At 49.3% G+C, this 280,032-nt stretch overlaps 8 protein-coding genes, 5 long non-coding RNA genes and 1 pseudogene across 82 annotated transcripts in view; 9 read left to right on the top strand and 5 right to left on the bottom strand.

The window, feature by feature from the left end:
* Positions 1-103,857, top strand: part of LOC105494891 (ST3 beta-galactoside alpha-2,3-sialyltransferase 3) — a 232,030-nt gene extending 128,173 nt beyond the window's left edge. For 4 of the 30 annotated variants that reach the window (XM_011763861.3, XM_011763860.3, XM_071094382.1 and 1 more), the window contains 8 exons: positions 7,325-7,417; positions 67,863-67,957; positions 72,393-72,456; positions 73,646-73,741; positions 74,017-74,203; positions 93,071-93,217; positions 93,449-93,595; positions 102,834-103,857. In XM_011763861.3, the coding sequence (XP_011762163.1) occupies positions 7,325-7,417; positions 67,863-67,957; positions 72,393-72,456; positions 73,646-73,741; positions 74,017-74,203; positions 93,071-93,217; positions 93,449-93,595; positions 102,834-102,923 (919 nt within the window). In that variant the 3' untranslated portion in view covers positions 102,924-103,857. Of the gene's footprint in view, positions 1-7,324; positions 7,418-26,047; positions 26,168-30,365; positions 30,466-49,420; positions 49,603-50,089; positions 50,551-67,531; positions 67,743-67,862; positions 67,958-72,392; positions 72,457-73,645; positions 73,742-74,016; positions 74,204-75,215; positions 75,301-75,978; positions 76,236-92,597; positions 93,218-93,448; positions 93,596-102,833 lie in introns of those variants that run through there. The other 26 variants (XR_011621903.1, XR_011621901.1, XR_011621902.1 and 23 more) reach the window with 18 other exon arrangements.
* Positions 21,587-23,008, bottom strand: LOC139362726 (serine hydroxymethyltransferase, cytosolic pseudogene; annotated as a pseudogene).
* Positions 103,858-103,988: 131 nt separating the features above from the next.
* LOC105494888 (artemin) lies at positions 103,989-109,916 on the top strand. Its single transcript, XM_071094479.1, is given in 5 exon segments — positions 103,989-106,573; positions 106,800-108,394; positions 108,747-108,759; positions 108,762-108,908; positions 108,979-109,916. Coding segments are annotated over 4 exon segments (684 nt in total). The 5' UTR covers positions 103,989-106,573; positions 106,800-108,334; the 3' UTR covers positions 109,443-109,916.
* A 7,983-nt stretch (positions 109,917-117,899) lies between these two features.
* Positions 117,900-120,162, bottom strand: LOC105494894 (uncharacterized). Its single transcript, XR_011621962.1, has 2 exons — positions 119,748-120,162; positions 117,900-118,322 (listed from the first exon to the last, which is right to left on the bottom strand). It is a non-coding gene; the product is annotated as an uncharacterized lncRNA (long non-coding RNA).
* Positions 120,163-120,331: 169 nt separating this feature from the next.
* Positions 120,332-141,273, top strand: LOC105494895 (importin 13). Of its 3 annotated transcripts, none has more exons than XM_071094355.1 (20): positions 120,334-121,183; positions 122,880-123,661; positions 129,864-130,004; positions 130,112-130,253; positions 130,362-130,528; positions 130,749-130,869; positions 130,956-131,103; positions 131,534-131,715; positions 131,800-131,826; positions 132,021-132,155; positions 132,305-132,448; positions 133,785-133,865; positions 134,407-134,544; positions 134,697-134,793; positions 137,799-137,851; positions 140,099-140,165; positions 140,248-140,306; positions 140,454-140,543; positions 140,835-141,016; positions 141,106-141,273. In XM_071094355.1, the coding sequence occupies exons 1-20, from the start codon at positions 121,100-121,102 to the stop codon at positions 141,200-141,202; spliced, it is 2,937 nt and encodes a 978-aa protein (XP_070950456.1). In that variant the 5' UTR covers positions 120,334-121,099; the 3' UTR covers positions 141,203-141,273. The 3 variants fall into 3 exon arrangements, 2 of the variants coding, with proteins under 2 accessions (XP_070950456.1, XP_011762177.1); XM_011763875.3 differs by having other exon boundaries at positions 120,335-121,183; positions 122,925-123,661; XR_011621900.1 differs by lacking the exons at positions 137,799-137,851; positions 140,835-141,016; positions 141,106-141,273 and having other exon boundaries at positions 120,332-121,183; positions 140,454-140,533.
* Positions 141,274-141,931: 658 nt separating this feature from the next.
* Positions 141,932-146,889, top strand: LOC105494896 (diphthamide biosynthesis 2). Of its 3 annotated transcripts, XM_011763877.3 has the most exons (6): positions 141,932-143,839; positions 144,113-144,225; positions 144,483-144,706; positions 144,903-145,586; positions 145,673-145,849; positions 145,930-146,889. In XM_011763877.3, exons 1-6 carry the CDS (start codon positions 143,693-143,695, stop codon positions 146,052-146,054), a joined length of 1,470 nt encoding a protein of 489 aa, XP_011762179.2. In that variant the 5' UTR covers positions 141,932-143,692; the 3' UTR covers positions 146,055-146,889. The 3 variants fall into 3 exon arrangements, with proteins under 3 accessions (XP_011762179.2, XP_024652741.2, XP_011762180.2); XM_024796973.2 differs by lacking the exon at positions 144,483-144,706; XM_011763878.3 differs by lacking the exon at positions 144,903-145,586.
* Positions 146,890-148,457: 1,568 nt separating this feature from the next.
* On the top strand, positions 148,458-151,861 carry LOC105494897 (ATPase H+ transporting V0 subunit b). Of its 3 annotated transcripts, none has more exons than XM_011763880.3 (8): positions 148,464-148,629; positions 149,378-149,426; positions 149,655-149,738; positions 149,867-149,944; positions 150,154-150,223; positions 150,337-150,388; positions 150,590-150,780; positions 151,550-151,861. In XM_011763880.3, the coding sequence occupies exons 1-8, from the start codon at positions 148,563-148,565 to the stop codon at positions 151,574-151,576; spliced, it is 618 nt and encodes a 205-aa protein (XP_011762182.1). In that variant the 5' UTR covers positions 148,464-148,562; the 3' UTR covers positions 151,577-151,861. The 3 variants fall into 3 exon arrangements, with proteins under 3 accessions (XP_011762181.1, XP_011762182.1, XP_011762183.1); XM_011763881.3 differs by lacking the exon at positions 148,464-148,629 and adding an exon at positions 148,837-149,124; XM_011763879.3 differs by lacking the exon at positions 151,550-151,861 and having other exon boundaries at positions 148,458-148,629; positions 150,590-151,543.
* A 903-nt stretch (positions 151,862-152,764) lies between these two features.
* On the top strand, positions 152,765-165,120 carry LOC105494898 (beta-1,4-galactosyltransferase 2). Of its 2 annotated transcripts, none has more exons than XM_011763883.3 (7): positions 152,765-153,067; positions 154,646-155,007; positions 155,216-155,451; positions 158,734-158,924; positions 159,147-159,269; positions 159,384-159,488; positions 164,247-165,120. In XM_011763883.3, the coding sequence occupies exons 2-7, from the start codon at positions 154,698-154,700 to the stop codon at positions 164,395-164,397; spliced, it is 1,116 nt and encodes a 371-aa protein (XP_011762185.1). In that variant the 5' UTR covers positions 152,765-153,067; positions 154,646-154,697; the 3' UTR covers positions 164,398-165,120. The 2 variants fall into 2 exon arrangements, with proteins under 2 accessions (XP_011762185.1, XP_011762184.1); XM_011763882.3 differs by lacking the exon at positions 152,765-153,067 and adding an exon at positions 153,492-153,602.
* A 105-nt stretch (positions 165,121-165,225) lies between these two features.
* LOC105494901 (coiled-coil domain containing 24) lies at positions 165,226-170,139 on the top strand. Of its 16 annotated transcripts, none has more exons than XM_071094278.1 (8): positions 165,226-165,351; positions 166,147-166,361; positions 166,458-166,574; positions 167,814-167,891; positions 168,702-168,756; positions 169,212-169,281; positions 169,389-169,467; positions 169,553-170,139. In XM_071094278.1, exons 1-8 carry the CDS (start codon positions 165,226-165,228, stop codon positions 169,788-169,790), a joined length of 978 nt encoding a protein of 325 aa, XP_070950379.1. In that variant the 3' UTR covers positions 169,791-170,139. The 16 variants fall into 16 exon arrangements, with proteins under 16 accessions (XP_070950379.1, XP_070950412.1, XP_070950404.1 ...); XM_071094311.1 differs by lacking the exon at positions 165,226-165,351 and adding an exon at positions 165,424-165,679 and having other exon boundaries at positions 166,255-166,361; XM_071094303.1 differs by lacking the exon at positions 165,226-165,351 and adding an exon at positions 165,424-165,679 and having other exon boundaries at positions 166,088-166,361.
* On the bottom strand, positions 170,094-205,861 carry LOC105494899 (solute carrier family 6 member 9). Of its 15 annotated transcripts, none has more exons than XM_011763885.3 (15): positions 205,648-205,861; positions 198,546-198,660; positions 185,661-185,822; positions 184,827-184,983; positions 184,079-184,210; positions 182,092-182,362; positions 176,454-176,586; positions 176,113-176,247; positions 175,907-176,010; positions 174,987-175,224; positions 174,761-174,895; positions 174,553-174,652; positions 174,364-174,464; positions 171,460-171,630; positions 170,094-171,344 (listed from the first exon to the last, which is right to left on the bottom strand). In XM_011763885.3, exons 2-15 carry the CDS (start codon positions 198,573-198,575, stop codon positions 171,150-171,152), a joined length of 2,064 nt encoding a protein of 687 aa, XP_011762187.1. In that variant the 5' UTR covers positions 198,576-198,660; positions 205,648-205,861; the 3' UTR covers positions 170,094-171,149. The 15 variants fall into 15 exon arrangements, with proteins under 15 accessions (XP_011762187.1, XP_011762189.1, XP_011762188.1 ...); XM_011763887.3 differs by lacking the exon at positions 205,648-205,861 and adding an exon at positions 205,430-205,514; XM_011763886.3 differs by lacking the exon at positions 205,648-205,861 and adding an exon at positions 204,312-204,615.
* A 2,334-nt stretch (positions 205,862-208,195) lies between these two features.
* On the bottom strand, positions 208,196-210,589 carry LOC139362699 (uncharacterized). The gene is made up of 3 exons (XR_011621884.1): positions 210,504-210,589; positions 209,682-209,844; positions 208,196-208,820 (listed from the first exon to the last, which is right to left on the bottom strand). It is a non-coding gene; the product is annotated as an uncharacterized lncRNA (long non-coding RNA).
* Positions 210,590-210,659: 70 nt separating this feature from the next.
* On the top strand, positions 210,660-212,367 carry LOC139362702 (uncharacterized). Its single transcript, XR_011621885.1, has 3 exons — positions 210,660-210,789; positions 210,977-211,068; positions 212,046-212,367. It is a non-coding gene; the product is annotated as an uncharacterized lncRNA (long non-coding RNA).
* A 275-nt stretch (positions 212,368-212,642) lies between these two features.
* LOC105494903 (uncharacterized) lies at positions 212,643-219,039 on the bottom strand. 2 transcript variants are annotated; one of them, XR_011621846.1, is made up of 3 exons: positions 218,573-219,039; positions 215,389-215,458; positions 212,643-215,289 (listed from the first exon to the last, which is right to left on the bottom strand). It is a non-coding gene; the product is annotated as an uncharacterized lncRNA (long non-coding RNA). The 2 variants fall into 2 exon arrangements; XR_011621843.1 differs by having other exon boundaries at positions 215,389-215,444.
* A 137-nt stretch (positions 219,040-219,176) lies between these two features.
* On the top strand, positions 219,177-246,318 carry LOC105494904 (uncharacterized). 4 transcript variants are annotated; one of them, XR_011621839.1, is made up of 9 exons: positions 219,182-219,251; positions 220,161-220,505; positions 223,581-223,728; positions 226,863-227,063; positions 227,574-227,754; positions 229,687-229,745; positions 236,668-236,763; positions 242,991-245,020; positions 246,190-246,311. It is a non-coding gene; the product is annotated as an uncharacterized lncRNA (long non-coding RNA). The 4 variants fall into 4 exon arrangements; XR_011621842.1 differs by having other exon boundaries at positions 223,600-223,728; positions 242,991-246,318; XR_003021111.2 differs by having other exon boundaries at positions 242,991-246,318.
* The last annotated feature ends 33,714 nt before the right edge of the window (positions 246,319-280,032 follow it).

Raw genomic sequence — 280,032 nt, 5'->3', positions numbered from 1 at the left:
TTTTCTTGACAGTACCTCCTCAAGATACCCGCCCTAATTCCCAAGACCACTTTAATTGTCTGTCTCCTCCATATGTTTTATATAACAGTGGTTGTACTTATACCCAAAGGTAATTTTTTTTTTTTTTGAGATGGAGTCTCGCTCTGTCACCCAGGCTGGAGTGCAGTGGCGCGACCTCAGCTCACTGCAAGCTCTGCCTCCCAGGTTCACATCATTCTCCTGCCTCAGCCTCCCAAGTAGCTAGGACTACGGGTGCCTACCACCACGCCCAGCTAATTTTTTTTTCCATCAGCCCTATAAAATGTACATTACTATAGCTATTTTAAGAGTTAGGGAAACCAGTTGTGTCTTACCTGAGGTTGCATACCTAGTAAGTGACTTAAACTCCAATTTTCTTACCTTAAACTGATTATGCTTTACATCAAAGAAAGTTGGGGCTTTGGTAAGAACAGGATAGAATTTTGGAGTCAGTTTTCTCTTGTCAAAAATGAAAATAATACTTACCTTAGAGTAGGACTGCTCCAAAGGTGGACAGGGCCCTGGCCAAATATGTTTTGCAAGGCCTCTGCCTGCATGAACCAGTTGATAGGTCCATGTATGGTATAATGACTTACTAAGGATTTAGAACAATGGGTAGAGAAGAGATGCTTATGTATTTGTTTGTTATCCAACCAGTGCATATGAAAATTCTTTTGGGTACCCAGACACCACCACCTTTTTCTACTCAGGTTCAGGAACCATCTCTTTGTGTTTTCTATCGTCAAATATATCATTGCTGGAAAGTTTCATATCTCCTGCCACAAAAAACAAGTATCTGTATTATTAGTACTCAATGCCATGGCTTTTTGGAAACTGTTTTGTGGAAACGGTGATCTTCTCCCTTCAGTTCTCCAGTATAGTTCAGCTCATGCTGGATACATCATTTCATGAGGCTGCACTATCCTTCCTGAGACCCGGGAGTACTGTCTTCCAGTGACTCTCTCAAAGATGGGACTGCTTTGTTGGTGATGACCACACATACCAGTGCAGGGAAAATGTGAATGGTAATGTTTTCTGGTCATGTTAAATGTATCGTTTGACATTTTATAGTGTAAACAGAACAGTGCATCTTCCAACCATGGCTTCTCCTGGACTCCTTCAGCCCCACATGCCTGGGTCTATGGGAGGTACTACTTTTTAGAGGATTATTGTAAAGCTAAATTAGATCATTAGATCCCCTGTCTGGTACCTGGTTTGTGCTCAGTGAATGTTACTTCCCTTGTGTTTTTCACTACCACCCAGAAAGAGGATGTGTTTTTATTTTTAAGGAAATGAAGTGTGGAAGCAAAATTGAATTGGAGAGTCACGGCAGATCTCTGGTGGAGTGCTTCCGTGAGAATTGTCTGTTGAAGCACTTGGAGAACTTAGTGGGGAGCATCCCTCCAGCTAAGATGAAGTAAATTACAAGGCCCTGAAGACAAATGTAACCTGGAGTAATGTCAGCTTGAGAATCACTGATCAAATAGAAATGTGGCCTGGTTTGATGAAAAGGTATTGCAGTGCCTAGCAGCAAGAGCAGAAAGGCAGGGCCTCCGGAGCTGAGAAATACCACAAGTTTCAGATGACTCAGATCAAGCAGTCCCTTTTTTCTTAAAGTGATAGAAGACATTTGACAGTGCTTCAGCATTTATCATAGATGGCTGTACATGGGGCAAAAGCTGTAGAGAAACCCGAGTCTACATTGGAGGTCACAAAGAGCAAAGAGTCAGTGATGTCTAGGGTAGAATGGATTGGCACAGCCCATATGTGGGTAGATGAAGGAAACTGGTGACAATGCAAGAAGACCCAGCAGACCTGGAGTAACGGGTCAGACAGGCAGCAATCAGAGGAGATAGAAGTTGTCCTTAAGGAGAAGCATTTCCATTTTGGGGCTTGAGAGGATCTATGGCAGTAAAGGCTATTTCAAAAAAAAAAAAAAATTAAAGTGAAAATATTTAATGACAGAATAGGATTACTCAAGCTAGGCACAGCTGCTTCTGCCATTTCCCTCATCATATCATTATCCCAGAAACAACTCTCAAGTACTTGGAGAAAGGCATCCTCATGAGGAAGGTAGAAGATGGAATTGAAGAATTCCCTCCTCTGTGGATGGAGCGAGCTCTGTGCGGAGAGGCTCATCTGCACACTCATGCATGTCCCCCTAGCATGGTCACACTGGCTTTGATTAAGCTGCTGGGTTGTTAGGCAGTGTGCTAAGTACTGCATACATGGTCTTCTTTTCTCATAACAAGTGCTTTAAACTAAATTAGCACATGAATTGAGGGAGCGGGCATGGTAGGGGCTGATCTGAGTCCAGTCCTCTCTGCAGTGATTCTAGAAACTAGACTGTTGGTTACATGATGTCCATCACTGATCTGTAGAGTCCTCAGGAATAACCATCAATGACCCTTTCCCAGTTTCTCTGGCCATCACCCTACTTCCCCCTTACACTTCCTGTTGATTAACCTTCCAAGGCAAGGTAACCAACTGATTTCAATCCAGCATTTTATTGGGTACTTGTATACTCTGTGCCATACATGCTATGCTAAATGATCATATTCTATGAAAGATATTTAAATAGACAATTACTCTTCAGTGTAATGAAGTGTAATGCTAGGCCTTAACTATGTCCTAGTTATCATTGTATCCTTAATCCCAGGCCAGTTAGTTAGCATGTACTGAACACCAACAAGGGGCCAGGCACCATACTCAGTGCCAGCCCTTCTTTCTCAGCGTAACTGTTACAAAAAATTTTATAAAATAAGTACTAGTGTAATCCCAGTTTTAAAGTTGTGGAAATTAAGGGCACAAAACAATTTAAAAGACATGCCCCAAATCACACAGCTATTAAGAGAGCCAGGATAAAAATCCAAGCAGAGTGTCTTCATTGTCTCTAAATATTTGTTGCAGGAGAAATGAGAGGCAGAAAGGGGAAGGCAGTAGGAGAGTAGGGGAATAAGTGAGCAAGCGAAGATGAAGGTCTGCCCCAGGTAGCTCAGGTCCACAGGGGGATGAGTTTATTCTACCTGGGAAGGGAAGCATCATGGAAAGTTCGCAAGGGAAGTGGTGCTTAGAGAATAGGCGTCTCTGGCCAAGGCAGGCTAAGGGAGTAGAGCTAAGGCCAGCCCTTCCATTTTTGTGCTAGATCCTTTCCCCCTCTGCCTTCTCAAAGACATTCTCCCCCAACCTGGCCAACATGGTGAAACCTTGTCTACAAAAAATACAAAAATTAGCCGGGCATGGTGGCGGGCGCCTGTAACCCCAGCTACTCAGGAGGCTGAGCCAGGAGAATCCCTTGAACCTGGGAGGTGGAGGTTGCAGTGAGCCGAGATTGCGCCACCGCACTCCAGCCTGGGCGACAGAGTGAGACTCCATCTCAGAAAACAAACAGACAACAAAAAGAAACATTCTCCCTACAACTGTCCTATCTCTACTGCATCGTGAGTTTTTCTTTTATTCTAACCAGCTTCTAAACTTAGGAAAATATTTCCTAACCTCAAAAAACAATTTACCCTGCTTCCCCGCTCCAGCTATTGCCCCATTTCTTTGTTGCTTTGTAACAGAACTCCTAAAAATAGTCTGTGTTTCATGACTTCAGTTTCTCTCCTCCTGTTTTTTCTTAAACCCAGTGAAACGAGTTTCACCTCCACATTCCAGTGGAATGGCTATTGTTGAGGTCGGTGGTGACCTCCCTGTTGCCAAATCCAGCAGTTAGTCCTGTGGCCACACCTTACTGGACCTGCACAGTGTGTGATGCAGTTGGTCTCTGCGTCCTTCCTGTGATACTTCGTTCACTGCAGCATCACACTCTCCTGCTCTTTCAGCCTCCTGCAGTGCTACTCCTCGCCTCCCAAATGCTGATCCTTCAGACACACATCAGCCAGGGCACCCTCCCACTGGATATCATGTGGTGACTCTCCCTGTGATTGGATCTGAACCCAAGCCAGGCGCTCATGGCAGCCACGCGTCTCACACAGCGTGTGTGTGGCACCCCAGAGGATAGGCATCCTCTCCAAATGTGCTCCCTCACCACATCCTCATGCGATTGTTGGAATTACGTGGTTTCCACTGCACATGGGGAAGCTGAAAATCAGATTTTCCATCACTTGCTTGTCAGTGTCCTCTGTGAAAGTTTCTGATTCCAGATCTGATGCTTTTCCCATTTATGACCCATTGCTTGGCCTGATTCCTTAAACTCGCTCCTCCTGAGTGAAGCAGGAGAGTGGAAGCGTCTGGTTCCTTCTTTGGGACTCCAGCCTGTCCATCTGGATTTCCTCTTGTGAGTGCAGTGGTGACACTCTTCACCCCAGGGGCTTGGTAGTCACATTTGCAGGACAATGGGTGCTCTTACTGGGTTTAATGCTAAATCTCCCAAAATGAAAGGCCAGCTGCAGAGTAGGAGAAGAACAAGGGCTGAGTGATTTGATCAGACATCTGTGGGGGCCTGCTGGCATTTGGAGTGTGAGTGCCTTAGAGAGACTAACTATTCTGGCCCCAGGGAGTTGGCGACAGTTAATCTTGGTGGTTTTGACCGCTAACTGCCCTAGAGGTCCCAGCCTGCTGGATGACTCAGAATCCCCAACACTCCCCCTATTCTTCTCTCACTGGGATAGTCAGGAGGCCATTTCTAAGGCATTTTAATTTGGTAATAACTTGACATGACCCACTGTACCCAGAGTTGTATGTTTCAGGAGTTACTGTCACTTTCTAAATGAGGGGTTCATTTGGAGCCCATCATCCTTGATGTTGAACTGCCTTGCACTGCTGTGGAGGCAGCAGTATCTCCTGCCTTGCCTGCTGGGCTCCAGCTCCCTCTCCATTGTAGATGACGTGATCCTGTGCCCCCTGGACTGTCCCACAGCCCTTCTTCTTTAAGCACCTTGTCAAAAGTTGAGGGGGTAAACTAGAGAGAAAAAAGGTGGCCAAAGGTTTGTCCATTGTGCGTTTATTTCTGCACTGCACTGTGTTAAGAAGGGCACCTGCTGTCCATCTTTCTGCTGTTTATGAAACCTTCTAGAATTCAGAAAGACCACAGGAACTCACAGCACGAGGCAGGCAAGCAGATGGTGGGAGATTGGGAGACAGGACATGAAGAGACTCAAAATGCCTTACTGCCGCGGACCAGAGCTCTGTGAGACCTTCTGGACTGTCTTCTCCACCCTGTCTCCAACTGTGTTGACCACTCCTGTGCTGTCCTGTGCCTTCCTCTGTGACCGTGTTGGTGGCAGTGCCCTGTTAAGAGTTCCTGCACTGGTGTTAGAGACCTTGGGTTCTAATCCAGTGTCTACCACTTGTATGATCTTGGATTAGTCTCTTCATCTTTCTAGGCCTTGTGTGCAAATTAATTCATAGTACAAACTCACAGAGTTGTTGAGAGAGCTAATTGAAAACATCTAGAACGTTTTCGTCACTGTGCCTAGTCAAAAAGCTTGTAATCAGTTCTGTAATTGCACCGAGGTTTATATTTCATTTCAAAAATACAGTTGTTTATGTAAGAAAAGATTGTTTTGCTCTTGTTAAAATTCTGGCTTTCTTTTGCCTACCAAATAAAGTCCCAGCTCCTTGGCTTGTCACTCAGCCTTCAGGTTGCATTTCAGGCTTTGAATTTCCTTGGTGGGGGATGCTTGAAAATGTAGATTTCTAAAAGAAATTGTGCATTGATCAGATGAGTTTGTCTATGTTCAATGAGCAGTTACTCTGTGTAAGGCTCTGGGCTAGGCCCGAGGGGTCTATGGTGAATCAGACATGACAGTAGGCAGTGGCATCATCATTTCTTGTACCACCACTCCACACCCACCCGCCCAGACCCTGAAGAAGGAGGGTAGGCTGGAGGGTAGGCTTCCCACAGGGCCCCATCACAGTAGAGCAGCTGGGCACCAGAGTGTTGGCAGCAGGCCCAAGGGTGGGGGTGGAGGAGGTGGGGACTCAGAACTGGCAGTCAGCCAGGGCTCACTCAGGTGCCCCAGCATGCAGGGCCTCCAGCCCACAGAACCCATTCACTGACTATATCCTGTTCTTTGGTTGTGATCTTCTCTAGACTGAATGGTGCAGAGATTTTGGTGGCAGGACAGTGACTCCAGACCCAAATTGAATGCATAAGGACATTGAAACCCAAAGATGTGAGGTGGCATGATTGTGGTCACACAGCAACAAGCCAGGATTAGAACACAAGTCCTGTGAAAAATATGCAGCAGTCTCAGCCTTGCGGGTTCCTGAGATTGCGTTGTCTGCAGTGAGACTTTCAGGGTCATTTTGTTCCTTAACAAAGTTATAGGGGTCTTCTCTGTGCCCATTTATGCAAGGCACTGGAGAGGGTAGGCAGGGTTAAATCAGACTCTGACCTTAGGATTTTACAGTGTGTCAAGGGAGACATACTACCAAAAATTACAATACAGAATAGCAAGTGCTGGGGGTAAGTATATGATGTGAGGGGCAGGGGGAGTGACTGTACAAGCACAGAGGAGGCACTTAGCCCAATCCGAGGGTCAGAGAATCACTCCCAGTGAAGCTGATATTTAAGCTTAATCATGAAGGACCAGTAGTTATTAGCCAGATGAAGAAGGACAAGGAATAACATTCCAGGCAGAGAGACCAGGAAAGCATCCTCAACTAAAAGTCTAATGGTTACATCAATAACCCCAATTACATACATTTATCATGTCTGTATTCGGCCACTGTTCGGGACAGTTCCCACTATTGGGGAATGGTTCCTACTGGGTGGATCATAGCATGAATGGAGAGAATAAAAGCAGATGAGGCTGGCCATGTAGGAACATACAAGGAAGGTGGAAAGGCCAGGGGCTCTGACCATCAAAGCCTGAGTATCTCTATCCTGTGAACTCCAAGCACCACTCCCCCGGGTATTGGAGCCTTGATAGAGCTCCTCATTTCCTTGGTATCAGGCTTCCTGCAAAGAATCTGTGAGTATGAGCTGGGCATGGTGGCTCCATGCCTGTAATCCCAACACTTTGGGAGGCCGAGGCGAGAGGATCGCTTGAACTCAGGAGTTCAAGACCTGCCTGGGCAACACAATGAAACCCTGTCTCTTAAAAAGAAATCTGTGAGAATCCAGGTAAGTTCCTTTTACAGATACTATCCAGGGGCCTGACTTATTTATCTATTCCTTTAGGGTTTGGGGATTTATTTTGTTTTTACCCTTAAAGCCTTAATGTGGAAAAATGCCTGAAGTGCTGATTGTAGGAATGAAGCTTCACTCAAGAGTCAAACACCTATAGCTCCTTACGAATTAATAACCCACTCAGTGCTCAGTACCTGGCAAGCTGTAACTTTCCTTCTCTTCCCATAGGCCTGCTGAATTAGCCACCAAGTACGCAAACTTTTCAGAGGGAGCTTGCAAGCCTGGCTATGCCTCAGCCTTGATGACGGCCATCTTCCCCCGGTAAGTGCTTCTGTTTCCTCCACTGCCTAGACAGCCTGGTCTGGGGTCCAAGAGCCAGAAACTCTGCCTCTCACAGCCAGTCATGTTCTCCTATGCTCTGGAAACCATGGGTTCCTGGAAAGGACTCTGCCTTTAAGTTGGTTCCTACTCCAGTCCTACTCCATGCCCTTGCTTTGCCTTACTCCCATCCTGTCTCTGGAGCTTGCACCTTGTGGCACAGCCTGTTTCTGCAGAAGGATAACCTACATGGTTGCCCCATGCAAGCCAGGTATCCAGAGGCAGCCAGAGAAGGCTGCCAAGCACAGAAGCTCCTAGACCTAGTATCAGTGGCCAAACGAACTTTTTTGGAAGCTGGGACCAACTAGCTGGCTTCAGGGAGGCATATCCAAATAAAGCAGGGAACAAAGAGAAATTTCTGAGGCTGTCTTGAGTTTTAGCACTTTCCTTCTCTGTCCATTTTGCATTCTGGAGCTGCTGGCTTCTTTGGCACCTGACAGAATCTGTGCATAACCTAGGGAGTTCCTTTTACCAAATGCTGCTAAGGAATCTTGCTTACCGATCCATCCTCCTTTTTGGTTTTCTTTTCTGAAGGCTTGATGTGGAAAAGGAGCTGAAGTGCTGAGATTGTCTTTGGAGTGCAGTGAAACTGTCAGAGTCGTTTTGTTCCTTCTGATTTGGAGGGGCTGGAGGAAAGGCTGCCTAGGATTGTCTGGGCACTTGGACCACCAGAGGAGTGCTAGGGGTGGGCTCTGCTCACTAGGGGAAGGACTTGCCTCCCATCCCTTAGAAGGCTGAGGTTAAGACACACAATGTGCTTGCAAAGGAATGCTGAGAAACAGCTGGCCCCAAAGTAACTCCAGGATATTTGGTTTTTATGCTCCCTTTCTTTTCTAACGTGAGCAGTCTCAGCTTAGCTCCTTGTGTAAAGCAAGGGCTATGCTGACTGAGTATCCGGTGCTCAGATAGAGATCTCTTTGTCCAGGGTCTGCCTTCTGAATTGATTCCAAATATTTTGCTTCCTCCAGCTATTTATTGAGTGCCCCTGTGTCTGGCTTTGTGTTCTGTATTCTTAACACAGGTTTTTGCAAGCCTATATGACTCAGTCCCTTGGCCCAGACACCTGTGAGTTTTCCTTGACCAGTATATAGGTTTCTTTTACTTTTTCTAATTGAAAGTAATACAGGCATGTGGAAAACAAAATAAAACAAAAAAAAAAAAACCTCAAACAGTACAAAAGGGTGTATACTGCCACTCCAGGCCCCTTCCAGAGACAGCCAATATTACCATAAATGGGAACATACTGTATTTGTGCTGTGTATTAGGCCATTCTTGCATGTCTATGAAAAAATATCTGAGACTGGGTAAATTGTAAAGAAAAGAGGTTTAATTGGCTTATGGTTCATTAGGCTTTACAGGAAGTATGGTGCTGGCATCTGCTTCACTTCTAGGAGGGCCCCAGGAAACTTAAAATCATGCCAGAAAGCAAAGGGGGAGCAGGCACGTCATATGGCAAAAGCAGGAGCAAGTGAGTGAAAGAGAAGAAGTGCTACACACTTTTAAACAACCATATCTCACAAGAATTCACTCACTATCACAAGAACAGAACCAGGAGGATGGTTCTAAGTCATTAAGGAGAAACCACCCCCATGATCCAGTCACCTACCACCAGGTCCCATTGGAGATTACATTTTTTTCCCTTCCTTTTTTTTTTTTTTTTTTTTTGAGACAGGGTCTTGCTCTGTTGCCCAGGCTGGAGTGCACTGGTGCAATCTTAGCTCGCTGCAGCCTTGACCTCCGGGCTCAAGCAATTAGCCCACCTCAGCCTCCCGAGTAGTTGGGACTCCAGGCACATGCAACCACACCTAGCTAATTTTTATATTTCTGGTAGAGGTGGGGTTTTGCCCTGTTGCCCAGGCTGGTCTCAAACTCCTGGACTCAAGCGATCCACCCACTTTGGCCTCCCAAAGTGCTGGGATTACAGGTTTGGGCCACTGAGCCTGGCTGGGGATTACCTTGCAACGTAAGATTTGGGCAGGGACAAATATTCAGACTGTATCATTCTGTCCCTGGCCCCCACAAATCTTCTGTCCTTCTCACATGTTAACATACAGTCATCCCTTCTCAATAGTCCCTGCAAAATCTTAACTCATTCTAGCATTAACTCTTAAAGTCCTGAGTCCCATATCTAAATTCTTATCTGGAAATGAGTTCCTTTCACCTATGAGACTGTAAAATCAAAACAAGTTGCTTACTTCTGAGATACAATGGGGGTATAGGCATTGGGTAAACATTCCCATTCCAAAAGGGTAATCAGCCATAAGAAAGGGGCTATACACCCCATGCAAGTTGGAAACCCATCAAGGTAGTCATTAACTCTTAAAGCTCCAAAATAATCTCCTTTGACTCCATGTCCCACATTCAGGGCACACTGGTGCAAGAAGTGGGCTCCCAAGATCTTGGGCAGCTCTGCCCCTGTGGCTTTGCAGAGTGCAGTCCCTGCGGCTGCTCTCATGGGCTGGCATTGAGTGCCTGAGGCTTTTTCAGGTGCAGGGTGTAAACTGCTGGTGGATTTACCATTCTGGGGACTAGAGGATGTGGCCCCCTTCTCACAGCTCCACAAGGCAGTTTCCCAGTGGGGACCCTGTGTGAGGGCTCCAATCTCACATTTCCCCTCCACACTGCCCTAGTAGAGGTTCTCTGTGAGGGCTGTACTCCTGCAGCAGGCTTTTGCTTGGGCAGCCAGGCTTTTCCATACATCCTCTGAAATCTAGGTGGAAGCATCCAAGAATCCTCCATTCTTGCAGTCTGTGCACTCTTAACACCACATGGAAGCTGTCAAAGCTTGCAGCTTGCATTCTCCAAAGTGGCAGCCTGAGCTGTACCTTGCCCTTTTTGAGACATGGCTAGAGCTGGAGCAGCCAGGATGTGGGGAGCAGTGTCCTGAGGTTGCATAGGGGCCAGGCCCTGGGCCCGACCCATGAAACCATTTTTGTCTCCTGGGCCTCAGGAACTATGATGGAAGGGGCTACCTCAAAAATCTCTAAAATGCCTTTGAGGCTTTTTCCCTGTTGTCTTAGATATTAGCACTTGGTTATTTTTTAGTTATGCAAATGTCTCTAGCAAGTGGTTACTCCACAGCCTGCTTGAATTCCTCTTCTGAAAAAGCTTTTTCTTTCTTTGCTATGTGACTTGGCTGCAAATTTCCCCATTTTTATGTTCTGCTTCGCTTTTCAATATAAATTCCAACTTTAAGTCATTTACTTGCACCCGTATCTGAGTGTAAGCTCTTAGGAGCAGCCAGTCATATCTTGAATGCTTTGCGGCTTAGAAATTTCTTCTGCCAGATACGCAATCATCACTCTCAAGTTCAAACTTCCACAGATCCCTTGGAAAAGGGCACAGTGCAACCAAGCTCTTTGCTAAGGCATAACATGTTATGACCTTTGCCTCATTTCCCAGTGAGTTCCTCATTTCAATCTGAGACCTTGTTGGCCTAGATTTCATTGTCCATATCCCTATCAATATTTTGGTTACAACCATTTAACCAGTCTCTAAGAAGTTCCAAACTTGCCCTCATCTTCCTGTCTTCTTGTGAGCCCTCCAAACTCTTCCAACCTCTATCCATTACCCAGTTCCGAAGTCATTTCCACATTTTCAGGTATCTTTCTAACAATACCTTACTCCTGGTACCAATTTTATGTATTAGGCCATTCTTGCATTGCTACAACGAAATATCTGAGATTGGCTAAATTATAAAGAAAGAGGTTTCATTGGCTCACAGTTCTGCAGGCTTTACAGGAAGTGTGGTGCTGGCATCTGCTTACCTTCTAGGGAGGCATCAGAAAGCTTACAATCATGGCAGAAGGCAAATGGAGAGCAGGCATGTCATGTGGCAAAAGTAAGAGCAAGTGAGAGAGGGGAGGTGCCACACACTTTTAAACAACTAGATATTGTGAGAATTCACTCACTATCACACGGGAACGGTGCTAAACCATTCTTGAGAAATCAACCTCCGTGATCCAATCCCACCAGGCCCCACCTCCAACATTGGGGATTACATTTCTACATGAGATTTGAGTGAGAACAATTATCCAAACTATATCATGTACCTTCCTTTTTACTCCTAAGAATATAGGTTAGAGATTATTATATTACCCACATATATGGATCCACTTCATTTTTTAAATGAATGCATAATATACAATTGTATGACTGTATCATAATTTTATTCAAATTAAGGTTAAATTAAAATTGTTGGTTAATTAAAGGTTAAAATTGTTGGTTAATTGAAGGTTAATTAAAATTATTGGCCTGGTGCAGTGGCTCACGCCTGTAATCCCAGCATTTTGGGAGGCCGAAATAGGCGGGTCACTTGAGGTCAGGAGTTTGAGACCAGCCTGGTCAACATGGCAAAACCCTGTCTCTACTAAAAATGCAAAAATTAGCTGGGTATGGTGACACACACCTGTAATCACAGTTACTCGGGAGTCTGAGGCAGGAGAATCGCTTGAACCAGGAGGCAGAGGTTGCAGTGAGCTGAGATCGCATCACTGCACTCTGGGCTGGGCAACAGAGTAAGACTCCGTCTAAAAAATAAATAAATTAAATAAAATAAATTTTGTTTCAAATTAAAGTTTATTGAAGTTTAATTTACAAACAAAATTTCCCTTTTAGTGTAGTTCTGTAAATTTTTATGAATACATACTTTGTGTAGCCACCATTACAATCAATAGTACATTTCCAGCAATCTTAAAATATTCCTTTTTGCTCCTTTGTAGTTAACCTTTCCCCTTACCCCCAGCCCCTGGCAACTACTGTAGTGTTTCCAGAATGTCGTATCAACGGAATCGATTATATAGCATGAAGCCTTTTGAGTTTGCATCTTTAACTCAGTGTAACACATTTGTGATTCATACATGTGCTATGTGCATCAGTTGTTTGTTCTTTTTATGCTGATTAGTATTCCATCAAATGGATATAACACAGTCTGATTACCTACTCAGAGGTCAGAAGACATATATGGGTTAATTCCAGCTCTTGGTAACTGGAAATAAAGCTACTATAAACATTAGTACAGGTTTTTGTGTAAATGTATGTATTCATTTTTCTTGAGTAAATACCTAGGAATGGAATGGCTAGGTCCCATGGTAACTGTTTTCCAATGTGATTGTACTGTTTGCTTTCCCACCAGCAGTGAATGACAGTTCCAGTTGCTCTACATCCTTGCCATCAGTCTTTTTGATTTTAGCCATTCTAGTAGGTCTGTAGTGATATCTCAATATCTAAAATTATGGTTTTAATTTGCAGTTTACTAATGACTGACAATGATAAATATCTTTTCATGTGTTTATTTTCCATTCTTTTATCTTTAGAGAACTGTCCCAGTCTGTTGCCTTTTTTTTTTTTTTGAGATGAAGTCTCACTCTGTCGCCCAGACCGGAGTGCAGTGGCATGATTGCAGTTCACTGCAAGCTCCACCTCCCGGGTTCACACCATTCTCTTGCCTCAGCCTCCCAAGTAGCTGGGACTACAGGCACCCGCCACCACACCCGGCCGATTTTTTGTATTTTTAGTAGAGACGGAGTTTCACCGTGTTATCCAGGATGGTCTCCTTTCTCCTGACCTCGTGATCCGCCTGCCTCAGCCTCCCAAGGTGCTGGGATTACAGGCATGAGCCGCTGCGCCCGGCTTGTTGCCATTTTTTAATTGGTTGTTTACCTTATTGAACTATAAGAGTTTTTTAAACTTCTGGACAGAAGCCCTTTGTCAGATATGTGATTTGCAGATACCTTACTGTCTCTTACCATTCTCTTTACAATGTCTTTCACAGAGCAGAAATTTCTAATCTTGGTAAAGTCTAATTTTCTACATTTTCTTTTATGGATTGTGCTTTCAGTATTGCATCTGAGATATCTTTCTCCAGTCTAAGGTCAAGAAGCTTTCTCTTGTTTTATTTCAGAATTTTGAGTTAATTTTTGTGTATATAAAAGATTAGAGTTGCCGGGCACGGTGGCTCACGCCTGTAATCCCAGCACTTTGGCAGGCCGAGGCAGGCAGATCACGAGGTCAGGAGATCAAGACCATCCTGGCTAACACGGTGAAAACCCGTCTCTACTAAAAATACAAAAAATTAGCTGGGCGTGGTGGCGGGCGCCTGTAGTCCCAGCTACTCAGGAGGCTGAGGCAGGAAAATGGCGTGAACCCGGGAGGTGGAGCTTGCAGTGAGCTGAGATTGCGTCACTGCACTCCAGCCTGGGCGACAGAGCGAGACTCCGTCTCCAAAAATAAAAAAGATAAGAGTTGAGGTTCACTGGCCGGGCGCAGTGGCTCACACCTGTAATCCCAGCACTTTGGGAGGCTGAGGCGGGCAGATCATGAAGTCAAGAGATCAAGACCATCTGGGCTGACACAGTGAAACCCCATCTCTACTAAAAATACAAAAAATTAGCTGGGTGTGGTGATGTTGGCCTGTAGTCCCATCTACTCGGGAGGCTGAGGCAGAAGATTCGCATTAACCCGGAGGTTTAATGAGCTGGAGGTTGCAATGAGCTGAGATTGCGCCACTGCACTCCAGACAAAGCAAGACTCCCTCTCAAAAAGAAAAAAAGAGTTTATGTTCACTTTTTGCACATGGATGTTCAGTTGTTCCAGAACCATTTGTTAAAGACTCTGCTTTCTCCTTTGAATTACCTTGGCATGTTTGTCGAAAATCAGTTGAACGTATATGTGTAGGTCTCTTTCTGGACTCCCTAGTCTATTCTGTTGATTTATGACTTTGTGCCAGTATCACTCATACATGGACAGTCTTGTCGTCTGTTACTAAAGACAGTTTTATTTCTTCCTTTTAAATCTGTATGTCTCATTTCCTTTTTCCTGCTTTATTGCGCTGGCTAGATTCTTCAGTACAGTATTAAATAGGTGAGGTGAGAGTGAACAGCCTTGCCTGTTCCCGGTCTTAGGAGGAAAACATCTAGTCTTTTACCATTATGGTGTTAGCTGTAGGTTTTTCATAGATACCCTTTTTTAGGTAGAGGAAGTTCTCTTCTGTTCCTAGTTTCCTGAGAGTGTTTATCATGAATAGATGTTGAATTTTGTCAAATGCTTTTTCTGCATATTTTGGGAAGATCATATGGCTTTTCTTTTTTAGTCTATTAATATGATGAATTACATTGATTTCTTTCTCATTAATTGACTTTGAATGTTGAACCAATCTTTCATTTGTAGGATAAACTTCATTTGGTCTTGGTATATTGTCCTTTTTACACATTGCTGTATTCAATTTGCTAAAATTTTTCAAGGATTTTTGTGTCTGGTTATGAAAGATACTGGTCTGTAGTTTTCTTGTGATGTCTTTAGTTTTGGTAATATAGTAATGCTGGCTTCAGAATAAGCGGGAAAATATTTCTTCATCTTCCTACAAATTTTGTGTGCAATTGGTAATATTTTTCATGAAATGTTTGGTAGAATTCACCAGCAAAATCTAGGCCTGTCTGAAGAAAAAACAGTTTTTTATCTCTATTCTCATGCACCACTGAACACACTTCTGACACCAGATGTGTCACAGTTTTTCTCACACATGAAGCAGTTCTTCAGCAGACCCTACTGTGTGTCCTATAATTCAATTCAGTTCTGACATTATCCACCTGGAGATGGCGTCAGATCCCACAGGTTGACGGCTCAACAGGACCATACCTCACTTCAGATGCTAATCACAAGTAGTAGGTTGTTACCTATACATCTCACCAACCAGCTATAAATTGTGAATTCCAAGACCACCCCCTCTTGGGTTTGATCTGTTTGCTAGAGCAGCTCACAGAATTCGGGGAAACTTGTGTTTATCCATTTGTTATAAATGATATCACAAAGGATACAGATGAACAGCCAGATGGAAGAGATGCATAGGGCATGGCATGTGGTAAGGGGTTCACCACCCTCAGGGGACCTCCATGTGTTCAGCAGTCTGAAAGCTCTCTGAACCTTGTCCTTTTGGGTTTTTATGGAGGTTTCTATAAACCCTGTGGAGGATTACATAGGCATGATTCATTGCATCATTGACCACTGGTGATCACATCAACCTTCAGCCCTTTCCCATCCCCAGAGGTCAGAGGGTGAGACTGAAAGTTCCAGCCCTCTAATTGCGTGGTTGGTTCCCCTGCCAACCAGCACCCAACATAAGGCTATCCAGAAGTCACCTCATGAGAACAAAAGATGTTCCCATCACCCAGGAAATTTGAAGGAATTTAGCAGCTCTCTGTCAGATGTGCTCTTATCAGTCAGGAAATTACAAAGGTCTTAAGAGCTCTGAGTCAGAAACTAGGGTCAAAGACTAGATATTAGAACAAAAGATTCTCTTAGTGCCCCTATCTGTAAGGATTTTAGGAGCTTTATGTAGGGACCAGGGGCAGAGACCAATATTTATATTTTTTATTATTTCATAGCCTGCACAGTCTTTGTAGGAAGGCTTTTGTTGTTTTTGGTTTCTTTTCGAGACAGAGTTTCTGTTGCTCAGGCTGGAGTACAGTGGCGCGATCTCTGCTTACTGCAACCTTCGCCTCCTGGGTTCAAGCAATTCTTGTGCCTCAGCCTCCCGAGTAGTTGGGATTACAGGTGTGCACCATCACGCCCAGCAAATTTTTGTATTTTTAGTAGAGACGGAGTTTTGCCATGTTTGCTGGGCTGGTCTTGAACTCTTGGCCTCCAGTGATCCACTGGCCTCAGCTTCCCAAAGTGCTGGAATTACAGGCGTGAGCCACCACGCCTAGCCAGGGAAGGTTTTTATTATCATTATTATTACGAATTAAATTTCTTTAATTCTAGAGTTATTCAGGTTTTTCTGTTTCTTCTTTGGTAGCATGTCTTTCAAGGAAGTTTTGCCTTTTTTCTAAGTTGTTGAATTTATTAGCATAAAATTGTGTATAATATTCCCTTATTATTATTTTAATGTCTAGGATAGAGACAGAGTCCTCTCTTTCATGCCTGATATTGATAATTTGCATTTTTTCTCTCTTTTTCTTAATTCATCTGGTTTGAGGTCTATCATTTTTGATTGGTCCTCTCAAATAACTAGCTTTTAGTTCCATTGGTTCTTGTCTGTTGATATTTTTTCCACTATATCATTGATTTCTGTGCCTATCTTCATTTTTTTATTTTTTCACTTTTCTCTTTGTTGGACTTTAATTTATTGTTTGTTTTTTTTCTTAGGCTAGAAGTTAGATCATTGATTTTATTTATTTCTAATATAAACATTGTAATGCTATAAATTTCACTCTATATATTGCATTGACTGCATCTTACAAATTTTGATATGTTGTATTTTTATCTTTGTTGAGTTAAAAATATTATCTAACTTTACTTGTGATTTCTACTTCGGCCCATTAGTTCTTTTGAAGTATTTTTGCTTAATTTCCTAATATTTGTGGGTATTCCAGATATCTTTGTGTTATAGATTTCTGATTTATCTTTGCTGTGATCCAAATATATATTATATGATTTTAATACTTTTAAATTGATTAAAATCTGAGTTATGGGACAAAATATGGTTGATTTTGTTGAATATTCTTTGTGTGCTTGAAAAGAAAATACTTCTGTTTTTGGGTATTCTATAAATGGCAATTAGCTTAGGTTGTTTTATGGTATGTGTCTAGTTTCTTATATCCTTACTGATTTTCTATACACTTTTTCTAACAATTACTGACAGAGGGGTAATGAAGTCTTCATTTATCAGTTTTTATTTAATTTGTTTTGAAGCTCTGTCATTTGGTGTGTATACACTTAGGATTGTTGTATCCCATTTCTAATAGATTCCTTCATTATTTTGAAATGTCCCTTTTTCTTATTGATAGTCAAATAATTATTGTTGCAAAATCTTCCTTGTTTGATATTAATATAACCACTCTGGCCTCTATAAAATAAGCTGTATTGCGGTGTATGTTTTCCATCCTTTTATTCGGTTGGTGCAAAAGTAATTGTGGTTTTTGCAATTACTTTTGTTTGTGGGAAGGAGCATGTTTGTATTTGCCCTTGAGCTGTCCCAGGGGTGGTTGGGGAGCAGCCTATCTTTTTAACCTATTTGTGTCAGGCAGTCCTCCCACCTCAGCTTCTCAAGTAGCTGGGACCACAAACACATGTCACCATACCCAGGTAATTTTTGTATTTTTTGTAGAGACAAGGCTTTGCCATGTTGTCTAGGCTGGTTTCAAATTCCCATTCTCAAGCAATCTGCCTGCCTCAGCCTCCCAAAGTGCTGGGATTACAGCCATGAGCCACCATGCCCAGCTTATTTATTCTTGTTTGAAATAATCAATTATTTAAAATAATTTAAAAATGAGAGTGGAAGGCAACCTACAGAATGGGAGAAAATATTTGCAAATCATATATCTGATAAGAGGTCAGTGTCCAGAAAATATAGAGAACTTATAATACTCAACAACAACAACAAACTGATTTAAAAATGGGTAGAGAACTTGAATAGACACTTCTCTAAAGAAGATATACAAATGGCCAAAAAGCACATAAAAATGTGCTCAATGTTACTAATCACTAGGGAAAGCCCATGGAGAGTAAAACGCTAGAATCTTTCTAATAACTTTGCCCTACACCATGGTCTAAATGATTATGGCTAAGTGGCTACACAGTATTTTCTTTTTCTAGAATGATTTTCTAGAGATACCACCTCACATCCATTAGGATACTATGGCTGTTATCCCAAAACCAGAACATAGCAAGTGTTGACAAGCATGTAGAGAAATTAGAATCCTTGTGCACTCCTTGTGGGAATGTAAAATGTACAACAACTGTGGAAAACAGGATGCAGTTCCTAAAAACACTGAAAATAGGATTACCGTATGATCCAGCAATTCCCCTTCTGGGTATATACCAAAAATAATTGAAAACAGGGCTCCAAAGGGTGTTTGTAGCAGGATCATTCATCATTGCCAAAAAGTAGAAGCAACTCAAGTGTTTATTGACAGATGAAAGGGTAAACAAAATGGTATGCATAAGCAGTGGAATGTTATTCAGCCTGAAAAAGGAAGGAAATTCTGACACATATTACAACATGAACGAACCTCGAGGACATTATGCTAAATGAAATGAGCCAGTTAAACAAAAACAAATATCTTGTGATTCCATTCATATGAGGTGCCTAGAGAAATCAAATTCATAGAGACAGAAAGTAGAATGTGGTTTCCATGTGCTGGGAGGAGGCAGGAATAGAGAGTTACTGTATAATAGATATAGAGTTTCTGTTTTGCAAGATGAAAAACCGCTCTGGATATTGGCTACACAGCAGTGTGAAAACAACTAATACTACTGAATTGTACACTTAAAAATGGTTAGGATGGTACATTTTATGTTAGTGCATTTTACTATGGTTCAAACATTTTAAAAGTTTTTTTAATGAGAGGGAAAATTCTTTTATATTTACTCACAAAGTTTTCTTTACTGTTGGTCTTTCTTCCTTTGTGTAAATACATATTTCCATATGGTATCCCTTTTCTTCTGCCTGAAGAACTTCATTTAACATTTCTTGTGGGCAGGTCCGATGACTGTGAAGTCTTTCAGCATTGGTTTGTCTGAACAAGTCTTTATTTTACCTTCAATTTTGAAAGACTTTAAAAAATTTTTTGGCTAAGTATATGCTTCTAGGTTGACAGTCCCCCGTTCTCACTTCTACCACCCCTCCCCCACTACTTTAAATATGTAACTCTATTTACTTGCTTCATTCCTGACAAAACATCTTCTGTCATTCTTACCTATATTCCTTTGTATGTAGTATTTCCATTTTCTTCTGGCTGCCTGTTGAGATTATTCTCTTTACCACTGGTTTCCAGCAATTTTATTATGATGTACTTTGTTGTGGTTTTCTTTTTTTTTTTTTTTTTTTGACATAGGGATGGAGTTTCGCTCTTGTTGCCCAGGTTGGAGTGCAGTGGCACAGTCCTGGCTCAGTGCAACTTCCGCCTCTCGGGTTCAAGCAATTCTCCTACCTCAGCCTCCGAGTAGCTGGGATTACAGGCATGCACCACCACACCTGGCTAATTTTGTATTTTTAGTAGAGATGGGGTTTCACTATGTTGGCCAGGCTGGTCTTAAACTCCTGACCTCAGGTGATGTACCCGCCTCGGCCTCCCAAAGTGCTGGGGTGTGAGCCACCGTGCCCAGCTGTGGTTTTCTTTATATTTACTTGGCTTGGAGTTTATTTAACTCCTCAGATCTATAGGTTCATAGTTTTCTTGTTTGTTTTGTTTTCTTCTTTGTAATCACATTTGGACCTTGTTTACATATTTTCTCAAATATTTTTTCTGCCTCATCTCCTTTCCCAGGATTCAAATTACATGGATGCCATTTTATTTGTCCCACAGGTCACTGATGCTCTGGATTTTTGTTTTTCAATCTTTTTTCTCTCTCTACTTCATTTTGAATAGTTTATATTGGTATGTCTTCACATTTATAGCTTTTTCTTTTATAGCATTTAATCATTTGTTAATTCTACCTGGTATATTATTATGTCAAATACTGTGTTTTTAATCTCTGTAGGTTCCATTTAGGTCTTTCTATATCTTCTGTTTCATTTCTTACTATGTTTGTGTTTTCTTCTGCCTTCTTGAACATTTTGAGAGTTATTGGCAAATTGCCCTTCATAGCAATTTTGGGATTTACATACACGCATAGTAGATTATGATGGTGCCATCCTTTGTTTTTTTCTGTTTTACAGTTTTGTTATTTATATTTAAATTATTAGGCCAGGCGCGGTGGCTCAAGCCTGTAATCCCAGCACTTTGGGAGGCCGAGACAGGCGGATCACGAGGTCAGGAGATCGAGACCATCCTGGCTAACACGGTGAAACCCCATCTCTACTAAAAAATACAAAAACCTAGCCGGGCGAGGTGGCGGGCGCCTGTAGTCCCAGCTACTCGGGAGGCTGAGGCAGGAGAATCGCATGAACCCAGGAGGCGGAGCTTGCAGTGAGCTGAGATCTGGCCACTGCACTCTAGTCTGGGCGACAAAGCGAGACTCTGTCTCAACAACAACAACAACAACAACAACAACAAAATTATTAATGCATCTATTTTTGGTTTTGTGTGTTAGGAATGAGATTGAGTTCTAGGTTTTTTTTTTTTTTTTCATATGGGTAGCTAGTATTTCTTGGTATTTTGATCACAAAATAAGTAAATTCAAGGTTTTGATTTCTGTAGCATCAATATTTTGACAGAAAAGAACTTGATAAAACTCTTTTTGATGTGTTAATTTTGACATCTACAAAAACAAGCCATTAAATATTACCTTTTTTAACTTTTTAAGAAATTAATTTGAGTTCAAATATTTTTGAAATATAAAAATTATGTTTTTAAAGCTATAATTCTTATAGACATTCTGTGGTTAAAAATTTGATTGTGCTTATTAAAAATGGTCACATATGTTTTGCACTCCAGCGATGTGAAAATAAAGTTTCTTTGGGAAGGTGACATTTGGTTTCCTGATTATGGGAGGGAGTTGGTTATCTCAGATGGAGCAGGAATGGTTGATTCTCACACCAGGATGGGACTGGGATTCCCCAGGATGGAGGGAGGAGACCCTTTCTACACCATAGTTTGAGCTACTGACAGCAAAACCCTCCCACCATACTGGGTGCACCTTGTGTACACTTGACTAATGTACACTTCTGATTTACGGCACATAGCAGAGGCTTCGAGGCGAATTCCGTTCTCGTTTGGCATGCTGCTGGGTAACAAGATAGTAAGAGTGGCAGTTTGCACAAGCTGTGGACAGGGACATTTCCTCTCTGCTGCAGCAAGGCAAAGGAAAGCCCAGGGAGAGTAAAACGCTAGAATCTTTCTAATAGCTTTCTAATAGCTTTGCCCTACACCATGGTCTAAATGGTCTAAATGGCTACACAGTATTTTATTTTTCTAGAATAATTTTATCCAGCTGTGAGAAAGCCAGGTTCAAATTAAAAACTTTTAATAACCTGTCCCAGAATTACTAACAATGAGACTTAAACAAATTTTGATTTGTGAAGAAAACATGAAAAAAGTCCAAAAGAAGCCCCCTCAAAGGACAGAAGTGCCAGTAGGTCCCTTGTGGGGCAGTTTGTACATCTCTCAAGGGGGTCCTTCAGCAGGCAGCTTCCTCTGTGGCGCCAGGTGCGTCCAGGGTGGGCCGGCTCCTTTAGAAGTTAGGCAGGCCAGGCAGAGGGAAGAGAGAGTGAAGCTCTCGACCTCCTCCCAGAGAGCCTGCACGCCCCCCCGGTATTTATCCCCTGCCAGTCTCTCCTTGAACTCTTTCAGGGTGGCTCCACTGCCAACGTTGCTGCAGATCTGCAGGGGTTAGCTTTAACCCTGTGTGGATAAAGTGGGCTACTTTTTGGAAGTCTTTTTCCAAAAGTCCGAGGGATGTCAGTGCTGGCGTCCCCAGCCGCAGTCCACTGGGCCGTGGAGCGCTTCTGTCACCTGGGCAGGTGTTCTTGTTGCAGGCAATAGAACAGGCTTCTAGGACCTTCTCAGCCCTTCTGCCATCTGTGCCTTTGATTGAATGGAGATCCACGAGGATCAAATGGTTGTCAGAACCACCTGTGACTGTTTTGCAGCCCAGCTCTGTCAGTGCCTCAGACAGAGCCCTGCAGTTGGCCACCACCTGGTGCTGATAAACTTCAAATTCCAGAGTCACAGCTTGCTTCAGGGTCACAGCAACCCCAGCAATGGCATGGTTGTGGGGACCTCCCTGAAGGCCAGGGAACACAGCAGAGTTGATGAGAGACTCCAGGTAGTACAGAATCTCTTTGCCAGTCTTGGGATCCATACGTTGCACTCCTTTCCCGTAGATCATGCCGGCTCAGCAGCCTCTCAGGTTCTTGTGAGTGGTGGTGGTCAGCACGTGGCAGTGTTTAAATGGGGAGGGCACCACACCAGCTGCCACCAGCCTGCTGATATGTGCCATGTCCACCATGAGATACACTCCATTCTCATCTACAGTCTTTCCGCAGGCGGGCATAGTCCAGGTTTTAGGAGCAGCAGCTGGTTCCTGCAGTGATCAGCTTCAGGTGGAAAAGGCGGGCATTCTCCTCCAGCTGGCCATAGTTGATGTAGCCAGTGTCTGGGTTCACCTTATAGGGCATAGATTCAAAGAAGATGGATGTGGCAGAGATTTTCTTCTTGTCTGTCATGAACCTGTGGGTCAGGTGGCCCCCATCTGGCAGGTCCAGGCCCAGTGTACACTCGAAGTTTGCAGGGGAGCCTGAGCAAGGCTGGACGTTGACCCCCCAGCACTGTGGGTCCAGCTTATAGGCCTGCAGGGCTCGCTTCTGACAGAGGGTTTCCAGCTCATCAGTAAACTCAGTCCTGCCTTAGTATCTCTGGCCCGGGTACCCCTCAGAGTATTTGTTATTTAAGCAAGAGCCTAGGGCCTCCAAAACTGCTCGGCTGGCAAAATTCTCTGAGGTAATCAGCTGCAATCCAACCCTCTGCCAGTACTCTCCTTCTTAATGATGTTGTAAACCTCAACATCGCTGTCTTTGAGGGGCTGCACCAGCATCTTGTCATGTGAGGACCACAGGTCAGCATCCTTGTGGGCCCCATTGACTGGCATCGCCATTGCATGGGTTCGAAGCTGCCAGAACATGACCCTGCACACGTGCCTAGCCTCAGTCCCACGCCACCGCCAGTGCCACCAGAGTCCCAGACCCGCAGACCCAATGCCCCGCACACTGCCACGCGCCAACCATGTGACTTGTCGCACCAACCCCAAATCCCAAACTTGGTGCAGGACTGCTAGTGCTCTGCTAGGTGCACCCCTCGCACCAGGCTTAGGCTTGACCTAAATCTTACCTTTTAAAAAAAATTCCCAAATGCTGTGTGAAGCATACATTCTCTTTTCCTATGGTTCACTCTTCCCTGAATAACCCACCTAGTCATTGACTCCCATCCCTAGGTGCAGACTAGGGAGCAGGCAGTGTAAAGGAAGGGGTGCCGATGTGCCCGCCCATCCAGACCAAAGTCCTGCTTCTCTGGGAAGCTAGCCTGTTTGCTGTCACACTTTTGTACTCTCTGCTGAAAAGGCCTCCTTTTCTCCCTCGAATATTGCTCACTTGGATACATCTTCCTCTAATTAGAGAGATGGGGAGGGGATGGCAGTAGGTCCAAAGGAACTCAGATTTATTGAGCACTTGTTTTACTCCAAATTTTGAGTTAGGGCTTTTCGATCTGTTTGGTCTCATGGATTGCAAAATCTTCCCTTACCTAGAAATACACTCCATTACTCTTTCCCCTACCCTGTGCACCACCGCAGTGCCTCACACATAGCTTTGTTATTATGTACATAACTATTGGCTGGTATTTATTCTCCCATAGAGACTGTGAACTTCTCGCACAGAGGCATGGTCTATTCATGGCCGCCAACACCTAGCAGAGCCTTTAGCACACAGTAGACACTTGGCATTTGTATTGCGAATGGAAATTAATTCTGCCCTCCAGAGGTTGAGAATGTAAGGATGTGGGAAATGTTGATAAGACACTCTTTTAGTGGAGAGAGTTACTGAAGAAAACTATTGTGACATATTCCAATATATGATAGATTGAAAGGAGATGAAGATTTGGAGACTGAAAATTCTCACAGCTTTCTCACTTCACAGGCTGCGTGATCTTGGAAAAGTCTGAGCCTTACTTCACTCATTAGTCAAGAGAATGAAATGAGAGGATGTGTCTTGGGGCCATAAATGTTAGATCATTTCAACAACATTTAATGTTAGACACTTAATTGAGTGAATTATGTTTTCTCAGTAGCTTTCTTTATAATTAGATAAGTTATTTTTCAGGAAGAAAAATAAAGATCCTAGAGTAGGTCACAGTAAACATTTTGAATGTTTTCTTTAAAAAGAAAAAATATAACTCGTAAAACCTAAATTGACACATAATTGGCATACCCCATTTTCCTGCGAATATTTTGCCTCATACATTTGAGTGGCTGTTTGTGCTTTGGTGAAAGACATGATTGAGTGTCATATCTTTTAGTTGGTGGTCAGTGGGGCCACTCAGTATTGGGAGAAAGTGAGGTGCCTACAGGCTAAGCCTGTGGCCAACAGTTTCAGCAGAAAGCAGAGCCCTAATCCATGCCACGTCCGTGCTGCAGAGTGATACTAGCAGCAGTGACAATGATAGCTCACACCTACTGATGTTTACTTTGGATCAGGTCCCGTGCTGAAACTTTTTCCTATTTCTTCTGTTTTAATTCTCCCAACAATTGTATAATGAGACTAACCCTTGTTAGTCAAGTTTTAAATACGAGGAACTAGAGGCATAGAGAAGTCAAGCAGTTTGCCCGAGGTCACACAGATAGGAAGTGATAAAACTAGGTTTTGAACCCAAGCCCACATATTTAACAACCGCTCTCTACTTCCTCTCACAGCTGCTGTTTCATGGGCAGGCTGGCTAGTGGCCAAAGTACCGAGGCCTACCAGATGCCTGGTAGTAGCTAATGAGGTGCTGATGTGGAAATGGTTCCCTTACCCAGCTCTACAGAGGAAAACCACACTTCTCTTGAGATGCATTTTGTTTTAGGAAGGCTGGAGTGTGTGGTGTGTATCTGTGACTGTGCGTCTGTGATTCACATACTGCTAAGGAATCATTGCTGTGGTCCAAGCTGGCTGAGTTTCCACAGTGCAAAGATGGCCCTTGAAACTTTGCAGAGCTCTGAAGCAGGAAGTCTAGAGAGTTGACACACAGTCCCAGCTGCCTGATTTGGGACCCTTGCATGAGAAGGTACAGGAGACCTATTGCACTGCCCTGGGGACTTTGAAAGCTTGTGGGCTCCTGGCCAGTGTAGCTGAGTATCTGGTATCCCCACATTACAAAGCCCCTCCGTCTCTGCCCTTCCAGAAAAAGATTCTGGGATTTTTATCACTACAACACCAGGGAGGAGTGGTAAGATTGAGAGGCATCCTTGACAAATTTTGTCCCATACCATAAATTACGGAGGAGAATAGAATACCATCTACTTCTCTACTTCTGCAGAATCGTTGTCCTTCTAGGCTGAGAGCACACTGGGCACTCCCATACCCCCACCAGGAATGTGCAAGACTTGCTACAGTTACTTTCTCCGCTCCCTCATGTCCCTCTAACTCTTAATCCATGTAGTCTGGCCTCCACTCTCGCTTCTCTCCTCCTCAGAATGCTCTAATCCAGACCACCAAAAAGCACTGACAAATCCGACAGATAGATAGTCCTTCTCTTTTTATGATGTCTCTGAAGCATTTGGCAGTATTGATCTCTTCCTCCATTTTGAAACTCTCTCTTCTCCTTAATTCTTTGTTCAAACTCCCTCCCAGTTCTCCTACCTCTCTGTTCCTTCTCAGTCTCTATTGCAGGAGATCTTCTTTTCCTGTACTCGTCCTTACATGTTGGTGTTTGCCGGGTTTCAGTTATAGCTCTCCTCTCTTCTCACTCCACTGCTTTAGCTAACATCGTATGTGCTGATGACTCTCAATCTCTCTAGCCTACATCTCTACTGATCTTTAGACCCAAATACCAAACTTCCTGCTGGACAGCTCCACTTGGATGACTCAAAAGCATCTCAAGTTCAGTGTATCCAACTCACCAAATTTCCAACAAATCTAATCAGCCTATGTTCTTATTTCAGGAAATGGCACCACTATCCATTCTCACCCAAGCAAGAAATCTGGGAGTTATTCTTTCTCCTTCCCCTCTCAACCAGATATCTAATGAGTCATCAAGTCCTGGCACTTGTCTTCTTTCTGAGGTCAGTTCCTTCCCCTGAGCCCTGATTCTCCAACCTCTGTCACCTCTGCAGGAACCCGGATCTTCATTCTCTTCACTGTTTCCTTCTTATCACTATTTAATCATATTCAGGTCTCTCTCATCGCTTAAAAACTTGCCACATTGATCCTATTATTCTGTAAACTCATTCAACAAAGTGTCAGATATTTTTCTAGGTGCTATAGCTTCAGCACTGCATAAGTTACATAAAACCTCTCCCTTCAGAGATCTTACATTCCACTGGCAGACACAGATAACCTGTGCACATAAAGTGTCACGCCATTTTTAGAGCACCTACTGTGTGCCAGCCACTGTGCCACCGTATTTCATTATTTCATTTAGCCTTTACAATGGGAGCCAATCATAATTCCAAAAGACACAATCACGAATGCCGTAGTCCCAAATGCTGAAATCCTAAAAGATCAGTCGGGCGTGATGGCTCACGCCTCTGATCCCATCATTTTGGCTGGCCAGGGCGGGTGGATCACCTGAGGTCAAGAGTTTGAGACCAGCCTGACCAACATGGCGAAACCCTGTTTCTAATAAAAATACAAAAATTAGCCATTCATGGTGGTGGGCGCCTGTAATCCCAACTACTCGGAAGGCTGAGGCAGGAGAATCACTTGAACCCGGGAGGCGTAGGTGGTAGTGAGCCAAGATCACACCATTGCATTCCAGCCTGAGCGACAGTGCGAGACTCTGTTTCAAAAAAAATATTAAATTAAATTTTAAAAAAAAGGAAATCCTAAAAGATGAGAATCCCAAAAAGTCTAAAACCCTGAAAATCGCAATTCTGAAAGATTAAAATCTTGAAAACATCATTCTGGAAAAAATAATTTTTAAAATTATTTAAAATATATTTATTTACATTCTTAAAAGGGGATTTATTTGATAAACGTAAAAACATTACAGAACACTTCATAGGCCACTTTACACAATGAAATGGGCAATAATAACATACATATTTTATTGCCTAGCATAAACAGGTATACTAATGAGAGGCATGAACAGGTTACTAATGACAGTCACATGGATATCACAGGAACAGGCAGACTGTTCATAAAGAAATAGGTACAAAGGGACATGTATGAACACATTTCACTATAGTTGGTAATTGTGTACACCCAGGTTGACAACTGCGGTCATCTGAAATACTGTGACAGACATCTGAAATACCGTGACTGATCTCATCACAGTCTTTTGTCGAGATCAGTCAAAAGTCACAGTGGGTCACTACTGCATATACAGTTGTTCAAAGAGCCAAGATCTTGAGAAATTTTATCTTTCACAAATGCATGTATCCAAAAAGGACATCTCTTTTTGAGGAAGTTTCAGTGTTTTTACATACACGCACAGTCGTTACACACAAAGTCAATGTGATAATGCACTTTTATGGAATCAAATTTGCAAAATCCCTTTATAACAACCCCACGAAGTAAGTATTGTTATACCCATTTTGTAGATGGGAAAGCTAACGACTTGCTCAAGGTCATGGTAGCACAGAGCCAGGAATCAAACCCACCAACCCCACCCTATGTCCTGAATCGAGGCTCTGAACCATGGACCTGGAAGGGAATACAGATTCCTTTTGTTTGGAGAGTGTTTTAAATATTTTCAGTAGGTACCCACTGCGGTGAAATCCTTGGGTACAGGCCTTTCCGGGAAGAGCAGAGTGCTCTATAACTAAAGCTTCTCTGCAGAGTGTCTTAAGAGTAGCCTGCATAGGCTAGACAACCTCAGTGCCTGTCCATGACCTGGACTCCAGCTTACAGCTGGAGGAATTGCCGTTTATGTCCTGTCCTTTTCCCTGCCCACCATTTTTTTTTTTTTTCATATATTCCTTAGCGTCAGGTGTTGGAACCACCTCTGGGAACTCATCCATGTTCTGCTTTTAAATTAATTCCACATCTTGCCTGAGCTTACTGCCTCCTCCATTATTTAAGGAATTTAGCCTGCCAGTTCCCTATAATGGTACACCCCATCTCTTTCCTCTTTGCTCTATCTTCCAGTTCTCATAGGTGGAGCTGCAGTAGACATCCAGAAGTTGCGGGATTTTTTTTTTAGATCTCCTTCCCAGATGACTAGGGACCCACACTTGTTTGCAAAGGTGAATCCTGCAGACCTAGCTGGTTATAAATCCATCTGCTCTAGAAATTCTAGGCCTCAACCTGCTCTTTCTGATGGTATCAGAGTACATTGTTTCTCCTACCCCAGGACAGGACCTGAGGAGCTACATCTTACCCCTTTCTTATCCCTTTCTAACTTATCCCTTTCTAACTTGCCAGGTGAATGACAGGCAAAGCCTTGGTAGAATGTCCCAGACAGGCAAAAGGCAGTTTGGAACCTGTTGTGTGCTGTAGAATCAAAGGTGATTTGAACTGGTCTGCCACAATATTTTTGAGATACTGGAAATAAGGTTTTTGAAAACATTTATGACAATTAGAGTCAGTTTATGTTCCTTAATCTAATAAATAAAAGAATAGGCCTGGCACAGTGGCATGCACCTATGGTCTCAGCTATTTGTTACCAAAAAAAAAAAAAAAGAAAAAAAAACTTTTAAAAATGGAGCATATATTTTATATGTTTCCTTCCTTCCTTCCTTCCTTCCTTCCTTCCTTCCTTCCTTCCTTCCTTCCTTCCTTCCTTCCTTCCTTCCTTCCTTCTTTCCCTCCTTCCCTCTCTCCCTCCCTCCCTCCCAGCCTGCCTGCCCGCCCGCCCGCCTTCCTTCCTTCCTTCCTTCCTTCCTTCCTTCCTTCCTTCCTTCCTTCCTTCCTTCCTTCCTTCCTTCCTTCCTTCCTTCCTTCCTTCCTTCCTTCCTTCCTTCCTTCCTTCCTTCCTTCCTTCCCTCCCTCCCTCCTTCCTTCCTTTGAGTCTTGCTCTGTTGCCCAGGCTGGAATGCAATGGTGTGATCTCGGCTCACTGCAACCTCCACCTCCCAGGTTTAAGCGATTCTCCCACCTCAGCCTCCCAAGTAGCTAGGATTACAGGTGCCCGCCACCATGCCCAGCTAATTTTTGTATCTTTAGTAGAAACAGGGCTTCACCATGATGGCCAGGTTGGTCTCGAACTCCTGACCTCAGGTGATCCACCTGCCTCAGCTTCCCAAAGTGCTGGGATTACAGGCATGAGCCACCACACCTGGCCTTATTTAATTTTTCTAGTAATTCATTTTTATTCTGTTTTATAAAATTATCATTCTGTGACAAAATAGAAATTTAAAAAGCAAAACCAACGGATCCTTCTTCACAGATGGTTTGAGAAGTTTTGGACTGTAGTGGAAAGAGAACAGGTTTTGGAAGTGAATAGGGCTGGGTTGCTCAACCTCTCTGAGCCTCACCTTCCTCATCTGTACCTACCTTCCCCAGAGCTAAGAGAAATGGTGCATGGAGACAAACACATATCCAGGCATATGTGCTCTGCCAGAGGTGAGGACAGAGGGTTGTGGGGGCACAGAGAAGGTCCTTCAGCTGGAGGAGTGATGAGAGATTGACTGGGGAGACGTCCTGGTGAAGGCGATGCCTGAGCTATGCTGGGAAGGGTGGGGCTTCGGCAGCAAGACCAGACACACTGGTGGGGGCAGCTTCCTCCTTTGCAGACCAGTTCCAGCCTAAGAGCAGAAGCTGTAGGGGTGCTTAGAAGCGCAGTCCCTGGTGAGAGCATGCAGGCTGGCTGCATTCCTGTGGTATTTGAGGATTGATCTTGTCAGATTAGCAGCTTTGCTTTTTTTGGTTCAGGTACAAGATCCCCACGTGGGGAGTTCTTGCTGCTTGTGAGGAGCAGAAGCTGGTGAAAGCACAGAACGTGATCCTGGCCCTCCTCCCGAGCTGTGTGAGGCTCCCAGCCAGGAGCAAGCAGCTCTGCGAGTTCCTCAGTGAGAGGGAAGGCCCAGGTCTGAGCTCCACCCACACAAGTCCCAGCGGTGAGGCAGCAGCTCAGCAGAGAGCAAGATGCTGGCACCTTCAGGACTGTGTCTTGCTTTCCCTACTCTGTCTGCACCTGGGGACACAGGTCACTCTCTAACTGGTTTCCCCAAATAAACAGCCAGAGCTAGAAGGGAGAAGGAGGGCTGAAGCCTCGCCTCCCCACTGTGGAGGCAGGACAGCAGTCTATGCCTGCCTCCCATGATGAGGGCCCTTGGCTCTGCCTTCTGCCCTGACACAGGCAAAGAGTCCAGATCCAGGCAAATGAAGTGTCAGAGGGAAGCCACGGCCCTACGCAGGGATCCTGAGTTCAGTGAATCTCTCAGGAGAGAGGTCTGGGCTAGAAGAAAACAAATTGCAGGTAGGTCCATATACAACCCCCAGAGCGTGGACGAGATTGTCCAGGGATGATGTGGCGAGTATTGGGCCACATGGCCTCTGTTCACAGGAGTTCCTGGTCAGGGAAACACACACCTGATAGGTGGCAGCAGCACGAAAGCAGGCCTGTCGGCAGCTGGCCCTGTGACATCTTTGTGGCCCTTGTGTTGGGATAGACCCATCCTCTCTCCCTGGGTTCCAAGGGCTTAGTGTGGGGAAGTTTCCCGCAGCGGACAACTTCCGAACATAGTTTGAAAACAGAAGATTGGGGCTGGTCATGGTGGCGACCAGCCTGACCGACATGGAGAAACCCCATCTCTAGTAAAAATACAAAATTAGCCAGGTGTGGTGGCACATGCCTGTAATCCCAGCTACTCAGGAGGCTGAGGCAGGAGAATCGCTTGAACCCGGAAGGTGAAGGTTGCAGTGAGCCGAGATCACGCCATTGCACTCCAGCCTGGGAGACAGAGCGAGACTCCATCTCAAAAAAAAAGAAAAAGAAAACAGATGATTGGAAAAACAAAGTGACACCTTTTGGTTTGCTGCTCAGCCCCTTCAGATAGTGTGTCTGGGCCAGAGGCCAATTGCCGTTTGCAGAACTTGCTCTAAGCAGCAAATGCCCAAATGGAGCAAGTCCTCCAAATGGAGCAAGGCATGTGCTTGAGGCCTGAGCTCGGAGACCAGCTCTGATGAGGGGTGGCTCTGCCTGCTGTCTCCACTGGCCTTGCTCCCATGTGTCCAGGGTGACTGTGATCAGTGAGGGTCCGGCCAGGTTAAGGGCTGTTGCCACCACATTCCCCGTCTCCATCACCCATCCTCATTCGTACCTTGAGACCAGCAAGAGGGATTAAGGGCAGGACTCTGCCAGCTATATGTTCACCCTTAGGCCACTTCTGACCATCCCAAACCCCCTGCCTCTGTCCCTGTGCTCTTCTCTTTCTGCCCTGTGGCTGTTGCACACACAGGGGCCCCTGATACCCAAGTCCCTTCCTCCGAAGGGCTTCTCTCTGCCCCTCCCTACCCCTGAGGGAGTATGCAAGGAGAACTGGTTGGATCAGGCCCCATGAGCTCATATGGGCCTCCTGATGGAAAGAATCCTTCCTCCTGACCTTTTTTAACATGGTCAGCAGCTGCCTCTGATTTAACCAGTTCTGCCTGTAGCCTAGTCATTTTGGGGGCAAAATGAAGAAAAGTGCAAGAGGCAGTAGGGCAGAGCACAGCACACCGTGACCCACACTCAAGGCTGTGGGGAAAGCCAGCTCATCCAGGAGGCCTGGGCTCCTGACACAGTCCTGTCTCCAGTGGGCCCGCTCCGGGAAAGTTGCCGACTCTCATAGAGATGCATTTCTTTGCTACCACTCAGATTATTGGGAGGAAACACAGGGTTCAGAGACCCCCATGTGGCCAAGGAAAGCTGTCGGCAAAGGCACAGCTGCATGTAGAGTGCAGGTTCAGGAGCAAAGGGTGAGCCTGGTTCTATCCATCTCTGATCCAGTCCTCGTCAGGTACTCCACAGAGGAGCATTTGCTAAAGGAAGAAAGGTAGGACCGGCCATTTCTGCCATTCATCTGGATCCCAAGGGCCATCCTTCATGAGCAGCAGGTCTCTTCCTGTCTAGCCATGAGCCCCTTTCCCTAACCCCTGGAGTGCTAGATGCAGAAAGGGAGGGCAGTGGAGGGATGTGGGCTATGTGGGTTACAGCCACCATGTTCTCCCTAGCCAGAGGTTGATCATTTTTTCCAGCCTGTGACTGGGCCTAATTTCAGACCTTTTCTGAGTGTAGGCCTAGATTTCAGGAAATAGAGAGCTTTTGAGCTGAGGCAAAAGTGGTCTTACTGTGCTTAAACTGTCATCTGTTGGCACTGCAGTGAGGCTGGTCAGAGGAAGAGGGGTACATCTTTACCACCTGGCCTCACCGCTGTTTCACCGATCCCTGTGGCTGGACCTTGTGTGCCTGTGCCAGGTTCACAGCATCTCCTTCCTGCTTTCTCAGCAAAGATGGAATACAGCTGGGAGCTCCTCTGCCTCAGTCTGGGGAGGTGAAAAGAACTTAGGTTTTGAAATCAGGCAAGCCTGGGTTAGAATCCCAACTTTGCCACTTTGCTAGCTGTATAACCTTGGACAAGCCCTTAGTCATGTTAAACATCAGCCTCCTTATCTGCAAAATGCGAATAACAGCCCCCATCTCATGGGCATTTATGGGGATTACACAAGGTAATGTCCATGATATGTGTGGCCTAGTGCCTGGCATGCAGCGAGTGCTTCGTCTGGGTTGGTAAGTGTGGTTCTGTCTTTATGCCCTGACTGCCTCAACTCTCATGGAGACCTTCCAGTAATATGTCTTGGTGTGGAGCTGTCAGGACTTGTATAGACTGCATACAAACCCAGGTGATTGGCATTTGTTGATACAGAAATACTTCCACATATCGGGAAATGTGGCTTTTGGCAACTCCAGCTACACAGGATGCAACCGATGACTTGTAATTTATGCTGATGCATAAATTTAATTTAAGCTGATGCTTAAATTAATAAATTAAATTAATAATTTAAGCTGATGCTTCCTGGTGCCCTAACCCCTAGATGCCAATGCCCTGCTAACCCATAGTCTTTTATGGCTTCCTGCTGTGCCTGCTAGTCCCCCAGCCTGGAGTGCTTCTCCATATTCTTTGCCTTAAGAACTACTGCTTTGGCTGGGCGCAGTAGCTCACACCTGTAATCCCAGCACTTTGGGAGGCCAAGGCAGGCGGATCACCTAAGGTCAGGAGTTCGAGACCAGCCTGATCAACATGGAGAAACCCCATCTCTACTAAAGACACAAAATTAGCCGGGCATGTTGGTACATGCCTGTAATCCCAGCTACTCAGCAGGCTGAGGCAGGAGAATCGCTTGAACTCGGGAGGCAGAGGTTGTGGTGAGCCAAGATCACGCCATTGCACTCCAGCCTGGGCAACAAGAGCGAAACTCCGTATCAAAAAAAAAAAAAAAAGAAAAGAAAACTACTGCTTTTACTTCAATGAGTAATTTGAATGTTGCCTGGCATCAAGCACAGCAGTCTCTGCTCAGAGAACTGCTTGTGGCAGGCCTCTCCCCTCCAAAGGGGCCTGGACAAGGCAGGTGCTCAGCTTGGCCAGCTTCCCACATGCATGTGCTGTCTGGAGTGTCCGTCCTCACATTCTCAACCTTTAAAACTCCAGCTCAGATGTCACCTTCCCTGTGAAGCTTTTCCTGCCCTGGAGCTCCCCCAGCTCTGTGTGCACCTCTCTCTGTAACAGTTCTGTGTATATTGCATTGTAGTTCCATCCTGAGACCTATACTGATCCTTGTCTAATTTTTACCTCTATCTTACCCTCCATCACCACTTGGTGACTGACTAAATTGGGGACAGCTCCCATTTCCCTTTATCTATCCTATCACCACATTCCTTGCAGCTGGCTTGGGCTTGGGGAGGGAAATGGAAGCGGCAGGTCCTGCTGACCTAGTTGTGCATTCTGCCATATCCAGGCCCACTGTGCAGCTGGGCCCAGCACTCTGGGCTTCCTTCCCAGGACAAACACCAGCAGCATCAACAGTGGACAGAGCCAGGTGCAGTGGCTCACGCTTGTAATCCCAACACTTTGGGAGGATCACTTGAGCCCAGGAGTTTGAGACCAGCCTGGGAAACATAGCAAGACTCTGTCTCTACCAAAAAAATAAATAAATAAATTAGCATAATAGTGTGCACTTATAGCCCTAGCTACTACTCAGGAGGCTGAGGCAGGAGGATTGCTTGAGCCAGGGAGGTTGAGGCTACAATGAGCTGTGATCATGCTACTACACTCCAGCCTGGGTGACAGTGTGAGACCCAGTTTTTTTTTGTTTTTTTTTTTTTTTTTTGAGACGGAGTCTCGCTCTGCCGCCCAAGCTGTAGGCTGTAGTGCAGTGGCGCGATCTCGGCTCACTGCAAGCTCCGCCTCCCGGGTTCACACCATTCTCCTGTCTCAGTCTCCCTAGTAGCTGGGACTACAGGCGCCCGCCACCACGCCCAGCTAATTTTTTGTATTTTTAGTAGAGACAGGGTTTCACCGAGTTAGCCAGGATGGTCTTGATCTCCTGACCTTGTGATCTGCCCACCTCGGCCTCCCAAAGTGCTGGGATTACAGGCGTGAGCCACTGTGCCCGGCCGAGACCCAGTTTCAAAAAAACAGTGGACAGAGTCTAAAGTGGCTTTAAGGACATATTAAATTCTGGATTATTCTTCCTTCAAAACATTGAGTTTGATGGTCTCCCTCCGTTGACTCAAATAACTGGATATTGCATGTCTGTCTGTTCACTCATGTAATACATTTTTATCGAGTGCCGGGCACTGTGTGGGCACTGGGGAAATGCTTTTTAAAAATGCAGGCATAGTCCTAGCTCACTGTCTGGGGGAAGTAAATTGAAGTTATAGCTCAGGGTTTCGGAGACATTCAAGTCAAGTTGAAGAGTGAGAGACTTGGTTGAGTGCTGCCTCACAGCTGCATTTCAGTGCCTGGCTCTGACCAGGCCACAGCACACACCACTGCTAAGTGTGGGGCTGTGGGGAGGCCGCCCTGCACCCACTCCAGGCTGGAGGCAGTCACACAGTAGCTCTGCGGGCTGTGGCAAGAATGAGACTATGACAGCCCTGGAGCCTCAGAAAAACTGGCTTGTGAATGACTTTGCACGGACCAGGGTTGTAGACAAACAGAAATGACATCTGAAAAGACTCCTCTGAGCAAGTCCCCTGGCACATTCACACAAGTCAAGTTCAAACAAAAGGCTGTTGATGACATTTCTTCGCACAAGTCACGAAAAGCTTCAGACCAAGGGTGAGCAGTTTCTGCTTCTGCAATTCGGAGATCATAAAGAATAAAGAATGGATTGGGGAAAGCATAGCTCCATCACTAAGCCAGCCTCCGCCCCCTAGAATGGGGCCTGTCTGGTCAGTATGATGTTCTTAATCCTGGGAGACCCCACAGAGGCCCCAGTCTGGCAGAGAGTGTCCTCAGGGTGTGGGAGAAGCCTCCTCCTCCTCTTCCACCTCTGTGGAGCAGCGACCAGGCCTCCAGATAAAAGCATGCTTGCGTCAGCACCTCATAGATCTCGATCCGGACCTGCCCATGGTGACTGCTGCCCCACTTCTAAGCCCCAGAGACCCTAAGTATTCTGCCCCTCCCTGAACCCCTAAGCACTCACTGTCTACCAAGCCTAGTGCAGAGGTCTAGGGGAGAGTGACAGATAAGAAACTGAGTGGGGGCTGGACGCGGTGGCTCATACCTGTAATCCCAGCACTTTGGGAGGTCAAGGCAGGCGGATCACCTGAGGTCAGGAGTTTGAGAACAGCCTGGCCAACATGGCAAAACCCCGTCTCTACTAAAAATACAAAAATTAGTTGGGCGTGGTGACTCACGCCTGTAATCCCAGCTACTTGGGAGGCTGAGGCAGGAGAATCATGTTAACCTGGGAGATGGAGGTTGCAGTGAGCTGAGATGGCACGATTGCACTCCAGCCTGGGCAACAAGAGCAAAACTCTGTCTCGGGAAAAAAAAGAAAGAAAGAAACTGAGTGGGCATTGTGGTTACTGTAGCAACAGAGCAAGCACAAGGAGCTGTGTGTGCTCTGATAAGAGCGCCTGGCCAAACTGCAGGCAGGAGAGGCTTCCCAGAGGTGGTGACACCTGTGCTGCCTATTGGAGGACAGTTAGAAACTGGCCAGGTAGAGAATCTAGGGAAGGGCAGGAATCACGTGGAGGGAAGGAGACACACTTGGAAGTAATTTGGCCTATTGGAGTACAAGTCCTTGGCAAGAGGCCTTGAATGTCATGCTGAGAAGTTTGAACTTTATTATGAGGTCAACCAAGGTTTCAAAGCAGGGAGGGAAGGACAGCATCAGATTTGTGCTTTAGAAAGGTCATTGCCTGAAATGGGGAGAAAGGGTTACAGGAAGTGGGACTGAGAAAGGTAATGCTTGGGAAGAGGTGATAAGGACAAGTTCATGCGATATTAGGGGAGGAGAAATGACAACATTAGGTGGCTGGTGGAGGGATGAGTAAAAATGGATTCCTAGTTTCTGTTTCAGGCAGCTGGCAAGATAGCGGCGCCATTTCCTAACATAGGGAACACAGGGAGAAGAGCATGCTTACGGGGCAGCTGTTGAGTTCATTTGGGGAGAATGCTCAGCTTGAAGTTCCTGCGGGACATCCCTGTGAAGCACCCAGGTCCTTTAAGGGATTTTTTTTTCCAGCTTCTTCCTATTGTAAACAGAGTATCTACATACAACATTCGTATAAATAAGTCTTTTTGCAGCTTCCTCACTATCTCTGACATAGTGAAATAAATTTTTTCATTACATCACATGAATTTGTAGTATCTCTGCCTTTGAGTCACCAAACTTCTCAACGTGAAACCTGTTCACTTAAACTTCCTTCCCTCCCCTTTCACCATCACTTATTTTATAAGCATTTCCATATACTGGGCACCATGCTGGGTATTAAGGATGAAAAGTAATACATAATCCTTACCCCAGAACTTCAGTCTAGAGTGAGTCAGACATGAAAACAAAATTATATTGTGCTGACATGATGGTAAATGGAAGTCTAGGGTGCCACGAATACACAGAAAGGAGACACCTAATCAAAGTGAGGTGTCAGAAGGGGCTTTTCTCCTAAGGTAGATCACTGGGCTCACTCCTCTTCTGCTGTTATTGTTTACAGGACCTCTTGACCTTCATTCTGATCATCTGCTAGCATTAAAGGGCCAAAGAAGACCTTTTCATTGGTTCGCTGGTGATTGCTGACTCACCATCATGAAGTTGAAAAGTTGTCTTTCTTTTTTGTTTTAGTTTTGTTTTTGGCAGGGGTCAGTGCCATAAGTGTTAGTGGGTGGGATACATTATGTCAGTAGCTCCTTAAGATACATGGTCTGTGGACCTGAAGTATTCATGGCCCCTCAAGGCCACATGCAACCAGAGCCAAGCAGCTGGGCCTTTCCCAGGGCTCCCGACCTCCTCTGGAGTCATCACTGTCTGCCTCACACTCCCATATATTTTCAACACTGCCGGTTCTCAAAAACACCCAGGTAAGGACATATCATGGCCCCTTTCAGCAGCCTGGGAAAATGCCTTGGAAGTTTCTTTTTCTCCCCTACTGTAAGCCTGCAGGACAGGGAGGATCTGTGACAGAGAATACCTGGGAGAAGCCATCTTTTGGGGGAAAGTGGTCAGAGAAAGATTTTTGAAGGAGGCGATTTTTTTTTCAAGGCGCGGTAACTCACACCTGTAATCCTTGCACTATGAAGCTCAGGCAGGCCGATCACTTGAGCCCAGTAGTTTGAGGCCAGCCTGGGCAACATGGCGAAACCCCATCTCTACTAAAAAAAAAAAAAAAAAAAAAAAAAAAAATTAGCCACGTATGATGGTGGTGTGCACCTATAGTCCCAGCTACTCAAGAGGTTGAGGTGGGAGGATCCCCTAAGCCCAAGAAGTTGAGGCTGCAGTGAGCCATGATTGTGCCACTGCATTCCAGCCTGGGTGACAGACTGAGACCCTATCTCAAGAGAAAAAAAAAAGATTAAGGAATTAGGCAGTTGAAAAATGACAGGGTAGGTATTCTAGACAGAGGGAATGCATAAACTGAGAACGTGATGCACGTAAGGACACTCAGATAACTGCACATGGTTTGGTACATTTGGCACATAGTGTTACATCCTAGATGCTGGAAGACAGGCTAGAGAAGTAATCTAGAGCAAGATCATGGAAGACCTCACAAGTCACTCCAAAAGGACTCTAGATTACATCCTTAAAGATGTGGGAAATTAGGCCAGGCGCGGTGGCTCATGCTTGTAATCCCAGCACTTTGGGAGGCCGAGGTGGGTGGATCACGAGGCCGGCAGTTCAAGACCAGCTTGGCCAAGATGGTGAAACGCTGTCTCTACTAAAAATACAAAAATTAGCCAGGTATGGTGGCGGGCACCTGTAATCCCAGCTACTTGGGAGGCTGAGGCAGAGAATTGCTTGAACCCGGGAGGCGGAGGTTGCAGTGACCTGACATCACACCACTGCACTCCAGCCTGGGCAACAGAGCAGACTCTGTCTCAAAAAAAAAAAAAAAAAAAAAAAAAAAAGATATGGGAAATAATTGACATGTTTTAGGCAAGAGACAAGATTGACCTAATGAGATTGGCTATTCCAAAAGATTGCCCTCACCCAATGTGGAAGATAAATTGGAGGAGGGAACTTGGAAGCATGAAGCCCAGTTAGGAGGCTGTTGTGGTGACTGGTGAAGTCAGTCCCATGGGGATGGAGAATAAAGACTGTTTGAAGAACACTGAGGAAATAGAATCAAAGTGTCCCTTCTCTCCTCCCAGAACATCTTATAAGGTACTTTTCCATCGCCAGCACATGTCCTGATGACATTGTTGTCTGTCTGCCCCTCCAGAGCACAAACTGCATATTATTTCTCTTTGTGGCCAGCCCTAGCCCCTGACAGTACCTGGCACTGACTAGGTGCTCAGCAAGTGCTCATTCTGAGTATGGAAGGCTAGGGAAAGGGAAGAATCTGGAATGACTCCCAGGTTTTTGTCTTCAAAGGTAGGTGTATTGGTCTGTTTTTATGCTGCTCATAAAGACATACCCAGAACTGGGCAATTTACAAAAGAAAGGAGTTTAATGGACTTGCGGTTCCACGTGGCTGGAAAGGCCTCACAATTGTGGCAGAAAGTGAGAGGCATGTCTCACAAGGCAGCATTCCCTCACATGGCAGGGAAACTCCCATTTTTAAAACCATCAGGCTGGGTGCAGTGGCTTATGCCTGTAATCCCAGCACTTTGAGAGGCCGAAGTGGGCGAATCACCTGAGGTCAGGAGTTCGAGACCAGCCTGGCCAACATGGTGAAACCCTGTCTCTACTAAAAATACAAAAATTAGCTGGGCGTAGTGGCTCACACCTGTAATCCCAGCTACTCAGGAGGCTGACGCAGGAGAATCGCTTGAACCCGGGAGGTGGAGGTTGCAATGAGCCAAGATCACGCCACTGTACTCCAGCCTGGGTGGCAGAGCGAGACTCTGTCTCAAAATAAAAAAAGCCATCAGATCTCGTGAGACTCATTCACTATGACGTGAATAGTGCAGGAAAGACCCGCCCCCATAATCAATCACCTCCCATCAGGTTCCTCCCACAACACATAGGAATTGTGGGAGTTACAATTCAAGATGAGATTTGGGTGGGGACACAGCCGAACCATATCAGTAGGAAAATTGGAGGTGCCATTGATTGAGGTAGAGAACCTAAGAAGAAGATCATTTGTTTCTTTTATTTGATTTCTGACTTTTGGGAGGAGGAAAGGGCAGAGATCATGAATTTGGTTGTGGGCATAGTGAGTTTGAGATGCCTCTGGGACACTTAAGGAAAGATGTAGATAGTCATTTGTATATGTGGGTCTGGGGTTCCCAGGGAGAGGTCAGAGTTAAAGATGATGCAGTGGGAGTTATCAGCAAGCACACAGATGAAGTTTTGGCAGCAGCGAAGTTGTATGGGGAAGGTGTGTTAACTGGGTCCCAAATTGGCAGCTTATGAGCTAAATCTACCTGTAGACATGCCTTATGGCACAGTGTTTTAAAATAATGTGAATATTTTTAGACAGTATGTAATTCTAGCTTGCTGTAACCCTGCCCCTTCTTGTTTTCTTGTATCTGGCCCATTACACATATTTACCATACCTTCTTGGCTCTTTTAGGCATTCGAGTTGGTAATTTTTTAAGGAAGAAGAAAATGGAATGACCTAACTCTGGGGAATACTAATATATAAGGGTTGAATAGGATGAAGGAGAATAGGGAAAAAATGGCTGGAAAGATTAGAGGAAATCAGAAGAGAATAGAATTTCTCTCCAAAATTGTGGGAGGCTATATAGACAACGTACTTGTATAATAAAGTATAAAATGTAGATTCCTCTTCATCCAGCAGTTCCACTTCTAAATATTGTACATACAAAAGTAATCATATGTATGTATGCATTACTATAATATGCTGTTGCAGCATGTTTATGATAATAGCAAAAAACTGGAAACAGCCTAAGTGCCTCTGAGCCAAGCATGGTTCATGTAGTATGTCCCTGTGATGAAATAGTATGTAGCCATGAAAAATGATGTCAGACTGTATTTAATGGCATGCTCCCACAGTTTATTGTTAAATTTGTTAAAAAGCAAGTTATGGGACACTATATATAAGATAATTCCATTTATGTTAAATGTCTGTTTATGGAAGGAAAAGTCTGGAAGCTTTCACACACAAATCACAAGAACTTCCCAATAGCTAAATCTAGTAGACCTTTCTCTGGCCTCTGTGCCATTGACCTGTCTGTGGCTTTTGACACTGTTTAACCTTTCTTGGCTTTCTGCTTCTTGTCTTTTTTCCCTAACTTTAGTCCCATAGGCTGGCACTCAGGACTGAAAAATGGCAGAGTCATTCCTGGGAGAGCCCTTCAAAACTAGCAGTTTGTTTAAACCCTGGGCATACCCAAAGCAGGGCACTTACTGGGCAGTTCTTCCTGGAAAGGAGCAGTTAGGGACAGTATCTTCCTGACTCTCACCCCCTTGAGTCTACATATCTCTTCTGGGATAAAACCCTTCCCAGGGCTCTGGGTACAAGTTTCCTCTCCTTGCCCACGTCCCCCACCCTCTAGCAAAGTTGCCTGGCTAGCCCCTCTCTCCCACGCCTTCTGTTCAATCAAGGGGTTATTTTTAACTGTGTTGTGTATACCATGCTTAAATCCTGGCAAAACACCAGAGCTTTGGAAGAGACACCCGAGATGGAAATAGTCTCCCACAACCTCTGGCCCCTTTCCAGCGCTTTTCCTTTTAAAGAGAGTAAACAACTAATCCAAACTGTAGACAGCCCAACGAAGAAAGTCCCTAGATGCTAGCACTGAGCAGCTGAACCCACAGCCTTGGCCATGACGTTAGACTGGGGCCTATCTTCAGCCCAGGGTGAGTCCAGGGAGAAGATGGTTCTTGCCACTTTCCTGGGCTTGGTGGTTCTAGAACCCTGTATCTTGGAATCATGGAGATTACTTAGTCCATTCCCCATTTCCAATAGCTAGAAGTCCTTGACCTGCAGAAACAGCCCGTTCATTTCAAGATACTCATCAGTAATTGGAGAGGCTTAACTATGAAAAGCCAGAATCTGCCTTTCTACAACTTCCCCCTGTGGTCTTAGTTCTGCCTGCCAGAGGACATAGGACAAGACTAATCCCTTTTCTCCATCAGTTGTTCAGAGATTTGAAGCTGGTGATGTCTCCTGCCAGACATCTCTGCCCTTATAGGGTATCATAAAGGGCCCCTCACTATCAGAAAACCAGAGAAGAAGTGGTTTTCTTCTCAGGGAGCATAGCAGGAGAAGCATCTCCCCATTTTTGATGCTCCTCATAATGCCTCACACCCAAAAGATGCTATTTTCTTCAGTGGTCATGTCCCACTGACCATAAGCCTATTCTTGACATGCTCTTGCCAAGCCCCCTCCCTTCCTTCTCAGCACGTATGATGGAACGTGTGGGTCCAAACCAAGCTTGGCAAGGTAGCTGTCATTCTGGAGTATTTTGGATCCTCTTTGGTCTCCAATATAAACTGTTCCTTTCCTTTCTCTATGTCTTCCATAGATTTGAGGATTAAGCCGTTCTGTTCTTGTCTAAACAGTGCACATAAAAAGAGCGATTGAGATAAGCCTAACGCAGAAACTTGCCCCCTACACTGCAGGCAGTTAGCGGGGCTTCTGTCCTCTGAAGTTCACCAGCTTCTATCTCTCAGACCACCCTCCCTGTAGCCTACATTGGTATCCATCTCACACCTGGCCAAATCCACCTGGAAGGGCAGTTGCCTCATGCTTTCCTAGACCTTGTCATGGTCCACATGTGATATCTGAGAGCTACAGGCAAGGACTCATGCCCTAAAGAAGAGCCACAAAGTTCTAGAAGGAGCATTTACCCCAGAGTCAGACATCAGAGGCTCAAACCTGGTTCAGCACCTTCTCTCTTTGGACAAGTCACTCAAACTCTAAACCTCAGTGTCTTCATCTGTAAATTAGGGGGAATGCCTATCTACTTACTTCAAATGAATTTTGTGAGGCTAAAATGATATTGTATAATGAAAAACAGTAAGAGCAAGGTGTTGATAATTATTTCGTAAACATTTATTGAAACCCTGCCAGTATGTAAGCCCTGTAAGTGACATAAGTAGGAATCCCATGAGCCCTGTTGAATTTTGATCCAGCAGGAGGTCTGCTTAGGCCTCCAGGCCATCGAAATCACAGGCCATGCTGGGAGGAGGGGAGCCCCAAGTATGGGGAAGGGAACCTGGGACAGGGCAGAGCAAAGGCTTCCCAGAAGGGGCTGGAGTCAGGCTGAGAACAGGCCACCTTCACTGGTCTGGTCTGGTGTCAGGACACATGTTGTGCATAAAAGGCCTGAAACCCAAGAGAGGCAAGGCAGGAGCGAGACCTCAGGGGTTGGAACTGGAGATGGAGAAGCTCTCAGAGAGCTGTGTCTCTGGAGGGTGGGGGTGGGAGCTGGTTGACATGAGGCTGAATCCCAGGCCAGGACCTATGGTTCGTGCATGTGAACTGTTCTTGGGAGAGCTGTGATGGGAAGAGGACAGGCTTGAAGCTAGTGGGGACGTGGCCATGGGGTGAAGTGGGTGTCTGCAGAGAGGAAAAGTAGAATGTTTACAAGGGCCACTGTGGAAAGGAGAAGAGGCTGGTACTAGGGAACCCCAAAACTATTGAGCACGGAGCAGGCCAAGTGGGCCAGGAGTCTGTGGCAGCCACCTGTCTGCTTGTGTAGGTTTTCTCCAGCAGGTTTCGTCCTCCCAGTACTGAGGTAAGGATTCTGAGAAGTAACCCCCATGCCAGAAAGCTTGGCCCAGATTGATTCTGCCTCCCAGGATTCATGTGTAGGAAACAGCCTCTGTTCCTGAAGTGAGGAGAAAGATGCTGGGGCTTGGGGCAGTGACAGGACTCAGGCCATTCCAGAAGGGAGCAGCCATGGCCCAAATGAGCAGCTGGCCACAGATAATAGTTCCCGGGACTGTCCTACATGTGGGACAACAGCAGGCTCCAGTGGATGGAGCACTCCAGCCTCTTTGGAATGAGGTGGCCGAAGTACTTGGCAAGGCTGTGCACTGTAACAACGAGGGGACCAGAAGAACCCTGGTAGAGAACTCAGAAGGAGGCTAGGGATACAGCCAGGCAATGTGCTACATGAACCTTTGAGACTGAGATATGAGCCCATGGGTGACGGCTTTTGGACCTGTGTTAATGGAGTGTGAGGGAGAGGCTGGGGTGTGAGGGAGAGGCTGGGGTGTGAGGGAGGGACTGGGGTGTGAGGGAGGGACTGGGGTGTGTGGGAGAGGCTGGGGTGTGTGGGAGAGGCTGGGGTGTGGGAGAGGCTGGGGTGTGAGGGAGAGGCTGGGGTGTGAGGGAGAGGCTGGGGTGTGAGGGAGGGACTGGGGTGTGTGGGAGAGGCTGGGGTATGGGAGAGGATGAGGTGTGAGGGAGAGGCCGGGGTGTGAGGGAGAGGCTGGGGTGTGAGGAAGAGGATGGGGTGTGAGGGAGAGGCTGGGGTGTGAGGGAGAGGATGGGGTGTGAGGAAGAAGCTGGGGTGTGAGGGAGGGACTGGGGTGTGAGGGAGGGACTGGCGTGTGTGGGAGAGGATGGGGTGTGGGAGAGGATGGGGTGTGAGGGAGAGGCTGGGGTGTGGGAGAGGCTGGGATGTGGGAGAGGATGGGTGTGAGGTGGAGGATGGGGTGTGGGAGAGGATGGGATGTGAAGGAGAGGCTGGGATGTGAGGGAGAGGCTGGGTTGTGTGGGAGGGACTGAGGTATGAGGGAGAGGATGGGGTGTAAGGGAGAGGATGGCGTGTGAGGGAGAGGATGGGGTGTGAGGGAAAGGATGGGGTGTAAGGGAGAGGATGAGGTGTGAGGGAGAAGCTGGGGTGTGGGAGAAGATGGAGTGGGAGGGAAAGGCTGGGATGTGAAGGAGAGGAGGGTGTGTGTGAGGGTAGGAAGGGGTGCGTGGGAGGGAGGAGAGGGTATGTGGGGGAGGGGGAGCGGTATGTCAGAGAGGGGTGTGTGTGGGAGATGATTGGGATGTGAGAAAGAGGATGGGTTCTGAGGGAAAGGCTGGGGGTGAGGGAGAGGAGGGGGTGAGGAGAGGAGGGGACATGGGGGAAGGAGGAGGTATGTAGGGGAAGGGGAAGGGGTGTGGGGGGAGGAAGGTGTGTATGGGGGAGATGATTGGGGTGTGAGAGAGGATGGGGACTAGAAGAGGATGGTATATGAGGGAGAGACTGGGGTATGAGGGAGAGGAGGGGGTAGAGGGAGAGGGATGTGGGGGACCGGGAATAGGAGGAGAGGGAAGAGGGGTGTAGGGGGGAAGGGGTGTGGGGGGAAGGAGGAAAGGATGTGTTGGGGAGAGGTGTGAGGGGGTGTGTTGGGGAGGGGTGTGAGCGAGAGGGGGTGTGAGTGGGGAGGACTGTCTCGGGGTAGAGAGAGTCCTGCCAGGGCTGCTGGTAAGGCACCTGCTGCTCTTCACCCTGCCTCTGACCGGACACTCCCTGAGGGAGAGGGAGGGCATGGCTGATACCAAAACTGGGAGGGGAGAGAAGGAGGTAAAGGAAACTGACAGTCATTGAGCAACATGGTGTGCCAAGAACTTCGCATGCCTTATCTCACTTCATCTTCACAATAATCCATGAGGTGGTAGGTGTTATTAGCCCCTTTTTACAGCCATTCATTTGACAAAATATTTAGTGAGTGCACTGCTCTAGTACTGGAGGTAAAGCAGTGAGCAAAAGTGACCAACACTCCAGCCTTCGTGGGGCTCATATTCTAGTGGGAAGCAGGCAAAGAAATGATATAGAAATAGGCATACGGTATATTCGATGGTGGGAAATACTAGAGAAAAATAAAACAGGAATGGAAGTTCGAGAGGGGCTGCCATTTGAGACTGGGAAAGATCTTCATGGGAAGGTGACATTTAAGTAAAAACCTAAAGGAAATCAGGGAAGGCCATGCTGATATCTTGGGGAAGAGCCTTCCAGGCAGAGGAAACAGCCAATGCAAAAGCTCTGAGGTGGGATCCAAATGCAGGAAAGAGGCCTGGGTTAAAGAAGTGGGAAATATGAGAGATGAAGTAAGAAAGAGAAGTCTGAATCATGGGGGTGTTGGAGGTCACTCTAGGAATGGAGGATTTCGAGCAGAGGAGTAACTTCAGTTTTAAAGGATCATACTAGCTGCCTTGATGAGAATAGACTGTTGCAAGGCAGTCCAACTGGGAGGCTGTTGTGAAATACGGGAGAGATGATGGCAACCTGGACCATGGTGGAAGCAATGGAGGTAGTAAGAAAGCATCAAGGTCAGGGTATATTCTGAAGGGAGAGCTGACAGGTTTGCTGCCAGCACAGGTGTGAGTATGAGAGAAAGAGAGTAATTTAGGCCAACTAAAAGTGTGTAGCCTGAGAAATTGGAAGAATGAAGATGCCGTTTACCAAGATGGAGAAATGACTGCAAGAAGAGCAGGTTTTAGGAGCATTATGAACTCAAGTTTAAACATGCAGAGTTTGAGATACCTCTTAGACGTCCAAGTGTAGCTATCAAGAAGGCAGGGGAAGGACCGGGTATGGTGGTTCACGCCTGTAATCCCAGCACTTTGGGAGGCTAAGGCAGACGGATCACCTGAGGTCAGGAGTTTGAGACTATCCTGGCCAACATGGTGGATGAGATCACCAAATAAGTGAACATGGATGGAGGAGAGAAGCCAGGACTGAGCCCGGAGAATGCTGTGGGACATTGAGGGAGCAACTGCAGAAGGGAATGAGAAAGAGGAGCACCCAGTGCAACATTAGGAAACCCAGGAAAATGTGATATTCTGGGAACCAAAGAAAGTATTACAAAAGGAGTAATTAACTGTGTAATACGTTGCTGGTAGGCAGGATGATTGTATAAGTTACTATACAAACTAGGACACTTTTGAGAGTGAAAATGGACAATATTAATTACTCCAGGATAAGACACATAAACGAACATTGTTCCAGGCAAATCACAATGTATGGTCACTCTGTTGATAGGTTAAGTAAAGAATTGACCATTGGATTTAGCAGCATGAAAGTAATATGTGACCTTAAAGGATCATTGATATAAATGGGAGGAGAGAGATTGGAGATGGCAAGTGTAGATAACCCTTTGAAGGAGTGTTTCTGTAAAGAGATGGAGATAAACTAATAGGTGGTCACTATATGGGTGATAGTTGTACTGTTCTTTTAACTTTTCTGTATGAATGCTTTTCATAATGTAAAGTTAGAAGAGTGCAAATTTTAAAACCTTAAAAAAGAAGAGAGAAGGAGTTTAATATGGATAAACAACATATTTGTATGTCTCTGGGGATAATCCAGAAACGAGATGATGTAAGAGTGAAGACTTCCTGGAGCAGTGTCCTTTAGTAAATGAAAAAGATAAGATCTAGGGCACAAAAGTTGGCCTTAGTTACAACTATGGGCAGTTCAAATATAAAGTAGAGAATATAGGCACAAATGCAGGCAAGTGGTGATATGCAGCTTGTAAACATTCTATTCTGATTGTTTCACATATTTCAGTACCATGGTAAACAAGGTTATCTATAGGAGCAAGAATGAGGAAGGTGTTGGAAGTGTAGAGAGAAAAGAGAAAGTATGAGTAGTCATCCAAGAGAATGGAAGAATGACTGAGCTGATAACATGTGTGATTGCCAGGAAGTGTAAGGGCCTCACTGGAATTTTGAGTGAGACCAACCAGCAGCCAGCATGGTTTTTCTCCAGCCAGCCATATTCAGCTGTGCAGGTACATCCCCAGAGTAGGTAAGAATTTCAATTTAATCAAAGCTGTGTTTCCCCCAAATGAGAGAGGAAGAAGGAAGCTGAGGGTGAATGCAAAGAAGTGATTATAATGATTGATTTGGAATTCAAGCTGGATGAGAATTGCAGTAAGAATATAAGGAAGTAAAGGACAATGAAAAGATGGCCAAGCCAATGGCTTGATGATTTCAGTGTGTTGAGGATTGTTGGAGTTTAGCTACAAGAGCAGGTAAGCTATAGATACATAGATTCATGGAGGCAGTCAGGGAGTGAGAGCTTGAGACTGATATTAGAGAGGGCTTTAGTTATTATTAGCGACCCAGTTTAACATATAATTTAGGAGTAAATAGCTGAGATAGGAAAGAGATTAAAATCACTGGAGGAGGGGAGGCCAAGGCAGGCCTTGGAGTTTACCAGTTTCTGTGTTTGGAATTGATATGGTTTGGCAGTGTCCCCACCCAAATCTCATCTTGAATTGTAATTTCAATTGGGGTTTCCCCCATTATGTTCTCGTGATAATGAATGAGTTCCCACGAGATCTGATGGTTTTATAAGCATCTGGCATTTCCCCTGCTTGTACTCACTCTCTCTCCTGCCACCTCGTGAAGAAGGTGCCTGCTCCTGTTTCACCTTCCGCCATGGTTGTGTTTCCTGAGGCCTCCCCAGCCATGTGAACTGTGAGTCAATTAAACCTCTTTCCTTTAGAAGAGAACTCATCTCTCCTGTTTCCTGCTGTTTGAGAAAAGAATACACAAAAATACTGCAACTGATAACTGCTTTAGAATTTCCCTTCTTCTTCTTCTTCTTCTTCTTCTTCTTCTTCTTCTTCTTCTTCTTCTTCTTCTTCTTCTTCTTCTTCTTCTTCTTCTTCTTCTTCTTCTTCTTCCTTCTTCTTCCTTCTTCTTCCTTCTTCTTCCTTCTTCTTCTTCTTCTTCTTCTTCTTCTTCTTCTTCTTCTTCTTCTTCTTCTTCTTCTTCTTCTTCTTCTCCTCCTCCTCCTCCTCCTCCTCCTCCTCCTCCTCCTCCTCCTTCTCCTCCTCCTCCTCCTTCTTCTTCTTCTTCTTCTTTCTTCTTCTTCTTCTTCTTCCTGAGACAGGGTCTCACTCTGTTATCTAGGCTGGAGTGCAGTAGCGTGATCTCAGCTTACTGCAGCCTCGACATTCCGGGCTCAAGTGATCCTCCCCCATCAGCTTCCCAAGTAGTTGGGATTACCTTGCCACCATGGCAGGGTAATTTTTAAAATTTTTTGTAGAGACAGGGTTTCACCATGTTGCTCAGGCTGGTCTCAAACTCCTGGGCTCGAGCAATTCACCTGCTTCGGCCTCCCAAATTGCCGGGATTACAGGCATGAGCCACTGCGCCCGGCTTAGAATTTCTCTTCACTTTATTTTTTATTTTTTATTTTTTTTGAGACGGAGTCTCGCTTTGTCACCCAGGCTAGAGTGCAGTGGCCGGATCTCAGCTCACTGCAAGCTCCGCCTCCCAGGTTCACGCCATTCTCCTGCCTCAGCTTCCCACGTAGCTGGGACTACAGGCGCCCGCCACCTCGCCCGGCTAGTTTTTTTTTTTTGTATGTTTTAGTAGAGACGGCGTTTCACCGTGTTAGCCAGGATGGTCTCGATCTCCTGACCTCATGATCCGCCCGTCTCGGCCTCCCAAAGTGCTGGGATTACAGGCTTGAGCCACCGCGCCCGGCCTCTTCACTTTATTTTATTTATTTATTTATTTATTTATTTTTTTGAGAGGGAGTCTCGCGCTGTCGCCCAGGCTGGAGTGCAGTGGCCGGATCTCAGCTCACTGCAAGCTCCGCCTCCCGGGTTTACGCCATTCTCCTGCCTCAGCCTCCTGAGTAGCTGGGACTACAGGCGCCCGCCACCTCGCCCGGCTATTTTTTTGTATTTTTTAGTAGAGACGGGGTTTCACTGCGTTAGCCAGGATGGTCTCGATCTCCTGACCTCGTGATCCGCCCGACTCAGCCTCCCAAAGTGCTGGGATTACAGGCTTGAGCCACCGCGCCCGGCCTGTTTTTAACTGAGCCTATAGTTGAGCAGGGAGAGATCTGTCAAGGAAGAGGGTGCTAGACTTGCCAAGCATAGGGATCATAATTGATTTGTGACCCTAAAACATCAAGACTGGAAGAAAAGCAGCTCAAGTCATAGAGCAGACCATGAGGGGAGAGAGCCAGTCAAGCATCGGGATTGAGGCTCTTAGCTGTCAAGTATAAAAGATTCAGTCCATAGAGGCCATCATAAGGTACAGTGGCGGGAAAGGCTAGAGATTTGGGCCTGAGTCAATAATGTGGAACTGCTGAAGATCTTCCAGTGGAGGGACAAGATAGGCTGGGACTTGCTTATCTCCATAACTTTACCAGGTATTGGCAGTACCATAGCCTGGAAAGGTGTCATGTGTCTAGAATGACCTACAGCAAGTCTCTGGTCCTCCTTCCTGGTGGTTGGCTGGATGGCCATGGGGTGTGCTCGTTGCATGTGGATGGACGAATGTGAAAGAGGGATGCTGCAGCCCAGTAATTTATGGTTGTGACAGGCCCCTATCCAGTGGGCAGGGCCCATTGTAGTTATTCACTCATTCATTGATTACCTACAATGTGCTAGGTACTGTTCTAGGTACTATGCATGTGATGAAAAGACAAGGCATGGTGACAAAACTGTCACCTCTCAGCTCACCCAGGAGGTGTGCAGAGGTGAAAAATGGCAGAAATAGGAATATCAGCCTCTGCGTTTGTATGGGGGCTGAAATTCTTATTGTGGGACAGTTCTCCCTATGCATCTTGACAATAGTCTGTGACAGGTTTCTGTCTATCACTAGCTTGACCCATCCCATTTGGTAATTGATCAGGTGTTAGGAGAGAGAGAGAATTCTGCCCCTACAGCCTTACCCAAGGTCTCCAAAGTCGAGAACAATGTTTGAGCCCCTGGACTGAAGAAAGCAGCTATAGTATTTTCCTGTAGGAACGCAGTCCCCAGCTAGGACTAAAGGGGACCTGCATGGGAAATTCCGGGAGCAGTGTGCATTCATGCTTTGCCCAGTCTGGGGAGGTGATAATGATTGTGATGTCATCTAGCCACATGGGTGCAGGGTCTTCAGACTTCCCTAGTCAGCAGAGTTGGCTCACCCTTCTCACTTCCCGGCAGAGAAACACACAGAGGCCAAATTCAAGACCCCAGAGATAGCAACAGGCAGGTAGGTTTCTTCTTAATCTGTGATTTGGACGCTCTTCACTGAAGAAAAGAGAGAAGGAATAGATTTAGGGAAAGATAATGGGCTCCTTTTTTGATATGTTGAGCCTAGGTGCCAGTAGGTTATCTTGGGCAAGATACTCCAGGTGCAGTTGGATATATAAGTCTTGAGCTCAGGACACAAGTCTAAGTTTGAGACGGAGGTTCAGCAGCCCCCAGTTAGAGATATGTGTCTGGATGTCTGGAACTGGAACCCACCTGTAAACAGTCACATTTTCCAGCCTTTTCTTTTTAAAATCTACCTGGGACTGTAAGCAATGATGGGATGCAGAGCAGATAGTGGTCAGCAGTGACTGCCCTCGTGCCCCTCCCCTGAAGGTATAGGGTCTCATCTCACAGGACAGCATCTGCTCATTCTCTGTCATGTTGTCTCCCTCCTTAGCAGAGGAAAGAAGATGGCTGAAACCTTCCCTTCCAGGAATCTCATTTCTCGGGGTTCAGAAAGTAACATATCTGTATTAATTTCCTGTGGCTGCCCTAACAGGTGATTCCTTCACAGTTCTGGTGGACAGAAGTTCCAAGTCAGTATTCCTGGACTGAAGTCAAGGTGTCAGCAGGGCTGGGCTCCCTCCAGATGCTCTAGGGCACATCCATCTCTTGCCTCTTCTGCCTCTGGTGACTGCTAGCATCTCTTGTCTCGTGGCCGCATCTCTCCAGTCTTGACCTGTGGTCACATTGCATTTTCAAAGTCTGTGTGTGGTCAAATCTCAATCCACCTCTCTCCTCTAAGGATTCAAAATGCTGTTAGGGCTCACCTAGATAATCCAGGATTATATCCTCATCTCAAAATCCTGCTTTAGGAAGTGTACATCCTACCAGAAAAACACAAGCAATAAACAACTAAGAATTAAAATAGTAAATTACCACAAGATAAATGCCATGGGAAGAAAGAAAGTATGGCAAGGTGACAAGGAGCAAGTTGCATTATTAAATAGGATGGTGAAGGTTGGCCTCACGGGAAATGAGAGATTGAATAAAGACTGGAAAGAGGTGAGGAATGAGCCAAATGTGTGTCTGAGGAAGAACATTCCAGGCAGAGGAAAGAGCTCTAGTCAAGACCCTAAGGAAGCAAGGAATGTGGCTGAGGGACTATGAACAGAGGGAGAGTAGTAGGAGATGAGACCAGAGAGGAAGTTGGGGTGAGGGAGATCATAGATGGCCTTGTAGGCTGTTGTAAGGATGTCAGCCTTTACTCTGAGATAGAAAGACGTTGCCCATGCGGAAATATTGATCTTTGATAGAAGAATGGAATTTTGCTCAGTTTTATCAAGAGAGAAGAGCAGACATGGTAATTTTGTAGATTTGGTGGGAGGCAGATCTCTGATCTCACTTAACAAATATTTATTCAGCACCTTTTATGCTAGGCACAATTCTGAGTACTGGGGGGCATGACAGTGAACAGAATGGGCAGCTCCTGTTCACATGGAGCTTACACTCTCCTGATAATAACAAGTGCACATGGGAGAGAGGAAGCAATGCACAAAGAGTGATACATGCTTACAGAGAAAACAAGAGAAGATGACATGAGAGGATGACTGCGGCAGGAAACCCACTTTAGACAGAAGAGTCAGAGAAGACGTCCCTCAGGAGGTGACATTTGAACAGAAATCTGATTGAAAACGTAGGACCAGCCTTGGGAAGATCCAGAGCTGTTCTGGAAAGTTGCAGACTCAGAAAAAGGCTTGTATTTAAGGACTGGACAGAAAGCCAGTATGCTGTAACAGGGTGAGGACGGAGTAGGATCTGGGGTGTGGTGAGACACTGGTGAGCATTAGGCCCTTTAACCTATGGTTTGGCTTTATTTGGAGACAATGGGAAGGTTCAAACCTTCATGGCATGGTTGGCATGGTATGGTTGATGATTTATCATGCTGGCCTCCTTGAGAGAATGGACTCTGAAAGAAAGACAAGAGCAGAAGCTGCTCATTGACCATCATAGTGGTCCAGAAATGATTATTTCGACTGGGGTCATAGCAGCGGAGAGAGGTAAGTGGGTGAATTTAGAATATGTTTAGTGATTGTATTAATAGGACTTGCTGATGAGTTGGATGAGAGGCAGCCAAGAAAAAGAGATGAGTCAAGAATGACTCCAAGGGATGCCATCCAGTTGGCAAGAGGGAGATTTGTTTGTAAAATAGGCGTTGCTCTTTGTGAGGATCTGGGAATATGGGACTGAAAGAGAAAAAAGAATGACTCCTAGGTTTTGGCTTGATCAACTACATTAGCTTGGCCCCTGCCTTCCTCACCATCAAAGCCAGAGCCGCTGCTCCTGCACTGTGACCTGGCATATCACTGGTATTTTCACCACTGCTTTGAATCCCATCATACTCCTGTCCTTCCATCAAACCTGCTACAGCAGGGCCCAAACATGGTTGGATCCATCCGACTTTTCCTGCTTCTACTTCTGGGCTGCTTAGCACCACTGCCTTGGCAACACACAAACACAGCCTTGGCACTACTGTGGCTTCATGCTCTCCGGCCTCTGTACACAGCTTAGCAATCCTTGTCCCTGTCCCAGGGGAGCACGAATTGGTCTGGTTGGCCCTGGAAAATCCACATGGTGGAGGCTGTCACCCCAAACGGCTCCTGTCTCTTGCAGCCCACAGGCATTTACTGAGCACCTGGTGTGTATTTGGCTGAGAGCTACGGGTGCCACAAAGTCTGCTGGGGAACTGGGCAATAACACTAGCATGTGCTAAGTGCTAAGAGGTCAGTGTGACTTACCATGGTGACTGTCCCAAATCTTCCTATTCATAAGTCCCTACAGTCTACACCCTCACACCACAACCCCAAATATTCCCAGGGAAAAGCGTCGATCTGGTGAGCATTCTCTCAGGTTCTCCATACTTCTAACCTCACCTATTGGAGTAGCCATCTTCACATCCTCCTACCTTTCCAGGGAAAAGATATCCTGTTTTCTGTGTTCCTCCCCTTATACTCTGGATCTATTCCCTTCCTCTCCTCCAGGGCTTCATTCCACTGTTACCCCTGCTGTCACCTACCTGCTCCCTCTCTCTGCTTGACTCCTTTCCATCTGAATACAAACATCTCAGTTCTTCCCCATCCCACTTCATCTCCAGCCTCCATTCCATTTCTGTCCTCTCCTTCACTACCAAGTCTCTTTAGAAATTGTCTGATCTCTGTCTTGAACACTTTCTCACTTCTTTCTCTCCTCAACCCCTGCAGTTGGTTCTGTCCTCTCCATTCCCCAATAGTGTGTTCCCTAAGGGGCCAGTGACTTTCATGTATTACCAGAAGTAGTACGGTTAATACGAACATGGATATAAATAGTGCCCATCCTGAGGTCATTGCGAGATTAAATACGAAAATGGAGAGAGCGCTTAGAACAGTGCCAGGAACGCAGTAAGAGCTCAGTTGTTCATTGCTGTTATTACTGTTATTATTGTGACGTTGATCATATATTTCATAACTGCCTCTCTGACTGCCTTACCCATTATCCACCAAGGCAGGGACTCTGAGTTATTTTATTTTATTTTATTTTATTTTATTTTATTTTATTTTATTTTGGGACAGAGTCTCACTCTGTCACCCAGACTGGAGTGCAATGGCGCCATCTCAGCTCACTGTAACTTCCTCCTGCTGGGTTCAAGTGATTCTCCTGCCTCAGCCTCCCAAGTAGCTGGGATTACAAACGCCCACCACCACTCCCAGCTAATTTTTGTATTTTCAGTAGATACAGGGTTTCACCATGTTGGCCAGACTGGTCTTGAACTCCTGACCTCAGGTGATCCACCCGCCTCAGCCTCCCAAAGTGTTGGGATTTACAGGCGTGAGCCACCACGTCCAGCCTCTTGAGTTTTTTATATTCGCAGTGACTAGCACAGAGCCTGAGATAAGCTGGGGCTTAGCACATATTGGAGACATGGATGGTAGATGTTGGTCACCAACAGGACCGTGCCTTTGGGCTTTGGGCTATGTGGCCTCTGCAGACCATCTGGCCATCAACCAGGCTCTTCCTGGGGGAGGGGCGCCTGCCTGTCATGGCAGCTTCTCAGCTCACAGTTTCCTCCCCAGTATTCCCCACTTCCCTCCCTCCTTCTTCTACACAAGGCACAGGCTGTCAGCAGAGTCAGTGGGAGCCTGTCAGCAGGAGCCCAGGCACTGCCCCTTGAGGGCCTCTGGCTCAGCCTCTCCTCTCCTCCTTCAGCACAGGCCTCCCTGCCTGTCACACATGTCATGCATGTGGCTCCAGCCTGTCTGGACACAGATGTGGCCACAGTTCCTAGGCAGGCGGGGTGGGGGCAGTAGCTGGCAGTATTTCAGACCGGGGGTGGGGGTATCTGTGAACGTTGGAAATATCACTGGAAGCCTGGTGCTTTGGAACAGGGATATCAAAGTGTCCATGAGGATCCACACAGAGGTGGTCCCCAGACCTCCAAAGGTGAGCAGGAATTGGCCTGGATTGGCCCTGGAAGATCCACATGGTGGAGGCTGTCACCCCAAGCTGCTCCTGTCTCTTACAGCTCACAGGCATTTGCTGAGCACCTGCTGTGTGCTTGGCTGCAAGCCAGGGGTGCCGTACAGCCTGCTGGGGAACTGGGCCATAACATTAGCATGTGCTAAGAGCTCACTGTGCACAAAGAACACTGATGACCCAGAGGAGTGCTTGGTCAGTCCTGTGTGGCTCCGGGAAGACCTCAGTGAGGTAGAGATGCCGCAGTCCAGTCTTGAGGAATGAGCAGAAGTTCAGCATGTGAATGATAAGGAGATGAGAACCCCAGGCAGTGGGAACAGTGGTATAGAGGCATGGAGGCGTTAAAAGAGCCTGGCCAACTCTGGAAATTATACGTGGTTGTACGGGGCTAAAGCGTAGGGAAAGGGAGGAGAAAAGGGGGTATCTGAGGCTGGAGAGGTAGACAGGAGCCTTGTAAATCAGACTGAAGAGCTTAACCTTTACCTTCTAGGTAGCAGTTGCAGTTGGTAATATCTCGTATCAAACTAATTCAAGCAAAAAGGAAATTGTATTAGTTTACGTAACTGTGAAGTTCAGGACCTGAACTATCTTTAGGCCCACCTCAATCTAGGACTCAAACAGTGTCTTTCTCCCTGCAGCCATAGAAGGTGGCTCCAGCAGTTCTAAGCTCGAAGTTGGCACATTTTTTTTCTTAAAGGGCCAGATAGTAGATGTTTTCGGCTTTGTGGGCCATATAGTCTCTGTCACAAGTTTCTGCTGTTGTAGGACAAAAGCAGCCATACATTGTTTAAATGAATAGGTGTGGCTGTATTCCAATAAAATAAAACTTTTTTATAGAAACAGGCAGCTGGCCTATAGGCTGTAGTTTGCCTGACCCTGTTCTAGGCTTGCATGGTTTGTATAGCTCACTATCTTAGAGAAAAAAAGAGACTCCCACAGCCCCCAGCGTCCAAATACGAAATCTCAGAGAAGACCATGGTGTGTAGCACTTAGGTCAACTGCCCATTCTTTTATTTATTTATTTATTTATTTATTTATTCATTTTTGAGACAGGCTCTCACTCTGTTGTCCAAGCTGGAGTACAGTGGCAAGATCATAGCTCACTGCAGCCTTGACCCTTCCAGGCTCAAGCGGTCCTCCTGCCTCAGCCTCCTAAGTAACTGGGACTACAGGCGTGCACTACCATGCCTGGCTAAATTTTTCAATTTTTTTTTTTCATAGTGACAGAGTCTCACTGTGTTGCCTAGGCTGGTCTCAAACTCCTAGGCTCAAACAGTCCTCCCACCTCAGCCTTCTAAAGTGCTGGGATTATAGGCATGAGCCACCATGCCTGGCCAGGTGCCCATTCTTGAGCCACTTAGGAAGGGGTCTCCTGGTTGGTCAGCCCGGACATGTGCCCATCCCAGTAGCAGTGGTGGGGATCAGCCAAACCAGGAGCATAGGGAATGAAAAGTGGGATGCTATTGTAGAAGACGGGAAGAGATGTGGATATCCACTGCAACATGCCAACAAGAAGGAGCATGAACTGAGTGCCTGAAAATACCAGTGATGATCCAGCTTGAAATTGGTCCTGACACAGCCTCAGGCACCAGGCCGGCCCTGCAGTGCTGATGCACGCCCTGCCTGGCCTTTTCCTTCTGTGCAGTATTTGCATTTCAGCTGCTTTGTTTATACCTAGTCAGAATGCACTTGCCCACTCATTCTTCCTCACACGTTGCTCCACCTGCCTGGGTGGAACTAGAGGGCAGAGTCACAAGGGTGCAGGCTGGGGAGGGTGCCAGGCTGAAGCCTTTGCCTCTGCCCTTGGTGGGGGCTGCTTCCCTCCTCCAGCCTCTGCATTCTCTCTTCTTATCTTGAAGGGACAGTTACTTATGGTTCTCTTCTCTTCTGTGCTTTTGTCTTACAACTACCCTTCTCAACATTCTCCACCAGGCTTACATTTATTTATTTGTCTTTCGAGGTTTAGCTCAGCGTTGCCATTATCTCCTTTGAGAAGTCTTTCCTATACCCTCAAGTTGGTCAGTGACCTTTGTACCAAAATGTAGGATGCTATTCCAGAATATAGAATGTGGACATATATTATGATTATTTATCTACCTGTCTCTACCACTAGCTTCTTGAGGAAAGGACCAACGCTAATTTACCTTTAGGTTCCGAGCTCGTACTCAGCACAGGACCTAGCACTGAGTAGGCAAGCAGTTGTTGGTTAGGGCTATGTTTTCCAGCTCCATCTAGTCCCGCGTAAGATGTGGAAGCAAGAGCTTCCTGAACAGGCTTGGAATAGTACTTGTTGGTTGGCACCTGGTGTTTGTCTCTTTACCTCTGAGCTGCCTCTCTAAGGACATATGATGCCCACCTGCTCTTAAATGTACCATCCTTTCTCCTTCGACCCCTGCTTTCCCATAGGACCCATCTCCCATGGGATTCATTCAAGTGGTCAGCAAGGGGAACTCAGCAAGATATATATTTGACAGGGCATTTAGAAAGTGTTTGCGTTGCTTGCTTAGACATACACCAGGCTCTTCCTGTGCATGGCCCTTTATGGTGGGGCTACAGCAGCTAGATCCCAAGCAAGACCATGTAGACTCTAGAACACCTATCTCCCTACATTATGTCTATCCCACCACTACTCAGAGAAGGTTCTAGGAAGGTGCATCTGTGGGATTTCGCTTCATCCTGTTGGATGACAGTCTCACCTTGTGGGAGCCAAGGCCTGTGGTTGAATCTAATGGACTGATGTGCTGTGGTCCCTGGTCTAAGAACTCATTGCTGGGCTCTGCCTTCCCTTTGTCTCATGGGCTGCTTGCACTCATCAAACTCATTGGGAGAAGTGGCTAAAAGGCTGGCCACCTAACCAACCAGGCACAGATGACAAGCTGAAGCCATCTGTTACCCTAATCCAGCAAACCCATATCTGGAAGCACTTCTTTCAGTTGGGTTGGTAGGAACTAGGGGGAAGACCCTACCCTGGATCTGCTCGTGCCCACACATAACTACTTCCTCACCTCCCTCCTTAATAAGACCAGTCAGCTTCCATGCCAATCTGTGGATACAGGCTTAATATTCCGAGCCTTAGAACATGGTTTAGGTTGATGAACCAGAGTTGAGGACATTCACTTTCTACGCTGCACCTAAGCCACATTTTTGAGCATTAAATGAGCTGGAAGATCTCTTAGGAGGGCCCCAGGTTGCCCTTCCTGGCTGGTTAGCCTGACCCTTATGCCTAATCATAGTCCTCTTTCAGTCTACAGGTCTGTGAGCAGGGCAGCCTCTTGGCTCCTGAGGTTCCACCTATGCTGTGAGAGACACAGGGGTCAGATCCACACTCAGCATGTACTCTCCTAGGGCCCGAAACCCCCAAACTACTAGGCTGTGGAATCTAAGGAGAAACGATAGGCAAGTTCCAGTGCAACTTCCGTCTCCTCCTTCCCCTGGTCCTTCTCACGCACTCACACACACCCTGCTGAAACTTGATCCTGAGGCCGCCTCGCGTGCCGGGTTGCTGGCAGGGCTGGCGGGCTGGGGCCTGTCTTTTGGATCCTGCTCCACCCTGCCCTGCTACCCCCTAGGCCAGGGCAAGCAGGTCAGGCGTCCCATACCCCCGCTAGTCTGACCAGTCATTCTACACCTTAAGGGCCACCTCCACCCTGGCCAGGCCCCCAAACTGGCACACTGGTCTGGACGGAAGCCCCTGGATTCTGTTACAGGCATATAGCATGAGGCTAAGCCACCTGCGTAATTAACACACACACACACACACCGTCTACCATCACCCTACCCCCACATTTCCTGTTGTTTATGGGCCCCAGCCCAGTTTTCAAGGCCTCTGCAGGCGCCTAGCCACCTCACAGGGGATGAACAAAGTGCGCAGGAGGAGTGCAAGCCTCCCTGGCGGAGTCAGGGGAGACTGTCCAGAGAAGTAGTCTTTCAACTTAATAAGAATGAAACAGAACAGAGGATGCCAGAGGCTGGGAAGGGAGAAATAGGGAGAGACTTGTTAAATTATACAAAATCACAGCTAGATAGGAGGAATAAATTCTAGCATTCCATGGCACTCTAGGATGATTGTAGTTAGCAATAATATATAGTTTCAAATAGCTAGAAAGAAGATATTGAATGTTCTCCACACAAAGCAATGATAAATGTTGGCCGGGCACAGTGGCTCATGCCTGTCATCCCAACACTTTGGGAGGCTGAAGCAGGCAGATCACCTGAGGGTCAGGAGTTCAAAACCAGCCTGGCCAACATGGCGAAACCCCATCTCTACTGAAAATACAAAAATTAGCTGGGCATGGTGGTGCACACCTGTAGTTCCAGCTACTCGGAAGGCTGAGGCAGGAGAATTGCTTGAACCTGGGAGGCGTAGGTTGCAGTGAGCCAAGATCACGCCACTGCACTCCAGCCTGGGCAACAGAGCAAGACTCTTGTCTAAAAATAAATAAATAAGAAATGATAAATGAGATGATGAATATGCTAATTACCCTGACTGGATCACAATACATTATATGTATCACAGCATCACTTTGTACTCCATAAATATGTACAATTATTATGTGCCTATTAAAAAAATTTTTTAAGAATAAGTATGCATTTTTTCCAGACAGAGAAGGAAAGTGGTTGGGAAATAGAGCAGAGGTGTACATTTCAGGCAGAGATAATGCATGTGTAAATGCATGAAGACGGACATGTCTACAAATAGTGCTGGGCTGGGAGTATATAACAGTAGTCCCAGGGGAGTAAAATCTAGATTGCATTAGATAGGAGGGTGACTAGGAGATGAAGAAGTGGAGACAGAATATCCACTGCCCTTCCTAGCTTTTGCCATGAAGGGATGAAAGAAAAGCTGGTAGCTAAAGCGGGTATATGGCCAGGAAGCTTTGTTGAATTTGTTTGTTCGTTTGTTTGTTTTTACAGGGGAGAGACCTGAGCCTTATTGTGTGCATAAAGAGAAACAAACAGAGATGGAACCCATAGCATGATAGAAAGATCTGCTTTGGTGTCATGGGGATGGGGTAAGGAGGCCAAATTTAAGAATAGGTAAAGGGGCTGATAGATTTGTGGGTAAGGAAGCCAGAAACTGAGGGAGTTCCTAGCTGATGGCCTTGGTTTTTCTGTGAAGTGAGAGGAAAGATACCTGCTTAAAGAGAGTTGGAAAAGGATAGAGTTTATGGAGAGTGGAGAATGTTTGGAATAACTGCTGAGCAAAGTCGAGGACCTAGCGCCTCATAAATTTGTGGTGGCATCAGTGCACTTTAGTGTATATGTGTGTGTGTTCTCGCAGCCCCTCGAATATAAAAGGTACAACAGTGTAAGATTAGATCAATCTCTGATTGGATTTTGCCTAATGTGTGGGACAAAAGGACAGTGGAACCAAGGGGTATAGGCCCCTGGCAAGAGTGAGATTGAGGAGATGGATGGGATCTAGCCAAGAGAGATAGTAGACCAGAAGTATGTATAGAAATCAAGTGGGTTTGGAGTGAAGAAAACAAAGGAGAGAAAGAGAAAATAGAACATGAAGAAATTGTATTCAGAGAGTATCGGAGATTAATATTTTAAAAGTGATGAAGAGTTTCAGAATGTGGCTGTGGAACTGAGTGGCTGACGTGGAGTGAAGATGAGGAGGTCACTGGAGTCAAGTAAGTCATCTTCGAGGCCAGAGTTGTAGGCATTGAAGTTTCTGAAAATAATTGAGCAAGAATTGGGTTTGCATAGAATATGAGACAGATGCTGAAACCTTGAGTGAATATGGCAGAGTTGGTAGATGATCGGTTGAAACTTGGTAATAAAAGTGATGGTGATGCAGTGATGAAGGTGAGGATGATGTTAGGGAAAGTTATGGCACTGGCTGTGATTGTTAGAAATTCCACATCCACCACTGTCCTTTCTAGGAGTTCTAGGGTAACAAGAACGTAGCGTTTCAAGTCCTTGTTCCCAACTTGAAACCTGATCTCCCCATCACCATGAAAGCATGCCTGTGGCCAAGAGAAGGAGGAGGAGGAGGAGGAGGAGGAGGAAGAGGCTAGAGCATAGCACAGGACATGTTGAGGGAACAGTCCTTGAATCCATGCGGCTGCAATCAATGATACAAGGAGGGAAAACCAGGAATTAAAACAAGCAGCAAATCTCCTAAGAAAAGGTGAAGAAAAACCACAGGATAGTCTTAGAACACGTAAAGAGAGGCCTTTGTTAGTCCTATGGAACTAGATAAAATTGGATCTGGTCTTTACACCAACCAAAATAGACCAGAGATTTAAATGTAAAACATGAAAACACACAAGCACTAAAAAAGTATGGATGAATTTCTCTATAACCTGGGGATGAGGAAAACTTTCCTATGACTCAAACTCCAGAAGCAATAGGGGAACGACTGATAAATTTGACTTAAAACAACAACAACAACAACAAAACCTATTGTGTGGGAGGCCAAGAATGACCATAGCAGCAGCTTTCTGCCTCCTGCTTTGAGAAAAAATAAAAATCTTTTGTAAAAATGAGCGGGGGAGGGAGAAAACACCAAAACCCAAGTAAATAAATAAACAAACAAGGGGAAATATTTGTAACTGTATCTCAGAGAGTTTATATATTAAATATATAAAGAACTTTTTAAAAAAAGAAGGAAAAAATAGAAAAAGAACTGCAAATGGCCCTTCCATGTATGAAATAATGCTAAATTCCACTCAGAACAAAAGAAATGCAAATTTAGATGACAGCGAAATGCTGGGTTTTTTTCTATCAGACTAACAAAATCAAAACGTTTGACAGTGTACTCTTGGTGAGGTTGCAGGGGTTGTGGGGGAGTGGCACTTTCATACATCACTGGTGGGTATTTCAAAATGGCACAATCCCTGTGGAGGGGAATTTAGCAGTACGGAGCAAAATTAAAGATACACACTTTCCCTTTGATCCGGCAAACCCACTTGTAGGAATCTATTTCAAAGATACATTGGCAAGTAGAAAAGATATATGCATTAAGTTATTCGTTGTAACCACTACTAGTAGAACCTACTTTACAAAAGACTGGAAATAACCCAGGAGATTGATTGAATAAAATAAGGTACATAATCAATCATGAAGTATTATCCAGCATGTAATTGTAATGGAGTGCTCACCAGGATATATTGTTTAGTAAAAAAAGAAAAATAGACAAAACTGTATGTATACTGTGTTACCTTTTTAGTGAATAAAGAAGGGAACAGGAATACACACACACACACGTATCATTTATTTACTTATATCAAAAAAACAAAAGGGATACAATAAAACTAATAAAAATGAATACTGTGTGGGACTAGATGTAACAGGCGGACAGAGATGAAAGCTAGACTTCTTTGAATATATTTTGTTTGTAGATTTAATTGTGTAACTATGCAAAACTCTATATCATCATTAAACAAAATCAATTAAAATGAGGGAAAAGCTCTCCCTTGAAAGCAAAAGCGGAATGAAACAAATGAACCTAACTATGTATCATGTCATTGATGAATTAAACTCAGCAGAATTATTTCAACTGGCAAATGCAAAGTAATTTGTCTGTTCTGCTAGTGGGGTATAGCCTAAGGCAAAAAGAACTGCAAAGAAACCTTAAATTGTTTTTAGTAATGATAGTGTTAGTAGTATACTGGTATTGTTTTTCTGAAACCATTATATACATTTTCTCTATGTATATGTTAGGATCAAGCAAAAAAAGTAATTGTGTTAATGTCACTGGAAACAAGGATGTCAGCTTAAAAGAGATACAAATATAAAGTCAAATACAGTAGGTAAACAATTGTTTGCTATGTGAATTATATATCAATAAAGCTGTTTTTAAAAAGAAAAAGAAGATAAATACAAATCTTATAATCCTAATTTTGTATTGGAAATACTAGTTGCAAATGAATGATGTATTCTTTTCCTCAAAAAATTAATTCCTACCCTGAGCAATATAGTGAGACTCCATCTCTACAAAAAATAAAAAATAAGTCAGGTGTGGTGGCTCATGCCTGTAGTCCTAGCTACGCAGGAGGCTGAGGTGGAAGGAATGCTTGAGCCCAAGAGTTTGAGGTTGTAGTAAACACAGATCACACCACTGTACTCTAGCCCGGGCAATGGAACAAGAGCCTGTCTCAAAAAAAAATTATAGTCAAAATTTTAGGTGTGATAATGCTTTAAGAAAGGTTGTTTAGGTATGTTTTACATTTTAAGGTGTCCTTATCTTTTAGAAAATAATGCTGAAATATTCTATGGATGAAATGGCATAATTTCTGGGAATTTTCAAAATAGTATAGAAAGAAAGTGGATGGGGTATTAAAGAAACAAAATTGACCATGATTGAAAATTCCTGAATCTGGGTGATGGGGGTGCAGTGTTGACTGTACTATTTTTTCTGCTTTTTTATATGTGAAATTTTCCGTAATGAAAAGTTTAAAAATATATACACCGGAGGAAAAAATGAGTTCCCTTTGCAAAGAGATGCACCCAACTAGCAGAAGTGTTAGAGGAGAGCTGGTTGAATCATTCAAGGAATAGAAAGAGCAGCTACAGAAAGAAAATCCAAAGCCAAAGGCCTGATGAAAGAGAGAGACAAAGATAATTAACCTTATGGTATACATCTAAACTGATTTTCCTTTTCCCATATTACTTTGTAGACTGCTTTGTAGACTTTCTCCTACTAGACAGAGACTGTAGTCCCAGCTATCTGGGAGGCTGAGGTGGGAGGATCGCTTGAGCTCAGGAGGTTGAGGCTGCAGTGACGTGAGATCACACCACTGCACTCCAGCCTGGGTGACAGTGTGAGACCTTGCCTCACAAAAAAAAAAAAAAAATTATTGATCAAGATTGGGTTCAGGCTGGGTGCAGTGGCTCGTGCCTCCAATCCCAGCACTTTGGGAGGCCAAGGCAGGCAGATCACCTGAGGTCAGGAGTTTGAGACCAGCCTGGCTAACATGGCGAAACCCTGTCCCTACTAAAAATACAAAAATTAGCCAGGCGTGGTGGGCACGCCGGTAGTCCCAGAGACTCGGGAGGTTGAGGCTGAGCATGGTGTTTGAGGCTGAGCATGGTGGCTCACGCCTATAATCCCAGCACTTTGGGAGCCTGAGGCAGGAGGATCACTTAAGCCCAGGAGTTCAAGACCACCCTGGGCAACATAGCAAGACCTCATCTCTACCAAAATTAAAAATAAAATGAGAACTTAGCTGGGTATGGGGGTGGATGTCTGTAGTCCTAGCTACTCAGGAGGCTGAGGTGGGAGGATCATTTGAGCCCAGGAGTTTGAGGTTACAGTGAGCTGTGTTCACACCACTGCACTCCAGCCTGGGTAACAGATATATATGGGACAAGTGAACATGCTCAACAATATCTGAATGTAACTGGGAAAATATGGAATATGGGTCACTCTACAGGGCAAATAACCTACATACATAGAACTAGGAAATATGCGTATGTCCTAGTTTTGACCGGCCTGGAAATAATGACTAACCCATAACAACATGAGCTTCCCTAGCTACTCTGATGGTGATCTGTAAATACCATTACCAGTTGAAAGGAACCAGGGTTCCTTGGGAAAATAAATGACTGATTCCAGGTCAGGGCAAGAAATGTACAAGATCAGCCGCAAACATCTTTTCATACCATAAAGCCAGGACATTATCAAAGATTACTGGAATATGTCCAGAAGATTCAGGAGCCAAATTGAAAAGACTCCACTGGCCAAAGAAGGGATAATCTGAGCATCAAAAAATAATGATTGGCTGGGCCCAGTGGCTCACGCCTTCGGAGGTCAAGGTGGGCGGATCACCTGAGGTCAGGAGTTCAAGATCAGCCTGACCAACATGGTGAAACCCCATCTCCACTTAAAATACAGAATTAGCCGGGCATGATGACGGGTACCTGTAATCCCAGCTACTCAGGAGGCTGAGACAGGACAATCACTTGAACCCAGGAGGCAGAGGCTGCAGTGAGCCGAGATCACACCATTGCACTCCAGCGTGGGCAACAAGAGTGAAACTCCATCTCAAAAAATAATAATAATAATTAATAAATACATAATAATGGTTACAGAAATTACAGTAGATTGACATATATCAAATACATGAAAATGTCTGAATTCCTAATGATTAAAATGTAAAAAAGCCTCATTAATCATCTTTGGAGGGTGCTAAGGAATCAGCTCATTATTATGCAAATGGGTAAATAAGGGGAAAAATTAAGCATTTTATCTCATCTTTTCTGTAGGACTGCAACCAAAGAGTTATGAGAGAAAGTTTATAGAAGTATCGTAGCATCTCCTAAAGAAAGGATGGATCTAGGCGGTGATCCTCAGTGGCTACTACAAGCATTCTGTGCAGAGCCACTGAGAACTTGATCAGTTCTAGCCAAGAACACTTGAACCTAGTCTTTTTTTAAAATTTGAGATGGAGTCTCGCTGTATCACCCAGGCTGGAGAACAGTTGGCGTGATCTTGGCTCACTGCAACCTCTACCTCCCGGGTTCAAGCGACTCTCCTGCCTCAACCTCCCGAGTCGCTGGGACTACCGGCGTGCCCACCACGCCTGGCTAATTTTTGTATTTTTAGTAGGGACAGGGTTTCGCCATGTTAGCCAGGCTGGTCTCAAACTCCTGACCTCAGGTGATCTGCCTGCCTTGGCCTCCCAAAGTGCTGGGATTGGAGGCACGAGCCACTGCACCCAGCCTGAACCCAATCTTGATCAATAATTTTTTTTTTTTTTTTGTGAGGCAAGGTCTCACACTGTCACCCAGGCTGGAGTGCAGTGGTGTGATCTCACGTCACTGCAGCCTCAACCTCCTGAGCTCAAGCGATCCTCCCACCTCAGCCTCCCAGATAGCTGGGACTACAGTCTCTGTCTAGTAGGAGAAAGTCTACAAAGCAGTCTACAAAGTAATATGGGAAAAGGAAAATCAGTTTAGATGTATACCATAAGGTTAATTATCTGTGTTGTACAATTATGGGTATTTTTATTTTGCATGTGTGCTTGTCTGTATTTTTTTCCAAAATTAACATGTTACAGGTTGCACAAAAAATGAGGTGTTTCTAAAAGTAAAACTTACGGAACTTTCCAGTCATCTGAATAAAAAGAAAGGAGAGAGAGGAAAAGGAAAAAAAAAAAAGTCAAGATCATTTGGCTAGATCTTAGGCATATTTTATTAGCATATGACATCTAGTACATATTGGAAAGCAGATAAAATCCTGTCCAAGCTTGACTCCGAGAGAAACTTTCCAGAAATTTTATAAGCTCAGTCCTGACACAGAAGAAGAGGTTCTTGGTTCAGGCTTATCCAGGGACCATGTTCGCTTTGATATTACACATAGACCATGACCAGGATCCTCGGAGCCTCTGGCAAAACATCAAATATATTAATTTACTTAGATTTTATATACTTGGCACAAGAAATATGCATTACCCTTTTACATGGGATGCTGGGGGAGTGCACTGACTTAGTTGCTGGGACCTGGCTCCGAGCTCCCAAGTGTTGACATCTTCCTAGCAAGAGTGATGGGGGAGGGAGCAGGATTCAGAGTTTTCTGCCTCTTTCAAGTTCATGTCAAAATCTCTAATAATACCAGACCTCTGAGTGATAACTGATACTGTTGCTCCTGGGACTGCCGGTTATAATGGTGTTAGTGATGATAGGGATGAGAAATCCGTGCTGTGGTTGCTTCTGGGCTTGGAGGGCCACCCCTGCAGTCTGCAGTTATTCAGTGGCTGATTCAGGGTGAGTTAGAAATAACGAGACAGAGCCACGGAGGCCCAGGCCTCCCGACATTCATTTATGGCCAGGAAGGTCCTGAGCAGGCCACATGGCAGAGTTCTCAGCACACAGTGGGTGATCAGGGACTGGCCATCTTTGGGGCTGCCAGGTCCCCTGAAAATGGCCTCAAAGCAGGGTGCTAGCGCCCATGTGAAGTTGTGCTCTCCAGTCATCTCTGAAGAGCTCAATTCCTGCTGCATCCTCTCCCTCTTCCTCACTTCCCTTTGCCTCTCTTCAGACTTCGTCTCCTCCTCCCCAAGCCTGTCCCCTCCCTGCCCATTCCAAGAAGAGTAAGACTTGCCTGTTCTTTCCCCCCGAGCTCAGCATCACTTCACCCTCCTTCTCTCGCCTTTCCCCCCATCTCCCCTCAGGCCCAGATCAACCCTCCCCCTGAAGCTCTGGATCCTTCCTCACTTCCACAGGAACTTAGCCTCCTCTCTTTCTTTCTCTCCACCAGCAAATGCACTCAAATTCCTACTGGTCTGAAACCTCTCCCCTCGGCCCTGCCTCCTAGGACTCTGCTTTTTCTTTCTCGTCCCTACCAAACTTCTGTCTCCTATAGCTTTTAACCTGCTTGGCCCTCTCACCATGAATTCTCCTTCTTCCTCACTGTGGGTGGTCCACTTCCCAGAATTCTCTCCAAAATCTGTCTCCATGTACTGGTTGTATTTTTGGATGTATTTCTGCTCAACTGGACAGTGTCTCATCTCTGTGTTCCCAGATTACAGGAACAATGTGGGCAGCAGTGACTATTCGATGGATGCCTGCACAACCCTCCAGAGAGCTTCTAGCTCTGAGAAATTGATCTTTGCTGAGCAAATCTTGTCTCTCCACTCCTACAGCTGGCCAAATAAAGACTGACCAGGCCTACTCCCTCAGACTCAGGCTCCACTGAACAAGATCTGTCAAACCCCTCAACAGAAACCCAGTGAACAGGCTGGGCGGAGAGGGGTATGCTGGAATCAGAGGGGGCTTCCAGCCGATCCTTAGCCAAGATGGATGCACAGAAGTGCCACCAGGACTCCACCCTGTTGTGTTTTTGTGATCCTCAACAGTCCTGTTATATTCCAGGTTCTCCAAGCCAGCACCCATGTTCCTGGATGACTCCTTTCGCAAGTGGGCTAGAATCCGGGAGTTTGTGCCGCCTTTTGGGATCAAAGGTCAAGGTATGTTGGGAACCCTGCCCTACATTAACATCTCACCCCCCCGACTGTCTCCCTATCCTTCAGGATAAGGCTACATCCTCGAAGTCCCCATGGTAAGAATCCACCCTTCCTCTACTCTCAACAAATCTCTACCTTTTTCCCTTCCTTTTTTCACTTTTTTTTTTTTTTTTTTTTTAGATAGAGCCTTGCTCTGTCTCCCAGGCTAAAGTGCAGTGGCATGATCTTGGCTCATGCAATCTCCACCACCTTTAAGATCCTCCTACCTCAGCCTCCTGAGTAGCTGGGACCATAGGCACGCACCACCATGCCTAGCTAATTTTTTCTTTGTATTTTTAGTAGAGACAGGGTTCTATCATGTTGCCCAGGTTGATCTCAGACTCCTGGACTCAAATGATCTGCCCAAAGTGCTGGGGTTATAGGCATGAACCACCGTGCCCAGCTTCTTCTTTAATGGAATATGTACACAGAGCCCACCACTTTGCCAGGGGCTAAGTATACAACAGTGAAGTGGACAGATTTGGTTCCTCTCCTCAAAAAGCTCCAGTATAGCCGAGATACAGATACTCAGAGTGCAGGGTTCTGGTGAGGGAAGTACAAGGAGCTTTGAGAGCACAGGAAAGGCGTGCCATAGACAGGAACACTAGAGTACTAGGTATAGTAGGGACATTCCCAGAGAGGTAACAGACTGTCCCCCAGGAGTGCCCCACACCCCTCTATCAGCCCATCCTGATGTTTTTCACCTCAACCTCGTCTCCCTTCCAGCCCTTCCTTATCCTGTCCAAGGCTAACCTGTCCCCTGCCCTCTTAGAAACTCCCCTTCTATTGCCTTGGGGACCTCACCCACACAGCTCCCTCCTAACTTAAGACTTTCCCATCCTGAGTAGTTGAACAATTCTGCTTCTTTGTCAAGTTCCGTGCTGTTTCATGGCATGGTGGAAAATAATCTGGACTTATGGGTCAGGCAGAGAGGGATCAGATCCCCATACTTCCTTTTTACTAGCTGTGACCCTGGACAAGTTACCTGTCTGTGCTTTAGTTCCTTCAGCAGTTAAATGGAGAGAATTATACTACTGTGTAAAGTCTTGGTCAGAATTACATAAAATAACAGCTAAAGGGATGATATCATTTGGCCAGGAGACTCAAGAATACCTGAACCCTCTACTCAGCCAGCCTACCTCTCCCTGAAAAGAAGAAAGTGGCCAGGAAAAGCACTTGAACTGGAGCTTTGACCTCAGACCTCCAAGGACAAATCTAATGGGTCAGGTTAAACCATATGAAGAACACCTTTTCCCTGGGTGCAGGCAGCAAAGAAGGCCACTCTTCTCTCTCAAATCTGCACTCGAGACTCAGATGGGATAGCTACAAAGGCCAGGGAAGTTTGCTGTGGAGCCCATCAGCCAGCAAGCAGAGAGCACCTGCTAATGTGTACTCTTTCTGCTGAGGTTCTCCTCCTAGAAAACAAAGCCCAATCCATATCCTTGGCCTTGGCTAATTTTAGTAGCAATACGCTCTTCCTTAAAGGTGAAATTGGAAGTGGGAAAAGGAGGGAATCTGTGGCCTTTCTTAAAGCCCACCATAAGGTATATCTGAAGGCACTTAGTGTAGAACATTGCTTAAAGGTTTGTTTCCCGACCTCATTCTCACTCAACTGGAAAGATTCTCTACCTCATTCTGGAAGGATTAACTGCACCTACTGCCTCCTCTTTCTCACCATTTACTCCTGAAGAACATCTGCATCCCTGCCCATCCCACCCCACCATTCCAGTGAAACTGCTCAGTGTCCTGGAGAAATCCAAGGGATACTTCTCAGTCCTTAACATGACCTCTCGGCTACCTCTACCAGCGTCTCCACCCCTCTCCTTTAAAAAAGTATAAGTTTGTTATTTTTAATTTTGGAGCCATCTTTTCTTTACAAGAAATATTTCAAGCATATAAAAAATACTAGGAATAATGAGCATTGATATACCTTCTACTCAGCTTAAGAAATAAAACATGAGAGGCCGGGCGCGGTGGCTCAAGCCTGTAATCCCAGCACTTTGGGAGGCCGAGGCGGGCGGATCACAAGGTCAGGAGATCGAGACCACAGTGAAACCCCGTCTCTACTAAAAATACAAAAAATTAGCCGGGCGCGGTGGCGGGCGCCTGTAGTCCCAGCTACTCAGGAGGCTGAGGCAGGAGAATGGCGGGAACCCGGGAGGCGGAGCTTGCAGTGAGCCGAGATCGCGCCACTGCACTCCAGCCTGGGCAACAGCGTGAGACTCCGTCTCAAAAAAAAAAAAAAAAAAAAAAAAAAAAAAAAAAAAAAAAAAAAGAAATAAAACATGAGATACAATTAAAGCTTCTGTGGAGCCCTTCCCACTCCATTCTCTTCCTTCCCCAGGAAGCCATTATTCTTCATTATCCTGGCTTCAGTGTTGGCATTCTTATGCCTTGTTTATGTATATTTGGGACAGGGTCTTGCTTTGTCACCCAGGCTGGAGTGCACTGGCACACACACGACTCACTGCAGCCTCAACTCCCGTGCTCAAGCAATCCTCTCACCTCAGCTCCCCAGGTAGCTGGGACTAAAGCACACACTAGCACTCCTGATTAATTTTTGTATTTTTTTGTAGAAACAGGGTTTAACCATGTTGCCCAAGCTGGTCTCAAACTCCTGAGCTCAAGCAATCCTCCCTCCTTGGCCTCCCAAAGTGCTGGGATTACAGGTGTGAGCCACCACACCCAGCCTTATGTATTTTCACTACATATTTATATATTCATTAAAAATATAGTACCGCTTTTACGTGTCTTTAGACTTTACAAATGGTGTCATTATATGTACATATATTTGTGTATATGTGTATGTATATTCTTCATTTTTTTTTAATATGTTTTTGAGATTTATCTGTATTGATGCATATAGCTCTAGGTCATTGATTTTTTTTTAATGGCTGTATAGGATTTCATATACCACATTTAATCTGTTTTTTGTTTTGTTTTTTTTTTTTTTTGGTGGACATTCAGCTTGCCTCCAACATTTTGCTGTAACAAACAGCTCATCAGCGGACACTCTTGCATGTCTCCTGGAGCAAGCGTGTGACTTTATCAGTGCTCCGCGCCTAGGAGCATAGTTGTAGGATCTTAGTGTATGCACATCTTTGTGGTTATTTGATGTTATTAAGATGCTCTCCATTGTGGTGATACCAGTTTACTTTATTTTTAGGTCTTTATGTACATTATTTTATATCTTCCTAACAACTCCACAAAATAGGAATTACTTTCATTTTAGAGATGAGGAAACTAAAGCTCAAAGAAAGGAAATGATTTATGTAAGGTCACAGAGTACAGCCAGTATTTGACTCCAAAGCCAATACCCTTGCTATTCACTATACATTATATTGTAGTGCTCTCCTGATACCAGTTTGGAAGAGCAGTCCTCATTGCCAAAGCCAGAGAGAGGCTGAGGAGATGAGGTCTAAATAGTGGGCACAGGTCTGAGAGCACAGAAGTCACAGGGGTCCTTGCTGAGTGGAGTGCAGGTGGGCAGAGCCAGGCTCAGGGAGTAAAGAAGTGAGGAGGTAAAGTCAGCCTGGCAAAGAGCAGGATTCAGGACTGGCAATGTGAGAGGGAGAAAGTGAGGGAAAGGTGATGTCAGATAATGAGGCACGTGGTGAGCTCTTCAGCTGTTGGGTGTCTCCTTGTTCGTTTCCTGGTATCTGCTGAGTGGGAACACAGAGATAAGCACAAGGTGGTCTCTAGCTCTGAGCAGGTACTCCCATTCCAGGGGAGACCGCATGCTCCAGCTTCCAGGGAAGGCCCTGGCCTAGGAATGCATGCTCTGGGGCCTGACTACAGAGCCTCAGAAAACCAGTTGAGCCTCCCAGAAGCCTGGGAGAGAAGCTGCGTGCCAGTGTTAGGGACGGGCTCCTGGCAGTGATATGCCTGTCTGTTTCCTGCCTTCACTTCCTTTGTCAGGAATAAAGTCAGGGCAGTGGCCCAACGCATTCTCGTGTCCAGAGGTCTCTCTGCTCCCACTTTCACTCTAGCCCCCAGGAACTTGTGCCTTCCAGTAGGATTATCTGTAAACATTTTTTTTTTTTTTTTTTTTTGAGACGGAGTTTCACTCAGTCGCCCAGGCTGGAGTGCAGTGGTGCGATCTTGGCTCACTGCAAGCTCCGCCTCCCAGGTTCACACCATTCTCCTGCCTCAGCCTCCCAGGTAGCTGGGACTACAGGTGCCCACCGCCACGCCCAGCTAATTTTTTGCAATTTTAGTAGAGACGGGGTTTCACCATGTTAGCCAGGATGGTCTCAATCTCCTGACCTCGTGATCTGCCCGCCTTGGCCTCCCAAAGTGCTGGGATTACAGGCATGAGCCACCGCACCTGGCCTATCTGTAAACATTTTATAGAAACGTAAGTGACCCTGTAACAGAAACCTCTCTCCTCTGTCTGCAGACAATCTGATCAAAGCCATCTTGTCAGTCACCAAAGAGTACCGCCTGACCCCTGCCTTGGACAGGTGAGCCACACACTGCGCAGCCTCCTACCCACCGCTGCCTGGTGGTGTGCAGAGGTGTTGAGGTCCAGCTGGCCTTCCCTGGACATGAGCAGTTTCTCCAGCACATCCACACATGCACATACAGTACACACACAGGGTGGGTGGAGCAGGTAAGTGGAACCACTGCACCTAACTTGCACCCCCATGGGTTGTAAGCACTTGGCAGACATCCCAGTCCTCAGATACCAGAGGTTTGAGGGTAAGAACTGAAGACACTGGGGCTGGGACTAGCCCAGCAATGGGACTGAGGGCCTGGGTGGCAGGGGCAGGTGAAGGGGGCAAAGCTTAAGTCCAGAAGGCAGTGACAGCTCCCAAACCAACAGACCCTAGAGTGGGAAGTGCCAGGGTCAGGGATGGGAGAAGCACTATGAGTAAGCTCCCTAGTGACTGCTGGGAGCCTTGAGTCCTAGAGCCTCCTGTCCTGTTCCCCTTTTCTTCTTTTTCTTTTTCTTTTTTTTTTCTTTTTTGAGACAGAGTCTTGCTCTGTCACCGAGGCTGGAGTGCAGTGGTGCGATCTTGGCTCACTACGAGCTCTGCCTCCCAGTTCACGCCATTCTCCTGCCTCAGCCTCCTGAGTAGCTGGGACTACAGGCGCCCGCCACCATGCCCGGTTAATTTTTTGTATTTTTAGTAGAGACAGGGTTTCACCGTTTTAACCAGAATGGTCTCGATCTCCTGACCTTGTGATCTGCCCACCTCGGCCTCCCAAAGTGCTGGGATTACAGGCATGAGCCACCACACCTGGCCTGTTCCCCTTTTCCTGCTTTCCTGGTATAGCCCCAAGCTTGGCCCACTTTTCCCTCTCCCTTGAAGCCTGCCTAAACACCACTACCCCTTGGGGAACCTTTACCCTGGAATGCCATCTTACTAGAGCTCCCTCCTCACTACCCAGGCTTGGCACCCAAGCCTTTCTATGGCCCTGTTTTCCTGGGGAAGTGTCAGGGCCTAGAGATGCTGGAGAGTCTCAGGGCCCAGCTACCCATTGTATGCTTCAAGCCTTCTCTCAGAAATGCTGCCAGAAACCCACTGGTCTTCTTCCTCTATCCCAGCCTGGTCCTGGACAAGGGCATGGGGTCAAGGGCCAAAGGAGCAGGGGAAGAGACCTGGTGGGCAGTTCTCTGTACAGAGGTCTCCGCCTCTCTCCCCTCAGCCTCCGCTGCCGCCGCTGCATCATCGTGGGCAATGGAGGCGTTCTTGCCAACAAGTCTCTGGGGTCACGAATTGACGACTATGACATTGTGGTGAGGTGAGCTCCCCAAAATGGCACCTTGGGTGAGTGTCCTGGTCCAAACCCTTAGCCCTGAGCCCATTGAGAACTGTCTATCTAGCTAGTTGGGCTGGAGATCAACAGAAGCCTCAAGAACCTGGGTTGGAGGGCTTTGGAACAGACAACTAGGGGTAGCACCTGGGGAGAATAGGTCCAGGTGACCTGGACTCCTATTCTCCGTGTCTGGGGTATTCTGGGGTCATGGTGCCTTCCCAAACACAGGCCCAGGCTCTGACTGGGCCTGCTCTCTGTAGACTGAACTCAGCACCAGTGAAAGGCTTTGAGAAGGATGTGGGCAGCAAAACGACACTGCGCATCACCTACCCCGAGGGCGCCATGCAGCGGCCTGAGCAGTACGAGCGTGATTCTCTCTTTGTCCTCGCCGGCTTCAAGTGGCAGGACTTTAAGTGGTTGAAATATATCGTCTACAAGGAGAGAGTGGTAAGCTCTCCTGGCACCACCTCTTGCCCTGGCCTTCCCCAACTCCTAAGCAGTCCCACCCCTTGAATGCAGCAAAGAATGAGTAAGAACCTTCAAAAGAAGCATTAATGACCCAAAGCTGCAAGTCACCCAATGGCAGCCAAGGGGCAGAAAGGTCAGGAGATTGCCAGGGTTGCTGGCCAAACTCTGGGGGCTGATATGCCTGACACCTGCTACTTGCTTCTAGGTGCCCAGGTGCAGATCTTTCCTTAGCCTTCTGTAGTCAGACCCCAGCAGCCCCAGGGACCCTTCCCTGGCCTTAGATCTCCTGGCTGAGGAAAGCTCTGTCTCTCAGGCCAGCCTTCGTATCACTCCCAATCTTCCCACTCTGCTGCCCTGACATTGTAGCTGCCTCCCTTGCCCCCTCTTCTCCTCTGTAAGTTCTCTCTGACTCTGGTCTTAGGGGTCCCTGCCTTCTTTCTCAGCCTGGGTTCTGCAGGGACAGCAGACCCCTTAACTTGAGAGTGCCAGCTTCCAAGCTTGTAAGTCCTGGCCTCTTTCCACTTTGTACTTTTACCACTGACCATAGCTGAATCCCCAACCTGCCACTGAGTCTGATCATTGGGAATGATCAGGTTCCACTGACTGTTCAAAGCAGGTAAGGGTCTGGGCCCATTTCTTTAGGGACCTTATGTGGCAGAGTAAGGTCAACTGCTCTTTAGGAGACCACCACTGAGTTCCCTCCCAAGACCTCTGCTTCCCAGCTCTGGGCCTACAGGGACATCCGTGAACTTGTCCAGGTCCACTCCCCCACAACCAGCTGTCACCAGAAGCCCCAGGGCTGGGGTACTACAGAGCTCAGGCCATTCATCTTCTAATACCCAAGCCTCTTACTAGAGGAGGATGATGACAGACGGCCCTCTGCCTACAGTGAGAAGCTAGTTGTTCTTTCTGAAGGTTTAGAGAAGAGTTGGGAGTGGGAACAGCTTCTCTTGCCTGTAGGGTCTCAGTGCAATTTGGTTTAACTCCACAGCTCTTTCCCAAGCAAGGCCAAGTACAGGCAGTGTCAAGTAGGTAGCAAGCAAGAGAGAAGACAGAAGTCAGGTCCAGAAATTCAGGTAGGTGGGACAGTGGGGAAGGGGAATCCATATCAGAACCAGACTGGATGAGGCACCTGGGCTCCACGGTGTCCAGTCCACCTCCCCAAAGGGGAGGAAAGGGCCAGGCAGCAGAGTGACCGCTTGGCCTTAGCCAGACCCAGCTTCAAGTAGGCCCACTGCCCACACAGACCAGGTAAATAACAGTGGCTCCAGGAGTACCCTACTGTTTTCAGAACCCTGGGAACTGAGACACTAGTGTTTTCAGAGACCCTCTCTTTGCCTTGAGGGCAGTAGAATTAGGATCACAGATAGGCACTTTTAAGGGAGAATGGTAGGAAATAGGGTCTGTCCTGGTGAACCCCAGTGAGCCTAAGGGCTGCTGTCTCACTCACCTTGGCCTTCTGCCATCCTCCTTTCACATCATTTCCTCTGTCACAGCCTCCCTCAGGGCAAGAGCTCCTAAGGGACAGGGCTTGATCCCATTGGTTTTTACCCTTCACTGCCCAATCACCATAAATGATCTGCAATTGGCTCGAACACCAGTTCCTACTTCCTACTGGGCAGACTGGGAGAAGCCAGGCAGTTCAAATAAGGCTGGGCCAAAGGGGTGGGTCAGAGCCTGTCGTGGGTGTTATCACATGTTCCTTCCAGGAACACCAAGGTCAGTTAATTCAAGGTTCTTAAAATTCATCCAAGGGAGTAAGGAAAGAAAGAAGAAAAGGAAGGAAGCCAGCTAGAGTCGGAGAACTCACTATACTCAGGCTACTCAGGAAGCAGACAGCAGAGCCTTGCTTTTCCCAGGAAGACTGAGGAGCTCTCCGCCCGGCCTGGCCTTGGCAGCAGGCAGATTCAAGGTACCAGCATTGCAGGATGAGGCACAGGCACAGGCTCACTCTTGCTGACATCTGTGTTGTCCTGGCCACACCCGGGGCTCTAGGACCAGCCTTGCATTGGTGAGAACTGCTACCCAGGATGGGTGGGGGTGAGTGGGAAGGAGAGAGAGGAGACAGGGAGGAGTCCTCTGAATTACCGTGGGCCTTCCTTGGCTCCAAAGTGAAAGATAATTTGGACCTTTAAAGTGAGCTGCCAGAGGAATGCCGGGGTTGCCCGTGGCCTCACCTCCCCCATCTCTCAGAGTGGACCTGCCCAGGCCCTTTGGCCGCCCCAGGGACCTTTTCTTTAGTGTCCTTCTCCACCCCAAGCCCAAGGCTAATGCCTTCCCAGGACCTCACCCATGCTTTGCCGCACTTCCCTGGCATCTGAGACCCAGGAAAATGTGAGCGAGGCTGCTTCTCCAGGTCCCCTCCTGTCTGGTGTCCTAGTCACCAGCTTGTCCTGCTCCTGTAGGGATGTTTCCAGTCATGCCGCCTCTGGGCTGCTGGAGAGCTCTCTGCACCTGTCTGGAGCCTCACCTGCAGAATTCTGGCAGGAGGCAGCTCTGGGTTCTGGAGCCAAGGCCTGGCAGGGCAGGGCTGGAACAGGAATTAGGCCTTAGAGACAGCTGCTTCCTGCCACTTACTACATGAGGAATATGTAGTAAGCCTATAACTTTCTAGTACCCAGGAGTCCTCATAGGATATGGGAAGGGGCAGGGCAAGGGGGAAGATGTAGGAAAGGACGGCCAAACAACCCAGAGCTAACAGCCTGTGCCAGAGCTGGCCTTACTTTCTTGCATCTGAGAACTCTCCTCTTCATTTGTGGCCATTTGGGTCCCTGACTCACTGGACAGTGGCACTGATAACTCCAAACAGGTTACACAAAGGCCTTTTGTCTCCCAGATCCCAGGAGCTGTGGCCAAGCCAGCAAGCAGGTGTAGGAGTTCCCAGCAGGCTGTGTGCTCAGGGCAACTCAGAAGAGCACCAGTGGATGGGCAAGCACAACACAGAAGCTGAGGCTTGGAGAGAGGGTGGAGCCAGGGACATGGGGGTGCAGCCTCCAGCTCTGCTGCAGGCCTTCTCAGAGGTGCCTCTGCAGTCTTCCCAACACACTCACTCACTTACCAGATGTTCATGAGGTATTCTCTTTGCAGGCTCTACACTGGCCCCTGGGAATACAAAGAGGAATTAAGCACTGTTCCCAACCAAAGTAGCTCACAGTCTAGTGGGAGAGATAGTCCCAGAGCTAGAGTTAACAGTACAGTGTGGAGGCTGCCATGATGAGGAAGGCCTAATGCAGCTCTGGGGCAGGTGGGGGACAAAAGAAGGCCTCCTGGAGGAGTCACTCCTGAGCTGGACCCTGAAGGAAGAGTTAGGAGTGAGTGGGCAAAAGGAATTAGAAGCAAAGGGAACAGCATGTGTAGACCCAAGAGACCATGCTCCCTTCAGGAAACTGGAGGTGTGTTGTGTGGATCAAGCATGGCACAATGAGGGTGGTGTGGCAGAGTGTGCTGCCTAGTACCCCCAATGCTGTGGCCTGTGCATCCTCTTCCTGGTGTTGGATGAAGGCTGGAGACACCCCATCCACTGTCCAGAGGGCAGAGGCCTGGGGTCTGGAGAGGACAGGATAGGTGAGACGCAGAGCCTCCCATCCCCATCCCTCAGGCCCTGCCCTCCTGCCTTGGCCAGTCTCACCCACTGCGCCTCAGCAGGCCACAGAAGCCCCTGGGAACTGCCTCCCGACCCGATTTGCTGCCTCCTCTTCCTCCTCCCCACTCAAAACTGGAAAGCCAGCCTCACTGCTGAGCATCTCTGACTGGTCATCAATTCATTGAGGCCCTGGGGCCTAGGCTGGGTGGGTGTGGGGTGGTCCCAGCCTAGCAGTGGGGAGAGGATAGGGCTGGGAGTGGGTCCCTGGACAGCCTTGACACAGCACTTACCCTCCAGCTGTACTTCAGTCCCTGGGAAGAGAGGGAGGAGGGCAGGATGTAAGAGACCAGCCAGGGCCCCACATTCAAGCACAGGGAGACTGAGTCCCTGATTTTAGAAAGACAACATGACTTAAGAGGGGAAAGTGGCTTAGGCCTTGGAGTTACACAGATGTGGGTTTAAGTTTAGACTCTTATTTACTAGTGGGCTACCTCTTAGGCACTAAATCTAACCTTAGATTTAGTGTCATTGATACAGTAGATGAGGAGTGCTGTGTATCTTTCAGGGTTATTTTTAAAATTAGATAAGATGAAATCTAGCCAGGCGCGGTGGCTCAAGCCTGTAATCCCAGCACTTTGGGAGGCCGAGATGGGCGGATGACAAGGTCAGGAGATTGAGACCATCCTGGCTAACACAGTGAAACCCCATCTCTACTAAAAATACGAAAAATTAGCCGGGCGTGATGGCGGGCACCTGTAGTCCCAGCTACTCGGGAGGCTGAGGCAGGAGAATGGCATGAACCCAGGAGGTGGAGCTTCCAGTAAGCTGAGATCCAGCCACTGCACTCCAGCCTGGGCAACAGAGCGACACTCCGTCTCAAAAAAAAGAAAAGAAAAGATGAAATCTAGAAGCATCTAGCATAGAGAACTTAGTTCTCAGTCTATAGCAAATAGTAATGTTATTTATTTATTTATTTTTTATCGCTGGTGGTGATTTTGCTGTTAGAAAAGCCCAATTATCCCAGGGAGCGAAGCACTTTTCTGTCAGGCTGTAGGGCTTGACCTAGGAGGTGACCCAGAAGCAGGGGTCAGAGGCCAGGCCTAGAGGAGGGAGAGACAAGGAGCCTCCTAGTGAAAGGCAGCAGGGCTGGACTAATCCATAGGGCAGAAGGGGCCACCACATCCCCAAATGTAAGGCTTCTTATTGGACCAGGCCCGAATGGGGATTGGATGATGTCCACCTGCACCTTCACCTGTTCCCTGCACTTTCACCAGCCTGAGAGGGATGCAGAGCCTTAGTGTGGACTCTGTCCTGGGAGACTCAGTGCAGGCCTCCTGCTGCCTAGCCAGCATTCACCACCCAGCCCAGGCTTCTCACCAAGCCTCTGAGACCAGCTCTTCGAGGATTCTCCACCATTGCTCTTCTGCCTTCAGATAAAAATGCTCAAGAATGGGGACTCCCTCAGCTCCTCTTCCTCACTGTCTTCTGTAAGCTCTTGGTCACTGCCTCATAATTATTACCATTGTCATTCTCCTCCTCCTGCTCCCCTTCCCACCACTCTTCCTCCCCACCCCCCGCTCCTCTTCCCACCACTCTCCCTCCCCCTCCTCCTGCTCCTCTTCCCACCACTCTCCCTCCCCCTCCTCCTGCTCCTCTTCCCACCACTCTCCCTCCCCCTCGTCCTGCTCCTCTTCCTGCCACTCTTCCTCCCCCTCCTCCTGTTCCTCTTCCTGCCACTTTCCCCTCCTTCTGCTCCTATTCCTGCCACTCTCCCTCTCCCTCCTGCTCTTCTTTCCACCACTCTTCCTCCCCTTCCTGCCCCTCTTCCCACCACTCTTCCTCCTCTTTCTGCCACTCTTCTCCCCCTCCTCCTGCTCCTCTTCCTGCTACTTTTCCTCCCCCTCCTCCTGCTCCCCTTCCCACCACTCTTCCTCCTCCTCCTCCTGCTCCTCTTCCCACCACTCTTCCTCCCCCTCTTCCTGTTCCCCTCCCTGCCACTCTTCCTCCCCCTCCTCCTCCTGCTCCTCTTCCCACCACTTTTCCTCCCCCTCCTCCTCTTCCTCTTCCCGCCACTCCTCCCCCACCTCCTCCTGCTCCTATTCCTGCCACTCTTCCTCCCCCTCCTCCTGCTCCTCTTCCCACCATTCTTCCTCCTCCTCCTGCTCCTCTTCCTGCCACTTTTCCTCCCCCTCCTCCTACTCCTCTTCCCACCACTCTTCCTCCTTCTCCTGTTCCTCTTCCTGCCACTCTTCCTCCCCCTCCTCCTGCTCCTCTTCCCACCATTCTTCCTCCTCCTCCTGCTCTTCCTGCCACTCTTCCTCCCCCTCCTCCTGCTCCTCTTCCCACCACTCTTCCTCCCCCTCCTCCTGCTCCTCTTCCCACCACTCTTCCTCCTCCTCCTGTTCCTCTTCCCACCACTCTTCCTCCTCCTCCTGTTCCTGTTCCAGCCACTCTTCTCCTCCTTGTGTTCCTCTTCCTGCCACTCTTCCCCCTCCTCCTCCTGTTCCTCTTCCTGCCACTCTTCCCCCTCCTCCTCCTGCTCCTCTTCCCACCACTCTTGCTCCTCTTCCTGTTCCTCTCCTTGCTTCTTTTCCTTCCCTTTGCTCTCCTCTTCCTTCTGTCATCACTATCATTATCATCATAGCTGTCACTTATTAAGCTCTTCAGTTTATCAGCTTTCCTTGAATTCATTCAGTTCTCATAATGACCCTATGGCTAGGTACTGTTATTATCCCCATGCTAGAGATTAAGAAACTAGGGCACAGAGAGGATGTGTTACTTGTGTAAGGTCACACAACTAGTTAAGTGGTAGAGCCTAATTCAAACTCAGATCTCACTGCCTCAGGGATCTTCCTAAGAAATAAATCTGACCACATAGTTCCTGGTTAGAATCCTCCATCAGTCAGCTCCTATCTGCCGTGGTCTGTGAGGATGGTAAGAACTACCATTTACTGAACTCTTCTCTATGCCAGGCCCTGGACGATGTGGTTTATATGCATCATCTCAGCCGGCCATCTCCACAACCCTACAAGGCAGGTACTGTGAGTAGTAGTAAGCGGTAGGGCCGCATTTTGGACCGAAGGTGTCTCACTTTAACCATTGCACTATAACACCTCCCATTTATTCATTGATTCAGCAAATCCAAAGCAATCACCAACATCACATGGAGTCCCGTTCTTCAAGCACAGTCTCACTCACTCAACAGCTCCCTTTCCCAGTGCTTTCCTTCACATCCAGCCAGTCCAGTACCAGGGACTGAATGTCACCCAAGGGAGAGAAGCTACAGCCGAGGTAGTAACACATGGTGTTACCTTAGTAGCATCTCAGTGCTGCTTCCCATTCCTGTGTCCTGTCCCTGGTCCTTGATCATCTCAGATCTTTACCCTCATCATCTTCAATTCCGCTGTACCTCCATCCTATTCCAAAGAAACTGCATGTCCAGCTGCACAGGGAAAATAAAGGTTGTCACCAGCCAGAAACTCTGAGCTTCCTGCTTCCCATCTACAAACATACCTGCATCCCCATTCATCCCTGCTTCCTCCTCTGCCATCCCTCCTGTGCCTCTGCCTTTCATGGTCAGTTCTCTCCTGTCCTGGATGCCATCTCCTTTCACCTTCTCAGGACCGTCTTCTTTCCTTTGTCTCCTTTCTCACCTCTTTGCCGGGTCCTCCTCTCACATCTACGAATGTATTTGGGTCTCTTTCACCTTAAAAATAAAAGCCCTCTCTTTAGCTTATGTTCACCTCTCTTCTCTTCTCTTTCAAGTTTCTGGGAAAAGTCATCGCCTGTCCCAGTGTCTGCCTGTTTGCTGTCTGTTTCTCCGCCTCCATCCTGCCTTCCAAAACCACTCTCACCTGGCAGTGACCTTCTGATTCTAAATCCAGCAGACTCAGCTTCAACTCAGTTTCAGCTCCACAGCACAGAACTCCGTGATCTGGCCCCTTCCAAGCCTTCCCTTCTCCTTGCCACTCTTTTTTTTTTTTTTCTTTTTTTTTTTTAAATGGAGTCTCGCTCTGTCACCCAGGCAGGAATGCAGTGGCATGATCTCGGCTCGCTGAAACCTCTGCCACCCCCTCCAGGTTCAAGCCATTCTCCTGCCTCTGCCTCCCAAGTAGCTGAGATTACAGGTGCCCACCACCACACCTGGCTAATTTTTGTATTTTTAGTAGAGATGGGGTTTCGTCATGTTGGCCAGGTTGCTCACAAACTCCTGACCTCAGGTGATCTGCCTGCCTTGGCGTCCCAAAGTGCTGGGATTACAGGTGTGAACCACTGCACCCGACCCTTGCCACTCTTTATCACCCAGCATGTCCTCTCCACTCTGGCCTATTTTGTGCCTCCATGTTCTACCCGTTCACCTGCCCATGGATGTATGAGATGCCCCTCTTCCTGTCCTGTTGATCTCTGTAAGGCCATCACCTCCAGCAGTGTTTGAGGCATAGTTGGTATACATAAGAGAATAAGCACATGTGGAAACTGAGGCCCAGAGTGCAGCAGTACCTTCGAGGAGAGTCGGGATTCTAACTCCAAACTCTGCCTCTCAGTCAGGCTCTTTCCTCTCAGCGAGGCTGCCTCCTTTCATTGCCCTGGAAGGTCTTTCTTTTAGGTTCAGACCCTCGCATCCTTTTGCTCTCTTCTTGCCTCTCCAGGGCATTTCTTTCCTCTTAGCCATATTTGATCTTCTTTATGCAGTTCCAAGATCATTCTCCTTGATAAAGAAATAAGAACTGAACAGTCCCTGGCACTCTGCCTTTCAGTTGCCTGTTGGCATCACACGGACCGCCCCAAGCCGGCTCTTCTTTTTGTTCATCGCTTTTTTTCCAAATATAGCTTTCAAAAAGTTTTCTGACTCTCTCCTCGTAGCATACATCAAAATTCCAAATGGACTAAAAAGTGAAATATAAAAATATAACCAAAGGGAAGTTTAAAGTAAGGATAGAAATCAAATTCCTGGAGGGAAAGAACTTTTAAGACACAGAAGTGCTAGAAGAAATCAAATTTGATAACATATTAGAATTTCAAGTTAACACAAAAAGACTGCCGCACAACTTTGAAAAAACATATTTAGAACATATGGCAGGCAAAGGGTTATTATGAGAGTTAACAAGAAAACCATTAGAATCCCAGCAGATAATGGACAGGAAACTGAACAGATCACACAGAAAGAAAGATAACTAGTGAACAACAGAAATATGTTTAACCTTCCTAGCAGTCAGAGAAATTCATGTAAAGGAAACAGGCTGCCATTTATCACCTACCATGTTTTCAAATAACGTGTTAAATTATCCTACATGATGCTGCATGAGTGCAATGACAGGTGTATCAAAGGCTACTGGTCGGAGTACAAATAGGGACCAGCTTTTTGGAAAGGAAATGGAACTTGGTACCGGGAGCGATCACCCAGAGGAAAGAAAAGTCAGTGCACAAAGATTTTTATTGTAGTGTTACTTTATATTTTGTAGTGTTATTTATAATAGCCAAACCCAAATATTACCTAAGGGGTTTTTTTTTTTATGTGAGTTATGGTCTCACTACGTGATGGAGTATAAAGCAGTAGCACGGCGGTCCTGCCGAGGGTGTGGGCACCTGGACCAGCCAGCGCAGCTGCTATCCCCAAACCTTCAGTGCAGGTAGGATCAGCAGCTAGAGCACTGGCCTCAGTGTAAGGAACTGAAAACAAACCTCTTCTTCTGCCACATCTTTGAGTTTCATTTTCTTCTTCTATAAAATGGAAATCACGAAAGCTTCCCTGCATAGCTACCTGTTATTCTGCTGTAAGAACTAGTAGGACGATGCACAGGACACCAGTGACACACTGTGCTCATCTGCAATGACATTCGCCTTCTGAGAAGTGAGAATGAGCACAAAAAATATTGCCTGCCCACTGGGCAGAATCCCAAACCACAGGACGAGGAGTGAGCGTGTCGGCGAGAGCAACAGGGCCTGGGCCCAAGGGTACAGATGCCACCTGATCAGGAGGGTCCTGCCGCCTTGTTTCTTGGCCTTCAGGATACCGATGAACATGCATGTTTTGGGCATAGAGAATAACGTTGGCAAAGAGCATGGTGTATTTAGTGAATTAAAAATAATTCAGTATAACGAGTGGGGCATGGGCATGGTACTGCCCTTGACCTGAGAGAGGCATCTGCCCTAGGCCCCACTGTGGCCCTCCTCTGACTACAGCCTTTGCCATGGAGTAAAGAGGAATATGCAGGGCCAAGAGGGATGTGCCCATCCCAGGCCCATCTGCCTTGAGAGACCACTATCAGGTAATGGAGACCTCAGAATTTCTTGCCCTAACAGTGCCAAGTCCAAGTCCACTTCCATCTACTTGAGGGCAGAATATAACTCTCTGTGCATACCCTAAGCCCAAGGAGGGTATCTGCAGAGGCTGTGAGCAGAGCTTGGATGTGTGGAGTGAGGAGGAGTCTACACACATGCACAGATTTCTTTTTTTTTTTTTTTTTTTTGAGACAGGGTCTTACTCCGTTGCCCAGGCTGGAGTCACACGATCTCGGCTCACTGCAGCCTTGACTTCCCTGGGCTCTGGTAATCCTCCCACCTCAGTCTTCCTAGTAGCTGGGGCTATAGGTCCTCACCACTACACCTGACTAAAATTTTTTTTTTTTTTTTAAGAGAGGGGTTTTGCACAAGACTTCTTATGGTATGGGATGGGACCAGGGGTGGGAATTGGGCTGGACCACCATGGTCCAGCACAACAGATCCCCAGGGTCAGGATTCCAAACTCAAACCTGTCCTTCTAGCACATTTTTCAAGGAAGGAGATATATATATATATATATATTTTTTTTTTTTTTTTTTTTTAAACAAGGTCTGGCTATATCACCCAGGCTGGAGTGCAGTGGTGCGATCTTGGCTTACTGCAGCCTCCGCCTTCTGGGCCCCTGCCATCCTCCCACCTCAACCTCCCAAGTAGCTGGGGACTACAGGTGTGTGCCACCGTGACTGGCTAATTTTTGTATTTTTTTGCGGAGACGGAGTTTCACCATGTTGCCCAGGCTGGTCTCCAACTCCTCAGTTCAAGTGATCTGCCCACCTCAGCCTTTCAGGGTGCTAGAATATATTTAACAGCTTGATAACTTGCCTCATAACTTTGAGGTATTTAAAATTAAATTTTAGACATGTGATATGTGTATAATACACCCATTTGTAGTTTTGTCCTTGGCCCAACAATGTTAGGGGTGGACCTACATGGATATGGTGGCAGTGGCTGGAGATGAAGCTAGCTGAGCAGGGGACAGATGGTGAAGGGTCTTAAAAGCCAAAGTCTCATCAAGGAACCTGGACCTTATCCTGACGACCAATAATAGCAGAAGCTAACAAGAGCTGACTTTGTGCCAGACATATTATATGCATGACTTTAAACTGTCATAACACAAAAACACTATAAAGGAGAGCTAGTATTACTGCATAGGAGAGGGTAATGAGACTTTGAATGGTAAAGGATGTGCTTCGGGACACAGAGTTAGAGCAGTTGGGGGTGTGAGGGTTCACAGTCAGACCTGCACTCTTGAATTGTCAACGCAAGCTGTTGCAGTGAGCAGTGGAAAGCCACGGAAGATTTTAAGCCCAAGAGTGTCAAGATCAGATTTGTGCAGGGATGTGAATGAACTGAAGGGAAAGCAAGAGGGAGTCAGAGAGAGGTGATGGCTGTTAGAGTGACCCCAGGAGAGTTGGTGGCCCACCCTAAGGCAGTAGCAGCAGGGAGCATAGGCGTGGACATATCTGCCTACTCTTGCTGTGAAAGCCTACCACGGTTAATGTCTACTCCCAGACCTATGAGCACACCAGGAAACATTCTCTCAGGAGCCTGGTGGGGAAAGTGCTTCCTTCCCAGATGTTTTCCCCATTGCTCCTGGATGTTCTGACAAGAGTGGAACAGGTTGCATCAGCAGGAGTCTGGCAGCCCCACACAGAGGAGCTGGGTCCAGACTTGACTGAGGCAGGGGCATTCCTGAAGGAGGAGGGATTCAACAAGGAATGCAGCCCACAGCTGGCCTTGAGGAGAAGCCAGACCATGCCAGGCCAGCAGCACTGGCAGGCCTTATAGGCCTCTGTTGTGTCCTGTGGATTGGGGAAATGAGATGTGAGAGGCCTTGGGCCAGATGTGGACACTTGCAGGCACAGGCCTTGTGGAATAGGACTGTGTGCTGGCAGCAGGCCTGGCAGTGTCTCCAGCAGAAGGCAGACCTCCCTGCGGGGAGCCAGGGGGAAGGCTGGCTCTCCCATTCAAATGCATGCACGCGTGCAGGTGTGGATGTGTCCTGGCCTCTCCGGTGGCTGACGCTGCTGACCACACCCTCCGCTTCACTCTCCTGGTCTCTGTGACACTCACTATAATCATAATAAGTAAGATTTATTGAGCTTGCTATATACCAGACCCCGTGCCAGATGCTGTAAAATGCACAGCATCTCTAATCCTTACAGCTATCTGGGAAGTAGGTCTTATCAGCCCTGTTGTATGCACAAGGAACTTGAGGTGTAAAGAGAGGACACAATGTGCCCCGGGTCACAGAGATGTGGAGCTGGAATTGAGCCTCTGTTTTTCACACTCCAAAGCCTCTGCAGTGGTACACAGATGTTCTGTGTATGTGCCTGTGTACGTGTTTCTGAGAAGAGGAGTTACAGCTTTTTTTTTAGGAAACAGGCTGAGGTTTTGTTGGTACTTGATGTTTTTGTGGCTGGGGAAACACGAAAATGCCAAAACCATATCTTAGTCTTACTGTTTCTCCTTTCCCTGAAATCTCTGAGGAAACTACACCAGGACAGTGGCAGATGAGAAAGAATAAAAGGAGCGCTGGACTGGTGCTGTGTTGGGCTCCCAGTTCTCCAGTGCAGGGCTTCCTGGGGTTTGTGACCTAAAACAGGGCTCCTTCCCCCAGGGTCCCAATATGACTCTCAGCCGCTGCTGGCGGAGTTAGAACCTAGGGCAGTAAGACCTCAGCGCAGTGAGCCACGAAGGGCAGAGGCAGAGGTGGCCTGCTCCAAGGAGGAGGCCTGCCCAGCTCACTCACTGCCACGCAGAGGCAGCAAGTCAGGAAGGGCTGCCTATGTGGGAGAGAATTTTCATCTCACACCAGTAATCATGACACACTCAGTATCCTCACATCTAAGCAGTCACATCAGGCATTTCTCCTCCCAGGAAAGAGTAAAGATGAGAGGAGAGGTGGCAGCTTTCCCCTCCCCATCAGATCGCCAAGAGGATTGAGTTAATCACTTTTACTACCGTTTGAGATAGTGGTTTAAATCCAGGACTTACAGCATGTGGAACAGACCAAGAGGGATTGTTTCAGAGAGGGCATCTCATGTGCAGAAAACCAGGTTGTGAAGTCAAACGCAGTGCAGATTCTCGCCAGCTGTGCGTGTACCCTAACAAGTCCCCTCACCTCTCTGGGCCTCAGTACCCTCTGAAAAATGGGACTGGGCACCAGAGAGACTCCTGAGAGCTCCCTTAGTGCTCTTAGAGGAGAGAGGGGAGGTCTCCTTTATCTTTGACCCCTAACCCCTCAGACTTCCAGAGGTGGGAACTGCAGCGATGATATAAATGTTGTGGCGGAAAGAATGCCGTTTTGGAGTCAGGACACTCGGGTTTCAATCCACTTGCAGCCACCTGCAGGCTGCTTGACCTTGAACATGTTTCATCTTGGGGCCTGTACCTGTGAATTGGGTGAAAGTTAAAGAGATAATAAAGTAACCCTTGTAAAGCCAGCCTGGAGCCTCCTCACACACGCCCCCAGCTGTGCCCAATCCTGGTTCCCCCTGCTCCTCCCGAGCAGCCCCTGTGCTTTCTCCCTCCTCTTCAGGTGTGTGCGGGGCAGGCACGGGCAGGAACCCCAGGTGGGAAGCTGTTGGGGCCTGCTGGGCCTGGAGAAGGGACAGGGGCTGTGCGGTGCTTGGCACAGGCTGGCATCTGCCGTTCCTGTCGGTCCACATCTGGCCCACCCAAGAGGGGCTTCCCCTCAGCTATGCCTAAGGTCTTGACTATTTCTCCACCCTTCCCTTTCCTACTGTCTCCCACCATCCCTCCTTTTACCTCCCTTACACACACCCCACTTCTGGAGACAGGAACAGGAAAAACTGGGGTCGGCTTGCTCAGCCTGCCGGGCTGAAACCGAAGTTTGCCACCAGGGCCCATCTTTTGAACTGGCCTTTGGAAGACAGTTTGCCAGAGAAAGAGATGTTGCCACAGAGGTGGGAGCCATGAGGAGGGAGTGGCTGGAACAAAGACAGTCCACCAAAGGAGCAGCAGCAGAAGAGGCTGAAGAGCTGCTGGTCACTGGGGGCCCTGGGTGGAGATCAGATCTCCTTTAGTAACCATCACTGATGCCTCTTTGTTGCCTGTGCTGGGCCAGGCCCTGGGCTACAGAGGTGAATCAGATGTGAGCCCCTGCCCTGTGGGGCTAGTGTGCACTCAGCCTGGATTGGCTCATTTAATTCTTGCAATAGTTTGTAAGCTAAATAGTCATGGTGTCCCTCGTTTATCCATAAGGAAATGGTACATTCCTTGCCCAGGATCTGCACATGGTGAGTGAGCAGAGCTGAAGTTAAATCCTAGGACCAAGGATCTGAACTCCATATTTTACCACCTCTTGAAGGTTAGATGTCAGTTCTGCCTTGGGGTGGAGGGGGTCAGGAAAGACATAAAGGAGAAGCAGCTGCTGAGTCTTAGAAAATAGATGGGTCATGTGGATAGAGGTGGGAAGGACATTAGAGACAAGGAGCAGCATCAGCAAAAGTGTAGGGCATGAATTAGCAAGTGGGGACTTCAGATGGACAGAGACTGAAACAAGAGACAGATGGGTTACTGGCTAAAAGGCTCAGCTCTTCTGTAGGCAGTGGTGATGTGATCTGATTTGTACATGGAAAATCATTCTGGCAGAGAGAAAGTGGTTTGAGAGGCCAGGCGCAGTGGCTCACGCCTGTAATCCCAACACTTTGGGAGGCTGAGGTGGGCAGATCACCTAAGGTCAGGAGTTCAAGACCAGCCTGGCCAACATGGTGAAACCCCGTCTCTACTAAAAATACAAAAATTAGCTGGGCATGGTGGCATGCACCTGTAATCCCAGCTACTCAGGAGACTGAGGCAGGAGAATTGCTTGAACCCGGGAGATGGAGGTTGCAGTGAGCCGAGATCATGCCACTGCACTCCAGCCTGGGCAGCAGAGCGAGACTGTCTCAAAAAAAAAAAAAAAAAGAAAAGAAAAGAAAGTGGTTTGGGAGGCAGAGGCAGCCCATCGTAGGCACTCATTAATGCTCATTGAATAAGTGAATAGAATTTTACAATCGTGTTGCATACCATTTATGTTTCAGTTTTGTTTCAGTTGCTCTACTGGGCTTTGGGGTGCTTAGCAGTCAAAAAGACAGACAATGTAAATGGCCAGTCATTAGGATAGTCCAGATGAAAGATGATAAGACCTGTCCTGGAAGTGGTGGCAGTGGGTTTGGGATCAAGGGACAGATATGTAGGGTTCTAAGTAGACAGACTCAAAAGAACTTGATGACCAGCAGCACAAGATAAGATGGACTGGAAAGGTGTAGGAGAATCTCAAGTCAATTCCCAGGTTGCTGGTTTGGAAGACTGGAGGGACAGTAGAGGATAGGGAACAAGGAGAAGGAAGAGGTCTGGGGAAACTAGAAACAATTTAGACATCCAACAACAGTGTTGGTTACATACATTATGGTACATCTATAAGACAAAATTCCTTTTTTTTTTAGACAGGGACTTTCTCTTTCGCCCAGGCTAGAGTACAGTGGCTCAGTCACGGCTCACTGCAGCCTAGAATTCCTGAACTCAAGCGATCCTCCCACCTCAGCCTCCCAGGTGGCTGGGACCACAGCCGCATGCCCAGCTAATTATTCTATTTCTTGTAAAGACACTGTCTCACTACATTGCCCAGGTTGGTATTGAATTCCTGGGCTCAAGTAATCCTCCCACTTCAGCCTGCCAAAGTGCCGGGATTACAGGCATGAGCCAGCCACCTCACCTGGCCCAAAATTCTTAGAAGATACCATTTTGATAACTATGACATTCTTTTACATAAATGTATCATTTAATGAAACCTCTGTTGTAAACTTTTGGATTTTTTTCTGTTTTTTCACTTTTGTAAGTAATACTGTAATAAAGAGCTTTTTACAAAGGTCTTCATTTTGATTATTTTTAGAAGGAAAATTTTGAGGTCATAAGATACAGACAGCTTTGAGGCCTTTGACACACAGATTGTGTTTTAGAAAGGCTGTGCCAGATTTATTCCTGTAACAGTCCAGAATTTTGCCTCAGCAGACTACCACCAGCACCAAGATATAGATACACAAATATACACATACACAGATTTTAGTGGTTAAAAAAAAATTGTTATTTTAATGTGCATTTCTTTGTCATTAGTGAGTTAAAGTTTTCCATGCTTTATTAACCTTTTGTTTGTGTGCTTTACCCATTTTTATGGGGCCTCATTGATTCTTCATGAGGTTTTAAAATATGCATTTCTTACTATTTGTGACAAAATTTTTACCACTTTTTTGCTTCCCTCTCTATACTATCTTGCTTTTTTTTTTTTTTTTTTTTTTTTTTTTTGAAACAGAGTCTCACTCTGTCATTCACACTGGAGTACAGTGGTGCCATCTCAGCCCACTGCAACCTCCGTCCCCACGTTCAAGCGATCCTCCCACCTCAGCCTCCCCAAGTAGCTGAGACTACAGGCGCACACCACCACACCTAGCTAATTTTTGTGTTTTTTGGTGGAGACAGGGTTTCATGGTGTTGGCAGGCTGGTCTCGAACGCCTGACCTCAAGTGATCTGCGCCCGGCCTCCCAAAGTGCTAGAATTACAGGCTTGAGCCACCGCACCCAACCTTATTTTGCATATATTTTTGATGTGCCAAAGCACTTAAAAATGTTTTATAAAGTCAAAATATGTCTTTTTCTTTATTTCTTCCATTGCATTAATGTATAGATAATTCAGTGATAAAATATACATCCAAATTTTTTTCTTTCTCTTTTTTTTTTAGACAGGGTCTCACTCTGTCACCCAGGCTGGAGTGTGCAGTGCTGCAATGATGATTCCCTGCCACTGCCGCCTCCAGGGCTCCAGCGTCCTCCCACCTCAGCCTCTGACGGTGTGGGACTACAGGCACACGCCACCATGCTCTGCTCATTTTTGTATTTTCTATAGAGACAGGGTTTCTCCATGTTGCCCAAGCTGTTCTTGAACTCCTGGGCTCAAGCAATCTGCCTGCCTCAGCTTCCCAAAGGGCTAGGATTACAGGCATGAGCCACCACGCCCAGCCGAAATTTCGCTTTTTTTGCTTTTTAAACATTTACTTATTTTGTATATGGTGTGAGGAGAGAAAGTAAATGGATCTTCTTCCCAAATGGGAAATTTTCCAATCTCATTTGTTTCCGTAACCTATACCTGTGTTGACCTGCCTCTAGGCGATCCTGTTTCACTGTTCCTGGTTTTGAATCACATATATCTATTGTTGTAATAAGTGCAAACCCATAATATACTGTAATACCTAATTTTTAATTTGAGGGTGTTATGTTTACCTGATAAATCTTTTGGATGGGTTTTTAGAATCCATTTGATAGATCTCAAAACGTCCTACTGAGATTTTTTTTCTTAGAATTATGTTAAACCTGTACATTAATCTGGGAGGAGCTGCCACTGGAGCCTTCCTATCCAGGAATATGATTTTGTCTTTCCCATTTTTTAAGTCATCTTTTTATATCAGTAAAGAATTATAGTTTTCCTCCTATAGTTCTCACATCTTATGTTTATTGCTCAATAGTTGACTTTTTTGTTACGATTGCAAATAAGATCTTTTTGTTATATCTGATGACTGTTTCCTATTGCTACAGTAAATTATTTTATCCATTCTAAGTTTAGTTGATTCTTTTAGGCTTTCTTTCTCTCTTTCCTTCTCTTTTTTTTTTTTTTTTTTTTTTGGACAGAATCTCGCTCTGTCGTCCAGGCTAGAGCGCAATGGTACAATGTCGGCTCACTGCAACTTCCGCCTCCTGGGTTCAAGCAATTCTCCTGCCTTAGCCTCCCAAGTAGCTGAGATTACAGGCACCTGACACCGCGCCTGGCTAATTTTTTGTATTTTTAGTAGAGATGGGCTTTTGCCATGTTGGCCAGGCTGATCTTGAACTCCTGACCTTAGGTAATCCACCCGCCTTGGCCTCCCAAAGTGCTGGGATTACACGTGTGAGCCACTGCCCTCGACTGATTCTTCTAGGTTTTCTATGCAAATAACAGTTTGGTTGGAGCCTGTGGTTTGGCAGTGCCTCCAGCCTGCAGGGTTGGTTTGTGACTTCTCCAGTGGTGCTCAGGAGCCCAGTTGTGAAGGGAGAAAAAGAGGATGTATGGGTTGATCCCAAGTTCGGGATTTCCCTAGACTAGGGCAATAGAAGGACAAGGGGCAGAGGACTACAGCAGCTCGCAAGAGTTATACTTCAGGGTCCAGACAAGGAGGGGTGGACGCACTAAACAGTAAGTCAGGGCTGGGGAGCTAAAGGCCTCTGTGTCGTGGAGAGGGAGGAAGAGAGAGACTTGGAAGGAGGGGAAGCTGTGCCCCAGAATGGACACTGGGATGTCGGATTTCAGAGGTGATGCCTTTCTAGTACAGTGCAGAGATCCTCAGGTAAGAATGATCCCATTTTATGGTTAAAGAAACAGGCTTGGAGAGCTTGTTGCCCAGTCACCCGACTCTAGTCAGCAGCAGTGTTGGTCTGCTGTGCTCTGCTTGCTCATGCTCTGTCTCCATTTTTCAGGTCCACTCTAGAACAGTCGATGGAGAGAGCCAGGAGAGACAGCAGCAAGGGAAGTGGGAGCACAGGAGGGCAGACAGGAGAGAGGGCAGGCTCCTCCCAGTCCCTCAGCTGCTGCAGATAGGGAGTCAGGGCAGCTGCGCTGCTGGGTCTTCTCATTGGCCCAGGAGCCCCCTCAGGCCACAGCAGCACACCCACAGCATCCCACGTCCTGTGCCTGCCCCACAAGCCCCTTCGTATCCTCCTGTTACACACTGGAGCACCACCACACACTCTCTTCACCATCATTCCCCTTGTCCCTGTCACACACCCCATTTCCCCCAACACAGATGGGCTCCCTACACCACAGGCCCTGGGTTCCCCGTTAAACGCCTTGTGCTCCCGCCTCACTGTCCCTACTTGGGGGTCCCTGCCACTCCCCTAGGCTCATCCCTAGCTGTGTGCCTCGTTCAGGCCCGCTTTTGCTGTGTCCACAGAGTGCGTCGGATGGCTTCTGGAAATCTGTGGCCACTCGAGTGCCCAAGGAGCCCCCTGAGATTCGAATCCTCAACCCATATTTCATCCAGGAGGCTGCCTTCACCCTCATTGGCCTGCCCTTCAACAATGGCCTCATGGGCCGGGGGGTGAGATATCTGGGCCCCGGGAGAGGGAGGAAGAGAGCTGGGTCAGAAGTGCCTTGGAAGGAAGGGTGGGTGGTGGGTGGGGCAGTGCTTCTGCAAAATAGCTTTCTGGGGAAGAGGGCTCAGTCCTTGGGCGTGGAAGCTAGCTCTAGGGAGCCTGGCTGAAGTCTCAGCTGTCCCAGCCCTCCAGCTGAACTCTGGACGCCTTCTCTCCCCCCTGCCCCCATCTTCCAGAACATCCCTACCCTTGGCAGTGTGGCAGTGACCATGGCACTACACGGCTGTGACGAGGTGGCAGTTGCAGGATTTGGCTATGACATGAGCACACCCAACGCACCCCTGCACTACTATGAGACCGTTCGCATGGCAGCCATCAAAGAGGTTCGGGGCTGGGTGTGGGGGCAATCCCTGGGTGGGGAAGAGGGGGAGGTGCATAAATGAGTAGTAAAGGGAGGAGCCAGTGGCTGGTCTGGCTGCCCAGAACTCCCCAGAAGGTCCTGACACCAAGGATCCTATGTGCCCTTTCCACAGCCTCCCACTGAACCCAGGGCCTTCTCCCTGCACTTTCCTTCCAGGGGACTCTCCCTGCCCTGGTCCTGTACCTCCCTCCCCCTCGCTGCATTCCCCGGCCAGGAACACTAGTCTAGCACCAGCTCAGCCATCCTCTCTACTGCAGTTCCTGCCTTCCCCCAGAGGACGCCATTGCCCTTCAAAAAACCCACAACTAAACACTGCCTCTGGGTCTCAGGACTTCTCCATATCTCTTCCACCCTTCCCCACAGCTAAGCACTAAAGCTCTTCATACCCAGAATTGCTTCCCAAGCATCTGTATATAGGGGACATTACAGGTCTCCAGCCTGTCAGCCAGCCTCTTCTGGCATTTCTCCCTCCCTAGCCAAGACCCCATGTGAAAAATCTGAACTCTCTTGCCACACTTCCACTTTGGCCACCAGCGTTCCACTGATCCCAGCCTGAAACCTGGAAATCTTGGGCCAGCACTTCAACAGCTTCTCTGCTGCTACATCTGGGTGATGGGAGGTTGTTGGAGGGAACCTCCCATCTGTGCAGATTCCTATTTCTGTAAGTCTGGGGGCTCTGGTCTCAGCCCTCATTCCTGCTTATCAGTCTTCTTACCTATCCTTCTCCATCATCCCCCTCCACTATTCCAGAGCCTTCCATGCCCCAAAAGCTCCTCCCTCCTCCAGTGAAGAAACTGAAGCCACAGAGGGGACGCTGCACTGCACTCCCATTTGTCCCTTCAGCCCTCGCAGCCTGGCTGCCCTCACACCTGACCCAGCTCCCACCAAGGTTACCACCTCAAGGTGGGCAATTCCAGTGGACACATCATCATCTTTCCTGATCTCTCAGAAACACTTTTTGTGTCAGCCACTCCTTCCTCTTTGAACTTCTGAGTCAGTAATTTCCAATGTTCCTCTTATTTCACTCACCATTCTCGCACATTCTCTTTCTCAGCATCATCGATTCTGATCTACGCCTTAAAATTCATCATGGCTGGGCACAGTGGCTCATGCCCATAATCCCAGAACTTTGGGAGGCCAAGACAGGGGTATTGCTTGAGCCCAGGAGTTTCAGAGCAGCCTGGGCAACATGGTGAAACCCCACCTCTACTAAAAATAGGAAAAATTGGGTGGGCACGGTGGCACACGCCGGTAATACCAGCACTTTGGGAGGCCAAGGTGGGTGGATCACCCGAGGTCAGGAGTTCAAGACAAGCCTGGCCAATATGGGGAAACCCTGTCTCTACTAAAAATACAAAAATTAGCCGGGCATGGTGGTGGGCGCCTGTAATCCCATCAACTCAGGAGGCTGAGGCAGAAGAATCGCTTGAACCCAGGAGGCCGAGGTTACAGTGAGCTGAGATCACACCACTGCACTCCAGCCTGGGCAACAAAATGAGACTCCGTCTCGAGAAAGAAAAATAGGAGGCAGGGCACGGTGGCTCATGCCTGTAATCCCAGCACTTTGAGAGGCCGAGGCAGGTGGATCACCTAAGGTCAGGAGTTTGAGACCAGCCTGGCCAATATGGTGAAGCTCCATCTGTACTAAAAATACAAAAATTAGCCAGACGTGGTGGCGGACAACTGTATTCCCAGCTACTTGGGAGACTGAGACAGGAGAATTGCTTGAACTTGGGAGGCGGAGGTTGCAGTGAGCCGAGATCGTACCACTGCACTCCAGCCTGGGCGACAGAGCAAGACTGTCTTAAAAAAATAAAAATAAAAAAAGTTCGGGCGCAGTGGCTCACGCCTGTAATCCCAGCACTTTGGGAGGCCGAGGTGGGCAAATCACGAGGTCAAAGGATGGAGACCATCCTGGCTAACGCGGTGAAACTCCATCTCTACTAAAAATACAAAAAGTTAGCCAGGTGTGGTGGTGGGCGCCTGTAATCCCGGCTGAGGCAGGAGAATGGCCTGAACCCAGGAGGCGGAGCTTGCAGTGAGCCGAGATTGCGCCACTGCACTCTAGCCTGGTGACAGAGCGTGACTCTGTCTCAAAAAAAAAAAAAAAAAAAAGAGGCCGGGCGCGGTGGCTCAAGCCTGTAATCCCAGCTCTTTGGGAGGCCGAGACGGGCGGATCACGAGGTCAGGAGATCGAGACCATCCTGGCTAACACGGTGAAACCCCGTCTCTACTAAAAATACAAGAAAATTAGCCGGGCGAGGTGGCGGGCGCCTGTAGTCCCAGCTACTCAGGAGGCTGAGGCAGGAGAATGGCGTGAACCCGGGGGGCGGAGCTTGCAGTGAGCCTAGATCGCGCCACTGCACTCCAGCCTGGGTCACAGAGCAAGACTCCGTCTCAAAAAAAAAAAAAAAGAAAGAAAGGAAAAGTTGTCTGGGAGTGCTGGTGTGCGCATGTAGTCCCTGCTACTTGGGAGACTGAGGTGGGATGATCACTTAAGCCCAGGAAGTCGAAGCTGCAGTGAGCCATGATTGCGCCACTGCACTCCAGTCTGGGTGACAGACCCTGTCTCAAAAAAAAAAAAAAAAAACACTAGCCAAGACTCCATCTCAGACAGCCTTCTCTTCTCACTCTGCACATTCTCTGGGAGATTTACATCCCTGTCCATGTCTTCAGGTACCATCTATATTGTATCAGACTTTTTTGGTTCTTAGCCCCTTCAGACTGCTATAACAGAATACCATAGTCTGGGTGGCTTTTAAACAACAGACATTCATTTCCCACAGTCCTGGAGGCTGGGAAGTGCAAGATGAAGGTGCGGGAAGATTCAGTATCTGGTCAGGACCCACCAGAGAGGTGGTTCATAGACAGCTGTCTTCTCGCTTTCCTTGCATGATGGAAAAGGCAAGGCAGCTCTCCTGAGTCTCTCTCTTTTCTTTTTGAGACAGGGTTTCACTCTGTTGCCCAAGCTGGAGTGCAGTGGTATGATCATAGCTCACTGCAGCCACAAGCCCCTGGGCTCAAGTGATCCTCCCACCTCAGCCCCCTTAGTAGCAGACTGCAGGTGTGTGCCATCACACCTGGCTAATTTTTTTTTTATTTTTTATAGAGATGAGGTCTTGCTATGTTGCCCAAGCTGGTCTTGAACTCCTGGCCTCAAGCAATCCTCCTGCCTTGGCCTCTCAAAGTGCTGGGATTACAGGCATGAGTCACTGCGCCTGGCCCTGAGTCTTATAAGGGCACTAATCCCATTCATGAGAACTCTGCCCTCATGACCTGATCACCTCCCCAAAGTCCCCCACCTCCAAATTCCATTACATTGGGGGTTAGGTTTCAGAATATGAATTCGTGGGGAGGATATAAACATTCACTCTACAGCAGGTTTAGTCCAACTACCTCAAGTGATTGGGAGTTATTTCCAGGATATACAAGGCACTTGGAAATCTCATAGGAAGCTAGAAACAGCCTTCCACCTGGGCCTCCTGCTGTCTGGGATATGGTTCAGGAGCGAGAAGCTCATTCTGGGTCTGGGACGTTCTAGAACTGCCTCACCATCACCATGGCCCCAAAAGTCTTCCATCCCTGCCATGCCTCACGTGCCTTCTTGCTGCTTTGTCCCCACCCACTTCAGATTGCACTCACAGCTTTTATCAGCCTCCTGGCTTCTATGTTTACTTATATCTTTGGTCTTTTACAAATGCCTTTTATGTAAACTTTATGTAAAGTTGTATGCAGAGGGTGAGAGCCATAGACATGGGCAATGGCCAAATCGTAATGGGCTTTCTATGCCATGGAAGGAGTTTGTACTTTTTTTAGAAGGCGGTAGGGAGCCATGGGTGAGTCTGAGGCCTTACATTAGCATGTAGTGGATCACTGTGGCTGCAGAATGACGGAGAGGGGGCAAGGCAGGACAGAACCTAGTTGGGAGTTGCTGCACTTTGGGCAAGAGATGGTGACTCCTGAACCAGATCTTTGGCTGAGACAATAAGGAGAGAGGTGATGAGAGAGGCGATGATCCAGATCTTTGGCTAAGGCGATTAGTCAGAGTCCGGAGGTCCAGGCTGGAAGTATAAGGCGATGAGACAGAGGCAAGAAATAGGATTTTAACTCAGTAGGACCTAGGGATTGCCTTGGTGTAGGAATGAGGTAAGACACTGCCTTCCCTGCAGCCCTCTCTGATGGAATCTTTTCATTTGCTTCCACCTGCCATATCTCTGTTGTCCCTCCATTACATGTAAAACCTCACTGGCTGTGAGGGTCCCAGCATCTGTTGCACCACACTCCATGCAGAGTGCTTAAGAGTGTAGCTTCGGCCAGGCGCGGTGGCTCACGCCTGTAATCCCAGCACTTTGGGAGGCCTAGGCGGGTGGATCATGAGATCAGGAGATTGAGACCATCCTGGCTAATGCGGTGAAACCTTGTCTCTACTAAAAATACAAAAAAGAGTGTAGCTTCTTGGCTGGGTGCAGTAGCTCATGACTGTAATCCCAGCACTTTGGGAAGCTGAGGCGGGTGGATCACCTGAGGTCAGGAGTTCGAGACCAGCCTGGCTAACATGGCGAAACCACGTCTCTGCTAAAAATACACAAATTAGCCAGGCGTGGTGGTGCATGCCTGTAATCCCAGCTACTCCAGAGGCTGAAGCAGGAGAATTGCTTGAGCCCAGGAAGGCTCAAGTGGAGGTTACAGTGAGCCAAGATTGCTCCACTGCAGTCTAGCGTGGGTGACAGAACAAGACTGTGTCTCAAAAAAAAAAAAAAAAAAAAGAAAGAAAGAAAAAGAAAAAGAGTATAGCTTCTCAAATCAAAAAAGATGACTTCAGGACCGTGGTTCAGGTGCTGACGTTAGATCTTCATTTCCTTATCTATCAAAGGGATGATAACAGCACCTACCTCCTAGGGTTTGGAAAGGACCGGATGTGATCATGTGTAAAAAAGACCTGGCACATAGTAAGCACTCAGAAATCTTAGCCATTATGATTACTATTTTACCCCTACTTGCCACTGTTATTTACCAATCCCCGGAAGAGGATTCACTGAGAATGTTGGTGCCTGGGTTTAGAATCCCTCTGTTACCTGGGGTGTCTCCCATGGGCCATTCAACACCTTGGCTTCCCCTCGCTTCACCTGCACTTGCCTTGGTCAGCTCACTCTGCAGGCCCAGCAGGAGTGTGTGGGATGTGGAGACACATGGACCAAGGATTGAATGCCGGGGATATGGAAGGGATGTCAAGGGAATTCATAAAGGAGACAGAGGAAGCGGGAAGGTGCCACATCGTGGAGGCCAAAGGAGCAGTGTTCCAGGAAGAGCATCTACAATGTGGTGCTGGGAAAGCCAGTAAGAGGAGGGCTGAGAGGTGGCCGTCGGATGTAGCTGTTAGGAGTTACTGCTGACTGTGGTGAGAACCATTTCAAAGGAGTACTGGAGTGGAAGCCAGATTGCAGTAGCGAACAGTGAGTAGATGGCACCTACCATCTGTGGTTAGAGACCACAGATGTTGCTCGTGGTAAGGGATCTCTCAGGACACTTGGAAGAGAAGGGAGGAGAGACTGGGCAGTAGCTAGAGGATGACATGGCTTCATACAGGAATCTGTCACACAGCAGAGAAGTCCAGACTGGAAGTATAGATCTATGAGTTGTGAGCACAGCTGCTGCTTCAGATATAAGGATGAGATCTCCCAGAGAGAGAACAGAGAGTGAGAAGCGCAGCTCATCCTAGCAGGACCCTTGAACATGGATACTTAATGGTTGGGTGAGGAGCCAAAGAAAAAGAGGAGCCAAAGAAAAAGAGCTTCTGGCTGGGTGTGGTGGCTCATGCCTGTAATCCCAGCACTTTGGGAGGCCAACACGGGCGGATCACCTGAGGTCGGGAGTTCAAGACCAGCCTGAACAACATGGAGAAACCCTGTCTCTACTAAAAATACAAAAGTAGCCGAGTATGGTGGCGCATGCCTGTAATCCCAGCTACTCGGGAGGCTGGGGCAGGAGAATCACTTGAACTCAGGAGGCAGAGGTTGCAGTGAGCCAAGATCGCACCATTGCACTCCAGCCTGGGCGACGAGTGAAACTCCATCTCAAAAAAAAAAAAAAAAGCTTCTGAGAGTGTGGATTGTGACATGGGATGGGCATCCATACTCAGAATCAAGGGCCCTGGTAAGGCTGGAGACCCCAGGATGACCAGAATCCTCCACCAGCCACGGCCAGTTCAGAGCTCAGGGGAACTCGGAAGTTGTCTGCATAGACAGCAGAATTAGGAAAAGAGCACCAGAGAGGTGGCATTGCCGGATCCGAGAGAGCTACACCCAGGCCTGACTTTCTTGTTTATTTTTTATAATGGAACTTGTCAAGCATATTACAAGTACAGAGGATAATATCATGAATTGCCATGTTCCTGCCCCCCACCTTCCACAGGCATCAACAGGCGGCCAACATTGTTCCATCTCTTCTTTGTCTCATGCTCCTACTCCACCGATTCAAACAAGTCTCAGATACCATGTATCCCTCCAACCATAAATACTTCATTCAGGCTGGGCGCGGTGGCTCAACGCCGGTAATCTCAGCACTTTGGGAGGCTGACGCGGGTGGATCACCTGAGGTCAAGAGTTCGAGACTAGCCTGCCCAACATGGAGAAACCCCGTCTCTACTAAAAATACAAATTAGCCAGTGGTGGCGGGTGCCTGTAATATCGGCTACTTGGGAGGCTGAGGGAAGAGAATTGCTTGAACCTGGGAGGCGGAGGTTTCAGTGAGCCGAGATCACACCACTGCACTCCAGCCTGGGCAACAAGAGTGAAACTCCCATCTCAAAAACAAAAACCAAAACAAAACAAAAAACTTCATTCATTTTCTCTAAAAGATAAGGACTATTTTTTAAATTATTACACCTAAAAACATGAACAGTAATTCCTTAATATCATCAAATATCCAGTCCTCTGCTGACCTTTTAGCCCTCAGTGACTCCTAGTGGGTGCTGTTTACCCTGACCCATCAAATTGGTTACTACTTCTCCAGAGGAGTGATGAGGATGAGGGAGAAGTAAAGAGGCAAACGAGTTTCCACGTCTGCTTGAATCCTGGCCCTGCCATTCCTCCAAGCCTCTGTTTTCCCTGTAAAACCTGATTTCATTCAACAAATATTGAGGCACCTACTCTGTGCCTAACAGTCCCTGCCCTCAAAGAGAGACAGTGAGCCAAATGTTTACATCGTCAAAGAATGGGGATGAGTCACCCAGGGATCCGCAATGAGGAGGGGCAAGTGCAGATGGCAGAGTATGACGACAGGAGCCTTGAAGGGGCTGGAGGGCTTTAGGGAGTCTGGAGGGACAATGGGGTATAAGGAAGACCCTGCCTTTAGAGGCTGTGGACTGTGGAATGTGAGGGAAGAAACAGTCAGCACTGGAGAGGGAGTCTGGGGGCACTGTCGTTCAGGGCAGCTGGGTTTGTGGTTAGCACAAGAGGTTGAAGGGAATGCTGAGAAGAGGAATACTGGGAATTGGGCTGATGACTGCGGGAATTGGGCTGATGACTGCCTGAGTTTCAGGTGTAAAAGATTTGGAAGGTGGAGAGGGTTGACTGGAACAGAATAAGGGCTAGACAGAGCCATAAGTTATTTTTTAAAAATTCATTTATTTATTATTTTTCAAAAGATGGGGTCTGGATATGTTACCCAGGTGGACTAAGCTCAAATGATCCTCCTGTCTCAGCCTCCCAAGTAGTTGGGATACAGGCACAGGGCACTGCATCCAGGTCACTTCTCAGCACCAGTAAATAGTGGCTGACCAACATGGTGAAACCCCCATCTCTACTAAAAATACAAAATTAGCTGGGCGTGGTGGCACACACCTGTAGTCCCAGCTACTTAGGTGGCTGAGGCAGGAGAATCGCTTGAACCTGGGAGGCAGAGGTTGCAGTGAGCTGAGATCACGCTGCTGCACTCCAGCCTGGGCGACAAGAGTGAAACTCTGTCTCAAAAAAAATAAATAAATAAATAAAAAATAAACAGTTATGGTGAAGCTCAGTGCTGACAAATGCAACAGAGAGGTCACTTGGGGACAAACTCTGATAAGGCTATTGTCATTCATCCATTCATTCAATCAAGCCTTTTTCATCAAAGTTTTCTGGTGAGAGTCCTGGGGTTAGGAAAGGACCCTATGCTGGGTACAGTCTTCCCCAGAAGCCTCTTCTAGTAATTTTGAAATATGTGACATTATTATTAACTATAATCAAATGTGCTCACCATAAAAAATTAGTAAGTAGGTGAGGTTGGCTTGATTTAATTATTCCACAATGTATACATCTATCAAAACATCACATTCTTCCCCCAAAATATATACAATTATTCTTTCAATTAAAAATTATTTTTAATTATTATTATTATTATTTATTTTTTTGAGACAGAATCTCTCTCTGTTGCCCAGGCTGGAGTGCAGTGGCACGATCTCAGCTGACTGCAATATCTGCTTCCCGGGTTCAAGTGATTCTCCTGCCTCAGCCTCCTGAGCAGCTGGGATTACAGGCACTACCATCACGCCTGGCTAATTTTTGTATTTTTAGTAGAGACGGGGTTTCACCATGTTGGTCAGGCTGGTTTGAACTCCTGACCTCGTGATCCGCCCATCTCAACCTCCCAAAGTGCTGGGATTACAGGCGTGAGCCACCGCACCCGGCCTATTTTTAATTTTCTAAAAAAGATTCGCCATCTCTCTGCAGGCCCCATGGCTCCTCTGATCTGGGAGGCAGGATTTCATCCGCCACCCCCAGGCCTGGAGAGTAGATTGCATCAGGCCAGCGAATGACTCAGCCACCCCTTGCTATTGGACTTCAGTGACTCACACTGCCTGCCCACAGGGTGTCTATAACCTAGGTGCTTCCTGACAAGAAGTGGCTTGAAGTCTGTGGGAACAAGGTCCTTCCACCAGCACTGAGGAGGGAGGTTGGGAAGCCTAACGGTTTTCCTGGGACAAGGAAAGGGGTATGAAGGTTCTTTTTTCCCTGCCTTGGGAAGGGAGGAGGATGAGCTGTGGCACTCCTAGAGCAGGGCCATCATTACCTTGAAGATACAACTGATTACCAGTATCCGCCTTCAGATTTCCACGGTCACAGAGTATTGGAGAGTGGTGACTGGAAGAGGGCACCGAGCCCCAGAAGGGGCAGTAAAGGTTTGAGCAAAGGCCCAACTGATCACTTCATCTCTCCTTTCAGTCCTGGACGCACAATATTCAGCGAGAGAAAGAGTTTCTGCGGAAGCTGGTGAAAGCTCGCGTCATCACTGATCTAAGCAGTGGCATCTGAGTGGGTCCAGCACACGGCCATAGAGGCCCAGGCACCACCAGGAGCAGCAGCAGCCAGCACCACCTACACAGGGGTCTTCAGACACAGAGAAGGACAGTGCCAAGGGTCCCAGGGGCAGCAAGGCCTTGGAGCAGCCGGAGCTGTGCCTGCTCAGCAGCCAGTCTCAGAGACCAGCACTCAGCCTCATTCAGCATGGGTCCTTGATGCCAGACGGCCAGCAGGCTCCTGGCTGTGCCCAGCAGACCCAGCATGCAGGCAGGGGGACACTGGGCAGCAAGGCTGCTGCCAGAATCACTTCTCCAATCAGTGTTTGGTGTATTATCATTTTGTGAATTTGGGTAGGGGGGAGGGTAGGGATAATTTATTTTTAAATAAGGTTGGAGATCTCAAGTTGGGTCCACTTGCCATGCAGGAAGAGGCCCACTAGAGGGCCCATCAGGCAGTGTTACCAGTTAGCTCCCTGTGGGGCAGGAGTGCCATGACCAGCCTGTACCTTGCTCTGGGGCTACAGGGTGGTGGGCAGGATCTCAAGCCAGCCCCCTCCAGCTCATGACACTGTTTGGCCTTTCTTGGGGAGAAGATGGGGTATTCCCACTCACCAGCCCTAGCTGTCCCATAGGGAAACCCTGGAGCCGTCCCTTTGGAACCAACAAGACCGCCCCAGGGCTACAGCAGAACTTTAAAGCTCAGGAGGGTGACGCCTGGCTCGGCCTGCTGGGAAGAGCTCCCCTCCACAGCCGCGGCTGATCCGCAGGACTACCGCAGGCCTGGACTCACCAACTTGCCACATGGTCTAGGTTTCAGCAACAAGACTGCCAGGTGGTTGGGTTCTGCCTTTAGCCTGGACCAGAGGGAAGTGAGGCCCAAGGACCTTACCTAAGCTGTGGCAGCTGTCCCAGGCCACCCCCGTGGAAGCAATAAAGCTCTTCCCCGAGCCTGGTCTCTTTTTGCCTTCTCTGACTTTCTGGAAGAAACAGGAACCTAAAGCCTCAGCAACTACGCCAAAACCTCGGGCCCTCTTTTCAGTCCACACAGTCCTGGGCCCCTTTCACTTCTTGTGTCAGTGCAGGACCTACGTAGCCATCCAGAGGCCTCTGGGCATCTCCTGTATCCTCTTTGCTTTGAGACCAGAGGTTTCAGGGCACACTCTTAGAGGAGACAGAGGCACAGGACTGGAGTCCTAGGACATTGCCTTGGGGTTGCCACAGCCCCACCTCTGGAAGGGCAGGTATTCCTGCAAGCACAGGAAAGATGTACTGCTGAGCCCCTGCAGGAAGCAGAGGCCCACAGACCTACCCTACTACCGACACCCGCCCTCTGGGAAGGACATGCCCCACCCCCCATCATTAGCACAGAGGCACACCCTCTCCCTTCAGCTCCCCTCTAGGCATCGTCTGTCATACTTTAGAAAAGATGTCACCTCGCCTTCTTAAGAGTCCTAGAGTCTGATCCCTCTCTTCCCCAGCATCCCCAGGCAGGCCTGAGAATGGACAGACCAGACTGTCGCCTGCACTTGAGGTCATGAAGTGAGCTTCCTATCACACTGCCACTGGCAGGCAGTAGGTGGGGTAGCTGGCCCCTGCACCTCTCTCTCACCCACCCCAATCTAAGAGTCCAGGCAGCCCTGGATTGCCCTCCCACTGGTGAGCCCTAAGGCTGCAGTCCTGGCCATCCCAAGGACCAGCAGCCTCCCACATGCTCCTTCCCACTGTGGCTGGCCTTAGGCAGAAGCAGGGGGTAAGGGAGGCCCTGACTGAGGGACAGGTCAACCCAGAAACCTCCTCCATATTCTACTGGAAATAAGGTCACTACCATGCACATGTTCCTGCCTGGATGGTGCCCCATGGAGTTGCACAGGGCATAAGCTGAATGCCCATAAGAGGTATTGCTGGCTGAAAAAGCCCCAAGGCAGGTGCCCCAACTGAGCAGCCGGTTGTGGGAGGTGACAGAGCAGATTTCTCCCTGCTTGGCCTCCTATCCCAGGGGTCTCCTGGCACACCTGCAGCAGCCCCACCACCTCCAGCAGCAGTTCTCTGTGGTCTGACTTCTAGTCCTCACCACTGCAGGAAACTACTTTCAAACAAGCTATGGTTCTGAGCCCTGGCCATGCACCAGAATCACCTGTGCAATCTGAAAATTGCACATGTCCACCCGGAAGGTCTGATTTCAGTCTAGGTTGAGGCCCGGATGTGGGTAGGTTTTAAAGGTCCTCAGTAGTTCTGAAGCATAGCCAGGGTACAGCCGGTCCACACTCATCCCCAGTACTCTCATCCCTGCCCACAGCTTCCAATTGCCAGTTGGTTGGCAATTCCCAAATTATCTTTGACAGCGCAGCTCTCTGTGCTTCCTTCCAGGCTACAGATTCACCTGCTTCCTGAACATTTCCATTTGGATAATCCACAGGCCCTTCCAACTCAACATGTCCAACACTGAACTCATGAGCCCCTGCCTTTCCTCCCAGGAACCGGGATGTACCCCTCCCCCAAGTCACCCCGCCAAAGGCACACTTTTGCAGGGCCTGCCTACCTACCTCCTCACCCTATCCAGTCAGGCACCAACAAATTTTCAAAACTGCGTGTTCCAGATTGGGGCCTGGTAGCCCCACGCTTCCCTCGCGCCCTGCATCAGACCTCATCCTCTTTCTGCAGCAGCCTCCACCTTTCTCTCCAACCCCATCCTCTTTACTACAGCCAGAGTCATCCACAAAAATAATCTGTCTGATCACACCATTCTGCTCAAAACCCTCCCATGGTCCCCAGTGTTAGGATCTTTCCATCCATGTTACTCACCCAGCCCTCACCCCACTTGCCAAATTGCCATAATTAGGCATCTGAAATGCTGTCCTCCAGCTACCTACTTCAAGCCTCAGCTCAGATGTTCCTCCTCTGTGACCCCTGCCTTCAGCCCTCAGTACCCACTTCTGCCAACACTGCCCTTGCTGTGCCCCAGTGACCCCCGTGTTTGCAAGAGTGTCCATACTCCAAGCCCTAAGCAGCACAGGAGGTGAGCTGTGCGGAGACTAGAGCAGAGTCAGACCCTGAAAGCTTCTGCGAAGAGGCTTAGCAACCCAACGAGGCAGGTGAACTGGCCGCTGAGAGAAGAATCGGGTGGAGCAGAGAGCAGTTGCTGCAGGGCAGACAGCCAGGACCCCCAAATCTGCAGGCACCAGCAGTCAGCCGCCCCACGCAGGGACCGGCCTTCCTCTTGCTCCCCGCCCTCACTCACTTTCTCCCGCCCTCGGCCCGGCCTCCCGGCTCTCTACTTCGCGTGTCTACAAACTCAACTCCCAGTTTCCGTGCCTCTCTACCGCTCGAGTTCTCTGCTCTCCATATCCGAGGGGCCCCTCCTAGCATCTACCCCCCTCCCAACCTCGGGGGACCTAGCCAAGCTAGGGGGGACTGGATCCGACGGGTGGAGCAGCCAGGTGAGCCCCGAAAGGTGGGGCGGGGCAGGGGCGCTCCCAGCCCCACCCCAGGATCTGGTGACGCCGGGGCTGGAATTTGACACCGGACGGCTGCGGCGGCGGGCATGAGGCTGCTGAGGGATGGAGTTGGGCCCGGCCTCCAGACAAGGCCCGCGGGCTCCGCCAGCAGCAGGTCCCTTGGGCCCCAGCCCTCGCTACCACCCGGACCTGGAGCCCCACACCCGAGGTAAGCCAGCCCACTTGCCTGTTTCTGGTGCCAGCCCTGGATGGACGCTCCTGGGCTGGGGGAGTGGACAGGACCACCCCCCTGATCTCCTTTCTTGCATCCTCCCTCTCTTGGGCCCTCGGCACAGTTCTCTGCCCCTCCCAGGTCCTCAGTCCCTCTTGTCGCTTGTTGCACTGTGCTGGCCTTGCCGGCCCACGGTAATGTGACGCTCCCGCTGCCGCTACAGGGTGCAGACTGGCTGCCAAGGCCACACTTTTGGCTAAAAGAGGCACTGCGAGGTGCACAGTCCTGGGCATGCGCCGTTTGAGCTTCGGGGGAAAGCCCAGCACTGGTCCCCGGAAAGGTGCCTAGAAGAACACGGTGCAGGACCCCGTGGTGAGTAGCGGGCTGGTGGATGGGGAGGCAAGGGCTAGAAAACCAAATGGCCCTAGACCACAAGGAGGTAGGAGGCAAGGCCTGAGCTGCCCTCAAGAGACCTGCTCCCGGGCTCCCCCTAGCGCAGAGGGCTCCTAAGGCTGCCCTGCCTGCCTTTCTCTCCATCACGGAGAACAGTCACTGGCCTGGCCCGGAGGCCCTGTTTCCACTTAGCCAAGAGTCGCACACCAGGACCTGGAGGACCACCCCAGGAAGGCCTGGGGGTCTGTTCCACAGGTGTGCAGGCATTCTGTGTGCTAGAGGATGGGGATGAGGGTGGCAGCTGGGACCCAAGAGGAGATTGGCTAATGAGGACTTATGAAGGCTCTGGGGCCCCAAAAGGGTGTTTGGGAGTGCCAGAAGTGGGAGCTCAGGAGAGGCTGGCTGGAATCAGGAACGATGGCTCAAGGCGGAAACTTCTAGGAGCATGACTACACTGCCAGATCCATAGAAGGCTGGGAAGGGGACAGCCCTAGACCAGCTCTCAGGGTAGCTCAGCTCTCAGAGACCAGGCTGGTATGGAAGCCTAGCTGGCCCTCCTGGGAGTGGCTCAGGCCTGAGTGTAGCTGAGGGGATGGAAGAGCCCACCCTGCTTGGAATCTGCAGGCTTGGCAGGCTCTGCCCCCTGGTGGCCACAGGAAGCCATGGCCCAGGCCCCATGTTTTCCGAGGGTCCCACCATCCCCCGGCTCTGTGATCACTGGGGGACCCCTATGGTCAGAGGAGAGAACTCAGGTGGCTCTGGGTCCAGAACACAGTTCACAGAGGGGCAAGGTGAAGCAGCTCTTGGTGGGCAGCACAGCTTGAGGCTTGGAGCTCACTATCATTAGATAACTCTTAGAGTGACCAACCAGCACTCTCATTCTTCTCCAGGCCTCAGCTTCCTTTCCCGCAGCCTGGGGTGAAGGCCTTTGCAGGACCAAGTGTGTCCAGCTACAACTCCCTCCAGCCACTTCCAGCATCTCCAGCCCTACAGCACAGAGCAGGAAGGTTCTGGGAAAAGAGGACCCCTCTCTCCCCTCTAGCTGTGTGACCTTGTAACCTTAGACAACCTCTGAGCTTCTCTGAGCCTTGTTTGCTCATCTGGAAAAAGGGGATTAAACCATTTACCTCATGGAGTTGTGAAAGAATAGCTGCAAAGCACCTAACACATAGCAAGGTTCCCAGTGCAGCTACTTCTGCTGAGTTGAGTTCAGCTGTCCAGGCCCCTTGTTCCTCACCTGGAGAAACTGGGGTGGCAGGACGGCCTCCCAAAAGATAACTCATCTCTTAATTTGCAAGCTGCCTCAAGAGGAGGGTGGGGGAACAGCTCAACAAAAGCTGATGGGCGCTCCTGGTGTTGATAGAGATGGAACTTGGACTTGGAGGCCTCTCCGCACTGTCCCACTGCCCCTGGCCTAGGCGGCAGGTGAGTGCTTCTCCCAGTGACTCCTACCTGGAGCTGAGGAAAGGCGGCTTGACCGGCGAGGGATAGCAGGGCTTGGCTTGCGCAGCGGTTAGGTGTGGGATGGGAAATGGTCAGGGAGGGACCAGGTGAATGGGAGGAGGAGCGGGACTTCTCTGAATGGTCGGTGCACGCAGGTGATTCCTCCCCTGGGCTCCCAGAGGCAGCAAACCCATTATACTGGAACCTACGCCCTTCCTGAGCTTCCCCTCCACACAGCTAGGAGCCCATCCCCGGCCTGATCTCAGCCCAAGGACAGCCCCTCCTTGAGGTCCTCCCTCCCCAAGCCCACCTGGGCGCCCTCTTTCTCCCTGAGACTCCACTTGGTCTCCCGCGCAGCCTGCCCTGTGGCCCACCCTGGCCGCTCTGGCTCTGCTGAGCAGCGTCGCAGAGGCCTCCCTGGGACCCGCGCCCCCCAGCCCTGCCCCCCGCGAAGGCCCCGCGCCTGTCTTGGCGCCCCCCGCCGGCCACCTGCCGGGTAGGTGAGAGGGCGAGGGGGCGGGGAGGGGCTCGCCCGGGACACCGCGCGTGACTAGGTCTCATTCCAGGGGGACGCACGGCCCGCTGGTGCAGTGGAAGAGCCCGGCGGCCGCCGTCGCAGCCTTCTCGTCCCGCGCCGCCGCCGCCCGCGCCCCCATCCGCTCCTCCCCGCGGGGGCCGCGCAGCGCGGGCTGGGGGCCCGGGCAGCCGCCCTCGGGCCGCGGGGGCGCGGGGCTGCCGCCTGCGCTCGCAGCTGGTGCCAGTGCGCGCGCTCGGCCTGGGCCACCGTTCCGACGAGCTGGTGCGTTTCCGCTTCTGCAGCGGCTCCTGCCGCCGCGCGCGATCTCCGCACGACCTCAGCCTGGCCAGCCTACTGGGCGCTGGGGCCCTCCGACCGCCCCCGGGCTCCCGGCCCATCAGCCAGCCCTGCTGCCGACCCACGCGCTACGAAGCAGTCTCCTTCATGGACGTCAATAGCACCTGGAGAACCGTGGACCGTCTCTCGGCCACCGCCTGCGGCTGCCTGGGCTGAGGGCTCACTCCAGGGCTTTGCAGACTGGACCCTTGCCGATAGCTCTTCCTGCCTGGGACTCTCCCGCAGAGTCCCACTAGCCAGTGGCCTCAGCCAGGGACGGAGGCCTCAGAGCTGAGAGGCCCCTGCCGGCGAGTGATGAACATCATCCCTGGACAGCTTGAGGGACAACTGACTAGCAGCCCCAGAGCCCTCACCCTGCCATCCCAGCCTAAAAGACACCAGAGACCTCAGTTAGGGAGCCCTTCGGACCCACTTCTCACAGACTCTGGCACTGGCCAGGCCTCGAACCTGGGACTCCTCCTCTGATGAACCCTACAGTGGCTGAGACATCAGCCCCCGCCCAGGCGCTTTGGGGACAGCCTTTGAAGGACACATATTGCAGTTGCTTGGTTGAAAGCGCCTGTGCCGGAACTGGCCTGTACTCACTCATGGGAGCTGGCCCCTATTTATTATTTCTAAGTTATTTATTTACTTCTGTGGCTTGTCAGATCCTTTTCCTGGGCAGTGGGGGGCTGGGGAGAAGAGGCTAGATGGAGATTATGCCTTGCTGATCGCATTCGCACACCTCAGGCTGACTCAGAAATCACAGACCTGACCTGGATCTCCGGCCCCCACCCAGCAGCTCCGGGATGGGAGGAATGGAACACAGGCAGGGGCAGGGCAGGCAGCAAGGGTGCAGTCACTAGTCCTGGCAGGCTGCTCACTTGGGCCTGGACTTACCTCTGGGGAAAGAGATTGCAGAGTCTTCTGTGGAGAAAGCCCTGTCTATGTGACCTGTGGCATCTCTGAGGCCCCCGCTTAGTGTAAAGACACAGAGAAGCACCCATTGTCCCACCCCACAGTCATTGATCAGTGTCTTACCATCCAGGGAATTGTCTTGAAGATACCTTGTCAGATATACACATGCCTCTGCTTGCAGACAGTCCAGCATGGTTAACTCACTATCCACATTCCATGAAATAGCCCAGGGCATGAGGGCATCTGAAAAAAAGCTGAGGGTTGGGAGAGGGTGCGGTGGGGTGCTGGCTCCGGTGAACGAAGCACAGAGCTCCATGGGGATAAGGAGGCAGGAAAGGATAAGGGCCCCAGAAGGATCTGCATCTTGGGTGATGAATAAGAATAATCATTAACTCAAACAAATATTTATTAGGCACCTATTATATGTCAGATACTGATTATATGACAGATGCCAAGGATACAGAAGTGAAAACAGACATGATCCCTGCCCTTGAGAAGCTTCAACCAGGAGAGACAGACAATAAGTAAACAATTACAGTAAAAATTAGTTAAATTCAATTTAGCAAGTGGCATGAAAAGGACAGGAAGCTGCCAGGCGCGGTGGCTCATGTCTGTAATCCCAGCACTTTGGGAGGCCGAGGCAGGCGGATCATGAGGTCAGAAGATCAAGACCATCCTGGCTAACATGGTGAAACCCTGTCTCTACTAAAAATACAAAAAAAAAAAAAAAATGAGCTGGGCATGGAGGTGGGCACCTGTAGTCCCAGCTACTCGGGAGGCTGAGGTAGGAGAATGCCGTGAACCCGGGAGGCGGAGGTTGCAGTGAGCCGAGATAGCACCACTGCACTCCAGCCTGGGAGACAGAGCGAGACTCCATCTCAAAAAGAAAAGAAAAGAAAAGAAACAAAAGAAAAGGACAGGAAGCTAAGAAGTCCACACCTTCGTGGGGAAGAAAGAAGTTAGTGCTGACCCTGGCCTCTCACACCACCCCCAAGTCACCTCCAAAAGGCCAGGGCTGTCCCTGAGCTTTTCTGAATATCCTTTGAAACCTTGTTTCCCACGTCCTATACATTTGTACTGGGGAGGCCTCTGTGATTTTTCTTCTTTGGAAATGAGATGGGGGCATGGATGCGGAAAGGATGCTAAGTCTGAGGAACTGTGGGACATCCAGAGGGGTTGTCAGGAGGGAGTGGGATCTGCTGGTCTGGAGCTGCGGGAGGAGGTCTGGGCCGGACTGGTGTGAGAGCTGTCAGCACAGAGGCAGGAGCTGCAGCCGGGGATGGATGAGAGCACCATGAGACGGACAGGGCATTTAACGCTGCTGACAGAAATTCCTTCCAATCTGCCTGTGTGCCTGCCTGCTTTGGCACAGGTGCCCCCTTCACCCAGGCTACAGTGAGGAGCTGGCAAGAGCTCTCTGAAGGCTGTGCCCATTCTGGGTCAACGAGGAGAGATGTGTGTGTGCTCCCACTCTTCTGCATTCACTGCCCCAGTTCTAGATGCTCCCAAAATGTTGATGCCTTTGTTCCCTTCAAACACCCTGTTGGCCCCTCTCTGCCTCCAAACGGATTCAGGATCCTTAGTTCCACCTTCCCTCCTGCAAAGAAAATGGCCCCAGGGCCATACAGTTTACAGAAGGCTGGCTGCTGGCAGAGAAGGACATTCTGTCAATTCCAGGGTTATTGGGGCCAGGCAGCCCCCTGTTGGCAAGACTTTAAAGCCTAGCCTAGTCCCCAAACCCTGCCACTCAGTAGACATGGCTGCTCCAGAGCCAGTAAAGGAGACTGACTGAAGCCATCTCTGACAATGCTCACAGTGACAGGGCCACAGCCCAAGCCAAAGGTGCTGGCTGTCGACACTCCCCAGGCTGCCAGCTTTTCAGGGAATAGTGCCCACCCCAGCTGGAGGCTGCATTCTGGGCTCCAGATAGCTTGTACTCAACATCTCAGAGTCCGGAACAAGACAGCAACAGCTCCAAAAACACATTCCCACATGAACTAGCCTCAGTATGCAATTCAGGACAACCCAAATCAAACGGAAGAAAGAGAGTGAAGGGAAGGAGGGGAGGGAGGGAGGGAAGAAGGGAAGGAGGGAGGGAAGAAAGAAAGGGGAAAGAGAGAGAAAGCAAGAAGCAAGCAAGAAAGAAAAGGTTGTTTTCCCCAAAGGAAACAGGCTGCAGAGCTGTACCTCTGTTTACCACATAGTAGCTATAACCTGTCACCAGGTGGCACATTGTAGCTCCTGGGGCCACAGGTGACTCTGGTCAATACTAAAGCCAAAGGCCATTTAGTCCTTTGAACTCTCAGAAGCATTCGATAGTATCAGTCCTCCTTGAAAAGCTGTCTTCCTGTGACTGTCTTGGTTCCATACTCTCCGGGTTCTCCTTCCACTCCTCCAGAGGCTTATTCTCAGATGAATTCTGAGTTCCTCTTCCTCTCTCTGCCTCTCATGTTCCTCAGAGCTCTGATACTGACGCTCTCTCCTCTTCCCATTCTACTGTCTCCCTGAGCAGCACTGTCTGCTCCCGTGGTTTCAGTTACCACCTCCACACTGATCATGCTCACATTTTATCTCCAGCCTAGAACGTTCACCTGAGCCCCAAGTCTGTAATTCCAATACCTCTATCTGTATGTCCTGGGAGACCTCAGGCTTAACGTATCTGTACTGGATGTCTTCCATTTGCTCCTTCAGATCTGCTGTCCACCCTTCTCCACCCTGCTGTGCTCCTCAATGAGCTTCCCTGCTGTCCAGCTTCCAGACCCTCCCCAGTGTTCCCTACTCAGTGAGTGCACCAACCTCATCCAGTGACACAGCCAGAAACTTGGGCAATCTCCTAGACTTCTTAAGCTCTGTCATGTCCCTTAAGCACTGGTCACCAAATCCTTAGATCCTGCAGATCCATCCCCTTTCCCTATCCCCAGTGCTGTTCTGCTGAAGTCTTCATAATTTTTTGGATGGTTTATTGCTCATCCTCCTACCTGGTCTCACTGTCTCCAGTCACAACTCCCTCCAATCATTCTCAGCCCTGCAGCCAGATAAGTTACCTTCTCTTCACATTAACCGAGTATGAACTGTCATGCATTGGGCTAGTTTCAGGGATTCAGAGACCAGTGAGAAACATGTTTTGCCATCAAGGAAACTATACTTGGAGATGGAAGTAGGGGTAGGGTAGCAAATAAAAGTAAAAGACATCTGGTTAAATTTGGATTTCAGGCCAGGTGTAGTGACTCACGCCTGTAATCCCAGCACTTTGGGAGGCCGAGGTGGGCGGATCACGAGGTCAAGAGAGCGAGACCCTCCTGGCCAACATGGTGAAACCCTGTCTCTACTAAAAATATAAAAATTGGCTGGGTGTGGTGGGCACCTGTAGTCCCAGCTACTTGGGAGGCTGAGGCAGGACAATCGCTTGAACCCAGGAGGTGGAGGTTGCAGTGAGCCAAGATCATGCCACTGCACTCCAGCCTGGCAACAAAGTGAGATTCTGTCTCCAAAAAAAAAAAAAGGATTTCAGGTAAACAATAAATACACTTTTTTTTTGAGATAGGGTCTTGCTCTGTCCCTTGGGCTGGAGTGCAGTGGTGCGATCTCGGTTCACTGCAACCTCCACCTCCTGGGCTAAAGCAATCCTCCCACCTCAGCCTCCTAACTAGCTAAGGCTACAGGTGCATTCTACCATGACTGGCTAATTTTTTAATTATTATTATTTTTTAGTAGAGACAGGCTCTTACTACGTTACCCACGCTGGTCTTGAACTCCTGAGTTCAAGAGATCCTCCCACCTTGGCCTCCCAAAGCGCTCGGATTACAGGTGCGAGTCACCATGCCTGGCCTAAATACTTGTTTTCAGTATGTCCAATGCAATCATTGGGACATACTTATATAAAAAATTTGGCTGGGTGTGGTGGCTCACACCTATAATCCCAGCACTTTGGGAGGTTGAAACGGGTGGATCACTAGAGCTCAGGAATTGAAGACCAGTCTGGGCAACATAGTGAAACCCTGTCTCTACCAAAAATATAGAAACTTAGCCAGGTGTGGTGACGTGCATCTGTCCAGCTATTTGGAGGCTGAGGTGGGAGGATTGTTCGAGCCCAAGGGGTGGAAGTTGCAGAGCCAAAATCGCACCACTGCCCTCCAACCTGGGTGACAGAGTAAGACTCCATCTCAAAAAAAAAAAAAAAAAAAGGCCAGGATCACGCCTGCAATCCCTGCACTTTGGGAGGCTGAGGCTGGCAGATCACAAGGTCAGAAGATCGAGACCATCCTGGCTAACATGGTGAAACCCTGTCTCTACTAAAAATACAAAAAATTAGCCGGGCATGGTGGTGGGCGCCTGTAGTCCCAGCTACTCAGGAGGCTGAGGCAGGAGAACGGCATGAACCCGGGAGGCGGAGGTTGCAGTGAGCTGAGATAGCACCACTGCGCTCCAGCCTGGGTGACAGCGTGAGACTCCGTCTCGAAAAAAATTGTTGTTGATCTGATATTCAAAATTAAATAGGTGGCCAGGTGCGGTGGCTCACACCTGTAATCCTAGCACTATGGGAGGCCAAGGTGGGCGAATCACAAGGTCAGAAGTTCGAGACCAGCCTAGCCAATATGGTGAAACCCCATCTCTACTAAAAATACAAAATTAGCCGGGGATAGTAGCGTGCATGCCTGTAGTCCCAGTTACTCAGTGAGGCCGAGGCAGAAGAACTGCTTGAACCCAGGAGGCAGAGGTTGCAGTGAGCTGTGCCACTGCACTCCAGCCTGGGTGACAGAGCAAGACTCCATCTCAGAAAAAAAATAACTGTCCTGATTTTTTCTGGCAAGCCTAGGTGGGGGTAAACAAGTACCCCAGTAGAAGTATGACTGAGGTTATAGGTATGTGTGTCAAGGAGGGGGAAGAATCTACAATCACAAAGGAAGAACAATCAGTTTTTTCCTAGATAGATGCAGAAGAGGAAAAGTCTTTGTGGAAAAGGTGATATTTGAACTGAGTCTTGAAAAACGAGTGTGTTTGCACAGGGTGGGTTAGAGGGTGGATGGGACGCATGGGACCCAAACTGGTTACTGCTGATTGCCTTTATTTCCTCTCACTTCTACATTTACACTGTTTGTTGTGGCCATGTCCTGTCCTGCATGTTGTGGTTCTCCTCAGCCCTGGACAGGAATGGAGTAGAGAGGTGAGGGCCTCTTCCTTGGGCTCTCCATCTCAGCCTGAAGACTCTGCTAGTCCTATATTCTTTAGATTTTTTTTTTTTTTTTTTTTTTTTTTACTTTTTACTAGCCAGTTCATCACAGCTTCAATTCCCTGTTACAGTTCAAAATTCTTTTTTTTTTTTTTTTTTTTTTTTTTTTTTTTGAGACGGAGTCTAGCTCTGTCGCCCAGGCTGGAGTGCAGTGGCGCGATCTCGGCTCACTGCAAGCTCCGCCTCCCGGGTTCACGCCATTCTCCTGCCTCAGCCTCCCGAGTAGCTGGGACTACAGGCGCCCACAACCGCGCCCGGCTAATTTTTTGTATTTTTAGTAGAGACGGGGTTTCACCGTGGTCTCGATCTCCTGACCTTGTGATCCACCCGCCTCGGCCTCCCAAAGTGCTGGGATTACAGGTGTGAGCCACCGCGCCCGGCCTACAGTTCAAAATTCTTACATTAAACTTTCCCTGCATGCTGACTGTGTGGTGTCTCTCTCCTGATGGCATCCAGAATGACACAGAGCCTTCTCAGCCGAGGAAGTAGTATGAACAAAGACAGGGAAGTGTGAAACAGCCTGGTGTGCTCCCAGGATTGCCAGCAGCTTCCAGTGGACTTGGGGAGGGTCTCCATCAAGACAAAAGGCTGGAGAGATCACAAAGGGCTTTGAATGTTATACCAAGGAGCTCGGCCTTTGCTCTGAAAGGAGCCACTGAAGGGTTTTAAGTGGGCTTGGTTAGAGATGTGTTTCAGATGGATCACTGGCTTCTGTGTCTAGTATGGATGGAAGAGGCAAGGTGGGAGCCAGCTAGAGCTGCCATAGTTAGAGCTGTTCAGGCAACAAGCACAGGTACCTTGAGTTAGGGCAGAAGCAATGTGCAAGGACAGAAGAGATGTGAGGGGCAATAAGAGAGGTGAGGGCTTGCTAAGAAATGGTTTCCAGGTGTCTACCTTTGGGGACTGGTACGGAACCCAGGGGATGTAGTATTTTAGTATGTGATAGGGTTAAGATGTGGGGAAAATGTGAGTTCAGTTTTGTACATGTTCAACTTCAGGTGCTGTGGCAACTTCAGAGGGCCAGGAGGCAGCTGAATATGCAGGTTTGAAACTCAGGACAGTCTGGGCTGGAGAAATCCAAGGAGTCACAGCTTGAAGCCAGGGGAGTGGTGAGATAATGAGGCCTAAGACAAGAAGCAGAGACTAAGGAGAACCAACATTCAAGGAGCAGGGGGAGGAACAGGGACAGGCCAGTGAAGGAAACCAAACAGGAGTGGTCAGAGTGTCAGGACAAACAAAACCAAACAGAAGAGCTGAGGGAGTGGCCAACAGGGCCAGATGCAGCACACAAATCAAGCTGCAGCAGAGCCGAAAGCTTCCCATTAGGTTTTCTTGCAACATGGTAGCCTAAGGACTTGGGCTAAACTTCCTGCTGAAAACAACTTTAAATATTAGACTATCTGTCTTTAAAATTAAATGCATCCGTAAGCTGGCAAAAACATAAGAAATGCGCTGAGGCCAAAAAAATAAATGAAAGCAAGAAGCTACAAAGGTAAGCAAAGCTCTATCATTGGCTTTCATCTTGAGGGCAGTTGCCGAACCCAGTGAACCTGATCATTGGTTTTCAAGGTGTCCCTGAGCTTATGAGAAAGACAAAGCCCAGGGCCCCCTCACCATGGGGAGTCTGTTTAGAAACTTCTCCATAAGGCCAGGACCTCAAAGGCCAGTGTATGCCCACACTGTGAGGGGGAATTAGAAAGAAACCTGCCCCTGTCTGACTTAACTCTCTCCCTCAAACCAGGGGACTACAAAGAAAACTGCCTGCATCCAACCTTGGTACGGAGAAGGGGGAATAATCTCCCCCTGATAATTCTTTTTTTTTTTTTTTTTTTTGTGAGACAGTCTTGCTCTGTTGCCCAGGCTGCAATGCAATGATGTGATCTCAGCTCACTGCAACCTCCACCTCCCGGGTTCAAGAGATTCTCCTGCCTCAGCCTCCCAAGTAGCTGGGACTACAGGTGTCTGCCACCACACCAGGGTAATTTTTGCATTATTAATAGAGACAGGGTTTCACCATGTTGGCCAGGCTGGTCTCGAACTCCTGACCTCGTGATCCGCTTGCCTCGGCCTCCCAAAGTGCTGGTGGCGTGAGCCACTGCACCCAGCCTCCCCCTGAGAAATCTTTTTTTTTTTTTTTTTTTTGAGACGGAGTCTTGCTCTGCCGCCCAGGCTGGAGTACAGTGGCCGGATCTCAGCTCACTGCAAGCTCCGCCTCCCGGGTTTACGCCATTCTCCTGCCTCAGCCTCCCGAGTAGCTGGGACTACAGGCGCCCGCCAAGTTTTTTAGTATTTTTTAGTAGAGACGGGGTTTCACCGTGTTAGCCAGGATGGTCTCGATCTCCTGACCTCGTGATCCGCGCATCTCGGCCTCCCAAAGTGCTGGGATTACAGGCTTGAGCCACCGCGCCCGGCCTAGAATTCTTAACTACAAGCAGGCAGTCGTCTGGTTTTGCAGACCAAATTCACATGATTTTGGCAGGCTGAAAAACTTCAAAGTCATCATTTAATTTGACATGAACATGGATTGGTAGTGGTTCCAGTTGACCAACAAAAGCTCCCTCTCCCCATCTGCTGAGTTTTGGGATGTTCCCTCCTGAATCTGAAGACCCCTCCCAGGGTTGCCACAGGTTCTTGCCTCTATAGGTCTACAATTCTTCCTTAGAGAAGAGCCCTTCTGGCTCCCAAAGACTTATCCGCCACTTGGCTCTAAGCTGTCCTGCACTAACATCCAAATCTCCTGGAGATCACCTTTGGTCTGGCCTCTGGAAATGCCCCCAACTCTCCCCAGGGCCTACTTCAGTCCATCTGTCCTAAGTAGTGTTTGCAAAGGATGTTCAGGACTCATTGCTGGTGAGACTGGGCTTCTTTCTCTGCCAGATCCCTGGAATCCCCAGGGGTGAGGAGGAGCCCTGGATAGGAAGCAGGAAGAAAACACATACTGACAAAGGTGTGGTCTCTGGGCTGAGCTCCCCACCCCTAAAACCCCCTTAACTAAAATGAGTTTCAGAAGAAGCTAAGGTCTCATTGCTAGAAAGAGGCACAAACAGGTTTTGAACTCAGGACTAAGTCCAGAATGTGTACACTTAAACCCCACTCCCAACACCATCTCCCCTGCCCACCACCACCTCCACCAGTGAAACTGCCAGGAGCACCAGGCCCAAGGTCTTTCCCACCCTAGGCACAGGCCTGGAATCAGTTACTTTATTTTGGCTTTCTATTTCCTCCTTCCAAATTCTCCTTCCTCTTTTTCTTCCTTCAATTTGTCTTTCATATTGCAGACAGATTTTTCTAAATGCAAATGTAATCATCATAGCTCACTTGAAACCCCATCATGGTTTCATATTGCACTTAGGATAATGTCCAAACTCCTATAAGAATCTATTGCTACCAACTTGTCTTTCCAACCTCATCTCTGTTACTCACACCCTTCCCCACCCCACATATATTCCCTTTAAATGAATATAAATTACTTGCTATTCTTTCTTTTTTTTTTTTTTTTTTTTTGAGACAGAGTCTCGCTCTGTCGCCCAGGCTGGAGTGCAGTGGCACGAGCTCAGCTCACTTCAAGCTCCGCCTCCTGGGTTCACACCATTCTCCTGCCTCAGCCTCCCAAGTAGCTGGGACTACAGGTGCCCGCCACCAGGCCAGGCTAATTTTTTGTATTTTTAGTAGAGACGGGGTTTCACTGTGTTAGCCAGGATGGTCTCGATCTCCTGACCTCGTGATCTGCCCGCCTCGGCCTCCTAAAGTGCTGGGATTACAGGCATGAGCCACCGCGCCCGGCCTACTTGCTATTCATTCAGCCTTGCTGAATGACTTAAGAGTCCCACTGGATTTTGCTTACCAGCTAAATGAGCCCCTCTCCTTCCCAGGCTCTCTATTCTTCAAGCTCAGATCAAGTTTCTCTTCTCAGGGAAGCCTTCATGGACCTTCTCAGGCCTCAGCGGCTGCTGTCAATGCCAGCTTCCTCCACTTGAACAAAACTACAGAGCTCTTTGCACTTTTAATTTTTTTCCTCTTCCCTGCTAGGGTAGCTGGCAGGAGTTAATAAACAATAAAATACAACTGGAGGGCTGAGAGGCAGGAACTACCGGGGCCTGTGGCAGACCAGACCTATGGCAGGGTCTGCCACCCTGTCTTTGTGCCAAGGGCAGGATAAGCCTAACTTTCCCCAAGCTCGATTTCCTCATCTCATCTGAAAACGATGAATAAAAATACCCAGCTCAGAGCTACTAAGAAAACTGAACCTAAGGTATGCAAAGTCCTGCTCCTAGCACTTAAATGTAAGCTACTCTTATTCTAGTTACACATAAAGTTACTTCCAAAACCCTTACGAAATTCCCCGAGCACTGTCCATGGTATGTGGTTTCCCGGTTGCTTATTGGGTGGTCCCAAGAGCCTTCCTTTTTTCCTTCCTGAGGCGTGCCAAGTCCCCTCTCCTCTTCTCTGGGTGGTGCTGACGCCTTCTTCCCAGGCTGCACCTTTGCTGGGCCGGAGGATGCCCTCGCAGCGGAGCGCCAGAGTCACCAGGCAACCTCCCCAGCCTCCACCCTCTAGCCCGGGCTCCCACCTCCGTCCTCGGGCCCCTCGAGTCACGTTCTCCTACTAAGCAGTTGGGCCGCAGCGCCCCGCGCCGGTCTGACCCGGAATGCCTGCTGGCCGCGGTAGGCCGAGGACAGGCGGGGCTCTGCAGGTCCCCAACCCACGTGCTCCCGGCCTCCTCCGCAGGGCGCCGCCTTCCGGCTAGGCGCAACATGGACTACATTTCCCAGGGTGAACAGCGGCGGGGCCTAGACTCTGCGGGGGCCTGGGGCGGCGTGCCGCTCCACCGCCTGCTCAGGGGAGCGCGGACTGGCGCGAGGACAGGGCTAAAGACCCGGAATGAGTTTCCGCGCAGTTCCGCTGGGCCGTGCCGGGCGGTGCTGGGCCGTGCCGAGCCAGAACTGGCGAGACTGGGGGCCTGAGTTGCGGTGCCGGGGACAGGCGCTCGGGGCAGCCCGCGCCTTGCCGAGGTCCCTGCCCCGTCCCGGCCGGGCGGGCTTGTCTGTCAGTCACTGGGGCGGAGGCAGCGGCGGTAGCTGGGCTGTAGCGGGGCGGTGAGAACAGCGCGGGCCAGGCCGAACGGAAGGGACCTGCCACAGCCCCTCAACTCCACGGACTCTTCGCCCCAGACTCGCGGAGCTGCATCTCCGCGCTTCGTCGGACGCCTCCGTAACCACGAAGGGCTCTCTCCCCCGTGACCCTCCAGCCCCATGACCTCTTCATAGCACCCGAGAGCTCACCCAGGCGGGGGTGTTGTGGGTACAGGCCATCGACCTTGTGACCCCTCAAGAGCCAGGGACTTGGTTTCCCCCGCAGGCCTGCCTCCCCAGTGACTCCCTCCACACAGATTCTGGGGACAGAGCTGTTACCTACCACTAGGATCCCTGCCTGAGAGCTCCTCATTGACGGCTCCCTCCTCGGAGTCCCTTTCATTGGGTCTCCTAAGAGCACCCCTTTTGGCCTCTGGCAAGCCTCCCACCCCCAAACGAGGTGGGGAGGCCTCGGCAGCCATGCCCGCCCTGGGCTCCCCCTCACCCCACCACTCCCTGGGCACCCAAGCCGGGGTCTAGCAGGGGGCCAGCAGCCAAGGGGCTGGGGCAGGAGACAGATCAGGGCCCACCTCCCTGCCAGGGAGGGAGCAAAGATGGAGCGGCGGGAGGAGCAGCCGGGGGCTGCAGGGGCTGGAGCAGCACCAGCCTTGGACTTCACTGTGGAGAACGTGGAGAAGGTATGAGGGCTCTGGGGTGGGCACTCCAGTGACAGAGCAGAAGTTCTGGGGACTGTCACTAATGGCAGAGCTCAGGCCTGGGCTGGGTGCCCGCTGGTATGGTGCCCCCAGAGCACCTGGCATTTGCTGTCTATCTGGGCAGGCAGTATTGCAGTGCCCTAATGGGCTATTTTTGTCTTTCCTTACAGGCAGGTCCCCTGTGGACAGATACTCTAGGGTCTTGGGATGGTCCCTTCAGGGTGCTGTGACTTAGCCTCCCATCCAGACTGGCTATTTTCCAGCTCCATGGGAACTGCATGAGCAGTGCAGTAGGAAACTGGGAACCCAGGAGACCTGCAGCTCAGTCTCCTGGAATTATCCTGATGCCAAACCATCCTGGACCTGATTTTGTTGAGCCAAGGGCTCAGAAAATGATCTGGAACTAAAACAATCTGGGTTGTTTCGACTCTTTGAAGAAGGGTCCTTCCTTTATTGGATGGAAGCCAGACCAGTCCTGAGCAGGCAGGCCTGGGGCTGTCTCCCTTTGTTTTGTGCTGAGTCCAAGGGTCCTGGCCCAGCTGGGAGCCTTACAGGGCTCCTCCCTACTCACCTGCCCACATAGCTCCCTGCCATGGCCCTCCCAGGCTCCCCCACTGCCCAGCCCATCTTTCTGAACTGCCTCTTTAGTTCTTTTTTGTATCTGCTCCCTACAACCTGAAATGCAGGAATGCATACACCCTGGGATGAATGGGGAGATAGGGCTCCCTTACTTGAAAGCAGGGAATGATTGCAGATGCTCACTTGTTATCCTTAACCCTGTTTGCCATAACAAATAATGAGGATGCATCTCTTCTGTCTGCTTTGGCATCCCTGAGGGGCCAAACAAGGGCCAATGGCCATAACTGGCTGTCAGGGGTACGAATAGAGCTAAGCCTACTTGGATGGAGCCTGATTAAGGGTCAGGGTCCTGGCCACACTCTCCCACCCCTTGGAGCAGGGCAGTGTTGGCATGGTGGCGCACTGTTCCATGTGCTATTGGGAGATAAATCTCACTGTTTTCTTACTTGATAAAGTCCCATTGGAATTGAGACCCTGGGGATTCTGCTAGTGGAGAGCACTAGGCGAGGTGTTTGCCAGGGCTGCAGCTATGGCCAAGGCTTCTCTGGATCAGTTGGTTGGACATGTGCCCTCTGAGGAGTGTTCTCACCCTCCCCTCCAGTATATCTGTGCCCCAGGGCTGCCTGGAAAAAGTCTTAGTCCTGCTCTGATTTCACACTGGCTTTGGTGCCAGCATCTGGAGTGACCTAGGGATGATCCTGGGGGAGCTGAAAGGAGCTGTTGGAGTGGATGGGAGCAGCTGTGCCTGGGAGGGTCAAGTCCCCTCAAGCTGTTCCATGCCCTTCTCAGACTTAGCTTCATCCCTGCGAAGCTGTTCCTTCCACCTGGGCTTTGCCCTCAAGTGCCTCCCCTTTGGGGAGATCAGCTTCCTCTTTTTTCGCTTTCCTGTGGAGATTCCCTCTCTGAACCCATAATGTTTTGCTATAAGGAGAAGAGGATATGGTAGAGCATGAACAAGGTTCAGGCTCTCAAGATATCAGCAGGACCCCAGGCCCAGGAAACACTGCAGAGCCCTGAGCTCTCCCTGCTCAGCCACCCAGTCAGGGAGAGGGAGCACCCTTGCAGGACCAAGTCACACCTCTGTTCTGGGCTCTGGCAGGATCCAGAGTGGCCAGCACCTGTTCAGTCCTGTGCTGTCCTGCAGGCGCTGCACCAGCTCTACTATGACCCCAACATTGAGAACAAGAACCTGGCTCAGAAGTGGCTGATGCAGGCCCAGGTCTCCCCACAGGCCTGGCACTTCAGCTGGCAGCTACTGCAACCTGACAAGGTACCAGAGATCCAGTACTTTGGGGCCAGTGCTCTTCACATCAAGATCTCTCGCTACTGGAGTGACATCCCCACTGACCAGTATGAAAGCCTAAAGGCACAGCTCTTCACCCAGATCACCCGCTTTGCCAGTGGCTCCAAGATTGTACTGACTCGGCTGTGCGTGGCACTGGCCTCACTGGCTCTCAGCATGATGCCTGACGCTTGGCCATGTGCTGTGGCAGATATGGTACGACTCTTCCAGGCTGAGGACTCACCAGTGGATGGCCAGGGTCGCTGCCTAGCCCTGCTAGAGCTACTGACAGTGCTGCCTGAGGAGTTCCAGACCAGCCGCCTACCCCAGTACCGCAAAGGCCTGGTGCGGACCAGCCTGGCGGTGGAATGTGGGGCTGTCTTCCCGCTGCTGGAGCAACTACTACAGCAGCCCAGCTCACCCAGCTGTGTGCGTCAGAAGGTGCTCAAGTGTTTCTCCAGCTGGGTGCAGCTGGAGGTGCCACTGCAGGACTGTGAGGCGCTCATTCAGGCTGCCTTCGCTGCTCTGCAGGACTCGGAGCTCTTCGACAGCAGTGTGGAGGCCATTGTGAATGCCATCTCACAGCCTGATGCCCAGAGGTGAGCTAGTCCCCACCCGCGCAGAAGACAGCCTCTTTGGCCAGCCACACATCCATCCATCCATCTGTTCAATGAACATTAATTGAATGTGTACTGATACCTGGTCCTATGCTGGAGATACAGCAAGGAACCAAAGAAGACATGGTCCCTGTCCTCATGGTTCAGACAGGGAGGCAGACATTAAACAACTAATTATCAGTTATTCAATTAAAATATTTGACTCTCTTTTCCTTCTCTCAACTAGTCACCAAGTCCTGGCTGTTCTCCTCCTGACCACATTGCAAATCTATTTTTTTTTCCATTTCCATTGCTACCACCTTAGTCCAAGCTGTCATCGTCTCTCTCCCCAGATTACTGTAGAGCTTGTCCTCACTCTTATACCCTTCATTGTCCCAGCAGCCAGAGTGATCTTTTGAAAATGGGGATCTAATCTTTCTGATCAGAAGCCTTCAGTGGCGTCTCAGTGCTCTTAGGTTAAAGCTCGGAATCCTTAATGTGACTCATAAAGGTGCTGCACAGTGTGGCATCACCGGCCTCATCTCATGCTACTCTCCTTGCTCTCTACACTCTCACACAGTTTCTTTAATTCCTTGAATGTCCCATGTTCCTTTCAGCCTCTGGCTCATCACATGTACTTGACACCTTGCCTCAGCTTAAGCATAGGGAAGTCCTCAATGGATTCTTAAGGCTAAGTTTGATCTTCTCTCTTATGTTACCTCAGAGCTCCCAGTATTTTTCCTTCTTAGCCCATAACATGATTTCTCTCACCTCTGTGAGGACAGGGACTCTGTCATTTTACTTTGTCACATTGTGCTTGGCACATGGTAGCATCTGATGTTTTTTGAATGGAGGAAAGTAGGAGTTGCCTGAGTTAGGAGGGGTGGGGATGGAAGGGATTGGGGGAGGAGGGTGGAGTGTTCTAGGCTTTAGGAACCACAGCAGCTGCAAAGACTTGTGGGCAGCATCATGATATATTCAAGGGCCCTAAAGAAGTGAGTGTAGTGAAGTGTTTGTTTTGCAAATGTTCATTGAGCATGTCCTGTTTTGGGCCTTGTGCTGAGCTCTGGGAGCACAGAGACAAATCCTTTAGCTTCAGTCTCTCCGGAGCTCACAGTCTAGTGGACACATGAATGGCAAGTACAATCAACATGATGAATCCTCTGATGGAGAATGCAGGGGCCTTCAAGAACCCAGAGGAGGCTTTCACTGAGTCTGAGGGCTATGAAAGGATTCCCAGAGGAAGTGACAACCCAGCTGTGTAAGAGTTAGCCAGATGGAAGTGATGGATAGGGAGGACATTCCAGACAGATGGAAGAGCCCAAGCAAGGGAAGAGTGAAAGCCCAGAGGGCCTGGTGATCTGTAAATCATTAGGTGTGATTAGACAGCAGGATTTAAGGGCCAGAGTTATAGGAGACCTGGGCCCAGATCATGCAGGACCTTGGCCAAGTTTAAGATTTTGATCTTCATCCTGAAGATGATATAAAGATATTGAAGGATTTTAAGCAGAGAAAATGGCCTACTGAGACTTTTGGTATGAGCTGGATTAGAAAAAGTGAGTTTGGAGGCCCTGACACTGACATTTCAGAGATGGGGCTTTGGGACCCTTGGCAGAATTGGAAGGGAAAACCATTGAAAGAGATTTCATGGACAGTGGCTAACGACTCAAGTCTTGGCATTAGTCACATCTAAATTTGAATCCCAGAATGTTCACTTATTAGATCTGAAATCTTGGATAAACCATTCCTAAGCCTCAGTTTCCTCATCAATAAAATGGGGATGATCATATCAACCCCACAGAGTTGTAAAGGTTTAAATAGGATAATGTGCATAAGTCCTGCCCCTGGTGTTCGGTAAAGAGTATTTTGACTCCTTGAGTAATGGGAGTTCTTTTGTGGTCTCTGCTGGGGTTGGGATGGTCAGCAGCATGCATTTGTACGTTTGGGTTATTCATACGTTACATGTTTTAAAATGGGAACTGTGTGTGTATGTTCTTCGTTTATACTTTATGTGATGGTAATGGTAACTGTTAATGGTTAATGGTAACTGTTTATTTATTTATTTATTTTGAGACAGAGTCTCACTATGTTGCCCAGGCTGGTGTGCAGTGGCACAATCTCGGCTCACTGCAGCCTCCGCCTCCCAGGTTCAAGCGATTCTCTTGCCTCAGCCTCCAGAGTAGCTGGGATTACAGGCGTGCATCACCACACCTGGCTAATTTTTGCATTTTTAGTAGAAACGGGTTTTTGCCATGTTGGCCAGGCTGGTCTTGAACTCCTGACCTCAGGTAATACACCTGCCTCGGCCTCTCAAAGTACTGGGATTACAGGCATGAGCCACCATGCCTGGCCAACTGTTTATTTTTTAAAAGAGAAACATAGTTACTATTAAATGGATTAAGGCCGTTTACTTTTAGAATTGGTCATAAGAAGTAGAACCGGAATCATGCGATAGAAAGTGGGCCTAATTGTTCAGTGGCTAAATTTGAAAAGGAGTTGGTTTCTCATATATGTGTGTGTGTGTGTATGTATGTGTATATATATGTATATGCACACACACACGCACACATACACACATAGATAATGTGCTTAACGACTGCCTTTTAAAACTTTTAAACATTGGGGTTGATTTTAAAAAATAAAAGATTGTTTCGGTATGAGGATTAAATAAGAGAACGTGAAGCTTTTAGCATGGTTCCTATGTACTCCGTAAACAGCAGTTGCCAGTATTTGGTTTCATTATTGTGTTGGCAGTTATTATGATACCTATCCCCCGGCTTCCCAGGCTTTCCAGCTTAAGGTGGATACCTAGTCCCAGATCAAGGCCTCTCTTGGCAGCCTGAAGCTCAAGTGCTGGGTGGGCTCCGACAGTTGGTGACTAAGGGAAACAGATCAGGGCAAGTGTGTGGGTGATGTGAGGTGTCCTTGGATACACCCAAGTTTACCCGCCCAGCCAGTCTCAAGGGCTTTGGCAGGTAATTGATGCCCCTTCTCCTCTGAACGAATGAGCGAGCAAGGAGCCAGTGAGGTAACCCACAGCCTCCTTGGCGCCCATTGGCTGCAGCCCCTTGGTTGCTTAGCAACTCTCCCCATTTTCTCAGCTCTGCTCCTGAAGTGAAGCTCTAATTGCAGGTCTGGGCTGAGCTCCGTGTGAGCAGCAGCGGAGGAGTCCCAGCAGCCCTGCCTCAGCTACTTGAACTGACCGATTGGAGCCAGGCCTCTTGAACCCAGCCTCAGCTGTGGTCGTAAAGACATCCTCCCTGTCTCCTTCCCCCAAACCTAGAAACCTCTGGGACCTCAGACTTGTTCTTCTGTCCACTCACAGGTCGCAGACACAGGTGCTCAGGTGGTAGGAAATCTATGCAGGAACTTCTTCCCATGGGTGAGCTGCATCCAACCCAGAATCCGAGCCTGGTCTTTGCTCTACCCAGTCTAGTTTCCCAGCTTTGGCTTGTGAAAGTCACCTTCAGTGGCTTTGACTCCTGGGTCATCCAGGCACGCCTTCCCCAGGTGTCCTGACATTGGCCCTCCCCTTAGCTAAGCTTGCACTCAAGTCACCCTTTTCTTGCTCCTCCACAGCTGCTGCTGCTTCCTGGCTCTCTCCTTTGAAATGTATTTTTTTTCCAGAAATATGTTTTTAATGCTGGAAAAGCTTTTCCTTGGGAGTTAGGGAGGGAGGGAAAGTGAATTAGGCAGGCTGTTGGGGGCTCCCATCAGTTAGCACTGGAGATATGGGCTGAGATGCACATAGATCCTTTGGGGAAATCCTGGTTGGGCCCTGAAAGAAAAGCAGACCTGTAGCAGTTTAAGGGGAAGTTTCAACCTGGATTCTGCTTCTAAGTTGTATGACCTTGAGTGATATGATACTCTGAGCCCTTTGAGGCTGTATTATCCTTGATTTGTTCTATTATGAGGCTCAGATGAGACACATTAAGAACCTTCACTGAGTATCTGCCGTCTGCATAAACTTTGGCAGGTGGAGGAAGGAGCCTTAGAATACAGTGGAGATGCTATGGGGGTAGAGCGCTACCTCCTGCACCCATCTCAGTTGCTGAGGAGCTTGTGGGCCATAGCCTTGGCCCTGCCCCTTGTCTTTGTGCCAGAGTCTGGCCTGAAAATGCCCATTGTCTGGTGGTGCAGCCCGTGTCAGGGTCAGGAGACTGAAGCTATCCCAGCCATCTCCAGGCAGCACCCCCTGGGGCTGTCTCTGGGCTGGGGATATCCTGGCATGGATGACTTTTCCTACCAGAATGGGGATGTGGAGAGGGAGGCCGATGTCCCTGGGCTGGTTGCCTCTTTTTGTCATTCTCATCCTCCCACCAAGGATATGAGGCTACTGCCTAGCAACCTGCTTGGGGCAAGTCCAGATAGAACTCCTTCTGGGATCCTCAGTCCCCCACTCCCTAAAATAGATTGCTATGGTGACATTATGATTGACAACAGAGGGGTCCCAAGCACCTGATCCCTACTGTTAGAGCGTGGCTTCCTCTGCTTAGTCTCATCTCCACAGACCAAGGTGCTGAAGAGGGATCCAGTGGGCTGAGCCAGGCTTCTCTCAGTCCCCTTTGTATACTGGGCTATCTATCCTTCTCCTTTAGAGATCGTTGTGTTTCAGGGCTCTGATCTGGACCCTCTTATTTTTTTTTCTCATTCAACACATTCTCCCTGGGCAATTTTCATCTACTCCCGTAGCTTCAATTACCAGCTGTTAGCTGATGACTCTCAAATCTATGGCTTTTGCTCTAACCTCTATGCTGGGTTCCAGGGTTTTATATCCAACTCTTTCTAGATGCTTCTACCTGCATAACCTATCAGGTGTCTGTGAATCAACTTATCTAAGACTGAGCTTATCACCTTCCACCTCCCATTAAAGGTGTTGCTATTCCCCATTCCTCACCCCACAGGTCTCAGTAAATAGCTCCACCATCTATTTAGTTGTTTAACCAGTGACCTGAGAGTTGCCTTTATTCTTCGCCTTCCTCATATCCAGTCAGTCGTCAAATCCTGTCTGTTTGGCCTCTTAGCTCTGAGTTCATTATCTACTTCTCTCCCTCCGTGCTGCCACCAGACTCCTGAAGAGTTGGGATTTGGTGGTAGAGAGTAGAGTGGATGGCAGGGGTTGATGCTCTCATGAGCTGTTGCTGCCTTCCAAAATCTTTTTTTTTTTTTTTTTTTTTTTAATCAGGGCTTCTGAGCCTGTGTTTACTCTTCTGTCTCCCACTCTTGTTCAATCACCCCTGCCAGACTGTATCAGTTTCCTAGGGCTACCATAACAAAGTACCACAAACTAGGTGGCTTTAAAACCAAACAAATTCATTGTCTCACAATTGTGGAGGCTAGAAGTCTGAAATCAAGGTGTTGGCAAGGCTGAGCTCCTTCTGAAACCTGTAGGAGACTCCGTCCTTGCCTCTTGCTAGCTCTGTGGTTTGCTGGCAGTCTTCAGTGTTCTCTGGCTTCCAGCTGCATCACTCCACTCTCTACTTTAGTCCTCATGTGGCATTCTCCCTGTATGTCTCTGTCTTCACATGGATGTCTTCTTATAAGAACACCAGTCATATTGGAGTTCAGGTCCATCCTACTCCAGTATAACCTCATCTGCAATTATCTTATTTCTAAATAAGGCCACATTTTGAGGTACTGGGGATTAGGATTTATCAAAAAACGTATCTTTTTTGTGGGGACATAATTTGACCCATGCGAGTCTGCCCTCTGGCGCCCCAAACTTCATGTTATCACCACATGCAAAATATATTCACTTCATCTCAACCTCCCCAGAAGTTGTAACCTAGCTGGACGTGGTGGCTCACACCTGTAATCCCAGCTACTCCAGAGGCTGAGCAGGAGACCGAGTCTCTTGAGCTCAGGAGTTCGAGACCAGCCTGGGTAACATAGCAAAACCCCATCTCAAAAAACAAAATCTTCACCCATTCTGGAATCAGCTCGCAGTCCACCTGGAGAACACAATTCAACCCATAATACCAGCCTTCTCATACTTCCCTCTCAGAGTTCTGGGGGCTCTGACCTAAGGTTCTTCCCAACACAGGGAACATCAAATCTGCCATGTAGACCCTGACCCTTGTTTTGCTTAGGATTTAATAAGGGGAGGGGAGCTTTGAAGGAAGACAAGGAGATTATGCCTTTCTCTTAAAGCCAGTGTGGGGGTGAGCAGAGAGCTCTGATGGATTTTCTTACCTCATGCCTCTAGGTACGTGAACACGCTCCTGAAGCTCATCCCGCTGGTGCTGGGTCTGCAGGAACAACTGCGGCAGGCAGTGCAGAACGGGGACATGGAGACCTCCCATGGCATCTGTCGCATCGCTGTGGCCCTGGGCGAGAACCACTCCCGGTAAGGGGTGGAGCAGCTGGGGGTGGGATAGTAGGGCCCTCTAAGAGGTGGGGTTATGGAAGTCCCTGGAGAGGTAGAATGACCTGACTGTGTCTCCTCCTCCCCAGGGCCTTGCTGGACCAAGTAGAGCACTGGCAGAGTTTCCTGGCACTTGTCAACATGATTATGTTCTGCACAGGCATCCCTGGCCACTATCCTGTCAATGAGACCACCAGCTCCCTAACCCTCACCTTCTGGTACACGCTGCAGGTGTGTCTGTGTGACCTCCAGTAGGACTGGGCTGTGGTGGAAGAAGGTGGATCATGGGCTTCTATGGCTGCTGGTGAGGTGGCTAATTGTCTTCCCTGGCTCTCTCAGGATGATATTCTATCCTTTGAGGCAGAGAAGCAGGCTGTATACCAGCAGGTGTACCGGCCAGTCTACTTCCAGCTGGTGGATGTGCTTCTGCACAAGGCCCAGTTCCCTTCTGATGAGGAATATGGATTCTGGTCCTCAGACGAGAAGGAGCAGTTCCGAATTTACAGGTGATGGTAGCAGGCCAGCTCCTCTAAAATGGAGTCCAGAAATAATGAAGGCAATGAGGGAAGGGGCCCAAGGCCAGGCTTTCTGAATTTTGGGGCTCCTTTCTCTGTTTTCTAGGCATTGTTGCAGAGTTGTGGGGGTACTGGGGTAGGCTCCTGGGCTTGGGGGCAGGATCCAGGGTCAGGATCCAGGCAGTATAAAAGGCCTTCATCTGCTTCTCAGGGTGGACATCTCAGACACGCTCATGTATGTCTATGAGATGTTGGGGGCCGAGCTGCTCAGCAACCTCTATGACAAGCTGGGTCGTTTGCTCACCAGCTCAGAGGAGCCCTACTCCTGGCAGGTACCTCCCAAGCCTGATTCCCTCAGCCCTCCCAGACCTGTCACACCCTCCTCCTCATCCAAGCCAGTGGCACCCTCTTTCCCCAGCACACAGAGGCCCTCCTCTACGGCTTCCAATCCATCGCAGAGACCATTGACGTCAACTATTCTGATGTGGTGCCTGGGCTCATTGGCCTCATCCCACGGATCAGCATCAGCAACGTGCAGCTGGCAGACACTGTCATGTTCACCATTGGTGAGACCTGGCACACACCCATGACCATATTCCCAGAGCCACAGCACCCCACCCCGGCCACAGCCAGCATGCTGGATTCTATCCAGAATGGGAGAGCCATGTGCCTACACACAATCAGTGTTGTAACAAACTGACTGTCCTGGCAGGTCTAGGGGGTCCATCTGATGGCACACTGAGCTGAATTCAGTGAGGCTAGTTTACTGTCTCACTGTGAAACAGCAGTACTGGGCTTCTGTTGAGTAACCTCTCCCTGCTTCTCAGCTGTAAGGCTCATGTTTGAGCATGCACATGCATATGTCCTCTGAATGGAGCAGTGCTCTGTGCTAGGGCTGCAACTTGACCCTGCCAGGAACTCTGCTTGCCTCAGAGACATGGTACAAAGCCAGTCTGGCCTGCCTCAAAGATCCTTCTGTCTCCCTCCTTCCTCCAGGAGCTCTGTCTGAATGGCTGGCTGACCACCCCGTCATGATCAACAGTGTTCTGCCCCTGGTACTGCATGCCCTAGGCAATCCTGAGCTCTCTGTCTCTTCTGTGTCTACCCTCAAGAAGATCTGCCGAGAGTGCAAGTATGACCTGCCTCCCTATGCTGCCAACATTGTGGCCGTGTCCCAGGTATGCAGGGGCCCTGGATGGTACTGAGCTTCAGAGCACACTCTGCACTGTGCTGATACTACATTCCTTCTTTCTCCCCCGCAGGATGTGCTGATGAAACAGATCCACAAGGTGCGACTCAGAAGTTTCTAGGGGTCTCCTTGGGGGTCTTGTGGGAATCTCTTATCCCTGAAATCCTGTTTTTTGGCCTTCCCCTTCCTCTTACCCCTTATTCTCTGTGTTTTTCTTCTCCCAAGAGGCCTGTTTTCCTTCTTACCCCACAACTAGATGTGGCCAGGACTGACCATCCATGTTCTGCCCCACAGACAAGCCAGTGCATGTGGCTGATGCAGGCGCTGGGCTTCCTGCTGTCAGCTCTTCAAGTGGAGGAGATTCTTAAGAACCTGCACTCGCTTATCTCACCCTATATCCAGCAACTGGAGAAGCTGGCAGAGGAGATAGTGAGTGAGCTCTGGGGGCCGGGAGCAGTACTGGTACGCTGTGGCTGATGAGGGGTGAAGGTGGAGCTGGCCCTTAGAGCTGGGGCTCAGTGATCTGGGGACCAAACTGGGGCTAGGAGATCTGGAGCTTGGTTTGCTTCTCCCTGCAGCCCAATCCCTCCAACAAGCTGGCCATTGTTCACATCTTGGGGCTTCTCTCCAACCTCTTCACCACATTGGACATCAGTCATCATGAGGATGATCACGAAGGCCCTGAGCTTCGGAAGCTGCCAGTGCCACAGGGACCCAACCCCGTGGGTGACATTGTCTTTGCCATCCCCCCACCCCCACCTGTGGGAATGTCATTGTCACTCTTCAATTCTGTGGGTAATGTTGTCATTGTTCTCCCTGCCCCGTGGGGGTGATATATTTGGTCCTCTGACTCCATGAATGACCTATAATTGCCTCACTCTGTAGGTAGCAATGTCATTATCTCACTCAACTCTGTGTGTGATGTTGTCCTTGTCCCCAGCCCAATTAGGGTGATGTCATTGAGATTCCTCAGCCTCATGAGGGACATTGACGTTATATCCTTCAACCCTTAAGTGATGTTATTATGGGCCCCTGTTCAACCTCCAACTCTGTAGGGCCTTCTACTTCAACATTTACTGTCCCCTGTGAGCACTAAGGATGCTCATTACATCCTCCACATGTAGTAGTTCTGGCCTTCAAGTTGCTCCCAGTGCAGAGGAAATTCAAGTTGCTCAGATTGTCACAAAGCAGTGTGATAAGTCTTGTGATAAGCTTGGGCACAGGTTTTGGGGTGACCACTTAGAAGCTGCTTGATCTGGGGCAAGCCTCAGCTTCCCATTAAAAACTGAGAACATTGAAATGTCTGGCTTACTCAATTCATAGAACTGTGCTGGATAGCAGATGTGGTCTTAAGTGAAGGTAGTTTGCATATTGTAAAGTTCTTTACAAAGACTGCTTTGGTTGCTATTCCCAGAACTCCCTCCAGGATTTCTCCAGGAGAAAAGGAAGCCATGGGCATCGTGGCCTCTTTGCTTAACTCCCCAACCCAGTTTCAGTTAGCCTCTTGGCTTTAGACCACACCTGGGCCACTGTCATCCCACAGAGCTGCTTCTTTACATGGTAGTCATCATCTTGCCTTTCCTCACCTCCCAGGACCTCAGTCTGCTCTCTACTCCTCCGTAAGCTGGCAGAGCAGCTTAAGCCTGCATCTGTGCATTCCTTGGGGCTCCCTACCTCAAGCCTATTTGGAGGAGATAACATCTGCTTTTCTTCAGAGGCTAGTCCATAGCCTTGGTTTTACAGAGCAGAGATAGGGGGTGATTTTTTTTTTTAAGTCTGCAAAGTTTTTGTAACCTTATGAAGCACTTGTGATATCTCTGCTTTGCAGTTTGAGGCTTCCTTTGAGATGATCCCTAGAATTCAGGATATCCTCCTTTTTCATTCATGAGAGAGTTCAGCAAACCACTTCTTCCCCTAGGTGACCCATGCACTGGGTCTTCAGTGTGCATTCTGGGGTAATAGGTTTGAACTGCTCCCCTCCTCCCTGCTACCAAGTCCTTCTCAAGTGGGTCACAGTGATCAATAGCAGAAGCACTTCACTTCTTCCTGTGTCTTCAGGTGGTGGTGGTGCTGCAGCAGGTCTTCCAGCTTATCCAGAAGGTGCTGAGCAAATGGTTGAATGATGCCCAGGTTGTGGAGGTGAGCCCTGACCCTTGTCCTCTGCTCCCACAGTGACTGCTCAGAGGTGTAGCAGGGTAAGATGTTACTGCCACACTTCAGCTTACAATGGTTTGGAGAAACAAGGGAGGTGAATCCTGCCCCATAGAGATAAGGAATTTTTTGGGAAGACATTTAGAACTCCCCAATATGAGAAGTGCTTAACGCAAGAACTGTAATATTAGGGTCGAGTGACACTCAGGCATCTGTTTTAGCACCAGAGACCTGCCTTTGGTCCCTTTTCAATTCAGGTTTTTGTTGCTGTTGCTGCTCCCTGAGAGGAAATGGTAGAGATGTAAGTAGCAGGAGTTAAGTTCTACAGTTACATCCTTTGCCCCTCAGTGAAGGGCCTTTGCCCCTGCCTTTCAGGGTAAGGGTCAGACTTGCTTACGTTCTTTTGTTTGCAGGGCCAGGCAAGGCTTATAGGTAAGGGCCCGATTTTAGGCCCCCTCTGTGCAGGGCTTCAGCGCTGTTCCAGCCAGTCATGACCTGCTGACCAGGGCCCCTTTGTTTTCTTCCCAAGGCGGTGTGCGCTATCTTTGAGAAGTCTGTTAAGACGCTGCTGGATGACTTTGCCCCCATGGTGCCACAGCTGTGTGAGATGCTGGGTCGGATGTACAGCACCATCCCCCAGGCCTCTGCTCTTGACCTCACTCGACAGGTGGGCCTTCTGGTTGGGGCAGAGCTCCTGACCCTGGGTGGGGGTGGGTCAGATGGCTGCTGTGGCCGGGGTCCCCACTTGCATTCCAGGGATATTGCTCTATCCTGGTGAGACTGGGTCTCAGCTGACCAGCATTCCCTGCTTTCTTGTAGCTGGTCCACATCTTTGCTCATGAGCCTGCCCACTTTCCCCCAATTGAGGCCCTCTTCCTGCTCGTCACCTCCGTCACACTCACTCTCTTCCAGCAAGGTAGGTCCTGACCAGGGTCTCTGCTGCTGCTGCCACTGCCACTGCCTCTGCTTCCCCAAATGGGGAGCCAAAGCTGCCCACTCTGTTCTTCTCTGTCCCCTGAGTCACACGTGGGACTTGATGGGAAACCTGTGAGATCAAGCACAGCACCTTACAAATAGTTGAAACCTTAGGTTGAAGTGGATAAGAGGGTGAATGATGTCTTCTGCTGGCCTGCTGGGCTCAGGGCCAGTCTGGATATGGAAGAAGGAGGTGGGGGTGGGAGGTGGGCAGAGGCTCTGAGGGACTTGGGGCACTGGGCTGGCTCCTTTACTTTGGGATATAACGAAAAGTGGAAAGAGCACGGGCTTTTGAAGTCAACTAGACCTAGATTCTAAGTTCATCACCACCAACTAGTTGTGTGTCCTTGGGCAAGTCACTTACCTTTGCTGGGCCTTCATTTCCATATCTGTGAAACGGAGATACCATATACTTGAAATGAGTGTTTACAGGTGTTAAAGTCACATCTTCTGGGCCCCTGGCTCGGGGGCTTTTGCACAGTGAAGTACTCAGAGACCGCTTGTTCCTTTCCCTGCATCAAGGCTTAGTCCTTTCTAGGCCTGAAGTCGAGTACCTTTGGCTGTGGTCCTAGCCCTCCATTCACTGTGGCCCTTTGCCTGAGAGAGTTGGGAGCAGGGGCTTCATTCAGGCTTCTCGTGTTGTCTAATCCAGGCTTCCAATTTGGAGAAACAAAAACAAAAAAAAAACAACACTGCTCAGCTAGCCTCATGAGCCTTGCCTGGATTCGTGGTCACGGGTTTGAGGCTCCCCAGGGGTCTCGGTTGGTGCCCAGAGTACTTGCAGCTCATATCCTCAGTGCTTGGTCTCATGATCCTGGCCTCTGTTTCTGTGGGCCGTGGAGTAGGTCCAAACTGGGGAGAAAACTGAACCAGAAACCTGGTGTGGTCATCCTCAACTCCAGCTCTCCCACTCCCTGTACCCAATCTGGGACAAGCCCCATTGATCCTGGCTCCTGATTCTCTCTCGGTCGGTCCACTTCTACCCACCTCTGTGGCCACTGCCTCAGTTTAGGGTCTCACCTGGATTATCAGCAACCTTCTAGTGGGTTTTCTTGACATCTCCCCTTCTCTCCAATCTGTTCTGCACACTGCAGCTATAATCTTCATGAAAACACAAATCTGAGCATTTGTCTTCCCAGGCTTAAAACCCTTTCATTGTTCCCATTGCCCTCAGCTTATTGTTCCATTCCCACCCATGTGACAAGGCTCTGTCATGCCTCTCCTGTCCTCTCCTGCTGATGTCCTCATGACTCCAACATTCCAGCCACACTGCCTCTTCCTTACTGTGTCCCATTTGATCCCTGTGCCTTGCTCCTCTGACTGGAATGTCCTATGCCCTTTACTGGGTGAACTCTCACTCCTTCATGCCTTACAAAGGAGGAAGACTGCATCACTTCTCAAAGTAATTTTTCTGAGGCAGAATTGGGTGCTTCTAACTGTACTGAAACTGCATCCCGTACACACTGCTGAAACAGCACCGATCACACACAATAATCAGCTTTCATGTCTGTCTCTCTTACTAGACTAAGCCCCTCAAGGGTAGGGTTGAGTTTCTTCTCTCTGCATCCCCAGTGCCCAGAATGAGGCCAGAATACAGCAGGCCACAGACGCTGTTAAGTAAAGGAGAGGGAAGGCTCCCTGCCCTTGGAACCTTCTCACTGTCTGGCCCACCTCTAACAGGGTGGCTGCTGAATATCAAACCTGCAGGGTGGACATTGGGCCTCACTTTCTAGGACTTAAATAACTCAGAGTTCAGATACCAAAGGAACAGGCTTTATTTACTGGTGACTCTTCATAGTCTAGAGAAGGAAGCAGGGCAGAGATTATCTGCTTTACAGATGGGGAAACTGAGCATTTGTGGCTTGCGCAAGATCACACAGCTACTTAGTGGTGTCTTAGGCAGATGGTTTTGCACCACATCCTCCTCAGAGTGGAGAAGCCTGGGTAGGAGCTCCAGGTGCATGCCATATTCTTGCCTCAGGAATCATCAGAACTGGAGGCAGAAGTGTCCAACATCATATTTGTTGGGCTTGTTGGTTGTCTCGCTGGACAGGATGGCTCCCATACCTGTTACGCCATCCCAATCTTAGCCATTCCTTCCTCGGGCTCTGCCTTCCCACTGGACCATGGGATGACACGTTGACTGCTTTCCCTATTTCTTGGCATGTCCAGATGATGGGAACTAGTCCTCAGCCCTGAGCTTGGCTCTCTGCTGAGTCTGTGTCCATGTGGAGGAGCTTTGCTGGGGTGGGGCTCTTGTTTTTGGCCTTATGATGCTGTTTCCTCCTCTGGTTCCCTGCCAGTGACTTGCCAGGCCATCTCCAGAGCATGCTGGGCACTGCCATACCTAAGCAAGAGTCCTCTGGTTTAAGTGGACCAAATAGATTATTTTCCTTTGCCAGATCAAGAGCCCTAAGGCCATTGAAGTGAGGTGGCACTTACTCAGGCTCTGATGCCCTGGCCTTTCTAGGGCCCTCAGATAAACCACAAAAAAGAGATACCAAGGACTGACCCCCACCCCCCACCTGCCATCCCGGCTCTCCTCTTCAATAACTGGCTGCTGGGAGGTATGTGCTAGGAGCGGTGTAGGGCTATCCCAACCTGCCAGAGGCCACAGTAAGTGTGGTGGCCATTTCTTCAGCTATGTGGAGTCCAGAATTGCTCAAGTACCAAGGGAACACGAGGGGATGGCCCGAGGAGGAGTGGGGAGTAGGCGGAAGGCCCCTTGGAGGGAGCTGGGGCAGGCCCGTCCTTCACTTTGCCGTCTCTTTCTGTTGGGCTTCTCCCAGTTCATGGTTTTTGTATGTTTTGTTTCTTTATCTTGCTTCCTGCTGCTCATGTGCCCCCACGCTGTCTCCCTGCAGGCTCTCAGTCCCACATAACTATATGAGGTTGAGTTGCTGTTTGTATAATTTTTTCTTAAGTTCCATCTTTATTATATTTTAGGGCCCAGGGATCATCCTGATATTGTTGATTCATTTATGCAACTCCTGGCACAGGTGTGTTTTAGTTTTATTCATTCACGTTCTGTTCTCTCTCTTTCTCTTTCTCTTATGTTGAAATTCAATTTAAGCCTATTTTTAGCTTTCTGTTGACAAATTTTTTTTTCTGTTCAGTTGAATAGAGTTTCTTCATCTGTTTCCGTGGAAGTTGACAACCCAACATCCTCCTTTAGTGCCCCTATGCCTCAACTAGCTCAGTCTTCTACAAAGACCAGGGAGAGGCTGATCCCGAAGGGAGGGAGCTGGGCTGGCCTCGGGTGGGGAATGGAAAGGGAGGGGGTGGTGACTGCGCCCATCAGCTTCTTGTTGCCCAAGAAGTTCACAGGTAGGGCTGGAGTTGAAGGGCCTGGGGTTCACTGTCCCCGTGCTCCTGCCGGGAACTGCCTGCCTCAGTGTCCCCAGCCTGCTCCTGAGAGGTAGGCTGGGAGCAGCTCCAAAGCGAGGGGCTGAAGAGGAATGTGCACGGTGGAGCCCAGAGTTGGGCTGTTGGAGAGGTTGAGCTGCTGCTGAGAGGTGGAGTGCAGGCTCCACGTTAGGATGTGTTTGCGTTTTGTATGTGTTTCAGTGTGTGAGACCTTATTTTGTATGTTTTGAGTTTGGTTTGGGAAGGGAACAGAAATCACCTGTAAGTAGTATGTGTATTGTGTTGGGTGCTGGGGTGAATGTGTGCCTTGATGTATGCTGTATGTTGATGTGTTGTGTGTTTTGTGTTGTTTGTTGATGTGTTAGGCCTTGATGGATTTAGAGCGTGGACATGGGTTGGAGGTGTGTGTGTGTTGGGTTGTGGGAGTGTGTATTATGGAGGATAGGAGTGTATGTTGAGTCATTGGTATGTCTGTATCAGAGTATGGTTTGGAGATGCATGTTGGGCTGTGGGGGCATGGAGTTAGTGATGGGGGCTTCTGTGTGTTAGGGGTTCCTAGCATGCAGACCCCCTAACCTGTGAGTTGGGGTAAATGGAGTGTTTCTTTGCTTAATCATTCCACAGATACTTATTGAGTGTGTGATACATGCTCTACTTTGCTAGGTACTGAGGATATAATGGTGAGCAAAAGCAGGCACAGTTCTTGCTCTCCTGGAACTTACAAGTCTAGTTTCTGGGGGAGGGGGAGGTTGGGAGGAGGGAAGAACAGGGAGTGTTCTGGGCCTGGATGGATATGTGTATGGGTGTTTTCAAGGGTGTATCTTTGATGGGGAGGGTGTCTGAATGTGTGTTTGTGGATGGGTATGTTGGGAGAGTGCACAGGGGGACTGTGGCAAGGCTGAGGGTGTAGGTGTGTGGACATGGTTTGGGGATGTGCAGGTGTGATGTGTGACTGTGTAATGAGGGTGTGTTCCAGATGGGGAGAGCGTGTGTATGTTAAGGGTGTGACAGAGGTATGTAAGGAGGGCATTTCAAGTGATGGTGCATGTGGGGGTGTTTGCACATGAGTAAACATGGGGTAGAGGGGATGTGAGGGGCTGGAGGGTAGAGGTCTACGTGGTATGCACTGGGGGCATTGCTGGGGAGCAGCAGTGTTTGAGGATGGCTGGAGCTGTGCAGAGCATCTCCTGTGACCTGAGGATGTGCCAGTCATGTCCTGGGACCACTCGGGGCAGGCCATCTGTCCCCTTCACTTCATCTCTTCCCCCTCACCCACAGCAGCACTGACTCCTTGGTGGGTGTATGGCCGAAGAGGGCCTGGACACAGGGTACCCTGGGTGAAAGATGGGGCCAAGGCTCCAAGGCTCCTGCTGTACTTTTCCTCTTCTTGAGCAGGAGCTAGAGGGTGCCTCAGGAATACAGGAGGGACATGGGAGGAGGGCTGTTGGGCTGAGGGCTCCCTGTCTGGCTGCCATCTCTTCTTCCTGCTGCCCTATTCACAAACCTGGGGTGCTTAACTCCCTCTGTGAATCAACATGAAGTCACTGCTGGCAACCTAGAGCCTGCGAGACATCTGGCCCTGATGGAGGGAAGAGGGAAAGGTGTCTGGAACCCAAACTTTCTGCATTATCCCCACCCCCAACCTCTCTCACATACACCCGTGCATTCATGTACACATACATGTACATAGCATCCCTTGAGCCGTCCTCACCTGACCTACTGAACTCTGAGGTGGTCCGGGTCCCCCAGAGATGGCTGAGTAGCTGGTTTTGGCAGCCTTTACCTGTGAGGTGTGAAGTTGGGGGCTAGGGTGGCAGGTGAGTGGGGGGATGGTCCTTGGAGCTGGCTGGGGCTGGGCTTACCAGCTCCACCTCCTGCAGGCTCTGAAGCGGAAGCCAGATTTGTTCCTGTGTGAACGATTGGATGTCAAAGCTGTGTTCCAGTGTGGTAAGTGGGGCGAGATGGACGGGTGGGCCTGGGGCTCCCCTAGGAGGATCCTTAAACTGATCTGCCTCTGCCTGTCCCACAGCTGTGCTGGCCCTCAAGTTCCCTGAGGCACCTACTGTCAAGGCCTCCTGTGGCTTCTTTGTGAGTCCCATGCTGAACCCTGACCCACTGCCACCCCAATGCCCTGCCCTGCCCAGGACTCCGGACAGTAGGGCTGGGGTGTACAGGTCTTGTCCTCAGGGAGAGCTGGGAAGGAGCTGGGCTGATGGGCCTCTCCATCCTCTGCAGACAGAGCTGCTGCCTCGGTGTGGGGAAGTAGAGTCTGTGGGAAAGGTGGTACAGGAAGACGGTCGTATGCTGCTCATAGCAGTGCTGGAGGTGAGATGGAGCAAAGGGGGGTTTGATGGGAGTGAGGGCCCCGCACTGCTGAGGCAGCTGGCCTTCTGGGAGGCTTGAGCCTTTGGTTCCCTAAGCTCTCAGATTCTGTTTCTTTTTCAATTAAATGGCTGAAAGTTGTTAGGATTGCTGTGGGGATCAACTGGCTCTCAAAAAGCAGCGCTCACCGTGATGTGGTTTGGCTTAGGAACTGTCCAGAGGGCCTGGGGCAGTTAGGCATTCTTGCTGCAGAAGGGGCAACACCCTGGTGTGCTGAGAACCCCTCTCCTTCAGGCCATTGGGGGCCAGGCCTCCCGCAGCCTCATGGACTGCTTTGCCGACATCCTGTTCGCCCTGAACAAGCACTGCTTCAGCCTCCTGAGCATGTGGATCAAGGAGGCCCTGCAGCCACCTGGTTTTCCCTCTGCCCGCCTCAGCCCTGAACAGAAGGATACCTTCAGCCAGCAGATCCTTCGGTGAGCAGAGCTGGGGTGGGCCTGGGCTCAGGCAGAGAGGGGGCAGTGGTGGTGGCTGGTGCTAACCTGCTCTCCCTTTTCTCCTTCAGCGAGCGAGTGAACAAGAGGCGGGTGAAGGAGATGGTGAAGGAGTTCACACTGCTGTGCCGGGGTCTCCATGGCACAGATTACACAGCTGACTACTGAGGGGTGCCCCCATCCCACCCACCCCTTCTCTTCACCCTTCCCTATCCCCAAAGAGTAAACCTGGACCCTCATGCTGTCTCTGCCTCCTTTCTGCTGCCACCACCACCTAACTGAAAGCCTGGGTCCAGAAGGCCTGGGGGAAGGATGGGAGGATGCTTGGACCAGGCCTGAGGGAATAGTAGGAACACCCTCTAGCTCCCAGGTTGGAAGAGATATTGCTGTAGCCAAGACACCTAGGCTGGAGCCCTTCAGAATACTGCCATTGCCCTTGGGGTGGGGTGGTTGCATTAGTGTTATCAACCCCGCCATCCCCATTAAATTAGTCCCAACATGCATGTATGCATACATTTATTTAATCAACAGCGCTGATTACTAGGCCCCTAGCTCTGTCCTGCATTGTTCTGCCCTGAACAAAGGTTGATCTAGTCCATAGCTACCATGCCAACCTGGGAGAATGGTAAGGAAGTGAGGGAAGGCTTCATGGAGAAAGCTTTTGACAGGAATAGCAGGCTTCCTAGGTACAGGACTTGAGGCTTTGGGCTGCAAGTAGGGTAGGGCTGGGTCCATTTGGTAGTGAAGAAATGGAGTGGGGTTTTGACTTCCAGGAGGGGTGTCTGGTGTGGAGTTAAATACAGCATCGAACTTGCATATGGTTGAGGAGGGCTATAGAAAGGGACTGCGTGTGTGTGGGGAGGGGGGGTGGGTGGGTGACAGGGAGGTGAGGGAGAGAAGATCTCAGCCGCAGAGGAGAAAAGAGGAAAGTAGGACCTAGTGTCCATATGTTCACTGCTCCCCGCTTACACAGGACCTCCAGCACAGGATGGTCAGGGATCAGTCAGCACCAGGGACAGCTCCTGGCCTGCTCTTGCTTTTTTCCCTTAGCAGTGTGGCCTCCCTTTCTGTCTCCTCAGCTATAGTTTCACCTAGGCTGCCTCTCAGGTACCCCAGGCTTCTCCTCAGTAAGATCTGAAGAGCAGGACTGAGTTCTCCCCACTTTTATCCTTGAGCTTTCAATCTCCTTGTGGGTGATGGGGAATTGGTTACTCCCACATTCCTCCCATCCCTTCCCTGTTCAGTAGATCTGGGTTTGATGCTGATTGTGCCACTGAATTAGTGTCTTATTACACAGGCAGTCTCTTTGAACCTCAGTTTCCTTGTCTGACAGAGGTATGTAAAGAGGGCATTTCAAGTGATGGTGCATGTGAGAGTGTTTGCACATGAGTAAACATGGGGGGTAGAGGGGATGTGAGGAGCTGGAGGGTAGAGGTCTATGGGGTATGCCCTGGGGGTATTGATGGGAAGCAGCGTGTTTGAGGATGGCTGGGGCTGTGCAAAGCATCTCCTGTGACCTGAGGATGTGCCAGTCATGTCCTTGGTACCATTCGGGATATTTCTTACTCCAAAGACTGTAAACTCTCAAAATGAAGTGCCTAATGTACAGTAAGTGCTCAGTATTTGGCTGATTAAATAGCAAATGCTTTCACTGCATGCGATATCCAAAGAACTACTTTGTAAAGTTTTGTAGATAAATTAATTTGACTCTCACAACAATCTTATTAAGAGGTACTATTGTCACAACTCCCCATTCTTCAGATAAGGAAATGGGCATAGAGACATTCCTAAGATACTCAGCAGCAAGTGACCAAGCACAATATTCAAACCCGAGCTGGTCGGCACCAAGTTTAAAGTTATGCAGTGTAGCCGGACACGGTGGCTCAAGTCTGTAATCTCAGCATTTTGGGAGGCTGAGGTGAGTGGATTGCTTGAGTTTAGGAGTTGGTGACCAGTCTGAGCAACGTGGCAAAAACCTGTCTCTACAAAAAATACAAAACTAAGCTGGATGTGGTGGCGCGCGCCTGTAGCCCCAACTACTCAAGAGGCTGAGGTGGGAGGATGGCTTCAGCCCAGAAAGTGAAGGTTGTGGAGATTGCGCCACTGCACTCCAGTCCGAGCAACATAGCGAGACCTTGTCAAAAATAAAGAATGAATGAAAGAATTATGCAGTGATACTGCCCAGAGGATAGCGTGCACGTGAAATGCTTAAGTGAAGTTGGTGCTCCTGATGGCCGCGGGTGGGCTGAACCGGACTCCCAGCGCCCGAAAGGACCGCCAGGGGAACTACAATGCCCACAAGGCTCCGCGCCTTCCTCAAGCACTTCCGGCTGGTCTGGGACTCAGGCAGAACATTGGTTCTCTGTGCGGGGCTTGGTGGCGAGGATTGGAGGGCGGGAGCTGTGCTGATTTAGGATTGGCAAAATCGCTATCAGCCCCGCCTCTAAAACCCGGAAGTAACCTCCCCGGTAGTCCCACGTGTAGCGCGGAAACAGGAGTTCAGATGGCTGAAGGGGATGACCACCGGCCGAAGGCCGACTGTGATTTCCCTACCCCCACAAGGCGATTTTGATCCCCTGAGTGCTGCTCCTGAGGACTCAGACCCCGAAGCTGTCCCAGGGAGGTCCCCGCTGCATCCCACAACCCAAGCTGTGCCTCATGGAGTCGATGTTTAGCAGCCCTGCCGAGGCGGCGCTGCAGCGAGAGGCGGGGGTGCCAGGACTGCTCACTCCTCTCCCGGACCTGGACCGAGTGTACGAGCTGGAGCGAGTCGCTGGATTTATCCGCGACCTGGGGTGTGAACGAGTAAGGACAGACTTAGGGAAGGGTGGCTCGCCTCTGTGGGGATGGGTCGCCCAGAGGATCCGGATCTTGGGGGATTTTGTGAGGGCGAGAGGGTGGGGGAATCAGTCTGTCCGCAGCGCGTTGACCATCCCTCCCTTCCACCTACTACGTGGGGCAGAGTGCACCTCTGGGACCGGGGGCTTTGAAGGTTGAGTGGGAGCTCCTGGAATATTGCTTTAAAGAAGCCCTCGGTGGGAGAGAGGCTGTCCCTGACTCCATGGTTTATGCTTATAGGTTGCCTTGCAGTTCCCTGACCAGCTATTGGGAGATGCTGTGGCTGTGGCTGCACGACTGGAGGAGACGACAGGGTCAAAGATGTTCATTCTGGGGGACACAGCCTACGGCAGGTGTGAACTTGGCCTTAGGTGGGCCAGGCCTGGGGATCCGGGGCTCATGGGGTTTTACATCTATGACAGTGTTTGCCTTCAATGGTGGTGTTTCTCCTTGATGATAATGGTAGTGACTCCCCTCCTGATGCTAGCTCCCTTCATTGACAATGTCTTCCTTTAATGAAACCATTTTATCCACTGACCACATTTTCCAGTGATGACAGCAACTCGCTTCCAGAAGAAAACCCGTTTCACTGATGCTATCTCCCCTGCAGCTGCTGCATGGATGTGCTGGGTGCTGAGCAAGCTGGAGCTCAGGCTCTCATACATTTTGGCCCTGCCTGCTTAAGCCCCCCAGCCCGCCCACTGCCCGTCGCCTTCGTCCTTGGTCAACGTTCTGTGGCCTTGGAGCTCTGCGTCAAGGCCTTTGAGGCCCAGAACCCAGACCCCAAAGCGCCTGTGGCGCTGCTGAGTGAGCCGGCCTGTGCCCATGCCCTGGGTAAGGGGTTTTGCCTGTGTATGCACAAAGGGTGGGCCAACTGCTTTCTGCCTTAATTTCCCCATTTCCGTATACATCCATAGAACTCTTGATATGGGCTTGGCCCCAGCCTACTGGGTCATATTTAGTCTCCTGGGGATGAGGGAGCTCCTGCTTTGCCAGGCTCCAACATCAACACTACCTCCTTCTCTTCCAGAGGCTCTGGCTACTCTCCTGCGCCCACGGTACCTGGACCTGCTAGTCTCCAGCCCAGCTTTTCCCCTGCCAGTGGGTTCCCTGAGTCCAGAGCCTAAGCCCCTGGAGCGTTTTGGGCGCTACTTCTCTCTTGCCCCAGGGAGGCGTCTAGAAGAGTATGGTGCCTTCTACGTGGGGGGCTCTGAGGCCAGCCCTGACCCAGACCTTGACCCAGACCTGAGTCGGCTGCTTTTGGGGTGGGCACCAGGTCGACCCTTCTTCTCCTGCTGCCCAGATACAGGGAAGACTCAGGATGAGGGTGCCCGGGCTGGACGGCTAAGGGCACGAAGACGATATCTGGTAGAGAGGGCCAGAGATGCCCACGTTGTAGGGCTGCTGGCAGGCACACTGGGTGTAGCTCAACACCGTGAGGCACTGGCCCACTTGCGGAACCTGACTCAGGCTGCCGGCAAGCGTAGCTATGTGTTGGCCCTGGGGCGGCCCACCCCCGCCAAGCTTGCCAACTTCCCTGAGGTGGATGTCTTTGTGTTATTAGCCTGTCCTCTGGGTGCCCTAGCCCCCCAGCTTTCTGGTAGCTTCTTCCGGCCTATACTGGCACCATGTGAGCTGGAAGCTGCCTGCAACCCTGCCTGGCCACCTCCAGGCCTGGCTCCCCACCTCACACATTATGCAGACTTATTGCCTGGTGAGTAGTGGGGCATTGCCTAAGCTGGAAACCTGGGGCACGGAGTCAGGGGGTGAGTATGGATTTTCTTTCCTCCTCCCTTTCAGGCTCTCCCTTCCACGTGCCTCTCCCACCACCTGAGTCAGAGCTGTGGGAAACCCCAGATGTGTCACTCATTACTGGAGATCTCCGACCCCCACCTGCCTGGAAGTCATCAAATGATACTGGATGCTTGGCCCTGACCCCACGGCCCCAGCTGGAACTGGCTGAGAGCAGTCCTGCAGGTAAATGTACAAGTCTCCACTCTCAGCTGAACTCTTTCTCCAGATGCAGTGCACTCAGACTGAGCCCCCTCCCTCTACAGCCTCATTCCTTAGTTCCCGGAGCTGGCAAGGGCTGGAGCCCCGCCTGGGTCAGACGCCAGTGACAGAAGCTGTGAGTGGAAGACGAGGGATTGCCATCGCCTATGATGATGAGGGAAGCGGCTGATACCGTGTGGGGCCGGAGACATAGATGGACTTATGAATGGCTGCTAGGACCTTTAGTGTTCCCTGCACCAACCTCCCATCCCCCTGCCAAGATCCTTGAAGGACCCTGGAAGGAGGGAGAGCAGGCAGCCTTCACTGAGGATAGGATCCATCTCTGATCTGTCCTGGCACTGGCACAAGCTAAGCATATGCCCAGTAAATGCTTGTTGTTTGGCTGATGGAATAAAGGGCTTAGGGACTTCCCTGAGGCCTCTGGACCCATCTGTCTTCCTGGGGGCAGCCCAGGACTTTTGGCCAATCCCAGTTCCTGGTCTCCAGTAGAGGGTCTGTCCTTGTCAAAAGGCAGGTGCTAGACAGTCTAGACCACGGTTTCTCAAACTCATACCTGACATTTGGGGCCAGATAATTCTGTGTTGTGGGGCCTGTCCGGTGTATGGTAGGGTGCTTAGCAGCATCCCTGGCTTCTGCCCACTAGACGTCAGAAGCACTCCCCCAATTGTGACAACTAAAAATATCTCCAGACATTGGCAAATGTTCTCTGTGGGGGCAAAATTGCCCTCAGTTGAGAACCACTGGTCGAGCTGGACGTGCACTGTCCAGTACAGTAGCCACTAAATACATGTGGCTAAACTTAAATTTAAGTTAATTAAGATTAAAAGCTCAGTTTCTCAGTCACATTAGTCATTCAAGTGTTCAGACAGCCACATGAGGGGACAGTGCAGCTACAGAATAATGCCATCATGGCAGAAAGTTCTGTTTGTTGGACAGTGTTGGTCTATACTGACTCTTATTTCTCAGGGAGATCACAGCAACCTGAATAAACCAGATACCTTTTCTCTTTGTTTCTTTTTAATTCATGAAATACTATAGGTCCTGCACAGGTCCTGGGATGTAGATGTTAACTGTATTTAACCAGATTCCTTTCCAGTGTACTTGGAAAGAGAGTTAAATATGCAGTCAGCATACAGTGAAACAGCCCTATCTGGGAGGAGGGAAGTCCCAGGGACAGCTGGATCCCACAGGAGACACCTGACAAGGACTGAGAGTAGGCTTCCCAGAGGGCATAACACCTAAGCTAGATCTTTTGGAGGAAAAAAATAATTGTCAGGAGAAAAGGAGTGAAAAAGACATTTGGGCTGAAACACAGGCATGAACCAACATGGCGGGTACTTCAAGCAAGTGTGGTTGCTGGGCCCTAAGGGTGGAGAGGGGTGAAATGAAAAGACTCGCCTCTTCTTCCCCACATTTGTTGAGAATCCTGTCATGGAGGGATTGTCTAGGGTACTGAAGGTGAACAAAGGAGATGTGGTCCCTACCTTCAGGGAATGCCTAGTCTAATGGTGGAGGTAGAGCTGTAAGCTGACAGGGTAACCCGGACAAAGTGGGCATCAATCGTGTTCTACAAATATGTACTGAGGACACACTCTGTGCCAGGTACTGGAAATACACCAGTGAGTGACACAAAAGACATGGTGCTTACATTCTTCCAGGGGGAGATGGACAAATAAAAGACTTGGTATGCCAAATGGTGATCAGTAAGTACCGTGAGAAATGTAAAGCTGGGAAGCAGAGGAGCGTTTAAGGGGGGTGGAATATTACACAGAATGGTCAGAGAAGGACTTTTCAAGAAGGTGAGCAAAAACTGAAAGGAAGTTACAGGATGAGCCGCATGGATAGTTAGGAGAAGCAGAGGGAGCAAGTGCAAGGGCAGTGACGTGGGAATATGGCTGGGACGTTCAAGCAAATAGCAAGGAGGGCAGTGCAGGCAGAAGAGAGAGTTAGTGGCGGAGTATTAGAAGGTGAAGTCAGCTGAGGGGCGTGGGGAGCCTAGCAGGCCATTGTGAGGACTTTGGCTTTTCTCCTGAATGAAATGGGAGCTATCAGGGCATTAAGACAGGGGAGTGACATCTTACTGATGCTTAATAAGCATCACCAGGACATCGTGGGAGCCCAGCAAACGCGCTTCCCTGCCACTGGGTTAGGGAAGGCTTGACGGAAGGACGATTTCGGAGGACGGTAGGTGTTAGCCAGGCAGCGGAACGAGAGCCAACAGGCGCGCTGGGCGGAGAGACGCTTTGAGCAAGGTGAGGCAGAGGGCACGCGCGGCGCCACCCGCCACTGGCTAGGACGCACGACGGCTAGAGAGGACGCCTTAGGGGCCCACGAGCAGGCTAGAGAATAAAACAGGGCTGGCAGGGCGAGGTGGAGAGACTCGAAAAGGACCGGCCAGATGTCGAAGTTCCTAGTAAGGAGGGCGCCCGAGCCTCCGCCGAGACGCGTGACTACAATTACCACAATCCCCAGCGCCTGCGGTTCCGGCGTCGCCTTGTTCTAGACGGGTGGCGGCGCTGCGCGGGGACCGGCGTGGGGTCACGTGGTGCCGGCGCGTCACGTGGGGGAGTCAGGTGACGCTGCGGGGCGGGCGGACAGACTGCGGGGCGGACGGTGGACGCTGGGACGCGTTTGTAACTCCGGCCCCACGGTTCCGACCCCCGCCGCCGTCGCCGCCATGACGGGGCTAGCGCTGCTCTACTCCGGGGTCTTCGTGGCCTTCTGGGCCTGCGCGCTGGCCGTGGGTGAGGCCGGGTCCTGGCGGGCGGGGGCAGCATCGCGGCCGAGCTGGCCGGGCCAGAACCCACCGGGGAAGTGGCCTGTGGGGAATACTGGCCCCCCGCGCGCTCTGCACCCCGGGCTTTTTGGACTGGCGCCTGCGAGGGCCTCTGACCCCGACAGAGGAGACCCGGATCTCTGGCTACTTGAGGAGGGGCGCGGGTGCGGGCGGGTAGGGGCCGCGAGGGCAGCACTCTCCCTTCCTGCCACAATCGCTGTCTCCCCCCGCCCCCACGTCTCACTGCCGTCCCCATTTTCTTGCTCTGACCGGCCTGCTTGGTCACAGGCCGGCTGCTCCGGTTCCTCTTTTCCCGGTCGCTTTGCCCTCCCCCACTCACAGCTTGTTGGGTAAACAGCGGAACGGACTGGACCGGCGGGATCTGGCGGGGCCTGGCTGGAGCGCTTGCTCCCTCGGTCCCGCCTCGGATTCAGGCTTGCGGGTGGCGATCCTGCCTGCACAGGTGCTTGGTCTGGGAGGTGGTTTTAGCAAGGGAGTGGCAGAAAATGGAGGCCTAAGCACAGGAATCTGTCTAGATAGCTGTATTGTCACCTGAGGGCAGCCTGAGGACGCCCCCTCAGGCAACCTGAGGACTCCCCTTCAGGGAGGTGGTCCTTCAGCTCGGCGCGGCCCTTCAGTTCGGCAGCTACTTTAGGTTGAGGAACTTATCTCTACAGAGCATCCCGTAACCCCCTTTTTTTTCCTCATTGCTGCAGGAATCTGCTACACCATTTTTGATTTGGGCTTCCGCTTTGATGTGGCATGGTAAGGGAGGGCAGGGGCAGGATTCCCTGCAGCCTCTCCTCTTTTCTCTGGTCTGAGTCCCTCTCGAGCCACACCACCGCCTGCCTGGGACATGGACCTTTGGGAAATATGCAGTCAGTTGTTGCATGCAGAAGTGGTGGTGGGGTTGAAGGGGGGTTGGGGGGCCAAGATTTTGTGCTCTACTTCCCTGCTAGGGCTGAATTGCTTTCTTCTCTGCCTCCACAACAGGTTCCTGACGGAGACTTCGCCCTTCATGTGGTCCAACCTGGGCATTGGCCTAGCTATCTCCCTGTCTGTGGTTGGGGCAGCCTGGTGAGTACTTGTGTGGTGGGACTGGGGGCAGGGGCTGAGTCATGGCAGGTGGTGTCACTGGGGTCTTAGTCATGCTGAGGGCAGTGACAGCTTGGGCTCTGCTCATCAGTTTTTTATCCTTCCACCAGGGGTATCTATATTACTGGCTCTTCCATCATTGGTGGAGGAGTGAAGGCCCCCAGGATCAAGACCAAGAACCTAGTCAGGTAAGTGTCAGGGCCCTCGGACTTTTGTCAGAACTAGCTGTGTTGGCGCTGCCTGGGTGTGTGATCTGACATACTGTTTCTGACAAGCCGCCTTGTGGATGGGATGTTAGCGGCGAAAGGTTACTGGGGACTTACTGGGCAGGAAGGATGGTTTCTTTCTCATTTCTTTCTCCTTTCCACTCCTTACCCCTAACCTCTACCACTACCAGCATCATCTTCTGTGAGGCTGTGGCCATCTACGGCATCATCATGGCAATTGTCATTAGCAACATGGCTGAGGTACGGAAGGCCAGGGTGGTGGCGGGAATCCATTCCGGTGTGTTCTACACATTGCTTAGAGATTGGATGGGGTGCATCAGGGTGGTTTCTGATTACTTTTCTTCTTCCCTCAGCCTTTCAGTGCCACGGACCCCAAGGCCATTGGCCATCGGAACTACCATGCAGGTGGGTGGATGGGTGTATGAATGCAAAATGCTGGGATTTCATGCCTGCTTCTACTCTCTCCCCTCCCAGCTTAGACCCCCATTTTGATATTCTCTCACCTACTTTTTCTGCTTTGCAGCGTGGGCATGGGGATTGGCCCCATTGGCCCATATCTCCCCCATTCCTGGCTTAGCCTCACTGCACCCCTCTCTATCCTCCCAGGCTACTCCATGTTTGGGGCTGGCCTCACCGTAGGCCTGTCTAACCTCTTCTGTGGAGTCTGCGTGGGCATCGTGGGCAGTGGGGCTGCCCTGGCCGATGCTCAGAACCCCAGCCTCTTTGTAAAGATTCTCATCGTGGAGATCTTTGGCAGTGCCATTGGCCTCTTTGGGGTCATCGTCGCAATTCTTCAGGTGATGAATCCCCTTGGGGAGCCTCTGTGTCCTTGTCCCCAACCTAGCCTTACCCTCCTTCTGGAGAAGCTGAAGTGCTCTCCTTCTCTACCTATAACTATAGATTCCCCCAAACAGCTTCCACCTCCTCATTTCCATCTTCTGGTTTTCTCCTGCAGGGGCTATTTTTGTCTCTGATTTGGTATCACTGACAACAGCCCTGTTTTGTTTTCCCCCTTTCTAATGCTTTGTATCTGTATAGCTCTCACTTAGTCTCTCCCTCTTTCTGTTCTCTCATTTTATCTGCCATGCTCTTTGTGCCTCCAGTCTGTATTCGTGATCTAGACTAGGATGGAATTTTGTCTGTCTATACCAGTCTATCATGGTGTGTTTGACTGCCTCTCGGAGCTATGTGTATTTCTCTGTGACATGCCTGTCAGTAGGACAGCATTGTCTAAATTGTGTGTGTCTAGTCTGTCTGACAGTGTGTGAGTTTGTGACTAAGGATCAGCCTGAGGGTCTGAGTGTGACTGTGGGTGCTTGACTGGGTTGACTCTTAGTGACTAGCTTTATCCATATGCCTCCTCTCTCCATCTGTCCCACAGCGTAACTCTGTGGTTGTCTGTCCCTGTCTGTCTGCCTTGTCTGTCACAGTGTGTCCATCCTGGTTAGTCATAAATCTCTTGTGGTCTGTCCATCCAACCATGTGCTAGGTCTCATTTTCTGTCATTTGTCACTGCCTTACGTATTCCTCTGTCCCTGCCTGATTTTTCCTGTTCTTCTTTTGCAGACCTCCAGAGTGAAGATGGGTGACTAGATGATATGTGTGGGTGGGGCCGTGCCTCACTCTTATTTATTGATGGTTTTCCTGGGACAGCTGGAGCTGTGTCCGTTAGCCTTTCAGAGGCTTGGTGGTCAGGGCCCTCCCTGCACTCGCCTCTCGCTGCGTGTTGATTTGGAGGCACTGCAGTCCAGGCCGGCTCTCAGTGCTGGGAGCAGGCTGCTGCTGATGACTCTGCAGCTGTGCACCTGTGTCCCCCACCTCCATCCTCAACCCATCTTCCTAGTGTTTGTGAAATAAACTTGGTATTTGTCTGGGTCAGTGCAGCTTCTGTTGCCCTCTTGCGCCACCGTTCACAGAGGAAGGGTAAAAAGGCCTTTACAAGCCTCATGCCAATCCCTTGTCAGCTTTCTGACTGCACACTTCTGATCTGCACAGAGCTTGCTCCTAGGTGGGGAGGCAAGGGTGCTGGGTGGAGGACTCTGTGGCCCCCAAACAGACTTGTTTGGGGATGAGGGAGTGTGCAGATATGGGCCCCTGGGTGTGTTTGTGCCTGTGGTCCTTCTAGGCCCGTTTGCTCAGGGCTCTGACCACCATGCCCCAATTGTCTAACAACATCTACTTACCTGGCTGTACTTTCGGGGACCATCATCTCCGTCCCTGTGAGGCCTGGAGCCCAGGCAGTGGTCTCTGCCTTCAGTGGTGGTCCTGTCCCAATAGCAGCCCCTCCCAGAAACCTGTACTCTGATCCTTGTTCCTAGGGCCCCCAGCTCCTCCCACCCCTGTCCAATCTCTTTTTCTCCTTCCGTGACCCTGTTTCCTGTTACCCTAGAAGCCCCAGCCACCTCCAGCCCACGCCTTTAAGGGTCCTGCCCCCTCTCTGCTGGCCGACCTTGAATCTTGGTCCAATTAGAGTTGACAAATCCCTAACCCCCCAGCCTGAGTCTACCCAACCTCCAGGTCCCCTTCCTAGGGAGTTCGCGCTCCAATCCAATCCCCACTCCCCGCTAAAGAACTCGACAGTCTGCACCCGCTCGCCGGTCCGATCTCTAAGCCCACCCTTTGGACCAGCCTGACCCATTTCCTCCTCCGCTCCGGGGTCCGTGCCTCCTAGGCGCCCGGGCTCCGCCGCCGGCAGGGCGGGCTCGTAGCGGCGCGCGGCGGGTGCGGGCGTGCTGGAGGCGGGGGCCGCGGGGGCGCGCGCGCGGGCGCGCGGGCCGGGCCTGCCCCTCCGAGGCGCCGTAGCGCGGGAGGGAGGCGGCGGCGCTGTGTTCCGTGGGTCCGCCGGTCCGTGGGTCTGCCCGGCCGCCCGGCCCCGCCCTGCCCCCCGGGGCGGCTCGGCTCCATGGCCCGCGGCGGCGGCGGCGGCGGCGGCGGCGGGAGGCGACCCGGGGGCCGCGGTGGCCGCTGACCGGGCGGCGGGAGGCGGCGGGGCCGGGCCATGGGGGACGGAACCGTCAGCAGCCGCCGGAGCCGGGAGCCCTGCCCAAGCCGGAGCGGCGTCCCCTGCTGAGCCCCGAGCGCCGGGTGAGAGAAGGGCGCGCGCGGCCCCCACCCAGGGCCCCGAGATTCCAGACCCAGCCCCGCGAGGGGCACCCCGGGCGCGGCCCCGAGATCCCAACCCAGGAGCCGGTGAGAGAGGCGCCGGCGGCCAGACTCTGGCCTGGCTGCCCCCACCCCGCCCCCACCCCGGCGCCCCTCCTGGGTTCCTCCGCCCGCGTCCAGCCGGCCTCCCTCATTGTCCTCGCTCGCCCCGGCCTCGTGGCGCGGGGAGGCGTTCCATACACGTTTCCCCTTGGCCTTTGCCTCGTCCCCTGCCCTCCACCCACTCCCCCTGCCCCCAGGCTGCATACCTACCCGGTCTGTGCGGCCTGCCCCTCCCCGGGTGCCACGTGTTCAGCCTGCCAGCCCCGCCCAAACGCACCCCTCAGCCTGGCCACCAGCCTGACCCAGAACCCGTGCGCTGGAGGGAGAGTAGGAATGTCTGCACGTGGGTCTGGATGTGAGCTGCCTGGGAGCCTGGATGTATGGCTGTGGAAGTCCAGGAGCAGTGGCTTTGTTTGTGAGTGTGGGACTTCGTGTGTTACTGTCACCCGGGTGTGTCTGTGACTGTAGTTCTCTGTGTGTCTGAGTGTGGGTGACTAGCTGGGGCCAGGGTGTCCCTGTGATTCTGTGTGCCTGTGAGACTCGCCCTGCTCCCTGAAGCACTGCCAGAAGTGGCTGCTGCTCTCTTGGAACCACAGCTGGAGCCGTCGCCCAGGCAAGACCCCTTCCTGCCATGCCCAGTGCTGTGCCCGTCTGCAGGCCCAAGCATCTCGTTCCGGAAATCAGAACCAGCTGTGCTGGACAGGGCCCAGAGCCTTGGTCCCAGTCCCAAGGGGCTGGCTTTGAGGTCTTAAGCGAGGGGTGTCCCCTGCCCCGCCCCATATTTTGACGTTTTGCTCCAGTGGGAAGGGATTCTGTAAACATCCAGTCTGTATTTGGGCCCCCCGGATGCTGAGGGCAACTTCCCAGCCTGGTCCCAGTTGGCCTGGCCTGGGATCTGAATGACCAAACCACTTCCCACCATGGCTCCTGGAAGGACTAAATGCAGTCATGAGTATAAGGTGCTCCTCCATGGTAGGTGCACAGTATTCCGTCTCTTCCCTCTTCCCAAAGCCATGAGTTCTGGGTTAAGGATGCTGCCCTGTGGGGTGTCTGTTCTCAGAGGCACCGGGGCACACGGGGGTCTATAGGTAAACATGTTTCCATGCTTAGGTACAAACCAGTGTGGTCAGAGTTCTCATGTCTGTGTTCCTGGGAATGCGTGTGTGTGTAGAGTTGTGCAATTAGGGTGAGTGCCTGAGTGTGTGTGTCAGTGAGGTGGAGGAAGGTAATTGTATGTGGCTTAGTAGTGGGGTGTGCTTGAGGATGTGAGTATTGAGTTGCCGGGAACTGTGCCTGGGTGTCTGCAGGTAAGTCCGTGAGTCTGTGAGCGGGAAAGGGTATGAGCAGGTCAGTGTGAGGTGTGGCCCGCGACTGTGGGCAGCTGGGTGGGAGGTAGGTGGGCAGCCTTGCTTGTCCTGCCCTGACCTGCTGGATCTGTTTCCCTCCCACCCTTCTCAGGCCGGCAGCCGGATGCCCGGGCCCACTGGGCGGGCCAGCGGCCGCCTGCGGGATGAGCAGACTGCTGGGGGGGACGCTGGAGCGCGTCTGCAAGGCTGTGCTCCTTCTCTGCCTGCTGCACTTCCTCGTGGCCGTCATCCTCTACTTTGACGTCTACGCCCAGCACCTGGCCTTCTTCAGCCGCTTCAGTGCCCGAGGCCCTGCCCGTGCTCTCCACCCAGCTGCCAGCAGCAGCAGCAGCAGCAACTGCTCCCGGCCCAACGCCACCGCCTCTAGCTCCGGGCTCCCTGAGGTCCCCAGTGCCCGGCCCGGTCCCACGGCTCCTATGCTGCCACCCTGTCCTGACTCGCCACCTGGTCTTGGTGAGCCTGGAGGGTAGGGCCTGCCTGTGGGGAAACAGTGTTTTATTGATTTGACTAGAGAAATGGCATCCGGACCCATGGGGGTGCCAAGGGTCCAGGTCTGTTGTAAGAGGGCTATTCTTGGGGTTCCCTAGCCCACCCCCAGGCTGAGGGTGGGGGCTGGTATCTGTGGATTCTGGCCTGATTCCTGACACTGTCCTGCCTGCAGTGGGCAGACTGCTGATCGAGTTCACCTCACCCATGCCCCTGGAGCGGGTGCAGAGGGAGAACCCAGGCGTGCTCATGGGTGGCCGATACACACCGCCCGACTGCACCCCAGCCCAGACGGTGGCGGTCATCATCCCCTTTAGACACCGGGAACACCACCTGCGCTACTGGCTCCACTATCTACACCCCATCTTGAGGCGGCAGCGGCTGCGCTACGGTGTCTATGTCATCAACCAGGTGCCCATGTGGGGGCCCATGTGCCTGTTGGTGTATATGTGGGTTGGGGCATTTGTGGGTCCTTGTCTGCCCATGGCCATGTGGATATGTGGATGTACCTGGGCATGGGTAGTCTGTGTTTGTCAGTGTGCACAGGAATGTGTGCACACAGTGTGTGCATGTGAATGTTGGCATGCACACTGGCAGGGGTGTGCATGGTCTCAGAAGGGGTTGAGCCCCACTCTCTAGCCTTGGCAGGCCTCACCCTATGGTGGTGCAGGCCTAAGGTATGCTGTAGGAGGAGGTGTTGAGGGCCCTGAGGAGAGGGAGTTAGACCCTGAAAGAAGGGGAAGCCTGGCCGGGCGCGGTGGCTCAAGCCTGTAATCCCAGCACTTTGGGAGGCCGAGACGGGCGGATCACGAGGTCAGGAGATCGTGACCATCCTGGCGAACACGGTGAAACCCCGTCTCTACTAAAAAAATACAAAAAACTAGCCGGGCGAGGTGGCGGGCGCCTGTAGTCCCAGCTACTTGGGAGGCTGAGGCAGGAGAATGGCGTAAACCCGGGAGGCGGAGCTTGCAGTGAGCTGAGATCCGGCCACTGCGCTCCAGCCCCGGTGACAGAGCGAGACTCCGTCTCAAAAAAAAAAAAAAAAAAAAAAAAGAAGGGGAAGCCTGCAGAACCCTTTGGGGTAGGTGCCAGCCACAGCTGAGGCCAGGGCACTCAGCTCAGCATCTTAAGGCTTTTGGTGGGCCTGGCTAGGACTGGCCACTGGGTCCCAGAAGGGACTTCTGATGCAGGTTCCCCCCTCCCCCCGACCACAGAGACCTCCTAGTCTTGGACTTGGGTCCCTCCTGTATGATGGGGTGCAAGTGGAGGTGGAGCAGGGGGCCGTGGGAGCACAGAGGGCCCTGGCCCAGCCCTGGGGTTGGGAAGCAGTTGCTGAGATGGGTCTTGAGAGATGAACAGGCATCAGGGTCTAGAGAAGCCAGTATTCTAGGCAGAGGGACCTGGAGGATGCAGGCCCAGTGAGAGAACTGGCCTTGTGTTCACCATTTATTGGCTGAGGTGTGGACTATATGTCCAGCATGTGGGCTGGGTAGCAAAGATGAGGCTGGAGGAGTTGGAGGTCAAACTGAGAAGTGTCTTGGGAGGCATGCTGGCAGTAAGTCCAGCGCAAAGGTGGCAGGGCACCATGTAAGGTTGTAAGGGGAGAGTGACTTGCGTGTTTGCCTTGTAGAAAGGTTGCTCTGGTTGCATATGGAGCATGGATGGAAAGGGGAGATTAGAGGCAGGGTGGCCCGTCTGGAAGAGAGGACAATGCCTAGGAGAGAGGCGGTGACCCTGCAGATGAGTGGGGCGGGAGTCTCGGGGAAGAAGTGGGGATGTTGCGCAAGTAGTGGAGAGTTAGAAAAGAGCGACGTCAGGACAGCGCAAGGGTTTCCGCCTCGGCTGTTGGCTGTGGGGATGGCTGTGCCTGTGAGTGAGATGGGGACACAGGAGCTGGGCCAGTTCTGGGGGAGTGTGACTCTGAATCCTTTCTTGCGTGTGATGAGTTTGAGTGCCTGTGGGAAGTACATGTTTAGCAGGCAGTTAGACAAATGAGTCTGGACCCAGAAGGGAGGTCTGCAGTGGAGAGAGGGATCTGGGAGCACCAGGATGTAGACGGTCTGGTCCCTAAAACCAACAACGTCTGACCTGCCAGGTAGCAAGGGGCATGAGAGGAGGAAGCCAGCACTTCAGGGATGGAGGGAGAAAGAGGCCACTACAGAGGCTGAGAGGCTTGGCCAGAAGGGCCGGAGGAGACCTAGGGGAGTGTGGGATCCCGGAAACCCAGCAGTCAGTGTCAGGAAGGAGACATGGCAGCTGCATGGGCACTGTGGGGGTGTGAGGAGGGATGTGGACCAAAACTCGTCCAGTGGATTTAGCAACAAGGTGGGCCCAGAGAGAGCCATTTCAGGGGCATGGTGGGGGCGGAAGCAGATTGCAGTGGGTTGAAGAAGGAATCGGATTTGACGAAATGGAAGTAACCAATTAGAGACAACTCTTTAAAAAAAAAAATTCCTGCTGAGAAGGGAAGGCAAAAGGTAGGATGGTGGCTGGAGGGAGGTTTGTTTTTTCAGATGGGAGAGGATTGAGCATGTTTATGAGCCATGTGGGAGAGACACAGGGCTCCTGGCTGGTGAGAGGTCAGGGGAGTGCTGATGAGCTGGGAGGAAAGTGACGGTCTCTCCAAGGGTGGGGAAAGAGGAGGTGCAGGAGAGGGAGGGAAGAGAGCCGGCGGGGTTGGGCAGGTCAGGGTTCCAGAGGGGAGCAGCTCCCACCTCTTCCGGCAGTGGCTTTGCTGGTGGAGAGGAGGGCCTTTCTCTCCACTCATTCCAGAAAGGCCACTCACCGGCCCCTCTCCAGGAACCTTTCTGGCTCTAGCCTGGAGGCTGTGGGTTGGGGCAGGGGCTCAGGGGTCAGCTCCTCCCATTGAATGCTCCCTGCTAGTCCAGAGTTTGGTGCTTAGGCCTGCATGGCCAGGACTCCTGCAGCCCCAATTCTCAGGGGACCCCAGACTCACTGGGCTGTGACTGCTTGTAGGCCCTCTGCTTGTCATTTTGTTGGAGAGAGAAGTGAATCTAGCCCAGACGTGTCCTGGTCTCAGAGGCTGCCCAGGCAGCTGGATGCAGCTCCAGGGAGCCTGAGGCTCCTGGCGCAGTCCCCATGGCTCCTGCATCTTAGACACTGGTCATTTGGGGCATTCATTGTTTGTCTCACTGCATGACTCTATACACAGCAGGAGTGGGACCAGGGCTGGCCATCTCCAGAATCCCCACTAGCACAAAGGAGAGAGAGCCACAGGGCGTGTTTGAATGAGCGAATGAGATGAGAACTCCACCCATCGTTGTCATTGGGTATTGGCATAAACGAAGCCCACGGGAAGGAGGGAATAAGTGTACTGGGGTGGGGAAGTTTGGTCAGGGGAGCCGCTCCAGCCCTGAGTGTGACAAGCACAGGTACTGCTAACCCCAAGGCCTGGAGGCAAGGAAGAGTCTGGCATGTTCTGGGGCTGCTGAGGGATGTTGTGTGGCTGGGCCTCAGGATATGAGGGCAGTGGCCAGAGAGGAGGTTGGAGCCACATATGAAAGGCCTTTGCAGGCCAGATCCCGGTCGAGAAGCTGGACTAGATCTTGAGAGTCTGGAGGAGCCAGGCAGCGAGGGGGCTGGTAAATCCCCAGAGACTGCTCTGGAGAGTGGCAAAGGGCAGGTGCTTGCTGGTCACAGGCCCAGAGCTGACCTGCTCCTCCCCTCACCCAGCATGGTGAGGACACCTTCAACCGGGCCAAGCTGCTCAACGTGGGCTTCCTAGAGGCGCTGAAGGAGGATGCCACCTATGACTGCTTCATCTTCAGCGATGTGGACCTGGTCCCCATGGATGACCGCAACCTATACCGCTGCGGCGACCAACCCCGCCACTTTGCCATTGCCATGGACAAGTTTGGCTTCCGGTGAGGGCTGTCTTCTCAACCAGACCCAGCCCTCCTGCCACCACCAGACACAGACCCACTTCCAGCCCCAGGGCCCCGCTTGCTCCTGGCCCCAGCCCAGACCCCACTGGCGAGGCTGGATCCTCCCTGGACCCCATTGGACATTCCCCCCAACCCAGTCTCTGGTTCTTCCCCTGGAGTCTCCTTGGGACCCTTACTGACACCTGACTTCCCATGCCACAGGCTGCCCTATGCTGGCTACTTTGGAGGTGTGTCAGGCCTGAGTAAGGCTCAGTTTCTGAGAATCAATGGCTTCCCCAACGAGTACTGGGGCTGGGGTGGCGAGGATGATGACATCTTCAACCGGTGAGTAAGCACGGGGTGGGGAATAGGCTGGGTGGGTGGGGGGTGAGGTACAGACTGGGTGGGGTTCCTTGCCCTTCCTGGGGCCTGTTCCAGTCTGTCCATCCCTATCCTCAGGATCTCCCTCACTGGGATGAAGATCTCTCGCCCAGACATCCGAATCGGCCGCTACCGCATGATCAAGCACGACCGTGACAAGCATAACGAACCCAACCCTCAGAGGTGACCCCAGCACCCCTCACCCTTACTCCCCAGAGGTGACCCCAGCACCCTCACCCCTTACTCCCCAGAGGTAACCCCAGCACCCTCACCCCTTACTCCCCAGAGGCAACTTCCCAATATCCCCAGCTCTTAACCCCAAGTTGCCCAATGCCTGACCCCCCAGTGGGGGATCTCCAAGCATCCTTGACTCCAAAGAGGTGACTCCCAGTGCCACTGATTCCCTGAGGTGATCCAAGGCCCTTGAGTCCTAGAGGTGACTGCTGGTACCCCTGATCATTGTCCCCCAACCTCCAGCCCAGCCTCAGCCCAATATCACTTACCCCTGGCCCGATTCCTAGAGGTGACTAGAATTTAATGTCAAGGCCTAAATAGTAATTGAGTAGATTGCATTCCTGTTGGTGCCCTCGCAGACCTCACTTGTGCACCTGTGGGATCCCTGCTGGGACAGATAGGACAAGAGCCAGTGGGTGCTGGGCACAGCTCCTGTGGACCCGACAAAGGGGACCTGAGCAGGATGGGAAGGGGGTGTGGAAACACAATGCCCACCCCTCTGAAATTGAAGGAGGTGGGTGTATCTCTTAGGAGGTAGCCACATTTGGTATCAGGCTGGCTGGGAGAAGGGCCTAAAGGGTGTGTGAAATGTAAACAAGGGCTTCCTGGGCTTCTTGAGGCTGCTCTGTGACTTGTGCTAAACTTTCTGGGGATGGGAGACCCAGAGTAGTCATACCCAATCTGTGCTTTTCCTTACAAAGTTCATTCTAGGCAGGGAAATAGTTATGGAAACAGGCAGTTATAGCACAAGGTGATCAAGGCAAGGTGTTCTCTTGGCAGAAGAGGGATTGGTGATGGAAGGCTTCCTGGAGGAGGCGATGGTAAACTGGAGTTTGAAATAGTTACTCATTTAACAAAGATTTGCCTCACGCCTACCTTGGGCACAGTGTTACATTCCCCAGGCTAATAGAGGAAACCAGCCTGGATAAGGGGAATCATATCCGGAAGAGTCTGGAATGTGAACGGGTATGATACATGCCAAGAGTCTGAAGCTATTTGGTTTTAAGATCTCTGAAGGCTGATAGTGACAGTGGGGCGGAGGGAAAGTCAGGTCTGGATGTTAGGGGTTTTTCTTCTGTTGCCCTTTCACCATGTAAGTGTCAGGGGTCTTGAATACCAGATGGGAGTTTAACTTTTGTCCCAGAGGACTGGGGAGTCATGGAAGAACCTGAAGCAGGGAGAGGCGGGGCGGGGTTTGTGTTTGGAAGGCACACTGTTTGAGCTTTAGCAGGGCGAAAGCCTGGCATAGCCGCTGGGTGGAGCAGGAGAGATAGTCAGCCCGGCCTGAAGGAATCTAAGGAGTCCAAGGGAGCATGGTGGGACAGGGTCTGGGGATGGAGATGCCGTGTCTCCAGCTTCAGCAGGAGGGTTTTTCTACTCTGAACACGGGGTAGGAGTGGGGGAGGTGGTTTGTAGCCCTGGTGTGGGGTTGGTGCCTCGGAGAAGCATGAGGCACTGGGGAGTGCAGGGAGCTGATGAAAAAGCAGTTCTGATGAAAACTGGTCAGCAGGAAACGGGTAAGAGACCAAGAGAAGAGGGGCTTCAGGGCATCTGGGGGAGGAGTGGAGCTCCACAGTACACACCAGGAGCCTTGGTCCTGTTTCAGGAGTAGCCTGCCTGGGTGCCACCATCAATTACACATGTCTGGCTTCGTTGTAGAGGCGGCAAGATAGCAAGAAGTTTCCGGCTTAAAGAACTCTGTGAATGTTGGGTTCACGGATTGGGTATGACTACTCTGAGTCTCCCACCCCCAGAAAGTTTAGCACAAGTCACAGAGCAGCGTCAGGAAGCTCTTGTTTACATTTCACAAACCCTGTAGGCCCTTCTCCCAGCCAGCCTGATACCAAATTCAGAGTTCACAAACTCTGTGAACTCTCTCTACGTAGTTGCTGTTGCCTAAAATCCGGGAGTTCTGGATTATTATTTTCCTCACCCTACATAATCCAAATCCATCAGCAAGCTGTATCACTGCCACCCCTAAAACATTTGAGTCCATTTGCTTTCCCCCTTTACTACGTTTACCCTAGTTCAACCTCTGGGATCCTGCCTGGACTACTGCAGTGGCCTCTAACTGGTTTCCCTGTTTATGGCTTGCCCCCCAAACTGGGTTAAACATTTCTTAGAGCCTTTACACATTTCATTCTGTGAGAATGAAAATATGAACTGCTCACTCTGACTTAGAGCCCTGCCCTTGCACAGTGTGATTGAACCTTCAGGCTAATATTCTGCTTTTCCAGGTGTCCCATTCAGGTTTAGCCACTCAGCTGTGCAAAATCTTCCCAATTTAGGGTCAGCATGTGCTGTGACCTCTGCCTGGAGTGCTCTGTTCCTGCCCTCAGCTCAATGTCACATATGCCCTCTTGTCTCTCTTAGCACTCTGATGTTTTCTCCGTTACCTGCCTCCCCTAGAGAAGCCAACTTGCCCTGAGAGGAGGGACCCCACCTGTCATGGCTATGGCGGTAGCCTTGGTGCTTAGAGCACAGCCTGGCACGTGGTGGTGCTCAATAAATAGCTGGCGAAAGAGTCACTAAAGAATGAGGAACAGAGAAAATGGCACAGGCGTGGGGAGTAAAAATGATGCATCTGGTTGCGCTTGAGATGCCTGTAGGATGCCTGGTCTCAGGCATAGAAAGGTCTGAGCTGACCTCACACTGGCTTGTGCCTGTAATCCCAGCACTTTGGGAGGCCAAGGCAGGCAGATCACTTGAGGTCAGGAGTTCGAGACCAGCCTGGCCAACATAGTGAAACCTTGTCTCTACTAAAAATACAAAAAAAAAAAAAAAAAAAAAAAAGACTGGGCACGGTGGCTCATGCCTGTAATCCCTGCACTTTGGGAGGCCAATGTGGGCAGATCACCTGAAGTCAGTAGTTTGAGACCAGTCTGGCCAAAATGGTGAACCCCATCTTTACTAAAAATACCAAAAAAAATTAGCTGGGCATGGTGGCGAGCAACTGTAATCCCACCTACTCTGGAGACTGAGGCAGGAGGTTGAGAGGCAACCTCTTGAACCCAGGAGGCAGAGGTTGCAGTGAGCTGAGATCGCACCACTGCACTCCCATCCTAGGCAACAGAGCAAGACTCCATCTCAAAAAACCAAACCAAAACAAAAAGCCGGACCTGGTGGTGTGCACCTGTTGTCTCAGCTACTCAGGAGGCTGAGGCAGGAGAATCGCTTGAACCCAAGAGGCAGAGGTTGCAGTGAGCTGAGATTGCGCCACTGTACTCCAGCATGGGCAACAGAGCAAGACTCTGTCTTTAAAAAAAAAAAAAAAAAAGTCTGAGCTGAGAGATTTGTGAGGGTGTCAGACTTCTGTTTTCTGACTGAAGCAGGTGAGATCTCTGTTTTGAGGGCCAATGCAAGAGCAGAAGGGCTCCTGCCAAGTCAACCCTGGAAGGAGCCAGGATGGCTTAAGCTTAGGCCACAGAGATCCCATACTGGGTTTGGTGGTGGTAACTTAAAAATAACTAGATCAGTTGGATGAGGTGGCTCACACCTATAATCCCAGCACTTTGGGAGGTCAAGGTGGGTGGGTCATCTGAGGTTAGGAGTTTGAGACCAGCCTGACCAACATGGTGAAACCCCATCTCTACTAAAAATACAAAAATTAGCTGGGTGCAGTGGCAGGCATCTGTAATCCCAGCTACTCGGAAGGCTGAGGCAGGAGAATTGCTTGAACCTGGGAGGCGGAGGTTGCAGTGAGCTGAGATGGCGCCATTGCACTCTGTCTCAAAAAAAAAAACAAAAAAAAAAATCACTATATCAAATTTGAAAAGGAGACTTTATAAAGGGTTACAACCTGCAGGCTGGCCATCCCACTGGCTAGGAAGCAGAGCCTCCAGCCAAAGCCTTAACAGGCACTTCGAGGGAGGGAGGAGTGAGATAGGAATTTTAGTTGAATGGATTGGTCAATAGGTTATTGGAGGAGCTATGAATATTCATGGAGGGGGTCCTGACATATGCATATTGAACAAACATGCATGTTATATATCATCTATGTTCACTTTGGGGTGGAGACAATATTTAAATGTATTGCAGTTAGGCCCTATACCTCAAAAGGACAAAAGTACTCAAGTGTGCAGCCTCTGTAAACTGGCTAGAACCAGTTCACAGCCGATGGTCTTATCAGGAGAAAGTTACTGAAATCAGTCTCTTGTCCCACCAAAGCTATAGTTATGGCTTGTGGAACAGGGGTGTAGGGGTCAGCATCTGGCAGTGGGTGAGCTGCAAATTTTTTTCTATTATTTTTAGCTTTAATAAATTACCACATTATGCAAATTGTTTTAATATTGGTTATCTCAAGTCCAGTACTTGTGTAGCTGCTACAGAAAAAGAAAATCCTTGCGGCAGTTAGAGCATAGTCTCTTCTTTAAGTGCAGAGGTGCATGACTTAACCCTTGCCTGGCTGGCCTTAGATCCTATTTATAATCAGGTATCTTATTGACACAAAGAATGCATTCTGTCAGTCTTGTGATCTCTGCTTTGACGTTAATCCTGGTCATTTGTTGTGTCTAAACTGCAAAAGGGAGTGGGCATAACAAGGCATGTTTGACGTCCCTTCCCATCATGGCTGGAAACCCTGTTTTTAAGGTTTCTCTGGGGTCCCCTTGGCCAAAAGGGGGTCCATTTAGTTGATTGGGGGGTGTAGGATTTTATTTGTAGTTTACAGTTGTTAGCCCTGATACAGACCATTTCCATCCTATCTAGGTTTACGAAGATTCAAAACACGAAGCTGACCATGAAGCGGGACGGCATTGGGTCAGTGCGGTACCAGGTCTTGGAGGTGTCTCGGCAACCACTCTTCACCAATATCACAGTGGACATTGGGCGGCCCCCGTCGTGGCCCCCTCGGGGCTGACACTAATGGACAGAGGCTCTCGGTGCCGAGGATTGCCTGCCAGAGGACTGACCACAGCCTGGCTGGCAGCTGCTCTGTGGAGGACCTCCAGGACTGAGACTGTGGGCTTTGTTTTCCGAGGGTCTTCAATAGGCCCCCTAGCTATACCCGGAAGTTTCAGAACCCACTTTGGGGGCCTCCTGCCTGGGCAGGCTCTTCACAAGTGTGGCCCTCTTTGGAGTCAACCCTCCTTCCTGACCCCCTCCCCCTAGCCCAGCCCCAGTCACTGTCAGGGTCGGGCCAGCCCCTGCACTGCCTCGCGGAGTGGCCTGGGCTAGGTCACTCCACCTCTCTGTGCCTCAGTTTCCCCCCTTGAGTCCCCTAGGGCCTGGAAGGGTGGGAGGTATGTCTAGGGGGCAGTGTCTCTTCCAGGGGGAAATTCTCAGCTCTTGGGAACCCCCTTGCTCCCAGGGGAGGGGAAACCTTTTTCATTCAACATTGTAGGGGGCAAGCTTTGGTGCGCCCCCTGCTGAGGAGCTGCCCCAGGAGGGGACCAGAGGGGATACTGTGTCGCTGCCTGGGATCTTGGGGTTGGCCTTTGCATGGGAGGCAGGTGGGGCTTGGATCAGTAAGTCTGGTGCCCGCCTCCCTGTCTGAGAGAGGAGGCAGGAGCCCCAGGGCCGGCTCGTGTTTGTACATTGCACAGAAACTTGTGTGGGTGCTTTAGTAAAAAACGTGAATGGAGCAGCTCCCTTGTCTGGGGGTGGGGGTCGGGTCCCTGAACATGGTTACCCTGAGTGTGTTGTGGTGGAAGGGCACTTGGCCCAACAAGTAAACCTGATCCGGGCCATGCTGGTTCTCGGAACGCTGCCACTCCCTAGGCTTCCATTGGCCTTAAGGGGAAGTTTGTCCTTGCACTGCTTCCGGGCCAGTGGAGGCGACGAAGTAATAAACCCGTGGACCCAGATTTCTCAGGTCTTAACACGTTCCCTGAGGCCTAAAGGTGCCCAGGGCCGAGCCCAAAGTGCCTGGGGTCGGGGCTCGGTGGAGCACTAAGTCTGAACTCCCAGCCTGCAGGCGCCGCCGCCGGACCACACACGGGAGGGGGCGGGGCCTAGAGGCGCGGCGCGGTTTCCCGGGTGATGGCCACGCGGAAGAGGTGGGGCTAGGGCGCTGGTTCCCACTGCCTGGCTTCTGGGCCCGCGGCATACGAGTTCGCCAAAAGCCTGGCAGAAGAGCGCGCCAAGGAATGGCGGTTCTGGACGGGGCAGTCCCAGCTGAGGGGACCGGCGGCAGAGCATGGGTGGGGCTTGGAAGAGGGCGGTCCTCATAGAGGGGCGGGGCTTGGTGAGCGTTGCCGGCTGGCCCGCGGTACCTCCCGCGCTCTGACCTGCGGCTTGTAGGTCCGAGCTGGGGACGGCGGCGCGGGTGGGTCATGCTTCGACACTCCCCCTCGCTGTGGGAGCTGGTGGAGGAGCACATTCCGCTCCGGGAGCGACCCGAAGTGAAGAGGATTCTGGGGGAGGCGGCGGTGGACCTGAGCCTGGAGCTGCGGGCGGAGGTGGGGAGAGGGAAGGTGGGCCACGCCCCTGGGTGTGATTTCCCACCTCCTGCGGGTCCCTGGCCCTGCCGGGGAACTCCCGAGATCCTATTGGGTCTCACTGTCCTGGCCCTCTCCCCTTTGACTCTGTCCTCTCCCTCACTCCCCCAGCCCCCACCATTCCGGTCACTCCCCTCCCCAGTCGCAAGGTATCCCAGCTCTCCTTGCAGGTGGCGATGTTACGGGCACTGCTCCAAGAGGCTCGATCCTCTCAAGCCCCCAGCTCCCGCCCCATCTCTGACCCCTCTTCTCTTCTGGCACCACCGCCTCTCCTAAAGGACCTCTTGCGCCAGGAACTCCGGCAGTTGCTCCAGGGTCTCCACCACAAAGCCATCTGTGAGGGCAGGTGGGAGCCTCAGGCCTGGGTCCTTTCCCCAGATACCAGGTGGGCTAGCCCTGCCCCTAACAAAGAGCCAGGGTTGCCTTTTCTGTGGTTTCCAGAAAGGAGCCTCTCATCTTCCTTCCTGTGCACCTTCTGCAGGGACCAGGCCCAAGCTTGGGTCCAGTATAGCCCCAGGGTCCTGCACTTTGCCTTGGAGGAGCCCAGGTGTGATTTGCCAGAACAGGAGATATTCCAGATGAGAGGTGGTAGGCCCAGGTAAGGTGATGGTAGGAGAAAGGGATCTGTCCCTGCTTGGCAGAGGGCCCTAGCCAACTGGTGGGTTGCACCTGGCTCCATGCAGGAGGTTCCAGTCACGGGCTGGGCACTTCCACCACCACTTGTGGTAGAGATCAGCACATGAGGGCTGCCGAAACCCAGAGGAAACACCTGCCTAGCCTGGGGACAGGCAAAGCTTCCTGGAGAAAGTGGTTTGATCTGCGTGTTGTCGTATGAGGAGCAGTTTTCAGGGAGATGAAAGAGAGAAGAGCTTTGTAGGAAAAGGGAAGAAAGTCCAGCAGGCGATTGCTCCTCTGGCCTAGAGAACAGGAGTGAGGGCTGGGTTAGGGAGGCAGGGAGAGCTGAAGAGGATGGCTACAAATGGTATTTACAGCTGGGACTGAATGAGATAAAACATTCATAAGTGAATGGCAGCAACTTCTTTTTCTAATCCTCACACAGCCTGAGGTGGGCAAAGTCTGCACTTTGCACAAGAAGAAATTAAAGGCCGGGCATAGTGGCTCATGCCTGTAATCCCAGCACTTTGGGAGGCTGAGGCAGGAGGATGGCTTGAGGCCAGGAGTTTGAGATCAGCCTGGGCAACACAGGGAGACCCCATCTTTACAAAAAGTGAAAAAAAAAATTAGGCGTGGTGGCACATGCCTGGATTCCCAGCTACTTGGGAGGCTGAGGTGGGATAATTGCTTGAGCTCAGGAATTTGGGGCTTCAGTGAGCTATGATTGCACCTGTGCACTCCAACCTGGGTGACAAAGACCCTGTCTCTAAAAAAAAAAAAAAGAAGAAGCCTGGGCAACATAGTGAGACCCCGTTTGTGCAAAAAATTGAACAGGTGTGGTGGTGCACACCTATAGTCCCAGCTACTCAGGAGGCTGATGTGGGAAGAGCACTTGAGCCTGGGATGTCAAGGCTGCAGTGAGCCAAGATGGTGCTACTGCACTCCAGCCTGAGCAACAGAGCACAATCTTGTCTCAAAAAAACAAAAAAACAAAAAGAAAAGAAATTAAAGCTCAGAAGGGATAAGTGCTTTGTCTGAAGTCACACACAATGAAGGGTGGCAGAGCTCATTTGCAAAACTAGGCTCCCAAACTCTTACTCTTTGCACTATATTATATTGTTTTTGTGAGAAAAGAAAGACAGTTGTCTAGGAGAAGTGATGTTTGGGTCCTGAAGGCCTGGGGTGAGCAACATGGGGAGAGTAATAGTGACTTCATTGCCAGCAGTGGTCACAGAGATCTCAGCATCATCAAGGACCAACTGAACGTGTCCAACATTGACCAGGTGGCCAGACATCTGAGGTGAGGCCCAGGGGCACCTGCATGTGTGTAGGCAGGGGTGGAGACAGGGATGGATCTTGGCATGCTGGGATTGTGAGAGAGGAGGAAGGTAACATACTGGGTGGGGAGACCCATGTGTGTCAGGCTGAGAGATGGAAAGAGCTGGCTGCTGTAGAGCTAGTGAGGTTGCTTTCAGGAAGCAGCCAAGTACAGATGCCATGGCCGAGCCTGCCTATAATCTCAGCAATTTGGGAGGCTGAGGCAAGAGGATCATTTGGGCCCAGGAGTTCGAAACCAGCTTGGGCAACATGGCAAAACCCCATCTCTATCAAAACATACAAAAATTAGCTGGGCATGGTGGTGCACGCCTGTACCAGCTACTTGGGAGGCTGAGGTGAGAGGGGATTGATTGAGCCCTGGAAGGCAAGGCTACAGTGAGTCATGATGGGTGGCAGAGCAAGACCCTGTTTTAAAAATAAATATAAATATCTTGACTCTGGGGGTAGCCACAGAGGATTTTAAGCAGAGGAAGGGCTGTGATGTGAGGGAAGATGGAGGCAAGTAGAATCACAGCGCAGAAGTGCGGGAGAGAGAAGGATGCCTGCTAGGGTGAGGTAGGTGAGGGGAAGACACTTCCTGCCCAGAAAGAGCCTTGTGGGGGCCAGAAGTCTATGCTGGGGCAGCCCACCAAGAAGCAGAGGGCAGTGTGGGCTGAGGAAGGACAGGTTGGGTGGGGCTTCTGCTGAGGCTGGAGGTTGCGGCCATGTGGTGGACTCAGCTGAGCCCTGGTCCTATGTCTCGGGTTCTGGCTGCTGCTCCCTCATGTCCCAGGGGCCTTCTGGAGGAGGAGTGTCACACCTTGGAGAGGGAGATCCCCATCCTGCAGGTGAGCCACAGCCCTGCGCTCTCCCCCAAGCCTCACTGCTGAGCATAGACACTCATGCTTCTCACCTGGGTGAGGCCCATGTACCTGTGTGCATGCATAGGTGCGTGTACAGGCTGTGTGAGTCCTGCATCCGTTCCTCAGGGATACATGCTTGTGTGCACCTGCAAAATCCTAGAGGCCCAGGATTCTAATTGAGCCCTTAAGGCCAGGGCCAACGGTTTTAGGTCTTTTGCCTCCTTCCTTTACCTGGGTCTGGGTACAGGCCCCACCATTATCTTGCCAAACTCAGCTCTTCTGCAAGGCTGGTATTCCCTGGGGAACATGGCTGCCCTCATGGTGGATGGGCTGAAGGGGCTACATGGGCATGCCCTAGGGATCTAGGCCTCTGTATCCTGCCTTGCGCCACCCCTACCTTGAGTCTGGGCACTGACAGCTCTCCCTGCCTCTCCCTGCAGCGCTGCCTGGAAGAGGAGTATATGAGGCCTTGCCACCCCTCGGAGGCAGCCCTGGAGCCCACCCTGGCAGGTGAGGACACAGATCAGGGCCCAGAACACCCAGCCTCCTGCTCCCACCCTGCACTTGTACACACCCTAGAAGAGCTGGGCACTGGCTCAGCCGAATCTCTCCTTCAGAGCTAAAGGAACAGAAGAAGGCCATGGAGCAGGAGCTGCAGGCATCTGTGGGGCCGCCTTGTGTCTCTCCCAACCACAGGTAAACCACAACAGTAGACACAGGGCAGGGTGGACTGAAGGATCAGACCACCACCCCCCACACTTACTCCTTTCTGTCCAGGCAGTGGCCCTTGGGGTCCTCCACGCAGGGCCTCAGACCCCTGCTTCCTCTCTGTGGGGTTGCACCTCTCCAGTGCTGCCTGCCTGCACCTCCTCTGGAGCCTTGCCTTCGACCTCGAGGCCAGGCCGCTACCCGCCGCTGGGGACGGCAGCTTCAGTACAGCCCCAGGGAAGGGTCAGCTTCCACGCCCATGTCCAGTGCAGCATCCCAGGCCCCAGCCTGAAGGGCTGGTCACCGAGTAGGCTCTGGCTTCTGCCAGGATGCACCCGTCTGCCACTGCTGCCTGAGCTGCTTTGGCCCAGCCAGCTTCAGATCGGTCTTGGATGAGCTCTCGCCAGGACCCCAAGGCTGTTGGTCTGTCTGGCCTTTGCCCCACCCCCTTGCCAGATCCCTGGTGTCTGGAGCTGAGTGGCCGGGCATCGGTCCCAATCATCAAAGCCTTTGGCCTTTCTCTTCCCAGGCCTTCACAAAGGCCTGGCAGACAGAGGTCCCATTCCAGCCTGACTCTTGTCCCCTGGGGGACCCAGACAAAGCACAGCAGCCGCTCAGAGACAGGAATAGAAATTTCATTAAAATCTATGGACTTTAAAATCTTAGTGGTGCACGATGGGCAGGGATGGGCGGCGCACCGTTATTGCTACAGAGGATTAGAGGTGGCTTGGCCGGGGCTGTCACTACACAGAGGACGGACAAATGGACACTTCAGGGATTCAGACACTTGGGGGCTTCCGCTCCGGAGAGGGGAGGGGCATGTGGGCTGGGGCCATTTGGCACATGAACAAGGGCAGCACATTTGGGAAGACTGGGCCTTTAGCCTGATGGAGGAAGGGCAAGGGGGTGTCGTGCAGGGTCCCCTTCCCCGGGACGCTGGGCTCAAACCTCCTGTGGAGCAGCCCCTACCCCATCCCCCAGAAACAAATGCTTTGGGCAGGCTGCTGGGTCACGGTCCTCTGCTGGCTGGGCCTGACAGCCAGGGCTGGAATGAGGGGCAGAGACCCCGGAGCAGCCCAGTGAGGTGCAAGCAGGCCTGGAAGACAGACTGGACCCAAGGCTGGGGGTGCGGAGGTGGCAACCACAGAGAATACAACGTTTACAAAAATAATTACACAGATAAACAGGGCTGGGCAGCACAGCCTGACAAGTAACACTGCACAGCCCCCAGCCCCTCATCCTGCCCCTAGGGAGGAAGAGCCAAATGTGCCTGGCAGAGGCTGGGGTCTGCTCTGAGGGCAGGAGCACTAGCCATGGGGCTGGAGGCCCACCCAGAACCTCAGCTCAGGGCAGGGTATAAGGGTATCAGAGGCCACGTAAAGCCGCCCAGACCACTGGGGACCTGGCCCGAGACCCCTCCAAAGTGCTTTGGACCTCCCAGCAACCCTCCACTCCCACCCCTCCCCACAGCTGCCATCTTGGCATCCAAAGGACGTGTAAACACTGGGGGCACGAGCACGAATGACTGCACTAGCAGTAGTGACCAAGATGACAGCAGCCGTCCTGGCCAGGGCGTGGCAGGGGGCAGGCGAGACACCTGGCCTCTGCCTCACCAGTCTCTGTGTTGGGAGCACGGGATGGGGGTGGGGCCACTCCCCTGGCAGCTGTGCTCATATCCGGGAGTCCTGGAGGCGGCTGGAGCCATTACTGCCCACAATGGGGATCTGGGCCTTGTCCGGGTGCAGTGGCTGGACCTCGAAGCCGTCATCAGGAGAGGGGATTATGGTGGGGGCGTAGCGCCCAGTCCGGTGCTCCAGGAGGGCAGGGCCCCAGTCTCTGCTTGGCTTTGTGGCATTTTTCAAACGCTGCATGAGGTAGGCATGGGGCACAGGGGCAGGGCACGTCAGGGGGGAGCCCTTAAGCCCCTTCCAGCCGGCCCCTCCCATTTCACCTGGCTACCCAGCCTTCCCCCGCCCTCACCTGCAGGAGGGTGTCCCCGTCTGTGCGGCAGAGCCGGAACATGGCGTAGAGGGGGATACAGAGGACGGAGGACAGAGCCATGAGGAAGCCAATGGCCACGGCCCAGCCTGGGTACTGGTAGTGGTTGTAGGTGATCGGCTGGTACTGGATCACAGTGAAAACTAGAATAAACTGCATGGGGCAGGTGTGGGAGTGGGCATGAGGCTGGCCCAGAGCCCAGACCCAGGCCATCCCTCTATCAGCACCCTTTCCTCTCTGGCTTCCCAAACTAGAAAGGGGCATTTGGGGCAGAACAGGGACAGCTGTCAACATCTGGGCTGTGGAAGAAGCAGGCAGGGCCAGGGGACCGGGGCACCATGGGTGGGAAGGCTCTGCGGAGGGAAATCTGTCTTTGCCGCGGTCCTGAACTGGCCGAGCACAGTCGAGCTGCTGCTGCCTTTGGAATTCAATCAGTTCTGCTCAAAGACTCGCTATGGCTTCCCCTGGCCGACTGAAGTAAGGCCACATCCTGGACCTTTAGGCTGTCACCTGGCAGTGTGACCTCAAATTGTCTTGCCTGCCACACGACCCCGCCCTCAGTGTTTCAGTCACACCCAGTGTTTCCCATCCTCTCTTCATTTATTCTGGGGAATCATCCTCTGCATCTTCCTCTGTCAAACCCTATGCCAGTGCCCTCTCCTTCAAGAAGCCATCCCAGATTTCCCCCATTTCCTCCTGCAGGGCCTCCCCTCGGCGTTTTCCACCTGCTTCCCTTAGAGTGGCTTGGTTTAATATTCCCATAGACCTGGGAGCTCCTGGGATTGCATCAACTCTGGGGGTGCAGTGCCCAGTACAGTGCCTGCCACAGTCTCTTGTGTTGATTTGAACTGATTGGTACAGAGAGGCAGAGGAGGATGGCAAGAGGGTAGGGCAAAGCCCTGCCTGTCTACGGCCGTGGGGACAGGGACATTCAGCCTGGGGAAGCTCCACGGGCTGAAATGGTGAGTGTCGGGCTGTGGTGCTCTAGGGAGCCTCCTTGGAAAGAGATGAGTGAGACTGGAAATAAGACTTGTGGCTGCAGCAACAAAAGGAGTGAAAGGAGGCAGAAACACAGGCAGTGGCTGGCGGGTCACCCGGAGGGCCTGGGTGGGAGGGTGTCCCAGCATCCTCCTCCTGAGGTTCCAGCCCCATCCTGAAGCACAGGGCCATATTCTAGAATGCAAGACCCACATCCAAACTGGAGGACCCTCCAGGGATGCTGCACACGATGGGAGCTTATAACAGGTTTCCTAAATGGAACAGATCCTGACCTACGTGTGGACAAATCCCTCATTTGAGCTGACAGAAGGGTGGAGTTTGTCAAAAAGAGCTTTTCAGAAATATGAAAAAAGAAAGCCCCCAGAGAAAACACAACAGCCCAGAAAGCCAGGCTGGAGTTACCCCAAGGAGAGGACTCTAGGCTCCCCTAAAGGTAACTCCGGCCTGGCTTCCTGGGCACAGGAAGGGCCCCGCCCACTGTGCCTCAATCTTGTGGAGACACCAGATCCCAGCCAAGGGTGCCCCTACAGATCCTTTTTGTGCTCATCTCCTTCCTCCCCACTGCCCTTGGCAGGTGCCCCCTGGTCTCTCCCCAGGACATCAATCTAGTCTGAATGCTGGGAGACCCTCTGAGCCACAGAGGCTGAGCTCCCCTTGGGCCACTGCCCCAGAAGGCATGGTACTCTGGGGTGGTGATGCCTGCCCTCCCCTGCCTCCCACCACCAACACTTCCGCTCCTCCTGTTTCAAAGCTGGGCCAGTGGCCAGAGGGAGAGCCTGTGCCAGGCTCGGGAACATCCCACACCCTATGCGGTAGAGACCTCAGCCCTCCACAGGCCTTTATTCAGAAACATGAGCCACAGGGAAAGTCCGGTGCTGAGCCCCCTGTGCCACTGAGGCATTAAACATGACAAGAGTGTGGCTCTGAACACTGCCCGGGCCACTGGGCCAGCCCTCTCACTGTCACTCAGAGATGGCCCTGCCTGTCCTCTGTGGAGTGACCATTACACTGTCAATACCTGCTTTCCCCGAATCTCATCCCAAACAGGAGGGAGCTAAGTCATACGGTTTTAGCCCCTGGACCATTCCTCCCTCCTGCAGAGGTGCTTCTAGTGTGGCGCTGGCCCAGGCTTGGAATTGGACTACCTGATTTGAATTGTGGCTCTGCCTCTTATTAGCTGTGTGACCATGGGCCAATTACTTATCCCTGTGCTTCAGTTTCCTATCTGTAAGGTGGGGATAACAGTGACACCTTGGAGAGCTCCATCACGGGTTACATGGGAACGGTGTGTGGAAAGTGCCTGCTTCCTTGCCATGGTGGATTCCTTCCACCAATTCAGCTCCCTGATGGGAATTTCTCAGCTGTTGAATATTCATAAAACCTGGAACACCCCCCACCCAAGCCAGCCCACCTCACTGCCTGGAAGGCTTGCAAATTGCCCCCATGCAGAGCTGACATCTGATTTCACAGCCTGATCTACCAGCCTTGGGCTGCTGCTGGAACACTCGTTCCCACCACATAGCCAAGGCCCTGGAACACCCTCCCTAGAGGGATGGGAGATGAGGCCAGCAGGCAGAGGCTGACACGCTATCCGTATTGACTCCTGAGTCCCCCGGGGTGCCAGGCAGGAATGCCTGAGCAATGTCTGCAGTCAAATACAGGCTGTGGCACTCCTCTCCTAACCTGAGGCCAGGGCCTGGGCAGCTCTGAGTCACCACACGCCTCTCTGACTCTCTCCAACCTCCCTTAGCCTCCCAAAGGCCAGAGTCATGGGTATGGAGCTCTGGCCAGGTGCGGGAGCTCCTGCTCTCCCTCCGCTGGGTCCCAAGAGATGGACACATGGCCAAGGGGCAGCAAGGGAAGGGAGGGGCCGGCCAGGGAACTCACGAAGATGATGGCGGGAGAGACGAAGCGCCAGCAGATCTGAAAGAAGAGGGGCGGTGGGAAGCCCAGCATCATCTGGATGTCCTGGAAGTAGTTCCGGTGCCCTGGAGAGAGGAGGGGTCAGCAGGTCCACAGGACAGAGTGGGCGGGCCAGGGGCCGGGTCACGGGAGGCCGGAGGCTCAAGTGCTCACCGTAGATGTACATGATGGCCACACACATGATGCAGGAGATGACCACCAAAGAGAAGCTGGCCGCATAGTTGTCCATCAGCAGCAGCCAGTAGATGCCTGCCTGGGGAACAGTGGGCGGCTGTGGGAGGCGCCTGCAGCCCCGGCTCCCCCACCCTTCCCTGCATGTCCTGGCAACTCTGAGCCAGCCCTTCCCTTACTCAGCTCTTACCTGGCTGGTGAGGGGGATGCCCAGCAGGAAGCCAGCCACAGCCACACCCAAGGTCACATAGGTCTTTTTCTGCAGGATCCACTCATTCCCCACCTCATCCACAATGGCTGTGACCAGCGTCTCCAGGAGGCAGAACTGCAGGATGTGGCTGTCAGATGGGGGACCTGCCCCTTGTTCCTGTCCCCTCCCTTCCCCAAGCCTCCGGTCCACGTCCTGCACCTCATACCTGAGTGCCCAGCCCCAGCAGGATGAGCATGAAGAAGAAGAGCAGAGACCACAGCGGGGAGATGGGAAGTAGTGTGAGGGCCTCAGGGTAAGCCACGAAGGCCAGGCCGGGGCCGTGGTCTGCCACGCGGGACACATCCACGCCCAGGTGACTGGCCATGAAGCCGAGGATGGAGAAGATGACGAAGCCCGCATAGACGCTGGTGGCGCAGTTGGTGATACTGATGATGACGCTGTCCCTGATGGGGAGGAAAAGAGAGTTCAGCTTCCCTCTCCCCAATTTGGGCCAAGGCAGACATGGAGACAGGGAAAGTTCTAGGAACAAGGGCGCCCCCAACTATTTTTTGGGGGGTGGGAGACAGGGTTTCACTCTGTTGCCCAGGCTGGAATGCAATGGTGCTATCACAGGTCACTGTAGCCTTGACCTCTTGGTCTCAAGCAATCCTCCCACCTCAGCCTCCTGAGTAGCTGGGACTACAGGTGTGTGCCACCACGCCCAGCTAATTTTCTTTTATGTTTTATAAAGAAAGATGGGGTCTCACTATGTTGCCCAGGCCTGTCTTGAATTCCTGGGCTCAAGTGATCCTCCCGCCTTGGCCTCTCAAAGTGCTGGGATTATGGCATGAAGCACTGAGCCTAGCCCCCAACTCCTTTTCTGGTCTGTTCTGGGCATTTTTAAGTGAGCCTGAGCTGCCTGAGTCCTCACAGACCCCTGGGACATCACTGTCCCCATCTCTCTTCTCTCTCTTGTCTAAGCCTCTCTCCCCATTCTCCAACAACTCTATCCAGAACCAGTATTCCCAGAACCTCAAGATCAGGAGGGGAAAGGAGGCCTGCTGGGCCCACGGCTGCACTGGAGCTGGGATCAGGCTGCAGAGAGGGCAGGGAGGGGGCAGCCTCAGCCCGGCAGGGAGCACTCACCGGTAACAGTTATTGTGGAACTTGTTGTAGGAAGCCATGGTGATGAGGCCTCCCCACGCGCAGCCCAGTGAGTAGAAGATCTGGGAGGCGGCATCACCCCACACCTGCAGGGAGGGGCCGGCGGGTGAGGAGCTGTGGGCAGAGGCAGGCACCTCCCCGGCCCTTCCCCAACCCGCTTCTGGTTTCCGCTTTCCTTCACTTCTCACCTTGGCCTCCAGGATCTTGTCCCACTGTGGGGTTAGGTAGTACATGATGCCGGTGAAGGCTCCCTCCAGGGTCACTCCGCGGACAAACAGAATGGTCAGCACCACGTAGGGGAACGTGGCTGTGAAGTACACCACCTGGCACAAGAGGGCTCCATGGACTCTTCCGGGCTCTCCCCTACCCTGGACACCACCACCCTGGCTCCCTAATCACCACCAGCCTCTAGTCCCTCTCCCGCTCTGCAGTCCCTTCAGCATCCCCTCCCTGCAACACACACATGACCCAGGTAGGGGTCAGGATCTTTCTGGGTGGGCACAGACCCTGCTGGGGGAGGGGTACTTGCTTTCCCTGAAGACTTGACCCCTCGGATGAGGCAGAGGAAGACGACCACCCAGGAGACACCGAGGCAGCCAAGGAGGGGCAGCCGCACCTCCCCAAAGTTCCCGATGTCGTCTGACAGCTTCAGCACATACAGCCTGGGAAGGGGAGACTCTGTTACGGATGGCCAGCCCCCGCTGCCCAGCAACAAATTCCCAAGGCTCAGGGCCCACCTGGGCCATACCCTCCTTTGTCATGAGGTCCCGGCAGCCACCTTGTGTGACATGGGAGCTACTTCAGGGGCCCAGCCCTGGCCGGCCCATCCCCCTCCACCTGCTGCAGCCCCTGGGGAGCCCGACACAGTCCACTGCTCTGCAGCCTTTCCCAGGCCCTTCAAGGGCTCCTGGAGGCCACACCCCAGGCTTGGGTAGTCTTCCCAGTCTCCGGTTGGGCTCAGCCCAGGTCCTTGTTTGCATGTTTCTCCCTTCAGGAATGCCTTTTCCTCATCCTGTCAGGTGTCACCTCCTCCAGGAAGCCACCAGTGAGCATCTCACCTGCACCAATCAGCTCTATCTCTGATAAACTGAGGGAGGCAGTGGAATGCTCAGTAAAGACTGGACCCTGGCCAGGTGTGGTGGCTTGTGCCTGTAATCCCTGCGCTCTGTGGAGGTCGAGGCGGGCAGATCACCTGAGGTCAGGTGGGTCCTCCAGGAAGCCACCAGTGAGCATTTTACGTGCACCAATTAGCTCTATCTCTGATAAACTGAGGGCGGCAGTGGGCAGTGGAATGCTCAGTAAAGATTGCAGCCTGGCCGGGTGTGGTGGCTCACACCTGTAATCCCAGCACTTTGGGAGGCTGTGGTGGGCAGATCACCTGAGGTCAGGAGTTCAAGACCAGCCTGGCCAACATAGTGAAACCCCGTCTCTACAAAAATACAAAAATTAACTGGGCATGATGGCGGGTGCCTGTAATCCCAGTTACTCAGGAGGCTGAGGCAGGAGAACCTCTTGAACCCAGGAGGCGAAGGTTGTAGTGAGCTGAGATTGTGCCACTGCACTTTAGGCTGGGCGACAGAGTAAGAGTCCATCTCAAAAAAAGATTGAACCCAAATTTCTCCCCTCTGGGTGGCTCCATCTGGCACCCTATGCCATACCAGCTGTGATCTTTTGATCAACCAGACATTTATGTGCCTAGCCCTGTGCTAGGTGCTGGGCATACAGGCCTGCAGGGGCATCTCCCCAGCCCTCAGGGAAGAGGGCAGAGAACAACTGCTCTACCTCCAGCACCAGCATTCAAAGTAAAGAAACCATTTCTTGTTTGAAGGTTTTTCTTTTTTCTTTCTTTTTTTTTTTTTTTTAGACACAGTCTCGCTCTGTCACCCAGGCTGGAGTGCATTCGTACAATCAGGGCTCACTGCAACCTCCACCTCCCAGGTTCAAGCGATTCTCCTGCCTCAGCCTCCCGAGTGGCTGGGATTACAGGTGCCTGCCACCATGCCTGGCTAAGTTTTGTATTTTTAGTAGAAACAGGGTTTCACCATGTTGGCCAGGCTGGTCTCAAACTCCTGACCTCAGGTGACCCGCCCACCTTGGCCTCCCAAAGTGCTGGGATTATAGGCATGAGCCACTGCGCCCGGCCTGAAGGATTTTTTAATACTTTGTCTAACCATAAATGCTAAACAGGTAGTGTTTTATATTATTATTATTGAGACAGGGTCTTGCTCTATAGCCCAGGATGGAGTACAATGGCACAGTCATGGCTCACTGCAGCCTCGAACTCCCAGGCTCAATCGATCCTCCCACCTCAGCCTCCCGAGTAGATGGGACTTCATGTGTGCACCACCACGCCCAGCTAATTTTTGTATTTTTTTGTAGAGTTGTGGTATCACCATATTGCCCAGGCTGGTCTCAAACTCCTGGGCTCAAGTGATCCTCCTGCCTCAGCCTCCCAAAGTGCTGGGATTACAGGCATGAGCCACCGCACCTGGCCTATATTATTTTTGACTGCAAGTATACAGCATTACAATGTTAGGGACTGAAGAGTTTAAAAGGCTAGCCTGGAAACCAAATGATGAATTCTAGCTTTATTTTTATGGCACCATATTCTGTTTTTTGTTTGGTTTTGGTTTTGGAGCACACGCTTTTGAGATCAAACAGCCTAAGGACATTTGGAACCCAACATATTTACAAGTGGCCTCTTTACACATGACATCTCCAGAATTATTCTGCATTGCTTTAAAAACGTCTCCACATGACATATCTTATTTTCCTAGCCAGGTGGTAAGCACCTTGAGAACAGGACCCTCAGGAACAGGTCCCACAGGGGCTATGGTTGTGCTGCCTGAGCTCCTATCAGCAGTCTTAGTGATTTAGGTTGCATTATCTCATTTTGTCTTTAAAACCAGGTAGGTATCATGACCACCCAATTTCATGGACAAATGACTGTGAATGACCTCCCAAGGCCACAGCTAATAAGTGGCACAGCCAGGATTTGAGAGGGGTCTGTGTGACTCCAGAGCTGCCATGAAGACCCTGGGGGACAGGATCTGGGCCCCACAGGGACGGCAGAGGTGAGAAGGCCTGGTCATGTGTTTAGGGCCCAGTAGCAAGTGTCAGACCAGCACAGAGGACTGGAAGGCAAGATTGTGAAGAGGGTGGCGAGGGAGGGGAGGACTCTGAGTGACAAGGTTGAGTGGGTGAGAGGCAGACATGGGCTCAGAAATCTACCCTTTGAGCTTCTCTCACTTAAGAGTCTCTTCATCTGACTTTTGATTCGCTTCCCTCATTTGTAAAATGGTGATTTTAAAAATCCCTACACAAGCTACCTAACAGGGTTTTTGTGGCACTCCAGTGAGATGGCGCAGCTATCCAAAGGGTTGTTGGAAAGTGTGGACTAAACACCTGCACAGCCGCCCCCACCTAATTCACCGCGGCACACCCAACAACAGCGGCACCAGAGGGGCGCAACGCACGCAGATTCTGACAGCAACTGCTGCCTAGCTCCTTAACCTCTAAACGGGCAGTCTCTGAATCTGAAAATATGGATACTAATATCTACTTAGATAATATGCCTGGCACGTAGTAGGTGATCAACAATAAGGGTGCTTCCTTTCTTCCCTTGCTGAAGCCAGCCTGGGTTGCTCTCTTCAGGGCCATTTCCCTGACTCTCCAGGAGAGGGCAGCAGGGAGCCATGCTGCTGAGACGGTGTCCTGCATGGGACAGTGGCCAGTTAGGCAGGCCTGGCTCCAGCCGGCACTGGGGAGTAGAGTGCAGCGGCTCCACCAGCCGGATTTCTTTGAAGGCTCTTCTCCTCTGATTTTACTGGATAAAATCTCTAGAGCTTTGCCCTGGGTGGGCCCAGGGCTGGGAATCTCTGAGTCGGTCCCTGGGACAACCACCACTGGAGCATCCGGGGTGGGGGTGCACAAGGCTTTGTGTTTCTGGGAGCTTCCAGGAAGGTTCATCACCCCAGACTAGATCAAGTTGCCCAGTCCACATCATGCCTCAAATGTAGTAAAATGCCTCACTCGGCAGTATCTGCTTGTTCTCCCGTCAGACAGCAGCTCTGTGAGGACAGTGTCTTCCTCCCCACCCTCTCTCCCCTCTGAGAACAGTACCCAGTACCTAGTAGGTGCTCAATAAATCAGCTGGGCATGGTGGCTCATGCCTGTAACCCCAGCACTTTGGGAGGCCAGGGTGGGTGGATCACCTGAGGTCAGGAGTTCGAGACTAGCCCGGCCAACATGTCGAAACCCTGTCTCTACTAGAAACACAAAAACAAGCCAGGCATCGTGGCAGGTGCTTGTAATCCCAGCTACTAGGGAGGCTGAGGCAGGAGAATCGCTTAAACCTGGGAGGCGGAGGTTACAATGAGCTGGGATCGCGCCACTGCACTCTAGCCTGGCCAACAGAGTGAGACTCTGTCTCAAAAAAAAAAAAATCTGTCCATTCAGTTCCAGGTGTTTTTAAAAAAGAAAATAAACGTTAGGATGTTAAAAATTTTAAAATAAAAGAGAAATGACCTGTCTGGTGACTGAGTGCTTGAGTCTGCCCATGCCTCTCTGGGGGACAGCAGCTGTGTTCGCTATGCTCTGGGTCTTTGAGAATAGTGGCCCCATCTTACCTGTCTTTGAGTGTCTACAGCCCAGCACAGAGGTTGGCACAGGGAAACTGGGTCCTTCAGGGTCAGAGCACTCGGGCCTGGGCTTAGAGGACCTGTGGTGACTTGCGGTATCCTCGGACCCTCGTGCATTTCAGTCATGGCTTTCCATTACATGTGGAGAAAGCCTCAAACCCTTAGCCTGGCATGGGAGGCCCTGTGTTATATGATGCCTGCTGGCCTCTTCTGTCTTATCACTCAGCGTCCCACCTGCTTCCAACCCCAGCTCCAGTTTGCCTCCTGCCCCTCTGCTCACCTGCTCATGCGGCTCCCAATCTCTCTATTTTCCTCTCTACCTTCTCTGGGAAGCCCTGACTGCCTGGTCTTGCCCCATCCCCTTAGCACCAAGCACTACCTCTTTGTGTCCCCATGACACCCCTGCACACACCTGGACCGAGGCACCTGCCCTACTGTGATTAGCGATCTGTCTCCCCACTACCCTGTGAGCTCCTCAGGACAGGGGCTCTGGGCCGTTCATACCCACCGTGGGGACACAGGGCCTGGCAGAGCAGAGGCGTGAATGTTGTGGAATGAGTGGTGGAGGCCTGCCAGCATGCCCCCAAAGCTCTATGCCCAGGGGTTCCCCAGCAAGACACGGGGAATTTCCAACTGGTGGGTGGAGGGCACAGCAGGATGGCCTGAGACTCTGGTCTCTTCATCGCCTCTAAACAAAATGTGCCACGGTGTCTTGATCACAGCACCCCCGGCTCAGAGACCTTCCATGGCGTCTTTTGTTCTGCATCATCAAGTCTAAGCCTAATCCTGGCAAGTTCTTTATGAAAGCAGTACCACTTCCTAGGCCACCTGAAGCCCATGCATTCTCCCCACACCTGTTACTCTCATCAGAGCAGGCTCTCTCCAGCCTTGGGGCCAGCCTCTGCTCATCGGGGACAGGGTCTTTACCCACACTCTTATTCTCCCCAGGATCTGCCCCTGCTTTCCTGAGTCTCCTCTGAAGGCTGGTTTGCTGGATTTCTGACGGCCTTCCTCACGGCTGCTCTGTAAACATCCTGCAACTCAACATCCATCTTCCATTGCTTTCCTTCTTTCTTTTTTTTTTTTTTTTTTTTTGAGATGGGGTCTCACTCTGTTGCCCAGGCTGAAGTGCAGTGGAGCGATCTCAGCTCACTGCAAGCTCTACCTCGCGGGTTCACGCCATTCTCCCGCACCTGCCACCACGCCCGGCTAATTTTTTTTCTTTGTTTGTATTTTTAGTAGAGACAGGGTTTCACCGTGTTAGCCAGGATGGTCTCAATCTCCTGACCTCGTGATCTGCCCATCTCGGCCTCCCAAATTGCTGGGATTACAGGTGTGAGCCACCGCGCCCAGCCTCCATTTTCCATTGCTTTCTGTACATCAGGCTCTTCTCCTAAACCTCTTCACTCACCTCTACCCTCTCCCAGCCCAGCAGGGAGCTGAACCTGCAGCAGGCACCCGACTTTGTCTTCAGATGGCTGCCCAGTGGGGACAGGGTCGCCACCCCAGGTCCCACGGGTGCCTCACCTCCAGTACTCCTCGCTGGGGCTGGTCCTCTGGAGGCTGTGGTTGAGCAGGTGGGAGAGGTTGCTGGGCAAGGTGGCTGGCCGAGAGCCATTGGTGAGGTTGGAGGCGTCCAGCACACCAGCACAGTCACGCGTGTTCCAGGGGTTATTGCAGTAAGCCCAGGGCAGCACGTGCGTCATGGACGAGAAGAAGTAGTAGAAGGCAATGCAGATGACCACGTTGTAGTAGATACCGATGTAGGTGGACACCACCATCATACCATAGCCCACGCCTGCAGGAGGGGAGGGGCAGGGGGGAGGAGCCTCACGCATCCAGCAGGAGGAGGTAAGGTTAATAATTTCTTTTTTTCTTTTCATTTTTTTTTTTTTTTTTTTGGGACGGAGTCTTGCTCTGTCGCCCACGCTCTGTCACCCAGACTGGAGTGCAGTGGCGCAATCTTGGCTCACTGCAAGCTCCACTTCCCGGGTTCACGCCATTCTCCTGCCTCGGCCTCCCGAGTAGCTGGGACTACAGGTGCCCACCACCACACTGGGCTAATATTTTTGTATTTTTAGTAGAGACGGGGTTTAACTGTGTTAGCCAGGATGGTCTCAATCTCCTGACCTTGTGATCCGCTTGCCTTGGCCTCCCAAAGTGCTGGGATTACAGGCGTGAGCCACCGAACCCGGCGTGTTTTTTTTTTGTTTTTTTTTGTTTTTTTTGTTTTTTTTTTTGAGACAGAGTTTTTTATTTTCTTTTTTTTTTTTTTTTTTTTTTTTTTTTTTTTTTTTTGAGACGGAGTCTCGCTCTGTCACCCAGGCTGGAGTGCGGTGGCGCGATCTCGGCTCACTGCAAGCTCCGCCTCCCGGGTTCCCGCCATTCTCCTGCCTCAGCCTCCCGAGTAGCTGGGACTACAGGCGCCCACAACCGCGCCCGGCTAATTTTTTGTATTTTTAGTAGAGACGGGGTTTCACCGTGGTCTCGATCTCCTGACCTTGTGATCCGCCCGCCTCGGCCTCCCAAAGTGCTGGGATTACAGGCGTGAGCCACCGCGCCCGGCCGAGTTTTTTATTTTCTTGCCCAGGCTGGAGTGCAATGGCGCGATCTCAGCTCACTGCAACCTCCGCCTCCCGGATAGCTGGGATCAAGTGATTCTCCTGCCTCAGCCTCCCAAGTAGCTGGGATTATAGGCATGCGCCACCGCAACCGGCTAATTTCGTATTTTTAGTAGAGATGGGGTTTCTTTCCCCCCCCCCTTTTTTTTTTTTTTTGAGATTAAGTCTCCCTCTGTCACCCAGGCTGGAGTGCAGAGGCATGATCTCGGCTCACTGCAAGCTCCGCCTCCCGGGTTCACGCCATTCTCCCGCCTCAGCCTCCTGAGTAGCTGGGACTGCAGGCGCCCACCACCAGGCAGGGCTAATTTTGTTTTTGTATTTTTAGTAGAGACAGGGTTTCACCGTGTTAGCCAGTATGGTCTCGATCTCCTAACCTTGTGATCTGCCCGCCTCGGGCTCCCAAAGTGCTGGGATTACAGGCTTGAGCCACCACCACCACGCCAGGCCAAGATGGGGTTTCTCCATGTTGGTCAGGCTGGTCTCAAACTCCTGACCTCAGGTGATCCGCCTACCTCGGCCTCCCAAAGTGCTGGGATTACAGGCGTGAGCCACTGTGCCCGGCCCAAGGTTAATAATCTCTAAGGTCCCAAGGGGCAGGCTGAGATGGAGGGCCATAGGAAGGCCAAGTCGAGGTTTTGGTAGGGGTAAGTTGGCCAGGGGGCCAAAGGAGTTTTGTGTGTACACGTGGTAGGAGGGGAGGGTGGCGGCCAAGTAAACATGGGTCCCAGCATGCATCCCAGGGCTTAGGCCATTGATGTGGGGCTTGGGGTCAGCATCAGGGCTCTACAGAGGTCAGCCGTGTTTGTACAGATGGGCGAGTTGGCACGGCCCTCAGAGGCCGTTGTGTGTGTGTGTGTGTGTGTGTGTGAGCGAGGGCCCCGCCCAGGCCTCACCTTTGAACATGGGGCTGATCCTCCAGACCCCCAGGCACCCCTGGCTCGCAAACTGGCCGAAGGAGAGCTCCATGAAGAAGAGAGGGATCCCGCAGAAGATGAGCATGATGAAGTAGGGGAACATGAAGGCTCCTGGTAGGCAGGGAGAGGTCTGGCTCAGGAGTGGGCTTGGAGGGATCTCACCCTAGGCTTCCTGCTCAGAACCCAACAGCAAAACCTTCGTGATTGGGTAGGACCCAGGGAGGAGTGTGCCAGGCTTGAGCAGGACCCTGGGCTGAGGCACACCACCCCCAGCCTGTCTTTGAACTTGACAGAGGCTCTCAGGAAGTCTGCTCAGAGTGGAATCCAGGCCCCAGAGCCTCCATACTTGGGTGGGATTTGATGGTTTAACCAAGCGATTTCACAAGCATAAGTTGCTGAGATCCTCAAATACCCTGAACCATTTAGGGGGGCTGCTGAACCCCAGGGAATAGAACAGGGAGCCTTGAGTGGGGGTTAGGTCCTTTCTTGCCTCTCCTCATCTCAAAGGGGGCCAACTGGCAGGGCCAGGCCCGAACAACAGACTGCCAGGGTCTGGGGTGGCCTGCCTTAGGCAAAGGGTGCCTAAGCCAGGGATGGGGGCAAAGGAGGCCAAGGCCGGAGGCCAGCCTTTATCTGGAGTGGGTCTGTGCCAGGGAGAGGGTGGCCCAGGCCCTAGTGGGTGGGCTCTACCCAAGTGGGTGGTCCCTGCCCTGTGCCCGCTGGGTACCTCCCCCGTTGCGATAGCAGAGGTATGGGAAGCGCCAGACATTGCCCAGGCCCACGGCATAGCCCACGCTCGTCAGTACAAACTCGATCTGGTTGCCCCAGTTGCCCCGTTTGAGGTTCTGGTCCCTCTTGGTGGCCTCGTTGGGCACAGCACCATTCTGTGGGGACAGGAGAGAAGCTACCATCAGCAAGGCATTTGTGCTCCATGCCTGACCCTCTGGGCCTCCCCCAGCAGGGAAACCGTGGACCCTCCAACACCCTTCCCCGGGCTTCCCCTCTGCTGGCAGGAGCTTCAGGCAGGCCTGGCAAGGAAGGAAGCAGAGAGTAGTGGCTGCCAGAGGGCGCCAAGCAGAGCTTCCCTCACCAGCCCCACAGCACCCAGTGCCAGGTGCACAGCCCACCTGAGGAGCTGCTGCCAGCATCTGGGAGGCGGGACACTGAAGAGGGAGCTAGGGCCAGGAGCCCCTAAGCCCCTCCAAAACCTCCCCTTGCACCTCTGGGTAAGGACCTGGGAGCAGCTGAGCCTCATACCAAGCAGCCAAGTCAGGCTGGGCACAAAGGGGCCTGTGTCCAGACAGCCCCCCCACCCGTCGCCTACCACATCACCAGGCTGAGCACGCTGCCCCTGGGCAGGCGACAGCGGAGGAGGGGAGGCTAGACCCCTCCCCCAGCTGAAGGCTTCTTCCTGGGGGCACAGAGTGGGCAGGGCTGGGAGGAAATGGGGGAGCAGCTGAGCCGGGCCAGACCTGGGGAGGGCATTCTGGGACTGTAGGTGGGAGGGTCCGGGGAGCTAGCTATACTGCCCATGACTGGGGAGGAACCCTGGGGAGCTGACCTGGGCCATGGCTAGGGAGTGCTGGGCCATGAGTTGGGGAAGGAGACCAGAGTTGTAGGCCTCATGCCAGACTTTGAGGACAGACTCTGCTAGGGAAATGGAAGGAGTGGCTCTGGAAAAGCGCGGCAGGAAGAAGGATCTCTGAACAGGGAGAAGCGTCACCTGCAGGGGAGGGGGCTGAAGGTCAGGAGAAGCAGATGCGGGGATTTGCCCCAGGGAAGAATGTGGGGCCTGCAGGACTGGACTGGTGGCCTGGGCCTCAATGAGGATAGCCCCTTGTGAAACCCCAGGCCCAAAAGCTGGAACTGGCTCTGCAAGTCCCTTGGTTAAAGAAGTCCCTTAATAAGTGCCATGCTCCTTCCACCTCCCTCTCACAGTGAGCAGGAAATTAACCAGAGCCCGAGGGCCCCAAGGGGTCTCACTAGGGAGACAGGGGCTCAGTGTCACCAACAGAAACACAGAGACCTTAGTGCCAGAGACAGCCTCCCAGAGCTGGGCTATTCCCCTGAGAGAAACAGACAGACCCGGCATCAGAGATGGAGCCCCGTAGCCTCAGAGAGATGCCAATAATGTCACATTGACCCTCCACTTGAAAGAGACATATTCAAGGACAGCAGTCACTCTGGCCAATAAGCAAGGCAGCCTGGTGCAGGTGAAATGCTATCACACCCTGATGCTGATGAACAAACACAGACGGGACGAATGGTCTCCCTGGGCCCCAAGTGCCTTGGATAGGCCAGGTGGGAATGCGGGCAAAGGAGGCACCAAGACCTGATGGGTGGGCACTGCAGCAAAGACACCTTTGTGGGCAGCCACCCTGTGCACCCAATCCAGCATCGATCCTGGCGTGATGTGACCCTCACACACTCCACAGAGGGCAGGGGCGCAGTGCCAGGGACCATGGGTTTCCTTCAGGGAGCACCCAGAACAAATCGGTGGCTGAACAAGCCTTCTTTCATTCATTCGTTGATTCATTCATGCAATGGCAGATTTATTGACACCGGCTATGTGCCAGGCACTGTGCCAGGAAGTGGGACTTCAGCAGAGAGCTCCTACCCACTCGGAGATGGAAGTCCAGTGGGGGCGCAAGCCATTAATGAAATGTACACACCTATCATCTTTAGATGCGGCTTCAGTGTGACCATAGAGGGGATCATCTCAAAATCACAAGACTATGGAAGGAGGACAAGGTGGGAAAGCAGGACTGAGGTCAAAGAAGGCCTCCCTGATGAAGAGGCTTGAAGACATGCTTGGCCCTGGGAGAGGGTGGCCCCCGGCCTGAGTGTGCCTTCTGTGACATGCCCCTACAGAATCCTGCCTGAGCACGTCACCACCTCCTGGGGCCTTCACTGGGGCAGGTGTGGCAAGATCACAGAGTCAAGGGGCCATTTTTTGGAGGCTGTGAGGCCTGCTGGGGGTGGTTTCTCTGGTCCCAAACAAATGTCAGCCAAATAGGGCTCCTATATGTTGACCCTACAATGCCAGTTTTCTTCTGTCCCAGGGTTGTTTACTGAGGGCCACAATGCCTGATTGTGCCAGCAGCACAGTACACGGATGGGGTCACAGAGCAGCAGTTAGAGCTGTGAAAGGAACAACTGATGGTCCAGGATGGCCCCATGGGCAGGGGAAGGGCAAGGCCCTTTTCAGAGATCCAGGTTCCCAAGGCTTGAAGACCAAGGCCTGTCTCCTGTTCCCAGCAGGATGAGGGACAGATGCCCCATACCCCCCGACCAAATGGGACCACATTTGGATCCCTGAAGTCTGCTCCTTCCCTGGCATGGGAGGGTACGGGGAATGTGGTGATGCTTCCAGCCACGTGCCACAGACAGCCGCCTGCCTGAGCCCTCAAGAGCCAGCCGCTGCTCCGTTAATGAGCCGTGTGCTAACCAGCTCAGCCGTGCGGGCTGTAACCCAGGGAGGCCACAGCCCCCAGGACGGGGGCTGAACTGGGGTTGGCGATGGGGCTCTGGCAGGAAGTTCCTGACAACACTAAAGATCTGCTTTGTGCAGAGGATCCTCGCAGAAGCAGCACCCACTTCTGCTTGGGCCTGGGTCCCAGCACTGTGGTGTTCGACCACGGGAACCTGGCCCAGGCTTGGCCTCTGACTTCAACTCCAGGGCTGTCTATGTTCAGGTGGCTTGGCTGGGGAGGGCTGAGCTCTCAGCGGAGGACAGAGCAAGCCTACCTTTCTCCAAGCAAACTGCAGGAAAGACCCTCCAAAAAAAATCCAGGCACTTTCTGGGTGCTCTAGTTCCCTTCCTCGTCCAGATCTTCTCTGGGGACCACCCCCTGACTTCCCTCCTGAGCAGCTAAATCTTTTTCTTTTTTTTTTTTTTTTTTGAGACGGAGTTTCGCTCTGTCGCCCAGGCTGGAGTGCAGTGGCCGGATCTCAGCTCACTGCAAGCTCCACCTCCCGGGTTCACGCCATTCTCCTGCCTCAGCCTCCTGAGTAGCTGGGACTACAGGCGCCCGCCACCTCGCCCGGCTATTTTTTTGTATTTTTTTAGTAGAGACGGGGTTTCACCGTGTTAGCCAGGATGGTCTCGATCTCCTGACCTCGTGATCCACCCGTCTCGGCCTCCCAAAGTGCTGGGATTACAGGCTTGAGCCACCGCGCCCGGCCCTAAATCTTTTTCAATACTGTATGGCTTTTTTTTTTTTTTCCTCCCTTCTTGCATAATCTTTCCTATTCTAAGCTTCTAGTTTTTCTTGATCTGCTGGGTGGACGGCTGTGTCACTGATATGAACTGTCCCTGCAGTGGTCATCAGCTGAGGTGCCCATGGAAAGATCCCTTTGTGCTCACGATTTGACCCAGACTGGCTGCCTGTCTGCCTGAGCCAGCTCAGCCCCATGGATGGGCTCTGCTCCAGGCTTCTCCTACCCCCCACTACTGTCACCACCATCTGCGCCCCTCTGCTCACCCTCACTCACTTGTTTACATCTCAGTGGGGAATTAAACCATAGCAGCATGGTTCCCTCTGGCTTGGCCCCCTCCTCTGCAGGCTCCCTAAACAGCCCCTACGTGCCCTGTCACCCTTCCTGGCAGCTCTGAGAGGCCACCGCCAGGACAAAGCAGCCTCTGCTTGCCACTGTCATGGGCCCAGCAGGTGGTCTCCAGGACAAGACTACCCTGCCCTGTCCCCAAGCTCTCCCAGCCATGGAAGGAATGGAGGCTTTCCTTCTATGGTGGGGTGGGGTGAGCTGGCACACACACACACACAGCCTTCAGATGTTCCCTTACCCTTAGAACCAGTCATCGAGACAGCAGTGTCCACCCTGGCACAAGGACTTATGATCTTGCTTGGTTTAACAGCCTCCCGCCCCGTCCCTGCCTAGCTGGGAGAGCCACACTGAGCAAAGTCACTTACATAAGTCCTTTACACAGCCCTCTGCTTGGCTGATTTACTGCTCTGGCTGAGCCCCTGGAATTAAGGCTGCTCAGCTCCGAGGGCAGAATCCAGATCTCCCACTCTGCCCTGGGCTTGGCCGAGGTGGGACACCGGTGCAGGCAAGAGCCCTGGTGCTCTAGGGCCCACTCCTCCAGTACAGACCTGGGCAAGTCACTTCCAGTCTTGGTATCTCAGCATCGCTATCTATGAAAGCAGGGGACAGACTAGATAAACTCACTATCAGACAAGATCGGGTGCTTTAAGGATGGCATGGCCATAGACTAGATAACCTCACTATCAATCGATCTGCCAGATTCCCAGGCCAGACAGCCTCAGCAGCTACTCATATTCCATAGCTCTCCCTCACCTGGAATTTTGCTATTTCTGACTTTCCCTTGTACATTCCATTAGTTCCCACTAGCTTTCCAGATTACTAAAAAAAAAAAAAAAAAAAAAAAATTGCCCTTTTCTTTCTGATTATAAAAGCTTTATAAGCTATCACAAAAAAGCAAAAAAGTTAGAAAATAGAGAAAAAGGTAAAGAGGAAATGCAGTGGCAAGGCCCACTCCCAGAGCGAACCAGGGCCAGTCTGAGGATGCACTCCTGCCTTTTGCTCTTGCACAGACTCAGAGCCCAGCTCTCCACCCTGGACGGTGACTCTGCTCTGGTGTGAGCCTCCCGCCTCCCAGATCAGTGCCCAGTGGATATTTTTGTGAATTGTGAGCTTCCCCCTCTGGCTCTGGGTGGACACTGAGGAACCCTGGAGCTGCCCTGGCTGGGCGGGCCCCTCTGCAACCCAGCAGGCTTTGTGTTTAGGACTCTCCAGCCCCAGGGTTTGCTCATGGGATGAAGTCCCATCCAAGACAAACTTCATGGAGGAGAATGGGCAAGACCTCACATCCCAGACTGACTTTGAGCCCAATCAGATCGCTGGCAACTTTCTCTAAGCCCCACTGGGGAATGTAGACAGAACAGCCATTACAGTAAATTGTGGCTGCCTCAGAAGGCCCCATGACCTCCTTCCTGCCAGGCATCCCTCGGTGTTTGTTCTCTCCCATCAGTCCGGGGCCCAGGCTGGCCCACAGGTAGCACCTAGCCTGCAATGACAGAATCTTCTGTCCTTCACCTACATGGCACTGAGTAGGGGCAGAGAGACCCAGCTGCAGCTCTGATCTCTGGCCTCAGTAACCTGGATACAGGAGAGTCTGGGGCTGGGGCTGGAGGGGCAGAACATGGGAACATCTCCCCTGGGCCGAGCAGTCCCCAGTGGCCATTAGTGCCTCCTGCCTCAAGGAAAACCTCAGAGCCATCTCTGGGCACCTCTCAGGACTCCGGTGCCTTGAGTCCAGGCCTTCATATAGCAGGTGAGAGAGACAAGAATACACCTTGTGCTTATCCATTGCAGAGCCCTGACTGGCAGCAAGGGACCTGCCAATATTGTGGGCAGCAGACAGATGACTGGCACCCCCAGGCATGCTGGGCTCCACTCCAGGAGGCCCTGGGGAGAGTGATGGGGGACCCCGGGTGGGCCCTGGACAGCTCCTCGCTTCCCACCCCAGACAAGCCCAGCAGGGAAGACTGGAGGCAATGGCCCCGTCCTGCGCTGTAGCGGCTGGGGGCGGCGTCTGCCCTCACCGACTGGCAGCAGGCAGGCACTCTGGGAAGTGGCTTTGGTTCTTGACCCTAGCAGTCCTGAGATTTGAGGGCAGCCCTGCGTACTGCTCCTCCCAGACCCATCCCACATCGCCTCAGAGGACATTCCCTCTTTTGCCTTCTGAAGGTCAAGTCGGGATGTCCTACAGGGGAGAAGGGTAGCTTTTGAGTCTCCTCACCCTCGCTGCCATCCGCTGACATCTCCACCCGTCGCCAGCGTCCAGGGATGAGGACACACCGGCTCCCAGCCCATGCGGGCACTTGCCCTGGACCCTGGAAAATGTTCTGTGGGGTCTCTCTCTTTCCAGCTGAGACTCTTGCCCCATCCCCTTCCCCCACCCTTCACCACTGAAACCATGTACCACGTTTCCCTGCCCCCTCACCCACTCTCCCCATAGGAGTAACTGCCGTGGCACAGACAATGAGGCTGTATTGATTAGTACAATTCCTGGGCACCTCCGGCCCGTCTCCCCGGGAGCTAGGACAATGCAGCTTTGATACACAGAGCAGATTCTCAGCAGGTCCTTGGGCTGGGGGAGCCCTCACACCCCCACTCTCCTCCCCCTCGCCCCCGCCACACAGCTAACTCTTCCTGCACTCCTTTGCACAGTTGCAACTTTCTGGGTCACTTTGGCTGGTGTCTGTCTCGCTTGCTGGCTGTGCCTGCCCCTCCCTGGCACGGACCACTCAGCCCCTCTCCCCACCCGCAGCCCAGCCTCTCAGCCTGCCTGGCACCAAAGAGGGGGCTCAACCTCCTGGAAGGTGACTGACCTGTTCTGGGGAAGAGGGGGCCACAGGTCCATGAGCCACGGCCATCCCAGGGCGAGCGATCGCAGCCCGCGTGTCTCCGCCGCTCATTCACACCTCTGCCAGCTCCAGGGCGACACTGACGCATCCCCTGCCTCTCCCACTGTTGGGCTGGGCAGCGTCAATTACTTTCACCTCATCTCCTCCCTAAGCTCTGCCTACCCCCTCCCCTGGCCCTGCCCCTCCGGCCAGTCCCCATGCAGCCCAGCACGGGTGCTCCGGAGCTGGAGAGTGGGGTGTGTGGGGTTTGTTCTGTTTTTCCCTTGTTCCCAGCAAGTAACTGGAACAAAACACACACACACACACACACACACACACACACACACACACACCCCACAGAGTCGGGCAGAGCGGGCGAGAGGGTGGCTCACTCCCCCCACAGAGCTGACCAGACACTGTCTGAGCCCACAGGCTGGGCTCCTGGTAGGGTAGTTGGGTATCTGATGAGTGATGGGGTCTGCCCTGTTGGGCCCTGGATGATGACTAGCAGCAGGATGGAAGGCACAGTTCACAGGGCACCACCAGAGCAGCTCAGGCTCCTCGGAGGGGTGCAGGCTGGGAGAAACCAAGGCCTAGGGCTGCTAAGGCTGTACCTGACCCCCCCGGCCCACCAGAGATGGGGACTCCCAACATGCCAGGATGATAGGGCGTCTTCCTAGGAGAATGTGACTGACCATGCAAGAAAGCCCTGGCCTAGTGAACCACGCTGTCACCTGTCTGAACAAAGATGGTGTTAGCCAAGGGGGCAGTCATCCCAGAGTCCAGACAAAGGGGGGCTGTGGAATAAGAACCCGTGAGGATTTGCACCGTGATGCCCAGAAGCTGAGGTGCTAGTCTGGGAGTGTGTGCAGCGTGGGCTGGTAGGTCCAGTGGTGTCGTCACCATGACTGCAGTCACCATGACTGTGGTGGGATGCCACTCAGACCCATCCAGTCCCTTTCTCTGAGGCCACACACACTGGCCAGTCTCCTGCTGACCCCAAGATACCGCAGACCAGTGGCTCAGAAGGTGGGCATATGTGTTCCAGTGCTGGGAAGGTGTCAGGCCCTCTGGAAACTGGTCAGTCAGCAGAAGGCTTGGCTTATCGTAGGACCTCAGGAAATATCAGTCAGATGGACACGTGCATGAATTCTGGTGTAAGAACAGCTTTCCTGTGAGTTTGGTGAGTGTGGCAACCCCACAGGGAATATAAGGAGTTTTGTCAAGCACAGGATGACATTAAAAATGAAAAAACAGGGCCGGATTCAGTGGCTCACGCCTGTAATCCCAGCACTTTGGAAGGCAGAAGAGGGCAGATCACAAGGTCAGGAGTTCGAGACCAACCTGACCAACATGGTGAGCCCAACCCCGTCTCTACTAAAAATACAAAATTAGCTGGGTGTGATGGCACATGCCTGTAATGCCAGCTACTCGGGAGGCTGAGGTGGGAGAATCACTTGAACCCAGGAGGCGGAGGTTCCAGTGAGCCAAGATCGCGCCATTGCACTCCAGCCTGGGCAACAAGAGCAAAACTCCCTCTCAATAATAATAATAATAATAAATAAATAAAAATAAAAAGATAGGCGGGGCACAGTGGCTTAGGCCTGTAATCTCATTGCTTTGGGAAGCCAAGGCAGGAGGGTCACTTGAGGTCAGGAGTTCATGACCAGCCTGGACAACATAGTGAGATCCCATCTCTACAAAAAACTGGCCAGGTGTGGTGGTGTGTACCTATAGTCCCAGCGACTCAGGAGACTGAGAAGGGAGGATTGCTTGAGCCCACACGTTGGAAGCTGTAGTGAGCTATGATCACACCACTGCACTCCAAACTGGGTGACAAAGTGAGACCTTGTTTCAAAAAATTAATAAAAAATAAATTTTAAAATAAGATAAAAAGTCACAGGCTTTAGAGTTTGACAGTCCTGGGTTCAAACCCTAGCTCTGTTAGTTTCTCACCATATATATAACCCTAGGCAAGTCCCTTAACATGTTGGATCTCAGTTCCTGCATCTCTAAAACAGGGTTACCACTCGCCAATCACTGAACCTAGTGAGCAGTAGTAATAATGGTAACAGAAAACACATAGTAAGTGCTTGCTGTGGGCCAGGCACTGTCCTGGCTCAGCATATGTGGGACACTTGCTTCAGAGACAGCCCGTCACCCTGTGGGCACTCACCTAGTATGGTACAAGTTAACTTCCCATATGTTAACTCACTGGGTCCTCCCAGCTGTCCCATTAGGTAGGTCCATTATTATCTCCATGTTGGTTTGGGGAAGATGGGGACAGGCCTTGGCTCAAGCAAGTATCCTAAGGATGGCCTCAGATCCTACTGACTCAGCTGCTCACTCAGCCAGCCTCATGCGCCTGGTCCCCAGACACACTCCCCTGACTTCCTGCAGGCGCAGACTGAGGGCCAAGGCGCTGGCTGGGCCACTGGCTCCAGGAAGGTCCAGTCACCCATGATGCCCAAATGCTCACTTCCACCCAGGGTGGGCTCTGGGCTCTGGCTGCCCTGGCCTGGGCCGGGTGCCCAGAACAGGCAGCCCTGGCTGGATGGCTTTCCCTGGCTCTGGCCATGGGGACAGGAGGCGGCAGCAGCCCAGCTGGGCCCTGGCCGTAATGAGACCTCATTAGCGAGATCCAGCTGCTCCAGCCCCACTTAGGAAGGCTGACTCCCCCAGCTCCCGCCTCTGACTTTTCCTAATAAGAGTGGGCCTGCTTCCAGAGGGGCAAGGAGGCTAGGGTCTTTGTTGTCCCCTGTGACTCTGGAGGGAAGGTCCCGCTGAGCTGGGACTGAGAAGTGCCAGGGATGGGGGAGGGCCGCAGGGCGGCTGTGTGGGAGGCCGGGCTACAGGCCTCCCTGAGTAGGTGGGCTACAGAGGAAGTGGGGAGGAAGAGGGAGGGCAGGCCCCCTGACCTGAGAGGAAGCTGAAGAAGGCTGGGCCTTTTCCTCTGGATCTAGATATTGTCCATTTCACTGAGGAGCCAGTAGCTGCTAATCTAGGATCAGTGGAAGGTCATTGCTTAGGCTGTCCTGGCTAGAAGAGCACCTCCACTGTGCTAGGCCTTATCTAAGGAGAATGGCCACTGTGTGCCAATCCCTGAGCCGGGATAGCATTTACTGGGTGTCAAATCTTGTGCTGGAAGCACCTGCTGTGTGCGAGAACCTGCATCAGCAGAATGCCCACCATGTGCCATGTCCGAAGCTGAGACAGCACTCATTGTGTGTCAGCCCCAGGTGAGGAGCCCCTATGGTGTGCTAGGTCCTGCACTAGGGGAGTACCCCAGGTATGCCGAATTCTGTGCCAGGTAAAGACCCAGTGTGTGCCCAGCTCTGAGCTGGGTGAGCACCCACTGCGTGCCTGGCAGTGTGCTAGACGAATGCCTACAGGGTGACAGGCTGTCTTCTAAGGGAGTGTCTAATGTGTGCCAAGTCTGCACTAGCTGAGCATTTGCCACATGCTAAGACTTGGGTTAGGTGAGTGCCCAGGCAGGGACAGGCCCTCTACCAAGGGAGTGTCCAAGGTGTGCCAAACCTTGTGCTTGGTGACCTCCCAGTAAGGCACCAAGCCTGCACTAGTTGAGCACTTGCTACATGCCAACACTTGGGCTGGGTGAGTCCCCACTATGTGCCAGGTCCTATGACGGATGCTATAGACAGGAGGTGCCCAAACCCTCAGGGCAAAACATATGAGAACAGGTCAGGGTGGGGCAGCCCCTGGCAGCCTGTGGTGCTTGCAAGTCCTCCTGGGATTTGGATGCTCTGGCACCCAGAGCCCTAATCCAAATGAGTCTGTTCCTGTTCATTGAGGCTTCCCAGTGGCAGAAACAATCAGCGTGCTCAGACATGAGAAGAGGTCAAGGAAGCCCGCCAAGGCCCGGACTGCCCAAGACTCTGCATGAGTGGGTAGTGGCACTAGGGAGGGGACTGAGGTGGCCAGCCTGGGAAATGGTGTGACATTGGTGGGTGAAGGATTAAAACTGAGCTAGTGGGGGCTCTCTTGCCTCCTGTCCTGGGTCCCTCTCCTCCAGCCCCTTGCCCTTTGAGACCTAGGTGGCCCTGCTCCACACGTGTACGAGGGCCTAGGTCTCCATGGAAGGACCACCCCACCCACCCCCTAGTGCCCCCAAGCATCCCAGCTGCTCCCAGGCTTGGAGGCACCCTGGCCAGCTGGGTTCTCACACAGCCCTGTCCTAGGAGCTGCTGAGGCGTGAGGGAGGCAGCTGAGCTGGCCTGGCAGAGACCATCTGGGCTGGGAGTGAGGGAGGGACACGTGCAGCGGGCATGTGGGCCTGGGCACGTGCTGGTAAGCTGCTTGTTACCCATGGGGCACTGGCTGTAGCATCCAGCAGAAGCTCCAAGGATAACACAGGGTGTCTGCCGACACTGAAGAGACTTAGAGGGCCAGTGTCCTCACACCCAAACCTGGGTAAAGGGGGATAGAAGTGAGGATCCCGTGGTAGGGGCCAGTGCCTGCTCCATGCATGCCAGGGTACAAACAGAGCAGCAGAAGCCACAGAGAATTGTGATGGTCCAAGTGCATGGTTACACACACGCCCCTTAACATCCTCTTTTGATCTACCAGGGTATCCAAAGAAGAAGCCTGTCAGAATGATGCTTCCTTAGTTACTGGCCATAGGAAGACACGGAAGACACAAACGTGCTGACTGGGCTGCCTGTGTTAGCAGAGATGGGGTTCGGCTGGGACCAGCTGCCCTGTGCACCTCAGAGGCTGTGTCTAGAGGCAAGCACTAAACGGAGGTGGCTTCAGTCCCAAACTGGAACCCAAGAATAGAGTGGAATAGTCCAAGGTCATCAGCAGAGCTGAAAAGGAAGCAGGAATAGAATCTCCAAGCAACCACTGGGGGTGCCCATGGGACGGATGCTATGAGCCTCAAACGCAGCAACAGTGGGCAAAAGCCAAAGGGCAGAGAGCGGGGAGGAGAGCGAGCCTCAGCTATCTTTAGGCACATCCTAGTGCTGGGAACAGGAGTCCCAAGGCAGCATTCCCATCCACAGACAGGCTGGCCGGGCCGACCGGCAGAGCACAGTCCGGGAAGCTCAGTTCAGGCAGGGACTCTGGGACACTGGGACCCATGCCCTCTGTGCTGCTCACATCTCTCCGCCTGCCCTCCTCCCAGTCCTTCCAAGTCACTCCAGAGAAAGAAGAGCAACCAGGGAGGACTCAGAGGTTTCATGGGGCTCAGAATCTCCATGGTAGAAAGGGACAGGGCCACACCCCACTTCCTGTCACAAGCCCATGGCAATTCCAAGACCTCTCCAGGAAAGGCGGGGCCATGTTTGGGTTCTCAGATGGGATTCACCCCTAGCAAGTGTTCAGGTCATAAGACCTCCATCTGGGCCCATTTCTGAGCACCCAGATTTCAGGAATCTTAGGAATACTTTCAGGAGCTTGGTTCATTCAGACTTACTCCAATCAGTCAATGAGCAGGGGGCTAGACCAGAGGGATGGGGCCAGGGGTTGGATGCAGGAGGTTCAGAACAGGGCCAGATAGAAGATCCTGAGCTTGGAACAGAACCACCCGGTTCTCTCCCACAAACTGTTCTTTTTAAATTTTTTAAAATTTCTTTTCTTTCTTTTTTTTTTTTGAGACAGAGCCCTGCTCTATTGCCCAGGCTGGAGTGCAGTGGCACAATCTTGGCTCACTGTAGCTGGGATTACAGGTGCGTACCACCACATCTGGCTAATTTTTGTAGTAGAGACAAGGTTTCACCATGTTGGGCAGGTTGGTCTCAAACTCCTGACCTCAGATGATCCGCCTGCCTCAGCCTCCCAAAGTGCTGGGATTACAGGCGTGAGCCACCACGCCCAGCCCAAGTTGTTCTTTTAAACCAGGTACTTTGAGTCCCAGAAATCTTTGGTGAGAGGCAGGGCTTGTTTGGGGAGGGCTCAGTAAAGACCCCAGGCCAGTGAATCTTTCATTAAATGAGAAAAGCAACACAGGAGATTGACAGGATGGGAGCTGCTGAGGGAGGGACTGTCCCTGGTCAGTCCCTGGTCCCCACCCCCGGCAGCCATCCAGTCTAGCCTGTCCCCAAGGGAGATCTCAAGAGAAGGAAGACAACCATTGCCTCTGGGACAGGATTTGGCATCACTTTCCTGGTTCCTGCTTCTGGTGCTGACCTGGTCCCTCCATCAGCTAGTCTTGCTCCTTTAAGAACCTCACCCAGGCTGGGCGCGGTGGCTCACGCCTGTAATCCCAGCACTTTGGGAGGCCGAGGCGTGTGGATCACCTGAGGTCAGAAGTTTGAGACCAGCCTGGCCAACATGGTGAAACACCGTCTCTACCAAAAATACAAAATGAGCCAGGCTTGGTGGCACATGCCTGTAATCCCAGCTACTCGGGAGGCTGAGGCATGAGAATCGCTTGAACCCGGGAGGGGGCAGAGGTTGCAGTGAGCCGAGATCACACCACTGTACTCTAGCCCAGGCACAGAGTGAGACTTGGTCTCAAAAAAATTAAAAAAATAAAAAGGATCTCACCCACCCCGCTGTGTCTCCTGGCCTCACCACTACCTCCCCTGTGCTCTAAGGTTGAGGGCAAAGAAAAGCCAGGACATGGGGGAAGGGTGGAGAGAGATTTTCTGAGAGTCCTCAGGAGAGCACTCAAAACAAAATGTTGTTACTTTTCAGACTGAGAAGGACCCAGAGAAGTGGAGAAAAACCAGGCAGGGTCTGAGGGAGGAGCCCTTGATCAACACAGACGGAAGCCGCCCGCACAGCCCCACGCTGCACTGTCCTCTCAGCACATGAGTGACCTCCTTCTGTCCGCAGCACCTCTGTGACAAGGATGGGGCGCACACCTCCTGCCTTCTGGCAGATCTTCGTGGGCTCTGTGGGCTTGGAGCCTGACACTCTCTGACCTGGTAGATGAGGGGCTACCTGCTCATGCTGGGGTCAGCTGGGAACTCAGGAGCCCTGGCAGTGCTGGCCTTCCTAAGCCTTCCTGTCATGGCAAGCAGCTGGCAGGAGGTCCTGGGGGCAGAGCTTGGGACTCCCCTTCCTCCCCACAGTCTGGCCTCTGTACTCACCAGCATCCCTTTGGCACCTTTTCCTACCATGGCGGCGGTGGGCTGGGGCTCTGGTGATGGGGACCACACTCACAGGCTCTGCTTCCAGCGCCTTTCAGGCCACAGACCTCAAGAGCTGTGGAGAGAGCAGAGGGTGAGGTGAAGACTTGGCCATGTGGCCCACAGGGCTCTCCAGACAGGTAGTGCAGAGCCACCCACCACCAGCCGGCCCAGGCCCTCTGCCAAGCCATGTCCGCATGCTGCTCCTTTCTTTCTGGAAGACCCTCAGATCCAGCTCCTTCCCAGTGCCCCCAACCTTTCCCCTGGATCTCTTGATCTCCAGGCTTCGTATCCCAATGGGCAAAGGTCTATTTTTGACTCTCCAGATGCCCAATCCTGTAAAAGATAAAAAATGAATACGGAACTGGGATGGAGTCCAATTCCTTCATGGTCTATGTGAATGGCTTCAGCCTTTCCCGGAGGGGAATCAGCTCCGGTCAGCACACTCTCCCCATCCTCACCCCAGCCAGGCAGCCAGGATGGCCCTTCCCCATCTGGGTGGCACCCAGTGTGGGCTCCAGGGCAGCTGGGCTTGTTGTCATGTCATTCACTTGGACCAAGCTCTGGGCCAGCCACACACCCCTGTGCAGCCACGCCTCCTTCCACTCCCAGCTGTCCCCTCCACAGCAGTTCACCAGGTGAAATTCTACAAATCCTCAGCACTGCACCGGGCTAAATGTCACCTCTTCTCTGCAGCCTTTTCTGACCCACTCTCTCAAAAGAATAAAAAAGTTGCTTCCTCTTTTCTGTTTTGTGCAAATCTCTACTAGTATTCTTATTTCGTATGACACTTATTTGCTTTTAAGTTCATCGACCATGAGTCAGTGAGTTCCCCGAGGGCTTGGGACTGTTTCTTTTGCTCTCTGTGCCCAGCACGTTGCACGGCACTGGGCTTACAAGAAGTGTTAGTTGAATTGAAATGGAGGGAAATAGCGAAGGCGGGACCTCTGGAATGAGGGATCCAGGCCAGCCCAGGATCTTGTGGGAAGCATCTGAGGGGCAAGGTGGGGCTGGCGAGCTGTGGGGCAGCAGCCACGTGGAAGGAGCAGCCCCATGGCAATGCTGGTGCACACGGGCTTAATGTCAGATGGGATGGAAGAAAGGTTAGTTTTTGACAGGCCTCAGGAGAAATCCATCTTCAGAGAGCCTTAAAGAGTTGTCTCATTGCATTCCAGCCTGGGTGACAGAGTGAGGTTCGGTCTCAAAAAAAAAAAAAAAAAAAAAGAGTTATCTTGGCCGGACGTGGTGGCTCACACCTGTAGTCCCAGTACTTTAGGAGGCCAAGGCAGGTGGATTACCTGAGCTCAGGAGTTCGAGACCATCCTGGCCAACATGGCGAAACCTGGTCTCTACTAAAATTACAAAAATTAGCTGGGCGTGGTGGCGGATGCCTGTAATCCCAGCTACTCGGGAGGCTGAGGCAGGAGAATCGCTGGAACCTGGGAGGCGGAGGTTGCAGTGAGCCGAGATCCCACCACCACTGTACTCCAGCCTGGGCGACAGCGGGACTCGGTCTCAGGAAAAAAAAAAAAAAAAAAGAATTGTCTCATGGGAGGAAACCCCTCCTCAGGGCCTAGACCCAGGAAGGATTCGGCTCTGCCTCTCTCTGGAGCCTTTCCTGCCTTCCCAGGGAGTCTGTTCCCAAGGCTATTCTGGGCAACTCTGCCCTACCCACAGCCACCTGTCAAGGGCCACCTCTCACCTACAAGCCCAGGAAGTCTCTGGAAGGCTGGAGGAGAGATGAGGAGGCTGCTCTTTGCCTATGCAAATCAGCCCTTGGCTTTTTTAGGCCCTTTGCCCTGGCTGCCTGGTCTCCTGCAGAGCTTCTCTTAGGGCAGGGTGGGGACAAGATGTGACCCAGGCTGGCCTGTGGCTCAACTTCTTCTCCTAAAGAGGTTCCGGCTCATGGCTTTGGTCTTCTGGGGGCAAGTAAAGAAAGACGGGGGTGTGCTCCCTCAAAATGAGATCATACCTTGTCCTCTCTCACCCCTGTGCCTCCCTCTCAAGCTGTAAACTCTAGATTTGACTCCCTTAAAGCCACCTCTCCTCATTCAAGGACTAATAATGACAATGATGATAGTAATAACAGCAGATGGCATTAGAAAGAGCCATGTCAGCTGGGTGCAGTGGCTTATGCCTGTAATCCCAGCACTTTGGGAGGCCAAGATGGGCGGATCACCTGAGGTCAGGAGTTCAAGACCAGCCTGACCAATATGGTGAAATCTCATCTCTACTAAAAGTACAAAAATTAACCAGGTGTGGTGGTATGCGCCTGTAGTCCCAGCTACTCGGGAGTCTGAGATAGGAGAATCGCTTGAATCCGGGAGTCAGAGATTGCAGTGAGCCGAGATCACACCATTGCTCTCCAGCCTAGGTGACAGAGTGAGACTTTGTCTTAAAAAAAAAAAAAACAAAAAAGCCACGTCATGGGTTGGAAATTATTAAGCCCACTGGTCAGGTAAGTGAACTGAGGACATTGTGTCTCCAAACTTAGGCTGCAGAGGGCCCTCACCCAGGTTATTCTGGAATTCCTCCCAGTTTACCATCAGAAAGACGGACTCGGAGAGGTCAAATGCCTTCCTTGTAAGTGCTCGAGTGAGGACTTGAACTAGGTTTTCAGACCTGACATCTCTGACTCTGACATCTCTGACTGCAAATGCAATCCCTGCCCTCAGGTAGTTCATGGACTGGAGGGAAAAGACTGCTTCATGGCGGCTTCCAGGAGAATGAGCTGGGTGTAAAGCTTTGCTCCTTTTCCTGCCTTTGACATTCCTGTTATGTGGCCCCATCCGTCCATTCAGAAAACACCAAATGATTGCCCATGGCGTCCAGCCCCTTCTACGTGTGGAAGATCCACAACACCAGGCCCCACACATGCCCCTGAAGCATTTGTGGGCCACCGCTGACAGGCAGTAGCGGGTCACAGAGGCAGTTTAGCACAAGATAAAGAGCTCGGGCTCTGGGATCTGGTAGGCCTGGGCTGGATTTCTGGCTCAGCTACTCACTAGGTATATGATTTCAAGTAAGTTACTCAACCTCTTTGAGCCTTAGTTTTCTCAGTCTGGAAGATGGGGCCAATAGTAATTTCCTCATAAGTTCTGAAGTTTCTGCCTAATTTTTGTCCTTACCACAAGCCCTCCACATGTTCCTCCCCTCCAATCTGTTAATCCTCCCGAAGCCCTAAATCCCTGATTCTCTCCAACAGTTTTCCACAGCCAACAGGATATGGCCTAAACTGCTTAGCAGGCATTTATGGCTGACCACAGCTAGACTCATTTATTCCGCAATATTGATTGCAGGTCTGCTCTGGGCCAGAACTGTGCTAGGCACCAAGAACTCAAAGGTATCTCTACTCCTGCAGCTTACAGACTAAGGGGAAAGAGTTAAACTGATGACTAAAATTTAAAGAATTACAAACTGAGACCAGGAGCGGTGGCCCATGCCTGTAATCCCAGCACTTTGGGAGGTCAAGGCAGGTGGATCACCTGAGGTCAGGAGTTTGAGACCAGCCTGGCTAACATGGTGAAGGCCCATCTCTATCAAAAATACAAAATCAGCTGGGCGATGTGGTGGGCACCTGTAATCCCAGCTACTTGGGAGGTTGAGGCAAGAGAATCACTTGAACCCAGGAGGCAGAGGTTGCAGTGAGCCGAAGTCGTGCCATTGCACTCCAGCCTAGGCAAAAAGAGGGAACCTCTGTCTCAAAAAATAAAAAAATAAAGAATTGCATACTGAGATAAAGGATGTAAAGAGAAAGATTGTGTTATGAGACTCTACAGTAGGGGGGCCTGGCCTTGTGTAAGACTAGGGGAGTGCTTCCCTGAGGAAGTGATGTTTAAGGGTCTAAAGAAGTAAATTAGGCAAAGTGGCAATAATGAGGAAGAGAAGAGGAAGAGAGAGTCAAGCAAATGAAACAATATGTGGAAAGGCTCTGAGGCTGGAGCTCAGATAGTCAGGGGGAAATGGTCAAAGATTAAAGTGGACAGAGAGGCCTGGCCAGGGCCTTTGGGGTCTGGATTTTGGTCTTCATCTTGAGGGCAAGGGTGGCTATTGAAAGCTTTTAAGCAAAAGATCAACCTCAAGGAGAAGCAATTGGTGGAATATGCATCTTGAAACCATCCCCCTAGATACAGTGTGGAGAAAGGACTGGAGGGAGGCTGAAGTAGAAGAGAGGAAATCAATTAGAAATGGGCCAGGCCAGGCCAGGTGCGGTGGCTCACGCCTCTAATCCCAGCACTTTGGGAGGCCGAGGCAGGCGGATCACCTGAAGTCAAGAGTTGGAGACCAGCCTGACCAACATGGAGAAACCCCATCTCTATAAAAATACAAAATTAGCCAGACGTGGTGGCACATGCCTGTAATCCCAGCTACTCAGGAGGCTGAGTCAGGAGAATCGCTTGAACTCTGGAGGTGGAGGTTGCAATGAGTCGAGATGGCACCATTGCACTCTAGCCTGGGCAACAAGAGTGAAACTCCATCTAAAAAAAAAAAGAAAGAAAGAAAGAAAGAGAGGAAGGAAGGAAGGAAACAAGGAAGAAAGGAAAGGAAAGGAAAGGAAAGGAAAGGAAGAAAGGGGCTAGGTCAAAAATGAGGGGGCTCAGGTTAGGAAGGTGACAACAGGGTGAGGAGAAGTGCACAGATTTCAGATAAATATAAAAGGCAACATAGGAAGACTTGGTGATGAATCGGACTGGGTAGGGGGAGGGATAAGAAGGAGTCTCTGGTTTCTGTTGGTGCAGTGGGAGGAAGCCCATCCCAGAGGACAAACGACGGTGAGGCTGCAGGTTCGGTGCGGGGACAGGAGGGCTGGGTTGGACAAGCTGGTCTGAGCTGCGTGTGAGTCACCCAAAGGCAGATGTTGAGACATCAGTCACAGAACCCTGGCCCATCTTGACAGTCTCACCGCTGAGTATCAGGGCTGTCAGGTCAATCAGTTTTAACGGTCCATCTTGGAAAAGCCCTGGAGTCCTCACTGGGGATGGAAAGGTGACAGGCTCTTTCCCTGGCTTCAAGGACCTCACAGTTTAGTAGGTAGGTAGAGGAAGAAGCATAATTTCCATTCACTGTGATGGAGGAAGTGGAGGAGTTTCGGGAGCAGGAAACAGCCCTTAGTTCTACCTGGGAGCCCAGGTCAGCAACCTGTGGCCATCTGCCGCCACGTGAGACTACCCAGCATTTGCAGAAGGCTCCTGCTTCATGCCTTTGCCCCAGCACCCGTTCCCTCTTTTTTGAGCACCCTTGTCCTGATATCCACCTGTATATATCCTACGCATCCTCAAAACCTATCCCAATGCTATTATCTTCATGAAGCCTTCCTAGGTTCTCCCCGTTGCTGTCAGCCTTCCTACTGTACCCCCACACTGTGTACGTCTCAGCACGCTTGCCACACGTAGCAACTGCGGCATGCTTCCTCGTGCCCAAGTCTGGCTCCCCACTAGATGGAGAGTTCTTCAGGGCAGAGGTGTGCTTCTTCTGTGTTTCCAGAGCCGGGAACTGAGCGGGTACAGCGCAGTCGCCGCATAGGCCAAGTAAAGGGGGCGTTTTCTCTGCGGTCGTTGGAAACACTTGAGCATGCTCAGTGTCGCCCATTAGTCGCTAGAACCAGTCCCCTCACCCACTACTCTCCAACCTTCTGATGCTCCCTCACTTTGGGAGTCTTTAACCTTTCAGGTTATTCTCTCCTTCCCCATTCCTCGCCCCGCAGCCTTCATTTCCCAACGGCCGTACCCTCACGCTCCTTTCAGCGGAGAAATAGACCGCGCTTTGTGCGGAAGCTGTCAGCGAGCTGGGGTCCAGTCTCCTTTAAGAGTGATCCGCGAGGGGGTGTGGCTTGCCGAGAGCAGGCCCGAAAGGGGGTGCGGCTCCTTTAGGTATCTGCGGGCCCGAGGCGCGGAGGCCCCGGGCCAGCAGGCAGGGGCGCGGTCGGTCTCAGAGCAGCGGCACCGCCCGCAGCGTCCCGGTTCCTCGAAGCGGGGCGCGTCCGCTTTAATCGGGAGAGAGATGTGGGGGCACGGGCGTTACATCAGCCGCCACGTGTGGGCCTCAGCTGGCGTGGAGGCGGCGGCCCCGCCCCCGGCCCCTGCGGTGGAAAAGTACCGGGGCGCCGAGGTCCCCGCCCCACGGCCCCGCCCCCGGGCCGGCTCCGGCCCCTCCCGGCCCTCGGGGCAAGCCCCACTCTCCCGCCCGGCCCCGCCGCCGGCTCGCGATCTGCAGTGGCTGCCGGGTGCGGAGCGCCGGCCGGGGGTGGGCGCCCAGGGCTGCTAGGCCCCTGCCCTCACCTGCGGCCGCCCGGCCCCGCCCTAGGCGTGCCGGTAATGAGGGTTGGGGTGGGGAGGGCACGGATTCTTTCCAGGGTAGCAGCCCCCAAAGAACTCCTCGCTCGCTCGCAGTCCCTTCCCAAAGCCGCGGCCAGAGCGCGGACAAAGAGAGGCTGAGTGCGCCAGGACTCTCCCGCGCGGCTTCCCGGGTCCCGCGAGCGCACGGGCACAGGCACCGGCACCGGCACCGGGAGGGCAGATAGGGAGGCAGGCCGGCTGGAGGGACCAGACAGGCAGCCAGGCTGGCGGGAGCTGAGAGGCGTTGGAGCGCGCAGGAGCCCGCACGCTAGGCGCAGGCACGGCCGATTATCGACCCCCTCAGGCCCCCAGAGCGCAGAACCACTGGCTCCCCGGACGGACCGTGCCACGCTCTGGCTCCGGCGCTACCCGCACAGCCTGCGCCCGCCGCCCCCGATCTAACCGGCGTCTGGCGCCCCCCCCACCCCACGCAGGAGCTCCCCCCGCTTCCCTCTCCCTCCCGCTTCAGCTCCTTGGTGACAGCGGTGACACCCAGCCGCGCGCACCTACCCCGACCTTTGCGGCGAGACAGACATCCCGGTGCGTGCACCCACACTCTTACCCACAGATGCCCGCATACATGCGCGATCACACACACACACACACACACACACACACACACACATATGCACACGCTGGTCCTGGGGCTCAGCCCCGCGTCAGCTCAGACCGACGGCAGGACCGACGGAGGCGCGGGCCCCAGCGTTCCCTTCCCCCAGCCCCCTTACCATGCTGCAGCCCCCTGCCCAGGCGTGCTGGGTCCGCACCGCGGTGCGCCCAGGTGGCTTTCTTAAAGTGAAAGTTGCATCAGCTTCCCGAGGCTCTGTGCCGCGCCCGCCCCGCCGCGCCGCTCGCAGCTCTTCCACAGCCTGTTGTGTTTTGGTTTCGGGGAGGCGGGGGCTAAGAGTTTGGTGAAAGTTTGAAGAGTGGAGAAGGCTTGGGAGATCTAGCCAAGTCCCTCCCCTACCCGAAGAGCTCCCCTGGCCGTCCTCCCCTCTCCATCCCATCCCCTCCCCCCGTGCAGACTTCTCAGGCTCCTCCTCCCAGGGAATAAAATTACAAGTCTCTCCAGCTTTCAGATGATTGATCCCCACGAACCCCTGGTGGCTCCACAAAGGAGCCCCCTTCTCCGCCCCTGCCTCGCTGCCCTCCAGCTGGGGCCCTTGAGCAAGCAGATGTGGTCCCCTTCGGGCTAGGGTGGAATAAAGCCAGAAGGCCTGGGGCACTTTGGGGGGCTGAGGCTGGAGTTAGCCCTCCAGGCCCCTGGCCTTCTGCGCCTGCGTTTCCCCTAGAGAGAAGTCAGAGCAAATTCCATTCCCTTTGGAGCAGAGCCGCTAGAGACTGTGGGCACTGCTGGGTAAGGCCTAGGTCCTACTCCTTGGAACTAGAGGGCTCCAGGGAGCCCTTTCTCAAATTTCCCTCCTGGACCACCGGCTTGGTCAGCTCTACTTTTGAGGTGGTGTTACAGGGGCTGCAGACACCAACCTGGGATCCCTCCTCCTTCCATGGTGAGACAGACCTGGGTTACAATCTCAGCTAAAAAAAAAGTCTTTGCCAAAAGGAGCATTGTGAGCCTCGGTTTCCTCCTCTGTGAAATGGAGAGAAGGGGCTAAGGAAATGCATGTGTGTGTATGTAAAGCCCGTTGCTCCAGGCTGCCTCTGGGGAGGGGTGCCTGGCATGTGGAATGAGGCTCCCACATTTGCATACCTTGTGAGAGCCACCACCTTTCAGGGAAAGTGGCCAGTTAGTACTGTCAGAGGAACTGGTTTTTGCCCCAACCTGAGTGGGGCATCTGCTCAGGGAAGGGGCCCAACCTACAGAGGCAATTTCTACTTTGGACCCTGAGTCCTCACCATTTTCTGGTCATGAAACAGTTTAATTTTTTTCCTTGGGACTGTCAGCCCCCAATACATGCCAAACTCACGTGAAACCAATTGTTTTTTTTTTTTTTTTTTTTGTTTTTTTTTTTTTTTTGAGACGGAGTCTTGCTCTGTCGCCGAGACTGGAGTGCTGTGGCCGGATCTCGGCTCACTGCAAGCTCCGCCTCCCGGGTTTACGCCATTCTCCTGCCTCAGCCTCCCGAGTAGCTGGGACTACAGGCACCCGCCACCTCGCCCGGCTATTTTTTTGTATTTTTTACTAGAGACGGGGTTTCACCGCGTTAGCCAGGATGGTCTCGATCTCCTGACCTTGTGATCCGCCCGTCTCGGCCTCCCAAAGTGCTGGGATTACAGGCTTGAGCCACCGCGCCCGGCCGAAACCAATTGTTGAGTGAGATTGCAGTTTATTAATTTATCAGAGGCACTGAACAAGGTAACAGGCATCAAACCCAGGCATTCCCTGCAATGCAAGCTCTTTCAGGCCACACGCAGTCCATTCCACAAACCTTTCTCAGAGCCAAAGTACAAAGACAGCTCTCTGTTGTCTCCTATTCACATTGGACTCCTGATCAGATCTGGGAAGACACCTTAGTCTTATCAGCAAGATTATTTTCATTTTCACTTTGTCCCCAAACCTAGTAGATATAGTATGCTTGGGATTTTTATTCTACAAACCAAGTGCAGGTGTTTCTTGTGTGAGGTGTGTGCACACACACCTGGATCTAGGCAACCTGTTGTGTCTGTGCCCCCAGACGCCTGAGCCCCTGATTGTGTATTTGTGTAGGTACATCTGTGGAAGACTGTGTGCACTGCAGCAGGTCTGTGTAGTTGTGTGTGTGCCCAATTCCTGGGACTGGGCAGATGGGGTCCAAGCCCTCTACATCTCTCCTGCCAGGACTTAACTTCCTCCATAAATTGTTTTTAGGATCTTCCTCCTTGCCTCCTCCCTGGGGCTCATCAAAAGGGATATCACCCCAGGGAAGGTAGATGGAGGATGTTGAAGAGGCCCCCAAGTAGAGGAAGGCGGACAAGGAAGAGTATGAAGGGGAAAAGGCCTCCCTCCTTCTCCCTTCCAGCAGTAGGCTGGGCTGGGGACAGGCCTAGAAGAGGGCACTGAGCGCTAAGAACACAGTGAAGATTCTGAGAGTTTTCATGGCTCAGGGAATCCATATGAAGGAAGGCAGGTGTGGGGTGCTGAGAGCAAGATTCCAGGATGCCCTCAGGCCTAGGGGCTTGGGGCCTGGGCAGTTAGAAGAGAGGGGGATGGGTGCTCAGGGGACAGCCCTCTGAGGCTCCGTCAGAAAGAAGAAGGCTTGGGGACTAACCTGGGGACAGGGAGGCAGCCTAGCACTTTAGCCCATGCGGTGAAGAAAAGAGAACATTTTCCTTGGAGTGTTTAGGAAGATTGGGGATGTTGGCCAGAGGGCTTTATTAAACTAACTGGCAGAGCACAAAGTCTATTTGTATACATAGAAACAGATTCATGGATGTTTTACCCACCTTGACCCAGAAAGAGCTTCAGGAAACCGCACAGTGAGCTGTGTCCTGAGGAGACACTTGTGAGAAAGATTCTGGTTTGAAAAGCCATCTCCTTGAGACACGGACTAGAGAGGCTGTTTTTTCCAATCAGAATGAGGCCCAAAGGAGGCAGGTTTGGGCCCAGCCCAGGTCAGAGCTGGGATAGCCTCCGTCCCTGGCTGTGAGCCCCTGGCTCTGAGCAGCTGGCCCGCAGGCTGGGAAGGGCATGGCCAGCCTGGGCCACTGTGGGGCAAGCAGGGGGATCAGGACTGACAGACTGGGGCGGGGGAGGGGATGGGGGGACTGATGGGGTCAGCCAGTTTGACTGGCCTGCTTCTTCCTGGGGCAGGGCTGCAGCGGGCTGGGGGGCCCACCCACTGCAGGCTGAGATGTGTCTCAGGAGCCTCCAGTTACCGCAGCCAGTGGAGCTATTTCCTGGGAGGGCTGCATCCAGCATCAGAGGCCCCAGGGCTGGCTGGTTTCCTCCAGTGGTGTCATCAGCCTGCAGGATCAAGGCCTCTGTTTTGGGATGCACGTAAGTCAGTTTAGGTGTGTGTCTAGTAGGAATACGAATAATGCCAGACTTGGGTCACTTCTGGTGGTCACTGCAAGAGCTGGGAGCACTGGGCACCTTGATGGATGGGTGCTGGGGACCTGCTGAGAAGGTGGGGGAAGGTGGACGTTGCCTATAGTTGAAGCCAGGCATGGCTAGGGGTCTCCACCTCCTTAGAACCCCAGCCTCAGTAGCCGGGAAGCATTACTGGGAAGTGCCTGCCTGGGCTCTGCTCTCAGATTCCTCCTTTCTTGAACCTGGAGCCCAGTGGCCAGTGTCTGGCACCTCCCCTGCCCTGTCCCAACGCAGAGAAGCAGGTTAGATTGGTTCCAGATCCGAGAGCTGTCTCTGGGGCTCCAGGTACCCCTTAGGCCATCCTATTGTGGTTTCTTTCCCCCTGAAACCCCGCCACCCCAGCCCCGCCACCCCAGCTCCGGGACAGCATAAGCTACTCATGGGGCTCAGAACAGGGGTTCCAGGCTGGACCTCCGTGGCTCCAGGTAGAATCAGGCATATGGACAGGAAGTACTGACTTTGGCCTTGTCCAAGGGGCAGCCCCAATCTCAGGAGCTTTGAACACCCAGACTCCTAAATAGCTTTGAGCTCCCGAAGTCCCGAATTCCCAATGTCAGGGGTGCCAGAGCACCTAACACTGTAAAGGACCCAAACCCCAGAGCCCCCAGTACCCCATTCCCGGGGGCCTGGGGTACCCAACATCCAGACCACCCCATATTCATAACATCCCATTTTCAGAGTGCCAGTGTTCCAGTTCACTGGACCTAGAGGGAGGGAGTGGGGTCCCTGCATTACCAAGGTCCCTTCAATGACCTATGATCTGAGGAGTGGCCGTGACTGAAGTTGGGGCTGGGGTAGTGCTGGCAGCTTCCTCGATGCTCCCATCCTGGGTCTGGAGAGGTCGAGCAGACTTGCAGGTGGGATGGCGTTTCCTCTGGCCTCAGCCCGGTCACAGGCCCTGTGGCATTTAATGTCCATTCATTCACTCACCAAATATTAGTGCACATCTGCCATGTGCTGGGAATTGAGCTACTCTCTGGGAGTACAACCGTGAGAGAGAAGGGGTTCCTGTTCTCCCAGATGGGACAGGTGATGACATTGTGCCTGTGCTGTTATGTCAGTGTGGCTCAGCCGTCTGTGGTCCATGTGTGGCTGCGGGCATGGCTATGAGAATGAATGGCTGTGTGATGGTGTTGGCGTGAGGCTGTGCCCGCAGCCCACAGCAGCAAGCTAACGTGTGTGACTATAATGGCGGGTCTGGCTATGTCTGTCTGTCCAGCCAGCCTAATAATCCCTCTTTGCCTCACTGCTATTTCAAGGATTGGAAGTAAAGCCCCCCTTCCCCTCAGACCCGAGGTACCGAGGGTCAGGCCTCCCTGTAGGGAGGAACAGACTGGTTCCTGAGCTAGAGACTGACCCCGGAGCCGCCCTGCAGCAGGGCTAAAGATTTCTCCCACTGCTCCTGCCCCTGCTGGACCCAGAGCCTCTTTGGATTGGGAAGACAGGAAGAGGGGTGGCTATAAGCCGAGCAGTCGACACCAAAAATAGCCATCTGCCCTTGGGAGGATCCTCTGGCACCACTCCCTCCTCCACTCCAGCCCAACCCGGCCCACTGACCTAGAGCCTCGGTAGGGCTCCTGTCTGACTCCACTTCCCCAACTCCTATCTGAGTATCCCTCTCAGATTCAAAGGAGGGACAGAGCAATGATGTCACTACAAATGATGACATCATAAAGAGCTCTGGCATCACAAGGAGTGACCCCAGGCCCCGGGCGGGGCTCCATCTGCTGGCAGCTCCCCAGCAGGGATGGCAGGGCTGGATAAGCCCTGTGCGGGGCCCTGCCTTATCTGTCCCCCACACATATGTGATAAGCCTCTTACCATGGGCTGGCCCAGGGAGCAGGTGGGGAGCAGGCCGGAAGAGGGGAAAGGCCAGCTGGGGCTGGCTGAACTCCAGGGAAGAAAGCCAGGGTCAGGGAGTCCTGGCAGAACCCCAGCAAGGGGAGATGCAGGGTCACTGTTGGGGGCAGTGTGGAGCTGTGGTTAGGGTCATGGATTCTGAAGCCAGGCTGCCTGCATTTGTATTCCAGGTCTCCACTTAATGGCTATGTAAGCAGACCTCAGCTTCCTCAATATTCCTCACCAGGAATACTATCAATATTAGCAGTGACTATCAACCACGGTATTGTTGTGGGGATTAAAGGATTTAATGTGTGTGAAATCGGCACAGAAGAGGGCCTGGCTCATAGAGAGCACTCATCCATCCTCCTTCCTAGATCTGATCTTCGCCGGGAGCTGCCCACCATACCCAACGGCATACTTGGGTGGCCGGGGCCTAGCTGGGGTTTCCAAAAACTGCCCAGCCCCCCACACATCCCACACCTACCCTGTCTGTACTCACCCTGAAACTCCCCAGGAATCCTGGCCTTTTCGGCATATTTTCTTCCAGCAATCTCCCCAGACACATTGTGGCCCTGGTGCCCTCTGGTGACAAAAGCCATACATGGCAGTTACAGCTGCATCCCCAGGACACATTGGGCCAGACAAGGTGCTGCCCCTTGTCTGATTATTTTATGCCATCACATCAGGTTTTCAAAGTAGGAATTACCTGCATTTTCTGGAATGAGAGCTCAGGCAGGTTAAATAATTGGCTGCAGGTTACAGAACTAATAGGTGGTAGAACGTGAACTTGAATTCAGGTTGGCCTGTGTCCAAAACTTGAACTTGAATTCAGGTTGGCCTGTGTCCAAAAGCTATTATTTCACCCCATGCACAATATACTTGGGGGGATGTGCTGGCATGGCCACAGGGCCCAGTAGATGTTTTACATTATGAGCCACTCTGCTAGTTTGAGTATACCTATGGTTGAGTGTATGGCCGTTGAGATTCTCCATCTGTGAATATAGAATAGTGTGACCTGGTGTGTTGGCTTTTTTGTGACTTTGGTGTGGCTGTGTGATTGTATTGTGTGAGTGCAGCCATGGTTGGGCTTGTGAGAGATTAGCCGTGGCGTGAGGGGCTGGCCTGACTCTGTGTGTGTGTGTGTGTGTGTGTGTCGGTATGACTGTGTTGTGGAGGGATGTATAGCCAGTGGGATTGTGTAGCGAAAGGTGACGAAGGGCCCTGAGTTCCCAGCGCCACTTGCCTTTTTGGTCCTAGGCCTGCATCTGCTCACCATGACCGCATGATGGATGGCTTCACATGCCGAACACACTCCCAGGGGACTACTCGGTTTCTCCTTCCCCCAGCCCCCCTTTTACTTTTCGAGGAAGTAAAGCAAATAGTACCACAGATGGAGTTGGTCTTCCTTTTTTCCATGGGATATTTGTGAAAGCATTTTACATGCCTTTGAGTGATATCTAAAAAGAAGTGTCATTTTTAAAAAGCCAATGTGACTATTCTAATTAATTTGAACATCAATTCTCAGGGTGTTGATTGCAGATCCCTGGGAATCTTTAAGACTCTTACAGGGGATCCACAAGGCAAAAGCTATTTTCCTAAGAATACTAAGTTGTTATTTGCCACTTTCACTTTATCGATATTTGCACATGATGTAAGAGCAACAGTGGGTGAAACTGTTGGCACCTAAGCGTGAATCAAGGCACGGCACTCAACTGTACCAGTAGTCTTTGTATTCTTCTCCACCGTGGTGCGTGAATAGTAACAATAGGAGGAAAAAAAAGGGCCAGTTTTGCCTTATTTATTTATTTATTTTTATTTTTGTGATGAAGTCTCACTTCATCACCTAGGCTTGAGTGCAGTGGCACAATCTAAGCTCGCTGCAACCTCCACTTCCTGGGTTCACGTGATTCTTCTGCCTCAGCCTCCTGAGTAGCTGAGATTACACGGGCGCACCAGCACGCCTGGCTAATTTTTGTATTTTTAGTAGAGACAAGATTTCACCATGTTGGCCAGGCTGGTCTTGAACTCCTGACCTCAAGTGATCCACCCACCTGGAACTCCCAAAGTGCTGGGATTACAGGATTGAGCCACCATGCCAGCCTCAGTTTCTCTTTAAAAGTCCTTGGTGAAGCAGTAAAATTATTATTATTTTATTTTTAAAGGCATCTGTTTTGTTTGTTTTATACTTTAAGTTCTAAGGTACATGTGCACAACGTGCAGGTTTGTTACATACGCATACATGTGCCATGTTTGTTTGCTGCACCTATTAACTCGTCATTTACATTGAGTATTTCTTCTAATGCTATCCTTCCCCCAGATTCCACCTCACGACAGGCCCCGGTGTATGATGTTCCCCTCCCTGTGTCCAAGTGTTCTCATCGTTCAGTTCCCACCTATGAGTGAGAACATGCAGTGTTTGGTTTTCTGTCCTTGTGAAGCAGTAAAATCATTGTTTTGTGATTTATGTATCAGTAGTTACTTTATTTTTATTATGGATTGGTATTTCATTGTATAGACACATAATTTGCTTAAACATTTACATGTTGATGGACATTTAGGCTGTTTTCTGTTTCTTGGTATTATGAATAAAATTGATATGCACATTCACATGCAGATCTCTGTGTGGACGTATATTGTCATATCTCTTGAATTAATACTTTGGAGTGGGATTGTTGGAGCATATGATAGGTACTTTTATAAGAAATTTCCAGTTTCCCAAAGTTGCTGTACTATTTTGCATTCTGATCAGCAATTTTGAGACTTCTAGTTGCTCTACATTCTCACCAACTTATCAACCTTTTAAACTTTAGCAATTGTAATAAGTGTACCGTGGCATCTTATTGTGGTTTTAATATGCAATTTCCTGATGATTAATGATTTGAGCATCTTTTCATGGACTTTTTGCCATTCATATATCTTCCCTAGTGAAGTATTCATTCAAATCTTTTGACTTTTTTTTTAATTGAAATTATTTTTGAGACAGGGTCTCACTCTGTCCTTCAGGATGGAGTGCAGTGGCACAAGGCTCACTGCAGCCTCGACCTCCTGGGTTCAAGCCATCCTCCCACCTTAGCCTCCTGAGTAGTTGGGACTACAGGCCTACACCACCATGCCTGGCTAATTTGTTTATTTTTTATAGAGACAAGGTCTTACTATGTCATCCAGGCAGGCCTTGAACTCCTGGGCTCAAGTGATCCTCCCACCTCCCAAAGTGCTGGGATTATAGGCATGAACCACCATGCCTGGCCTTTTTGACCATTTAAAAAATGAGTTTGCATTATTATCACTGAGTTGTAAGAGCACAATTATTTTTCACAGTCTGTTTCTTATCTTTTCATTTTCTTAACAGTGCCTTTTAAAGAACAGAAGCTTTTCATTTTGATAAAAATAAATTATTTTTTTCTTTTATAGTTTGTACATTTTGAGTCCTATCTAAGAAAATATTTACCCAACTCAGGACCCTCAAAGATTTCCCCTTATGTTTTTGTCTAGAAGTTTTATAACGGTAGCTATTACTTTAGTTCTATGATCCATTTTGCTTTATTAAACTATGCAAGGGAAGGAGTTGAGCTTTGTTTGTCTTTGTTCTTGTTTTGATTACAGATTTCCAATTGTTCCAGCACTGTTTGTTGAAAATACTGTCCTTTTTCTATTGAATTAACTTGTGATCTTTGTCAAAAGTCAATGGATCGTGAAGATGGAGGTGGTGGCTCATGCCTGTAATCCCCACGCTATGAGAGGCTGAGGCAGGAGGATCACTTGGGGCTAGTAGTTTGAGACCAGCTTGGGCAACATGGCAAGACCCCATCTCTACAAAAAATAAAAAAAGAAATCAGTGGACCATATATGTACAGATCTATTTTGGATTCACGCCTGTAAGATACTGAGCATCGGCTGGGCGCAATGGCTCACGCCTGTAATCCCAGCACTTTGGGAGGCTGAGGCGGGCAGATCACCTGAGCTCGGGAGTTTGAGACCAGCCTGACCAACATGGAGAAACCCCGTCTTTACTAAAAATACAAAATAGCTGGGCATGGAGGCGTATGCCTGTAATCCCAGCTACTCAGGAGGCTGAGGCAGGAGAATCACTTGAATCCGGCAGGTGGAGGTTGCAGTGAGCTGAGATTGAGCCATTGCACTCCAGCCTGGGCAACAAGAGTGAAACTCCGTCTCAAAAAAAATTAAATAAATAAAAGATACTGAACATTTTTTGATCTGTATGTCTTTATGTCGGTACCACACTGTACTGATTATTTTATATTGTCTAGAAGAAGCAGTAACATTATTAACTTTACTAAGTCTTAAGCCTTGATTATATGTCTTTGAAATATTTTGTGTGACAAAATGGGAAGTATGCTTATCTCAAGGAAAAGCACTTACGCAATTGAATTGTGAACTGAATGCATCAAACAACAGTTTTACTTAAAAGAACAAATGATAAACCATAGTTATCAGACTTGGGTCTTCGGCATACTTTTTCTCAAAAGTGAATCAAGTGAGCCTATCAATGCAAGGAGAAGAAAATTAGTGTTTGTTGCCAATGACAAAATTAGCGTCTTCAAGTGAAAATTAGGATTTGGAAAACTGATTATCTACTTACATTGAGTTTGAAAGCTTTCAATTCTAATGAGACCGGTGATAGCATTGATGAGTGTGCTTTTTAAAAAATACTGTATAATGAAATGTGTCAACATTCGGGAGATCTGCATAACTCGGTGAACCAATATTTTCCAAATGACCAATAAGTAATGTTACAAAACCATGCATGAGTAAAAGATCTATTCAAAGTGCAAGGCAAACCAGTGGAGCGTAACGTTAACAGAGTATGAAATGTCCACGTACTAACTAACCTTTAAGAAACTACCACCTCGAGTTTTGGTATGGAAGAAAGAACAATAGCCACAATTCACTGAAAAGGCTATTAAAATACTCCTCTCTTTCCCAACTACATATATCATGAAGCTGAGTTTTCATCACATATTTTAACCAAAGCAACCCATTGCAACAGATTGAATGCAGAAGCAGCTGAGAATCTAGCTGTCTTCTACTAGCCAGGCAGTAAAGAGATTTGCAAAAGTGTAAAACGGTGCCACTGTTCTCACTAACATTTTGGTTTTAGAAAATATACAGCTATCTGGCTGGCCGCAGTGTCTTATGTCTGTAATCCCAGCACTTTGGGAGGTAGAGACGGATGGATCACCTGAGGTCAGGAGTTCTAGACCAGCCTGGCCAACATGGTGAAACCCCGTCTCTACTAAAAATGCAAAAATTAGCCAGGCGTGGTGGCAGGTGCCTGTAATCCCTGCTACTCAGGAGGCTGAGACAGGAGAACTGCTTGAACCCAGGACGTGGAAGCTGTTGTAGTGAGCTGAGATTGCGCCATTGCACTCCAGCCTGGGTGACAAGAGCGAAACTGGGTCTAAAAAACAAAAACAAAAACGCAACAGAGAAAAGAAAATATACGGCTATCTTTCATAGGTATATTTTCAGTTAAAATATAATAAAAATATAGTTATTTTGAATTAATATATATTTTAACTTTCAGTTTTAATTTTGAATCCATTTGAAGATCATGAGATAAAACCACTTAAAATTCTTTGGGTTCTTAATTTTTTTTTTTTTTTTTGAGATGGAGTCTTGCCCTGTCACCCAGGCTGGAGTGCAGTGGTGTGATCTCGGCTCACTGCAACCTCCTCCTCCCGGGTTCAAGAGATTCTCCTGCCTTAGCCTCCTGAGTAGCTGGGATTACAGGCACCTGCCAGCATGCTCAGCTAATTTTTTGTATTTTTAGTAGAGACAGGGGTTTCACCATGTTGGCCAGGCTGGTCTTGAACTCCTGACCTCAGGTGATCCGCCCACCTCAGCCTCCCAAAGTGCTGAGATTACAAGCAAGAGCCACCGCACTCGGCTTGGGTTCTTAATTATTTTTAAAAGTGTGAAGGGGTCCTGAGACCACAAAGTTTGAAAACCACTAAATTAGAGTTTTGCTTTAAAAAGATAACTTGCCAGGTGCAGTGGCTCACGCCAGTAATCCCAGCAGTTTGGGAGGCTGAGGCGGGCAGATCATGAGGTCAGGAGATCGAGACCATCCTGGCTAACACGGTGAAACCTCATCTCTACTAAAAATACAAAAAATTAACTGGGTGTGGTGGCAGGCACCTGTAGTAGTCCCAGCTACTCGGGAGACTGAGGCAGGAGAATGGCATGAATCCAGGAGGCAGAGCTTGCAGTGAGCGAAGACTGTGCCACTGCACTCCAGCCTGGGCGACAGAGTGAGGCTCTGTCTCAAACAAAACAAAACAAAACAAAACAAAACAAAAACAACTTGATTTTTTTTTTGCCCTAAACCTTTGTTCATATTAATGTACTATTAAAGAAAAAGTTTATTTTACCACTACATTACAGTGCATATGAGCTACTGGTTTTTAGCATGTTCCCAGCGTGGTTGGCAGCATCTCCCTCCCTTGTGGAAGGTACATGTTGTCACCTGCTCCCCACACAGCCCCTGGTTTTCTTGGGAGAAAAATGGATCTCTTCATAGTTACTGCCTCCAGGACATGTGACACCAGCTGGCCCGCCGTGGGTTTGAAGCAATTTCTGGTGATCTTGGTTAATTCTCTCTCTTTCATTTCCAAGCACACTATTTATTTATTTATTTATTTATTTATTTATTTATTGATGATCTTGCTCTGTCACCCAGGCTGGAGTGCAGTGGTGTGATCACAGCTCACTGCTGCCTCAACTACTCAGACTCAAGTGATCCTCCCACCTCAGCCTTCCGAGTAGCATGTGCCACCATGACTGGCAGGTGCTAAAAACTCATTGTTTTTTGTTTTATTTTGGAGAGGCAGGGGTCTCACTGTGTTGCCCAGGCTGGTTTCAAACTCCTGGACTCAAGTGATCCACCCACCTTGGCCTCCCAAAGTGCTGGGATTACAGGTGTGAGCCACTGTGCCTGGCCCTCTAAGCACATTTGTAAAAAAGCTATTATTTTTGTGCACTTTCTGTGTTAAGAACTTTACGTTCATTTTCTCATTTAATCCTCACAATGACCCTGTGAGCTAGATACTGTTATTATTCTCATTTTATAGATAAGAAAACCCAACCTCAGAGAGATGAGGATAAATCTGTTGGTATGTAACTGACCTTAAATCCTCTCTAATGCATAGATAAAAATTAAAGGTGACCTTAAATCCCTTTCAATGTATACATTTAAAAAGGTGTTCATCTAAAGTTTAGTACTTTAACGATCGTTCTTAGTAACAAATTACCACTAAAGGGTTAGTAAAAAATTACCACACCAGCACAGATCCCACACCCTTAAAACTGAGCCCCAGCTGAGCCCTCACATTGGGCCCTTAACCCTGAGTCCTCTGAAGCCCCGTACGGTGTTCAGGACATGTGTGCCCCAAACATGAACCCTTATACTGCTGTCTTGCCTAATTTTTTTTCCAGAACCTTAATACTGGGTCTTCATACCCATTTTCCTCCCTGGAACCTCCCTGAGCCCTTACTTGAGGCAACATTCGTGAACTCTTCACCTGAGTCTACACATCTGACCTGCTGGTCAGCCCTGACACCAAAACCCTGCGCTTGAACCACTTAACTAGCAGCAGAGTCAGACTCTGAGACCATCCCTTTAGAGAGAGCAGCAGAGGAAGTGGGAGCTGGAGGGGAAGGGAGTGGTGGAGACAGGGGTGTGAGCTGGGAGAAGCAGGCATGGGGGAGAACCCTGGGCTGTCAGCCCCTAGCTATGGTCGGGAATGTTCCCAGACAGCACTGACCTTTCACCCCTACCCGCCTCGGTGGGAGGATTGACTGTCTCTGCCATCCTCGCTTCCGGGACCAGAAGCCACCTCTGGAGCAACTGGGGCATCCCCATGGCAACCATGCCAGGCCAGCTTGGGAGAGGCGTGGGGCTCCTTCACAGCCTTTTATTGCCCTAAAACATAGGTTGACTCTCTCATCCTGGCAACCCTCGGGGCCCTGCAGATCACAGTGTCCAGAGGGAAGGGGCCGTTGCTCCTAGCAGGTCTCCTGATTCAGGAAAAAGCGTTTCTCTGGTCTCGGCCAGATCCTTCCTGGGCCGATCTATTGGGAAGCCCAAGCTCTCTGTCCTGGGCCCCTAGCCCCTGTCAACACCCTTTGCATGCACTCTGGCCGGAGAGCAAGAGGGAGTGGAGACAGTCTGAACTCTTTCCTCTGCCCGCCTGGGTGTGGGCTTGGTGAGACACTGAGGGCGGGGTGTCGTTACCTGAGTCCATGGAGGGAGGGGTGACTATGGTGTGGTGGGGGCAAGGCCACTCAGGGCTTTGTGACCTAGACAGAGGCTTTATGTGGGTGATTAGCTGTCACATTGGGTCTAAGCTCCTTACCCGCAGAACCTAGCTTTCCTGCCTGCCCCCAGGGCTAATCCAGAGGTGGGGGAGGGGCTAAAGACACTGGGCTCTGCCAGGGGCCTTGGTAGGTGCCAGTGACCTATTCTGTGTAACCAGCTGTGGCCTGTTCTCTGTGTATTTCTGCTTTTGTGGGTTTCTCTGGCTCTCCCTGCCTTTGAATATGTGCACCTGTGTTTCCTTCTGTCCCTCTCTCCATGTATGCCTTCTGTCCTGTGAACAGCTCTGTGACCCTGACTCTGGGAAGCTGTGGTTGTTGGCAGAAGGCAGGGACACCACTGGATAATGGGTCACACAAGTCTCAATGACTGAACTGTGGTTGACAGAAAGTCTTGGGGACACCGATTTGTAGCTGGCGTGGGGTTTTAGATAACACAAGGTCCGGGTGGCAATGCATTTGGGATGACTCAGGGTTCAAGGGACATGGGGTTATTTGTAGTTGACACACAGATTAGGTGAGCCTGAGCTGTGGCGAATACGGAGTCATCTAGGTGACTCAGTGACAGCAATTAAAAAAGAACCGGAAGGAGGCAGAACAGTAGCCGTGGCTCTCCACCCACCCTGGAATGCATGGCTGTGTCTGGAGGCATTTTTGGTTGTAACACCTGAGATGGGGGTGCTACTAGCATCTAGGGGGGCAGAGGCCAGGGATGCTGTTCACTATCCTACAGTGCACTGGAAACTCCCCAACAACAAAGAACCATCTGGCCTAATGGACTGTAGACTCTGAAGCCAACTACCCAGGGTGAAATCCCAGCTCTTGCACTCTGCGGCCGTGGGCAAATCTCCTCATCTCTAACATGGGGTACCCGGGTAATACCCATCTAAGGTTGTTGGGATTACTGAGCTGATGCTTGTAAAGTGTTCAAAATGCCAGTGCTGTTTATTGGTTCAGAGCTGGAGAAAACAAGAGTAGACCTGGATGGAGGAACACATCCAGGTTCCCCTTTCTCATTCTGGCTTCTACTTCACACAGGTTTTTTCCATTGCCAAAAGCCACTTCAGTCTGACGTCATGTCAGTTTAATGGTATCAGAGGAAAAGAGAGAAGTGTTTCCCCATTTCGGTATAGTATTGCACTTATAAATTCCGAAGAACGGCTCTGCTTGGCTGAGCTTGGCCATGATCACCCATAGTTTCTCGAGGTGCCATGGTTGAGATCGGAGTCACCTGCCTGGAGGAAGGACAGGCTGTTTTCCGCAGGGGCGGGATGTTCTTACCAGAAGGACAGAAGGCAGTCGAGTGACCAGGATGACAGATGGTTATGCAAAGGTTGTCGGTGCACCTGGGTTGGCACAGCGTCTGATCCAGGAGGATTACAGGTGACCTCGTGTTGCGGGACTGCCCTGTGAGCTAATCTACCAACCTCTCAGAAACATTCAACTTTCTCGACACTTCCTCCTCCACCTGAAACCCTCTTCCCTAGCTTTTTGGACAGCACACTCCACCGACTGTCCTCCTTCTCCTCTGGCAGCACCTTCTGTCTCCTTTGCTGACTTCTTTTCTTGCCAAGCCTGGAAATGTCTGAGGCTCAATTCCGGACTCTCTTCTCCTTTTTCTCTGAACCTTCCTAGGATGCTCATCATGACATCATGTGGGGGACTTGACATCACCATGATGGGACTATTTACACCCTGGAATTTGGAAATGCTACAAATCAGTGTCTTATTTTTCTTGAAGAGACAATAGTTAAACGGTGGCCAGCACCCACTGTCCAACACCACTGTCACAAAAACTTTATTTTATCCAGGCCTGGTCTTACCCGCAACACTATTTCACTCAAATTCTTTCTCAACATACTTTCACACACAATCCAGTGTTATCCCCAAACTATTTGACCCCAGTTTAGTCCTGAGCCCATTTTCATCCAGAATGTGTCCCTCCCACAGTCATTTGCATCCAATGTTCTCTAGACACTGCCATCAGCAACACAGACTCACGCATAACTAAGCTGCATATAACCCAATGTCATCACTAGGTGATGTGTCAGATCTGTGCCCTCCAGACCCTCCTAACACCATCATTGTCACCCAGTCTTGGTGTATGTAGACGTTTTCTTAATATTCTATTTAGGATGATCTTATCATGGAACATAAGAAAAATAAAACAGGTGTCAGCCTATGTATGAAGAATTCATCCACAAGATTTGGTAAAGGACAATAACAATAATAATAATAATAGCTAACATACATTAATTGGGCACTTGCTAGTACCAGGCCAGTTCTATGCACTTTATTTTATTTTATTTATTTTTTATTTTTTTTGAGACAGAGTCTCACTCTGTCCCCCAGGCTGAAGTCTGGTGGGGGCAATCATGGCTCACTGCAGTCTTGACCTACTGGACTCAAGTGATTCTCCTGCCTCAGCCTTGCAAGTAGCTGGGACTACAGGTGTATTCCACTATACCTGGCTAATTTTTTTAAATGTTATTTGCAGAGATGGGGTCTGCTGAAGTTGCCTAGGCTAGTTGCGAACTCCTGGGCTCAAGCAATCCTCTTCCTCAGCCTCTCAAAGTGCTGCGATTACAGGCATGGTCTACCATGCCCAGCCTAAGCACTATATATATATACACACACACATATATGTGTATGGGTACATATATATATGTATATATGTGCACACTCATCTAATCTTCAGAACAATCCTATGAAGTACATACTGTATGTTCTTCATTGTAACAGCTCAGGAAATGGATGTGCAGAGGTTAAGTAACTGGCTCAAGTTCATGTGGCTAGTAAATAGCAAATCTAGAATCTGATCTAGGCAGTGTGGCTTAAAAATATGCATTCTTAGCTGGGCACAGTGGCTCACGCCTGTAATCCCAGCATTTTGGGAGGCCAAGAGGCAGGTGCATCACTTGAGGTCAGGAGTTCGAGACCAGCCTGGTCAATATGGTGAAACCTGGTCTCTACTAAAAATACAAAAATTAGCTAGGTGTGGTGGCGTGCACCTGTAATCCCAGCTACTCAGGAGGCTGAGGCAGGATAATTGCTTGAACCCGGGAGGTGGAGGTTGCAGTGAGCCGAGCAAGATCGTGCCACTGCACTCCAGCCTAGACGATAGAGCAAGACTCAGTCTCAAAAAGAAAAAAAAAACACAAAAACAAAGCCTTCTCCGTACTAGTCCTAGGCTACAGACATGTCCTTGAAAGTATTTCTGCTTACTTTTGTTGTTGTTGTTGCCTCCTGCGATTAGAAAATATTATGTTTAGATATGCTTGTTTTTATTTTAAAATATACAAGAAGAAGTAATGTTGTATTAGTCAGTAAGCCTCGGTCATAGAAATGTTTTCTTTGTAAAGGGTTGCCCATTTTTGTTTTTCTAAGATGAAGCAATTTTGCTCATAGCATTGAGCCACCCATTCCTCCAAGTGGGCTAATGAGAGGTTGGCTGTTAATTTTGATATGACGACCTTGAGGAGACAGAACCATAAGCACTGGTCCTGGGGTGAAGGGTGGTGGGGTATGGAGGGAGGAGAAGGACAGATGGTGGGAAGCAGAAGAACCAGGTCCGGACAGGCTCCAGCCTAGTCATGAGATGGGGCTGCCACGGTTGATAAATCCTTGAGGTTTGGTTGATGATCTGAGGCCCAGCTCAACTCTTGGTTTCCCCTGGAGCATTGCTGGGGAACCAGCACAGTGACATCAACGTCACTAATAGCCCATCTGCCATCAGTCACATCCATCTTCAGGGAAAGAATGCCTAGATCGTGAGAGCATCCTGCCCTGGGACCAAGGATTTGAGAATAAGAGCACGAGTCGGGGTGCTACTTCCTTCCTTGTTTATATCACCTATTTCCTTCTTAGATGCCTGGTACAAGGAATAATTAGATAGGAACACATGGGTAGCTTAGATAGGGAAGAGGAAGATTCCCTTGGGAGTCTACAGACGCCATACTGCAGCACTTTGGTATTAGCAGTAGGATTGTAGTGTCCTCTAGTGGACACTTTGTGAATTTACATAGTATTATTTACTGGATGTGGCCGATAAAGGTGGGCTGAATCCAAAAAAGGGAAGATTGACATCCAGAGTGTTTGGAAAGTGGGACCATAAGAGAACAGTGTGTGTGTGTGTGTGTGTGTGTGTGTGTGTGTGTGTGTGTGTGTGCATACGTGTGTGTTGGAGGCTGTGTGGCTTCTCCTAACTTTACCATGCAGAAGTCAAGGAAACGGTTACAGAGGCAAATTGTGGGAGTAGCTAATGGCAATGGCCCAGAGAGATGAAAAAATGTGGGAAAACCAAAACTTGGAGGTAGGAACTTTCCGCTTCTTTTGGAGTAGACAAAGGTGACTTAAGTAGGAAAAGAATGCATAGCCAGTAACTGTCCCAACAGAATTGGACTGGTGCCTGGGGTGATTCAGGATGTCCAGTTAAGCTGAGAAATACTGATTCCACAGATCCCCTTCATTCACTCAGAGCAGACAGAAGACCATGAGACTTCCTACCCACAGTGAGCTAAAAGGACGCTTTTGTCAGAGTGGGGAAATGAAAGGGCTTTATGGGAAAGAAGATAAGAACAGATGAGTCAGAGGTTTCTGCTTAATGGTGAGTATTTTTGTCTTAAAATGTGTGTTTTTCTTCTTTGGAGAAGGTGCTGCACTCTTTTTGTGTTTTGAGCTGGAGGCTTTCTTTGATATGATTGGATTTGAAGCTGGTTGGTTACAAATGAATATTTGGGGCTTTAGGAAATATTCTTTATGTTTGGATGGCTTCTCCTAAGTACATAAACACATTGTTTTATTATTAACCTAAGTTTCTCTTGGTGAAATTTTCTGTGTATTTGGCCACAGTATAATTTGTTTAATTTTTGAACACAGTAACATTTACTTACAAGTTAGAGGTGTCGCAAAGTTGATTTATTCTGATAATGACTCATTTTCTTTGTTTTTGTGTGTGCACGCAGTGCATTGGGTTTAATAAGCTTTTTATTGAAATGAATCATTCACACAGAAAAATTCATTAATCATAAGCATATAGCTTAATGTGTCATCACAACTTGAACACATCTATGTAAACATAACTGTCTCAGTCTGCTGGGGCTGCTATAGCAAAATGGGACAGACTGGGTGGCTTCAACAACAGACATTTATTTCTCACAATTCTGGAGGCTGGAAAGTCCAAGATCAAGGTGCTGGCGGAGTTGGGTTCTAGTGAGGGCTCTCTTCCTGGCTTGTAGATGACTGCCTTCTCACTGTGTCTTCACAGTGTAGAGAGAGCATGAGCAAGTTCTGGTCTCTTCTTCTTCTTCTTCTTTTTTTTTTTTTGACAGATTCTAGCTCTGTTGCCCAGGCTGGAGTTCAGTGGCATGATCTCGGCTCAGTGCAAGCTCCACCTCCCAGGTTCACGCCATTCTCCTGCCTCAGCCTCCTGAGTAGCTGGGACTACAGGTGCCCGCCACCACACCTGGCTCATTTTTTTTTTTTTTTTGTATTTTTAGTAGAGACAGGGTTTCACCATGTTAGCCAGGATGGTCTCAATCTCCTGACCTCGTGATCTGCCCGTGCTGGCCTCCCAAAGTGCTGGGATTACAGGCATGAGCCACCGAACCAGGCCCTGGTCTAGAGGACACTAATCCCATTATGAGAACCTTAACCTCATGACTGCATCTAAACCTAATTTCTTCCCAATGACCCCATCTCCTAATCCCATCACATTTGGGATTAGGGACTCAATGCATGAGTTTGGCGGGCATTGTTCATAGTTTAGTTCATAATAATAACCATCCAGCAGAGATGCCTCTCTTGTGCTACCTCCCAATCCCAGTCCTCTGCCCCCACCAAGGTGACCACTAGCTTAACTTCTAACCACATAGAGGAGTTTTGCCTGTTTTTGAACTTCATATAATTAGAATTACACAGTATATATTCTTTTCTTTTTGAGACAAGGTCTCACTCTGCCACCCAGGCTGGAGTGCAGTAGCACGGTCTCAGCTCACTGCAACCTCTGCTTCCCAGGGTCAGGCAATCCTCTGACCTCAGCCTCCTGAATAGCTGGGACTACAGGCATGTGCCACCATGCCTGGCTAATTTTTGTATTGTTTGTAGGGATGGGGTTTCACCATGTTGTCCAGGCTGGTCTTTAACTCCTGGACTCAAGCAATCCACCTGCCTTGGCCTCCTAAAGTGTTGGAATTACAAGTGTGAACCACCGCACTCAGCCTATATATTGTTTTCAATCTATAAGGTTTATCTGTGTTGTTATGTGTAGTAGCAGCTTGTTCATTTCCATTGTGGTATACTATTCCATTGCATGAATATATAATAATTTATCCATTCTAGCTTTTCAGTTTCAAATAATGTGTATCTTTTGGAGTAGACTAAGGTGACTTAAGTAGGAAAAGAACGCATAGCCAGTAACTCTCCCAACAGAATTGGATTCGTGCCTGGGGTGATTCAGGATGTCCAGTTAAGCCGAGAAATACTGTACATCTTGGAGTACAGTTACTGTCTCCTGGCATGTGCACATCTTATCTACACCTTTAGTAGATAGCATCACATAGTTTTATAAAGTGGTTGTGTCAATTTATGCTGCCACCAGCAATGTGTGAGTTCAGCAATGATAAAAGTTATTTACACCACAGAAATTGGCAACTTTTACAAATCAGAGTTTCTTTCTTAGCCAGTTGTAAAATAATTACCAGCACACCACTGCCAATGAGGCAGGAGGCAGGACTTGGACTCTGGACCAGATTGAGACTAGCTGAAAGGCAAAAACACTAGCAAGAGGCAAAAGCACCTCTCCATAAGACATGCCGACCAGTGCCATGTCAGTTTACCATTGCCTTGGCAACAACTGGACACCACCCCTTTCTATGGCAATGACCCGACAACCCAGAAGTTACCACCCTTGTTCTAGACATTTCTGCATAATCCACCCCTAATTTGAATGTAATTAAAAGTGGCCGTAAATATGACTGCCAAGCTGCCCTGAGCTGCTACTGTCTACACACTGCCTATGGGGTAGGCCTATTCTACAGAAGCAGTCACAGAGCCCTAACACTACACTGCCTCCTCAATAAAGCTGTTTTCTTGGCCGGCTGCAGTGGCTCACGCCTATAATCCCACCACTTTGGGAAGCCAAGGTGGACAAATCACTTGAGGTCAGGAGTTTGAAACCAGCCTGGCCAACATGGTGAAACTGTTTACTAAAAATACAAAAATTAGCCGGGCGTGGTGGCATGTGTCTGTAATCCCAGCTACTCAGCAGGCTGAGGCATGAGAATTGCTTGAACCCAGGAGGCGGAGCTTGCAGTAAGCCAAGATCGCACCACTGCACTCCAGCCTGGGCGACAGAGCAAGACTCCGTCTTAAAAAAAAAAAAAAAGGCTGTTTTCTTCTACCGTCGGCTCACTCTTCAGTTCTTTCCCGAGCAAAACCAAGAATCTTCTTGGGCAAAGCCCTAAGGTTCACCTGCCTTGCAGCAACATGGCACCAAACATGGGGCGGAAGAGAGAAGACGACAGCATGAGAGACAGAGAAAAAAATGGCAGTTGGCAAGGTGGTAATGAGAGATGGCAGTTGGCAAGACAGTGAGAGACAGTGAGAGATGGCAAGCGACGGTGATTGGCAAGATGACAAGTGGAGAGATGGCAAGAAATAGAGAAGCAGTCAGTGATGGAGGCTGCAAGAGTTGTAACACTAACCAAAGGCTCCTTTTAGAGCCATCATTTTCCCTGGCAGGTGGTAGAGCCAAGCAGACAGGCTAGTGGCCATATTGCTGCTGCCTCATGTGGGAACCAGCAGGCTGGAGGGTTATCAGTCCTCACGTGGGACCCTCCCACCATGGCAGCTGAGCCCACCTAAGCTGGGGGATCCTGAAGAGACCTTCACCTGGGTGCCACGTGGAAGATTGGTCCCCACCGTTTTGGCTGCTGTGGATGGGTGAGTGTCTTGCCTGCCCCCACCCCATAACATCAGGTAAGCTAAGGAATTGAAAAGCCTTTGGCTAAGAGGTCAGTTAAAAGTCTCTCATCATTTGGATACCCTGAAGCACTTCCTTGTCCTTGTCACCCTTTTCCCTGATTGTTTCCCTTCTGACTCCATTTTATTGCTCCACCAGTTGCTTTATTTTGAGTCCTAAGATGTATGTTTTGTTGGCAGTCTTAGTTTTCACTTTGATTTTCTGTTGACTATATTTGGGGAATGATTGAAGGCAGGACACTTGGCTGTGCAAGGCCTCCCGTTGTGTTGTTCTGTGACCTCCAGCTTGGCCTGAGGTTTGCTGTTGGCCACCCCCCGGTGCCCTGGGCTCTTCAGCATTTGGTGAGGGGACCCTCGTTGGTTGACACTCAGGCACTCCAGGTTTTTCAGCATTGATATTGCTGAAAATGCTCTGGGGTTTTCGGTGTTGACATTCCCTCTTTCATTGAGTGGATGAGGTTTTCCCCACAGGAACAGAAAGAAGCATTAGAAGGGTCCAGATTCTTACTTAAAGACATCATTGCAAGATTTGGGTTACCTAGAAGTCTGCTCAGTGATAACAGACCCTCCTTCACAGCTAAAGTGACCCAGCAGGTTTCCTAAGCCTTAGGCATTACCTGTCATCTTTACTCTTGGAGACCTCAATCCTCAGGTAAGGTAGAAAAAGCTAATTCTCCCCTGGGGAAATCTTGGTCTCGCCTTTTTCTGCTCTGAAGTTAGAAGTTATTATTTTCCTAATAGCCGGTTGCAGACCTCTTCCTGTGTGCTGTCTTGTAACTGCGTAACTGCCTTGCTGAAGCCCTCTTGGTTGAAGGGGACTGAGAGTTCCCAGGCCCCTGACCTGGTGGACAGCCACCAACAGCAGTAGAAAGGTGGCCACCTCAACACTGTTTTTGGTCTCTGCTACTAGGTAGGTTCTCTGGCAGTCAGGGCCCCTGAGGTCTCCCCTTGGGCAACGCTACTTACCCCCGCCCTTCCTCCCTTCCACTGTCACCATTTGTTTAGCCTCTTTCTGCCTAAACTCTCTGTGGAATTTAGGCCAACATTCTACTGCCCATTTGTAGCTTATAATCCACTTTTGTTACACCTTGCTGTCTATATTTACACCTTCTTTGTAGAAAGTGGGAATTTAAAAGGGAAAAGTAACTAGGCATTTGCTAAGCTTAGGTCACTAAAACCCCCGTAGAGAGCCTTACTAGACATGGGGCAGCAGCGAGCATCCTGAAGGACTTGACGTGAGGGTGTCTTTTAGGCAATTGGAGTAAATTCAAATTAGACAAATTGAAAAAGAAAAAATTTATTTTCTGTTGCAACTATGTGTGGGTTCAATACAAATTGGCAAACAAACAGATGTGGCCTAGGCAGGATTCTTTTTTTTTTTTTTTTTTTTTAGATAAAGTCTTACTCTCTTGCCCAGGCTGGAGTGCAGTGGCAAGATCTCGACTTGCCACAACCTCTGCCTCCTGGTTCAAGCAATTCTCCTGCCTCAGCTTCCCAAGTAGCTGGGATTACAGGTGTAGGCTACCATGACCGACTAGTTTTTTTGTATTTTTAGTAGAGATGGAGTTTCACCATGTTAGCCAGGCTGGTCTCGAACTCCTGACCTCAGGTGATTTGGCCGCCTTGGCCTCCCAAAGTGCTGGGATTACAGGCGTGAGCCACTGCACCTGGCCTCACGATTCTTTATGTTATAATGATATTGTACAATTAGAATTTGTTTTGTAAAAAGGAAGGAAAACGGGAAGAATTCCTTACGTGCAGGTGTTTCTGGCCATCTACCAGGATCCTAACTTAAGGGCTAGCTGTAGAATGTGTCTGGCTCATGGTACTCCCAGCCACCCAGAAGCACACCGTATTGTAGATGACCCTGTCTTAGCTGTTCCCCTATGAGGCCTGTGTCCCCACTTGAAGCCTCTCCAGTCCCCTAGTTCTGAGTGGGGGGGCCACCACTTCTCTAGTGCAGAATTCCACCTCAAAGTCAGCAGGCATCCCTGCCCTTTATCCAGGGGGCTCTGGCCCATGTCCCCCGCTGCCAGAGGAAGTAAACCCAACCGGTACTACCAGGAGTTGGGCCCCATATCGGCTGCCAAAATTGGACCTGTGTCCATTGTGAGAAGTATGTCCATTGTGACAGGCATGGAGGAGCAACCACAAGATACGTGCCTTTTTCCATGTTTGATTTGGCTTTATGCAAGGAAAAATTTGGTTGTGTTTTAGAGGATCCAGGGAAGTTTGTAGAGGAGTTTATTAAGTTGACCGTATTCTTTGATTTAACTTGTTATGGCATGAAGATATTACTATGTACTTGTTGTACTGTAGAGGAAAAACAAAGAATTCTAGCTACTGCCCGTGAACATGCAGATGGAGTAGCCACTCATGACGCAGGCCATGCCATATCATGTGGGAGGAGATGCAGTTCCAGATCTAGGCTCTCAATTGGATTACTAGACAGGTTTCAAGATCTTAAATGCAGAAATCATAGGCTAATTTGTTTAACATGAAAAAGTGTGTGCTTAAGCCAGTCAATTATGACAAGGTGAGAGAAATAACTCAGGACAAAGATGAAAATCCTGCTCTATTTCAGGACCGTTTTCTTGGGGCACTCAGGAAATATGCTAATACAGACCCAGACTCCCCAGAAAGGTGAGTTCTCCTGTGTGTGCATTTTATCACTCAATCTGCGCGACATCAGGAGGAAGCTACAAAAGATAGCAATGGGGCCTCAAACCCCCGTGAGCCAACCCTTAAACATTGCTTTTAGGGTTTACAACAATAGGGACAAGGCAGGCGAAGAGGCAAAAGCCAAAAAGTTGGCCAAAAAAGTACAATTGTTAGTGGCTGCTTTAGACCCTCAGCTGTTTCAAGGTTACCCACCCTAGGAAAATGTGGGAAGATCAGTGTCTGGGATGCTCAGATGAGAGTCCCACTGCTTTCTGGACTCTAGGCCAAAATCAAATCAGTGTGCCTGTTTTTTTTTGTTTTTTTTTTTTTTTTGAGACGGAGTCCTGCCCTGTCGCCCAGGCTGGAGTGCAGTGGCGTGATCTCAGCTCACTGCAAGCTCCACCTCCGGGGTTCATGCCATTGTCCTGCCTCAGCCTCCCAAGTAGCTGGGACTACAGGCACCCGCCACCACGCCTGGCTAATTTTTTTGTATTTTTAGTAGAGACGGGGTTTCACCGTGTTAGACAGGATGGTCTCGGTCTCCGGACCTCATGATCCGCCCGCCTCGGCCTCCCAGAGTGTTGGGATTACAGGCGTGAGCCACTGTGCCCGGCTTTTTTTTTGAGATGGAGTCTCGCTCTGTCACCCAGGCTGGAATACAGTGGCCCAGTCTCGGCTCACTGCAACCTCTGCCTCCTGGGTTCAAGCGATTCTCCTCCCTCAGCCTCCCTATTAGCTGGGACTACAGGCGCCAGCCACCACTCCAGGCTAATTTTTTGTATTTTTAGTAGAGACTGGGATTTCATCATGTTAGCCAGGATGATCTTGATCTCCTGACCTCATGATCCACCCACCTCAGGCTCCCAAAGTGCTGGAATTACAGGCTTGAGCCACTGTGCCCAGCCCAGTGTGCCTTTTGTAAACAAGAAGGCTACTTGAAGAAGGACTGTCACAGGCTTAAAGGGGAGTCTGAGACACCCAGATCCATAGTGACCAAGAAAGCAGAGGACTGATGGGGCCTGCGGTCCTCTACGACTCCTACTGGACACCTTAACATCTCCATAGAGGAGTCTTGGGTAAACCTGGACACAGCAGGCAAAAATATTGGGTTCTTAATGGACATGCGAGCAGCCTACTCAGTTGTAACCCATTTCTCAGGGCCACTGTCTTCCTGCTCTTGTACAGTAATGGGGATTGATGGCCAGCCCAAAATTAGGAGATTTACCCACTCCCTTGGTTGCACCCTGGAGGACCATACATTTTCCCACAGGTTTTTACTTATGCCTGAGTGTCCTGTGCCTCTACTGGGGAGAGAATTACTTTCCCAATTATAGGCCACAGTTCAACTTCTAGTGCCTCATAAGAAGGCAACAGGCTGGGAACGGACACTTCTAGCTCTAAGTGCTTACCTCAACACGGATAAGGAGATGCTCTTCCCACCACATATTGCTTCTCAAGTAGACCCCTCTGTTTGGGTCATGGAAGTTCCTGCTAGAGCTGTTGATGTACCCCCATTCCAGGTTATTTTAAAACCCAGTGTTAATTACATGTGGAAGAAACAATATCCTTTGAGACCCAAGTCTCAGAATAACATCCAGCCCCTACTAACAAAGTTCCTAAAGTTTGGATTCCTACAATCCTGTGCCAGTCCCCATGTAATACCCTCATTTTACCTGTAAAGAAACCAAATGGGGAATATAAATTTGTTCAGGACCAGAGAGCAGTTAATGAGACAGCAGTCCCAGTCCACCCAATAGTTCCCAATCCTTGCGCAATATTTACCCATGTCTCTGAAGATGCTCACTGGTTCATGGTAAGGATGCTTTCTTTTGTATAACTTTATCCCCAGACTCCCAGTACATTTTTACTTTTAAATGGACTGATCCAGACACTGATGCCACATCTCAGCTTAGCTGGACAGTCCTTCCCTCAAGGTTTTAGGGACCACCTCCATCTCTTCTGCAATGCATTGGCCAAAGAGTTAGAGGAACTACAGTTAACTAATGGATCCCTCTTGCAATATGTAGATGATCTATTATTCTCCAGCCTCACTAGGGAAGACTGACAGGAACACAATTCAGCTCCTTAATTTTCTGGGAAAGTGAGGATAGTGAGTTTCCCCCAACAAGGCCCAGATCTCTATGCAAAAGGCTAAATATTGGGGGTATGTGCTCATTCCGGAGACAAGTACTTTTGTTCAGAAGCAAAAAGAGACCGTCCTGGCACTCCAGCCCCTTCAGACTAAGAAGCAAATAATAGTCTTTTGGGAATCCTGATCTGGATTCCCGGGTTTGAGCTTAGAGCAAAGGCATTCTGTGAAGCTCTAAGGGGGAGTGATCATGAGCCTTTGAATTGGGATGGAACCTGCTAACAGGCATTCTTAACACTAAAAGAAAAGCTGGGAACAGCTCCTGCTTTGGGACACCCTAACTTAGAAAAACCTTTCACTTTATGGCTTTATGTGGCTGAAAAACAAGGGACAGCTTTGGGCGTCCTAACTCAAAGGCTCGGGAATAGTCCCAGACCAGTGGCTTATTTTTCTAACAGCTAGACCAGGTGGCAGCTGCATGGCCAGGATGCTTGCAAGCTGTGGCCACCACTGCTCTATTGGTAGAAGAGGCCAGTTTTAAGTTTACCTTGGGACAACAATTAGATGTCATGACCCACCACCAAGTATAGGGAACCTAAGAGACAAAAGGACACCAATGGCTAACAGGAGGTCACTTACTTAAATATCAAGCCCTTCTGCTTGACACCCAGCTGTTACTTTTAAAGTAGGCAAAGTTTTAAACCCTGCGACTCTGTTGATGGGCTTCATGTCCCAACAAACAGATCCCCAACTCATTCACTCCTGGGTGGAAACCGTAGAACAGACCTACTCTAGCAGGCCTGATCTCAAAGACGAGCCCCTGCCTAACCCCAGTGTTGGGTGGTTTATAAATGGGAGTGGCTTTATGCATGAGGGGTGAGGAAGACAGGTTATGAAGTGGTTAGCCAACAAGAGATCATTGAGACAAAAGCTTTGCCTCCCTAGACTTCCATTCAAAAAGTGGAATTAATTGCTTTAATCAGAGCCCTGCAATTGGGAAAAGACTTAACGGTCAATATACTCACTGATTCCAAATATGGGTTCCTGGTGCTCCATGCTCATACTGCCATATGAAAAGAAAGGAGAACATTAGCAGCTAAGGGATCCCCCATACAACATCACTCAGAGATCCTGGAACTTTTAGATGCTGTCCTTTTCCTTTGGGAAAAGGAGGTAGCAGTTAGTCACTGCCGGGGATACCAAAAGGGAGACACCTCGCTTATTTGAGGAAATGCTCCGGCAGACAGAGCAGCTAAAGCCACAGCTAAGGAGACACCAGTATTCCCATGCACTGCATTAATGCCAGGTACTCCGCCCATGTCAGCAGCACCACACTATACCCCTGAGGAAATTAAATGGACATAATAGAAAAGCTTACAGAAGGATCCCTCAGGATGATTGCTAGAAAACAACAAACTCTTTCTCCCTGAGGCTGAGCAATGGAAAATAATTAAGTATTCCCATGACTCCTCACATTTGGGACAGGGCTCCCTATTCAAATTAGTTTCTTAAATCTTCTTGGGAAAGAAATTATTCCAGGCTGTGAAGTGGGTCACCAGGGCCTGTGAACTTTATGCTGGTAATGACCCAGGAAGCTGCCCATACCCTTATCCCTACTCACTCCTGTACAACATCAAGGAACATACCATGGGGAAGATTGGCAAATAGATTTTACTCAGATGCCACCATACAGGGGACTGAAATATTTGCTAGTGTTTACAGACACTTTCACCGAGTGGAAAGAGGCTTTCCCCATAAGAACAGAAAAGGCATTAGAAGTGTCAGTTCCTACTTAAAGAGATCATCCCAAGGTTTCGATTACCTAAAAGTCTGCAGAGTGATAATGGACCCAGCAGGTGTCCTGAGCCTTAGGCATTACCTATCATCTTCACTCCTCCTGGAGACCCCATTCTTGGGGAAGGTAGAAAAAAACTAATCGTATTTTTAAAAGGACATTAGCAGAGCTCTGTTAGGAGACCTCAGAGGCCTAGGTTTCTCTCCTAGCCATCACCTTTTTTTTTCTTTCTTTTTTTTTCTTTTTTTTTTTTTTGAGACAGAGTCTTGCTCTGTTGCCCAGGCTGGAGTACAGTGGTGTGATCTCAGCTCACTGCAACCTCCGCCTCCCAGGTTCAAGGGATTCTTCTGCCTCAGGCTCCTGAGTAGCTGGCACTACAGGCAGGCACCACCACGCCCAGATAATTTTTGTATTTTTAGTAGAGACGGGGTTTCACCATGTTGGTCAGGCTGGTCTCGAACTCCTGACCTCGTGATCCACCCACCTCAGCCTCCCAAAGTGCTGGGATTACAGGCGTGAGCCACCACACCCTGCCTCCCATCACCCTTTTATATGTAAGGATGACTCCAAAGGGAACACTAAAACAGTCCATTTGAAATGACTTATGGGAGGCCCTTTTTTTTTTTTTGAGACAGAGTCTTGCTCTGTCGCAGACTGAGTGGCGCTGTCTCGGCTCACTGCAAGCTCTGGGGAGGCCCTTTTTAACTTCAGACCTCCTGTTTGATGAAGAGACACATAGAATGCTCACCCATATTATCAACTTAGGCTGGGTTCAAAAGGCCCTCCAAGTCCTATGGAGACAAAATATTGCTCCCTTCAACAAAGGAAATAGTTAACCCCCACAATCAACCAGGAGACTTAGTCTTAGTAAAAACTTGGAAAGAAGAATCCTCCAACGATCAATTACACATTGATCAGGGCTGTATCAGGTGCTGTTGAGTATACCTGCTGCGATTAAACTTCAGAGTATAACTAGTTTGGTACACCTGTCCAGGTTAAACCTGTTTCTTATGAGTTGCAGCACAAAAGGAAGCCCCCACGACCCACATCTGTGAGCCTTTGGAGGACCTCTGCTGCCTGTTTAAAAGAATCCACCCTCAGCCAGAGGTGGTAACGTGATGCTGTGGGTGGGAACAGGAGTAATAATTTTTATCTTCTTCCTGATCGTAATCCTTCTTTTCTGTTGCTTTAGCCAACCTCCCAGGAAACACCTCATTTGTCCTTGTTGGGTGTAGAGGCCACTCTAAGACCCAACTGGACACCATGTTGTCACTATTAATCCTGTTTGATTTCCTAATTACCCTGATCCGGTGCAGGTGGGAACATAATCCTATAGTAAATATTTCAAAAATTATAGCCTCAGGGAATCATCTTCATGGTTGCTGGATTTGTCATCCATATTCCCAGGGTAGAGAGTTCTACCTTCTGGCCTACCCAGAACATTTCATGGCCATCTCTCCAGATCTCCTAACTAGCCACAGTGATCCCCAAATACCCAAATCCCTACTTGTTAAGTGAAACTCTCCTCCTGATTCCCCTCCAATTCCACCTGAATATCACCCCCCAACTCCTGCCACTATTACCTTGACCTGGGAAGTTGGGTATCCATATCTCCAATGCACTAATGATTCTAGCTTTTGCACCCACTGCTGTGTTAGTGACACAAAAGCAGACGTTTCCCTGCGATACTCTGATCCAAATCTAGTTGCCAAGTTCCCCAGGCTGCAGTGAGGTAAATGGGATTCCACTTGTCAGTGAGGAGACCATATATGGTGCCTTCTCCTGGATCAGAACATACAAGGGAAAAACAACTGCCCAATCTGGGAAGGTGGGAGTACTGTTCCTTCTGGAAAACAAAGATTGTTTGACCACTCCCATTAGAACAGGGGGAAAATATCTCCTCTAGAGACCCAACTTGGCAGCAGAGGATAAACATCGCACCCCCTAGGGCCTCTGTTTGTATCCCCCCCAGGCTCATTTTGTTTGTGGCCATGAGTGGGAAGAATTCACACCCCATAACCACTCCTGACTCCCCAGGAAGCCACCTGTTCTTTTAGAATTAGCTTTCTGTATATAAAAAGCTTGGAATAGGCTGGGTGTGGTGGCTCACACTTGTCATCCGAGCACTTTACGAGGCCAAGGCAGATGGACCACTTGAGGTCAGGAGTTAGAGACTAGACTGGCCAACATGGTGAAACCCCATCTACTAAAAATACAAAAATTACCCGGGCTTGCTGCAAGTACCTGTAATCCCAGCTACTTGGGAGGCTGAGCAGGTGAATCGCTTGAACCTGGGAGGCGGAGGTTGCAGTGAGCAGAGATCACACCATTGCACTCCAGCCTGGGCAACAGAGTAAGACTCTGCCTCAAAAAAAGAATGAAACTTGGAACAGAGATGAACGTATGTTGGCCACCCTTGCCCCTCCAGGGGTCATGGTCTTTAACCTCATAAGACCCAGGAACGCCAGAAGTAAGTGAGCAATTGGATTAATTCAGTTGTAAGGAATGTGGACAGCAAGAGGACTAGCAGCGCCCTAGCATGGCTTTGCTTATCTACTCACCCCTAGTCAACCCTAAAGAACGTGAACCTTAAAGAACCCTAAAGAACTTGACTCCAACCCTAGAATCTTTAGCCACCAATAGAGGTCAGGCATTAAAGGGGATTCAAGAGTCCCTAGACTCTTTGGCAAATGTAGTTCTCAATAACAGACTAGCACTGGATTATTTACTAGCTGCACAAGGTAGAGTCTGCGCAGTTACTACTGAAACCTGTTGCACATACATCAACAACTCTGGACAGTTGAAGTTAACATTCAAAAGATCTGTGAGCAAGCTACCTGGTTACGTAGCTATAACCAGGGCATTAATCCCAACTGTATCTGGCCAACTATCAAAAGTGCCTTCCCAAGTTTCACCTGGCTTTTACCTCTCCTAGGACCTTTGATAGCTGTCTTGTTATTACTAATCTTTGGCCCTTGCTTGTTTAACCTCTTAGTAAAGTTTGTTTTCTATTACAACAGTTCCAGGTAAAGACAATCCTGGCACAAGGCTTCCAACTCGACCTGCCTACTCACCTGGAGAATGAAAGTGTCCTGCCTCTGGGCCCCTTAGATCAGGTATCCAGAGATTTCTACTTCTCCAGGGCTAGACAGGGCCTGCATCCATAAATTCAGCATGAAACGGTTACAGGAGGTAGACCTCCAACCTTCTGTAGTCCCTTTAAGATTAAAGAGGAGTATCTAATCTCTGAGGGGGGAATGAGATAGGAGGCAGGACTCACTTCTGGAGGTGAGACTTAGACTCTGGACTAGATTGAGGACTAGCTAAAACAGAGAAGAGGCAAAATCACCTCTCCCTAAGACATACCCACCAGTGCCATGTCAGTTTACCATTGCTAGGGAAACACCCTGTAGTTACCACCTCTTTCCTTGGCAATGACCTGACAACCTGAAAGTTATCACCTTTTTTCTAGAAATTTCTGTATAATCTGCCCCTTAATTTGCATGTAATTAAAAATGGGTGTAGGCTGGGTGCAGTGGCTCATGCCTGTAATTCCCGCACTTTGGGAGGTCCAGGTGGGTGGATCACCTGAGGTCAGGAGACCAGCCTGGCTAACATGGTGAAATGCCATCTCTACCCAAAATACAAAAATTAGCCAGGTGTTGTGGTGGGTGCCTGTAATCCCAGCTACTTTGGAGGCTGAGGCAGGGGAATCAGTTGAACCTGGGAGGCAGAGGTTGCAGTGAGCTGAGATCACACCACAGTACTCTAGCCTGGGTGACAGAGCAAGACTGTCTCAAAAAAAAAAAAAAAAAAAAAAGTGGGTATAAATGTAACTGCAGAACTGCCCTGAGCTGCTACTCTGTATACACTGCTCTGCAGGAGCTGTCATAGAGGTGTACCGCCACACTTCCACCTCAATAAAGCTGTTTTCTTCTACCACTGACTTGCTCTTGAATTCTTTCCTGAGTGAAGCCAAGGACCTTCCTGGGCTAAGCCCCAATTTGGGGTTTGCCGCACTGTGTCACCAACACCCATTGTCTCAAGAAGTTCCACGTGCTTTCCAAGCAGTTGATGCTGTCAGTCATTCTTCCCCCAAGAGAAATGATCAAAATTGTAATTGAATGTATTTTTTACTCTAAAACTGAATTTAGATAACTTATTTTTATTTTATTAAGATCAAATATACAAGTAGTCAGGCAGCTCTTATTTTATATTATGCCTATATCTATATCTATCTACACAAACCCCTCAAATTTAAAAATCAGAGCATTATTTCTCAGTCCTTTAAAAATCATATTGCTGAGTGCCATGGCTCATGCTGTAGTTCCAACACTTTGGGAGGCCAAGGAGGGACGATGGTTTGAAGCCAGGAGTTCCAGATCAGCCTGGGGAACAAAACAAGACCCTATCTTTGTTTAAAAAAAAAAAAAAAAAGATAAATTTAAAAAGAAGCCGTGTGTAGTGTTGCATGCCTATAGTCCCAACTACTCAGGAGGCTGAGGTGATACGAGGACGCCAGGAGTTTGAGGCTGCAGTGGTCCCTGATCACGCCACTGTACTCCAGCCTGAGTGACACAGCAAAAACCTATCTCACAAAAAAAAAAAAAAAAAAAAAAAATCATATATCTCCGTGTCAAGGACGGGAAAAAATGAGGACCCTCCTACATTGCTGGTGAGAATGTGAACTGATACAGCTACTTTGGAAAACTTTGGCAATGTTTACTAAAGCTAAACATGCGTACACTCTATGACCAACAATTCTATCCCTGGCTATATACTCGACAGAAATGAGTGCTTCTGTCTACCAGAAGGCAAGTACAAGTACGAGAATGTTCATAGTAGCTTTATTCATGATCGCTTACACTGGAAAAACCCAACGTCCATCAACAGAAGAATGGGTGGGTACATTGTGTTGTACTCATCCAGTGGAATATTACGTGGCAATAAGAAAGAACAAAGTACTGATAATAAAACAACATGGGTGAACCCTGCATAATTTTGATTGAAAGAAAAAAAAGAAGTCTGATACAAAAGAATACACACGGTATGACTGCAATTTTTATGACGTTTGAAAACTGGTGCAGCTAACCTATAGTGGTAAGAGGCCAGACCGGGCTACCCAAGGGAGTGGTATTAACTTGCAGGGGACGGGAGAGTCCTCAGAAGTGCTGGAATTGCTCTACTCTTGATCTGGGTTGTGAGTACATGGGGGGATATGTATTTAAAGTTGATTTGTACGTATTACTGTATCTGAATTATACCCCAGTAAAATGGAAAAAAAATATAGATGCCAATCATTAAGTGTTGTTACTAAGTCAGGTCTTTATGTCAGATGCAGCCTAAGTTTCTCCTATATTTGACATTTCTCATAGGCATATTGTAAGAAAGGAAAGAACCAAGCTGTTTCTTCTATGATATTGGGAGTACTCTTCAGCTGGGCTGCTCCAGAAATCATTAATCATTAGATTTGGGCAGCTGCCATCTGATTTCTTTTTTTAAAATAATCAGTTGGATATATTCTGACTCTGCTTATGGGATTTAGACACAGCTTGAGAATAATAACACTCTGCTTTTTATGGGCAATTTTATTTTCTTCAACCACAGATTCAGAAAGAATGAGTTTGTATAGTATGTCAAAATCTATGAGCAAAAAGACCGTGAGGGCCATACCTGTAGTTAATAAAAGTTAGGTTTATCTGGCTTGCTGCAGCGGAAAGAATGCATGAATCTTGGGACCATCTTAGTAAGGGAGACTTGAGTTTGTGCTTGTGTTGGATGCCTCCGAGAAGGGGTTAGGGAAGCCAGAGCCAACTCTGGATTGAATGCTGTTAGGATGCAGGGAGGATTGATGCAATTCACAAGGTTAGCAGGGCCACAGGGCAGCAGGGCAGTGCTGGGCCACAGCAGAGTGGAAAGTGGACCAAAAGAGGCACATGGAGAATACCTAGCACAACTGCCTATGTACCCTCCCTAAACTAACTGCGAGAGGAAACACTTCAGCCAAATGAAAAAATGAATGAGATAAGTTAGCTGGAAGACAAGGAAGGCATAATATGTTAAACATGGCAACAAGCGAAAAACCAGTAAAATTTATTGTTATGTATTTGTAATTATTGATATTGTTACTGTGGAAAGATTCTTGACTAAATTCTCATAAAAAGATATATGCTTATTATAATAATTAATACAGAAAGTACTGAAAAAGCTTTTTCAACTGCCCCAAACGCCACTACCCCCTAACAATTATCTTCAACATTTGTCGGTTATCATTCTAGACACTTTCTATGCAAATCCATAGAGAAGCCTAGATATAAATAATTTTATGATGTAGACTGTGAAGAATTTCATATTAGGGATGCACTAAAGCTTAGTTGTGGACTTAGTATTTGGCTCACATCTGCTATTCAACTATGACTTTGGCTCTAGCCCTTACAAGGTTAAATAGCCAAATACCTTCTTCAGTATCACTTGTGACATCCCTGAACCTGTGTGTGATCCATGATCATGACTGTGTTGATTTCTGTCATATCTTATCAACATAACAATATCAGTAAATGAACCACGCCATGTTATGTGAATTTATTGTTAATATCTGAATATTCACTTTCACATAGAGGTAACCATTCAAGATACAGAATCATGAAAATGTCCTTGGCTTTATATGCCAAAATTCTATTAGTCATTTGAGGTATACATGTGTATTTAATATTTCATGAGTAAAGTGCTATAATAATTAATGATTATTTGAAAGCTGCTAATTGTGTACACAAAAACAATGACTAAGAACTTTCAAAAAATATGGAAATAGATTGAAAGTTAATGCAATTTTAATGAGAAAGTGTGCTAACTAGGTATCTTTAGAAGAACTTTATATTGTTTTAAGGTCAAGAGATGTTTATAGGCCAGGTACAGTGACTCACGCCTGTAATCCCAGCACTTTGGGAGGCTGAGGCAGGTGGATCACGAGGTCAGGAGTTTGAGACCAGCTTGGCCAACATGATGAAACCCCATCTCCACTAAAAATACAAAAAATTAGTGTGTGGTGGCGTGCACCTGTAGTCCCAGCTACTTGGGAAGCTGAGGCAGGAGAATCACTTGAACCTGGGAGGCAGAGGTTGCCGTGAGCCGAGATCACGCCACTGCACTCCAGCCTGGGTGACAGAGTGAGACTCTGTCTAAAAAAAAAAAGAGAGAGATGTTTATAACAACTTAAGTAACACAAGCCAGAATACTAGTGATTATATTATATCATAAAATTATTGGCATAATAGTATTCATAATATGAATAAAAATAATCTTTTTTTTTTTTTTTTCAGGCTGAGTCTCTGTCTGTCACCCAGGCTGAAGTGCAGTGGTGCGACGTAGGCTTATTGCAACCTCCGCCTCCGCCTCCCAGGTTCAAGCGATTCTCATGCCTCAGCCTCCCAAGTAGCCGGGATTGCAGTTGAGCACCACCACGCCAGGCTGATTTTTGTATTTTTAGTACAGACGGGGTTTCACTATGTTGCCCAGGCTGGTCTCAAACTTGTGGCCTCAAGTGATCCCCTGCCTTGGCCTCCCAAAGTGCTGTGATTATAGTCATGAGCCACTGTGCCCAGCCTAAAATAATCCTTAATAGCTCTATCACCTCTGTTTATTTATTATACATTAGAAGAAATAAAAATACATGCCACAAGCAAAGAAGATATTTATAACATGTGTACAATCAACAACTGTATCTAGTATGTGCAGATAACGCCTATAAAATAGTAAGAAATATAGAAGTAATTCAATAGAAAAATTTGCAAGTTTCCTTCAGAAAAGGAAACATGAATGGGCAGTAAATGGATGGAAAATACTCAACTTTGTTAATAATCAGGGAAACTTAAGTCTAGAATAAGATACCATTTACATCCATTCAATTGGCAAAAACTAAGAAGTATGGGCTGGGCACTGTGGCTCACACCTATAATCCCAGCACTTTGGGAGGCCAAGGTGGGAAAATCACTTGAACTCAGGAGTTCCAGGCCAGCCTGGGCAATACAGTAAGAGCCCCGTCTCTACAAAAAAAAAATTTTTTTAATAGCTAGGCATAGTGGCATGCACCTGTGTTCTCAGCTACTTGGGAGGCTGAGGTGGGAGGATTGCTTGATCTGGGAGGTCAAGGCTGCAGTGAGCCAAGATCGCACCACTCTACACCAGCCTGGACAACAGAGTGAGACCTTTCTCCAAACAAACAAACAAACAAACAAACAGACAAACAAATACCCTCCCCTGCAAAAAACGAAAAATTAAGGGGTATGATAATACTTTTTTTTTTAAGAGATGGGGTCTTGATATGTTGCCCAGGCTGGTCTTGAACTCCTGGGCTCAAGCAATCCTCCCACCTCAGCCTCCCAGAGTACTGGGATTTCAGGCAAGAGCCATCATGCCTGGCCAACTTTCTAAAGAGAATATTGGTCAGTGATATCTCTTATACATTAATGGTTGGTGTCTATCTGGAAAAACAATTTGTCATTATCTTGTGTTATTGAACATACCCAGATATTCGACTCTTGGATATGTACCCAGGAGAAATTCTTGCACAGGTATATCAGAAGACATCTGACAGGAGTGTAGCCGGTAGCACTATATGTAAGAGCACAAATAAAAGAACCATTCAAGTGCCTGTCGACTACAGACTGGATAGACTGTGGTGTGCTCACACATGGAATGTGACACAGCAGTAAAAATGAATGATATTCCTTTCCATGCCACAACATGGATAATCTTAGTAACATAATTTTGAGCAATAAAGCAAATCTTGAAGATCACTCTTCTTATAAAGATCAACACCAAGCAAAACAAAACCATATTTCATGTAGGCATCTACATAGACGACATTCTCAAATAGTGGTTACCTCTTGGGGAGGCATGGATAGAACTAAGTGATCGATAACATTTAACTCTTGGGATGAGTGTTGAGCTCATTTTTTATTATATTATTTTTTAAAACAAACAATATATAATGTCTAATCCTCTAATGCTATGAGAATCTTCATTGCCTTCAAACTCAGCTGGGTCAAGAAGTCCCCTTCTAGGTCAGACTCCCACTCCCTTGAGTGATGGTTGCTGCAACCATTTCTGGTGTGAATCATTTTACTGGTCAAGGTTCTTGGTTGCAGACAACAGAACCTGCAATACTCTGTTTAAACAGAAAGGGATGTATCACAAGGTATTAGTTACTAGATAAAGCTGAATTTTGAGACAATGTGTTGTGGTTGATGTGGCATCTTGGGTGATACTGGTTATGAGTAATATAAGGAAGGCTCTTAGGTCAGGTTCCCGAGAACAGAGTCTGATATGAATATTCTTGTTTCAGTGATTTATGAGAGCAGTCCTATCAGAAGAAGAGGTGGGAGAGAAGCAGGATGGAACAGAGGAAGAAAACTAAGCAAGTGTGTGGATACTGTCTTCAGCTTGGACCCACAGGGAGCATTGGAGCAGAAATTATACCACAGAGTTTGTTTCCGTTTGAGGCTGGTGGGATGGCCCTTTGTACCCCAGAGAGGGTGCAGAACTTCCTGAAGGAGTTGACTCCATTTGGTTGAGAACATGTAATTATTTAGAGAAGGAGCGGCTAACTCTCACAGCGACTGAGGCAGGGTGCACTGACCGGGGCAGAGCACCAACGGTGAACCAATGCCACCCAGACCTCATGGGGGAAGGGTGGGGATAACCTGGGGCCAGATCAGAATTGGGTGGAGGTGGGACACAGCAGGACAGGAGGAGCAGAACCGAGAGGGTCTGTGTTTCCTGTGTACCCTGGAAGCACAAGTCTGGGTTCTCTGAGCCTCAGGCAGCACTGACCTTTCTTCCCCATCTGGACATGAGAAGGACAGGCCAAGCCCTTTCCTCAGCACTTTTTTTTTTCTTTTTGAGTTGGAGTCTTGCTCTGTCACCCAGGCTGGAGTGCAGTGGTGTGATCTCGGCTTGCTGCAACCTCTGCCCCCTGGGTTCAAGTGATTCTTCTGCCTCAGCCTCCTGAGAAGCTAGGTTTACAGGTGCATGTCGCCACACCTGGGTAATTTTTGTATTTTTGGCAGAGATGGGGTCTCACCATGTTGTTTAGGCTGTCTCAAACTCCCGACCTCAAGTGATCTGCCCACTTCTCAAAGTACTGGGATTATAGGCATGAGCCACTGCGCCCAGCCCCTTTCTTCAGCGTCTCATTCCAGGTTCTGAGTCCTGAGCACGTCACCTTGAGGTGCTCTTTACGGGAAAAATCTCACTGCAGTGAGGACGTTCCAGCCAGGAGTAGGGTGAGTGGGGGAGCTCCTGAGGCAGGGCCCTCCAGTTACTATGTAGCCCCTGCCACCTCCCTGTTCCTGGGGCAAAGAGAACCAAACTTCTCTGTCAGCAGCCTCCTCCCTTCCCCTCCCCTTCGGCCTTGGCCTTGACCTCAAGCTAACGTGGTATCTGATTCATTAGGTGGTGGGCAGTTTTTCCCAAGCTGCCTGCCTCAGTCTGGACTGGAACATTCTGGCCTCACAGGCGGGCTGGCCCCTGCCCTCACAGGAAGCTTTAACCCTTGCTCTGCCAGCATGATTCTCCAGGGCCACAATCTGGGGTTATGTTTTCTCCAGAGTGGCACCGAACGGGAGCTTGTGGAGAGTTTAGACACTCAACACCCTTCCTCATTCTCCCCCAAGCCATGCAGAAAATGCCTAATCTGAGTAAAAATAATTTGTCCCCTGGCCCATCCCCTGTTGTAACACAATTGCGACCCTGTGCCCTTTTACATAGACTTTCTGGGGTCACCACTAGCCAAGTGGCCTTAGAATCCTTACCTCTGCTTTCTGCCTTTATTCCCCTCCCACAGCCACATGCCTCCTCTCAGGGGTCAGGGCTTGTCTCCCCCTCCCCTCACAGAAATGTGTATTTTAATGATCACTCATGCGGGCAAGTAAAAGTCTGCAAACTGAGGCAGGTCTGGGTGGGAGACATTTCAGGACAGGGTCTTCCAGTCCTCACGTCCTATCAGGAGATGGATAGGGGACCTCCTGGCGGGATGGGGGTGGGGGATCAGCATGGGAGAAGGGCTTTCCTGGGCAGGAGGCCTTGGCCAGAGGGGTCCACCCCAGTCTAGCTGGCTTTCCTTCTCTCCTTACGTGTTAGTCTGTTCTCGCTTTGCTATGAAGAAATACCTGAGGCTGGGTAACTAATAAAGAAAAGAGGTTTATTTTGGCTCATGGTTCTGCAGGCTGTACAGGAAGCATCTGCCTCGGGGGAGGCCTCAGGGAGCTTACAATTGCGGTGGAAGGCGAAGGGGAGTCAGTGTGTCACATGGCGAGAGAGAGAGAAGATAGGAGGCGCCACGCTCTTTTAAACAAGCAGATCTCTCGTAACTCAGTGAGAAATCACTCATTATTACAAGGACAGCACGAAGCCATTCATGAGGGATCCACCCCCGAGATCCAAACACCTCCCACTAGGCCCCACCTCCTACACTGGGGATCGCATTTCAACATGAGATTTGGAGGGGACAAACATCCACACCATATCACCCTAGTCCTCACCTTGGGGGATGCTGAGGGAAAGACGGAGTCTATTTTTTACCCCTTGCTGCTTTGGTGGGAAAGCACCCTGTGACCTGGGTCAGGATGCCATGTTCCAGTCCAAAAGGTGCCAACTTCCTCTTTCTCCTTTCCCTGCTCTTGTCCAGCCTTAGCATCCGCTCCTGCCCCAGCCTCGGCAATGCCTGTCTCTGTGGCTGCTATGCTCAGTGGGTGTCTTTTGCCTCCAGTAGCCTATGGGTAGGGGAGGGCAGAATCTGGACGCCACACCCTCAGCCCATCCCTTCTGTGCTCTGCAAAGTGGGGTGGGGGGGCACCTTTGACCCTCTGGTTTTATTGATTCATCCTTCTTTCTTGCATTTTAGTCTCTAAGTCAATTAGTTCTTGTCTGTAGCCTATAAACATGATAAAGCCTCCATTATTTAAAAAACTCCCCAAATCTCCCTCTACCAAACTTCCTTTTTAATTTTTTAAGTGATTTTTTGTTTGTATGCATTTATGGAGCGCAAGTGTAATTTTGTTACGTTGATATTTTATATAGTGGTGAAGTCAGGGCTTGTGGTGGATCCATCACTGGAGTAACATACATTGAACCCATTCAGTGATTTCTCGTCATCCATCCCCCTCCACCCTCTCGCTTTTCCGAATTTCCACTGTCATTCCACACTCTACTTCCATGTGTACACATTGTTTAGCTCCCACTGATAAGAGAGAACACATGGTATTTGTTTTTCTGTGTCTGAGGTATTTCACTTAGGATAATGGCCTCCAGTTCCACCCATGTTGGAGTAAAAGACATGATTTCCTTCTTTTTTATGGCTGAAAAACCATCCTACCCCATTTTCTCACCTCTCCCTTTTCCCTCGACTTTTATTTATTTATTTATTTTTTGAGACAGAGTCTTGCTCTGTTGCCCAGGCTGGAGTCCAGGGGCATGATCACAGCTTTCTGCAGCTTTGAACTCCTGGGCTCCAGTGAGCCTCCTACCTCTCTTGTCTTTATCAGAGCCAAACACTACAGGATTACCAAATAGACAAACAAAGCACATGCTTGAGGCACCAACAAAGAAGGACAACACAGCAAATAAGCATTATTGAACAGGGGAAGGACAGTTATTTTCAATACAAGTGTGCAAGTAAGTTAACTGCAATTAAAATAATTTAGAAAGTTTATTTTAATTTTAACATTTATATATTTTTATGTTATTTTGAAAATAAAAAAACTCATTTTGTATTACTTGTAGGAGGATGGGAACCATAATCTTTTAAAGGTGTTAATTCAGCCCTGCGGTCAAACCTCTTCCTCACCTCTTACTCCTCAACCCCCTGCAGCTTCAGACACCATCATGTCCTAACTGCTCCCCCCAAGGTCACCAATGAGTGTCACTGTGATAAATCCAATGGGCGTGTTTCATGCTCAGCTGTGACCCTCTCAGCAGAAGTCAACTATATTCTCAAACAGCTCTCCTGGTTCCCTTCCACTTCTTACTCCCCTCCCTTCCTGACTTCCTTAAGGTTCTTCTTCCTAGAAACGTTCGTGTTGTTGGAGCTCTGAGCTGGGTCTTTTTTCTCCCTCTCCACAGTTCACTCCTCCTATGGTTTCAGTCACTGTCTACACTTAGGTTTCAGTCACTGCCTACACTTAGGTTTCAGTCACTGTCTACACTTAGGTTTCAGTCACTGTCTACACTTAGGTTTCAGTCACTGTCTACACTTAGGTTTCAGTCACTGTCTACACTTAGGTTACATCTAAATATCTTCCCAGCTCCCCCTTGGCGCCTTAGCTCTAGGCCTTTATATCCAACCATGAACTCTTTCAGGTACTTAAATTCACTAAGTCCGAAATTGATGCCTTATCTCCCCCATGAACCCTTCCTTCTCCAGCCTTCCCTGTGTCAGTGAGAAGCATTTTCATCCACTCAGGCCCCAAGCTCAAGCCTTTCTGTCCTATGACCTCACCCACAACCAACAGTTCTGTTGGCTCTACTTCCTCAAAAGCTTGCATTTGCTCACTTCCCTCCATTTTCATGGCCACCTCCCTTGTCCTAGTCACCGTTACAATTGGCAGGTCACAACTGCCTTCTATTGGGCTTCCCCATCTCTACTTCCTCAGCCCATTTTCCATGCTGAAGCCAGTGTGGTGAAGTTTCTATGGGTCCTCATTGGCTCAGCATAAATCCAAGCTCCTAGGGTGACATTCCAGACTTCCCACATTCTGGTTCCTGACACCACCTCAGCATAGCTCTCCTCACTCTTGGCTACCTGCTCTCCGCTCCAGTAGTATTTAACTACCCGGAGCTTCCCCTCCACCCCCATCACACTGTTGCTCCCCTCTGCCACCTGGGCTGCCCTTTCCCTCCTCTTCCTCCTACTGTTTTTTTTTGGGGGGGGTGCGGGGGGACAATCATGACTGGGTAAGTGATGATGGTGACTTGGACTTGGGTGGTAATGATGGGTGGTGAGAATTGGTAAGATTCTAAACATATTTTGAAGGCAGATACAACAGGACTTGTTGATGGATTTGGATGTGTGGGGAGAGAATAAAGAAAGGAAACCAGGTTTTTTTTTGTATTTTGCCTGAGCAACTGGAAGGAAGGAGTTGCACTGAGATGGGAAGATAGTGAGAAGAGTGGGTTTGGGTGGGAAGATAAGAAGGACAGTTTTAGATGTGTTAATGGAAATGCCCCTTAGAAATCCAGTCAGGTATTAGAGTCTGGATTCAGGGGACTGATCTGAGCTGGAGCTGCACATTTGTGAGTCATCAGTGTGTAGGTGGTATTTAAAACCACAAGAGTGGGCCAGCTGCAGTGGCTCATGCCTATAATCCCAGAGCTTTGGGAGGGGTGAGAGGACCCCTTGAGGCCAGGAGTTTGAGACCAGCCTGGGCAACATAGCAAGATCCTGTCTCTACAAAAAGTAAATAAATAAATTGGCCAGCATGATGGCACATGCCTGTAGTCCTAGCCACTGGGGAGGCTGAGGCAAGAGGATGCCTGGGAATTCAAGGCTGCAGAGAGCTATGATCACACCACTGCACTCCAGTATGGGTGACAGAGCAAGATCTTGTCTCTAAAATAATAATCTTAACAATAATAAATATAAATAAAACCACAAGAGTAGATGCAGGCACTGAGGATATAAATGTGAATAGAAAATAGAAGAGACCCAGGAGCCCCCAGAGCCTCTGATATTAAAAGGCTGGAGAGAAGAGCCGGAGAAAGAAGCAGTAGTTATGTAGAAGGAAAATCGGAAAATGTAGCATTCCGGAAGCCTAGAGAAATAGGGGTTTGAAGGAGGAGGAAGTGATTAGTTGTATCAAAGATCGAGTAAGCAGAGGTCTGAGAATTGAGTGAATAAGATTTAATAAGAGGAAGGTCATTAATGATGGTGACAAGAGCAGTGTCAGGAAATGGTGTCAGCAAAAGCTTACTGGAGCATGTTCAAGAGAGAAAGGACAGAGAGGGATTGGAGTTAGTTGTGTAGACAATTCGGTTTGCTGTAAAAAGGTACAGTAAGATGGGTGTGAGCTGGAGGGAAAGTTAGGATCATGAGAGGTTTTTTTTTTTTTTTGAGACAGAGTCTCTCTGTCGCCCAGGCTGGAGTGCAATGGTGTGATCTCGGCTCACTGCAACCTCTGCCTCCTGGGTTCAAGCGATTCTCCTGCCTCAGCCTCACAAGTAGCTGGGGCTTCAGGTGCCTGCCATCACACCCAGCTAATCTTTGTATTTTTAATAGACACGGGGTTTCACCATGTTGGCCAGGCTGGTCTCGAACTCCTGACTTCAGGTGATCTGCCCTCCTTGGCCTCCCAAAATACTGGGATTACAGGCCTAAGTCACTGCGCCTGGCCCATGAGAGTATTTTTTTTTTTAAGGATATGGTAAATAACAGTAGATTATTTCTGTGGATTTCTGAGATCGATCCAGTAGAGAGGGAAAAGAGAGGCAAAAGAAGAGAAACACTTGAGGAACTGAATCCTTGTGTTGAGAGAGGAGGAGATCCATTCCCCAAGCAGAGAGGCTAGCCCTGGCTAGGAGGGGCCTGAGCACCACTGCACTCCCCTGGGGAGCCCTTCCTAAGGCACCTGCCCGGCTTCCCATCTCACTTTCCTCCGCTCCAGTGTCTGCTCTTTGTAAAAGTCTCTTCTGACCACCCTTCTAGAATGATGTTCTCCATCACTCTCTTTTGCTTTACTTTTTTTTCCCCTTTACTTTCATTTGTAGCACTTCTCATTATGATATAGCAAATTTGTTTTCTGTTTTCCTTACTACCACAAAAGTTTCATTAGGGAAGAGAATTAGTCTTACTTGCCACTGTATCCCCAGCTCTTAGAATAGTTCCTGGAGCGCAGCAGCTGCCCCCCCCCACCCACATATTTGAGAAAGAAGGAATAAGTGAGTCTTTTCTCCATGCCCATTGCAACATGCTCAGTTCTCATTCTACCCTTATTTTTATTCCATTCATCTATAACTCACATCTCTTCCCATTCTCCTTCCCCATCCATCCAAGCAAACATTCAGGCCTATCTCCTCTGTCACCCCCATCATGCCCATACCATCGTCCCCCATACCACCTTCACCCCATGTGTACCCATCTTCATCTCGTTTATGTTTTATCTCCTCCTCCCCTCCCCTAATTCCCCTTCTGACTCCTGTCTCCTCTCTGATCTCTGTCCCCACCATCATCCCCTCTCTTCATCCCCATTGCCTTTTGATGCCACCATTGTGGCTAGCCTCGTTCCGTTGCCATTGCCAATGCCGTGTCTGTTCCATCTCTCTCCCCTTCCATTCCTTTGTCATCGACAAGAGGTCTCCATCTCTGCCACCATCCCTTCCCCATTCCCCTCTGCCCACCCAGGGGAAGACAGACAGCTTGCACTGTGTGTCTAGAAGCTGCCAGGGACATAGTTAATATAAGCAACTGCGGGAAGAAAGACAGAGGGAACTGCTTCTTCTCATTTAGTGACTTCAGTAAATATTAACAACCATATTTCACGAACCAGCACTATTTCCTGCAACAGACATAATAAATGACTTTCTGAAATTTTCTAAAGTATGCTTTTACAAATATTGGCATTATCACAAGCCTTGGGAGTAGGGTTCCAAGCCTGAGAGATTAAAATAGTCTTTGTGCTAAAAAACAATCTGACTTCTCAGAAGGCCCTTTTCTTCTTTATTTATAATGTCAGGAAACCTGGAACAGTGTCTATAAGTTATGAAAAACAGAGCAATTCAAATGGAATCTCACTGGGACCCCAGTCACTGCTCCAGACTGACCAGTCAGTGGACAAGGCTTCTCGCATTGCTCACCAGGTTATAACTATTCTGTATTCTTTTTACCTTCAAAAGGAATTATCAAGGTGGAGTGTGGTGGCTCATGCCTGTAATCCCAGTGCTTTGAGAGGCTGAGGCAGGCAGATGACTTGAGGTCAGGAGTTCAAGACCAGCCTGGCTAACATGGTGAAACCCTGTCTCTACTAAAAATACAAAAAATTAGCCCGGTGTTGTGGTTTGTACCTGTAGTCCCAGCTACTCAGGAGGCTAAGGCGGGAGAATCACTTGAACCTGGGAGGGAGAGGTTGCAGTGAGCCGAGATCATACTACTGCACTCCAGCCTGGGTGACAGAGTGAGACTCTGTCCCCCCAACCCCCCAAAAAAGAGGAGTTATCAGCCCTGCACCTGAATAAAGTATTTTCAGATTCTTGGGAGTTTTGTCCTGTCTTATTTGTTTAAACTGACACATAACAATTGTACGAATTTGTGGGGCACAATGGGATGTTTTGATACATGCACTTATTGTATAATGATCAAATTAGAGTAATTAGCATATCCATCACTTCATACATCTATTATTTCTTGGGTGAGAACATTAAGCATTTTGTCCTTTCTCTGTAAGTTTTTTTCCCTCTATACCAATTTTGTACACACATAGTATACACACACACACACACACACACACACACATTCTTGTTCAGCCTTGCCCAGAATGGTCACAAATTGGCATAGAGGGGAAAAGAACTTTAGAGAGAGGACAAAATGCACACACACGAATACACACACACACACATATACACATTGGTTATTGTCACCTACACACAAAACTATTATTCCCAATATAATTATGATTCCTCATGTAACTTTGTTTCTAGTTATCTTAGTAAGCTACCAACACAAGAGCACAGGTCTCAGTTCTCAATCTGGTGTTTGGTACTTTGTCTTTGGCATTTTCTGGAGTGTATAGTAGTGTTCTTTACTAAGGAGGGCACACAGTTTTTTCACGGCTAGAATAAAATCACAATACATGTGATTTTGTAAAAATCACAGTTGAATTTGCTACCTTTCCTGTTGTATGTAAATTTGACTTATAAGAAAAAATACTTATCTGAACCAGGGTCTAATAAGTGTTCCTAACACAGGGGTAAATTGTCATTAAGGCCAGTCAGGTAGAGTCCTTGAACTCCGTCCTTTTCTCTTCTAGACAATGTTTGGATTTACCCTGCCAATTTAGCAATCTTCTGAGGATCCTATTCTGTTCAAGGCCCATATTAACCAAGCTCCTTCAGATTGACATCTTTTCTCCTATTTTCTGTAAATTATGAAACATTTTTTCCCTCTGGTTCATGTGTTTGGTGAGAACAAACAACAGTTTATTTGCTCATTCTCCCTTTGATGGGCACCGGAATTACCTCTAGTTTTTGTCAAAACATGCTGGTATGAACATTTGTGTTTATGTGATCTGGTTCTGTAAATTTCTACACAAATTTCTAGAAGTCATGAACCTCGAAGCAGAGCTGCTGGGTTGTAGGGTATTACCTTTTCAACTTTACCAGGTACTGCCAAACCTTTCCCCAAAGTGGTTGCACCAGTTCAGTATGCCATCAGCAGTGTATGAGAATCTTATGATGACACAAACCTCGTGTGCCCTCTCAGATTCCTCTAACTGCCTTCTTTTCTCTTTCTAAGCACCCAAACTGCACCTGGTCACCTGTCTACATTCAGATTTGGTTGAAACCCACAGCATGGAGGCGACCAGAAGCCCCTGGGAGATGTCTGGATGCGCAGGGGAATAGCTCCATGTGATGCAAACCTTAATTAATGGGAACAGGAGAAGGGAGGAAGCCAGGAAGATAAATTTCCCCTCCCTTCTCATTGCTCCTTGCAACCCTTCCCACTTGAAGCATGACCACATTTAATGAACAACCTGCTGTGTCTCTTGGAAGCTTGCTGCAAAGCGGCAATCAGCACAATAACATTGTATTGTATCTTCCTCCGCTTCACTTCTCTTCCTCCCTCACCCTCACTGCCCTGAGCTGGCACATCCCAAAGAAAGCATTACCACATTAATCCTTGTCTCAGACTCTGCTTTCAAGAGGATCCAGGTGAAGGAAATTCCTGTTACTCCACCTCTTCATCAACTCTTGAAATGTCAGACTTTAAAAGTTGTGTCATTTTGTTGAGTGTATCTCATTGTGGTTTTAATTTGCATTTTCCTGATTATGAATGGGGTCGGCTAACTTTTCCTATGTTTATTGGATTTCTTCATTTGTGAAGTGTTTGTTTAAGTTTTTTACTAATTTTTCTATTGGGTTGTCTCTCTCTCTTTTTTTCTTTCTTTTTATCTTTTTTTTTTTTTTTTTGAGATGGAGTCTCGCTCTGTCGCCCAGGTTGGAGTGTAGTGGTGTGATCTTGGCTCGCTGCAACCTCCGCCTCCCGGGTTCACGCCATTCTCTCCTGCCTCAGCCTCCCCAGTAGCTGGGACTACAGGCACCTGCCACCTCGCCCGGCTAGTTTTTTTTTTTTTTTTAAGTAGAGATGGAGTTTCACTGTGTTAGCCAGGATGGTCTCGATCTCCTGACCTTGTGATCCGCCCGTCTCGGCCTCCCAAAGTGCTGGGATTGAGCCACCGCACCCAGCCTCTTTCTTTTAAAGACAGAATCTTGCTCTGTTGCCCTGGCTAGAGTGCAGTGACGTAATCATAGCTCACTGAAGCCTTGAATTCCTGGGCTCAAGCAATTATCACATCTCAGCTTCCCAAGTAGCTGGAACTACAAGTGTGCAGCACCACCACCACCATGCCTGGCCTTTTTTTCCCCCCCATAGAGACAGGTCTCATTATGTTGCTCGGGCTGGTCTTGAACTCCTGGCATCAAGTGATCCTCCTACCTCAGTCTCCCAAAGTACTGGGATTACAGGTGTGAGCCACTGCACCCAGCCTTTTTCTTTCTTTTTTTTTTTTTGAGAAAAGAAAAAGTGGCTCAATCCTGTAATCCCAGCACTTTGGAAGGCCAAGGTGGGCAGATCAGTTGAGGTCAGGGGTTCAAGACCAGCCTGGCCAACATGGTGAAACCCTGTCTCCACTAAAAATACAAAAATTAGCCAGGTTTGGTGGTGTGTGCCTGTAATTCCACCTACTTGGGAGGCTGAAGCAGGAGAATTGCTTGAACCTGGGAGGCAGAGGTTGCAGTGAGCCAATATTGTGCCATTGCACTCCAGCCTAGGTGACAGAGCAAGACTCCATCTCAAAAAAATAAAGGAAAGCCGGGCGCGGTGGCTCACGCCTGTAATCCCAGCACTTTGGGAGGCCGAGGCGGGCGGATCACAAGGTCAGGAGATTGAGACCACGGTGAAACCCCGTCTCTACTAAAAATACAAAAAATTAGCCGGGCGCGGTTGTGGGCGCCTGTAGTCCCAGCTACTCGGGAGGCTGAGGCAGGAGAATGGCGGGAACCCGGGAGGCGGAGCTTGCAGTGAGCCGAGATCGCGCCACTGCACTCCAGCCTGGGCGACAGAGCGAGACTCCGTCTCAAAAAATAAAAAATAAAAAAATAAAAAAATAAAGGAAAAAGAAAAAAGAAAAAAATTGATTTGTAAGATGTTCCAGTTAACTACTGCTATATAACAAATTACTCCAAAACTCGGCGGCATAAACCAATTATTTTACTGAGCTTGTGAATCCCATGGTTCATGAATTTAGACAGGAACACAGTAGGTATGGCTTGTGTCTGCTCTGTGATGTCTGGGGATTCAGCTGGTAAGACTCAAAGTCTGGAAGTGACTCAGTGGCTGAGGGTTAAAATTATCTGGAGGTATTTCACTAACATGTCTGGTGGTTGATGCTGACTATTGTTTGGGGCCTCAGCTGGGGCAACTGGCTAGAAAACCTTCATGGAGTTTCTCTGTGTGATCTGTGCTTCCTCAAGCACAGGCCTCGACACAGTCAGAATTCTTACATGTCAGCTCAGGGCTTCAAAGGCGAGTGTCCCAGGTAAACCAGGGAGCAGCTGTATGGCCTTGAACGTTACTTCTGTTGCATTCTGTTGGTTATAAGTGAATCTCTAAAGGTGAGCAGATATAGGTCTTTCGTCTCAGCAGAGGGAATGTCAAGGTCATATTGTACAGAAGTGCGTGGAATTGGAGTTATTGTTGTAGCTGTCTTTGGAAAATACATCTGCCACATCCTGCTCTTTATATTTTCTGGATACTAGTCCTTTATTGATTATATATGCTCCAAATATCTTCTCCCGCTCTGAAGATTAGTTTTTTGCTGCCTTAATGATGACTTTTGTTGAACAGAAGTTTACTTTATTTGGCAAAATGATCAATCAGTTCCTTTATGGTTGGTGCTGTAGATATCTTAATAACACTGAAACCATGAAGCAAGCTATTCTTTTATAATGTCTTCCGAAAGCTTTATGATTTTGCCTTTCACATTTAGGTAGTTACACAGTTACTATGCAATTTATTGCTGCTCGACTCCAAATCCAATCTTTTTTGCCCTGCTTTGTAATACTGGAGCCAGACCTTGTAAACATTTCTCCTTTGTCACCTGATGCAATGGTAGGTCTTGCCAGAAGAGATTGCTGGAGGGACATTGCCAGAGGAAGGGACTCCTCTTCCTGGTTCTGGTGCTTTTCCCTTTTTTTTTTTTTTTTTTTTTTTTTGAGACAAATCCTTGCCCTGTTGCCAGGTTGGAGTGCAGTGGCACGATCTTGGCTCACTGCAACCTCCGCTTCCCAGGTTCAAACAATTCCCCTGCCTCAGCCTCCTGAGTAGCTGGGACTACAGGTGCGTGCCATCATGCCCAACTAATTTTTTGTATTTTAATAGAGACAGGGTTTCACCGCGTTGGCCAGGATGGTCTCAATCTCCTGACCTCATGATCTGCCCACCTCGGCCTCCCAAAGTGCTGGGATTACAGACATGAGCCACCGTGCCCGGCCACTTTTCTTTCTTGTTCCACTGGTGTGGATGCCAGCAGGCAGTTTCCCAGCTAGGCATCCCCACAACAGGTGGTTTCCTAGCAAGTTTCACCAGGGCTCCAGTGCAGTTTCCTTCTTGCCACCCTGGGCTGTGGTACCTTCTCTCCCATCCAGTGGAGCACAGTGACACCTTCTACAGGGAGGTCTGAATCTCAGCCTCAGCCTCCCAAAGTGCTGGAATTACAGGGGTGAGACACTGTGCCTGGCCCCTCCATGTCTTAATTATCACATTATACAATAAGTCTTGATGGCTGATAAAGCATGTTCTTCCTCGATTTTAATTTTCTTTAACAGTATGTTGAATTTTTATCAGATCCTTTTTTCTGCCTTTAATTAGATGAACTCATATTTTCTTCTTTAATTCATGGGCAGTTCTATTCCAAGCTTACGCCTTTCCTTGGTACTCTGCCTTCACCATAGGGAGGGTGTCTGCTCCCTACATCTGCTATGGCTGTATTATTTGGAGTTCTCTGCACATTTAAGTAGTTAACCTCTTGTGACTAGTTAATCATTCTTTTCTTTTTCTTCTTCTTTTTTTTTTTGACAGTCTTTCTCTGTTGCCCGGGTTGGAGTGTGTTGGCGCAAATCACAGTTCAGCCTTGACCTCCTGAGCTCGAGCAATTCTCCCATCTCAGCCTGCCAAGTAGCTGGGACTATAGGCACATACCACCACCATGCTCAGCTACATTTTTTGTTACTTTTCATAGAGGCAGGGTCTCACTATGTTGGCCAGGCTGGTCTCAAACTCCTGGGCTCAAGCGATCTTCCCACCTCAGTCTCTCAAAGTGCTAGCATTACAGACATAAGCCACCATGCCTGGCCTAGTAATTCTTTATATTAAAATTTCCCTGTTCAAGTTACTGGTATGGTTTCTTTTTCCTGACTGGAACCTCACTGACAAATCGGTCAGATTTAATCCTCCTGGAAAATATTTCGTATATGGTATGATATCTGAGTTCAACTTCATTTTTTCCATCCAGATAGCCAATTGTCTGAGCGCCATGTTTTGGAAAGAACATCTTTCCCCTATTGTTCTTTGGTGATGGCTCTGTCATATATCAGGAATCCACATACGCTTGTGTCCATTTCTAGCCTGTCTGTTTTACCCATTTTTCTATTTGTGCCTGCACTAATCCCTCCATGTCTTTTTTTTTTTTTTTTTTCTTTTTTTGAGACAGAGTCTCACTGTGTCACCCAGGCTGGAGTGCAGTGTCATGATCTCGGCTCACTGCAACCTCTGCCTCCTAGGTTCAAGCAACTCTCCTGCCTCAGCCTCCTAAGTAGCTGGGATTACAGGTGCATGCCACCATGCCCAGCTAATTTTTGTATTTTTAGTAGAGATGGGATTTCACTTTGTTGGCCAGGCTGGTATCAAACTCCTGACCTCGTGATCCACCCGACTTAGCCTCCCAAAGTGCTAGTATTACAGGCATGAGCCACGGTGCCTGGCCCCTCTGTGTCTTACTTATCATATTTTACAATAAGTCTTGGTAGCTGATAAAGCATGTCCTTCCACCATTTTAATTTTCTTTAAAAGTGTGTTGAATTTTTATCAAATCCTTTTTATCTGCCTTTAATTAGATGAACTCATATTTTCTTCTTTAATTCATGGTGAATTTTATATATATATATATATATATATATATATTTTTTTTTTTTTTTTTTTTTTTTGAGACAGAATCTTGTTCTGTTGCCCAGGTTGGAGTGCAATGGTGTGATCTCGGCTCACTGCAACCTCTGCCTCCTAGGCTCAAACAATCCTTCTGCCTCAGCCTCCCAAGTAGCTGGGACTATAGGCCTGCGCTGCCATGTGTGGTTAATTTTTGAATTTTTTGCAGAGATGGAGTTTTACCATGTTGCTCCACTTGCTCTCGAACGCCTAGACTGAAGTGATCCACCCACCTTGGTCTGCCACAGTGTTGGGATTACGGGCAGGAACCACCGCACCCCACCTCAAATTCACATGATTTAATCGTATTAATGGACAAATAATACGAAAGAAAATCTACTGCATGAGGAAGTATACCACCATAAGATAGAGTAACAAAACAGATTTAATCTGTGTTGTTATTGTTGGTTCTGTGACACTACCTCATGTTAAACTAAATCTGTTTAGTTTAAAGCACTAGGTTTAAATGAAGCCTAGCTCGAAACTCAAAGCTCTAGGTTTCTAGTATTGGCATTTTCCCCATGGTAGTTTTTTTGTTTTGTTTTGTTTTGAGACAGAGTCTCACTGTCACACAGGCTGGAGTCCAGTGGCACAATATTGGCTCACTGCAACCTCCACCTCCCGGGTTCAAGCAATTCTCCTGCCTCAGCCTCCCGAGCAGCTGGGACAACAGGCACCCACCACCTCACCTGTCCAATATTTGTGTTTTTTTTTTTTCCATAGAGATGGGGTTTTGCCACATTGGTCAGGCTGGTCTCAAACTCCTGACCTCAAGTGATCCACCTGCCTCAGACTCCCAAGGTGCTGGGATTACAGGCATGAGCCCCTGCACCTGGCCTCCCCATGGTAGTCTTGTTTCCATATGGGAACATCACCTATTTCAGCTCTTTGTGTCTGTTTCAGGCTTCTAGAGATTTTCCTTAGTTACTTGTAGTCCTAACTAAGTGTATAAATATCTATTTGTTGAAATGTATCCACTATCAATATATTGTAAAGAAGAGCTTTTCAAAATATCTAGTGTGCCACACCGCTAGTGGCAGAAGTCTTTTTGTTGTTATACCGTCTAGAATGTTATTATATGTGACATTACCAACTTGTTCTAAAATGTTAAATAATTTTTCTTAATGGACCTGGCAACACCATATATTGGGAAAGTTAATGTCCAGAGCCTTTCCATTTCAGTTATTTCTCCGAGATTCCATAATTTTGCTTAGGGGAGAGACTAGAAGTGGTGCATAACCAGAATAATATCCCCATAATCACATAAGCCAGACCAATTCCTTAGGAACCAAAAGTAAGCTCATGTACCACAGATGAAATAAGTCCCAGTAAATGATCACCAACAGTCTAATTGGGTAATTGAGCAACTGAATAGCGGAAGATTAAGATACAGTGATGTATTGAACTCAGGGAAATATCATAAGGATTAATACAACATTCATTATAATTACATTGGCTATTGGCCACAGGAACTAATCCATTTTGAATGAAACATTAAAACCCTTTAATGGTGGTGGCTATTTGTGGAAAGAGTGTGGAAGTATTGGAAATTACGCTGGGGACTGTGTGCATTCGGAGGGTTTTATTGGTCCTAGACCAGCAGTAGTCAGAAACAATTTTTGTGTGTGTGTGTGTCCCCAGGCTTCAAAAGTCTCCCTAGATGAGGGACATTGGTATCATGGGGGTCCCCTGAGAACAGATTCAACACTCAGAGATATGAAGTTTCTTTATGAACAGCAGGGATAGTTTAAAGAAAGTGTAATATTTTTATCCCTGGATTTTTGACACACAAAAGCCATACACCAGTATTCAGACAAAGGTCCAGCAGTCATTTTGAAACTTTTCTTGATCTTTTGGATAATTCTATTCTTTCCGGAGGGGAAGATCCTTATTACCTTGATATGGCAAGTTGTCTGTATCTTAGAAATGAGACCCAAAGCCAAACTGATTCATTCAGAAGGGACAATGTGAACAGCACTGTGATAACTGCTTGGTAAAGCTGACCTCATTGTTTGGTTCTCGTTCATAGAGCAGAGGGGGCCGGCACACTCACTGTGTCTTTAAACTTTTGTTTTTGTTTGTTTTTGAGACAGGGTCTCACTCCATTGCCCAGGCTGGAGTGCAGTGGTGCCATCATAGGCCACTACACCTTCAAACTCGTAAGCTCAAACAATCCTCTCACCTCAGCCTCCTGAGTAGCTAGGACTATGGGGCATGCCACCACACCCAGCTAATTAATTTTTTTTTTTTTTTTTTTTTTTTTTTTTTGTAGAGATGGGGCCTTGCTATGTTACCCAGGCTGGGCTCAAACTCCTGGGCTCAAGCAAGCCTCCTGTCTCTGCTTCCCAAAGTGCTAGGATTACAGACATCAGCCACCGCACTTAGTGACCTTTAAACTTTTGAGGTAAGAATTGAGTAGAGGCTTTTTTTTTTTTTTTTTGGTCAAATGAGAGAAAATTGCTAACTGCTTAAGTTTTTTCCTTGCAGAATAGAGGTTGGTAACAGAATTATTCTCTTTAAAGTTGGAACCTCTTACCTTGCTCACAAACTAGCCCGCTCCCAGCCTCCTGTTCAGTTGGCATCCAGGGAGCAAATAATAGGCCAACAGAAAATATCCACCAAGTTGTTCTTAAGGCTAAAAGTTCGTGAAATAGGCACAAGAGCTGGGCGCGGTGGCTCACGCCTGTAATCCCAGCACTTTGAGGGGCTGAGGGGGTTGGATCACAAAGTCAGGAGTTGAAGACCAGCCTGGCCAACATGGTGAAACCCCGTCTCCGCTAAAAATACAAAAATTAGCTGGGCATGGTGGCAGGAGCCTGTCATCCCAGCTACTTGGGAGGCTGAGGAAGGAGAATCCCTTGAAGCCAGGAGTCGGAGGTTATAGTGAGCCAAGATTGCGCTACTGCATTCCAGCTTGGGCAACACAGCGAGACTCTGTCTAACAACAACAAAAAAAGGCACAAGAAGCTGCCATGCCCCTGAGGCAGACATCTTCTCAAGTTGAGAAACGTGGTCCAGGGTGCATGCGTGGTGAGGACAAGCCGGGATGGTCCTCTCTAGGAAAGTTCGAGTGACGCTTCTTTCCTCTGATTAATCGTCATGTATATTCAGCCTCCAGCTCAGTTTCACCAGGGTGATTGTTTAGACTCTTGTTTCTGTGCATGGAAAGTTTGAACACACTTCAGTAATGCTTTGTGAAAATCTAGCAAAATCCCATTTTATACCTAAATGTTTTCCAAGTGGATGGTCACTGGAACTGTAGAAGGAAGTTGCATGTGCCTGTACATAATTCTTGAGAATTATGGGCAAGACATCTGGCCGTTTTGGTCGATACATTTTAACCAATTTCTTTTTCGAAATCCCATTTTGGCTTTCTACTATCCCCCAGCTAGTTGTAGGTGGTATGAGCAGTGATGGGATTAGTGTGTCAGTAAGACATTACACATTTCCCTATCATTTGACCTGAAAACTAAGGGTTGTGATCACTGTTGAAGGTTAAAGTTGCCTAATCCTGAAAGCGAAGCTCTTAAAAAGTTTTTGCCAGGTACAGTTACTTACATCTATAATCCCAGCACTTTGGGAAGCCAAGGTGGGAGGATTGCTTGAGCTCAGGAGTTTGAGGCCAGCCTGGCCAACATAGTGAGATCTCGTCTCTAGAAAATTTTTATTTATTTATTTATTTTATTTTATTTTATTTTATTTTATTTTATTGAGATGAAGTCTCGCTCTGTCGCCCAGGCTGGAGTGCGGTGGCGCGATCTCTGCTCACTGCAAGCTCCGCCTCCGGGTTCACGCCATTCTCCTGCCTCAGCCTCCCGAGTAGCTGGGACTACAGGTGCCCGCCACCACGCGCGGCTAATTTTTTTTTTGTATTTTTAGTAGAGACAGGGTTTCACCCTGTTAGCCAGGATGGTCTTGATCTCTTGACCTCGTGATCCGCCTGCCTCGGCCTCCCAAAGTGCTAGGATTACAGGTGTGAGTCACCACGCCCAGCCGCAAAAATTTTTTAAAGTTAGCTAGATATGGTAGCTTGTGCCTGTGGTCTTAGTTACTTATGAGGCTGAGGTGGGAGGATGACTTAGGCCTAGGAGGTCAAGATTGCAGCTTGCTTTGATTGCACCACTGCACTCCAGCCTGGGCAACAGAGCAAGATCTGGTCTCAAAAAAAAAAAAAAAGTTTTTGACTTGTGGTGACTGTGTAAGCCTTTGCTCATTGCTGAGTTTCTCAGGAGTTCAAGACCATCCTGGGCAACATAGTGAGACCCTGTCTCTACAAAAAAATAAAAATTAAAAAAAATGAATTGCCAAGCCATAATCTGGATAGAAACAACCTAAATATTTACAAATATCCTTTGTGGTAAAAGACGAGGTACTTGTATTTACGGGCAAGTGAGCATTACTGTTCGTTCATTCAGTGAATGTTTATTGAGTGCCTGCTATATATATATATATATATACACACACACACACACACACACACACACACACATATATATACACACACACATATATATACACACACACACACACACACATATATATATATACAAGGCGCTGTTGTGGTTGCTGGGGATAAAGTGACTAAAGCAGGCAAAAACGCTGTCCCTCATGGAGCTCATGTTCTAAAGAGGAAGACAGGAAACAAACAAGGTACAGAAGTAAATTATATATTATGTTAGGTCATACCCACAGAGAAAAATAAAGGAAGGAAAGCAGATAGGCAGTATGTACATGGTAGAGGGAAAAGGATTGCAATTTTCAGCTGGGTAGTCAGGACAAAGCTTCACTGAGAAGCGGACCTTTGAAGAAAGCTGGAAGGAAGTAACGGTGAGCCATGTGGCTCTCTGAGGGAAGAGCATTCCAAGGCCATGAGAAATAAATTTTGCCTAAATTCCATTAAGAAAGAGAAGCTGGACACGGTGGTTCATGCCTATAATCCTAGCACTTTGGGAGACCAAGGTGGGAGGATCATTTGGGCCCAGGAGTTCGAGACAAGCCTGGGCAACATAGCAAAACCCCATCTCTACAAAAAATAAAAATAAAAAATAGAAAGTTAGCTGGGCATGGTAGTGTGTGCTTGTAGTCCCAGCTCTTCAGGAGGCTGAAGTGGGAGGATCACTTGAGCCCACGAGTTCGAGGCTGCAATGAGCTATGATCATGCCATTGTGCTTCAGTCTGGGTGATAGAATTGAGACTCTGTCTCAAAAAAAAAAAAAAAAAAAAGGAGAGAGAGAGAGAGAGCAATGGCCTGGTACATTCCTGTTATTACTGGAGGTCTGGGAGATGTGGAGGAACCAGTAAAGCTTTTCACTGAGGTAGACTGAGGTAGACAATAAGCAGGAGATGATGCTGTTCTGAAAACCAAGTCAAGAAAAAGTGTCCAAGGAGGAGAGAGTGACCAACTCTGTCAAATGCTACTGGTCTTCCAGTAAGACGGGAAGCAAGAGTAGACTAGCCCTGGAGGAGCACTGGGTGAAAACCTTATGAGGGGGCACTGGAGAGACCAGATGGAGGGAAAGTGGAGAGACACTGAGTATAGACACTTGTGTTGAGGGATTGTGCTTTAAAAGAGAACAGAGACAGCAGGGCGTGGTGACTCACACCTGTAATCCCAGCACTTTGGGAGGCTGAGGTGGGCAGATCACTTGAGGTCGGGAGTTTGAGACCAGCCTAAGCAACATGGAGAAACCCCATCTCTACTAAAAATAGACAATTAGCCAGGCGTGGTGGCGCATGCTTGTAATCCCAGCTACTTGGGAGGCTGAGGCAGGAGAATTGCTTGAATTTGGGAAGCAGAGGTTGCGGTGAGCCGATATCGCACCATTGCACTCCAGCTTGGGCAACAAGAGCGAAACTTCATCTCAAAACTAAATAAATAAATAAATAAATAATAAAAGCAGAGAAACAGTACAATAACTGGAAGAGGAAATAAGAAAAAACTTAGCCTTTGCCTTTTTGTTTCCTGGGTTTTGGGAGAGTTCGGAAGCTCGTACAGCATCTTTGCATCCTGATGGTGATTATCCACTGGAGAGTGAATAGCAATGGTACAGGAGAGTTAGGGAAATTGCAGGAGCAAAGAGAGGGTACAGCCAGCCTGGAGAGAAGGCAGAGTATGTGTAACGATGCTGTTGGCTTGGTGGAGTTGATGGCTTGGGAGTTCTCTCCTGGTGGCCTCTATTAGTGAAATAGGAAACAAGGTCATCAGCAGAGAGTTAGGATGGAACATGTATAAAGAGGGAGGAAAAGCTGTGAAATAATTAACTCAGAGAGGAGGAGAGTTAATGGACTAGAAAAATGTAGAATAATTGCCAGGAAGTTAAGTGCCCACTTGAGGTAAGTGGTCATGAATTTAAAGTAGTCCAGTCAACACAGTTGCTTTTCTTCAGCCATATTCGGCAGCATCGATGTAGATGTAGAAGAATTGGATTTCACAAAGGTTTGAGTTTTGCCAAGCAAGTAATACAAATTCAGGGTTGATAATACAGTTAAGGGTAATTGCAATGGCTGATTATGACTGAGCATGGAATTTAAACTGGGTGAGGAGGCATATTGGTCGGTTCAGGCTGCCGTAACAAGATACCACAGAATGGGTGACTTCAACGACAGACATTTATTTTGTCATCTTTTTTTTTTGTTTGTTTGTTTATTTTGAGATAAGGTCTTGCTCTGTCTCCCAGGGTGTATTGCAGTGGTGTGATCATGGCTCACTGCAGCCTCCACCTCCCTGGGCTCAGGTGATCCTCTCACCACAGCCTCCCAAGTAGCTAGGACTACATGTGTGCACCACCACACCCAGCTAATTAAAACAAAAAAAAATTTTTTTTTAAAGACAGGGTCTCCCTATGTTGCCCAGGCTGGTCTCAAACTCTTGACCTCAAATGATCCTCCCACATCAGCCTCCCAAAGTGCTGGGATTATAGGTGCGAGCCACCACACCTGACTATTTTCTCCTAATTTTAGAAGCTGGACATCCAGGATGGAGGTACAAGCACAGTAAGGTAGGTTGCTAGTGAGGCCCTTCTTCCTGGCTTGTAACCATCTGCCTTCTGGCTGTCCTCACATGACCTTTCCTCTGTGACTGTGCAGAGACCTCTGGTGCCTCTTCATATATATATGTGTGTGTGTGTGTGTGTGTACGTGTGTGTGTATATATATGTATATATGTGTATGTCTATATATGTGTGTGTGTGTATATATGTGTGTGTGTGTGTGTGTGTGTGTACATATATATATATATAGAGAGAGAGAGAAATGTGTGTTTAATGGCAAACCTTGGCACATTCCAACACCAGGAATGGCATGAGGTCACAGAACCAGGTATGGGTAGGTGATCTCCATGGAGCTTCACATGATGAAGAGGATGAGGAAGGCCACCATCAGACAGAAGAGTCCCATGGACTCAGACAGGACAAAACTGACAATGGCACAGGAGAAGAGCTGCTGCTTGAGAGATGGGTTCCTAGCATAGCCTGATCAAGCTGCCAAGCACTCTTATTTTTATTTATTTATTTATTTATTTATTTATTTATTTATTTATTTTTGAGGCAGGGTCTTGCTCTGTCACCCAGGCTGAAGTGCAGTGACACAATCACAGCTCACAGCAGCCTTGACCTCCCAGGCTCTAGCGATCTTCCCACCTCAGCCCCCCAAGTAGCTGGGACTACAGACGCCAGCCACCATGCCTGGCTAATTTTTGTACTTTTTTAGTAGAGATGGGGTTTTGCCATGTTGGCCAGGCTAGTCTTGAACTCCTGACCTCAGGTGATCTGCCCACCTCGGCCTCCCAAAATGTTGGGATTACAGGTGTGAGCCACTGCGCCCAGCGTGCTTAGGCTATTTAGATGAATTCTCTGGCCTGTTCAGGAAGGAGGCAGACCCAGCCTGGATCAGAACTGGAAAAAGAAGTGCATCTTTTCAGTCTGCACTCCCACTGCCCTGTAGCCCTTTCTCAGCCTTGCCCAAGGTGATTTCTTCCTGTTTTTATAGGGACACTAGTCCTAGGCGATAGGGTCACTCTTACAACTTCATTTAGCCTTAATTACCTCTTTACAGGCCCTATTTCCAAATACAGTCACATTGGGGGTTAGGGTTTCAATAAATGAATTTTGGTGGGGGACACAATTTAGTCTGTAACAGGAAGGAAGGAGATAGATGAGAGCACAGTGAGAAGGTGGTAAGATGAATGCATTGTAGGTAGTGATCACTGGAGCTGGAGTGTTAGGTGTGAGCTGAAAATAGGAGGAGCTGATTGGAGAATGGGGTGTGTGAAATTGGGAGTAAAGAAGGGTTGCAATAATTTGTCGTAACAAAATCAAGGGTATGACTACGGCGATGAGTGGCTGACTTGGTGGATAAAAAGACCACAGGAGGAGCGTATGCTAAGGAACTGAGAGGCCAAAGCATTAAAAGCATCATCTCTACTGAAATCAGTGGTAATTATCACAGGAATGGTGCTGAAGAGAGTCACAGTGAGCCAGGTGTTAACTCTTCAAGGAAGGAGGGAGAATAACCTAACGTAAAATAAGGGCAATAAGGCAGGGGTACACTGTGTTGGGGGAAAAATGAGCATAACCAAACACAAGTCACAGAGGAAAATATCTGCAATGCATATAACTACCAGGAGGGTCATAGATTGGATTCTCCAGATGCAGATGCTGAGATGGAATCTGAGGTGCAAGAAGCTTAGTAGGGATCAACTCTTGTGAAAGGAAGGAGAAGGAAGCAGGATTAGGCAGAGGAAGAACTTGAACTGAGAAGCAGGCCCCACAAAGCCTCAACCAACCCAGCAGGGAGCTCTGGAGCAAACACTGTACATCAAAGTGTTCTAAGTTAGGCCAAAATAGCTGGGCCTTTCTACCAGCTACGAATTGCTGGGAAGCGTATGACCTTGGGTGAAGCAGCTCTCTGCAGATGAGGCAGATCCTGAAATAGCTGACAGTTGGAGGCTGTCTGCCTAATGCACTCCCTGCAGCTGGGCAACAAGTTCTTCCTTGAAGGGGGATCTGGGCAGTGCGTCTCTGTGTCTGCCACAAAGAGAGTTGTATTTTATTTTGCAAGCATAAAGAACCCGTACAAATCACTATGAACTTCTGAGTTGCCAAAGATAATAGTGGCTGTCTAAATCGGAATCGCTTCACATCCCAAATGACCATATAGAACAAAGGTCAGCAAATAACGTCCTGTGGGCTAGGCACCTGTTTTTGTCAACACATCAATTAGTTCATGCATTGTATGGGTGCTTCATGTTACAAAGGCAGGTTGAGTAGTGTGATAGAGATAGTATGGGATGGGCATGTGGCTCATGCCTGTAATACCAGCACTTTGGGAGGCCAAGGCACACGGATCACTTGAGTCTAGGAATTCGAGACCAGCCTGGCCAACATGGTGAAAACCCGTCCCTACTAAAAATACAAAAAGTTAGCCAGGCATTGTGGTGCAAGCCTGTAGTCCCAGCTACTCGGGGAGCTGATGCGGGAGGATCCCTTGAGCCTGGGAGATGAAGGCTACAGTGAGCTCTGACCATGACACTGCCTGGGTGATAAAGTGAGACTCTGTCTCAAAAAAAAAAAAAAAAAAAAAAAAGAGAGAGAGAGACCGTATAGCTTGCAAGCCTCAATTATTTACTATATGGCCCTTTAAGAAAAAGTTTGCTGGCCAGGTGCTGCCACACCTGTAATCCCAGGCAGGAGGATCTCTTGAGGAGTTCTAGAACAGCCTGGGCAACACAGTGAGATCTTGTCTCTACAAAAAAAAAAAAAAAAAAAGAAAAGAAAAGGTTTGTTGACTACTAATTCCTGATATAGAAAAAAAAAAAGTAACAAAAACTAAATTCTCAGCATAACTAGATGACAGAGAATTCCTAAACCTTAAATTACCTATAAGTAGAAAAAGTAAACACCAAATTCCAGTGAGATGGCTTTCACGATTCTACTGCAAATCTTTGTGGAGAGCGAGGGCAGTCCTGGAAAAACTGTGGAAGAGAAGAGGGGGCAGGTAACAGCAGGCCAAAGATTGATCTGAAATCATTGTGTTAAAGGGAAAGTCCGCCCTAAGAGAAACAACACGGAAAATGAATCCTGTAGATCAGAGCACTGACCACGGGGAGGGACTTAAAAGGGCAGCGTAGCCTCAAGGAGACAACCTCAGAAAAGTCGTGCTTCTGGGGGAATAGAATGCAAGAAAGGAAAGGATAGGCACCCTTTGAAGATTAGGTGGTGAAGAGGAAAAGAATCAAAAGGTGCTATAACCAGTGAGTACCAAGGGAAAAAAAAAAGAATCAAAAGAGGAAAATGTAGGGCATGTAACACAAAACAGAACCCAAAACTTGCAGGAGATACAATTCCCACCACACACACACACGCACACACATACACACATGCACACACACACACACACAGAGCCATCCATTAAAGCAGCAGTTCTCAGACTTTTTTGGTTTCAGGACTTTGTTACACTCTTGAAATGAGTACCCTAAAGAGCTTTTGTATTTGTAGGTTATATCTATCAACATTGACTGTATTAAATATTAAAACTGAGAACTTAAAAAATATTTTAGGAATTAATTTAAAAGAATAATAAACTGATTACATATTAGCATAATTAATTTTTAAATGAAAAATAACTATATATTCCAAAACAAAAAATTTCATGAGAAGAGTGGCATTATTTTACGTTTTTGCAAATCTCTTCATATCTGGCTAAACGGAAGACAGCTGGTCTTATACCTGCATGTCTAAATTCAATCTGATGCAATATCACTTGTCCTGTAGCTCCTAGAAAAGTCCATACTTGTGGGCCAAGCACTGTGACTCACGCCTGTAATCCCAGCACTTTGAGAGGCCGATGCAGGTGGATCATTTGAGGTCAGGAGTTTGAGACCAGCTTGGCCAACATGATGAGATCCCATTTCTACTAAAAACATGAAAATTAGCCAGGCATGGTGGCACGCACCTGTAATCCCAGCTACTTGGGAGGCTGAGGTAGGAGAATCGCTTGAACCTGAGAGGCAGAGGTTGCAGTGTGCCGAGATCATGCCACTGCATGAGACTCCATCTCAAAAAAAAAAAAAAAAAGAAGAACAAGAAAAGAAAAAGAAAGCTCCATACCTTAAGAAATGTTAAGAAAATATGTTAAGAAAATGAAGGTGAGAAAGACAAAAACGAATTAGTATATTATTAAAGTAGTTTTGACTTTGCAGCTACCTGAAAGGTTTTGGGGACCTGAATCACACTTTAAGAACTGCTGTATTCATTGCTTGAGCCTACGAGTTCGAGGCTGCAGTAGGCTAGGATGGCATCACTGCACCCCAGCCTGGGTGAGAGAGAAAAACTCTGTCTCGAAAAAAAAAAAACCCAACAACACACACACACACACACACTGCCCACTTCCTTCTGCCAAATTTAAAAAGAACTACTGCATTAAAGAAAAAAAAACCTTGTACTTCAGGCCGGGCGCAGTGGCTCACGCCTGTAATCCCTGCACTCTGGGAGGCCGAGGCGGGTGGATCACCTGAGGTCGGGAGTTCGAGACCAGCCTGACCAACGTGGATAAACCCCGTCTCTACTAAAAATACAAAATTAGCTGGGCGTGGTGGCACATGCCTGTAATCCCAGCTATTCAGGAGGCTGAGGCAGGAGAATCACTTGAATCCGGGAGGTGGAGGTTGCGGTGAGCCGAGATCACGCCATTTCACTCCAGCCTGGGCAACAAGACCAAAACTTCTCAAAAAAAACCAAACAAACAAACAAAAAAACTTCTACTTCACTACACTGACAGAAGGGGATGCCATTCAACTAAGAATCTTGGAGACCACTCTAATTCCAAAAATTAAATAGCCAAAAACAGATTAAAAGTTTCTGTAAGAAAATAGAAAATGAGAACCAAAATAGCTCAAGTGATGAACATTTCTACATTTCCCTCCAAAAGAAAAATTACCATAAAGCAGAAGAAAAATGCTGTAACACAACACACCAAACTGAATGAATTGTCGTCTTCAGGCAAACATTTGAGGATATGACAAATCACCCTTTAGCTTTTTTTTTTTTTTCCTTTGAGACAGGGTCTCATCATGCTGCCCAAGCTGGACTTGAACTCTCAGGCTCAAGCAATCCTCTCACCTCAGCCTTTCGAGTATCTGAGTACCCTTTACTTAAGGGGTATAATGTATATTACTTGAGTGGTAGACCCCCTAAAAGCCCTGACTTGACCACTATGTAATCTATGCATGTAACAAAATTATACTTGTACCTCATAAATTTATCAAAAAAAAAAAAAAAAAGAAAAGCCATCTTGAAACAAAAATTCAAAAATTAAAAGCAAATGGACATCCCCCTGCTCTGAAGGAATAAATTAAGAGTTCACTGAACTCAGGAAAGAAGAAACAGACAAAATGATTTCAGAAATAAAGCCTACATTACAAGGCACTCAAAGGAGAATAAATTCAAGTGGAACTGTAATAAGGGGCATTGAAGAAAGACAGTTTTGCTTGATGTGATCCTATTTGTCCATGTTTGCTTTGGAAAAACCAAGAGGATGAAAATGAAATCAAGAGAAAAGTGTTCGGAAGAAAGACTTCTCCTTCACCAACCTAAGTCCAGCTGGTTGGGGGCCTGTGAATTAAATGGCAATAGAGCAACAGGGGAAAAATAGACATGTGGGTGCACCCTTGTAGAGAGAACAGCTCCCTGAACAGCTGGAGGTAAAAGTTTATATACCAACCTATATACCACCCCAGTGGGGCTTTGGGACTTCAAAGAATGGAAGCTTCTTATGAGTCTTGTTCGTACAATTTTTTTTTTTTTTTTTTTTTGAGACGGAGTTTCACTCTCGTTCCCCAGGCTGGAGTGCAGTGGTGCGATGTCTGCTCACTGCAACCTCTGCCTCCTGGGTTCAAGTGATTCTCCTGCCTCAGCCTCTGGAGTAGCTGGGATTACAGACATTTGTCACCACACCCAGCTAATTTTTGTATTTTTAGTAGAGACAGGATTTCACCATGTTGGCCAGGCTGGTCTCAAACTCCTGGCTTCAAGTGATCCACTTGCCTCTGCCTCCCAAAATGCTGGGATTACAGGTGTGAGCCTCCACGCCCAGCTTTATGCAATTTTTTAAAAAGTGTCTTGATGTCCAAGGTCAGTGCTTCTGTAACCGGAGACCTCTTAGGATTTGTGGCAGCTATGTCTCCTAAGGCTCTGTGTTAGTCCGATAAGGGAAGTTTCAGATAAGATTTCTCTCTGCATCTGTTGTAGCTCAGATATTTTTAATTGGAAGTTCTCTCTTTACCAAGTTGGTGGACTGTTTTCTTCAGAAGTAAAAAGAGTCAGAGAGAAAGTGGTTGAAATGGAAGACAGGCAGAGAAGAAACAGTACAGTTAAATCTTGGACAATCTGAGTCTGAACTACATGAGTCCACTTAGATGTGGATTTTTTTTGATCAAACAATATTTGCCAGATGCAAAACCCATGTATATGGAGGGGTGACTTTGCATACCACGATTTTGCAGGCTGACTCCAGAACTGTTGGCCATTAGTATGTTTTCTTTTGAGAAATACATATTCAGATATTTTGCCCATTTTAGAACTAGGTTTTGTTTTGTTTTTTTCTCTTATTGAGTTGCTTGCACTCCTTATGTATTCTGATTATTAATCCTTTGTCAGATGGGTAGCTTTCTCCCAGCAAAGAAAAGAGTTGTCCCTTTTCTTTGTTAATTGTTTCCTCTGCTGTGCAGACGCTTTTTAGCTTGATGTGATACTATTTGTCCATTTTTCTTTGGTTGCCTTGTGCTTTTGTGGTCTTAGTCAAGAAATCTTTACCAGACTAGTGTCCTAGAGAGTTTCCCCAATGTTTCTTTTTAGTGGTTTCGTAGTTCCAGGTCTTAGGTTTAAGTTTTTAATTCATTTTGATTTGATTTTTGTGTATGAGGAGGGATAGCCTATGGCTATCCATTTTCCCAGCACCATTTATTGATGACACTATCCTCTCCCCCAATGTATGTTTTTAGCACCTTTGTCAAAAATGAGTTGACTGTAAATGCATTAATTTTACTTCTGGGTTTTCTATTCTGTTCCATTGCGCAATGTGTCTGTTTTTCTTGCCAGTACCATGCTGTTTTGGTTACTATAATTCTGTAGTATAATTTGAAGTCAGGTAAAGTGATGCCTCCAGCTTTGTTCTTTTTGCTCCGGATGGCTTTGACTGTTCTGTGTCTTTTGTTGTTCCATACACATTTTAGAATTTTTTTTCTAGTTTTGTGAAAAACGTCATTTTATTTTTTTGTTTATATCTTTTTTTTTCCCCCTGAGGCAGAGTTTCACTCTTATTGCCCAGGCTGGAGTGCAATGGCGCGATCTCGGCTCATCACAACCTCCAGCTGCTGAGTTCAAGTGATTCTCCTGCCTCAGCCTCCCAAGTAGCTAGGATTACAGGCATGAGCCACCATGCCCGGCTAATTTTGTATTTTTAGTAGAAATGAAGTTTCTCCATGTTGGTCAGGCTGGTCTTGAACTCCTGACCTCAGGTGATCTGCCTGTCTCGGCCTCCCAAAGTGCTGAGATTACAGACATGAGCCTTTTATATATTTTTTTTAATCCCTCAAATATTCTTCTATCCTGATTGTTGGTATTTTGATGGGGATTGCATTTAATCTGTAGATTGTTTTGGGTAGTATAAACATTTTACCAATATTGATTCTCCAATCCATGAACATGGAATATCTTTCCATTTTTTGGTATCCTTTTCAATTTATTTCATCAATGTTTTACAGTTTTCATTGTAGAAATCTTTCACTCCTTTGGTTAAGTTCATTTCTATCTATTTTTTTTTATAGCTATTGTAAATGAGATTACTTTCTTGTTTTTTTTTTTCCATATTGTTCGTTTCTATATGCCAATATAGAATGTTTGTATGCTGATTTTATAAGACCACAAAAACAAAGTTTGTACGCTGATTTTATATCCTGCAACTTTACTGAATTTGTTTATCAGTTCTAAGAGGTTTTGGTGGAGTTTTTTTGTTTTGTTTTGTTTTGTTTTTTTGAGACAGAGTCTTGCCCTGTTGTCCAGGCTGGAGTGCAGTGGCCCAATCTTGGCTCATTGCAACCTCTGCCTCCCAGGTCCCAGTGATTCTCCTGCCTCAGCCTCCCGAGTAGCTGGGACTACAGGTGTGTGTCACCACACTCAGCTAACATTTGTATTTTTTGTAGAGATAGGGTTTCACCATGTTGCCCAGGCTGGTGCCAAACTCCTGGCCTCAAGTGATCCACCCACCTTGGCCTCACAAAGTGCTGGGATTACAGGTGTGAGCCACTGTGCCTGGCCTTGGTGGTCTTTAGGTTCTTCTAAATCTAAGATTATATTGTCTGTAAACAAGGATAATTTTACTTCTTCAAATTTGGATGCCCTTTACTTCTTTCTCTTGTGTAAAAGTAATTTTCTCTGGTAGTATGTTTTAGTTTCTTGCTTTTTTGTGTGTGTGTTCTATTATTTTGTGTGTGTGTGTGTGTGTGGTTACCATGAGGCTTACAAATAACATCTTACAGTCAATTATATTAGAAATTTTTTGAGACAGGTCTTGCTCTTTTGCCCAAGTTAGGCTCAAACTTGTGATCCTACCACCTCAGCTTCCTGAGTAGTTGGGATACAAGCACACACCACTGCACCTGGCTAACCAATTATTTTAAACTGATAACAACTTAACTATGATTACAAAGAAGAGAAAAAAAACGAGCAAAGAGAAAAGTAAAATACTCTACATTTTAACTCCAACCCCCTAACTTTTTACTTTTTGTTGTCTCTAGATCTTTTTATATTGTCTATCTCTTAAAAATTGTTGGCCGGGCGCGGTGGCTCAAGCCTGTAATCCTAGCACTTTGGGAGGCCGAGACGGGCGAATCACGAGGTCAGGAGATCGAGACCATCCTGGCTAACATGGTGAAACCCCGTCTCTACTAAAAAAATACAAAAACCTAGCCAGGTGAGGTGGCGGGCGCCTGTAGTCCCAGCTACTCGGGAGGCTGAGGCAGGAGAATGGCGTAAACCCGGGAGGCGGAGCTTGCAGTGAGCTGAGATCCGGCCACTGCACTCCCGCCTGGATGACAGAGCCAGACTCCGTCTCAAAAAAAAAAAAAAAAAAAATTGTTGTGGTTATTATTGTTGATAGACTGTCTTTTAGTCTTCCTACTAAAGATATGAGTGGTTTATATACCAAAATTACAGGGATAGAGTATTCTGTATTTGTCTGTGTACTTACTATTACCAGTGAGTTTTATATCCTCAGATGATTTATTATTGCTCATTAATGTCCCTCTCTTTTAGATTGAAGAATTTCCATTAGCATTTCTTGTAAGACAGGGCTGGTGTTGATGAAATCCCTCAGCTTTTGTTTGTCTGGGAAAGAATTTCTCCTTCATGTTTGAAGGATAATTTTGCTGGATATGATATTCTAGGTTGAAAATTTTTTTCTTCAGCACTTTGAATATGTAATTTCACTCCTCTTGGCCTGTAAGGATTTTGCTGAGAAGTCCACTGCCAGATATATTGGAGCTTTATTGTATGTTATTTGCTTCTTTTCTGTTGTCACTTTTAGGATCCTTTCTTTATCCTTGACCTTTGAGAGTTTGGATCAGGTACAGTGGCTCGTGCCTGTAATCCAGCACTTTGGGAGGCTGAGCAGGGAGGATCGCTGGAGCCCAGGAGTTCGAGATCAGCCTGGGCAACATAGTGACACTCCATCTCTACAAAAAATTTAAAAAATTAGCTGGCATGGTGGTGCTTGTAGTCCTGGCTCCTTGGGAGGCTAAGGCAGGAGGATTGCTTAAGCCTGGGAAGTTGAGGCTGCAGTAAGCCATGATTGTACCACAGCACTCCAGCCTGGGCAACAGAGTGAGATAATGTCTCAAATTAAAAAAAAAAAGAAAAAGAAAAGGGAGCAAGAGAGAGAGTTTGATTATTACATGCCTCAAAGTTGTCTTTTTTGGGTTGTATCTACTTGGTGTTCTTTGACCTTCCTATACCTGGATATTCACATCTTTCTCTAGGTTTAGAAAGTTTTCTGTTATTATTTATTTGAATAAACTTTCTGGCTCAATCTTTTTCTCTACATCCTCTTTAAGGCAAATAGCTCTTAGATTTGCCCTTTTGATGCTATTTTCTAGATCTTGTGGGCATGCTTCATTTGTTTTCTAATTCATTTTTTCCTTCTCTTTTGACTGTATATTTTCATGTAGCTTGTCTTTGAGCTCACTAGTTCTTTCTTCTGCTACTGAGAGACTCTGATGCATTTTTTTTTCTTTTCTTTTTTTTTTTTTGAGATGGCGTCTTGCTCTGTCACCCAGGCTAGAATGCTGTGGCACAATCTCGGCTCACTGCAACCTCCGCCTCCCAGGTTCAAGCAATTCTCTGCCTCAGCCTCCCGAATAGCTGGGATTACAAGTGCCCACCACCATGCCCGGCTAGTTTTTGTATTTTTAGTAGAGTCGGAGTTTCACTGTCTTGGCCAGGCTGGTCTTGAACTCCTGACCTCGTGATCCACCCGCCTCGGCCTCCCAAAGTGCTGGGATTACAGGCATGAGCCACTGTGCCCAGCCACATTTTTCAGTTTGTTAATTGAATTTTTCAGTTCCAGAATTTCTGCTTTTTTAAAAATTATTTCAGTCTCTTTGTTAAATTTCTCTGATAGGATTCTGAATTTCTTCTCTGTGTTATCTAGAAGTTTGTTGAACTTTCTTAAGACAGCTATTTTTAATTCCCTATCTAAAAGCTACATACCTCTGTCACTCCAGGATCAGTCACTGATGTCTTATTTAGTGTGTTTAGTGAAGTCAAGAATATTCCTAAATGTTCTTGATGCTTGTAGACGTTTAAAAAATTAAATTAGCTATCTATCTATCTGTCTGTCTGTCTGTCTATCTATCTCTATCTGTCTGTCTGTCTATCTATCTATCTATCTATCTATCTATCTATCTATCTATCTTTTTTTTTTTTTTTTTGAGACAGAGTCTCACTCTGTCGCCCAGGCTGGAGTGCAGTGGCGCAATCTTGGCTCACTGCAAGCTCTGCCTCCCGGGTTCATGCCATTCTCCTGCCTCAGCCTCCCAAGTAGCTGGGACAACAGGCACCTGCCACCATGCCTGGCTAAGTTTTTGTATTTTTTGTAGAGACGAGGGTTCACCGTGTTAGCCAGGATGGTCTCGATCTCCTGACCTCGTGATCTGCCCGCCTCAGCCTCCCAAAGTGCTGGGATTACAGGCATGAGCCACCGTGCCCAGCTCTATCTATCTATCTATCTATCTATCTATCTATCTATCTATCTATCTATCTTATATATAATTTTTTTTCTCCTGTCTCAGCCACAGTGCCCAGCCAGTGGATATTTGTTGATGTCTGGGCATTGAGGAGTTAGGTACTTATTCTAATCTTTGCAATCGGGGCTTGTTTGTACCTATTCTTTTTGAGAGGGCTTTCCATGAATTGGAAGGGGATTGAATATTGTGACTTACATCTGCAGTCACTGCAGGCATTTTAGCACTAGGGGATGTCCTAAGCCCAGGAATGCTGTGACTCTTGAAGCTTCCTAGATATACAACCTTGTTGAACTTGGGTAAGATAAGGGAGAATTCCTAGGTTGCCAGGCAAAGTCTCTTGCTCTTCCTCTTCCCTCTCTTCCCCTCATCAGAAGGAGACTCTCCAGGTGCTAGGCTGCTTGGAGTTGGGGGAGGGGTGACATGGGCACTCCAGTGGCCACTACAGCTGGCACTGTGCAGAGTTGCACTTGTCGCCTTGCAGACCGGCACAGTATTGGGGCTCACCCAAGGTCTGCTTTGCTGATTAATTCCATCATCTCTGCCATTTCTGGATTTATTTCTACTGACTGATTTTTCTTTTTGTTATAGGTCACATTTCTCTGCTTCTTCATATGCCTAAATTTGATTAGTAAAGAATTTTACATTGTTGAATAACTGGATTTTTAATATTATTTTAAAGAGTTTTGGGTTTTATTCAGGCTGGTAGAAAAATTAAGTGGATCACCATAATCCTTCTGAGGTACATTTTAAGCTATTTTAGGATGGGTTTACAGTAGAATTTATTCTAGGGCATTCATTCTCAACAAAATAATATCTCCCCCAAAGGGGCAAAAATCGGTTTGGGAGGGTGAAAAAATTTTACTCGCTTAATGTATAAAGCACAGACATAGATATGGTACATAACAGATATACAGCATACCTGTGGTATTAAAATTTCGTGGAGGGACAATTAGGAAAAAATGTCTGAAAAGGTTCTTTCAGTGGGAGGGATGATAATGAGAAAAAAAATTATGGCCGGGTGCGGGGGCCCATGCCTGTAGTCCTAGCACTTTGGGAGGCCAAGACAGGCAGACAGATTGCTTGAGCACAGGCATTCAAGACGAGCCTGGACAACATGGTGAAACCCATCTCTACAAAGAATACCAAAATTAGCCAGGCATGGTGGCGTGCACCTGTAGTCACAGCTCCTCAGGAGGCTCAAGTGGGAGCATCACCTAAGCCCAGAGGTCGAGGCTGTGGTGAGCCATAATTGTGCTACTGTACTCCAGCCTGGGTAACAGTGAGCTTCTGTCTTAAAAAAAAAAAAAAAAAAAAAAAAAAAGTGTGATAAGTACTGTTCTAGACACTTCCTCCTCTCTAGTACTTTGTCTTACAAATTTCATTTACCTCACTCTTTTTATCTTTCTTAACCATCATGTTCTTCTTTGGTTTGCCTTCCTTGCCGTTAGAAAGTAGAAACCATCAAAGTGCTTGCCAAGTTTGTTTCCTTTCTCATAGGGAGCACAGTCTCATGCTGCCTATTTTCAATGACTGAAAACAATTGCAAAAGAGATTTTGTCCAGTTTTCTAGTTGTTTATGGAAGAAGGTCATATCTGGTTGTTACCAGATGGAAAGTCTTGACTGTGAGTTGTCCACGTTCTTGGTGCGTTGAACAAATAATTGAACAAAATGCACAAACAAAGCAACAAAAGAATGAAACAAGGAAAGAAGCAATGAAAGCACAGATTTATTGACGTGTAAGTACACTTCACAGAGTGGGAGCAGGCTCAAGCAAGTGGCTCAAGAGCCCCAGTTACAATGTTCTTTAGGGTTTTTATTAAGCTAAAAGAATTTGGTAACACCCCTAGGTACCCTTTAGAGGCCTCCAATTGGTTACACCCTGTGAAGGACTGGCCCATGACCAATCAGAGGCCGAAGTGGAGGCTTCTGTCCTGTTATCAAGGGAGTGAGGATGTGGCCTGTATATTGCCTAATCTTGCCTAGAATTGGCTGCACCTGCTGTTCTTTTGCTTATATCTTAACACTTGGTTACCCTAATTCCCTATTCTCCTCCCTCATAGTCACAGTTATTCCATTAAAGCCAGAAGTAGAAATTCTGATGGATACTTCTTAATAAGATAAATTGTATCTACCTTAATTCTTAAGCCAGTATTTTAATGGAGAAACATCAAAGACATTTCCACTAAGTTCAGGAACAAGGCAAGGTTGCTCACTAACTCCATTACTATTAACATAGGCTAATACTATTTTAGCCTATGCAATTAGACAAGAGAAATCAATTGTAGGCATAAGAATTAGAAGTAAAACTACTTCTATTTGCATTTGATATAATTCTATTCCTGGAAAACCTTAGAAAATTAATAATAAAACTAACTTATTCAGTAAAAGAACTCAATAAGATATGAATACAAAATTATACCAGGCAGAAACAAACAACCTTCAGGTATATAAACAATAATCTGTTAGTGAATATAATGGTAGAGGAAAAATACACTTATAATAACGGTAAAGAAGATAAAACACTTAGGAACAAACAACAAGAAATGTGCAAATTCTATATAAGGAATATTTGAATACTTCCTGAAAAATACAAACATAGACACAAGCAAATGGAAAGATATCCCTTTTAAAAAAAATTTTTTTTTCTTTTGAGACAGAGTCTTGCTCTGTCACCCAGACTGGAGTGCAGCGGCAAAATCTCAGCTCACTGTAACTTCTGCCTCCCAGATTCAAGCAATTCTTGTGCCTCAGTCTCCCAAGTATCTGGGATTACAGGCATGAGCCACAGGCTCAGCTAGTTTTTTGTGTTTTTAGTAGAGACAGGGTTTCACCTTGTTGCCCAGGCTGATCTCAAACTCCTGGCCTCAGGTGATCTGCCTTTCTTGGCTTCCCAAAGTTCTGGGATTACAGGGGTGAGCTACTATGCCCTACTTATTTTTTGATAAGATGATTGACATATTAAAATATTAGTTCTCCCTAAATTAGTTTATAAATTTAATTGTAATCCCCCAAAATGCCAACAATTTCATACTAGGGTTCATATGGAAAAATAAACAAGCAAAAACAAACTCGGAAGTGCTATTGAAAAAAAGGTGTGACACAGAACTAGCTCTATTGGTAATCAAAACATACTTCAGGGCCAGGTGCAGTGGCTCACACGTGTAATCCCAGCATTTTGGGAGACCAAGGTGTGTGGATCACTTGAGGTCAGGAGTTTGAGACCAGCCTGGCCAATGTGATGAAACTCCATCTCTACTAAAAATACACACAATTAGCTGGGCATGGTGGCACACACCTGTAATTCCAGCTACTCAGGAGAGTGTGGCAGGAGAATCGCTTGGACTCGGGAGGTGGAGGTTGTAGTGAGCCGAGATTGCACCATTGCACTCCAGCCTGGGCTACAAGAGTGAAACTCCGTTTCAAAAAAAGACATACTTCAGGCCCTGTGCAGTGGCTCACACTTGTAATCCCAGCACTTTGGGAGGCCAAGGCAGGAGGATCACTTGAGCTGAGGAGTTTGGGACTAGCCTGGGCAACATAGGGAGCCCTTATTTCTACAGAAAAATCTAAAAATTAGTTGAGTGTGGTGGTGCATGTCTGTAGTCCCAGCTACTTGGGAGGCTGAGGTGGGAGGATCATTTGAGGTAGAGGCTGCTATAAGCCATGATCATGACACGGCATTGCAGTCTGATAGAAGGAGACTCTGTCTAGAAAAAGAAAAAAAAAAAAAAAACACTTCAAAACCTCTCTAATTAATAATGCTGGATTACATTTGTAAGCCACAAATAAGTTTTAGAATAATTAAGATACGTTATCCTTTTATTTATTTTGTGCATTTTCCTATTGACATACCTGTGATTTCAATATTGAGGTTCGAGAACCTGACAAGATAGCATTATCTTATGTATTTTACTTGCTCAAGCAAATCAGTTCTGAATTGAAGTTGTGATAGATAACAAGAGTTTCTGTTTGTTTGTTTTGAGTAGGGGTCTCAAAACAAACTCTGCACCCAGGTTGGAGTGCAATGGCATCATCATAGCTCACTGGGCCCCCTAATTCTTAAGCTCAAGCGATTCTTCCTCCTCAGCCTCCCTAGTTGCTGGGATTATAGATGTGAGCTCTTGTGCCCAGTCTCTTTTTTTTTTTTTTTTTTTGAGACAGAGTTTCCCTCTGTTGCCCAGGCTGGAGTGCAGTGGCACCATCTCGGCTCACTGCAACCTCTGCCTCCCGAGTTCAAGCGATTCTCGTGCCTCAGCCTCTTGAGTAGCTAGGATTACAGGCGCCTGCCACCACGCCCAGCTAATTTTTGGATTTTTGGTAGAGACGGGGTTTAGCCATGTTGGCCAGGCTGGTCTCAAACTCCTGACCTCAAGTGATCCGCCTGCTTTGGCCTCCCAAAGTGCTGGGATTACAAGTGTGAGCTACCACGCCTGGCCCAGGTCACGGTTTTTGTTTTGTTTTGTTTTTTGAATGTAAGTTACTCACACTGGCTCAGAGTGAAATATTGCAGCATCTGATTATATTGAAGTACCATGCATAGACTAAACTAACGCAGAGCAATTACGTAGATTGATGAATCAAGGTAGTCACAGTTATAACCTGTGTGTGCCAAACATAAGTCTTAA

Source organism: Macaca nemestrina, chromosome 1 (assembly GCF_043159975.1).
Source record: "Macaca nemestrina isolate mMacNem1 chromosome 1, mMacNem.hap1, whole genome shotgun sequence".
NCBI lineage: Eukaryota > Metazoa > Chordata > Mammalia > Primates > Cercopithecidae > Macaca > Macaca nemestrina.
Note: the sequence above shows the minus strand (reverse complement) of the source record. Positions and strands in the feature narration are given on the sequence as shown.

Bases quoted from the DNA above. Each gene is read 5' to 3' on its own strand.
- LOC105494895 (XM_071094355.1), top strand. From the start codon at position 121,100: ATGGAGCGGCGGGAGGAGCAGCCGGGGGCTGCAGGGGCTGGAGCAGCA. The intron at 137,852-140,098 runs GTGTGTTTTAGT...CACCTCCTGCAG, and splicing joins TTATGCAACTCCTGGCACAG to GCTCTGAAGCGGAAGCCAGA. The intron at 140,544-140,834 runs GTGAGATGGAGC...CCTCTCCTTCAG, and splicing joins TGCTCATAGCAGTGCTGGAG to GCCATTGGGGGCCAGGCCTC.
- LOC105494896 (XM_011763877.3), top strand. From the start codon at position 143,693: ATGGAGTCGATGTTTAGCAGCCCTGCCGAGGCGGCGCTGCAGCGAGAG. The intron at 144,707-144,902 runs GTAAGGGGTTTT...CTTCTCTTCCAG, and splicing joins GGCCTGTGCCCATGCCCTGG to AGGCTCTGGCTACTCTCCTG. The intron at 145,850-145,929 runs GTAAATGTACAA...CTCCCTCTACAG, and splicing joins GGCTGAGAGCAGTCCTGCAG to CCTCATTCCTTAGTTCCCGG.
- LOC105494897 (XM_011763879.3), top strand. From the start codon at position 148,563: ATGACGGGGCTAGCGCTGCTCTACTCCGGGGTCTTCGTGGCCTTCTGG. The intron at 149,945-150,153 runs GTAAGTGTCAGG...TACCACTACCAG, and splicing joins AAGACCAAGAACCTAGTCAG to CATCATCTTCTGTGAGGCTG. The intron at 150,389-150,589 runs GTGGGTGGATGG...CTATCCTCCCAG, and splicing joins CCATCGGAACTACCATGCAG to GCTACTCCATGTTTGGGGCT.
- LOC105494898 (XM_011763882.3), top strand. From the start codon at position 153,568: ATGGCTGTGGAAGTCCAGGAGCAGTGGCTTTGTTT. The intron at 158,925-159,146 runs GTGAGGGCTGTC...CCCATGCCACAG, and splicing joins ATGGACAAGTTTGGCTTCCG to GCTGCCCTATGCTGGCTACT. The intron at 159,270-159,383 runs GTGAGTAAGCAC...CCCTATCCTCAG, and splicing joins GATGATGACATCTTCAACCG to GATCTCCCTCACTGGGATGA.
- LOC105494901 (XM_071094278.1), top strand. From the start codon at position 165,226: ATGCTGGTTCTCGGAACGCTGCCACTCCCTAGGCTTCCATTGGCCTTA. The intron at 167,892-168,701 runs GTGAGGCCCAGG...CTCATGTCCCAG, and splicing joins CAGGTGGCCAGACATCTGAG to GGGCCTTCTGGAGGAGGAGT. The intron at 169,282-169,388 runs GTGAGGACACAG...TCTCTCCTTCAG, and splicing joins CCTGGAGCCCACCCTGGCAG to AGCTAAAGGAACAGAAGAAG.
- LOC105494899 (XM_011763884.3), bottom strand. From the start codon at position 191,562: ATGAGCGGCGGAGACACGCGGGCTGCGATCGCTCGCCCTGGGATGGCC. The intron at 184,211-184,826 runs GTACCCAGCGGG...CCTGCCTACCAG, and splicing joins CTGCTATCGCAACGGGGGAG to GAGCCTTCATGTTCCCCTAC. The intron at 171,631-174,363 runs GTGAGTTCCCTG...TGCCCCATGCAG, and splicing joins TCTCTCCCGCCATCATCTTC to TTTATTCTAGTTTTCACTGT.